At 40.9% G+C, this 243,064-nt stretch overlaps 2 protein-coding genes across 7 annotated transcripts; one reads left to right on the top strand and one right to left on the bottom strand.

Moving 5' to 3' along the window:
- Positions 1-22,792: 22,792 nt before the first annotated feature.
- On the bottom strand, positions 22,793-53,139 carry kif18a (kinesin family member 18A). Of its 3 annotated transcripts, none has more exons than XM_067400788.1 (18): positions 53,082-53,139; positions 50,964-51,336; positions 50,272-50,429; positions 48,302-48,406; positions 48,060-48,170; positions 47,323-47,520; positions 38,033-38,209; positions 37,824-37,898; positions 37,572-37,672; positions 34,871-35,033; positions 33,894-34,058; positions 30,322-30,443; positions 29,864-30,102; positions 28,582-28,641; positions 24,375-24,729; positions 24,176-24,268; positions 23,955-24,064; positions 22,793-23,258 (listed from the first exon to the last, which is right to left on the bottom strand). In XM_067400788.1, the coding sequence occupies exons 2-18, from the start codon at positions 51,280-51,282 to the stop codon at positions 23,119-23,121; spliced, it is 2,691 nt and encodes an 896-aa protein (XP_067256889.1). In that variant the 5' UTR covers positions 51,283-51,336; positions 53,082-53,139; the 3' UTR covers positions 22,793-23,118. The 3 variants fall into 3 exon arrangements, with proteins under 3 accessions (XP_067256889.1, XP_067256888.1, XP_067256890.1); XM_067400787.1 differs by lacking the exon at positions 53,082-53,139 and adding an exon at positions 51,847-51,983; XM_067400789.1 differs by lacking the exons at positions 50,272-50,429; positions 53,082-53,139 and having other exon boundaries at positions 50,964-51,111.
- mettl15 (methyltransferase 15, mitochondrial 12S rRNA N4-cytidine) lies at positions 52,927-170,739 on the top strand. Of its 4 annotated transcripts, none has more exons than XM_067400790.1 (7): positions 52,927-53,058; positions 53,569-53,833; positions 114,024-114,160; positions 140,106-140,297; positions 146,280-146,458; positions 157,232-157,411; positions 169,498-170,739. In XM_067400790.1, the coding sequence occupies exons 2-7, from the start codon at positions 53,576-53,578 to the stop codon at positions 169,953-169,955; spliced, it is 1,404 nt and encodes a 467-aa protein (XP_067256891.1). In that variant the 5' UTR covers positions 52,927-53,058; positions 53,569-53,575; the 3' UTR covers positions 169,956-170,739. The 4 variants fall into 4 exon arrangements, with proteins under 4 accessions (XP_067256891.1, XP_067256892.1, XP_067256893.1 ...); XM_067400792.1 differs by lacking the exon at positions 52,927-53,058 and adding an exon at positions 57,032-57,090 and having other exon boundaries at positions 53,696-53,833; XM_067400793.1 differs by lacking the exon at positions 52,927-53,058 and adding an exon at positions 100,764-100,864 and having other exon boundaries at positions 53,757-53,833.
- The last annotated feature ends 72,325 nt before the right edge of the window (positions 170,740-243,064 follow it).

Below are 243,064 nucleotides of genomic sequence, written 5' to 3'. Positions count from 1 at the left end.
CGAAGATGAAAAAAATAAACTGTCCATGAAGTATGACAATCACTGTTCTTCAAAGCAGTAGCAGAGAAAGTGTCTAAATGACCTCTAAGAAATGTTAAACATTCAAATGTTAAAAAAACACACCCTTGTTTTAAAGACCTTAGAAATAGTATAAAGCAAGTATATCAAAGTCACGCTCAGACACAAACAAAGTCGAGATGCCATTCTTAACCAACATGCACAGAGGCAAATTGCAAACATGTTAGAGAAGTCCTGCATATACATACCCAAGCACTGACGTTGGCGAATAGTTAGAGGATTCCTTGGCGGAGCCTTAGTTGCCAGGCACCAGCACTAATGCTGCACTGTAGTTATTCACACACAGAGAGGCAAGTGCCACTCCATTTTATTTCAGAGAGTAAAGCACACAGGTGGGGGGCGAACAACTAGCAATGCACATCATACATACCGCATCAAACAAACTTGGATGCAGATATATGCTAGAGGTCAAAAATTAAAATATTATATAGCCTATTCCATACACACACACACACACAGACACAAACAACACTGTTTGCACAAACACCAAATACAATGGGGTCACAACACCCTAAATGGCAAATTTCATTTCAAAAGTATTACAAAAAAACATACACATCTAGCGTCATTTGCCTACACCATAAGTGTAGATACCAGACGACCTCGTTCAGAAGAAGCGCTTTGCGCTAGAGCACCGCAAGTCACGCTCTTGCTTAGTATTGAGCGCGCGCACAATTCCTCAAACCTCTTGGTTTTCTTGCGCAGAAAACCTGCGATCGGATGTGCTAATTATAATGACTTTAGACTTGTCCAAATAGCCCCATAAACACAGAATAATTACACTATATCCATCGGAAGTATCATTCAAATTATTATGGCACCACGTACTAAATTAGCCTGCTTATATGTAGAAATTGTGATTCATCTTTATATGATAATGATGATTATTATTTTTATAGTTTTTACTATTGTGGTTAGCTAAATTGTGAGACTAGTGTGGTTCGCAAAAATGAATCTTTTCAGGGAGTTAATGGAAAAAAACGGACCTTTTTCTTTTTCGCAATTGTGACGAGCACACGCTTTTATTTCCCAAAGGAACTCTGCATATTCAGTAGGCCTATAATAAATTCCTCCCGCGAGTGAAGCAGGGCGCAATAAGTCGGTACATCTCTATAAAAGTTAATTAGGAAAGCCGCTCTCTGTAAACAAAACAATTTTCATATTTAGTTTATAAATATCCCCTGATCATCCGCGGCGGTCAGTCAAACGAGGACGAAATAAAACGACGATTAAACTAGAAAAATAATGGCACAAAAGCATTATGTGATGTCTGAATTGAAATCTACCAAGCTCAGATTTGTTATTGACGCCCACCCTTAACTCTGCAGCGATCAGAGAGCGGAGGGGAGGGGGGCGGAGAGGGAGATTCTCAGCTAGATAACACAACCCCATTTATGGACTGATCCGATGACGTACATTGCAGAAAGTTCTATAAAAAACCTTCCGTACATACAAAGTGTGTCGTGCCATCCCCCAGCACCCCCCACCCTCCCCGCATCCGCCTCCAGCCCCCCTCCCCCCGCATGCCCACACCCACACCACCAACCCACATCTCTATCCCTCTGTCTCATGAACTAAAATTATATATATATATATATATACATTCATGTTTATAAATAAAATAAAAGTAATTCAATAAATGAAAACACGACTCTGAGACGTTTGATGTGCAATAAATGGAAAACAATGAATAGTTTAATAGCTTAATAACATTTCACTCTAGACAAAGCTTTAAAAAAAAAATAATATATTGATGCAGAAGTATTTAGTTATTCACCACTGGATTATTTGTAGGCAAAAACAGGCGTTTCGTTGAAAAACATGAAATTATTCATGAAATATGCGCTCATAAAAACGGCGCTCGTGACCGTTTTGTTGCTTGTCAATAATGATGCTTATAAAATTTGCCCATAAATGACAATGGTATTAACAAGATTACAATGACAAAACAGTGATAATAAAATCTAGTTTGAATATCAGCTGCTATAATTTTCGGACCAGTCCAAAAAACATATGCTGCTGCTGCTTGCCCCGCTTGATTTGTCACTTTAAAGTCAAAATGTTCGATACATTGAAACAACAGAGATTTTCTCGATAACATGTTTCGTACGATTATGACAAGGAAATAAATGTTTAATAGAGAAATTACCGATTTAGCAGTGATGAAAGAAGCTATAATGCACCCGAACAAAGAGAAACAGTCATAATGATCATTTAAAAGCAGCTAAATGACACACTGAATGTCTTCCGCCTGATAGACTCTTGATTAACGCAGTGCTGAGGCGCCTGTGGGCTTTCATATCTGTCTGTTTGTCATTCAATCGCTTCACCCTTTAATCAGATTCTTGGATACAAAGAAAAAAAAAAACGACCGTAGCCAATATCCTCCGCTCATCCCTCTCAGAAACTGAGACGAATTCCTAAACTTAGTCGGCATAAAAGTCAGAAAATCATCAGCGAAAGGCTCCTTTAAAACGCTGACTGTCCTAATTTCGCCTCAGTCTTGCACAGCTTTTCTTCAGCTTTCTCCACAATACGCGTGACACCCTCTCAGCCATTTCCTTATCAGGCAATCTTATCGGTGGCTCCATCTAACCCAGTCTGAACAAAATCTGACCACGCCTATCCAAATTCTTATTCACTTTAACTGGAAATATATATATATGAACACACAAATACACACACACATACACAATGTTTTGAACAAAGGGCTATTTTTGGAGAGCCAATTCCAAATATTTTAACATGATATGTTATCTGTGGCGAAAGCTTTTAGCTCTAAGTGGTTCCCAACTGTTCGGCGTGTGCACAGACAGACCTGTGCGCTCGGGAGCGAGATGAGCAGGTGATGCTGGAGTAGAGGAGTGGAAATCTCGGGATGAATGAAACGGAGAAGCGGTCCGTAGTAAAACACTAGCAATATGTCCACGATGACGAAGCGCGGAGATGCTACAGACGCGATTACATTGATAGGGCTGGTTGCACCACTTTAAGATCGATTCAACGAATAAATTATCCCTCCATGCTAACGAAAACAACATTTGGCTGATAAGAAAGGATGATGAGAATACGGATAGATAGATAGATAGATAGATAGATAGATAGATAGATAGATAGATAGATAGATAGATAGATAGATAGATAGATAGATAGATAGATAGATCCTGATCTTTTCGTTTGCAGGAAGACAATAAGTAGATGGCAGCTCGTGCTGAGTCGTATATTTTATTAAAGACATGCCCGATTATTCAGCAAGCAAAGAAAAGCGTGTGCTAGACAATTGCGCATTTAAGACAACAAAATTCCGCAAGCATTTGATTGTGATGAGGACGGAAAGTCAGCTGTTTACGCACTTACATGCACAATTTACTTTCAACATTTGGTGTTGCGCTATAAATAGCAACTCCTATAAATTAACTGCTTATTGTGAACATCTCTATACAGGAATACAGAAATAAATACATTATTCCGTTCCTATGAATTCGTGACAGAATTGTGGTTGTTAATTGAAACAACTTTGTCACCGTTACATTTCCTGCAATATAGTGTAAAAACATACGAGTAAAGTAGAGGGAAAATGTAAAATGATAACGTAAGTTTAACATTTCCCTCATGACTCAGTGTCTCTCTCCCATCACTACCCAAAGCTGCTTCTCACAGCGTAACATTTTATCTAGCTGTAACCACTAATCAAACTTAAAATGCGTAAAGAGGTGTCATTTCCCTATGTACAAGTAAAACATCTGCCCAAGAAGGACTGCTAGTAAAGTAGAGAATAAAACAAACAGGTCTTACCTTTTTAAGAGCTGACAACCACTATCAGTGGTTAGATCTCCAAGACCAACACTTGCATTTCCCAAAGTTAACGCTGTGCACCAAGTGGAGCTTGCAAAGTACGCGTACACTACAGCAGCTCTACCATTTCAACTTTCACATGCTCTAAGTGGCGACAAAACTCCAAGCGCAAAGCAGCCCCACTATCGACTGGTTCTTTTCCTCGCGTGTTTGTTTGTTTGTTTTGCTTTTACCGGTCTCCCTCCGAAAGCGAAAAAGAAGAAGGAAAAAGTGAAACAATTCCCTAGCTTTGGCAAAAGAACTGCAAAACACAAAAGGCGATGTCCACTCACTCCGCGTTAGTCCTCAGCGTTCAACGACTCCGGTGCCTCTGTCCAAAGTGCTGAAATCATAGCACAGCTAAGGTTACTTAGAAGCAAAAATCTATACTTTCGTTAAGTGCCACTTGATATTGCTTTACTCTATTGCTTCCCCACGCCTTGTCACGTGAATATATCCTTGGCAAGCCCGTCCTGTTAATATTTGATCACATGTTGGCCGATCGTTTTCTTAACAAAAGAATCACTTATCTGAAAAGTCACTCATAACCCTCTAAAGAGGAGTCCCCCCAAAAGGCTTGAAACCCATGTCCCCGAATCACACAGTAATAGCGTCTTGGTGCTCTGCTTTTGTCCTGCAGGGCAGATGGACATGTCTACACATGTTGCTTTTTCACTGACAGAGAGCACTTGTAAAAATGATATTCAGAATAAAGGCTAAAAGCCCAACAGGCATCAAAGCGCAGATTGGCACACAGCGCAACAAAGGCAAAACCCCAGTTAGAATGTATATTCTCTACGGCTGTGTATGTGTCTGCGTTTGCTTTGCTCAGATTTGTTTGTCTACCTACGAATCCCGGAAAACAGCAGCATTGCAAAGTTTCACATTTATGTTGGCAAACCTGAACCCTCGTTTAAGTAGCCTTCAGCGTTAGGGTCCATAAGTACGAGAGCACTCGCATATGTCGTAGAGCAAAATCTGTTCTTTTGATACCAACTCTACAGTGTAAACACAAGTCATGCCTTTTGGGGTAATTATTCCTTTAAGTGTAGTATTTCCATGCTACTTACCATTTTCCCCTATGCTGTCCTGGAGATAGAAGTGTCTTAATATCCACACACTCCAACAGATGCTGGTAGGTAATGTGTCTTGTTTGAAGTCATCATATGAGAACTTCTGCCGTGCTCAGAAGATCGCCCACCACTTGGGTGACTTATGAATCTAATAACCCTTTGCAATATCCGCGTGCTTAAACTCTCTAACACCTCGGTGACTGTGCAGACAGGACAAATAGCAACCAGTCGCGATTTACACAAAACCCCTATACAGATTTACGCAGTGTCCTTTCTCAGATAAACGCCGTTAGTGCTCTTACGTGATTGAAATAAGCGAAGGCGGTCAAGTTTATGTGGGAATTAAACTGACCAGCAACTACAACCACGAGATGCTGAGTGAAAATGAATCACCATAAGAAAAGTTGCGCATCCAAGACAGCAATGTGCACTTTTTTTTCGCTTGTCTGTGCGCGTATTGCGCGTGATATGTCAACATTACGCGAAGTTCACGACATTTTCAATCTGGCTGTTTTCCCAGCTGAGAGAGAAGTCGGGTAAGATCACATTTCACAATCTTATTTTCTGCCAAGTAGGAAGTTCTCGGGAGACTTGTTGCTGCTGCTGCTGCAAAGCTGTGGTATTGAAAGCCAAACAGAGGAAAAACATGGTTTTAAGTACCATACTTACATCTGTGCAATACAGTTTTGAGCTTCGTTTTGTGTGTACTATAGGAAAAGAAAAGCTGAATCCTCGTCAGTCTTGAGACACGCTGTCAACTTAAAGAAATGACAACGTTATTTCCCCCCGTACGCCTTTATCTTGACATAAAGAATGAAAGGGAAGTCACGAAATCCAAGTACGACCGTTGTCTGTTATCAGTAAAATTCCATCAGAGCGCAAAGACTCAGACATCTAATTGTTATGCAGTGACGAGGCGCTATGCTTGTATGTGTTCTACAAATGTGCTGGAAAGTAACATGAGTAATAGGTGGTATTTACCCGCATATGAGCCAAGATTCGTTCGAGCCGGAGAGTTGTAAAAGACACGAATCGCTATTGTATTAATAACTCAGAGCAACAGTAAACAGTATGCTTAGGCAACACAGACATACACAGGAAAGGAGCTGGGAGGAAAGAAAGGGAGAAAAAAGTTCAAAAGATTCGTGGACAGACCCTTTTCCCACAGAACTTTTTAACAGAAATGGAAGTCTAAGTTGCTGCTTTGATTCAACAAGTTCATTCTTTCTTCCTTTCATTCATTCATTTACCCATTCATATATTGGGCCATTGGATTAATGCCAGTTACCATAGATATATCAAACAGAATCTCGCTAACTGACTTGTTAGTTAATTGTGGAATATTGAATATATCTGCCAATTGATCTCCTCATATCAGAAAGGAAGTGAATGCAAACAGGCAGGCTCTATGTTTCTCGTCTTGGGTTTGCTTTAGTTACAACTGCAGCTTCCATTCCTGCCTGTCTGCTTAAGATAAAATGCAATTTGCAACAGCATTTCTTCAGATCAGCTTTTTCAAGAGTTTTTAAATGCACTTTTTTATTGAATAACATATATGGATAGCTGCTGCTTTACTAAAGCAGAAACAAAACAATTTAATACAATATAATACAATACTTGTGTGATGACATTACATATATTAAGCAAAAAATAATGAGTGTTTATTTATTTATTTATTAACTTTTTTTCATTTGAACATTTGTCTGTTACTGAGCTTTCTGCCTCAAATTCATCCCTGTGTGACTCGTTTTGCTCTTGCAGGTCTTGGTGCACTGCAGACTAACACGTATATTCTCCATGATCAGATGAGGATCAACAATGCTGTCAGAACACATTAATGAGCAAGCATATTACTGAAGAAATGTTTTTGAAGAATGAATGGCTCAAGGTTGAAAACACTGTCACGGGTGAGTATAGTTTGTGGAGTATATAGATATTTCAAATGAAGACCGTCGAGACGGATGAAGGAAGGCTTTATTGCTTAGGGACATGGTCTTTGAAGTGGTTAAATCGAATAAAATGCACCCTCAACAAGGCCTCTTGTGGAGGGTTCAGGGCCAGTACTGAGGACACCACGCTTGTCTTCTAAATGTTCTAAAACAAATCCAGAACCTCCCTCATAACCCGTCATCACTTCCTCTTCTTTCTCAAAGCCGCATCACTTCATCACTCCAGTCTTCCTTTCCTCTCCTCCGTTCTTTCCACGCTCCCACAGTTTTCACAGGCTCCCTGGATGACTCACATGCGGCCCTCTGCACCACCTCTGCCCTCCCCCGTAACTCCTAAACAGAGATACCCAAGACCTCAAACTATAGGTCAGTTAGACCACCAGCACCTTCTCCTACCTAAGACTGCACCCACTCTCATCCGACGCTTTACATTTTTCAACGGTAATATATTTATGTACATTTATATTGCATATAATACGCACGCACGCACGCACGCACACACACACACACACACACACACACACACACACACACACACACACACACACACACACACACACACACACAGGTTTGTTTTGCTATCAAAGTGAGTACAGGTGTAATTGTTTTTATACTGTACAAACTGTACATTCTATCCCCCTACACTACCCCTAAACCTACCCATCACAGAAAACATTCTGAACTTTTACATTTTCAAAAAAACATCTCTTGGTATGACTTATAAGATGTTTTCCTCATGGGGACCAAAAATTGTCCCCACAAACATACTTGTCCCCATAACATGTGGTGTACTAGGACCACACACACACAATCTTAGATTCTGTTGGCAACAGTCTGAGACCAATTTATGAGCTTAGCTTTACTTCAACGTAAGAAGTGTTCTCTTCAGTTTTTTTCTTAATTTCTTTTTTATTATTATGACAGTAAAATAATTTTAGTTAGACATTTTGGGGCTCAGGTGACAAAAGCCAGAAGACAATAGTGATGGCATAGAAATAATTAGTAAATGTCACAAATAATGAAAAATGAAAAGAAATATTCCGATATATTCTGAAATATTGAAATTATCAGCGTGGCATGTGAGATCTAAAATCTGTGCTCATTTTAGGGAATCACCGGAAGTGAGAAATACTATGCATATTTGTAGAAACCACAAAACGTCCCTTATTAAAAGAAGCTTTGGGAGGAGAGGGTAGAAAAGGTCTATCCTATAACTGTGTACTGTCACATTATGTAAATTCATTTCTCTGGCTAGTTTTATTTGAACGCAATGTTGTCTTTATGCGGGTCACCTGAGCTCGCTTGTTTGTCATGCCTAATTACATTTGGGCTTCGCTCAGTCTCCAAAATCATTATGAGAACTGAAGTGTATGGCAGCCAAAAGAATTGCACTGTCAGCATTTCTGAGCCCCCTTCTTCACTCCATTTACCGACCACTATTAAGAGTGGATGGGTCCGTGGGGAATGCCGTATCATTTCTCTGTTTCAATTTGTGTTCCATAAATATCAGTAATGGGGCTTGCACGGCGCAACTTACACAGTACCTGGCAGTAAAAATAACCTTCAGCAGTGGGTGTGTGCACGTATCGGTGGAAGGATGCATCTCGTCTGTATAGGGCTGAAGGAAGATCTGTTGTTTCTTCACTTAATTTCTCTCTCATCCTCACTCTCTCACAGCTGCTTTTTGGTACCATGCTCTACTGTTCAACTCTGACACAGACAACCTTTAGAATGCATAATATTGATATTCAGTGTTCATAAATACACATTGTTTAGTTAAACAGGGGAAAATTCATCAAGATGGGTTTGTATTCTGACTAATTGGGGATATGGAATAAATGGAACAAACATCATGTGTGAGGTAACATTTTAATGCAGTGGTGCAGTAAACCTGACACCCCATTCAACTTTTTTCAAATTGTTCATACACTGTTGCTTATATCTTATATTCACTTTATGTGCAGGCCTCCAATAAATCTGCACACAACTTTTCTGAAGATTTCAGCAGAATTGGAATGCCCGTGATTCACAAAGTTCTACATATCCCAGGTGAATCTGATTGTGCTTTAAACCCATTGCTTAAAAATCTAAGCAGAAAAATGTGAAAAGAAATGCTGTTTCCCAGTGCTGAGATCTGGGATTTGATAATCACACTGGAATTCTTCAGTGGCAGATCTTACCTCAAGAATCATAATGATTTAAAATAGTAAAGCATCTAGTGGCTTGTGATCAAGAAGTGCCAGTGACTGAATCGCATGGGGAGGTGGATCTTTATATTATAATTAGTCATCAAACAGTGTTAAAACTTATGATGTCAAACTTGTGATGACTATAAGATGACTTTATAACCATAAGATGATAAAACATCCATCATATTTTACTCAGTCTACAATCTTTTTTTAGAGAACGATTTTGTCATTATGCTTCGTGAACTTTTGAGATTCACGCTTTCAGATATGGGCATATTCTATTCTATTCTATTCTATTCTATTCTATTCTATTCTATTCTATTCTATTCTATTCTATTCTATTCTATATTTTCTAAGATGAAAAAGAAGGTGACCATACTTGCTGAAAAGCAAAAACTGAAAAGCAGTCACCAATCAAATCAGCATTTTACTACTATTAATTTTCTCTACCAGGCATCAGTGTCCAGCTAGTAGCACATCAACACAATTTACATATCAACATGACATGGCTAACAGGCAGCTGTGAAGCTGCTAGGCAGTTGTAAGAAAACACACACATGCACACACGTCTGGTTCACTATCCTTGTTGGGACTCTCCATAGACGTGATGGTTTGTAGACTGTACAAACTGTATATTCTATCCCCTAACCCTATCCTGAAACCTATACAGAAAAATTTCGCAATTTTTACGTTTATTAATCCATTTCCCCCATTGAGACTGCTGGCTGGTCCCCACAATATAGGTGATATCAGGTTTTTGGTCCCCACAATGTATTATAAAATGTTTTTTATAATGTACAAACTGTATTTTCTATCACCCTACACTACCCCTACCCCTAAATCTACCCATCACAGGAAACTGCACATTTTTACTTTCTCAAAAAAACTCATTCTGTATGATGCCTTTTGAAAAATGGGGACATGGTGTAATGTCCTCATAAGTCAGCCTCTCCTTGTAATACCTATGTCATACCCATGTCATTATACAAATTTGTGTCCTGATATGTCGCAAAAACGTGCGCACACACACACAAAAGTGGTGTAAATTGAGACTACACGGCAGGGTGTAGAGTTCTTTACCTTTACAATCTGTTTCCTAAATAGATAAACTAACTCTGTGGCCATTATAATAGACTTTTAAGCTTTTGACAAGCTCTGATCTACCATTCATATGGTATCACAGATGCACACAATGATAACCTATAGCATTAATGTAAGTGCACAGCAATTTGATTAACATATGTTTAAAATGTCTAGGCGTCATCATACATGTACTCAGTGAGACATGTCTAAACGCACATGCAAATATGCACGAACACAAGTACGAACACATATTCTGTTGCATACACTGTACATAATAATAGTTAATGTAGGCTACTAGGTTATGTAAGTTGATGCCTGCATTAACATCATAATAAAGTTTACTTGCACAACATTGTTTATGCCATTATTTATTATAAAAAAGTGATTAAATGCACTGCTTAATGAGCAAGAATGCACTTACACATCACAACAAATGTTGCCTATAACTATGTAAAAACTATAATAAATAGTTTTTTTTTTTAACCATTGTTTATGTACATTTATGAATTCTGCAGACATTTTTATCCATCCATTATTTCACTCAATTTAAAGCTTTTTTTTTTTTTTTGTTTAACTATAACCTATGTTCCCTCACCCATAGGTCCTGCAGTTTATTTGACTAGTGTTATTTGCATGCTTTTCAATAGCTGAGGTTTGTAAGGGCTAACAACAGTGAGGTTTTATCTATTTGCATCTCAGAGTACATGGACATCTAATATTGATGTTCATGCAGCCATAAGCAATGCTGTTTAGTTATATTGGTAAAACCCTTTGCTAATTGGACAAAATAGGACAAACAAAAAAATAGACAATTAATCTGTTGACATCATTAGGTACCAATATATCAAAGACCATTGTTCTTTTTATAAGGTCTGAGATATGAAAGCTGCAAGTCTCAAGAGCATATGCACTTGCACTGTTTATGCTTTTATTCATCTGGTGAGTCAGTGGCCATTTTCGTTGGCCATTTTTGTCAGAATTTGGTCTCTTGTGGTACTATTGGCAGTTGTAAAAAGTTTCTTAATAGAGTTTGTTTCTCTAATTAAAATATTAGAGACACAATTGTCTGATTTTTTTAGTCAAATCTGTGCAATGAATAACTTTAGGACAAGAGCTTCCTCGTCACATTAACCACTAAACTATTGTTTTTGTTCAAGTAGAGTCACAACAACACATCAGTCTTACCATTAAGACGGGATATCTTGGTAATGGCATATTGCTTCCTTGATTAACTTTGTTATCTTAGCCTCGTCTTAAGGAACAGGTGCAAACTAACTGTTATTGGGCCTGTAATTCTGTTTTGACACTGCATGAACATGTGTGTACTTGGCATGACGCCACTTGTTTCTGTTACACTGTATAGCAATTTTCAACATGTCCGTTCCCTTTGCATTTGGCATGCATACAATCAAGCACACAGACACAAATGCTGCCCTCCCCATAACGCTATAATAATAGACAGCTCGCTTAATGGACTAAAGTAAGGCCATTAAAGTGAATAAAGGCAGGAGTTGCTGAAAGGCTGGGAATTGTTAAAGACAATACTAAAAGAGTGGGATTTCTTCCCTGTTGATCTGTTAGGGATATCCTACTCCAAATGCTTCTTTCTATACATCAAAGGGCTGCCGCAAATAAAAGCATGCTTGTCGAGGGTGAACAAACTGCCTCCTTTGTGCCGCCTCCCAGCCAAACTCAACCAACACAAAGCAGTTGGATGTAATAAACTGCAAAATGAAGCCCGGCACTATTTAGATGACATGCTCTGCTTTGGTGCTTGGCTGCGCACCTTTGTCTACCTCTAGCTCGGACCGACATATAATATTACTGCATCGAAATCCTCTTAGACTCCTGGAAACAGGGTCCGATTACAGCCAGCCCCCCTGTACCTCCCTTTGGTTCCTTTCTTCCTTTAAACTAAGCAAAGTTGATATCTGTCTGATAAGACAGAGACTGTTAACACTTTAGTTTTAAGCCTGCGGCTGTATAGTAGGGAGTGGTCAGACAGATTCAAGATGTTTTCAATACAATGAATATGATTTTATGTCCGTCATCTGAAATAGAATAAAATCATGGGCATTTAACCAAAGTATTTATAGTATGCTGCGGCACGATGAATGAAAATATAACACAAATACAGTATTTACAGTCCTCAGTCATCAGTTTGGATATAGACAAGATTTTTTCCACTTAAATCATATGGAATGTAACTGATTTTACTGTACTTCAGAAGCATTTTTAGGTCAAAACCAATCTTATTGTTGGGGTCCAATATATAATACTGAAATTAAGAATTATCACAAAACAATTTTTAAAAATTAATTTACAACGTGAACATACCATCGCACTGTCGGAGGCTTCATGTATGGCAGGTTTAATCAGCTAGAAGAGCTGCGCAAGTCTCTCATTAGCTCTTCATCTCACTCCCCATGGGTAAAATGCTGTCTTTCAATGGAAATGTTCAAAGAGAGGCTTGATTTGGAAGGGCATCGAGGGGAAGAACTGTGAGGCTTGGGGCCCTGCGGGGTAACGGAGCTCTCTGGCCGCTTATATCTTGTAAGGCAACCTGGGCGCATGCTGGATTTTGCCGTGTTTGTGTGGAGAGAATAAAACAGCCTTAAAGTGATGTTATGACTCATCCCCAGGGTCATTTGCTCTCGCTGCAAATGAGAGTGGGTGTCTCACTAACTTGCAGATATAAACTGGGTATTGTTTTCATTATTCTACAGCTATATTTGGTAAAGGAGCAGAAAGCAGCAGAGAAAGACAAAATAAAGCCTATAAGAACGTTTGCATCAAGACGCTCCCTCGCTTTCTCACACGTTCCTCCTTCCCTCCAGATAATGTTTATCGTCAAACCTTTGCAAATGTCAGCTTGTCGTGATGGGATGGACATTTGCCCTTGGATTCTGACGCCAGGAGTTACCTAATCAACACCGGTCCTTTATGACTAAGTCAACGGAAGTTCACAAAAAACAGGGCTGATACCAAGTGACCCGTATAGGTGCAAACACCACAATAAAACATCAAATCCTCAGAGAGGTTCTCCATGCTAATAATCAAATCCAGTGTCCACATTACATGCCATTTTTCATTTCACTGTCAAACTTCAGGACATTTTCACCCTCAGGATAAGACTGTAGCCATTGTTTGATGTGGAAGCCATGGCAACGCAATAGACGGCCCTTTAGTTGTTCTCACAAGAGCGAGGTCGTCAAGGACTGACTCATCAACACTAATGCCCATACAGTCACCTTATTTATTGACCCAATGAATGGTAAAGTAGCAACAACAATGTCATTTGGAAGGAAATTGAGTACATAGGAGTATAGAGGGAAGTAAAAATAGAAATAGGCATAGAATATGATACCTCATTTGTGTTTCATCACACATTTCAGTCTGTGGTTTACTGCAAATAATTCTCCGAAGCCAACCTTAGTTGCATCAACACCTTATATAACCATAACTACACACACTGCCTTTGCCCTTCCCATGATCCATACTCAAAATGCAATCACCTGCTGTCATGCGATAGGATATTGTGGTGTTCCTGTAGCTTGGTTTGAATATATTTGAATGGAAGCAGCATTGTTTTCACTCTGCGCTTGGCCTCTTGCTGCCCTCTGATGTAACGACACACATTTTGTTTGCAAGGTTTGTGCTCGTTACAGTCGAACAACACGCTGAGCACTCAAAACAAGAACATTCTCAGATTCTTCATCTGTAATTACTGCTCACCTAAATACTTCAGGTTGGACCTTCCTATCTGCACGTCTTTTTCCTGTCGGGTTGTGTTTCTGTGGGATATCTAAAGGAACTAATATTGCATCAGAATGCTGATTCCTATCAGGCTTACCTTAATGCTGTGGTGTGCTGCTAGGTAGTGTCGGACCGGTGGTCCCATTTGACTAGGTCTGATTTCGGAAAACGCGCCAGATCCGCGGATTCTCTCCCTGCTCCAGGAATTTTGATATTCGTCTGAGTGGCGGAGCTTGCAGAGAGCATTAGGGAGCGGGTCGATCTCCCACGTACCCTGCTTTACATTTCAAATCTTAGCTTATCCAAGGATTTCCATACCATCTATTTGAATATTTTCCACTCTGAAAGCTGGGAATTAGTGTGCTGAAACAGTCCTGTTTTATAATCCTTCGTATGAAAGTCACAAACTTTGTGATAATAGATGCCCCTCATCTCAGTGAGAAAGGAAAATCATACATGAGATCTTAATGTTACCATTGCTAGAGAGCAATGTGAATAAACTGAAAGTAAACAGAGACTTTTAAGTTCTCATCTTCTCAATTTTGTCTCCTTCTCACAATGTCTCCTCTGGAGCTTTCAAAGGGATTGCAACAAAGTGCTCATGTTTGTCAAGTTTTCTGCAAGATTTCAATATAAATTCAAAAAATTCTTATAGAATAAAATGTGATTAATCTTCATTAACGCTACACTCTGTTGGGATCCAGCTTCTCCAATACAGCCATAGATTGTCTTTTTTTGCACTGATTTCTTAATTACACACATAGTTTCTAAAAGATAGTGCATTATGAGAATAGTAACAGGCACACCTGCTTGTGGTTTGCATAAAAATCAATCCTTCCCTGCAGGAGCTAGACTCAGACAAAGGCCAACATTTAATTTGATGACCTTTAACCTAATGCATATTCTGTATGCTCAGTTTTGTTTTGAGGCAGAACTGACACTGTAAAATGATTAAATAATAGTAATTGAACATCTCTCTCTACAGACATTTTTTGCTCTAAAAATGTCTGTAATTAGATCAATGTACTAATTATTCTCTCTAAAAAGTATTGCATTACTTATTACTAATTACTTTCTAAATCCCATAGCAACCTTGACCAGTTGAACAATAGATAGACATGAAACTGTTTTAAATAAATGATAGAAAACTGTATAAATGATTATTGAACTGACCAAAGTATTTAAAGGCAGAAGGTTACATTAAAAACACATTATATTCTAATGTTAAATCCTCTATTGTTTTATACAGAATTGTTCTATAGTCTATACAGTATTTAATGCAATTACATCAGAAGTAACTGTAATTAAATTACCGAAAAATTAAGAGTAATCCCTTATTTTACTTTTTCAAGAGAAAAGTAATTCAATTACAGTAGTTAATTACGCATTAATGTATTACACCTAACACACACAGGTTTGTTTTGCTATCTTAGTGAGGACATTCCATAGGCATAATGATTTTTATACTGTACAAAGGATGCTTCTCAATTCGTTCCCTTTCCTTGATTCCTTTCCTCGCGTCTTAGCTCCACCCCTCCAGGATGCAAGGGAAGGATACAAGAAAAAGAAATGAGGACGGAGGAATTGAATCAAGTGAAATTATATATCCTCGCTCCCTTAGCGTCACTTCAAAGCGTCATCAGCTGCGCTTGAGGGATCTACCCACATGTTGTTAAAGTTTGGTTATTTAAAAATTTTTTAATAAATATTAATAAAGCAAGATTGAAATATATGAGATATAAAGTTTATTTAAACTGTAAAAGTAAAGCATACATTTAAATTATTGTGACAGATATGAAGGGGGAGGAGAATGTATGCTTGCGTCACGTTTCTCGACGAGAAAGACTTCCGCAAAAGATGCACCTGTGTGTCCTCGCTCATAACTCCTCGGGAAGCTTCCTCACTCCTCGTTCCTCGCCTCCTCGCGGTGCAATTAGAGAATTGAGATGTCCTTCAAGATGTCTGAGCTCGACTGGTTTCCGGGTCATAAGATGGAGGACGGAGGAGCGAGGAGGGATATTGAGAAGCACCCAAACTGTACATTCTATCCCTAGACTACCCCTACCCCTAAACCTACCCATCACAGGAAATTGTCTGCATTTTTTGAATGTCAAAAAAACACTGTTTAGTATGTTTTTTAAGCCATTTGGTTTACTAGGAGCAGAAAGCACAGAAACCATGTTTATGTTGTAATACCCATGTTATTATACACATTTGTGTCCTCATAAACCATATACACAACACACACACATAAAATAATGCTCACTGTAAATAAACATTATGTGTGTGGCATTCTCAATGCACTCTTTTAACGTATTTACGATTTCCATCATTCAGTTCTGTGGTAAACAAATATTTGCTATTTTATATCAGAAATGAATCAATATCTTTATTTTTCTCATTTCTTACCTTTTCTCTAAAGACTTGTGGCTATCAGTGGTATTTTCTGCAACTCCTGTTGAGGCCATCGAGTCAGCATCTATTTCTGGGTTAGTCTCAGGTGTTCCTGCTAATCAAATCACACTTATTCATTATCTTCATCCTTTCAGGCATTCGACTATATCATCCTGCTATTTCTTTTTTCCTCCCTGTCCCTGTTCTCACCCTCAGCTTTCAGATTCAGCCTATTTGTCTTTTTGATTCTAAAACAGTGCGTTCCTCTTGAGACAATCATTGTCCCTCCACTGCTTCACCCCAACATGCAGTGTCTTCTTCTGATATGGCCTTTTAAATGATTGCTTTTTCTGTTAAAAATGACATCAAAGAAGATTAGTAGTTGAGGATTAGTTTAAGAGATAATGTTACAATAAGAGATAAAGGAGCATAGGAAAGGATAATGGACGCAAATAAGACAAGCCATGCTAAACCATTTCACAAACTTCAATACCACTATTAATCTTGCATCAAATGTTTTTTTTTTTTTTTTTCTTCATCTGCTAGTAAGCCACACATTTAGTCAATATGATGCATTATGACACTGCACACCCACACATAAATCTGTGCAATATAACTTCAGGTCAGATGTAGTGATACGCACAACCACGGGATTGTTCTGGAAGTTATCAAGGCTGCATCAACTCTGAAGTGTTATCTGGCAAACTCCACTTTCTCTCTCACATGCTGAGAGTACAGAGGTGCTGAAGTCGGGTACAAAAGCATGGCATCTGTGATGCGAGCCGGCTGGCGGGGGTGAGAGGCTACGTTGCACCGTAGGAGGTACTGCGTGTGTTTGTTTATGCTGCGGCGGGGGCGTGTTAGCCTGTGTTACGCCACTCACCTGTCACAAAAACAGTGAGGAGCAATCTGGTTTTAAGTTCTGGAGAACGCCCACCCAAAACTCTATACTTTTTTCTCTGCTGGTTCTCCATTTTCACGTCTGTCATGCGGTCACGGCCACAACACATATCTCCTCCTTTTGTTCTTTTTAAAACTTCATACGTGGCAATGTTAAAATTGTGGCTTTTAAAAAAATAGGACCTTGAAAATGCATTAAAAGCGAATGCTGAAAAATATCGTGTGATCACACACTACTTCCCTTTTAGATACAACTTTATCAACAATCTCCATGTAAAGATTTCATCATCAACTCAACAAAAGCAAAACAATGTTTGTTTGTAATCCTATCAAAGTCAAACTTTAGGGCCTTTATGATACACTTTACTCATGCCTGTTTTTTAACCATTAAAACAATGCATGTGAGGTCTCTCGGGGCCCTCTGATAAGACGGTGACTTCAACGTGATCCCATTCTACCTGCAGTTGCTAAGCAACATCCACCTCCAACCTCTCACATAGTCTGATTGGACAATCTTGGAAACAGCTGTCAGCTCATTGGCTCAGAGGAAGTTAATAAACTTTAGCCACGGCCTTCCCCTTTTGGAAAAAAACAGGGCTCAGTGTACAATTTTTGTGAATGAGAGAGGAGGAGGAACAGAAGCAGGCTGAAATACAGAGGGAGTGTCCGTGCCCTTTTTTTTTTTTCTTGATATGTGCTTGAGCGAACTCTTAAAAAAATAAAGCAGACAATGAAAGCATGCTGCACATTGTAATTTATGAGACTATCATAAGATATCAAAGTTGAAGAAGAGATGTTTCCAGTATTTTAGCTGGACTGCGTTTCACCCAAGAGATCGGATCTAAAGAGACACTAAAAGGAGGCGGCGGGGTGTCCGATTGCATGTTTAACATCAGTCTTTTGTGATGTTTGGCTGTGGGAGTATCAAAGCAGTATTACCGAGTATCTCGTTACCGTTTAGTCTGCAATTCAAAATTCTCAACAATAGTTCCACCAGTGATCAATACTAGATGGTTAACGGTAGTGTTCACCATATCACTGGAGCGATTCTAGTGTTCACCTTCTTTTAAAGAGAAATCAAAGTAAGATTACAGAGATTTATTCATTAATTTATATTTATTCATATTTTGTGGGAATAAAAACTCTCAAAAACATGACATTTAGTTAAAGCTGTAGTCCGTAACTTTTTTGATTAAAAATGATCCAAAATCAATTTTTGAGCAAGTACATAACCAGCCAGTGTTCAAAACTATATCCTTACATTAGCCCGATTCACAACGGTAAGCTTGTAATAATGTTTTATAATAAAATTTGGTACTTCTGGGGGAAAGTCGAGCATGCAGCCATTCGTCTTTGTGTCATTACGTCACATCTGTTTACATAAAGAACGAGTCCCAGTTAGTAGGCTAAATCAAATGTGAGAATGGTGGATCATTTATAGCCTTTTCTCAAAGCTGCTGCAATAATTAAACATCATTTTGATGGTGGATTGTAATCCAGAAAGATCCAAATGGCAATCATCGGTGACAACTGGAGATTCACCCGTAGTCAAAAGCAAAAGACGTCGGACTGTGGAGCGTCTACAGAAATTGAAATCTACAGGTAACGCTAATATACACTAAATACACTTAGTCACAGTAATAATAATTTGCATGGTTTGGCATGATCCAATTTAAGCGGTCGTTAGATTTAATTACCATTGTCTGCACAATTTATTGTAGGCCTAATGCTTTTTTCCTCAGTTGGTCAGAACAAAAGTGGCAGACATGTTACTTACTTGTTCAGATATTTTCTGGTGAAAATTCTTATTTTGTTCATACTTCCAAGATGTAGAATCAGTGTTTCCGAAGTACAGTATCCACACCGATGGCGTGACTGACACCAAACATTAGATTCATCCGCATAGAGTCGAGACTCCAATATGTGACCAGTATTATGAAATGTGTGTTTTAATTAATGTTGCAGGATAAAAGGAAGTACAGCACATTTTATAAGTTTACTTCATGTAAAAATGAACTACAGGTCTATCAGATAAAATATTAAAATAATAATAATAGTTGTTGCCCATGAGGGATTTTTTTTTTTTTTTTTTTTTGGGGAGGAAGCTTTTTATTTATTCCCCCTTGTGGCCTGACTTGTGGAGGTTCAGCAGAATTGGAGGAAAGTCTCCTCAAATTTCAGGTCTGGCTTATTCTCCATCAATAAAGAGCTTAAAGTCTGCTTAAAACTACATGAAGTCACCATGAAATCAAAAATTATTTTTATTAAATTCATTTTCTTGTCATCTTTCATCAAAATAACATCCTCTCCCTCTTGCAATGACATCTCTTCTCGGATGACGTGATGGCGGGACAAACTGTCACTCATAAGAGGTCACAGTAATAGCTAACCACAACGATCCAACCACCCAATCAATTCCCAATGGACAAAATCAAGTCCCACACTACCTTTTTTCCTTTTCCGAGAAGCTGTTTCACTATACATTACTATAAGAAAAAAAAAACTAAAAACAAAAAAAAAACTATCTACTATTATAACTACTATTGTTTCATGCAGACTTTAATCTAAAAGAATTTCATACTATCGTAAATTGCGGAGAGACTGGGAGTAGGAGGAGCAGTTTGTGTGGTTTTGGCTGTGTGCTTGACATTGCTTCACAGCTGTCAGGTGGTCCATCCATTACACCACTAGACTAATTTAACAAACAATGCATTATGTGAAAAATGTGTAAATTGGATTATGTCACATCTAAAATGTATGAAAACAGTCCAGAGAACTATAAAGCCTAACTGTACTAACTTCCCAGGTGCTGAGAAGGGTGTTGCCAGGAACAGCCTTGTGAACATCAGCTTCAATTCGGATGACTTTCTCATGTCATCCGGGCTTATTTATCGCTCTGATATTCTATAGGACTATGGTTAAGTTTAATTCTCCTCTGCAGGGAAGCCAAACACACACAAAGTATGACAATTTAACCAAATACCAACATGAAATATCTTTATTCTAAATTATGCTTAAAGGGTTAGTTCACCCCAAAATAAAAACTCTTGTCATTAATAACCCTCATGTCATTCCAAACCCATAAGACTTTCATTCATCTTCGGAACACAAATGAAGACCTTTTTGATGAAATGAGCTTTCTGTCCCTCCATAGCAGTGGCGGACCTTTGTTGTAACACCTTTTTTTTTTTTAAGTGGGTGGGACAGGAATGTGTGTGATGGGGGTATTGTAATTGTATTTACAATATTACAATAATAAGTGCACAAAATGTATTGACATAGACCTCAGGTTTATTGATAGTTTCATCCTTACATCTACTACAATACAATATATTGTTAGTCTCAAGAGTATTTACATTAGTCAATAAATACATGGATCCGCATTTAACGTTAGATTATCTTGATGGACTAGTGGTAGTACTTTTGTTCAGTGTGCCAGAGGTTCTGGGTTCTAATCAACTAGACATGTTTCTTTCATATTAGATGCATCCGTGCCGCGGGATGTTTCAAAAAGTGGTGGGGACAATATCGACTATGGCAAAAAGTGGTGGGGAAACGTCCCACCCACAAATTATGCCCATGCTCCATAGACAGCTACATAACTACCACTTTGATGCGTCAACAAGTTCATAAAGAGACTGTAAAACTAATCCATATGAATAGAGTGGTTTAGTTCTAAATTTTCTGAAGAGACTTGATCGCTTTATATGATGAACATATTTAATTTAGGCTTATATTCACATACACATTCATCAAGTAAATATGTTCGTGAACCAATGAGGTTTGTTCTCGTGTTACGCAGCACGTTTGAGCTTCCAGAAGAGGTTTGTTCTTGCGCGTCAAGCCGTTTCGGTTGAGCTTCTGTCTATGTTCGATGATCAGTGTTTATATGTGAATAAAAGCCCTAATTGAATCTGTTCTTCATATACAGTGATCAAGTCTCTTCAGAAAATTTGGACAAAACCACTCAATTCATATAGATTAGATTTACATTCTGATTATGAACTTTTTAAAGCATCAAAGTGGTAGCTGTGTATGGAGGGACAGAATGCTCTCAGATTTCATCAAAAAAATAAAATAAATAAATAAAAAGTAAATAAATAAATTTGTATTCCAAAGACGAACGTAAATCCTATGGATTTGGAATGACAGGAGGGTAAATAATGACATTTTCATTTTTGTGTGAACTAACCATTTTAGGTAAAGGTCCCACATTTCTTCTTGCTGTGTCACAATGATCAGTCTTTCATAATTTAATATGCAATTAATTCTTCAATTATGCAAGCATATGTGAATATTAAAAGGTAAATATATTACTTCCTCTTCATTTAAATGGAGTCTGTACTCTGTACAGAAGGATGCAATATCTTAAGGCAGTCATCATAGTGTCATATTTTAATGTCTAATTTAGTAAAAATTTTAAAGCACATATCTGATCACATTTATTTTTCTAGCCAACTGGAAGTCCAAACAGGTGAAACTTCATGGATGTTGCTGCTCTGTATGCCTGAGCCCAGTACTTATCTTCTTGTAGGCGTATTACATAATTACATAATTATCTGTTAATAATAGCCTCATTAACAGAATTGATTACTGTTAATTCCTTAGGCATGACATTAGAACCAGGAGGACAGCTATTAACTGCACAACTGACTGTCTCTAAAACATAATAATAATAAAAAAAATAATAATACAATGTTTCTTCACTCTTAACTACAGCAAAGATGGACACAAAACCAAATATTTGGCTAAACCAAAACATTTGCACAGAATCCTGTTCTGGTTGATGAACAACAGAAGTACTTCTAAGGAACTTAACTGTACTGTCAGATATGTTAAAGAGTTTGAAAATTAAATGGGCCACACTCCTGACGGGAGGCTCAATTTTCTTTTGGTTCAGACAGATGGCATGCAGGAAATGGACCTCAAACCACCAGACTCCCTTTATGTCTAATGTGGGCTGAACCCATAAGCTCTGAACACATTATAAAGCCTACAAATCAGCAAGAAACAAGATGACTGAACTGCATTGGAAGATAGTTGGAGGTGAAGATGCATGAAAAACGTGCAGAGAATGTGGTTAATTGGACTGAACTAATAGGTTTTGCTGTCTAGATGAATTAGAAATGTTACACCGCAAAATGTCAATTATATTAATAGCTGTAAATGCCCTAGAAATATAAAATAAAGAACCAAAATGTTCTTTATTTGTGTTACAGTTCAGGTGCTTAATTGTTACTAGAGCAACAGCTACATTAACAAACCAAGTTTAAGACTATTACAAAGAAAATAGTGTAATCAGGAGGCCAAAATATTGGTTAGTTTATTGAGATTTTCCAGATATTGTGCATTACCCCTGAATTTTCTTGCTTTGTGAGTGTAAGGACAATTAATTAAAAAATAAATAATTTAAAGTTCAATAAAATATTTTTTTTTTAATAAAATACACGGTCAATATTTCTCAGTTGATTTGTTTTTAATCAATCATGAAATAGAAACACATTTGACCTGTAAGTGGCTCTCTAAAATGAATAGATTTAATTAAAACATAAAATGGGGAGAAAAGTCATTCAGGTGTCAATAATAAAACCAAGTTGCTTTACAAGACCCGGACATCAATTAATACTTTAATGTGTGCTTCATATTAGGCTGGACAAGTTTTCTACACACATACATATTTTAAAATATCAACATAAAAAAAAAAAAAAAAAAAAATCCAGTTTCCTAGAAATAATTAAGACCAAATACCTGTTCTTCCAACGTTTCCCTTTTTACATTTTATGTACATCTACTCTAATGAGAAGAAAGTCTCTAAGGCTGGTGTATGACAGAGCGGCGCCTTTAATAGCAAGTGGAAACCTCTCACATCCTCTTGGTGACTTTTTTAAAGAGTGCAGCGGGCCCCATTGAGCTCAACTTGGGCTTCCGCTGGTCAAGCTGATGGAGGTTACCCTCAGACACACTCCGTACTACTCTTCGGCTTAGCTCATTCTCCGATGATACTACATGCAGTGGAAGAGAACAAAGAGGGAATAATGATTATTATAAGAAAAAGGGCTAATTGAATATATTTCCACAATATTATGTTTTTACTGTATTTTTGATCAAGCAAATGCAGCCTTGGTGAGCATAAGTGACTTTTCAAAAAAAAAAAAAAAAAAAAAAAAAAAAAAAAAATTTACAAAATTAAATTAACAGAAAATAAATTCTCTTAATCAGCCTATGTAATTAATTTGGCTCATTTTTGATTGAAAGGGAGGCTTATTATTTTTTAACTTTGGTGCCTTATAATGCTTTGGTCATTTATTTTAATAGAAGCAGTGGTGCCTTTCACCACCCCAAAAATGTGGCAAAAATCACTGTAATGCACGGCCTCTCGTGGCTTATTAGTTTATGAAACTGGGGTAAATTCAGCCAAATCATGGCATTATATTACTAAGGAGAAATAAAGCACGAGAGCCATTGGGAGTGGGAGGAGGAGATTGTGCGCTTCTGGCTGTGCGCCTGACATTCTTTCACAGCTGTCAGCCGGCCCACCCATTACACTATTACAATACTTTACCAAACATAATGGATTATGTGAGGACTTCATAAATGAAATATAATAAGAGACGCTTATGTTCCACTTCCAAGATACAAATGGAGAGCCCATAGAGGGTACCTTTTTATATTTTCTACATTGAGAATAGCATACTAACCTCCAAAACGTCGAATTCGCTGTGGTTTAGACGGCTCACAGGGATCTCTTTTTATGCGCTTGGGTGCTGCACCTGTGGCCTGAGAACTGTCTTCTTTTCCAGTGTTGGAACTGTTACAAACAGACACAAAGTGAGATTTTGGAAAACACCAAGAGTGCAAAATGTCAATGGGGCATGATTTTAAACAGCCCCAGCGAACAGGTCCCACAATAAACACACACCAGTACAACTTGCGCTTGCCCTGAGCAGCTGAAGTCATGGCCATATAGGACGGTTTGGATCTTCGAAGGTCTAATAGCGATGGGATCTCCAACCTAGGAACCAATTGGAGAGAAACCTATTTACGGCAGCCAAAACAGAACAACCTAGTTCACTTCAACATCAGCATTATTAAACCATGCGAACGACAGTACGTGATACCTTTTAGCTGGCTCATTTCCATTGTTAGCACGTAGTGCCCGGAGTGTTGTGTGGCCAGGGGGCTCGGGTGATAAGATGACTGTGGCATTACCGCCTGACGGGTCCTCATTGTGACCAATGTCGATAGTGGAGTTTAGATCAAAGGTGTTGGAGGTGTGCGGTTGCCCTTCAGGAGTGTACTGCAGTGGGAACATGCCCTCCTGTCTTAAGACCTCCTGAAGGGCAGGAGGGTAATGAGACGGCACGGGAATAGGGCCATCCTCATCTGGGATTTCAGAAGACACAGACAGCTTCCTCCTGATTGGTTTTTTAAGAGGACATTCAGCCTCTGCCTCCTGGTGTTGAGGGCTACATCCTGAAAGAGAAAACAAAATTTACTAGCTTTATCAGAAGACTAAATGGAAAAGGTTTATCTCATGAATCTTTTAGCATTATGATAACTAATCTATGTGTTATACCGGTTCTTTCCAAGTCGAAGATGAATCGTCAACAACATTATGATCAGAAAAGTCCAAAAAAACATTTTTTCAAGGGTTAGTTCACCCAAAAATGAAATGAATACAAAACAAAAATAATGACTTTGTTCAACAATCTGAAAAGCTGTCATATGTAGTGAACATTTTTGACCGGGAACAAAAATTATCAAAAAAAAAAAAAAAGAAAGAAAAGAGAAGTAGTTGTCATGAATGTCCAATGTGATAACATTAACTAGTATTTTCGGGAAAAAGAAAATCTTCTCAGGGTCAAAATGACCCGAACACCGCATGAGGGTTAAAACAAAAAAAGTTACAGTGATTTGAGGGAATGATTGTTCTTCTCGAACTCCAACATTTGCCATTTGTAAGTCCTTAGATTTTGTTGACTATGTTTTTTTAGACTTGAAAAAGTGAAAAGCAAATTAAAGAGGGAGGGAGACAGACATGGTTGGATAGATAGCAAGATAAAGATGGATAGATGGACAGAAAGAGTTAAGAGAGATAGTAGTTAGACAGGGAAACTGAAGGATAGACAGAGAAATACAGTTGAATAATGATAAACAGATGGGTAAAGATAGCTAGGCAAACAGATACCTGTTGTCACTTCCCACAAATTAGAACAAATGCAAAATTTTAATTGACGTGCAAGTATAAAGGAGAATAAATTATAGCACTACATCTCAAAGAGTAATGAAACAAAAACACCCATTCTAAAAATCTGAGCTGTTTCCTTTGTATTATTACACCCACCACATTTTTTTTCATAAAGTGATGGGGACAAAATCGGCCAAAGTAAAAAGTGATGGGGCCAATAATGTTTGAATAAATCCTGACCAACACAAGTAACTGCGCATATTATAATATTACTCAGTTATAGTCATCAGATTTATGAGGCGCATTCCTGGACACATATAGCTCACACACGCAATAAGTACATCACCGATACAAATACACAAACATTATTTACTCATCACAACAGTGGTAATTTATGCACACTTGTCACGCGCGCGTTCGAGAACACATCAAGAGGGGCGTGTTGTTAAAGAGCAGGTTCTTTTATTCAGTCAAGACAGACAGTACGTGTATGTGTGTGCCAGTGGGTGTATGTGGGTGGGGAAGGCAAGGGAAGGCTCCAGGAAGCTGTTGGAGCGGTCTGACGTTGGATATTGAGTGGTGGAGTATGCCGGAGCACGTCGCAGTCTGGCCGCACACTGACTCACACGATGCAGAAAAGCGAGGGAGAGAAAGACACTGCGGCTGCATCTTAAGCGTTCTTGACCAATCGCGATGCTTCAGAGCTCCTGCTGGTTAAACTGTTGACACACAGCCATCTCTCCTTCTTTCTGAGTCAGTGCTGATTCTCAGAAATCTGGATTGCATGGGAGAGGACCTGACATCCTGTTAATGACTAACTATACTCACTTTTTTAGCAAAAGAAAGTTTGAGAACTTAAAAAAAAAAAGCCTCTTCTGAAACTCTCACTGAATTCACTTTGCTTTGACTGCCTCTCGAAGCTGGCAGCTGTAACGCACAAGCGTTATAACTTCATTTGAGAGGCACAGGCTGATCAGGTGACAAAGCACAGAAAAAAAAAAAAAAAAACGGAGAGGATGGGCGGCAGACAGTGATGTATGGCCCAGAGCGGAGGCAGAGGAATAGGTGCGATCAGTAATTGGTGGCAGAGTGCTCTGGGTGGCGTATTTTTGGCTGGTGGGATTAAAACATGCATGAAGTGCTATTTCTGGAGGAAGCCACTGCGGATTAGGGTCGCCTGGCTCTCGCTCTCTCATTGCTTGCTCGCTTTTTATTGCAGAATCGTCCTCGCCCAATCCAGGAGCGTTTCATACTATATGTAATGCCCCCCCCCCCCTCCCTTCTCCCTGCACTGAGCAATGATTTTATGAATGAAATTCGGAAGGGCGGAGGGTCGGCGCTACTGAAAGAGGCTAGACGTAGATGGCGAGGTGAGGAGGAGAGACAGACAATGGGGATGGAAAGATTGATTGATTAAAAAATAAAGAGCACACAGATTACAGAGAGATGAAAGAAAATAGTGAAGGAAGGAAGGAGAACAGAAAGAAACAGACTGCAGACTTCAGTCTGAGAGGCAGGAACAACAGTCTTGTGCGCGTTGACACGTGACCCCTCCTGCTTCTGTCCTCTATTCCATCACTATTTTCCACCCCTTCACGCTCTCGCTCCCTCTCTCCACCGAGCACTTGAGCACGAGTGCAGAGACGGTATCGTCATGAAGCACGTCGATGGTGGGGGTGGGGCGGAGGTTCATTCATAACCCTCTCTTTGAATCTCTCTATCTCTTTCAGCTCCTGCAGACAAGGCTCCATCTCTATTGTCTTTAAGCAGGGAACGCAAAGCAAGACAAACTTTTATTTCCTGCTGCTTGAATGCCAGAAGAACTTGTTCAACAGTGTGAACCTTGAAAATAAGAATCTCTTTTTAAAACAGCAGCAAATTTATTTTGATGCCAATCTGAAAATATTGCATCACATTCAAAAGAACAACAAAAAAAACAGGCAGAACAGCTACACAAACAGACAGAAATTAATGGAAAATCTGTTCAGGACATATAGTCTAAACTAAAATCTGTCTAAAAGAAATAAATGCTTTATTTCATGTTTAGAACAATAAAGGAATGTAGAGGTCATGAATATTGCATGTATTTGCTAAGTGCCTAAAATGAAACCTTGCAGAGCCAGTGACTAGTTTGTCCTCGGAATAGCTCAGTGGAGAAGAATGGGAACTTGTAAATGAGTTTTTCCCCCAGTGGACTGATAAAAACATGCACACCATTTTTTCGTGAAATATGCATTTACGTTTCTTTTGAGGCAGCAAACTAATCATTATTCATCATTTCCAAAAAGCTCCATTTCCTTCCACTGAAAATGCACTTTTATACTGTCCTGACCTGGTCAAATCCCATATGGTGTTTGAAATTAATCATTCAAATTTAAACAACCATTGGAGGGGGGGAAAAGTAAAAAATAAACAGCAGAAACTCCCCAATCTTCTTGTCAAAAATGAAGAATTATAGACAATTTGTTTCTAATAAATACGATGCTCGACAATGCAAAATATTCCCAATACCATCAATGCAGAAGTTTTTTCCAAACATAATTCTTAACAGTATCCGTCTGTTTTCCTCCACTTCACACTTTTTCTTTCTTGCAGGTCTCTGTATTTTCCTGAAATGTGTGCACATTTCCCACAGCGTGTCTCAATCAAATGAGGAACACCTGTTCTGCAGCAAATATCATTACTCTCCATTTACAGAGCCATAACTCACCACTCCTTCTATTTCCCAAAGCTTTCCTCTCTTCCTTTTCCCCTTTCTCCCACCCCTCAATTTCCTCCAACCAGTAAAAGCTTGTTTATGTGTTTCATTCAGTCAGTATGTATAATGTGGAGCAACTCAGTCTGTTCCTAAGCTAAAATAAAACCATTCATATAATTATCATTGTAAAACTGTTTTTATTTAAGACACTGATATGATTTGGCTATTATTAAAGCACTATTTTATTTTAATGCTTACATGGAAAAGGATTAAGGAGACTATTTTAAACAAAGCTAGTTTTCAAAACCTTAAAGACTTAAAAATGGTCGCAACAATGTCAGTATGAGCAATGTGACAGATTCTGGCAGCTGGATTGATGACTTAAGCCGAGTATGTTGAAGCAGACCATGGGGGAAAAAAAAGAGAGAGATGAGTTTACCTTTAGATGACTGTGTTGGTCTGAGACACTGTGAGGTTCGACGTGTGTGTTTTTCTGAGCCTGAGTGAAGAGAAGGCATTGTTATTCATTTGCGCTGGTCATTTCTAGGAACTAAACACGTCTTAAATCAAGACACATACATCTGTCAATGTCCATACAATGCAGATCACATTACACTGACACGGAAAACAGTAAATCACAAGGCAGACATAAAATGGGATCACTATGAGGTGGCTGTGTGACACAAATGACTTGGAAACAGGAAGTTTGCTGATATTATCTTTTGGATTATTTCCTTACATACTCGGCTGAGGACATAACCCAAAAACAGGAGATAAATAGCCTTTTAAACAAGATCTCCTTGTCGTCACACATAGGATTTAAAAAAAAAAAAGAGAGAGAAAAAAAAAAATATATATATAGAAATAAAATCAACATGTATATCACTAAAAAAAAAGGAAACAACTAAAACAAAATCTGTAGTTTGGCTTGATGTTTATAGTTCTGGTCTTTATCTGCTAAAACTGTAATGCTAATGTTCATTGTGATTATCTGCATTAACAAAATGTTATTAAAAACACACACATACATATATACACACATATACATATACACACACACACACACACACACACACACACACACACACATATACATTATATATATATATATATATGGAAAAAAATAAGAGACCACTTAAAATTGATTTCTGAACTTGGAGTGGTCTCTTAATTTTATGTATATGTATGTATAATATTATTATATTATATACACACACGCACTACCGTTCAAAAGTTTGGGGTTGCTACTTTTTTTAAATGTTTTTGAGGCTCTTATGCAAATACAGTAAAAACAAATATTGTGAAATATTACCATTTAAAATATTAGTTATTTACCATGTAATTTACGCATGTGTTGGCAAAGCTGAAATTTCAGCTGCCTCTATTCTAGTCTTCAGTGTCACATGATCCTTTAGAAACCATTCTGATATGGTGATTTGGTGCTCAAGAAACATTTCTTCTTATTATAAATGTTGAAAACAGATGTGCTGCTTAATATTTTTCTGAAATTGTTTTTTGCAGGATTCTTTGATGAATAGAAAGTTCAAAAGAAGAGCATCTTTTCAACACGTCCTTTCTGAATGAAAATATTAATTAATTACTGACCCCAAACTTTTGAACAGTAGTGTACTTTTAAGTCAGACATTGTGGGTTATATTACTCCATGTTTGGTCAAAGGCTTTATAACACCTGTTTGAACTAAGATGAGAGATTTTACTCACTGCATGGCGTGTTCTGGTGAGAAACAAGGTGCGAGAAAGACAGGATAGGCTGTAGATGAGTGCTTCCTATACCACCATCATCTCTTTCCTCTGCTTTCTCCTGGTCTGCCCAGACCACACCCCTCTCCCTATGCACCAGGCGCTCCAGCTCCTCCCATGCAGCGTCATCTGTGGCAATGCTCGCGGCCTTCAACGCCAGGTGCTGTTGACGGCAGGTGGACAGCAGGGCGTTCACCAACCTGACAGGACAGGTGGAGAGCAAGTGTGGTATAGTTGAATGATACAGATGGAGGCATTTACATTGCAAATTTCAAATTAATCTGAATAACACAAACTTATGTACAAAGAACATTCCAGAGCATATAGAAGACAGTTCCCACAAACACTCTCAGATTCAGGGTGACCAAGTTAAAAATCATGAAACCTGGTGAAAAAGCTCTATGAGTTTTGACTCATACTTGTGCGTGTGAGTGTTTTCCTGGTCTTGAACAGTGATGAGGTGGCTCATGTGCTTGATGTGTTGCTGAAGGTCAGCGATCTGCAGCTGCAGCTGATGGCACTGCAGTTCTCTTTTCAGCTCCTGTATACAGAAATACAACTTAACATAAAGATGATGCAATGTGCGATCAAGTGCGTCGAGAGCGCACATACACTGTCTGTGCATCAATATAACACACACACATTATGTTATATTATATATATATTATATATAAATATAACACACACACACACACACACACACACACACACACACACACACACACACACACACACACACACACATATTATATATATATATATACACATCTCAATATAACACACACATACATGTATAATATCCAAGCAGATTAAAAAAAACAAACAAATACTGATTAACATACACCAGTAGTACACAGCAATAAATAGCAATATTTACATTCATCTTTTTACCAAAACATTTTAATTAGGTCTGTAAAATAACATGTTAACATATGCGATTATATATCATTTTACATTGCTTCATTATTATTCATTTATTTATAGCATAAAACAGAACACAGATAGGGATGTGCAGTCTCCCATCTATTAGATGACAAATTTTAATAGAATGTCAAGCTCAGGAGTGAGACTCTCGTGGCATTCTGGGTGAAGAGAACGACAAGATTAAACCATCTCATCTATGCACTATAATGAGAAAGGCAACAAAGGCAAGACACTACAAAAATGATGAAATGGCTTAGATGTTGTTTTTAGTCTAGCTCCTTGTTTTCTTTAGCTCACAAAAAAAAAATAAAAAATACGACTTCTGAGGAGTCTTCTACCCCCTCTGACGCAAGAAAACGCAAAACAGCAGAGCACAGAACATTTGATGGGCGGGTGCGTCACTACTCTGTTCTACTTCCAGGAAAAGAAAAAAAAAAAAAAAAAAAAAAACAGGAGAGCAAAAAGAGAGTGAGAAAAGAGGTGTGGATTTAGGTAAGCAGCTGTAGGGAGTGATGAAGGAAAAGCATTGATTTTTCTTTTATTAAGACATCCTCCGGTGGGGATATGGAGAGAAGAGCTAAAAGAGGGGGTGAGAGAGACAGAGATGGTCACAGTGTCTATTCAAAGGGCCACAAATGAGGGAAAAAAACAAAGAACACACAATATTTTCTATGCCTGTCCAATAAAACCAATGTCAAATGGTGATTTTTGCCTGTTTTTTATTTTTAGTCTGTTTATGAATGTCTGCCTCCTACATGCAGACTGATTAACAGTGTGCATGGCTGCAAAATTTTTTAAATTGTTTCAGAAGAATGTCACGGTCAAACTAAAAGGTTTAGGTATATAAAAGATATAGATATGAAATTTATGCCAGCTTTAAGTGTAGTTGGCCGTCTGATGAGCTCAAAGAAGTGCATCAGAAGAGCTCCGCTATCCAGGGCCTCAGAGGAGTATGTCTGCCTCAGACATCACAACACTGCAGACTGGCACCCTAGAGCTTCACTGCTCGGGTAGAAAACATGAAAACATTCAATAATGGCATTTCGAAATGGATAACAGGCCAAGGCTGTCCACTCTGAGGCTGAAATGAGCCCTCAAAGAAATATCACAGTAAGCTGAAGGACAAAAAAACAACATATCTGTTGCAGGAGTAGGCGGTATGACAAATTCTTATATCACAATATACAATACAGCTATTCTTGCTGCAAATTCAACCCCAAGATGGTTTTTATATTACATAAATATGAAGTAACATCTATTTTTCGAGGCTAGCGATTTGATGAGATAAAAGTCCCATTTTAATTTTTATTTGATTGACTTTTTAAACTGGAGACAAACCTGAAGGTAAGAATATTCATAATAGATGAAAGACAAATCTGACCATCAATGCAAAAGCAGATTCATCTTACGAAATTGAGTTACAAAACAACCAATCTACGGTTAGGGGTTGTTCACAAAGAACACATTTTGACAATCCACTGAGCCGCTTTTCCATTTTGTTTCTATGTAAATATGGGCTAGAAGGACGTGTTTGACGGTTGTGCTTGCGTCCTTTGCAGCACCTTGTGCGCAGACCTGCCAACCTTGGGATTTTTTTTCAAGTACCAGTGTGACGGGACGGGACACTGGGGTTTTTATAATTTTTTACATTTTTGATAATACAATACACAAAGCACACACACACCCATCTTCGTTAAGCACATTTTGACTGTTAAAATTTTTTAATTTGACAATTAAAAATTTCACTACACCTGCTTTAATTCATGATTAATATTGTATTGCATAATGTGTGTGCTTATACAAACTGACAACCACAAGTGAATCGCATTCCATTATTTAATATAGACTAAAAAAAAATTGTTTGCAATTTCAAGTAGGCTATATTTACATACAACTAACCTGACAGTCGAGTCTTTTATACAGGTTTTGTAATGAAAACTAGTCTAAAATTAAGAAACCCTTAGAAAACTGAGTTTACATGTGATTCATTTAAAATACTTAATTTATTATTTCAATATCCAAATATGACACTAAATCCCAAAGAAAAAAAGGGTTTCTATTTGTAACGAGCGGTCTTCACTGAATAAAAGGTTAGCCAATACAAACATATTTATAAAAAACAGTTGACAATGAATAGAAAAGGACCAATAAGAGAAAAACGTAGAGTATTCAAGAATAGATGTTAGTCCGACATATAACAAGGGCGGGGTTGTGTTAACTAAAGTGTCTGTCATTTAACGAATCTTAAAAACATGGATGGATAATTAAAAATGTTTTCTGACAAAAAAATAACAAGCTAGAACAAATTTTAAACATAGAACGGCAATTTTCATTTTACAATGATCTTCCCTCTCTCTGTGCGTTCGTGTTTGTGTGAAAACGGTACTTTTAAATGCATAAGTAACTAATGTGCTAGTTTTTATTCAAAATAAGTAGCATAATCAGGTACTTTAGTTAGTATTAACACAATAACGCAACACATGTAGGCTATACATTTCTCAACAATGAGAATAAATCCATAAACACCCGTTTCTCCAGACTCGCTTGTCAGTTAATCACACATCACAGCATTTTCATAATCACTAAGCCATATAGAGATTTCAATTTTATTTAGATTTGTTGTTCAACATTACTTGAGCATTTTATACCCGTTTACCTTAAGGAGTTAGAAGTACCGTGACTACTGTACTGTCCTCGCTTGAGATTTCAGTCAGAGACGGTGGGAGTGGAAGGAGGGATCGATCGGGATTTCGATTTGCAATTATTGATATCGATATTGATAGGCCGTACACATTTGTCAATCATCCCCGCTTGCTATTTGGGGAAATGAACCCAGCGCTATGATTGGTTGAACTCTTCCTTTTGCTGGATTTGAGTACTACGCGCGCACAGAGGACTCACCGGGTTTTTGCGTAGCATAGAGTGACAAATAGCACCAGCGTACTTTGAGGTCAAAATGCGTACCCGCTATGCAAAATGCGTACATGTTGGCAGGTCTGTGTGCGTGACACTGCATGTATATTGCCCATGCAACCTTAATATGAAGTAAAAGTGACCCAGCCCTGACCTCTGGAGTGTGACCTTCATGTCCGAGAAGCTTCATCTCATTTTCGATGCGGTGAAGCCATCCTTCGTTGTCCTGGAAGTGCTTTTCACTCTCCAACAAGCGTTTCTGCAAGTGCTCCTGGTGAGACTTCAGGGAAGCCAGTTTACGCTCATATTTACAGGTAGCCTTAAATAAACAAACAAATGACTAAAACAGAGTTCACACACATACTGAACAAAGATTTATTTTTCAGTCATTCATGTTTACTGGATAAGGATTTATAAAAATTTTAAATAAAGCAATTTTTTGCTATTATGAGTAGAAAAAAAAAATTCCACAATAGACATTTCTGACTTAAAATTAGAAAAATTAAGAACATTTTTTGTTTTTTAATTTATTACTTTTCCAGGACTAAATGTTTTTGAAAGAGTATCACTTTAAAGTTTTCAATAACTTAAAAAAAAAAAAAAAAAAAAAAAAAAAATTAATTCAAAGAATTTGGGGGTGGTAAGATTTTTCTAATATTTTTGAAAGGAGTCTCTAAAGCCAGGGACACACTTAACAATTGTAAGGCTGATTATGAATGTAATTTGATACTTTACGACTGACCATGCCCAAACGTGCTGAGTCAGAGCCAGTTGTGTTCAGTCTGTGTTTACAGTCAGCATTTAAAATCATATAGTGTGTTCAGTTCAGTCTCAATGTTTCAGCTAGTCGTTAAGTCCCCAGCTTTATACTACCAAAAGCTGCAGTTATTTAATTAAAAATAAAATTAAACAGTAATATTGTGAAACTTTATGGCAAAGCTGAATTTTCAGCATTATTACTCCAGTCATCAGTGCCACATGATCCTTCAGAAATCATTCTAATATGCTGGGCTTAAGAAAACTTTGTTATTATTATCAATGTCTCACTGAACTTTTGAATTGTAGTGTATCTAGTCATTCTGATTCTAGAGTTTTAAACAACCGTGTATGCGTATGAATCAGTGTTGTTACCCTTTCAGCCCTGTTGTCAGGAAAGAAGATCAGGCTCTGCTGGTGCCACAACTCTCTGTGTCTCATTGTCATCCTGCTTTCATTCAGCTGCTTCTCGATGTTCAGATGCTCTTTACGGACCTGCAAGCGTGCTGAAAACACACTTCGCAGGGACTCAGACATCCTGCACAAAAACAAAAAACACACAGACATTAATTTATTGTCTCTATTCAATGGATATCACTCATTTTTCCTCTCACCTATACTGACTCTACATGTTCTGTGTATGAAAAGTTGCCTGGTGGTTAATGCATATGTTCTGACACACAAAAGAGGCATTTCACCATGATTTCCTATCCTCTTTACAGTATATGTATAAAAAATAAATTAAAAAAATTGTTGGAACTGTGGCAGAGAGTATCACACTGCTTCTGACCTATAAGAGATGACGTGCTCACAGGGCCATGAGTTTGAATGCAGCCTTTGTGAGCATAAGAGACTTCTTTAAAAAATATAAAAAAATTTTACCGCCCCCAAACTTTTTAAATGGTCTTTTTGAAATTTAAAGTAATGAAAAACATTGAAACTGAGTATCAAGGTCATTTTAAAAACATTTAGTTATCTCTCTCCCTGCACTTTACTGTCAATTTCCTCATCTGATAAACACCAATAAATAAACTCAAACAAAAAAAAGGAGCAACAACATGGCCGCAAAAAAATACAAATAAAATAAAAAATAAAAATTAGCAGGCCACAAAAAAACCAAAGATGGCACCTTTAATTATTATTCTGAGTACACAGTCATTCAAATATTTGGGGTGTAGCAAGATTATATTTTTTAAATGAATACTTTTATTCATCAAGGATGCTTTAAATTGATCAAATGTGACAGTAAAGATTGATACAAACAGAAATATATTTCAAATAAATGCTGCTCTAAGAATCAAAGAAACAATGTGAATCACAGAAATATTAAACAGCACATCCATTTTCAACATGGATAATAATAATAATAATAAAAAAAAAAAATTAAAATAATGATTGAGCACCAAATCAGCATATAACAATGATTTCTGAAGGATCATGTGACTGAAGACTGGAGTAATGCTGAAAATTCAACTTTGCCATCAGAGGAATAAATTACATTTTACAGTCATTTTAAATGGTAATAATATTTATTTTATTTTAAAAGATGATTCTATATCCCCCCCCCCCCCCCTTAACACTGAGTGATTCCTTTTTTCCTCAACTTGATCTGGTAAAATACATGTCAATAATAATAATTTAAAAAGAGGTTTTTAAGCTATGTTAAGCTATTGAACAATTTTTTTTTGTGTGTGTCATATCTGTGATTTGTATGTTTGCTGTAAAGTAAAATGGCTGGGTGAACATCCTCCAAGTGTTGTGATTCCATAACTTTTGTCAGGGGTTGTAAGAGACAAAAAAAAACAATAAAAAAATTTTACTGATCCCAAACTTTTGAGCAGTAGTGCAGGTCGCACTAAGAAAAATAGAAACACACCCCAACTGTTGGCCATAAATGCATCATCCAATAATCACGGAGAAGATATCTCACCTTACTGCATCCTTTTCTTCTAATTTAATATAGGTAAGCGCTAAAGGCCACCATGCTCTCATTCAAAACACATTCTCCACTGAGAGCCTTCAATACTCCACACAGCCTTTTGCAACAAAGCATACGGCACCTCATTGAATACTTTGAGATATCACCTGAACTGTGTGTGGGCGGTATTAGTTTTGAAAAAAAAAAAAAAAGTCCATTGAGAGAGAGTGCAGAGGCTGTATTTGGGGCCATAATGTTGGTGCAGCGCCGACACTGCCAGACTCCTGCATTATTAATGCGGGCAGGAGCACGCTGCCCCTCCCTGCCGCCAAGCACCTCTCTCTCCCTCTCCCTCACTCACTCGGCAAGTTGTGAATTCTGATGCCGGTGAATGAAACACGTAGGAGTGAGACTCATTCAGCTTTTTCCCCTCCTCCTTCCCCTCTCAATCCCTCCCACCCTCGCTATTTTCCCTCTTTCTCTCCTCCCTCTGCCTGTCCTTCATTTTCTCCCTCCCATCTATGGATGCTGCGGCGGTTTTTGCTGACGAGAACCACACATACACACACAAAAAAAAAAATCTCGAGGCTGAGGGGTGGGGCGGTGGGATCTGTCGCAAAACGGTGATACATTTCTGTCCAAAACAAACAATAAACAATTAAAAATAAACAAACGTAAAAAATTAAAGAAAGAGGAAAACACAAAGCACAAGTCTCCACTCTCCACTGGGCCTGATGAAAAATGCAGATGTAAGAAGACCTCCACCTGCGATGGTGTCTGGCTTTGTCCTGTGTACTCTTACTTATGAATAATTGAGGCATATTCAAAGTTTCAAAGGACAGCGTTAAAGAGCGGCACATCACACATGGCATAAAATAAACAACATCTAAACAAACAAAAACACAGGTCTCAAGCCACATGCTGATATAGAGTTTGCTGTGCCGCATGAGTGCACACTTATGGACTGGACGCAAACGTCCTCATACAACACACACACACACACACACACACACACACACACACACACACACACACACACACACACACACACACACACACACACACACACACACACACACACACACACACACACACACACACACACACACACACACACACACACACACACACACACACACACACACACACACTGTTTACTTCTCAAATTCTGCTCTTCTCTGGATGGGGATTGGATTAAGGGCAGGAACCTCCACCTTCCGCTCTTCGTACTCTTTGAGTTTCTGTTTCAGCATGACAATCTGCAAGCACATACACTCTCATTAGGCAAGCTAGTCTCATGTGGATTAGACCCATCTCACCTAACAGGAGAAGCAAACCAGATTTACAAAGTAAATAGTTCCACATTAAGACGTGATTAAGGATGAGATTCATCGAGTGTTATTTATTTACCTCTGCTTTCTGCTTTTCACAGATGATTGCATACTGGCCAACGTGACTGTCCAAGCTCATCACGTTACTCCTCAGCTGAAAAACAGTGAGAGAATCAGAAATACAATTTATATTATAAATCACTTTGTTGGTGTTGAACTTGTGGGTGATTTAAGGCATTTTGTTGGTTGGGGGACAGCTGAAGCAGTGCATGTATGTGTAGGACTTACAGTGGATTTGATCTCCTTGGCGCGGTTGGCATATTTGAGAGTGTTGTGTGTATCTTCATAGGAGAGCGAGGACGGGCTGACGTTCGCGATCATCACAGTTCGGCAGTTTCCACCCAGAGAGTCTTTGAGGAGCCGTGTCAGCTTGCTATCTCTGTAAGGAATGTGTGTCTTCTTACACTGAGAATAAAAAACAAACGAAAGCATAGAAAATATCAAATTCAAGAATATCACAGAAGGATGCATAAGAAACTGACTGAAAAAACAAAACAATACAGCCTTCTAAAACTAGGCTTAGATCACATGATTAGGCTTAATTTCATTTTAGGCAATTTCTGAGATGAGTTTACATTTAATTTGCAATGGATCCTTTGCTAAGTGTTGCCTTAAAAACGTTACTGACCAATCAAAGACAAGCTTTTGCTCTTGTCTTTTCTAATACAAGTCTTTGGAGAATCCTTGTGTCTGGATAGTTCTAAAAGCGTTTTAAAAATTCCAAAAATAACTAAATAGCTAAAACATTATTGCACGGTCATTTATTATAGTGAGACAAGGTACCCAGAGAGGATATAAGAGAGACAAATAAATCTTAAGACATTCACACTGTGGTTTCAAGTCAACATGAAATAAAAATTCACCATATTTTCTAAATGCATGTTATCTTATTGTGAACAATTTGTTTGTGTATGTTTTATATTTAATGCATATTTTTTGACCTGTTAATTTTTAAATCAATGTCATAACTTGATTTAAGGTGAAATTACTTCTCTCTGGTGATGTATACAAGTATTCTCTAATCATTTAGTCCACTTAAATCATGCTCTTTTCTAACACTTGACTGTAAGCTTATATTTTTAGATCTTCCTCCATCCAATCAGCAACCGATGGAAAGCAAAGTCACTGCATTTTTCTTTTCTGATAATCCGTTTCATTTTGATTTATGTCACAATACCCAGGAAAAGATTGTCATTATGGTTTCATCACAACGTTAAACAATGTGTCAACTTTCATTACCAAATTAACATTTACTACATTAGTAAGATCTATATTTGTATCTATATATAGATCTTATAATTAACATTTTATTTACATACTGAAATTATGTTTACAGGACATAGTGAATGTGCTGCAGAAATGGAAGTTCTGTTCTCTTACACTCATCACTTTACTGTATTATGCATTTTTTAAATAAAAACAGCACATAAGAGTGTTTTGCCAAATTAACTTCAGTTAATGTAAAAATATTAATTAATAAGTTAATATTAAGGTAATTTCGTTGCTTTCAACAGAGGATTAAAAAAAAGAAAAAAAAAGAAAAAAAAAAAACTCTCGGATTTCATCAAAATATCTTATTTTGTGTTCCAAAAGATGAACAAAGGGTTATAGAATGACACAAGGGAGTGTAATTAATGACAAATTCATTTTTGGGTGAACTAACCCAACATCCAACATTTAACATCAATCTGGCCTATCTGACCCAAAAGGAAAGCATTCACAAACTGATGGTCTAATTAATCTCAGAATCCATTGATTGATACACACTCCATATCCCAACATCCACAAAAAACATCAAAGCCAAGTTTCCCCTTGTGAAACATACGTGGAGAATGACATATGCACAATTTGCCAGCATAAACATAAGGGAAAAAACAGCAGTCAGGAGATGAAAATGTGGAAACATTGTATATCTGATCTCATCCAGCTGATGTATCAAACTATATCCTACATCTAGACTGTGTATGTGTTCATGTTTTCATTATAGCTTTGAATCAAGTGGTGGCCTGTTTGCAAAGGGGTTTGTGAAGTTCCAAAGGGGTGAAATAAAGACTGTGGCCACATTTCAGCCATTCCCTCCTTTTCTGGTAAGAACTGCATCAACCAAGAAGAAAAAGGGGCATTTCTAGTGATAAAACACCAGCTTATGTAATCGAAAAACATACAAGCCTCACCATCACATTAGCAAGTTTGTGAAAAATCACATTTCTGAGGGCATCATGTTCTCTCAGTGTGTGTGAGAGTGCGAGTGGCCTGTTTTGGGCCCTCCCAGGAGAACGTGGGTAAGGAGAGCCGTCTGTGTGACAGGTTAATTTATGCGGATGGCATGAAAACAATACCTATGAAGCTGCACTGCGGAGGGGCCCAGAGACAGGGACAAACCTGCTCACCTTACATACACACACACCAGCCAAAACACTCCAGTATCAAACGGCAAATACAAAAACCACAGAAAACACAACACAAACATGAAAGTACATCAACAAATCAAACAATCCCCTTGAGAATATTTGAACAGTGCCAGAACAACTATATATTTGGACATGACTGCAAATACCCAAATACAAATACAAGTCCCAAAATTGAAAACAACATGGATGCTGCTTTGACAGAAAAAAAAAAAAAAAAAAAAAAAAAAAGAAAAAACAGAGAGAGGGCCTGCACTTATCTAGCACCAAAATAACTCAAGTGAACATAAGGTTTTTGACCATTTCCATATTTATAGGTCACAGACTTGTTAGAGTCAGCTGTACTACAGGCGAAACAAAGATATACTGCATGCTGAAAAACTCCAGACAAAGAAAACAAGTACAAAACTAGAACAGCCTTAACATTCAAATAATGCCTCTCTCCATTTTGCTCTTCAGTAAAAATAAACACAAACAAAGCCAGCAATTTAGATACTTGGACATGAGCTAGAACAAGTAAACTTCTACAGTACTTCATCACTGAAAACAAACATTTGAGAAACAACACAATGCGGTTACACACGCATTAGTTGTAACAGCAGTCAAACCTTTATCCTCACACCCAGGATAAAGCCATGCAAGTATGGTCCAAAAGTTTGGAGTCATTAAGAAATGAACACTTAATCAGCAAGGACACATCAAATTGATCAAAAGGCATTTGTAAAGATACAAAATATTTTTATTTCAAATAAATGCTGTAATTTCTGTTCACCAAAGAAATTATTTTAGCAGTTCCCACCAAAAAAAAAAAGCAGCACAAGTTTTCAACATTGATAAGAAATGCTTTTTGAACACCAAATCAGCATATTAGAATGATCAGCTGTCAAAGGAATATATATTTTTTTTAAATAAAATAAAAAAAGTTATTTTAAAATACATTTAATATTTTACAATATTACCGTTTTTACTGTAATTTTAATCAAATAAATGCAGACTTTGTGAATATAAGAAAATTCTTATATAAAACACACACAACCTTTGCAGATGTTCTTGTTCTATCAATCTCAGCCAGAGACTGGAGACCTGAGTCACCAGAGTCATATTTTTAGAGCATGTTCAGTTGATGTGCTGTGCACGGACAGAAATGCAGTCGACAACTAGTTGTCTGTAACGTTGTTGACGCACATATGGAATAAGACACGCTTTGTTACATTATTGCCAGTAACTGTAAACCTCTCTCAGGTTATGAAAAATGTCACAAATTGGTGATATTGTGTGGTAGCAGGGAAAAACAAAAGTATTTTAAGTGTTTAGGAGGTGGAGAACAAGAAAAACTAATTTAACAGAACCAGAGTTTTTAGCTTAATATCTGAGAGTCTGATAACAACAGGAGAATAAAAATTAAATGTAGGATAGGCATTTTTATTTATTTTTTTATAAACACTTTATTATACTGGTTGAAACTCTTTTCACATCCTGATAACAATCAATAATAGAAGTGGTCTAAATATTTAAACATGTAAATATATCTTCAACGGAAGTCTCAGGACCAAAAAATGTTCATCCAATCATTGCATTCGGTCCTGTCAACATACGTATTTTCATAAGCACCCTGTTCGCGCAGACATCACACGTCACCAGCATGTTTCATGAGGCTATGCAGAGTTGTACGCAGACAGTCACAGAGTATTGCAAACAAACAGCAGCCACCTTTTAAAGTTCCTCCTGAACCAAAAAAATGATCTTATTCTGCGTTCACAGCATGTCATACCTGTAATTACAAGATGGCAACCGGTGACGTTCTATCTGGAGCCGTTCACATCCTTAGACTTGGATTTATGCATTTCTATGTCAAAACTATCAATGCCGAAATGAATATGCAGCAGTCAGATGGTACAAGTATGATCTCTGCAAGTTGTTTACATTCATTATTATTGTAATAATAATTTTGTAATTATGTGGTTTAAGACAAGAGGTAACACAAAGTCTGATATGTATTGCTGTTGCGTCTGTTGTGTCTTATTGAAGGATATCACAAGTTAGGAGACTGACCTCAGTTACCCGTTCACAGACAGTACTGGATCCTCTTTCTGCATTTGTATGTACACTACCATTGAATTTTGTATTTTTTTATTTTTAAAAAGATTCAAATCAATCAATCTTTATTACAGATTCAAGGTCCAAAAAGAAGAAGAAGAAGAAGAAGAAAAAAAAGAAAAAAAGAACAGGATCGCAAAATTCCAGGAATTTTCAAAGCTGGAAACTTTCTATGGGAATATAATGGGAATTAACGAGAATATATGGGAATAAACAGGGAATTTGCAAAATTGCAGGTTAGCCTATAACAGGGTACTTAAATGTAGTTAAAAAAAAAAAAAAAACATTTTACAGCATAATGTTGGTTAAAACAACCATATTTAATGCAATTTTAGTTGAATTTTTACCTTGCACATTCCTCAATCACATTCACACAGAACACTACTTATTGCAGGGCTATTGAGGCCACACCCCCTGCATGCACTGTGCACTCCCCCAGTCCATAACATGCACATTTGATCAAAAAAAAAAAAAAAAAATATTGTGAAACATAACTACAATTTAAAATAATGGTTTTCTATTTTGATATAAATGAAAATATTATTTATTTCTGTGATGCAAAGCTGAATTTTCAGCATAATTTCTCCAGTCTTTAGTGTCACATGATCCTTCAGAAATCATTCTAACATGCTAATTTGATAATCATCAATGTTGGAAACCGTTGTGCTGCTTGATATTTTTTAACTCGTGATACTTTTTTCAGGATTCTTTGATGATCAAAAATTTTAAAAAACAGCATTTATTTAAAATAGAAATATTTTGTAACAATATACACTACCGTTCAAAATTGTGGGGTCAGTCATTTTTTTTTTTGAAAGAAATTAATACTTTTATTCAGCAAGGATGTGTGAAATTGATAAAAAGTGATATTAAAGTGATATTGTTAGAAAAGATTTCTATTTTGAATAAATTGTTCTTTTTAACTTTTTATTAATCAGTGAACCCTGAAAATAGTATTACAAGTTCCAAAAAAATATTCAGCAGCACAACTGTTTCCAACAATGATAATTGAGTATGAAATCAGCATATTAGAATGATTTCTGAAGGATCATGTGACACTGAAATAACACATAAAAAATTGCTGCAATAAAAATATATTTATTTTACATACAGTATTTACTAAATTAGAATTGAATGCGAAAAATAACTTATTTCATGTTATGACCAAACAAAATGTTTATATTTGTTTTTATATGATACATTTTATATAAATATTTTAAATTTATATAAATTTCCCAAAATTTCCAATTCCCATAAATTCTCATACATTTCCATAAATTCCTGTTAAGTTTTCGAATTAGAATAATTCCAAAATTCCCTAATTCCCAAGTTTCTGGAAATTTACCGGAAACTTTCCACCCCGTTGCAACCCTAAGGACAACATATACAGCCCACAGCATCTACCACACACAAAGAGTTACAAAATACAATACCAATGTCTCCACAGCTTTGACTGATAGCGTGTACTAACCCTCATATTTGATAGACCCACAATAATCTCATTTTTAGAAGTATTTAGCCGGCAGATAGATCTATACATGAGATTTCCTAACAGTGCTTTAAAAGTAATTACTCTTGCACTCACAAACATTTCACTTGCACTATACCATCTAGGTTTCTTTAGTAAAATTCTTATTGCATCATTATAAGCTACCTGCAGCTCCTGTAAACTAGATGTTCTATAGTTGAACCACAAATGAGCAGTATAAAAGCGTTGTACAATATGCTTTAAATAGTGACACCTTCACCTCATCTGAACAGAAACTAAACTTACATTAAAGTACATTCGCCTGCATATACATCATATGGCGTTGCCTTTCAATATCCTCATCATCTGTCATGCGTTCAGTGATGAAATGTCCAAGGTATTCTTCTTTCGCACACACAGTGAGACTCTTCTTAGACAACTTAAAAGGGACTCCTTTCACATTTAATAATAATAATAATAATTAAAAAAAAAAAAAAAAAAAAAAAAAAAAAAGTAATATTGTCAAATATTATTACACAGTACAATAACTGTTGGTGGGTCTCAATCAGTTCTCTAGGTTGAGAATCGTTATTTTGTGAGCACGAATTCAGGCACTGGAAAGGACAGCAAGGACCCCGGCTCAGTACACAGGGATACTGATGGTGACATGACAGCATCCTCATAAAATGTCACTACTGGTATTTATTTAACAGCAGAACAGATATTTTTCTGACATTTATTTTTTTAAATATTATTTAAAGTACATTGTAATAAATACTTTAACAATATTTCAGTAATAAATTAATTATAAATGTTAACTAGATTATGTTCAGTACTGGTCTATTAATATATGTTTGTTTTTTTTGTTGTTTTGCAGAAATATAATTAAATACATTTTAAAACATGTATCATGTGTATTTATGTTGGCTCTTCATAACATAAGATTAAGAAAATCTGTGTCACATTTGATCAATTTAATGCCTCCTTGCTAAATACAAGTATTAATTGCTTTTTAAAAAATAAAATATCTTACTGAATGCAATGCTTTAAACTGTATTTACAGGTGTGACTCTCAAATTGACTTGTACCCTATAAGACAATTTGAGTCACACCTGTAAAAATGGCTGTCAGTCTCAAAGCTGACTGAACAACCTGATTTTTTTTTTTTCCCTGGAGAAACACTTCTTCCATTCAAATCACCTAAATGCAATAAATTTATAGAGCATTAATTTGAAGAAATCAATTTCAAAAAGCAGACATGAAAAACCAGCTTCCATCGCATTTCAAAAGCAATGCGAGTTAAAAGTTAAATAATCTGTCAGGATTTGAGACATACGCTACACACACAGTAGCAAATTCCCACCCAACACCAAATAATAATTAAAGGATGGTTTATAATAGCTTATGGAATGAAACAAACACCGCAAGGCAGATTTAACAGCCATTTTCTAAGACTACATTCTATATCCGTCACGGGCTAATGGGATTGGGTGGTAAATTACCCTCAAACCGTCTCAGAGACAGAAAAATTGGATACAATTCCACAAAGCATCTCTGGTGGAGGCCTATTGGAATCAGCGCTAGTGCATGAGCGGGACACACACACACACACACACACACACACACACACACACACACACACACACACACACACACACACACACACACACACACACACACACACACACACACACACACACACACACACACACACACACACACACACACACACACACACACACACACACACACACACACACACACACACACACACACACACAAGCCCTGAGGAAAGGGATAAGTGTACACAACAGAGTCTGGGTTGTAGGTCTCCTAACTCTGATAGCATCAGTCCCTGAACCACAGAGCCAGCGAAACCTTTGGGTTTGTCCCAAAAGCAAAGAAGAGAGGGGATGACTAATACCATCAGAGCAAATGTGCCACAGCACAGTATGACCCCAGCTGACCCAGACTGGATAAAGACCAAGAAAGGCTAAAGTGAAGATAAGTAATAGTGATACAGTAAATACATTTGTTTAAATCACAGCAAGGTGCAGGCAATTTTGTGGTAGGCCCACACAGAATTTGCGTGTCTATTGTACACATTTAAGTTTGTGTTAAATGAAGCGAAAAGTACAACATTCTTTGATAAACTCTTTCATACACGTATTGATAAAATGGTTAGTAATTGACAATGATAGTAAACAACGTATTTCGTTATCAATTAGTGTGGCAGAGAAACGTTAAGTGTGCTTGTATGACATCAAAGTGCTGCGAGAGCGATTAGAGATCAGACGGCTCTGTCTGCTTTTGAATCGCTCTCGTGGTACTTTGCTGTCATAAACCGATCAGTCTGTGCAGCGCCACTTCAAGTCAAACACACCTATTTGACAGTGACAATGTCACTTTGCCACAGTGGTACAAACCTATTACCATAAAAAAAAATAATAATAATGCAAACTGCAGAGGCTTTAGAGCGAGAGAAAAAAAGAAGAAGCATGAAACATATGGCAGCATGTTATATTAACCCTTAAATGCATGACTGTTTCGTCAATCAATACGTATTGGGGTCTTCAGTGACCTGGATCTATATCTAACACAGATGGCTCTCCAACTACCACAACAGTATAAAGCTCTCTTGATATTTTAATAATTGCAAAAGAATAAAATAAAACATATTTGTTACCTTTTGGAACTTGTAAGGGTTCAGTTTGAGCAGATGCATTTTACCATCACTGTCATACATAATATACACTGCCCAGCAAAAAGTTGCAGTTTGGATTTTAATAGGCAAATACTTAAGAGTCTATGGATGGATCATTATTACAGTGATTATTATTTTTCTAGCATGTTATGTGTTTGACAATGGTTCTTTTAACCCCAAAAGATGGAGTGTGTAGCTTTTCCTTTTTTAAACAACCATGTATTAAGATGTATCATGGCCATATTCCAGGATGACAATGTCAAGATTCACCAGGGTTAAAATGGTGAAAGAACGGTTCAGAGAGCATGAAGAATCATTTTCACACATGAATTGGCACCTCTGAGTCTAGACCTTAATTTCATTGAAAGTCTTTGGGATGTGCTAGAGAAGACTTTATAGAGTGCTCTTGCATTGTCAATACAAGATCTTCACCAAAAAAATGATGTACCATTTTTATCAAATCATACATCATTAATAGCGGTTTACTTCCAAGATTTATTATGATTGCGTTCATATCAGCAGTAAACCGAGTTCACACGAACCGTACCCCAGACCGCCCTTTTTAAGCAGACTCGGGTATGGTTCGTGGGTGCGCATCAGGGTTCAGAAGACAGCATTCACATCATCCAAATGAACCAAACTCTGATGTCAATCGATAAGGAGAAAAAAATCTAAATGTCTAAACCTTTAACTAAAAGTGTACACATGTCATCAAATTGTAGCCCATGTTTACACATCCAAATCACATAAAATATTTTAAATTTAGTCATGAAATAATTAAACTTTTTTTTTCAGCAAGATCTGGGTAATCCCTCAAGCTTAACGGGAGATGTAGACCTACTTTGGGGTTGGCAAGCGTATTGATGACGTTCCCCAGGGCGAGGAGCGAGCGGTTGATGTTTGCCCCCTCTCTGAGACGAGCCCCCTTGGCATTGGTCGCACTGGCTCTTTCTGAGCCGGCCAAGTCGATTAAGCTCATCTTGGCCACACGAACATTTGGATTGAGAGTGGCTGACTTATCCTGCTGCCTCAAGTAGATCTGAAGAAAAAAAAAAGAAAAAAGTCTGGACTGAGATCATCTTTCAGGCAGACTGAATATTTATATTTTTGCCTGACAACTTTATAAGCCAGCTGACACTAGTTTGAACTGTGCAGTTATCTTTGAAACACCAAGATCAACTGATAGATGGCTGAGATGGTCAGTTGGATTGCAGAGAAGATCAAAGCTTTATTACTTTTGAAATTACAAACTACATTTTAGAGTCTAGGAATAAAACAATCAGAGAAACAATACAGCTTAATTTGTTATTGCCTTGTCAAATTTTCCAGGAAATACACAAATAGCACACATTAGGAAAAAAATTATAATTTCAAATTGTCCAGTCAACTGGTAGCTCACACTTAATATCAAAACAAGAGGATTAATATAAAGTTGCTCAGGCCCATAGGGGTGCCTGCACACAGAATGAGACCTAACAGCATAAAAACAGTTACACCGAACCACATCCGGTTGTGTTTAATTGTTTTTATCTCTATGTTTACAGAGAAAAAGAGACAAGATAGCGAGAAGCCTTTTACCTGGAATACGGCATGTGAGCGGGAAGACGAGGCGTTCATGTCAGTGGGGTGCTGCGTCCTGTTCCTGTTGCCATAGTCAAGAGCTTCAAGGATGTGCTCTGCAGATTTGGGCTACAAAGTAAAAAAAAGTATAAAGTCACATACACCATCAGATGAAATAAACCAATGACAACATGAATCAACATGGTGACATGAATCAAGGTCACAGAAAATGCACAATGACACATGCAGCCCAACTTCACCTGGTGCAGGGTGAGTCCTTGAACCACAACTCCATTGGAGCCATCCTCTCTCACCGCTAATGGACCAGAGTTAGTTAGCAAATCCCGAATCTGTTCATTATAAACCTGTTCAGAAAAAAGGGCAGAACCTTATTGCTCAGAACCCAAAAGGACTGGCTAATTTGACCTGCCCTAGGAATAATAAACTATAACACAAATATGGCACTTTTTGTAAGGTGCACTCAGTTTTCCACTCATTAAAAAGGTACTTTAAAAAATGGCATGAACATATTTTGCTTTGTGTGATTGAGTATCAATGTTGTAAAATTTCAGTATAAGTTTAGGACTGCCACATCTTGACTAGTGCAAAAAAGAAAAGTGGGGTGTACTCCAGAAAGCAGGTTTTGTTGTAAACTCACAAGCCCGGAAAAGGGTTTTCGTTTCCAATAAAACACAAAATTAAACCTCTGGGAAAGTTACCATAGTATCAAGCAAGTGATGTTTAAATACTTCAGTCACCCTGCAAAAATGCGTTGAGTATTTTTGTCACATTCCAAGAACAAATATCTAAAAATTCTTAAATTAAGATGCAAGTTCTATAAACGAAAAAGATAAGATATTTAGTCTTGTTTTTGTTGGATGGTTTAGGCAGTAGCCCGTGAGGTGTGTAGAACTAACTTGTGACACGGTTTTTCAATAATAATGAAGAAAATGTTCTAAAAGTGGAAGTAAAATGCCTAACGAGTGTTTAATAATAATAAAAGTATTTATAATTTTAATAAATAAATAAATATATATATATATATATATTCACACTCTTAACTAAGAGTCAACCTACTCAGAGCTGATTGAACTCAATTTAGCAGTTCTGAAACTGAACTCAGAGTTCCCCATCTCAGGGTAGTCAACTTAGAGTTCAAATTTTAACTCAAATTTTAAAGTTTGTTGAACCTCCTTTCTGGAATACACCCCTGTTATTAACATTAGCTATGTTTCCATCCACAGTTGGGAATTTAACTTATGCGCAAAATTGGAAGATCGCATAAAACATTTGTGAAAAGCAGCATTTATAGCCCATGTGTGCAAGAGAACAAAATCATCACTTCCTGGGAAACTGGTGCAAAATATCTGTAATAAAAATGAAAAATAAAATCTGTAGTAATAATAAAAAAAGTTGCTGCAATCGGGGAAGCCACTATGTCTCTTTTCCCCAACATCACAAATGACTTGCATCTCAGAGCGCACAGACGAAACACAATAAATATCATATCTTGCATCCAGATGCCTGGTGTTTGGGAACGCAATCGTGCGAGATGCTTATGGGAAGGAATTAAACCAAATCAATCAGACATTAGCTCAGGCATTTCAGAATGATCAAACCAACATTTGCGATGCTGTGCAATACAATTGGTCGACTGATTAGTCCAGTTGTGCATCGAGGGATTTTTTTTTGCCTTATCAGACAAAAATTTGATCTGCCTGAATTGAGTGTACGAGTTTTAATGCACTTTTCTTTTCTTTTTTTTTTTAAATTTATGTGCATCTTTGACATCCTAAAATGCGCATAAAATATGTGGATGGAAGCATAGCTAGTGATAATAAGAATTTTTTCTTAAGCACCAAATCAGCATTACAATGATTTCTGAAGGATCATGTGACACTGAAGACTGAAGCTAAAAATTTAGCTTTCCCATCACAGGAATAAATGACATTTTTAAATATATTAAAATTGTAATATTTCACAATATTACTGTTTTTGCTGTATTTTTGATCAAATAAATGCAGCCTTGGTGAACATAAGAGACTTTAAGAAACATAAAAAAAAAAAAATCATACCCAACCCCAAATTTTTTATATATATATATATATATATATATATATATATATATATATATATATATATATATATATATATATATATATATATATATATATATATATTATATAAATAAATCTGAATTAATAAATGCACTGGAAATTTGAAATCTCACCTCAAGATAAGAAAAAGCTATGTTAAATACTTTGTCCTCCTTGATGAGGTCCATACGAGCAAACAGTTCCTTCATAGTGAGAAACATCACTCCTGGGGCATCACTAGTACCCAACATGGTGTGTGTTTTTCCTGCTCCTGTAGCTCCATAAGCAAACACTGACCAAATAAAAAGACACAAATTTAGGAATAAACTTGATCAGCTATACCACTACCATAAGCTATCTGAAAGGTCTGATTTCCTGAGAAGTATGAATTAGTGGCAAAAAATTTAATTGCATCTAAAAATTAATTTATAAATTACCAGGGGTGTGTTTCCCAAAAGTATTGTGAGACAAGATGATTGTAGGGACCATTGGTGCCAATAGTTCTATGATTTACTTAGGCTTATGATGCTTTTGAGAAATGCAGCCCAGATTATTGGAGTGACAAATCAATACACCAACCAAACTAAATCCCTCTAGCTTGGTGAAATGGGAAAACCCACAGGCCTTGCTCTTGTAGCAGTATCAAAATGTGAGAAAGGAATCAGGAACTTTTATTTAAATACTTGTATGCTGTATCAAGTTCTAACAAGACAAACACTGTCAGCCCAAAATTGCATGATAAATCCTGATTTTACTGCTTAAATCAAGTACATCATGGCACAGAAATATGCTCTCAGATTCAGTGAAAATAAATAAACTGTCTCACCAGTGCAGTTGTAGCCATTCAGGACACCATCCACTATTGCTTTAGTGGTGTTCTCAAAAACTTCCACCTGTGAAGAGTCCTCCCCAAACACACTGTCAAACACAAACTTGAGGTCCTTATTGGCTCTCTTTCGCACATCCCTGTTGCCTACCCGCTGTCCCCGGAAAAATGTCACTTCTTCTTCTTTAGGATCAAAAACAAGCATGTGGTTGTCAACAACATGGACAACCTTCTTGTAATTTCCATTCTTCTCTTTGTCATTTAAAGGACGGACACGGACCACCACTTTCACATGGCTGCACACCTCCACATCTGACATTGTCTTGTTTTACAGCTTCCCACTGAAAATCTCTGCTCCTTGATGTTTGTGTATCTGTACAATGCAAGAGAATAATTTCAAACAAACAGTAATGAAAAAAACAAACAAACAAAAAAACAAACAAAATCCTAAGACACTTATTTCACACTACTTGCTCAGTTACTTTTGAGACATGCTGGCAAAATACATTAGTTTGTTTTATTGTGATACCATGATAAATAAGCCTGAGAAGAAGAACATAAGGGGGCTTAAAATAATAAAACTAACGTTGAGCCTCATACTGTACGTAGTATGTTTTAATATAAGGCCATTGCTGAAACCAAACTAGCATACTGCAAACCTGGTGCCAATTCATTTTAATCGCACAGTAACACAAGGCCAGTTATATTCATTACACGCCTGACTATATCATCTGTCTGTAAAGTTAGGTTGATTTTTACTTTAAAACTCTTATTAGCATTAGTTACTAGCATCTGCTAGCGTTGCGCTAAAAGCTGCAGCTAACTGCTCATTCATTTATTTCAATCACAATAGAAGTTAACGCTATAAATGTGTATAACCTACCATCTGATACAATATGAATCCGCGGCGAATGATATGACTATGGTATTAAGAGAAATGTTAATTTTAAAGCCTACATTCGAGTTTATAGTAAACAAAACCAAAACCGTAAGCGCGAAGATTTCAAAAGCAAGCTGCTGTTCCGTCCCTGCATCTGATTGGATGAGCGCAGTCTTACGTCAGAGACGTATGACGCTATGACTGAATCTAGGCGAAAGAGAATTTTATTCACGATTAAATATAGCATAAAGTGTATCATTCCATTGAACAATGTGATTTCGAAATCATGTAATATATAGCAGATTTCAGTTAAGACTGACACTTTGAATGTCAGTTCGTGGAATGTAATTTATGTTCCACATAAATCCTGTGACTGAAATGAGCTTTTCAGTTTTAATGGTCTAAAAAGAGTTCGTGTTGTATTGTACACAGCGATGTCACTGATCTCTTTTGCCAAAAAGATGTTTCAAAGCTTCAGGGGCAAAAAATATTGATATACTGAATACTGTATAATACTGATACTACATAATTTTCATGATCACGATCTCTAAACAACATGACATGTGGAAAAACACATTTTTAATAATTAACTGATTGATTATAAAATTGTATTGTCATATTAAAAGAAATTAAATGTATTTCACATCTATCTATATACAATGCCTGCAAATGTATACAATTACGTTAATTTTGGCTACTGTTGTAACTTTCTATTGGTTCGAACTGATCAACGAAAAACATTTTTGACTCAGTTTGAGTCTCACAGTTCTGACCAGAAATAAAACACATACTTAAATTTCTTTAGATGCATGCATCATTGAACTATGTATGGAGTAAAATATATATGTGCTTAATTATTTGAGATATTGTGATTAAACTGATGAACATTAATTGAAGTGTCTCGTATGAATTTAATCACATTCTGCATATGTAAAACATCACTACAGAATTCTGTCAAGATTGCTAATTGATGTTTCTAAGGCGTGATTTTCACCGCTTGTATCTGATTGTAGTGTATATGCAGATATGCATGTCCTGTTACAGGAGGAACACAAAATCGTCATTTCTTGTTTCTTCCGGGAGCTGTCACAGCTGCACTGCACTCATGAACCTCCAGCACAACGCTGAATGAAGGACTAAACAACCTTGCTTATTAGTATAATAGCGATTAATCATTAATTCACAACCTGCTGTATTGTTTTATCTGTTTGCATAGTAAGTTATGTTTACGAACTGACCTTTGAATATGATATCTACTGTATGGTGTGCGGAGACTTGTCTTTAAATACATCATGTGTTGACAGACATGATAACAATACACGCACTTCCTTTAAAATCTGAATATATGATCACCAACACATCCCTGACAAACCCTTGCTCTTGCGTCCTGCTGTGTCCTTGTGTCTCCTGCGTCGTGTGTCATATTGGCGGGAGTTTCTTAACAGATGTTAAGTGATAGAGACATTTACAAATTACAAACACATGGGTATTATTAAATGTATAGGAAAGTGGTTTATCCTATTTCTTTAGCATGTTCACGCCATATCTGAGTTATATTTTGAAGTGATTGTTAGTTTACAATATCACAGTTTTTGATTAAAACTTTAATGACTTACAAATTGGGTAAAACAGATGGCATGTTTGACAGTCTCTTGGATTTTATAGCTTGTCAGTATTATTCTCATGAAATATCTCCTACCATTTTATATCCTCTATTCTGTGCAGAACCCAAATGCCCATATATCGTTTCATGGAAGCACCCTGCACATTGGGACTATGGAAAGACGTGATTCCTGACCTCAGCTCCAGAATGTTCAGACGATGTTGGAGGAAGTTGTGGCATCCAGGGAGGCCCTATACTGGCTCAGTGCCTTCAAACCCTGATTCTGAGTTCAGAAATTCAGAGATGTCAACCAAAAGTGAGAAACCCTTACACACACCAGTCATGGTGAAGGAAGTGTTGCAGTTTCTGGACATCAAACCCGGGCAGGTCAGTCAGTTCTTCATCAAAAGTCAGCATTCACTGAAATTAAGTGTTTACGTTGGCTATACATGTGTATCTAGCAGTTTGTGAGGTCACTTTTGTGTCATTTGCATCTTGGACTTATATACACAGTCTGTGATTGTAGAAACCGAGGCAATAATTAAGTCCTGTTTTTTTAATCACAGAAGTGGAGATGTACACATTGTTGATCTTTGTCACCAGTGGCTTATTGCACTTCATTTTTCATTTTGAATCTGTAATGATTCTGTGCATAAAGACTTATACTGTCAGAAAAGAAAATGTGCAAAATTGTACATTAGTGGTACAACAGGGTACCTTATCTAGCACTAAAAGATGCATATTAGAGTAGTAGTATGTACCCTTAAAGTACTACGATGAAATGAACCTTTAAGGAGTAAATAAGGTGCGTAATTGTCCCTATAAAGGCACTGCCCCAGTGACATGCTGTTGTACCCCTAAAGGTACAATATTTGTACATTTTTAGTTACTAAGTCTGATTTCATTAGATAAGATTGTAAAATGCCAAATAAATAAATGAATATTTGATCAAATACAAAATATTGACTCATTTACCCTCCACCAAATGTCTTTTCGAATAGCAGTATCATCAGAAATCATGTGATTCGTGACATGTTTACATAGAAATAATTAATGAAAAAGACCATAATGTGCATCCTTTTTAACTCCTACACAGGGCGCAACACTGAACTTTTGTGTTTGTGTATTTGTGTATGTATGTGGGAAAACCTGGAGGCGGAATGTTGACTTGTCATCGCCATGTTAACCACATGCCGTCTTGACAAGAAAAAAAAGTTGTTCGTCACCAAAACTTTTAGGACTCCCAATTTGTTAACTGTCCCCTCTTGGGAAGGGTAGGGAAGTTAGCAGTGTGCTCACAGACCTTGGCGTACTCTAACGTGCTAGCAGGCCAGATGGGCGTGAGTCAAAGGGCCTTCTGCTCTAGTGGGCAGCTTGAGATGGGCATCGCTGGGCCCTACAGCTCAAACCGTTGCTCATGCAGGTGGGGGCTCCGGGTCAGTGACTGAGTCAGTGATGGCACCACTGTTGGGTTGTTGGCAGAACGTGGGGCGCCACAGAAACACACCACTCCTGACTAAGGTTTGCACCTCTTAACTTCACTATCCGCCCATGGGCCAACTGGTGCAGAGACAGCCTGCCAAAGGCCTGCGTTTAACCAAATAATCAAAAAAAAAAAGGCCGTCTGTGCTTCAATAAGGAATGTATCTCACAGATGTGTTTGTGTATGCCATTTAGAATTGAATTGAGAATGCTTTTTCAAGTAGCAAACAGGAACTAAAATTGAAAATTCCATTTAAGGAAGTAGAACTTAAATAATTGATATAATACAAATACTCCAATAAGTGTCATTTAATAAAGTTTAAGATAAACTTTGAATGTTGGCATGACTGCCTTGTCTAAAAGTTAGAAAAGTTTACTTTACAATACAATAAAGTCAATTTGTTAACAATGAACACCTTTTTCTACATAATTTATTAGTCTAGTTTAATGCTAGTTTATAAATATTCTGTTGTTCATTGTTAATTCATGTTTGTTCATACATTAATGTTAATTTCATATGATAAAAATGTATTAATATGTGTAGAGATGGCCATTAACCTTGATTATTAAATGCTTTAAAAATATTGATCATAGCTATGCCTAATGCTTGTTAACAAATGTCAACAAATTGAACCTCATTCTAAAGTGTTTTCAAAAAATCTACATTTCTTTTAAATGTCTTTTAAACCTAATTTCCCACATTTACCTGTTGAATTTGGTAAGTTTGTCTTCCTGTCATTCCAATTCAAATTCCATTTCAACTTCAATGTGGCCAATTAACTTCAAATTAACACACATGAATTGAAAGGGAGCCAATTCTTCAACTGCCCAACCCTAGAATGCAATGGCACTTGGTTTGTTGGCAAAAGAGCTCCTTGTAAAATTGCTTCTCTCTAGGGTTGCAAAGGGGCAGAAAATTTCAGGTAAGTTTTCCATGGAAACTTAATCTCTAGAATTTTGGAATTATTCCAAGTTGGAAACTTAATAGGAATTTATGGGAATTAATTGAACATTTTGGAATTTACTGTATCATATACCAACATAAATATAAACATTTTGTTTGATCATAAGCGGACATGCATGCAAACTAATACAAATTTTAAAAATGACAATTTTGACTTAATTTGATTTAATTGTAAGTAGAACTTAAATTGATTCTTTCATTGAGCAACACAAAAGCATACATGTTGAATGTAATAAACATATTACCTATGGTTGCTGTAAAGTGAAAGCATCCCCTTCCAAAAAAAAAAAAAAAAAAAAGGAGAGAAAAAAAAATATTTTTTTTCCCTCTAAAGCTTCTTAGGTCTAAATATTGTTACAAAAGATTACTATTTTAAATAAATACGGTTCTTTTTATTCATAGGTTATAAAAAAAATATTAAGCAGCACAACTGTTTCCGGTATTGATAATAAATCAGCATATTAGAATGATTTCTGAAGGATCATGTGACACTGAAGACTGCAGTTATGGCTGATTTTATTTATTTTTTATTTTTTTTTGCATCAAAAATCATAAATTATATTTTAAAATACATTAAAATAGAAAATCATTATTTTAAATTGTAATAACATTTCACAATATTACTTTTTTTCTGTATTTTTGATAAAATAAATACAGTCTTGATGAGCGTAAGAGATTTCTTTCAAAAACATAAAAAAATAGTAATGTTTCCCAGCTTTTGATCGGTACTGTAATTCTGTATGATAACAGAAAACAGAAGGTAGAAGGAAGAGCATCACAGCCTCAGCTAGCTAACACATGATAGCTATAGCTTCATAAATTGTCAATGAAATAGTGCTAGCTTACATTTAGCATATCTGATGTACTGGCTAGCTAGCTACTGTATAACCACATTTTGGTATTTGCTAGTTAAACTTTAATACCATAGATCAAATATGTTTACCCAAGTAATATCATCAAAATGTACTTGACTGGATGTAGTCCTTGGGCTCAAATGCAGCAATTTCAGGGGGGAGTGTCTGTGGGGGGCAGGGAGGGTCATTTTTAGCTTACACACAGCATAAGGAAATTTTAAACATAAATGTATGTAATTTATGTGAATAATTGACAAGATGGACATTTTGACATTTTGTGTGCAGGATTCAAGAAATGACCTGTGCATGTTATGGATGAATGCAGTCGCCTCAATAGCCCTGCAGTGAGTAGTGTGCTGTGTGCATGTGATTGAGGAATGTTAAGGGTAGAAATTCAACTGAAGTTAAATCTGATTGTTTTAACCAAGATTTTGCTGCACAATTTTTTTTCAACTTTATTTAAAGGAACACTCCACTTTTTTTGAAACACATTTTCCAACTCCCCTAGAGTTAAACAGTTGAGTTTTACCGTTTTCGAATCCATTCAGCCGATCTCCGGGTCTAGCATAGCTTAGCATAGTTCATTGAATCTGATTAGACCATCAGCATCTCGCTCAAAAATGACCAAAGAGTTTCGATATTTTTCCTATTTAAAACTTGACTCTTCTGTAGTTACATTGTGTACTAAGACCGACGGGAAATGAAAAGTTGCGATTTTCTAGGCTGATATGGCTAGGAACTATACTCTCGGTCTAACAGTCTAATCAGATTTAATGAACTATGCTAAGCTGTGCTAAAAGTGGTACCACCAGACCCGGAGATCGGCTGAATGGATTTGAAAATGGTAAAACTCAACTGTTTAACTCTAGGGGAGTTGGAAAATGAGCCTATTTTCAAAAAAAGAGGTGTTCCTTTAAATTCTCTGTTATAGGCAAATAGGCTAACCTGCAATTCTGCAAATTCCCAGTTTATTGCCACACTGTAAAACTCAATAAGTTAAGAATACTCAAAACATTTGAGGGAACTTGTTACCTCAAAACATTTTTACACAAGAAAACTAACTTAATTTTTTAAAGTTAGTAGAACTTAAAATTTTTGTGACAAGTGGGGCGGGGCCAAGAGCCTATGTGGTGCACAGGTGTCTCTCATTAACAATCTCGTCACTGGCATCTCTTCGCTACCACAGTTCTCAGCCTCGCCCAACTGATCATAATCTTAATTGCATACAGTTAATTTACATAAACATCACATTGAGATCTTGGTTAAATGTTAGAGAGCAAATAACACATGCTATTATAACTATCAAAGAGACTGTCATTATATAACTTGCATGTATATAATCAAACAACATACAGTATATGGTCTTTAAATTTTTGCAGCCCATCCTCAACCTAACCACAGGTTCTACTCTTCACCACAATGGTAACCCTACAAAACTAACATAACAGAACCCCCTGTAAATCCCAGCATAACACAACATTAAACACTAATTTACGTCTTCCTATGTTAATCTCAAAAACACACAAAATAACACTTAATTTCAGCATTTATTTATACAGTCTGACACAAAGCATGCAGGATTAGAAATCTGCTGCAACACAACTCAATCATATTAAGTTCAGCTTACTGCAATGAAAATTTGAGTTCACGCAACTTTTTTTCTATTACGTACAATGAACTTTCATTATTATTTGAGTGAAACAAAGTCATTTCATTTAATTAATTTCACTATTCGGTTTTACAGTGCATTAAATCCCATTAATTCCCATATATTCCTGTTGATTCCCATGGAAAGTTTCCAGCTTTGAAAATTCCCATAATTTTGCAACTCTACTTCTCACAGAGAACATGGTGAAAGGATATTGACTATCAGAACAGTCTTTTAAATTAATTTATGTTTTAAATTGTAATTATGTATATATATATATATATATATATATATATAAAACAATTTCTTTTTATAAATTTGGGGTTAGACAATAAGAGTTAACTGATTTGTGGAAAAATGATGCAGATATTTAATACTGTATTTTACATACTGTGCTGATTTTAATGCTAAGTGGGACTTACAGCAGAATTTCAAGATGCGCCTTTACTGCCATGACTTTGGTCTTCTAATCAGAAGAGATCTGTTTTATCGCTTGAGGCGTTTAGTATCAAAACCATGAAAGCAAGCAGCAAATTGTTCAATGCGGAAAAAAAGAGCTGGTTCATGCTCTTCTAATAATTACCAATTTAGCCTCCTTTATTATTACAGTGACAGACAGCGTAATAACAACTCTTAGTCAAATGCTTACTGGGATTGCTCAGAGGGATCACTGTAATATTTTGATCTGCCATTGTAAAGCAATCAACCCCACTGCAGAATCTCTCTTCCAACGAGGCAGGAGTGAGTATGAATGGAGCTCTTAGGCAATCAAAGAGTAAACGCAGCAATTACACCAAAGTGGGTAAATGTAGGCTTTCAGCCGGCCGCCACCTCCCACGCAGTTATCCAGGAATGGATAGCAGCACAGGTGAAGGGCTTTCACGCGTCACCCCCTGGCACAGCAGCTGCAGAGTAGAGATTTCACTGACAATCCATCAAGATTGGTTCTGTAAGCGGGATTGCCCTTGAATGGTCCGTGACGACATATGGTCGGTGCTTTATTTTTTTGACAACATTTTGCTTGCATACATCCAGTTAAGACAACAATCAATCCCCCCCCCACACACACACACTCACTGTACATGTGATGGCATTATAAGCACAAATTCCAGAAAGAACACCTTAGCGGCTACACACTTCTTTCTTATTCTGCTTACAGGTGTCATCAACATGTGTGGTGGCCCACGCCAACTTTCCTATTGCCATGGGAACTGTTTAAACAGTTGAAGGAAGGTTACCCATATTTAGCTTACCACCTAGTCATTGTAAAACTGATTTTTGTGATTCCCAGACTTATTTTGGGGTTTTCAAACTATACAGCACAAAAGTGACCACTGACTTTTTTCTGCAGTTCTTTCCTAAGTGTTTCTATTCCCATTTATTTTCTCCATTAGGCAATTTGATTTTAAACATTAATAATAATAATAATAATAATAATAATAATAATATTAATAATAATAAAAAAAGAGTCCTTGAACCAAAACAACCAGCTCTGAGATTAATCATAAACACAAAAGTACTGTGTGCTTAATTTTTTTTATGACAAATGACATAATTAAATAAAAAGTTACAACGTAAATCTTTTCAATTGTTGGAAATCTCAGAAGCATAGACCAGGAGACTTTGGGATCTCTTGAAGCAGAAGTTACTCTTTATTGAGAAACACGCTGTGCGTCGCTGTGGTCATCCAAAATCTAACTAAACCAGTGACTTGGTAGTTCATATACATTCAAGGGGGAGGGATACATAGAGTAGAGGTGTGGACAATCTAAACAAAGGATGCAAATGCAGTACAGGAATCAGATCATTGCTTACATTTCCCAGCCATGGTCTAATCAGCATAACTGTGTCATTCAAATGCATAGGTGCTAATCCAATCAGTCTGGCAGTATCACCTATACCTTTACATTATCATAGAGACAAAAGCACTGCTGTATCTTGAGCTTGTCCTGCCAAATGGTCAGGATGTAGGATCTGCAGATTTTAAACAGATTCTTAAATTTGTAATTCCACAGTTCCCCCTTTGAGAGTTCTAATAACTCTCACATAATACAAATTTAAACCTTCTTAAATCCCTTCTATAACATATGTTTGTTAACATAAGTGCCATCTTCCAGTCATGCAACTTGTAACAGTTACAGGCACATACATCTTATTCTGTGTCGTGTCCAACATTTACATAAGTGTTGTTCTTTAACTTGAGTATACTGTTGACACATATACAACGCAGGGTGGTAACATGTTGTATTAACTACATGACACAGAAAAACCATGTAGCATAAGCGTGGAAGTCCTAAAAGTCCATGGTGCCTGAATAGCTGTGGAGTCTGTTCCCTGTAGAGTCCATTTCCATGTTTGTCCCAAGATGATTCTTTGTCGTTGTGCAACTCCGAGTTGCTCAGATGACTCCGTCATCATGAAGGTTGTTCATGGTTATCTGAGGTGATGCTTTACACCAAGTGCTGCTTATGAGACGTCATGGCATATACACATACCTGCACACAAGAAAACAAAGAAAAAGCAGACCAGCAGTATTCATGCATAGACTTTAGTACGTTACACCTCTGATGATCCTATAGTTTTTCTGTCTAACTCTGATCAACATAAACTTCTAGTGATCGTATAGTGGTTTTGTTCTTCTTTTTCTTAACCTAGTCTTAATCAATTTGACACCTATAGACCAGTAAGGTGGGGATAAACTGAGAGAGGGGGAAACCTATGAGGAAGTCTTCACCACAGGGTTTAGCCCCCGAGGCCTTATGCACTTCGGTTCTTCCCTGGGCTCCTCACTGGTCTGTGTGTCCTATTCTCTCCCTGTAGTTAGTTTCCAAATTTAAGGTGCTACATCTCCATCTTCCATTGAAACATCAGTCATAGCAGACATCATACCCCATTGAGGATGGACAAGTGAATGGAGTGTGCTGTAGCATAACATTTAAGGCTGTGAGTGTACTTAACCTGTGTCCCCAAATGGTGGAAGTGATAGTCAACTTTCTTTTGTTCAGAATGAGTCTTTAAGCTTTCTTGTAAATGACTGGGGAAATTAAGCACTCACAGCCCAAATGGTTAGCATGTCAGCAAGCTGCTGCTCCAAGAGTTTGGAGAAGAGGGGAGGGGCAGTTTCAATGTAGCAAGTAGACTGAGTAGGAGCTGAGTAAAGCTGTTAATTTCTTTTAATGTCTTTTTGTTTTTCCTACACTCTTTCATCCAATGTCCAGGTTTACCACAGTAATGACATCTGCCTTCTCTCTTAGGACATTTACGTTTCTGTCGATTCTCTGTGTTGACCTTAAAGGATGCTGCTGCAATCTTTACTCTTGTCTTGACATCTGAGTCTCTTTCCCAAATAGCTAACCTATCCAAGTTGTTTTGCAGGGTTCCATTGGACCATGTGAGGTCTAAGAAAGGCAATGCATTTCTGTATTCTGATGAAAGCCCATCAAACCACATGCGGACCAGTGGTCCATTATCCTCTAACACCTTCTCTGGAGTGTCAACTATTCCACTGTATGCTGCCGCTGACTGACAAAATCTTTCAGTGTACTCACTTACAGTTTCATCCTTCTGTACACAACTAGTGATCTTTGACCAGTCTACCTTTGGTCCAACAAGGTTCTGTAACACTCTCAGAACTCCTTCTCTCAATTCGCCTTTACTGGAATGCTGAAACTCAGAATTATTTACAGCACTTTCAAAATCATTGAATTCTGACTCTTTCAGGATTTGTGACATTAGCTGTGTGACTTCAGCTAGGGACATATCATAGAGCTTCATTTTTCTGGACAACTCTGTCCTAAACTGAGTGTGAATGGAGTGTGCTGTAGCATAACATTTAAGGCTGTGAGTGTACTTAACCTGTGTCCCCAAATGGTGGAAGTGATAGTCAACTTTCTTTTGTTCAGAATGAGTCTTTAAGCTTTCTTGTAAATGACTGGGGAAATTAAGCACTCACAGCCCAAATGGTTAGCATGTCAGCAAGCTGCTGCTCCAAGAGTTTGGAGAAGAGGGGAGGGGCAGTTTCAATGTAGCAAGTAGACTGAGTAGGAGCTGAGTAAAGCTGTTAATTTCTTTTAATGTCTTTTTGTTTTTCCTACACTCTTTCATCCAATGTCCAGGTTTACCACAGTAATGACATCTGCCTTCTCTCTTAGGACATTTACGTTTCTGTCGATTCTCTGTGTTGACCTTAAAGGATGCTGCTGCAATCTTTACTCTTGTCTTGACATCTGAGTCTCTTTCCCAAATAGCTAACCTATCCAAGTTGTTTTGCAGGGTTCCATTGGACCATGTGAGGTCTAAGAAAGGCAATGCATTTCTGTATTCTGATGAAAGCCCATCAAACCACATGCGGACCAGTGGTCCATTATCCTCTAACACCTTCTCTGGAGTGTCAACTATTCCACTGTATGCTGCCGCTGACTGACAAAATCTTTCAGTGTACTCACTTACAGTTTCATCCTTCTGTACACAACTAGTGATCTTTGACCAGTCTACCTTTGGTCCAACAAGGTTCTGTAACACTCTCAGAACTCCTTCTCTCAATTCGCCTTTACTGGAATGCTGAAACTCAGAATTATTTACAGCACTTTCAAAATCATTGAATTCTGACTCTTTCAGGATTTGTGACATTAGCTGTGTGACTTCAGCTAGGGACATATCATAGAGCTTCATTTTTCTGGACAACTCTGTCCTAAACTCAGAAAAATTTCTATGCACTGATGGCAAATTCTCAGCAATTCTTTCTATGTCTTCAGGACCTATAGAGGTACTGACTGCTTGTAACTGCAGTATGGGGGTTACAGATGGAACTGTGTCAACCCCTTTTGCCCTACTCTGAGCCTTTTGTCTCGCTCCACACACTTCAACTGCATTTATATCTTTATCCATGAATCCAGTATTGCTATTGCCCTCTAGTCTACAGAAAGACTGTAAGTCAGGATAGCTTTCATCTGACTGTCGGTCTTTTGAGTCACATTTGGTTGAGGCTTTAAGGCCCAACTTCTGAGTGAGACGAGACACTCTAGTGTGCAACTGTTTGTTCTGCTCTTCTAACTTAGCAATATGTTGGATTTGTTCTTGTGCAATGGATAGAGTAAATTCTCTGTGGCAGCAGATAATGCCCTTCATATTTTTCTTCCGAATACAAGCACCAAGTACCTTTTTGCATTCTTCAATGGACCAAACTTTTTCTGGATGAATCCCAAATTTCTTTGTCAAATCCAATCTGACTGACTCAGTCACTATTGAGTCCATGTGCTTTCCTAACAATGATCTGAACTCACTATCTGTCCATAAAGGAGTAGCTAGTCCACCTTTCTCAGTTGTTGGAATTAGTCTAGCGTTCTTTCTCAACATTTTGTAATGTCTTTCTGGTACAACAATACACTTCAACACTTCCCTGACAGAGCAGAGGTTAACCTAGTTAATACACATCGTAATGTATTCAACCTTCTCTGACGAGCAGAGTTGAAACAACTTGCTACCACACTTTAACAGTTATAACCTTCCCTGAATTAACAGAGGATGAACCTTCTTCTCTAGCAAAGTAGAGGATGGCTATTCTGTTAACACACCACCTTCCCTGATAAAACAGAGGACAACACAAATTATTAGCACATTACACTAATTCTTCCCTGCCTGAACAGAGGATACCTAATTATTAGCATGTGATGCTAAACTTCCCTGCCTAAACAGAGGATAAACTTAATCTCTAAAAGAACATTTTTAGAGGATAACTTAGTTAACCAAACCCTACAGCTGTCTGTTAACTCTTCTCTGACGGCGCAGAGGATAACAACTGGTCTTAATGGTTCTTTTGGATAGAGTATCACTCACCAACCCTTGGGTGTACAGGAAAATTCAGCCTGGATCTTCTTTCGGATCAGATCTCTGTTGTGCTTGAAGTTCCAATCTGGATTGAGGTGAGAAGCTCTATCCGGGTCACGGCACCAAAACTGTTGGAAATCTCAGAAGCATAGACCAGGAGACTTTGGGATCTCTTGAAGCAGAAGTTACTCTTTATTGAAAAACACGCTGTGCGTCGCTGTGGTCATCCAAAATCTAACTAAACCAGTGACTTGGTAGTTCATATACATTCAAGGGGGAGGGATACATAGAGTAGAGGTGTGGACAATCTAAACAAAGGATGCAAATGCAGTACAGGAATCAGATCATTGCTTACATTTCCCAGCCATGGTCTAATCAGCATAACTGTGTCATTCAAATGCATAGGTGCTAATCCAATCAGTCTGGCAGTATCACCTATACCTTTACATTATCATAGAGACAAAAGCACTGCTGTATCTTGAGCTTGTCCTGCCAAATGGTCAGGATGTAGGATCTGCAGATTTTAAACAGATTCTTAAATTTGTAATTCCACACAATGTAAGTTAAATAGCAAGTCTTTTTGTATGGAGAAAAGGTATTGTTGTCCTCTATTGAAGCGTGAAGATAGATGTCACAGTATAAATATCGAAGTGTGTAAGAGTAGGTACAATGTATATTATATAAGTGACTGGTGATTTTTCATTCTCAGTCTTTCAGTGTTTAATTAACCTGTTTTGTTTCCTATAGAAGCTTCCATTGTCAGAGAGAAAAAGAGCAAAGGGAGAGATGGAATTCTTTGTTAATTCTTTCTGTTCTCTCTCATTGTGGCCATTTTCACCTTCCACTTGCCCATAAATTACCCAAACTAGAGCAGCCTCATTACCCACCAAATTAGCCTTGAAAAAAATTACATTTGGTACACCTCGATATTCTATTCACCTTGAATTGCAGATCCACTTTGCCAGCCGAGTAACCATTTTACACTAATTATCTTAGCCATCAGGATGCAATTGTAGCATTTAACTAATTTAATAATGAACAGTGTGAATCCTACAGTTTGATTACAGGGGTGTAATGTAGAAGCCATTGGAGAATGACAATATCAGCGGAGTAGGAGATGGGGGAGTGGGAACTTCCATCTGTCTAAAGGGACTAGACATGTTTGTCCACATCAGACCTACAGCTGTGTGTAATACTGCACTGTACGTGACCTGAACAGGTAGCGATGCATGCCTTGCTCTCTTCTGTTTGGAAATTAGTAGAAAATTGGTTTAAACGTTTCGTTCAATTGGATTAGTTTTTCTGGCCGAGCGTGTGTGAATACTTTGTGTTAAATGAAAAATGAAGCGAGACTGATTTCATTTTTACTTCATTTCATTTTCTGCCTTTTCTTCTGTCACAATCTTCAAGTGCACATAGAGCTTAACTGAGTGTAACAGATTGATATGAGGAGGTTCACAGGTTCAGGGTTTTCATTCCTTGCCATTTCAGACCAATCTCAAAACCAGATGTGACCCTTTAGTAATGATTCTCTTGCTGTCTCATAGTGTTAGAGCCAATTGTAAAGGCCAAAAGGCCTGTATACATGTGTTGCCATGATTTTATCACTGGCTTTTCATTATGCTATCGTTACAGGTGTACGTTTATGTTTTGTTCTCTTGCTCCTCAATTATTTATTATGAATTTCTTTAACAGGATTTTGTCACAGCTTATCATCGGAATGACATCAAAGGCTAATAAGGATAATAGGCAGGACAGGACAGGACAGAGACATTTCATGGCAAATGGGCATTATGGGGCTATAATGTGATGCATATGATATTAGCAATGACACGATATGTCTGTACCTTACTAGTTAGTAATTTGTCATTTAATTGTGTATGATAATTAATTTTATTTATATTCATTTACATTACCTTTGCCACTGTCTAACATTTACTTAAAAATTATAAAACCACAAATTTTATAACACTGTTAAATATTTAGCAAATCTAAAAATTAACATTCTTTTTTTTATACTATTAGGGTTGTCAAAAGTACCGGTACTTCGGTACCAAGTCAGTACTGAAATATCAAAAGTACCAAGTACTTCAGTACCAAGTCGGTACTGAAATGTTACAAATGTGACGATATCAGCATTTCCCCCTAGCATTTTGAGCACTGTTGAGCTGATTCTGATGAACTTAAACAACTCTGATTGGCCACTGTGTTTACGCGCTTAAAGGATATGTCTGTGATTAGCTACAGTGATCAACGCATGGGAGCATTTGAAAGCAGAAGTGTGAGCTTTGGAGCTTTGCTTTCAAACGCTCCCGTGTGTATCTGTGTAAGAGCTTAGTGAAGAGTGTGAAAAATTTCTATTTACAACATGTTTTTGAAGCATTGATCATTGTATCCAATCACAGACATATCTGTTGAGTGTGTGAACACAATGGCCAATCAGAGGTTTTGTCAGAATCAGCTCAACAGTGCTCAAAATGCTAGGTGAAAATGCTGGTATCGTCACATTTGTAACATTTCAACTTGGTACTTTTGACAGGATTCCCTGAACACTCTGCTTATCTGCCACTGGTCAGACAAACAGACTGCCCTGCCCCTCAAATCACACCATTGGTTGAGTCAGTGTTGCTATGTCAGACCACTTAAACAAACAGAGCTATGTTGTCTCTAAAGTTGTCTCTGCACATTAAACTGACTGAGGAAGTATTTCAACTTTAAACTCCACCTCGCCCCCCTCAACCCGAGCCGAGGAACATAATGGTGTTAGAATGTCCTGAGGTGATCTTATAAACAAAAGACTCATTCTTATTGACAGTTTGCAATGTGTATTTCCCTCCAGTTTCCTTGGTGAAGGGGCATATGTTTTTGTCTATTAGATTTATACACTGCGATCTGGTGGGCCCAGTCTCAGATCTCACCAGAGGGCCTTTTTACTCGGTGACGTCCACCCACAACCTAGCCAATCTCCTGTGATAGATTCCTCTGTACCGGCTTTCCCCTGGAGCCTGCCCACAAACAATCGAAGCCAGCCGCTGCTTTATTCATGTCCTGTCTCATTTAGTGGCCCTGCTCTTAGCGCCTGGTTACACACATTTGCACGCCCACTCAGTAAAGACACACCCTGACAGGAAGTGATTTGTTTTGTTTTATTGCCCGTCAAAATCCCCAACGCCCCCCTTTCTAGTCTTTACTGTCTTGTCCCCTCCCTGTGGAGAGTGTTTGATCCAGGCAGGTGGACCAGCGGGGATGGACACAGCCAGGCATAGGGGAATCCTCTGCTCTGGCTCAGGCTCTGCCACCAGGGAGGAGGGATTGCAGCCAAGGGAGATTAATGAGCTGTCAGTCTGGAGAACGGAGAACGTTTTGGGAATTGGCTGAAGTTACCTTTCGGGCTGATCTGGGGTCAGTTGAACAGTTTGTTTTTCAGTGAATGAGAATTGGAGAGCAGCAATGGGGTAACTGTAAGAGTTGCATGAAGCATGTGATAAGTGGGCCTCTGACAAGATGCACATCAGGGCCACAACTTCTTTTCTCCTCTTTTTCTGAGTATATCACCTGATGTCATATGTGAGCATTTCTTTTGTTGACACCACCAACATGAATTTACTTTTTTTTTGGCCCATGCAACAGGTGGCATAGGCATAGATCATGAAGAAATTCAAACTCATATCTTCAGTTACTCACCCCCATGTCATTCCTCATGTGTTTAAACTGTTTTTGTTCTTACAGTGAAAGTCAGTGGAGTCCAAAACAGCATTAAACCATACTGACTTTCATTGTATGGACATCTTCTGTGTTCCACACAGGCTTGGAATGACATGGGGGTAAGTAAATGGTGACAGAATTTTCACGAATGGCTGAACTACTTTTGTGTAAAATAATAATAAATGCCATGGCCGGCCGTGAAAGACCCAATGACGACAATCAGCAATGCTGACGCTGTGGTATTTATCAACAAGCCATGACGTCAGCACATTGACAGGGCCAGTAGGACAGGCGGCAGACCTCAATAAATTTTCATGTAATGTTACACTCGCACCGGTCATGCATGGCAAATAGGTCCGTGCGCTTAGGTAAAGTGTAGACGGCATTCTCCTGGCGGACATGTTGTACTAGGGATATTTCTGGTCTGTTCTGGCAAGCCACTGTCTCCTCCCTCAGCCTGTGGCAGTATTTTTTTTCGAGGAGTGTGGCCCACTGAAAGACGAGGCTGGTGAATAATTGATCTCTGTAATTAAACACTCCGGCAAGGGATGGCAGAGCTGATTGACGGCCAGATATTAAGCCTGAGCCTCGTAAGGTTGCAAGTTTAGTCTGGGGTTATCAGTGGCCATGAGCAAAGTCTCTCTCTGTCTGTCTCTCACTCTCCCTCTCCCTGACTTCTCATTACTCTCATGAATAGACAATTGGGCCATGGTGGTGGGGGCGCGGCATGAAAGGGAGTCCGTGACATCATTAGCCAAATGTATCATGGCTGTACCAGGTGGCTAAGCTGGCACAGAGGGGACAGCCTCTTAGTGGGAGCTCAGCTGAGGCCCTCAAGCATTCTGCGTTGCCACAGAAATACACCCATTAACCAACCACCCCCCCCCCCCCTCTCTCGTGGCAATGCCACTCACTTTTTTACTTCATGTTTGGATATCTTTTACGAAATGTGTTGTTCTGATCCACTGCAGGAAACACAACCTTTACAGCAGCCCTTGAACTTGGATTTGCATGTCATTTGTTATTTTATTAATTTTTTCTTTCTTTTTTGAAAACTCTGTTCTCGCTACAGGGACACGGGGGGAAAATATTGCGGTGTATTAGTCACCATGCAGTGTGCCACTCTGCAGCTCTGTAGGTGAAACGAAACACCCACTTCTTTGATGGTAAATAACTCCAACAATGATGTGAAGGATAATTACACTAATGATGCAAGTAGCTCCTCGTGGGAGATTTAAAAAAAGCCTGGAGTTGAAGAATGGTTTCTGGAAAACCCACACCTGAACGTTCATTTTAATAACTGATATTTAAGTATGCGGTCTCCATCAAACAATAATATTGAAATGTGGGGAAAAATAAATAAAGTGAAGCCTCTCCAAGACACGGGAGTTATTACTAAGGGTTTTATTACAATATTTACATTTGCGCCTACCGGGTGAGCGTGGGCTTGCTAATCAGATGTATGCCCCATGGACAGCTGGATAGAGCGATGACTCATCACAGCAACATGGCCTTGATTGGGGTTTGCATGAAAGCTCAAAACCCGCAGACATGCTATCATTTGAATTATGATTCTTTATAATTTATTGCACCAGATTTTCATACAGAAACCTGGCCCCTGACATGTCGGGAAGTTGAGCGTCATGATCGCATTTAATGCAGGTGCACTAATAGAAGCACTGGGGTTAAGGGCATCGCTAGATATTGTCTTACAATGCAGTTATCCTTGTTCTCTGGTAAACTCCTTGACAGATGCGTTCTCGCTTGTGAAAACGAGGCTCTGAAAATTAATTCATGATTGTTATCCTCCCTCCCACAGGCTCTCGGTTTTGATGTCAAACTTTACCATAAGTGGAGATTTGGAGGTGAGGCTTCAACAACATCCGCTGCATTTTGGGATGGAAATGGAAATTTTAATATTTTATGCCCAAATTAAAGGATTAGTTAACTTTTAAATAAACTTTTGCTGATAATTTACTCACCCCCATGTCATCCAAGATGTCCATGTCTTTCTTTCTTCAGTCGAAAAGAAATTAAGGTTTTTGATGTAAACATTCTAGGATTTTTCTCCATATCATTCATTTCAATGGGCACCAAACGGTTGAAGGTCCATGGCAGCTTCAGTGCAGCTTCAAAGGGCTTTAAACGATACCAGACGATGAATAAGGGTCTTATCTAGCGAAACGATCGGTCATTTAAAAAAAAAAATGAAAAAGTTTAAGTTTTATAAGCACAAATGCTGGCTTTGCTCTTTTCTCCGATGCGCGTTCGTGACGTCACGTAATACGCAATTACGTTGAAAAGGTCACAGTTGACATAGGCGTAGCAACCAGTTTCATTCGCTAAGGATTGTGTATAGGAAATCTCTGAAAAGTCACAAATTTCTGTCCTGACAAAAATTTTCTTTTAGGCTTTCTAATATTAAAAGACCCAGGATACGCACACCTTTCAAGCGTGAGTTTAAAATATTCTAACTGACCGCCAGAGTGAGTTTTTTTTAAGGCGACCCTTAGTTTAGAACGTTTGCCCTTATTGTTTCCATGGCGACGCGTGCGTGTCAAGAGCGCTGAACGTATCCACAATAACACTGTATGAGAGATGGATCACTATTATTTTGTTTTTCCTTTTTTTATTTAAAATATTCGCAAACTTGCTTACATGTATTCAACTATATGATATTCCGATTTTCATATATGTGTGAGTTAGTGTGTTTTGTCGTTTAAAAACCTTTATAAATGATCTTTATCTTGATCTATAATGCGAGATGGGCGCTGCCATCTTAGTTTGCACTGCAGTTCACAGAGTTTCCTTATCGAGTCGGTTTCTCGACATTACGTATGGGGAAAACCCTTTTCCTCGAAATGCTGAAGCCTGATTGAATCACTCTATTGCTTTGCAATAGCCAATGGCGTCCGAGCATTTGCCTGAATGGCTGGCTCAGCCACTATATAAGCAATGTCGGGCGCCAAAATACCTCAGAATCTTTCTTCTTCACCTGGAGCCTGGTTTCGCTGTTGATCTGCGTGATTAGAGTGGACGACGCAGTTAGTGATCCCCTCTTGCGTTCCGGCGAAATATACGAATCTCTACATAAGACGGGCCCATCGACTTTCCGGATGCACACGAAGATTGTGTGCTGTGTCTGGGTCGCGCCCATGCTGAGGAGGCGTTGGAAGGATCGGATTGCCGAGCCTGTGAGGAATTGCCAATCAAGATCCTTTGTGCGAGGCTGGCCGTTGTTCGCAGCGGTGGCCTGCTGACTCCTGCATCTCCTCCGCCCGCCGCCTTCGAGCCGCGGGCCAGCAACCTGCAGGTTACTCCTTCGGGAGGCTCTACCGAGGGGCTGACGTCAGCCCAATCCCCACGTCGCTCTCAAACACCGGAGCCCCCGCTCATCTATGTTGAAGAGACCTCCCGCCCACCGCCAGAAGCGCGGGAAATGGTCTCGTTTGGCTATGAAGAGGATGACGTCATGTCTACGAATGCCTCTGACCCGGGTGCCTGGTTGGAGATCCTTTCAGAGTCTACCTGCTCCCCGACTTCTATGGACGCGGAGCTGATGAGCATCCTCACGGAGGCGGTGGGAGACTTAGAGTTGGACTGGGCAGCCCCTGAACAGCCCTCTAGACGGTGGATGGACGGGTCTTTCCTCGGCGCGAGCCGCCAATCGGACGCTCCACAGAGACCCGCCCCTTTCTTCCCTGAGCTCCACGAGGAGCTGACCCGTTCATGGCACTCCCCTTATTCAGCCCGAGCCCATGCACAAGGGACTCAGCTTCTCACAACAGTGGAGGGGGCAGAGAAAAGAGGGTACGCAGGACCGCCTCCCGTCGAGGACGCCGTCGCGGCTCATCTATGTCCATCCCGAGGCTGGAAAACCGCATCTCTGCCTTCTAAGCCATGTCGAGTCACAGCTCATATTGCCGAAAAGGCATATATCTCTGCAGGACACGCAGCATCTGCCCTCCACACGATGGTAGTCCTGCAGGTATTCCAGACACGACTGCTGAGGTCCCTGGATGAAGAGGGCCCGGACCCAGAGTCACTCCGCAAATTGCGGACAGCAGCTGATCTAGCCCTGGCTGCATCTAAAAAGGTCGCCCAGGGAATCGGCCGTAATATGGGCAGCCTTGATGTTTTGCATCGTCACTTATAGCTGACGCGGGTGCGTCACCTGTCGCCCTTTTAAGGAACAGTGTTTCCCCGGCGACTGGCGCACAGCCCTCGCCGCAGAGAGCACTATCGAGTCACCTGAGCATGTGGGCAGCACTCCCGTCGGCGTCAGATTGGGTGATAAACACTATAAAGCACGGCTATACTCTTCAGTTTGCTCGCAGACCACCTCGCTTCAGCTGCGTTATGTCGTCAGCAATGTCAGAACAGAGCGCCCCGCTGTTACGGGCAGAAATCTCCTCCCTTCTATCTAAGCAGGCAGTAGAGATAGTACCCGAGGAGCAGATGAAGTGCGGGCTATACAGCCGTTATTTCCTTGTCCCAAAAAAAGACGGGGGCATGCGTCCCATTCTAGATCTAAGACCGCTGAACAAAGCGCTCACGAAACGCGTGTTCAAGATGATTACAGTGAAGCAGATCCTCGCACACATTCAGCCCGGGGACCATTTCATAGCGGTGGATCTGAAAGATGCTTATTTCCACATCCAGGTAGCCCCTCATCACAGGCGCTTTCTGCGATTTGCATTCGAATGTGTTGCATACCAATTCAAAGAGTTGCCATTCGGGCTAGCGTTGGCTCCCCGTACGTTCACGATGTGCATGAATGCGGCGCTGACACCCCTGAGACTCGATGGAATGCGCGTGCTAAACTATCTCGACGACTGGCTGATCATCGCTCAATCGAGGAGTGTACAAACACAGGCTTCTCAGCCATCTAGAGTGTCTAGGTTTGTCTGTGAACATGCAAAAGAGCACGCTTCAGCCCTGCCAGTCAATTACTTTTCTGGGTATGGTTTTGGACTCGATGATCGCACGCTTATCAGAGCAGAGAATCCAATCCATTCACAAGACACTAGCCTCGTTTGTGCACGGCAAAGCGGTTTCTCTGAAAACGCTTCAAAGACTGCTTGGTCTAATGGCAGCTGCAGCCTCCGCCTGCCGCCTGGGCTTGCTGCATATGAGGCCGTTGCAACTCTGGTTACAGGACCGAGTCCCACCACAGGCGTGGAGAGAGGGGACGGAGTGCCTTGTTATAACGCGTTCATGTCTCGAGGCTCTGACGCCTTAGTTCGGCACAGCTATGTACGAACGGGGTACTGCGATGGGCAGGGTGGTCAGATGGATAGTCGTGACCACGGACGCGTCGCTGTCAGGCTGGGAGCCCTCTGCGACGGCAGGCCAGCGTTCGGCGTGTGGACGACAGACCAGAAGCGCTGGCATATAAATTGCTTAGAGATGGAAGCCGTTCATTTGGCGCTGCAGAATTTTCTTCCGTTTGTGAAAGACCACCATGTTCTGATACGAACGGACAACACGGCGGTGGTGGCGTACATCAATCGCCAAGGAGGAATGCGCTTGTGCGCCCTGCAGGGCTTAGCAATATGCATTTCCCCCTGTCAAAATAAGCCGCTAGTGCTGCAAAAGATCAGAGAGGAGAGTGATGCTGTGCTTCTGGTAGCGCCGAAATGGCCCAACCAGCCGTGGTTTCCGGAGTTGGTGAACCTGTCGTTGAACCCCCCGTGGCGGATTCCACTGAGGAGGGATTTATTGTCCCAGGCGAGGGGCACCATATGTCACCCCAGGCCCGAGTTATGGGATCTGCATGTGTGGCAAGTCAGTATTAGGTCTGTAACGATATGCGATATGAAACCGAAATCGCGATACGCAGGTCCACGAACCTGTATCGCGATGTGAGAAGGCAGAATCGCGACACACCCCTTCCAACTCCCAGAGTTATCCTTCCTGTCCAGATCCAATGCTACCACATTTTTAAATTACTATAAGTATTAGGGGTGTAACGATTTATCGTAGATGGTGTGTCTCAATCAGCTCTCTAGTTCAGTAAGTGTTTCGGGCACACACTGAATCTTGCAAGCAGGTTTAAACGTTTCTCATGTCAGTCTCTTGCATGGTTGCGTGAGAAAAGTCGTGGCTTTCTTTCACCGCAGTGCACAGCAACAGCTGTGCTCACAGAAAAGCAAAAGACGCTTGCGATGCTTTGCTTTAAGAAGTTCTGTGGGGCCGTTCACATATTGCGTCAAGTCAGTCATTATTTTCAAATGTAGCCGCGCGGCAGGCGCGCTCATAAGGGGATCGACGCGCATGCAATTCTCAACTTCTCAGAATGCCGCAAGCGCACCGCAGGTCGTGTGACAAGAATTAACCGATCAGCTATGGCCTTTCCGTAACAAAACATCAAAAGCTCAGCCGAACAGCTGATCATAGCTGTACATGGTGGTTTTTATATCTTATCTCCATCAGTATATCTCGTAGTAAAACTAATGCAAGGGCTAGAAATCATTTATCCTTTGCAGAAACATCCTGATCCTCTTGGAGAGCTCAGTTCATGGTTGCATAGCAACGACCGATGCCACGGGAGCGCAAGCGCTTTGGAAACGCGTTTTTAGACGCGATATGTGAACGGCCCCTATTCATAATTCTAAGTTCATGTTAAATTTAACTTTTTTTTTTCAGTGACAGACAGCCCTATTCAACTGTTAATTTGAATACAGAAGGTTTTTATTAAACCTTGAAATGTGATCTTGTATGTACAACAAGGAAAATTATTGAAATTTGTTAATGTTTTTTTAATAAATCTTGTTTGAATTTCAGTTTCATTTTGTTCAAAATATCGTGATACGTATCGTATCTTGTACTCCGTATCGAGATACGTACCGTATCGTGACCTGAGCGTATCGTTACACCCCTAGTCAGTATGGAGTGAACCAGTTATCCGTTTCACAGCGTGTATTGCACACGATACCGGAAGCTAGAGCGCCTGCAAGGCTTGAAATGGAAAGTGTTTGCGAACTGGTGCGCTAGCAGGCATGAAGACCCGATAAGCTGTGATATCCTGGCTATTTTGACCTTTCTGCAGGAACGTCTGGATGCTGGCAGCTCTCCCTCTACGCTGAAAGTTTATGTGGCCGCTATCGCTGCCTCTCATAAAATGCTGGAGGGCCGCTCAGTCGGTAAGCACCTCCTAATATCGTGTTTTCTTCGTGGGGCAGGACGGCTGAATCCTTCCCGCCCTCGCCAAATGCCAGTATGGGACTTATCGTTAGTGCTCAGAGCGCTGTCTGACCCACCGTTCAAACCAGCTGAGTCTAGCGATATAAAAGTGCTCTCACTTAAGACAGCGTTACTGCTCGTGCTACCATGTGGAAAACGGATGGGTGATTAACATGCCCTATCAGTCAATAGTGCTTGTATGCAGTTTGGCCCAAACGATTGTATGGTCAGACTCATGCCCAGACTCGGTTACACACCTAAAATGCTCTCAACCCCGTTCAGGGTCCAGGTTATAACTTTACAAGAGTTCTGCTCCCCCGAGCCAAACACCGATTCAGTGTCACAGAAGTACGCTCTGTGCCCCATGCGTGCGCTGCGTGCTTATGTAAATAGAACTTATCAGTTTCGAACTTCAGAACAGCTTTTCGTCTGTTTTGCGGGCGCTAAGAAGGGATCATTGCCTCACTGCCTCACTGGATTGTGGAAGCCGTGCATCTAGCCTATGATTCCCAGGGACTCGACTGCCCGATAGGAGTGCGTGCCCACTCCACTAGGAGTTTGGCATCCTCATGGGCCTGGGCTAAAGGTATGTCTATTCAAGACATTTGCTTCGTGGCGGGCTGGTCATCTCACAGCACTTTTGAGAAATTTTATAATTTGGATATTCCCTCGTTTGCACCACATGTCCTGTCAGTGCAGGAGAGGAAGGCTGAGCAGCCATTGGACGACTGAATCGCCTGAGGACACGCCCCAGTCTGGCTCGTGTTTCAGTCCATGGTTTCAACTAGGTCGTCTAGGCGAGACGGTACAACATCATGTTAATTCTCTTGCATGAATACAGTCATTTACTAAGTGAAACAAGCACACATACATAAGTGTCCCCATTCATCCATGCCCGCTTATTCAGGCCGGCAATGTTATCAAGCACCAACATGTTTTGCTGCCTTATTTCACCCCCTATATCACACCAGTTCAGTGCTGTTTGTGTACAGAGAGGCGCTGATGGCGCCGACACTGTGCTGGCTCACTGCCAAGGTTGCATCGGAGTGTTTCAACCAGGTCCGTTACCCGGCATAAAGGGGAGGGGTGAGCGCACTGAATTCTCTTGCTCTTGCCTCAGCACGTAGCCTTTTTACATCGGCTGTGTCACTCGGCGGGGTTTTATACGTTCCCCATACATAATGTCGAGAAACCGACTCAATAAGGGAACGTCTCTGGTTACTCAACGTAACCTTAGTTCCCTGAGAGGAGGGAACGAGACATTACGTAGATTGCCGTGTGAAAACCTCCCACAACCTCAATAGCTCTCGTTCAGTCGAAAGATTCTGAGGTATTTTTGTGCCCGACATTGCTTATATAGTGGCTGAGCCAGCCAATCAGGTGAATGCTCGGACGCCATTGGCTATTGCAAAGCAATAGAGTGATTCAATCAGGCTTCAGCATTTCGAGGAAAAAGGTTTTCCCCATACGTAATGTCTCGTTCCCTCCTCTCAGGGAACTAAGGTTACGTTGAGTAACCAGAGACGTTCTGTCAGTCTGATTTACAGCAGGTGAATACATCAGTTTCTCCTGAAATATATGCAAGTAAATGGCTGGTGAACTGGAAGAATAAGAGAGTAAACTTTATAGTTACTTAGACCCATCATATGTGTCTGATATGAATAAATGTCGGCAAATTATACTTTAATTCATTGTTTATTGATGCTTCCACTGACGTCTGACATCAGTGTGTATTTTATAAACTCCAAATGTATTGTTTAATGGTGCTTATGCGTATTTAAATGTCTGAAACCTTAAAAGAAACATTATGTGGCTGAAAACACTGCATAGCTGTGATGACGAGAGCACGCATCCGTCTCGCAGCCAGAGCGCGAAAGCATAGTTTGAATCTAGCAGTTATGTGACGTCGCTGAACATTCTAAATCCCATATGTGGAACCGTACGCCCGGGGGCACAGAAATAAACATCCCATATGTGGGAACGTACCGCTCAAAGGGTTAAACAATAAACTGACACAAAGACATTTGAATATGTGTATACGATCCTCCTTAGGCACATTTGTAATGTAAACACTGACTCGATACTTCCGCCTACGTCAACCGTGACCTTTTCAGCGTAATTGCGTATTACGTGACGTCACGAATGCGCATCGGAGAAAAGAGCAAGGCCAGCATTTGTGCTTATAAAACTTAAACTTTTTTATTTATTTTTTTAAATGACCAATCGTTTCGCTAGATAAGACCCTTATTCATCGTCTGGTATCGTCTGGTATCGTTTAAAGCCCTTTGAAGCTGCACTGAAACTGCCATTTGGACCTTCAACCGTTTGGTGCCCATTGAAATGAATGATATGGAGAAAAATCCTAGAATCAAAAACCTTAATTTCTTTTCGACTGAAGAAAGAAAGACATGGACATCTTGGATGACATAGGGGTGAGTAAATTATCAGCAAAAGTTTATTTAAAAGTGGAGTAATCCTTTAAATGCCCAAACTGACTAAAACTATACACAAAATATGATGGCAAAGCTTTCAGAGTAGGATGCTTGCAGAGCCTCTTGCTGATCCTCAGTGTTTTTTAACACCATTGATCCCACGCTGGGGAGCCAGGTGTCAATAGGCACCACGGGTTGTGTCCAGGGCCGGAAGCACAATCGCTTCACAGAAGGTCAGATGGCCTGTACTTTATTATTTTTTTTTCAGTCGTCATCTCCCTCTCTTCATTTTTAATCACTGGTAGATCTCATTCAGCAGACACTTCTTCCCCTGAAGGGAGGGGAAGCAAGGAGAAAGGGAAAAAAAACAAAAAGTTTTGTGCTTTATGAGTCAGCTTCCTGACACAGAGCCTTCCTGCCCAGCCATGGCCTAGACTAACTAATTGAAAGCTGTTTCTGATTTAATTAAAGTGCTGTCTGTGGCCTGATGCATTTGATGGATGCAGTCTGGTACTTAGTATATGTAAAGCTAAATATGTAGGTCTATGTGTTGATGTCCTTGTGAGACACAGACTCATGAGGTAGCTTGTGACTGGCTCCTGCTGATTCCTGAATGGATGGATGTAATAGCGATGAGGGCCCATTCTGGTTTTATGAGTGACAGGAATTGTAATGTATGGCGTTTCATTTTGCTGTTGTGAAGCAGGTGTGTTGGTTGGTTATGGTTGCCTATGAGATGTATATGCCTGGAGGGCAGAACGGTGAGCCAGGGCTGAAAGCAAAGCCTATTTTTTTAAACTGCCAACTAAAATGTTATGTTTTTAGAATCATTGCATGTAGATTTTTGCAATAAGAAATAGTAATATACAGTGGTGTGAATAAGTGTTTTCCCCTTCCTGATTTTTTATTTTTTTGCGCGTTTGTCACACTTTAATTTTTTCAGATCATCAAATGAATCAATATGAATCAAATATGACACAAGTTAACACAACATGAAGTTTTTAAATAAAGGTTTTTATTATGAAGGGAAAACAAAATCCAAACCCACATGGCCCCTGTTAAAAAATGCTTGCCCCCTAAACCTAATAACTGGTTGGGCCACCCTTAGCAGCAACAACTGCAATCAAGCGTTTGCGATAACTTGCAATGAGTCTGTTACAGCACTGTGGAGGAATTTTGGCCCACTCATCTTTGCAGAATTGTTGTAATTCAGCCACATTGGAGGGTTTTCGAGCATGAACCGCCTTTTTAAGGTCATGCCACAGCATCTCAATAGGACTGAGGTCAGGACTTTGACTAGGCCACTCCAAAGTCTTCATTTTGTTTTTCTTCAGCCATTCAGAGGTGGACTTGCTGGTGTGTTTTGGATCATTGTCCTGCTGCAGAACCCAAGTTCACTTCAGCTTGAGGTCACGAACAGATGGCCGGACATTGTCCTTCAGGATTTTTTGGTAGACAGCAGAATTCATGGTTCCATTTATCACAGCAAGTCTTCCAGGTCCTGAAGCAGCAAAACAGCCCCAGACCATCACACTACCACCACCATATTTTACTGCTGGTATGATGTTCTTTTTTCTGAAATGCTATGTTACTTTTACACCAGACGTAATGGGACACACACCTTCTAAAAAGTTAAACTTTTGTCTCGTCAGTCCACAGAGTATTTTCCCAAAAGTCTTGGGGATCATCAAGATGTTTTCTGGCAAAACTGAGACAAGCCTTTATGTTCTTTTTGCTCAGCAGCAGTTTTCATTTTGGAACTCTGCCATGCAGGCCTTTTTTGCCCAGTCTCTTTTTCACACAGGGCCATGTGGGTTTGGATTTTGTTTTCCCTTCATAATAAAAACCTTAATTTAAAAACTGCATGTTGTGTTTACTTGTGTTATCTTTGATTAATATTTAAATTTGTTTGATGATTTGAAACATTAAAGTGTGACAAACATGCAAAACAATAAAAACTCAGGAAGGGGGCAAACGATTTTTCACACCACTGTAGCTCCATCCTAAGTATAAGGTCTAATACTATGCCAATCTCAGCTTTGATGATCATAAGAAAGTATTTAGTTAATAAGATAGATAATTTTCCATTTAACAAAAATGCACATTTTAAAAAATTAGAGATCTATTTTATTTTTTACATTTTACATTTTACATTTACATTTACATTTTTTACATTAATTTGTTACATCATCCAGTTGAGATAATTTCTCTCACAAAATGTTGATTCATCACAAAATGGTGATTTTCTGGTTTTTCTTTTCTGGTTAGGTTTAAAATTAAAGATTTAAATTGATTTGAATTAGGGCTGGGTGGTATGATGGTATATATTGTTACCATGGTATAAATTATCTGTCGTTAGAGATTTTGCTATATTATGTATATTGCATTATGTTAATATATAGCACTATTGACACTTCAGAGTGATTAAATGAATGAATGAGAAAATAAAGAGCGGGATGTGCTTTATGTTAAAAAGAATTATAAGCACAATATATTACATGTTAAATAGACCTATTGCACCTGAAAAACTTCATATTCATATTTTTGTTATATTGTATTTGTCATTTGTTTTTAATTTGCTTCTTTTTTCTTATTTTCAATAACAGAAATGAGATAAAATAACACAAAATAACTTTATCGTGATATATATCCATATAGTGTAATAAAATTTCTTATATTGTGAAATAAGAATTTGGTCATATCGCCCACCCCTAATTTGAATGTTATTTTATTATTTATTTACTTATTTATTGTTTAATGTGTTGATGCGCGTGTTGTGTTATTTTTATTTGTCCTCGCTTGGATGTTAAAACATCCATCTTAAATATTTTTTCACACAAGCTGTTGATTTATCTCTTCTTTTAGGTATCAGATTTTTCTGTGTTTTCTTTCAAATATTCCACAAGTCAAAAGGCTCTAGCGTACAGTGAAATGTGCAAACCCTGGAAACTCTAACATACCCCTGTTGTTTGTATAGCCTCTAACTACATGTAGATACATATCTGTTACACAGTCTGACAAGCATATACACACCCAGACCAGGCATGTGTATGCATTTTTCAGTGAAAAGACTCTGGTTATGTATTTATAAATGAGGGGTGTTTGGGTTACAGCGGAGCATGGGGCTCTCATCTGCTTTGCATGAAATGGAAGCAGTCGAGAGACACCGATAGAAGCTCAAGGGTCAGGTGGGCTGTATGCATTACCCTGTGCAGTGCTGGGTTTCACCTGATGGACCTCACCTGGGGAAAAAAGACAAGAAAAAAGAAAATGACTTTGGAATGTTGATCTATAAATGCACGCAGAAGCAAACATATTGATTTCTAAAATATTTTAAATTAGGGATGCACAATATATGGGTTCCATAGCGGTTATTAGATGGTTTTGGAAATATATCAGCCAATATTGTATATTTCAACCTATTCCCATCATAACACTCATTTAAAGTTAATCTTTAAAAACATGTAATCTTTAGCAGATATCAAAATAAATATCAGTTTTTTATAATGTACATTATAATGTTGTGATGCCTACTTCACTTGTAGTATTTTACATGATTGATTAAATTTTTTTAGTGTTATTTTTTTATTTAAGCAAAATAATAACAAAGTTAAATATTTATTGGCCATAACATGACAACAATTATCTGTATTGGCCAGAATTTTAATATCGGTGCATCCCTGTTTGAAATTTTTACCTTTTATTTGTAGCAAGCATGATTTAGCTTATTTTGAATCAGTTTTGAAGCAGTTTGTCTAGTTTTATGCAGGTCACATCATCAATGTCATTGGTGCTGGTGCTACACTTGTCTGTTGTCAGGAAACACTTTGTCAGAAAAAGGAACTCCTCAGGTGGTGCTGATGATGGACTCTTAACAGCAGAGGCAGTGGAAATTTACTCTGAATTACCTGCACAGGTGGTAAGCTCAGGAGGGAGGGTTTAGAGCGGATGAAGAAGTCTCTCAGCACATCATGCTTGGGGTCCATTGGTGATATATTCCACTATGAATAATGAGTCATGTTTCAGCCATTGTAGAGAGCCCAGAAAGAAATTAGTGTAAAAGTGTTTGTAATTCATAATTTAGAATTTTTATTACTATTTTTTAATTGTTGTTTTCTGACATACCATTTGGGGGGCATACCATTGATGCATAAGTTTATACTTTTTGTTTAAAGTTTTCTTTTTTGCATTGAAATGTATAAAATATAAGAGGTTTGATTAAACAAAAAACAAAATTGGATATAATGCAGCATTTATTGTATTTTTGGCCCATGGCCTTCAATAAGGTGTGATTTTTGGCCCTTCATAGCGGTGGCCAAGAGAGCTCAACGCACTGCAAATGAAGAAAACACATGCAAATAGAAAAAAAACACCAGTAAATAAAGAAAACGTCATCATCAGTTTGACAACACATGCGCTGCAAAAGTTCACAACACATGCAAATACAGAAACGGGGGTATTCATATTCAGTGAACTGCGAACAGGTGTGCGTGCCAGAAGGGAGCGCGAGATTCAGTGAACTGCAAACTGCGATTCAGTGAATTGTGAACAGGTGCGCGTGCCAGAAGGGAGCGCAAGTGCATGGAAATATTAACATGGAGGGCCTTGCATTGCATCACCAGTGCAGACCACCATCAGAAGCTGAAAGCATGCCTGGCCTCGGCGATTTACCTGACCTTTACCTGGTGAGTGATGGTTTCAGATGGTTTTCAGTCCTCAGATCAAGCAACAGCAAAAGAAGAAGAGTTCGACCAATCATAGCGCTAGGTTCTTCCTCCAAATAGCAAGTGATCCCCAAAGATTGACAGATGCGTAAAGCCCATCATTAAAAAGAGACTGAAAATCGACACCAATAAAGATTCCCGCTCTATCCCCCTTCATAATACTTAGTAAGGAGGCCATAATAATTTTTGACTCATGGCTGAAGTTAAGTTTCTCCAGCTCTCCCCAGGTTGGCAAAAAAAGCGTCTCAAAATGCATCAGATTGATGCTTTAAAATATGGAATATTTAAATTTTTCTTCCGGGGGAGCATGTCCCCGGCCCCCCCTAGAGGGGTAAAATCTTTCTCACCTTTTTTACCCCGACTCGTTTTCATGCCTGCTTATTACAGCGCGGTTATGCGTGATGCACTATAAATTATTCGGGGCCAAATTAAAATATTAATTTAATTCTAAAAATAGCCTAATCATCATCATCATTCAGATCATCGCAGAGGGGGGCTTGAGATCGCCAGGCCTGGTATGTGCTATTTGCAGCGCGTTTCTGTATTTGCATGTGTTGTGAACTTTTTCAACACGTTTTTGTATTTGGATGTCTTGCAGCGCGTTTCTTTATTTGCTTGTGTTGTGAACATTTGCAGCGCGTTTTGGTATTTGTGAACTTTTGCAGTGTATGTGCTGTCAAACTGATGAAGATGTTTTCTTTATTTACTGGTGTTTTTTCTATTTGCTTGTGTTTTCTTCAGTTGCAACGCATTGAGCTCTCTCGGCCACCATAAAAATTTACTTAAGTTTACCTTATCTGTCTTTGCTCTGTAAATATTTTCTCCATACAGGCATTTCAAAAAGTTTTTCAATAAAGAGTCCTTGAACCAAACCAACCAGCTCTGAGATGAGTCAAAACATTAAACCTTTCATTCAAAGCCAAAAAATATTGGAAATTCTGAAAAAAGACAAAAGCACAAGAGTTTAGAGTCACAGAGCTTTCTGGTAGGTCTGACTTGAAAGATTAATATGTTATCGCTAGAAATCAATGGAAATGGGATTTTTACTTGCTTCATAGGGAAACAAGTAGGGATGAACAATGAACTGAGGCCCTGTTTACACCTGGTATTAAGATGCATTTTGGTCGATCGGATCACAAGTGGACTATGCTAAATACAGGTGTAAACAAAGTGTAAAACATTTAGAGCTTGTCCACTTACAACCACTTCCAGAGGTAGTCAAACACTTGGTCAAATGCGTTCTAACAGCTTCAGAAGATCACCTTCTCAATGCCCACTGACCTAATTTGTAAATATTATGGAAAGCGTGCTATCTGTTGCGGCTGAAGACCCGAGTTTGGTTTGAAGACGAAAAACGTACCGAGCACAATTTTCTCTCACTATTACATTCCAACATGCGCTCACAGCGTGTTAAAAATCTGTCAGAGCAGAAACGAAAGCTGATACTCTCTGTATGTTTTTCCATCGTCTGTAAATTGCGTGAACTTATTTTGTCCATTAGATCGAAAGATCTGGAAAAAAAAAAAACATACATTTACCCGCCCATAGACCCTCCCCACTAAGAAATCAGGACAGAAGTGGTTGAAAGTGGACAAAAGAGATGGATGACAATATCAGGTGTAAACAGATATGTGTCTCCCTCGTCCACTTGTGATCTGATCGACCAAAGCGCATCTTAATACCAGGTGTAAACAGGGCCTGAGAGTCACAACGCTCTGGGTGTTGGGTTGTTCCGGATTGTTCCAGCCTGATTTAACCCCATGCCTTTAACTATTTCTCTGTAAGTAGGTTGCATTTGTGCACTCTTCTTGTGCTCTTCCCCCATCCAGCGGCCTATGCTGTATAAAATCCTCTATGAACTGCTAATTCCTCTGTCTTAAAACACTGTGCCTTAGGGCTCCCTCTGTCAGAGGCCTTATCTTATCCACTGCACAATTCACAGTCTATGTCCCTCTCCACCCATCCATCCTTCCATCCCTATATCCTTCCCTTTCCTTTCATCTCTCTTCCTTTCTCTAAAACATAATCAAATGACTTGAACTCCTCATCCCATCCTTCACGTCTCTCTGTCTCTCTTTCTCTCACTCTATCATCACTCTTTTACAAGACTGTCTTCATTTAACTAGACCTCTCTTTACAGGTCCAAATAGTCACAGATCAGCGCCTCCTTTGTCCACATCTACTGGCATGAAATTCACCTTCAGGATGGATTCCATCTATCTCTCTCTCTTTTTCCTTTCCCTTCACTCTCTCTCTTACTTTTAAGAGTTACTTCCAGGCTTCCAGCCGTTTCCCCCTCCCACTGTGAGCGTTTACTCTGAATTTGGTTTCATTAGAGTTTAAATATAGCATGTATTGTTTCTGTCCTATAGCTTGCTGACAATAGTGTTATACTCCCTGCTTCATCCAAGCGAGCAGAGCTCTTTAAATACAGTCCCGGCTCTATCGAGGGCTGCTGTTGAATAGAGGGTGCTAGATCAGAAATGACCTTGTTTTTTTGTCTTGCTCTCATTTAGCCATATTAAAGGAGGCCCTCTGGTATCGGCAGATCTTTTGAATCATACCCCAGTTTTGCAGGCCTGTCTACATACAGGACAAACAATTTGCTCTGCTTGTGGGATTGTGAAATTTAATAATTTTGACTCATTTTTTTAAAATATTAAACTAATGTTAAAGACTACATGAAATGAAAATTCCCACTATTTTCTTATTGGTCTTATTGTGAATGATTCATCCATGCATTATTATTTTATTTAATTTTTAATTTATTTATTTATTTTTTAACCATGACCTTGTAATTTCATCTCGATCTTCTTTTGAAATGAAAGATTTCGGGACAAAGATTTCTCTCTCATTTCAAACTTCTCCATCCAATTTACTCCACTTAAACCCTGCACATTTCTTGCAATTGACAGAAAGCTTACATTCAGATCTGCCTCCATCCAATCAACAACTGATGAACCAATTTCTTTTTCCTTTTTTGATAATCTGTTTCACTCTAATGTATGAAAAGTATGGCCACTATTTCTGTTACATTGCAATTTTAATTGTAGCCTGTCTTTCTGCAGTGATGATAGGTAGTACAGTGCTGTTATCAAATGATAATACCATGGTTATATGTTATAAACCATGGTACTTATTGATTAGTTACAATAAATACCATGGTATTACCATGTAAATATCATGGTAAATGAATTTTAGTATCATAGTATCACCATCTGATACAATCACTGCATCATGGTACTGCAGCATTATTATTTCGTAAGTGCATCCTGTTTCTGTACCGTTATTTCAAAGAATACCATGGTACAATGTTTAGAAAACATGTTAAAACTATAGAATGTTTTGTAAGTTGCATTTCACATTCCCGCATTTCACACAAGCAGATTCCTAACAGTTGGGTCTAACTGCTAGACCGTTTTTATGGTTAAACCATTGATGCAGGAAACAGTGATCGCTCACCACAGATACTGCACCATCCTCTTTCATCTCTGATGAAAACAATGATGAATGATGTAGTTGGCCTGCCATGCTTATTAATAAGCATTTTGATGAAACCCTGGTAGTGCTTCCTAGTTCCTGCAGAGAGAGAAAGAACAGAGAGAGAGAGAAAGAAAGGAGAGAGGAGTTATAGTTTTTCAGATAGGTGTGTGAGTCATAGAGCCACACAGGCGCTGTCTCTCTCCAGCTTTCCCTCACCTTCAGTATCAAAACATCTCATTATCAGCTGTCATTCACTACTGCCAGAGTCAGAACTACACCGCTGCTGTATCCTTTCTCCAACATGTCATTATTGCCAATGCCGCACGCAGTGATACTCAATAATTTAAAACGGTCGGTGTGGGTATGTGTGTGTACAGTGTACGTCACTGAGGGCTGCACAATTGACCTGTTCTGCACATATTGTATTTGTCGTGATGCATGCTGTGTTGAACATACTGTGCAGATTGTGTCTGCTGGCTTTGTATTTATTACATTTTGTCCCCTCAGCACTCATTTTTTTCAGCCCTAGTGACTGAATAGCCAGAGAAAACATCTGAAAAACCTGAGGAAGACAGTGGCTCTAGCATTCTCCTTTCAAATAAATGCTAAGTTGTTTGAAGACTTGCTTGGATGGGAAAATATGCTAACATGCTAAATTTAACCTGAAGTAGACAGCAGCTCAAGTTCTCTCCATTCAGACAAATGCTAAGCTTCTTTGAAGTCTTGTTTTGGCTAAATTTAGCATGTTAGCATATTTTATTGTCTGAGGAAGGCATCGGCTGTAGTGTTCTCTGTGTTTTCTGAAGTTTTGTTTGGACTAAAATGCTAACATACTAAATTTCATTGCATATATTTAGAGCTGTTTAGTTGTGGCACCAAATTGTAGGCAAACCTGGAGAGCTAATTCACCTTCTGACTTCTGGAATTTCCTGCAATTTGTTATAATGGGGTTTTTCAATCTAAGAATAAAATAACATTTACATTTAGATTCACTTTGCTGTCATATAACACTCACCTATTACGTTTATTTTATTTTATTTTTTTATAGCTGTTTGTGAAAGTAAAAGGTCTGCAAAGTTTCAAAGATCAAAGTGCAGGACAAATGGAGTTTTATAAACTCTTTGAAATGAGTCATCAGTAATTCCAGTCTTACTTCCTGCTCAAACTTATGTGAGTTTGTAACAAATTTGAATAATGTCCACTTATTTCCACTTTGACCCGCTGAGGACAAGAGTTTCGTTCATGTCGAGAAGACACTGTTTTCTGGGATGCAAAAGCAGATCTCCTTTACATGTACTTCCAAAGGATGAGGACTCATTAGGACTCATAAGGTATCACTGTGTTTTTAAGTGCTGAGGAAGCTTCCGGAGCTGAAATTCCGATATGGTAATGGCTGTTTTGTTTCTGACACGCATTGTAAGCGGTAGACCAATCACAACAGACTGGACCATCTGACCAATCAGAGCAGAATAGGCTTGCAGAAAGAAGGGGTTCAGATAGACCATCAGCATAAAGGTGATGCTACAGTGTATATTATGAGAAAATTTGTGCTTTTTGATCTTGATTTAATAACACCTAAATGTCTCAAAGTGAGTATCGATTTTTCATACTCTACATTTGAATGTTGTGATGGTTAAATTCACTTTTAGCATTTAAAATGATTAATTTTAGTCATTTTAAATGTAGGAAAAATTGTATCAAAATGTAATATCTCCATTTATTAAATTATCGATTCAAATGTACAAAATTAACATTTTGGCTATGACTGTTTATAATTTATGTTGTAGAACAAAATATCCAAGTGTTTGTATGTTTACCACGGACCTCATAAATCCGACACTTCTATCATAAAAACCCATTGAAAGATCCTTGAAATTCAGAGGTTTTGGACTGTACAACCTGAACAGCTCTGTTGTTAGGGCACACATTTTTATCAAGTGCAAGAGGAGACCTGTCCATAATTGCAAAGGAACATGTTGGCTGGGAAAAATGTTACAAGGGTACATGAAGGTTAATTAATAAAGACCTGGCCACACACCCCAACAGTGACATTCTCAGAGGAGCTTTCTCTTACAGACACGAGCAAAGATTTCACTCCCTCTCTGGTGCCTAAAGAAAGCCTGTCAGCGAGGAAAGTTTTGCAGGACTTCTCAGAGTGAGGGGTGGGTGGAGACAGGAGCTGCATGTGCCATAGCTAACACCGTGACGTATGCGGGGGCGTTCATCCAGACATAAATCCCTTCCTCGGGCTATCCATCTCCTATCTTTATCCCCCTCCAACTCTTCTCCCTGCAGGATAGAGGGGGTCCTCCATCAGATCTTCCCTCCCCAACTTCTGCTTGGTCAATGGGCCCGAGCCCACAATCTGTCAACGCATGACTGACTGCAGGCCTATTAAAGTCTTTACCACCCGACAAGGCAGTTAACCAGATGCGAAAGCGTGGCAGGAATCAATAGGGCTAATTTTTCAAAAGTTATCTCTGTTATCGCCTGTCTCGCACTTTTCTCGCTCTCTCGGCATGCTGACGTGAGTGAAGGATTTTGGCCTTTTCAAGGCCTCTGTGACTCAAGATAAATCTATTATCAGTGCCATTCAGACAAGAGTACAAAAGGTAGATTTTGGAGAAGTACAAACCTTCCTACCTTAAAATTCAATGTCTCACATGTAAAGACCTTTTGCTCTAAATTGGGTTCAAAGATAAATAAACAATGATATCTGCGGCCGCTTCGTGGTTTGATTACCGAACAGAAATCCAAGAGTTGTATGTTTTCCCTCTTTCCCCCTTCTTCCGACCCAGGAGGTGCTAGAATATTCACATCCTTGTAACACAGGCAAAGCTTCTGAATAAGACATGCTGGCTAATGCTGAGGGTAATGTGTTAAACACCTCCCTGGGGGAGAGAGATGGCTTTAGTTTGTTTTCGTCTTTATCCATTTTTTATCATCACTGATGATTTGGGCTATTCAAATGGCCAACTTTTTAAATTATGGTAGGGTTTAAGCTTGGCATTAAGACTAATTCAAGGTATGAGCTAGCAGGAAAAAAAGCTGAATAATGGCCAAGTTTGTGAGAGGGTAAGGTTTAAAATAGTTTAAAATATAGGATGCAAACAGACTGTGGCGCACAAAGAGCTGTTACTGTATCACTGCAAACCTTCAATGAACACATGTCCTGTTGCCTCATAAAAAGTTCATGAGCCGGGGGGCAGAGCTGGTGGCATGGGGGCGGGGAGGCTGTCGGGCTCAGTGTGATAGGACATTGACAGTGTACTCTGGAGCAAATGAGCACACTACACAGCCATACAGTACAGAAACATCCAAACTAAAACATCCACTGACAGCAGCATACATTACCGCAGACTCATCCGGGGGTGGTCCATGGGACAGGCAACAGATCTTCGAACAACTTTTAACAGCTCGGGTTAGTTTCTGTAGCCACGGTAGCCTTAGGCTTTTCCTCTCTCATCCTTCTGCGAGGTAGATATAGTCACCTTAAACTGCCCACATGCAGTCAGTCAAGCCAACGTCAACACCAATCTCTATAGCCATCATTCAAGGTGGTGGTGAGACACTCTGCAGACATCGACCTCACCTCTGAGGCTTTACGGTGGCACGTGAATTTTGTTTTGTTTTGACTGCAAGGCCTCTGTTGTGCACTTTGCTGGATCAGTTCTTCCTTTGAGGACTTACAATAGCCAAGGAATGTTGTGTGGTTTTTATCAGTCTTTACTATTTATTCAGACTAACAATAGACAAATATGCTCGATAAATAACAGGCAGTTAAAAACAGCCTTGGCACAAAGCACTCTGTCTGTGTGAGTTCGGACTAATCCGTTACACAACATGTGGTTAAGGAGTCAGGGGCTGCATCTTTGAGCGGGATGAAAAAATGTTTTTCCACTGTTATCCCTCTCCTCCTCCTCCTATCCATTCGTAGACTCGTGGAAGCATGTCAGGTTGGTTCTTTTCAGATGCTGTACAAACAAGCGGTGTAGAGCAAGAGAACGCATGCATCTTGGCGGTCTACTTCAATGGATACAATAAACTACACAATTCCTCTTGACAGAGTAATTGCCAGAAGCTTTTCCTGTCCTTTGGCAGGCACCTCATTGGTTGCTTAGCCCCTTTCTCTTTTTCTCTTTGGCCCAGAATCCTTGTGGTATAGTATTTGGCAGGGGTCCAGTGGCCCTCTCCAGCATTAAGTGTTTCTGGGTCAGTCTTTTGTTTCTCAAGAATATGGTTGAGATTGTAAGCTTTCACCTGGTCTACGTCCATCACTCAAATTCCTTCCAGCTTGCCAAGTATGTTACTGGAAGCCATGTTGGACCATGTTTTGACATGCATTCTCGTAGTGTAGACCAACATAAATATGACAAACGTAACTGTTTACATTAAATGGATAGAAGAAAAAAAATAACTGTGATTCCAAATCATGAATGTCTGTCTTGATTGTTTTCTGTGCTCTGATGACTGTGAAAACTAGCATGTCAGTTTTGTAAATATGAGATTTGATGGTTTGAAGTTAAATTCTAGTGAAGGACAATCCACCTTATTTTTCTACGCAGAAGTTAGATTTTTCAGTAAAGGGTAAAACTATTGCACTATAGACCAGTGTGCTTATGATTACAAAAATAAATATAAAAAGTATGTTATGGAATAGATTACACCGGAAACCTTGCACATTTAAAATGAAAAGTGGCCACGTCTGCTCTTATGGTAAAAGTAAGGTGGATATATCTTTACAATAATCAGAGTGAGATTTTTTTTCTTTTTTTTTTTTTTCCAATACCATCATTTGAAGGTTGGGACAGGATGTTTTTCATAAACACTTTTTGTTATACTGGTTGAAACTCTTCACATCCTGATAGCAATCAATAATAGAAGTGGTTTAACAATATAATATATTTTGTTGACTTGTGTACTTAATTTATTCCAAATGTTTCCAATAATGTTTAAATCCAGAGATATATTATTAACCAGTGACAAGGACCGTGTCTTTGTGTCGCCTGTCAATGACGTCTTATTCGCGTTACCCATGATTTCCAGTTTTACTTCATGGAAACACCCTAACCCTAACCAAAAGTCCTTTAATATATTATGTGTTTTATTAGACAGGTGAGCAACTGTTTGGATACTTTTATCGACAGAAAACTAAGCATTGTTAAATAGCTCAACACAGTTAGTCTTATTGTTTGAATCTCTAGTTTTCATGATTTACCACGAGTACAACATTTTGACAAATTACATTTTGAGACAATGCTATTTTGTCAAGTGGCCACAATAATACAGCATTTTCTCCATCATATAATATATTTTAAAATGAATTGCATGCCATTTAGCAACAAGTCTATCCATTATTTATTAATATGATATTCTAAAATAAATCTAGCATGCTGCAGTGTGCAACAAGTGTCTCATACCAGCCACTAAATGAACACACAGAGTAATGTAAAAGGTGATCTGTGTAAGTTTTTGACTGTACTAAAGCATAAAAATACCATAATTTGTTTGCAGATATTTATTAAACATGCTCGTTTTGCTCGTCACATACTCGTTTCTCTGAAAACCATTGCTACAGCCAGTTATTTTACTTTGAAATTTGCATTACGTGTCGGAATTTCTGTTTTTGTTTCGGTCTTTGCAAGACCGCACGTTGCCAGTTTACCCAATAGTATTTCGCCACCCCGGGTTTCCAGTTGGCAGAAAACACATGCAGCGAATTGCAGCCCTGGAAGCCAACTAGGTCAGAGATCGCAGATTGTACCCAACCTAAAAAGCCTTGGCATATTAAAACGCGATATCAACTCATCATAAATCAATAAATCAACTAATTATCTTACAGTGTGTAAGTCTCCTCGCCTTCCAATTTCAATTGAGCTCATTCCTTTTGTGTGTTTTCAAACTGAGGAGGGGCGGGGCAAACATTATTTTGAATTTGGACTGCAGTACCCATTTCAACCACTAGCTGTCATTCTTACATAAAGCACCTTTAACAACTTTCAACACACTCAAATGTATTTTTAGTATGATTGTTTTGACCAAGTAAAACTGCGCTGCGTTACCCAACAATTTTAATTTGTCAGATAAAGTGACCTGTACAAGTAATAATTCAGCACTTGCAGCTGTTTCATTAGAATGAAATAAAATAATATTAATTTAAGTGATCAAACATAATAGTTACAAAGTTCAAGTTTAGGGAAGGAGGAGGACATTAAAAGTAACTTTAATCATACCTTTAATCTTAAAAAAAAACATAAACAAAGTGAAAGGAGTGGCAGCGTCCGACAGCAGCATATAAGCATAATAAAAACAGCAAGCTAAAATGTCCCGTGCTCTCGGCCCTGCCCTGCTTCATACCACAGTAACGTTTAATAAAACTTGAATACATTAGCTCATCCATGAATGCGATTTCTGTTGTGTTGAGTCACATGGGATTGCTTTACATCGGTTGTGGAGCTGAAGATGACATCTCCCATGATTCCACGACCATTTACAGCATCATCAGTCTATGTGTTTGTTTTGAAAAAGTGACCTCTTGCAGCGAAAATTATATATTGTCCCTTTAAGCTAGTTATTTAATTTTTTTGCTGTAGTGTGTCAGGATGTCCTACATGCCTGTCATCCTATGTATTTCCGTACATCCGTGCACTCTGCTCGTGCAGACATCATACATCATCAGCGCATTCCATGAGGCCATGCAGAGTTGTAGACAGACAGCCACAGATTGATGCAAACAAACAGCAACCGCCTTTTACAGTTCCTCCTGAACCAAAACAACAAGCTTATGCTGCGTTCATGCCATGTCGTGATGGAAACCCGTGACGATCTACTCAAAGTTCACGTCCTCGGACTTGGCAACACTATCAACACCAAAATGAATCTGCAGCAGTCAGGTGGTAGAAGTCAGAGCTCAAAGTTGTTTACATTCAGTACTTTTGTAATGTTATGTGCTTTGAGACATGAGAAAATTTAACACCCTCTCTCGTGGCGTTTTGCAGACTCTGCTCTGGCTGTGCGTGTTCATGTGTTTTGAAGGAGGCGTGACTTTGAAGGGAGGATGGGATCTCATGCTTTCAAAGCTAGCATGCTATTGCTAGGCTCTCCAAAGTTGCCTACCCTACCTTTTATGCTTTCTTTGAAATGAAACTTTAAAAACATGAATAATTTAATAACACTGTTAAATAGTAACAGTGATGGAGAAATGAATATAATGTTTTCATACTGTACTTTATATCAAATGATTTGAAATCTTTGATTTTCTACTTATGTTTTATTTATTTAGACAAAATAAATAAAGGGCCAGAATTGTAAAAGGTGCATCCCTGTTGAATTCCTGAACCCCCCCCCCCCAAACTATGCAAATCAAAGTAATGTAATACTATGCTATGTAAATAGAAATTCAGTGTGCATCTGTGCTTCAGACTGTTTTATTTTATTTGTAACAACCCACACTGTGCTCACAGCCACATTTACTATGCTAGACACAGCAATACAACATTGAGGTGTACAAATATAGTCATTACACTGCAGAATTTTGTCAGCGGGCGTCAATCATCTAGCTAGTTATGCAAATTAGTTACAAGGGGGGCAATTATAGAGGAAACTCCCTTTTCCCAGCAGAGTTTGACAGTCTCTCTAAGGCCTGGAAGCCTGGATGCATGTGGTTTTACTGTTTTTTTTTTTCTTTCTTTCAATCTCAAGCCTAGTCCGATCAATGAACTAATCTCTGGTTGAAGTGTGAGATTATGCTGATGAAAGTGTGCAGTGAGAATGACTTGTTACGGACAGAGAGGGCATTTGTTTGGCACCTGTAGTTTTGATACTACATTCATGTTCAGAGACGCCATAGAGCCAACATATTGCTTGAGGGTAAATAGCACAATTTTTTTGCCATCCACCTATATATTGAACCACAAGCTTGCAAGTGGGGTGCCTGACAGATACATGCACTCCATTAGCGCTCCTACAAATTACATGTAAACTGAATCTTGTGTCGAGCTTGAACACAGAATGGAAAAAAAAGTAACAAGTCACCCGTTTCCACCCCCCCCCCCCCCCTTCTCCTTTGCGCCATGGCAACCACATGATGAGGAAAAGCGATCCTGTTCTAGTTGGTCTCTCTCCTTAATGGTGCGTCTGTTGGTGTAAGGAGATATTTCCAAAACTTCCCCGGTTGACATTTTAGATCCCCTGCTGTAACTGAACTGGGCATGGGAGACACAGGTAGAATTTGTACCATCTCTCAGGTTGCTGGCCTTCTTCACTTATTGTAACAAGCAATTGAGAGACAGGTCTATTGACTCATCTCTCTGTCTCTGGTCCTGCTCCATGTTTGTCGGTACTATATGCCAAGTCGGGAAGTGGTACTCGACTGCCACTGTTTGCTAATACGTGTGGGTCATCTGTTCTGTAATGCATGTCTTGTGTTTTTCACTCAAACGGTAGTTTGGCAGGCCGTGACAGAGTGTGCTTGACTGGAAACGTCTTTGTCAGGCGGTTGTAACCCTCCTGAGTGTACTTTGAAATTCAGAGTAACTCCTTACTCTCCTGTCCCCTCTGCTGGCGAAGGCAGAAAATGCAGCTTGGAAGGCCTCGTTTTATCCCCAACCTCGTTTAGCAGACCCTTTTCTATGTCCCTGACCTGTGACATGTCACTGAAAGAGGCGATATGGATTTTTTCTCTTTGTGAAAGACCACTGAGCTCTTCTGTTGCAATCTCTCACATTGTTGCTTTACGTCTCACCTCTCTTCTCTTCCCAAAGCTGCATCGGTCCAGGAAGACCAGGGAGCCCGGCCTTCAACACCACTCTGTATGAAATATCAATGCAGATGACTCACTTCGTCTTCAGTGTCAATCACCATTGCAAATGCCAAGCCCATTATAGCCAAATCCTTCAGGGAGTTGTTACGTCCATCTCCGGCAGTGGTGAAGGCAGGTTTCTTAAAGGGGCAGTGTTCCATAAAAAAGATTGCTGTCTGACTATGCTGCAGGAGACATAAATTTTTTAGTCTTGTTTTATTTTATCCAGCTAAAAATTCTTGCTTCAATGCCATTCACCCGTTGGCCCTGCACGTAAACAAAACCTGTGACCAGGAGAAAAGAGAGCTTCAGAGAAAACTGGATAAAAAAAAAAAAAAAAGCAGAGATGCTCCGAGCCAACACCCAGTGGTTGTCCCACGGGACTGGTACGCTATTTTGGGCTTGCTCTGTGCTTTCGTCATGGTAGAGGTAGTCAGAGGTTGTCGCATTTGATACTGGGATGTTGCATCTTGCGTCACTATGGTTTAGAGGAAGAGACAACTCCTTCAAAGCCATCAAGGTTATAAAGTTTAGCTTGAGGATGTTACTGATTGATCTTTGCTTTGCTTTAGTGTGTCGTTATAGGCTTCCGAGGAGGAGAATACTTTAATGGCTTTTACGTTAAAATAAGAAACAGATCGGAAGCATGGTTTGAACCATTGTGAGAGATTAATTTTAAAATGTTATTTTTGGACACACAGAATATGTTGTGTTGTCATGTCCTTATATGAGTTGTTAATGAAATATTGTGGCAAATGTCAAAGTTAAGTTTACTCAGAGAGGGCTTCTTAACACGTGGGAAGATTCAGTGTGTGTCTTAGTGTAGTGTACTCACATGGGAGTAGGAGTACAGATGCATGGAGCACAATAAGATGCCGCCTACTCAAGCCAAGTAGCTGAGAAACCTCTCACTGATTTACAAAAATCCACAGGTGAGCTGACGAGGTGTCACTTGTGGGTAATTAACTGCGCAGTGACACCACGGAAAAAATCTTGGTGTCCCTTCGGCCTCTTTAACTGTCACGCTCCAAGCGTATAGCGAAATGTCCCATTTCACCCCATTGGCTATCCAGTGAAATCTTTAGATGTCTAATGAAGCTTGAGGAAAGGTAGACCCTCTTGAATACAAAGAAATAAGAACAATTTTAAACATATCATTTAAACCCCATTTATTTACTCTTTGGTTTGAGGTGGTAAAGACATTAGGGACAGTGGCAGCTTCACTTTTCATGGCCTATTGCTAATGTTAGTTTAAAAAATATTTGCTAATTGTAATTTTTTATGCACAGGACTGTTCAGTATGAAGAGAAGCAATAATTATTGTGGTTCAAATGTATAAACAGTCATACGTTTAACTATTCTTATTGGGTGAAGATGGGCATCCTCCATGACAGTTGTTTCTATGTTGTGTGTGTTGTCTAACAAAAAACTAGGTAACAAATATCATTTAGTTTATTTGTCAGAGAAGTGATCTTGATGCATCTATAATATTCATATTACATTTTTTAGAAGAATAGAAATTGTGTGTGTGTGTATATATATATATGTATATATATATATGTATATATGTGTATATATATGTGTGTATATATATATGTGTATATATATATATATATATATATATATATATATATATATATATATATATATCTCATAAGCACCTGTTAGTGGGTGGGATATATTATGCAGCAAGTGAACATTTTGTCCTCAAAGTGATGTGTTAGAAGCAGGAAAAATGGGCAAGCGTAAGGATTTGAGTGAGTTTGACAAGGGCCAAATTGTGATGGATAGACGACAGTATCTATCAAAAGCGGTCCAAGCAAGGAACAGAGGTGAACCGGTGACAGGGTCATGGGTGACCAAGGCTCATTGACGCATGTGGGGAGCGAAGGCTGGCCCGTGTGATCTGATCCTGCAGACGAGCTACTGTAGCTCAAATTGCTCAAGAAGTTAATGCCGATTCTGATAGAAAGGTGTCAGAGTACACAGTGCATCACAGTTTGTTGCGTATGGGGCTGCATAGCCACAAACCAGTCAGGGTGCCCATGCTGACCCCTGTACACCGTTGAGAGTACCAACAGTGGCCACGTGAGCATCAGAACTGGACCACAGAGCAATGGAAGAAGGTGGCCTGGTCTGATGAATCACTTTTTCTTTTACATCATGTGGATTGCCGGGTGTGTGCGTCGCTTACCTGGGTAACACATGGCACCAGGATGCATTATGGGAAGAAGGTAATCTGGCGGAGGCAGTGTGATGCTTTGGGCAATGTTTTGCTGGAAAACCTTGGGTCCTGACGTCTATGTGGATGATACTTTGACACGTACCAACTACCTAAGCATTTTTGTAGACCATGTACACCCTTTCATGGTAATGGTATTCCCTGGTGGCTGTGGCCTCTTTCAGCAGGATAATGTGCTCTGCCACAAAGCAAAAATGGTTCAGGAATGGTTTGAGGAACACAACAAAGAGTTTGAGATGTTGACTTGGCCTCCAAATTCCCCAGATCTCAGTCCAATCGAGCATCTGTGGGGTGTGCTGAACAAACAAGTCCGATCCATGGAGGCCCCACCTCAAAACTTACAGGACTTAAAGGATCTGCTGCTAAAATCCCACAGCACACCTTCAGGGGTCTAGTGAGGATAGCAAAATAAAGTAAACTGTGACATATTATACCCAAAAATTCTTCATACAGTTGACTACCAGTAAAATTGATAAAAATTTTGAACCAAAAATTATTCAGACACTTTGACCTGACCATGTTTTGCTTAAGTGTTATCTGACACAATTAAGATTATTTTTTTCTGACAGTTTAACTCTGAGATCTTGTCATATTTTATTACCATTTATTAAAACTATAGTTAATAAACTGTATTAATGAATGAAATGTTTAAGGTGTCTGAAATGAAATGTTCAAGGTGTCATATATATATATATATATATATATATATATATATATATATATATATATATATATATATATATATATAAAATCTCACAGAAGTGAGTACACCATTCACATTTTTGTAAATATTTTATTATATCTTTACATAAAATGACACTTTGCTACAATGTAAAGTAGTGGGAGTACAGCTTGTATAACAGTGTAAATTTGCTGTCCCCTCAAAATAACTCAACACACAGCCATTAATGTCTAAACCACTGGCCACAAAAGTGAGTACACACCTAAGTGAAAATGTCCAAATTGGGCCCAAAGTGTCAATATTTTGTGTGGCCACCATTATTATCCAGCACTGCCTTAACCCTCTTTGCCATGGACTTCACCAGAGCTTCACAGGTTGCCACTGGAGTCCTCTTCCACTCCTCCATGATGACATCATGGAGCTGGTGGATGTTAGAGACCTTGTGCTCCTCCACCTTCTGTTTGAGGATGCCCCACAGATGCTCAATAGTGTTTAGGTCTGGAGACATGCTTGGCCAGTCCATCACCTTTACCCTCATTCATGGTTCCTTCAATGAACTGTAGCTCCCCAGTGCCAGTGGGTGACACTCCCACCACCGTGCTTGACTGCAAGACACACTTGTCTTTGTACTCCTCACCTGGTTGCCGCCACACACGCTTGACACCATCTGAACCAAATAAGTTTATTTTGGTCTCATCAGACCACAGGACATGGTTCCAGTAATCTATGTCCTTAGTCTGCTTGTCTTCAGCAAACTGTTTGTGGGCTTTCTTGTGCATCATCTTTAGAAGAGGCTTCTTACTGGGACGACAGCCATGCAGACCAATTTGATGCAATGTGCGGCATATGATCTGAGCACTGACAGGCTCACCCCCCCACTCCTTCAACCTCTGCAGCAATGCTGGCAGAACTCATACGTCTATTTCCCAAACACAACCTCTGGGTATGACGCTGAGCTTCTTTGGTCAACCATGGTGAGGCCTGTTCTGAGTGGAACCTGTCCTGTTAAACCGCTGTATGGTCTTGGCCACCATGCTGCAGCTCAGTTTCAGGGTCTTGGCAATCTTCTTATAGCCTACACCATCTTTATGTAGAGCAACAAATCTTTTTTCAGATCCTCAGAGAGTTCTTTTCTATGAGGTGCCATGTTGAACTTCCAGTGACCAGTATAAGAGATTGAGAGTGATAACACTAAATTTAACACACCTGCTTCCCATTTACACCTGAGACCTTGTAACACTAATGAGTCACATGACACCGTGGAGAGAAAATGGCTAATTTGGCCCAATTTGGACATTTTCACTTAGGGGTGTACTCACTTTTGTGGCCAGTGGTTTTGTCAGGATTTAAATATATATATGTGTGTTTATTGTTTATTTACATTTATATTAGGGTTGCAGGGATTCTGGAGCCTATCCCAGCATCTCAGCCTATAGCTAGGAAAACACCCTAGATATATGGATTTAATAATAATAGAAAAACAAAATTAAATAAAAAATAAATAAATATGATCATTGAACAAATGACATTAAGTCTGTGCAGAATTCGGGTCATCATGCTCTTATCCATACAGTGAAAGTGAATGGGGACTGGTGCTGTTGAGCTGACAAAAAGCACCATAAAAGTATCATGCACTTTGTTTGAGGAACAGACCGAAAGTAATCATTTTCCACATATTGAAACTTGGTGAGTTCTATGTTCCAGGTTAAAATGTACACAAGCATTAATGACATCATTGATGTCAAACCTGGTGCAACCATCTTTATGCACCCTGTTTGAATGTTTGTGAATGAGATTTAAGAGCTACTCTTCCCTTCAATTTGAGCACTGTTTAAGGGTACAGAAGAGCAGCTGGTTCTGATGTCCCTGTGGTTCTACCCTAGAGGAAGGCACTTAACCCACAATTGTTGCACACTGTGCCCTTGTCTCATCCACTCATGACTCCAGCACTGTAGCCAAGCCAAAGAGCAAAGATGACTTAACGGCTCAATGGCTTGAAAAAACCCTACAATCTCTGAAGTGGTGTTGAGGGTCAATTCTTTAGGCCAATTTCTATTTTCTCTTTTTCCCTACACACTGTGCCTATAAGTGTTCACCCCCTATTGAACCAGAGAGGATTGATTTTGCTTTTTCCTCTCTCTTATTTCATATCAAAGTGACAACAAATTGGTCAAAATGCATACGTGTTCATCTCCTCCTTGTTACTGTTTTTTAGTTGGTTGCAATTACAGCACTGAGCCTATGTTGCACAGCTTTGCACATCTGACCACTAAAATTTGTCTCCATTCTTCTTTGCAGAATTGCTCAAGCTCAGTCAGATTTCATGAAGTCGTTTTTCAAACCTTGTCCACCAGTGAATTCACAGTTGGATTGTAGACTCTGCCTAATCTTTTAAAGCTTTGGTAGATCCTCTTCTCTCAAGTCGCAGGTGTCTTGCAGGCTCCATCATGTTTTCCTTCAAGATTTCCCTGTTTATTGCTACATTGTTTTGCCCACTTTCAGTGTTTGTTGGAGAGAAATGTTCCCAGAGTGTGAGGCTCCCACCATTATGCTTCACCATAGGGAGGGTGTGTTTCTGATGATTTTTATGCCAAACATGGAGTTTAGTCTGGTGGCAAAACCTCAATTTTGGTCTCATCAGTCTATAGAACCTTCTTCCAGCTGGCTTCAGAGTCTCCCACATGCCAGCCAAAGGCTGTTGTATGCTTTCCAATCTCAGCCATTGAAGCTTGTAAGTAGTCATTGGTCTTTTAGTGGCTTACCTTACTCCTTCAGTTTCTTTGGTCACTCAGTTTTTTTAGGACATTCTTGTAGATATACAACTGTGCTATACTTTTTCCATTTTTGATGTAACAGTACTACAAAGGATATGTAGTGACTTGGAAAACTTTTTTCTTTAAGCCCCTGCCTTGTGCTTTTCAAGTACTTTTTCACAGAGTTCTTTGGAGTGTTCTCTTTTGTTCATGATGCAAGTTCTGCTACAATACTGCTACAATACTACACCATAAGTTGGGCCTTCCAGGTAGATTTCTACTAATCAAGTGACTACACACTAGTGGGGAAATCAAGTAGCTATGAAATAAATTATTTTGCATATATACAGTATGTACATATGTGTTGTTTTAGTTTAGTTTAGTTTTTTTTTAATATATATATTATTATTTTGTTTTATTATAGGTGTATATTTTGTTTTCTTTTTATTTATTTTTTTCTCTTTTGTATTTATTTTTTTTTTTTTTTCTTGTTCTCCATGCTCTCTCCTCAGCTCATACCTCTCTATTTCCCTTTAGGCCAAGATTAAAGAGAAGACATGCTCTCCAGAAGGCATTTTTATGGATACTAGAGGGCCATTCCGTATAGTGAGAGGATAATCTTTAAGAGAATCAAAAAAGTAATGAATTACTGAAAGCATTTTTTTTTTTTTTTTTTCATTTGGAAAATGAAGAGTCATGACCAAAGATGTACGGACAAAGAGATGAATCATTACTAAAGATCAGATAATGCACTTCATTCTCATAAAAGTATCCATATATCTATTTGCACTGTATGTGTCAATGGAATTTGAAAGAGATCACATTTAATGAACAATTCTGTTTTCATTGATTGCTTTGAAATAAGAGTTTAATGTACTATTTACATGTACTGTAAGTTTAAGATCCGGCAACTTCAAATGCTGTTCAGCAACTTGGCCTACTCAGTCAAAGTGACAAGAAAAAAGTGGCAACGTAATGCTCCATAAACTATTCTATAGTAGATTGCACCTGTGCAGACTTCAGTTGGGCAAGTCATAGGAGCATCATGGTCATTCGTAAGAATCCTTCTTAATCATAAAATCACAAAAGGAACATTCTTTGCTTTAATAACTACCACTTTGATGCTTCAAAAAGTTCATAAAGAGATCGTAAAACTAATCCATATGAATTGCGTGATAGTTGCGTAGACTGTCATTGGAGGGACAGAAATCTCTCGGTTCCCTTTCGATACTCTCACTCATACCGCGTATGGGGAAAAGCTCCTTTTTCCTCCTTGCTGAAGCCTTTTTCAATAGCGCAGTGAAACTGCACATCTATTGGCTCAAAGGAATGAAACTCTTTGAACCAATGACGGCACGGCGTAGTCACGCGAGCCTAAGTTCTCTCTCCTTCAGCGACGACTACGCTTCGCTGGATTTCCTGGAACGAGCTCTCTCTCCGTCGTAGAAGAGGCTTCGCAGAGTTAACAGAGCCGCCCAGAGTGCCGCTCTCGACCGCCCGCCGCGAGCTTCCGGTTTCTCTCTCAGCGAGTCTCCTGCTGCCATCCGGCGAGCTTTAAAGCGCCTTCAAGCGGATTCTACCGCCGCTGCTAAGAGCTTCTTCCGCGGTCTATACCACTCTAAAAGAGCCCACCCAAGCGCCGTTTTAACGGCGGCGGCGTTGTTTAAAATGCTGCGCCACACTTGTGGCACCTGCAAAGCCCCTCTGCAGGATGATGACAGCCATGGTGAGTATGTCGGATGTCTGGGCAAGCCCCACGCGGAAGCTGCGCTCACCGAGACTTCATGCCCGCACTGCGAGTGCATGAATCTCGCTTCTCTCCGCGCTAGGATCGCTTTCTTAACTGAAAGCGGCTCCCCCTCCCGTGCCTTCCCGTCTTCTTCCTCCCGCGAGCCGGCTAGGAAGAGACAGCGAGGCAGAGGAGCTCAGCGCCTGGAGTTGGGGGTGCTTACGCCGGCCCAGCGCCCGCCTACCTTTCCATCTTCCGCGAGAGAGCCTTCCCCCGTCCTCTTCGCACGCCCGGAGCAGCGTCCCTCAGCGGAAGCGAGTGACCTCATCTCCTTCGGCGGCTCGGAGAATGAGCAGCTCGACGACTCCATGTCGCTCACAGCATCTGAACCGGAGGAGTGGGACAGCGAGGAGGAGCCCGCCCCCCTGCCGTCACTAGAGCCCATTGACTCCAGGCCAGGAACGGACGCCGAATTACTCCGCATCCTCTCCAAGGCCTCGACCTGGAATGGGCTGCACCTGAAGAGCCGACTCGCAGTAGGCTGGATGAGTGGTTTCTGCCGGGGCCCCACCAGACCCCTCACCAGCGATCTGCACCCTTCTTCACTAAGGTCCACGCAGAGCTGACGAAGTCATTGCGCGCTCCCTACTTCGCCCGCCTTCGCACTTCTTCACCCGCGGCTCTCACCTCGGTTGACGGCTCACATGAGAAGGGCTACGAGCAGATGCCACGTCTGGACGAGGCCGTGGCCGCTCACCTCTGCCCGCCCGTGGCCGTGGGCTGGAAAAGCAAGAGGGCCCTTCCCTCCAAGCCCTGCCGTACGACCTCCGCCATTGCCGGCCGAGCGTACTCCTCAGCAGGGCAAGCTGCATCAGCGCTACACAAGATGGCCATCCTTGAGGTCTTCCAGGCCTAACTCCTCCGTACCCTGGACAAGTCTGGAATTGATGCGCCGGCCTTCCATGACCTACGCAGCGTCACTGACCTGGCCCTGCGCACCACGAAGACCACGGCCCAGGCCATAGGGAGGTCCATGGCCAATTTGGTTGTGTTGGAGCGCCATCTTTGGCTCAACCTCACAGAGATTAAGGATGCAGACAAGATGGCCTTCCTGGATGTCCCTGTCTCACCCTCAGGTCTCTTCGAGCCAGCTGTGGAAGGGTTCACCGAGTGCTTCTCCGCGGCGCAGAAATCGTCCCAAGCAATGCGACATTTACAGCAGTGCTCCAGCTCTTCATCCGCTGCAAGTCCGTCCAAACCTGCGCCAACCCAGCTCCAGAGCAAACCTGCCCCTTCCGCATCTCAAGCAGCGCCACCTAAGGATCAGCGCCAGTGAGCCCGCCCTGCGAATCGCTCCACGCTCCCGAGACGCCAGGGTCCCCGGCCTAGGATAGTGCTGGACCCGACGCCTCCGGCGTCTTCCTGATCTACAAGGAAGAAAAAGGATGGGGTTAAGTCTCGCCACGGCCGGACCACCCCAAAAGCTCTCTCGCATGCATTCCCCGCCACCTCGCTTAGTTCCGGGTGTTGGGAATCATCGGGTCACGTGCCCTGGGCCCACGAATGTTGCGCCCACAAAAACCGCCGTTTTAATGGCGAACCCAATATTTTTAAATTCCCAAAAAGAGAGCACATTTCCTCATCCTGTAACGACGGTGCAAAGACCCCTGCACAGCGGTCTGTCACCGGACGCTATTCAGCCACTGGTCACACGGCCTGGAGGCCTGGCAAGCCATCCCAGAAGTGTCACAGTGTGTCATCTGTACCATATCCCGCGGCTACTCTCTGCAGCTCGGCCTCCTCCGAATGCGGCCTCTGCAATACTGGCTGAAACTCAGGGTTCCACTGCATGCTTGGCTGCATGGCCGCTTCTTAGTCAGGGTCAATCAGGCCTGTGTCACAACTCTGAGACCTTGGACAGACCCCAGCTGGTTCAAGCGTGGAGTTCCCCTTCAGGCGGTGTCAAGAAGGAGGGTGCTCTCGACGGACGCCTCCAACACGGGTTGGGGAGCCGTTTTCGAGGGCAGACCGGCCTCCGGCTCGTGGTCCCATGAGCAGAGCCATCTGCACATTAACTGCCTCGAGATGCTGGCAGTAGAATGCGCCCTGGCTGCGTTCCAGAGGTTCCTGAAAGGACACCACGTCTTGGTCCAATCGGACAGCATGACGGTCGTGTCGTATATAAATCACCAGGGAGGCCTGTCGTCCAGCCGCCTTTGTGCCCTGACAAAGCGCCTCCTCGAATGGGCAGCGCCCAGGCTACAGTCGCTCAGAGCGACCCACTTACTTGGAAAATCGAACTTGGAGGCAGACATGCTGTCACGGCGCAATGTCCCCTCGGACGAGTGGATGCTCCATCCCCAGATGGTTCAAAAAATATGGGAAATCTTCGGGAAGGCAGAGGTAGACCTCTTCGACTCAGAAGACACTTCTCACTGCCCAACCTTCTTTTCAAAGGAAAGGGATGCGCTGGCCCATGACTGGCCCAGGCTCCTCCTATATGCCTTTCCCCCGATCGCGATGATTCCTTGCGTCATCGAACGGATTAGGGAAGACAAACACAGAGTCCTCCTGGTGCCCCCACTCTGGAGGACCCAAATCTGGTCCTCGGAGCTGTTCAGGCTCTCCACGAGAGCCCCATGGCCAATCCCCCTGAGACGAGACCTCCTCTCTCAGGCAAAGAGGACGATCTGGCACCCCCAGCCCGAGCTATGGGCTCTGCACCTGTGGTCCCTAAATGGGAGCCGATAGATCTCTCCAGGAACATTCTGCACACCATTTCTGAAGCTAGGGCTCCGTCTATCAGGCGTCTCTATGCTCAAAAAATGGTCGGTCTTCGTTGACTGGTGCTCAACGCGCAGCGTCGACCCTGTGGAGAGTAACATATCTCAGATATTGTCTTTCCTCCAAGAACGGCTGGACAGAGGTCTCACCCCTACCACGCTCAAGGTCTACGTTGCAGCCATTGGAGCGTTTCATGCCCCTATCGCTGGCCAGACGGTGGGAAGAAACGGCCTCATTGTCCATTTCCTAAGAGGTGCTAGGTGTCTTAACCCCCCTAGACCACTTACCGTTCCCTCTTGGGACCTCTCCACTGTCCTCGCAGCCCTCAAGTGTCCGCCCTTTGAGCTGCTACGGTCAGCTGATCTCCGGCCCTTAAAGGATTACTCCACTTTTAAATAAACTTTTGCTGATAATTTACTCACCCCTATGTCATCCAAGATGTCCATGTCTTTCTATCTTCAGTCGAAAAGAAATTAAGGTTTTTGATGTAAACATTCTAGGATTTTTCTCCATATCATTCATTTCAATGGATGATCTCTGTACAGGAAACATTTCAGTCTGGTTTTAAAGCATTACATAGTACTGAATCTGCTTTGTTGAGAGTTTCAAGTGACATTTTTATGGAAACTGATTCTGGAAGACCTGTGGCTTTAGTCTTATTAGATCTTAGTTCTGCTTTTGATTTAGTGGATCACGAGATACTTCTTATGCGACTTGAGAAAGCTGTGGGCATTCGTGGCACTGTTTTACAACAATGGTTCCGCTCTTATCTCACAAATAGATGGTTCAATGTTCGCATTGGTCAGTACTCCTCCTCTGCCATACCGCTTAACTCTGGAGTTCCTCAAGGATCAATCCTTGGACCAGTTTTGTTTACTTTATATATGCTTCCACTTGCCTCTATCTTCAATAAGTATTGAGTGTCTTTTCATTTATATGATGATGACACTCAGCTCTATTTCGCATTAAAACATAATGATCGAAGCAGCCTAAAACCACTTCTGGCTTGCCTGAAGAAACTTAAGCTTTGGCTTTCCAATAATTTTTTAAACTTAAATGAAAATAAAACAGAAATAATCTTGTTCGGACCTACAGAAAACAGCGTTGTTAATGTTGATTGTGGCTCTCTCACTCCTTATGAAACCCTTTGTGCCAGGAATTTGGGTGTTCTTTTCGACCACAACCTAAAATTCGATAAACAGATTAGTGCTGTGGTAAAATCCAGTTTTTTCCATCTCCGACAGCTATCAAAAGTGAAATCATTTTTATCTAAAGGTGATTTTCAAACATTGATCCATGCTGCTGTTATATCACGTTTGGACAACTGTAATTCTCTTTATCATGGGGTCTCCCAATCATCTCTTTCTCGATTACAGTTGGTTCAAAATTCAGCAGCTAGACTTCTCACTAAGACACACAAGCATGAGTCTGTTACTCCCATCTTATCAGCCTTACACTGGCTTCCTATCAAATTTAGAGTCGATTTAAAAATCGTACTTTATGTTCATAAAGCTCTTAATAATCTTGCCCCTGAGTACTTGACCAGTTTACTTTCTCGCCACTCCCCGTCAAGAACCTTAAGATCATGTGACCAGTGCTTACTTGTTGTACCACGAACTAGACTTAAAAAACGAGGTGATCGGGCCTTTGCAGTTGTGGGACCCAAATTATGGAATAGCCTACCTTTATATATCAGGCTAGCCCCTTCTGTTGCCACATTCAAGTCATCCTTGAAAACATTTCTTTTTTCCTTAGCCTTTCCTTAGCTTTTTGTGAATATTTTGTTTATGTTATTTTTATGTTTTGTGACATGTACAGCACTTTGGTCAGCATCAGCTGATTTTAAATGTGCTTTATAAATAAAGATTGATTGATTGATTGGCAGTTCCAGTGCAGCTTCAAAGGGCTTTAAACGAAGGCGGAGGGGAAACTACGCAAAGGAGCTTTGGGGGTGGTCCGGCCGCAGCGAGACATTCCCCCGTCCTCTTCCTTCCTCTTAAATCAGGATGACTTCGGCATCACAGGGTCCAGCGCAATCTTGGGCCGGGGTCCCTGGTGTCTCGGGAGGGAGCGTCTGGCAGAGCGAGAGCGCTGGCGTTGCTCTATTGGCGGTGCTGCCTGGGAGGCAGAGGGGGCAGGCTTACTCTGCTGAGCCGGCGCAGGCCTGGGTCGGCTTGAAGCAGATGTGGAGCTGGAGCGTTTCGGCAATAAGTGTCTCATTGCCTGAGACGACTTCTGTGCTGCGGTGAATCGCTCGGTGAGACCCTCTACCGATGGCCCAAAGAGACCGGAAGGTGAGACAGGGGCGTCTAAAAATGGCTTGAAACACTTGGAAGATGGCCATAGTGTGGAGCGCCGAGGCAGCTTGGCCTGCAGATGCGTAGGCTCGCAAGGCCAGGGTGGAAGTAGTTCTGCAGGGCTTAGAAGGAAGGGCCCTCTTAGATTTCCAGCCCACAGCCGTGGGAGGACAGAAGTGAGCTGCTACTGCTTCATCCAGGGGCGCCGGGTGCTCGTAGCCCTTTTCTTCAGCGCCGTCCACAGTAGTGAGGGCTGAACGATGCGAGGTGTGCAGGCGGGCAGAGTAGGGAGCGCGCCATGACTTGGTCAGCTCCTCGTGTACCTCGGGGAAGAACGGGGCAGCACGTTGGCGAGGGGCCTGGCGTCTTCCCGGCAGGAACCACTCATCCAGGCGGCTACGTGACGGCTCTTCCGGCGGAGCCCAATCCAGGTCTTGCTCCTCCACAGCTTTTGAGAGGACGCGGAGAAGTTCGTCCATGCTCGAGGCGTGTTCAATGGGCTCCAGCGGAGGCGGGGGGGTGGGGTCGTCCGACTCGCCAGCCCAGCCTTCTGCTTCGGGAGCCGCGAGAGACATGGACTCATCTAGCGGCTCTTCGTCTGATCCACCGAATGAGACAAGGTCACTTGCGTATGCTGAGGGACGCTGCTCAGGGTGGGAGAATCTGACGGGCGACTGCTCTCTGGTGGGAGAGGGCGAAGCACGCGGGGGCTGGGCCGATGTAAGCTTGCTCGACTCCGTGCACTGGGTCGCTCTACCCCGCTGTCTCTTCCTCGCAGCGCGAGGCCAGACTCATGCACTCGCAGTGCGGGCATGAAGCGTCGGTGAGCGCGGCTTCCGCATGGGGCTTACCCAGGCATCCAACGCACTCGTCGTGTCCATCGCTGTCCTGCAGAGGGGCTCTGCAGGTATCACAGGAGTGATGCGGCATTAAAAAATGCCGGCGCCGTGAAAACGGCGATTGGGGGGCTCTTTTAGAGCGGCGAGGGCCGCGGAAGCTCTTTTAGAGCGGACAAATCTGCTTAGGAAGTGCTCTTAGAGCGGTAAGAACCGCAAGGAGAAACGCTATCTGAGGGGGCGCCGGATGGCGGCAGGAGACGGATGAGACGGCAGCCGGGACAGGAAGCAGGCGGCGGGCGTCTTGAAGCCGGCGCTCGGGGCAGTCCACAAGGGCGCCGGCGCTGTCGTAGTCCGGCGGCTCAGCTGGGTCCGCTGTGGGGCCTCTTCAACGGCGGCGAGAGCTGCTTCTTCCAGGCGGCGAGCTTCTTCGGCTTCAGCGCGGAGATCAGCGAAGAGATGTGTAGTCGTCGCTGAAGGAGAAAGGACTGAAATCCTATGGCGAAACGCCCGCTTATATAGCACTAAACCCCGCCCCTTTCTCGCCATAGGCCGCGCAGCTATGCCGGGCCGTCATTGGTTCAACAACTTCTCATGAGTGAACCAATGGCGATGCAGTTACACTGCGTTATTGAAAAAGGCTTCAGTGACGGGGAAAAAGGGAGACTTTTCCCCATATGCAGTACGAATGAAGTATCGAAAGGGAACCAGTCATCATAGATCTGATTTGACATCTGAAAATGTCAGAAGACTTTAATGCTTCTTAAAAAAGTACGAAACATGGTTGAGGACATATTATTGTTTTAGAAATTAAAATAATAATAATAATAATAATAATAATAATCTATTAGCCTAAAAAGGGGTAAAGCATGTTTTTATTTTAAAAGATCTTTATATAGTATACTTAATGGATGGCATATTTCCTTTCTATAAATCATACTTGATATTTACTGTATAATAATCTCCTAAATGCACCAAAACATCAAGTGATAAATTATAATAAAAATTGTTTATTTCATTAGTCAACTATTTTATGAATATAAAAAATTGTGAAACTTTTCTATTTTGTAGTTGAAACCAAAGTGTGTAATTTCTGTGTAACTAACGTCACTGATAAGAATTGCAAAAATGATGTTGCTACATCGGGCCGGTTTGGATTTTTTTAAACAAACAGAGCAATGGCTTATTCATATTACATATTACCTGGAACTGGAGAACATATTCAGATTTAACTTCAGATTTAAACATATAAAATCTTACTGTCATGTCTCATATTCAATATGACTAGTTTTATTGCTCTGTTTTTCCAAGATAATCACAGAAATAGGCATGATGAAGTGTTGTAATGATTATCTATTGAACTCATCAGATGCCAGATAATACTAAGCCTCTTTACTCCAACAGGAGCCCTTTCAGTAAAGGCCAACCTAACACAGGGTTTCTGTTTTGATTTTAATATATCTTTTTTTCCCTTATCTACATGTTTTCATTCTCTCTGTGCATCTACCTCTCACTGGTATTGAATGGCACACCAGGCATACTGAAGCTAGTTGTTGTGACTCATCGTGTCGTCATGTTCTCCCTCCCCTTTAGCTCTGCCTGCTTTTCAGATGGAAGAGGGAGACGCAGCTCCTCCACCATTGATGACCTCCTGTTCTGCTCATGCACACTCGCATCCCTCCACCAATGTCACTATCGATCTGCATGCTTCTATTTCTTTCTCTCCAAGCCAGTCGCCCCCAAAAGCCCCATCTCTGTACTTATGTTTCAGGGTGGATGTGGGTGATTTTAACCAAGTGGAGCTTTCTTCCTGCTTCTTTCAGTAAACCAAATGAATGAGTAGTTCTAGTACACAGATGTGAGACCTCTAAAATGTTTGTTTTTACGATTGAAATAAAATGTGGCAAGTGTACTACAATATTATGGCATGCTAGAGCCACACAGGAGCATATGTTGTTGTTTCTGTCAGTATAAGGGGGCAGTTGAATTTGAGGGCTAAAAGTGAGTCATCAGCTGAGGAATAATGATTTAGCTCTAAAACACAGGAAGAAATTGAATCAGAGAAAAACAGTGATGCCCATGTGCCTGGAAGTAATTTTTTTATATCCTAGGGCAAAGTGCCTCTCTAAACCATCAAATGCTTTGACAATATGTCTCATTCACTCTTTCAGCTATTTGTTAAAATCGTCTGTCTGCATAAAATAATCAAAACCACATTATTTAATAATGGAAAATTGGACATTGAATCAGCTCAAGTTGCTGTCATTAAACTGGATTTATTAATTACAGTTGAAACAATTTCCTCATGCAGTCCTTTCTTTAATCCAGTTTTCTTACAGTATCTAATTCTTTCCGAACCATAAGTTAATTTGTGGCTTTTCATGACAGAAGAGCAGGAAGGATGAAGATTTTTGTGGTTGCTATGGACACATAGAGCGAAAGCTTGATAGAGTATCATTATTTAAAGGCTCTGACCTCATGTTCTTGAGGGTATAGTGCACAAAAAGTATCGATCTGCAGCTATTTCATTTGTACATGGTAAAACTATAAAAAGAAAATGGAAAAAAATGATGTGGAAAAAGCAGCGGAATATAAAATAGGAACATGAACATTCAAACTTGAAGATGAAAAAGGGAGTGACTCACATACGAGCGCAGGCGCTATCACAGGCATCTCTACCATGAGGTGAACAGAAACCAAATTTATCATTCTTAGCATGAGATTAAATTGAAAATCATGCCTTGTGACATTCTGACACACGGCCCTTCCTCTTGCTCTCCCCGATGTATTTTCCCAGCTTGTTCTAATGACACGTATCCATTAGAAGCTACTAATTACTCTGTCTTTGTGGTGTGCTGCCCAGCGATGGAGTGGAACTGCTGGCCTATGGCTTCTGCCTTAGAGCATGTTGTCTGTGTCTCACCAGTTAATCAGTGTGCAGTGGAATGAAGGAAGACCCGCATATGCTGTAATACAAACGCTGCCTGTTTTTGGCAGCAATAAAGTCAATGTATTTATGTAGATGTATGTAGATTTTTGATGGAATTCACAGTTTTTTTTTTTTTTTTTTTTTCAAAGATGTTTCATATGTAGCTGTATCTGAGTTTAATTAGGAATAGGAATATTTGTACCTAAACATTTTTCAATAAAAAGAAACCAGCAATAAACAGGAGCTGTCAGTATACGACTTATATGCTATATCCCAAGTCTTCTGAAGCCATACAACAGTTTTGTGACTAGAATAGCCTGGAATTTTGTTGTTAAATAACAATCTTGCTTGCAAATCTTACTTGATAGCTCTGGTCAACATTTACTTTCATTTTGGCCACACAAGTTATGAAATACCTGAGGGTGCATACAGTAAATGATGACAGTTCTCAATACACACACACACACACACACACACACACACACACACACACACTGACACTGTATATATATATATATATATATATATATATGCAAGCAAGATTTTTATATATATACACACACATATATATATATATGTATATATATATATATATATATATATATATATATATATATATATATATATATATATATATATATATATATATATATATTTGTGTATATATGTATATACAGTGCTGCTTGAATGTTTGTGAACCCCTTGCAGAATCTGCAAAATGTTAATTTTAATTATTTAAAAATAAGAGGGATCAGACAAAATGCATGTTATTTTTTATTTAGTAATGTCCTCAATAAGATATTTTACATAAAAGATGTTTACATATAGTTCACAAGACAAAAAAATAGCTGAATTTATAAAAAATCACCCCACTCAAAAGTTTACATAGCCTTGATTCTTAATACTGTGTGTTGTTACCTGTATGATCCACGGCTGTGTTTTTGTTTTGTTTTGTGATGGTTGTTGATCTGAGCAGTTAAACCACTTTGTGTAAACCAAATTCTGTATACAAATTTCCTGTATTTTCTTGTTACATTATAATGAAGAGACTATACTGTAGACTATACTGTATATACTGTGTATATATATATATATATATATATATATATATATATATATATATATATATATATATATATATTATATATATATATATATACAGTGCTCAGCATAAATGAGTACACCACCTTTGAAAAGTAACATTTTAAACAATATCTCAATGAACACAAATACAATTTCCAAAATGTTGACAAGACTAAGTTTAATATAACATCTGTTTAACTTCTAACATGAAAGTAAGGTTAATAATATAACTTAGATTACACATTTTTCAGTTTTACTCAAATTAGGGATTGCAAAAATGAGTACACCCCACAACAGAAACTATTACATCTAGTAGTTTGTATGGCCTCCATGATTTTTAGTGACAGCACCAAGACTTCTAGGCATGGAATGAACAAGTTAGAAGGAAACACAATGCATTAAGACCCGGGCGGTGAAAACTTTTTGAATTTGATCGATAAATTTTACTTAATTTGTCTTCCGGGAAACATGTGAGTATCTTCTGTAGCTTCCGATGGGCAGTACTAAATGAAAAAAATAGATATTTAAACAAAATAAAACAAATTTGGACATCTTCATCTTGTTCAAAAGTTTTCACCCCCTGGTTCTTAATGCATCATGTTTTCTTCTGGAGCATCAGTGAATGTTTGAACCTTTTTTAATATTTATGTTTGAGTCCCTCAGTTGTCCTCAGTGTGAAAAGATGGATCGCAAACTCATACAGTCACTGCTGAAAAGGGTTCAAATATGCAAAAGATGCTGGTAAACTGAAGAATTTGCAGGACCTGAAGGATTTTTCTGAAGAATGTTGGGCAGTTTAACTCAAACAAGAGACTCATGAACAACCATCACAAAACATAAAAACAGTTGTGGATCATCCAGGTAACCACACACAGTATTTAGAATCAAAGGTATGTCAGTTTTTGAGTGGATCATTTTTATAATTTCAGCTATTTTTGACTATATGTAAACATCTCTTATGCAAAATATCTTATTCAGGACAGTACTAAGTAAAAAATAACACACATTTTGCATGATCGCTCTTATTTTGTTAAAATAATTAAAAGCAAGGTGTGTATGTGTGTATATATATATATATATATATATATATATATATATATATATATATATATATATATATATATATATATATATATATATATATATATATATATATATATATATATATATATAGTATAAGATATAAATTGTTATAATATATTAGTAATATATTTGTTATAATTTCTTCAATTTAAACCAAACTTTTATTTTAAAAGCAAAACTTTTTTATTATAAGCAAAACTTTTGTTGTGAAGACCTTTGAGTTTCTGTGTGCATTTGATATGATGATAGTTTTATCAATGCTGGTGAAGTGACTGTGCAGGTCTGGAAATTAAGTTAATGTCCTTATATAGTGAAATGGCACACGCCACAAACACCACAAGCATCTCACGTAATCGAGCATTTGAATTCCACAATTCCGTCCGCATTTTCCACATTATGGGAATCATAGGGACCATTTATTTCCGGACCCCCTGGCTGTGGGGCACGGACCCTACTTTGAGAACCCCTGCTCTTCTCAGACTAGTAACCAAAGTGAAAGAATGGTGAAAAACAAAATGGTTGAAAACAAACAAAAACCTTGAACGTTCTGACCCCAACAGATTCTTCTTCACACATGTTTCTGAGTTAAAGATGTGAATGAATCATTCTTTTTGTAAGATCAGCCATTTTAACGGCACTTTTTTTTGTGTCAGTGCTATTGAGGATGGATTCTTATTGTTTAGGGTATTATGTGTGGGTGGGTGGATGGCTCTGGGAAATGGTCCTGAGGTGTAGCTGCCACTGTGGCTCCACTGTGAAACCACTGAGATGCTTTCAACAGGAGAGATGATGACTCATGCATTGACTTTTGAGTGAGAACACAGGATAGTGTCTCTAGTGTGAGTGTGCCTGTTTGTAAGGAAGAAAAAGAGGGAGAATGCGCAAATGTGTTTCCTTTTTGAAAAGTAGCGACAAAGTTTATGGACAGCGGCCTCATACTTAGAGCAAAATCAATGTCTGGTTGAACATTAAGTAGCTTTTAACAAACTGAAAGTAGTTTTCATCATGAATAAAATACTTCACTTTTTTTTCTGGTCTGTTTTTGTATTCCAACAGGTTGTCCTGGACTTGACCTTTGGGGCTGGAGGTCACTCGAAGGCCATCCTGCAGTCGGTTCCTGGTGTAACGGTGGTGGCGGTAGATCGTGACCCCACAGCTTTCCAAATGGCTCAGCGTTTAGCTGAAGAATACCTGTGAGTTTACTCTTTAATCAAATTTGGACAAGGTGCAGGGGCTAAACTGCTAGAGGAACTTGACACGTGTCTTAATACCTCCTTGTGACCCGCTCTGTCCCTGTTGCAATCAAGTAGGTGCTGGTTCACGGGGCTCTTTGGTTTTTTGTTTGTGTGTGTGAGAGAGATCCTCCAGTGCAGATACAGAATCCCCGCTCTCACCCACGCTCAGTCGAAAGGCCCTAGCGTCTCATTTGTCAACGGGGCCTAAGGCTTCAATGACAGGGAGAGACGCTGCCTCCCACGCAGGTTCCCCTGTTTCCTGCGTGAGAGAGTGTAGGATGAGGAGAGAGAGAGGGAGAAATAGAGCTAGTGTTTAATAAAAGAGAACCAGAGGAGAAGGCATGAGGGCTTTGCGGGCGTGTGGTGTGTGTGCGTGTTCATGAGCCAGCACTGAAGAAAGCTCCAAATGAGATGTTCCTGACTCTGCAGCGTGGGTAGAGATACCTCTTTACGCGGATTCCGGGGAAACCTGTCTCAGAGGGACTGCTGCTACAGAAACCAACGTAGGAGAGAGGAATGAGAGAGGAAGAGAGAGAGAGAGAGAGAGAGAGAACCAGGACAAGCTATTCTGTCAGCAGCTATATACTCCACCAATAAGGCCTTTGACTCCCACTCATGATGAGAGGCTGGAGAAACTGAAGAAATCATGCAATTAGCCAATATTATTGGATGGCTGTGTAAGAGGAGCAGGCAGCCCACGTAATCATCTCTCTCTCTCCATCGCTCCCCCCTTCGCTCTCTCTCTATCCACTCCTCTTCTTTTCTCTCCTCTACTCTTGTCTTCTCTCCTTTCTCCTCCTCTTGTCTCCACACTTCTCACCTCTCGTCTCATTTTGTTTCTTTTCCTGTCATTTCTCATTCTCCTAATGCTCTGTTTCATCTCTCCTTTCCTCTCTTTTCATGTCATCTCCTTGCATCTCTTCTCCTCTCTCCTCTTTCTTCTTTTTTCTCTTTCCATCTCCTCACATCTCTTCTCTTCTCCTCTCCTCTTTTCTCTTCATCTCACCTCACATTGTCTCCTCTCATCTCCTCTCTTCTCCACCTTTTCTTTCATATTTTCTTCTCTCCTCTCTTGTCATCTGTTCTTTTCTCATATTCTCTTGTTTCCTCTCCATTTTTCACCTCTCCACTTTTCTTCTCACCTCTCATTATATCTCCTCTCTTCTTCTCTTGTGTTGTCGTATCTCATCTCGTCTCTTCTCCTCTTGTCTCATCTTGCCTCTTATCTTATCTTATCTTATCTTATCTTATCTTATCTTATCTTATCTTATCTTATCTTCTCCTCTCCTCTCCTCTTCTCTCCTCTCCTCTCCTCTCCTCTCCTCTCCTCTCCTCTCCTCTCCTCTCCTCTCCTCTCCTCTCCTCTCCTCTCCTCTCCTCTCCTCTCCTCTCCTCTCCTCTCCTCTCCTCTCCTCTCCTCCTTTGTAATTCAGCTGCTTACAGTCTTTCACGGCTAACAGTGGGGCTGGTATCAGATCAGACTTTGCTGTCTTTATGGTCCCCCTGAATCCTTTTCACTGCTCTCTCATTCTCGTTGAATGTTTGCTTTTCTGAGTTCTTATTAGAGGATAGAAATGGCAAGGTGTTAAGACATTGGCATCTGTTCCCTTAAACAGTCTTAATCAGACACAGAATTACAGTCATGCTCCAAGGGAACCACGTCATTGATGATTTCAATACCTTCTGTTGCCTCAGTACCTCCTTTTCACTTTAACACTTACTAAGTAAATAAATTAATAACATCAAGAAATGTTTTACTTTTGTCAGAATACAGCCTTCTGTCATCCTAGCACCATGTTCACGTGAGCGAGACATGTAACAGTGTCATGAACGTGATATGTTTGATATTTGTTTTTAAGACTTGATTAACACATTTACTGTATGATAGTCACTCTTCCTTTGGTTACTGATGGCAGAAACAGAAAGAATTTTTTTTTTTTTTTTTTACAAATGTTAACTGTCTGGCAATAATTTACAGCATGTGTTAAAGAAGCTATTTGATTTATTATGTTTGCCAAGTTTGTTAATAAAGTCTTTCTCTGGGTGACTACCCATTGAAGAAACAGTTTCCCACTTCACTACATACTAATAAAAGAGAGCATTTAATAAAAGAGATAAGATTTTTTTTTTTTCTCTTTGGAGGACACACAATCATTTTTTTATTTTTTATCTCAGATTTCTTGTTGTTAAAATGTCTCTTTCTTTGCCTCTTTCTTCTGTCTTTTGAGGTCAGAAAAGTCTGCCCAGGTTGCCTTGTTCCATTCACCAAACCACAGATCTTGTACTTGATAGGTTTTAGACCTTGACTCTTGACAAAGGCCAGGAACCCACATTGGAACTTTGTCTGTGTTTGTGTCTGTGTGACTGACTGCATTTTTTTCTGCTGTACATTTTCATCTTAGCTCCCCTGCTGAATTCAGTCGATCAACATCTTGTCTTGGACCTCAGTGACGTAGATACAGGAGTCAGGCAGCTTGGTGATGGGGAATATTTTAGGCTGATCTGTTTGGGTATGTCAGGACACAGTGGACTGTTTCTCTCTCTTCATTTACTACTATAGACTTAGCTTTAAAAATGTATTATATGCTTTAATCTCCAAAATTTGGTCTCGGCTTCTCTTTGTAGCCAAATGTGTTGTTTTTTAATGATTAGTAATCCAGTCAGAGTCTAAGTACTTCCTCACCACATATTCTGTCTCATCCACATTCTGCACATATCACTAATCTGTCAATGTCCTCTTATGCCATATGTTCAAGAAAATAAATCAATCTGAACATGACATTGTGGACTCATACATATCATAAGGTCACATGTCAGGCTTCTTTGTGCCAGTGGGAAATTGTTGCTATTTTATTATTATTTTCCCTCATCCATACAGAGGCACTGTTTAATGGACAGATTGATCTGAAAATACAGATACTTCAGATCTTGGCATTTGCTTTTGAGTATTGATCCTCATGTAACAGTATTGATATGAAGGGTTAATTTTACCAGTGATTTTTTATCGTGTATATATCTTGAAAAAATGTGTTTCTAAGAATTCTTGGATAAAAAGATGTGATAAAAGGAAATAGGACATTGTTAGGAAAAGGAAGTATTTCTCCCTTCACTTCTTTTAACATAGAATACAAAAATCATAGACAGTCAGAAAAAATCAAGGGTAAAAGTAGCAGGATTATGTGACCTTTGCTTGAAGTTTAGCTAAATAGCATTTTTGTAAAAGGTAAAAGCTCAAATAATTCAGCAATTTTGAATTACTGTTATTAAACAACAAACAAAAATGAACTGACGCTTTGCCTTTTTTTCTAAACTTTTTTAAATTTTAATTTTTTTAAATATTTTAAGTATTGCAGTTATATTACATTCAAAGAATATAACTTAAAATCAAATAATTACCTATTTTACCAACAGAAATTTGAAAAGAAAGTGATATTGCTCATCTTTACTGTTATAAAGCTCACTGGCTTTGTCATTGGTCTACGTCATACTGCGTCATGGGGAATTTCAGGCTGTTCAGCATCATTGCCCATCATTTACAGCTAGTTCTGGGATGAAATGCTAGGCAAGTGTTTATCAGTAGCCTGTGCTTAATTTTATAGTCCCTTTTATGTTGACTCTCATGTTTGCACAGAAACAGACAGTTTACCTGTCCTACTTAAATAACAGAGCCTTAAGAGTCTGAGTGTCCCTGGAACTAGTATATAATTAGATGGTTTCATCAGATCATTTTTCATTAAATAATTTTTTAGTCTGAAGTTAAAGGAACTGAGGCCACCTCTATTGTTATGAAACAGAGTGTGCCAGTTAACTTATATTTTTTGCTTTACCCTTTTAAGTTTAGATGATGTCAGTATTGTGGGTTGCTAAACTATAAATAGATCGGTTTCTTAGCAATTATGAAGCCATACTTGGAGCACGCTCACTCGCTCACACATATCTACACGCCCATGAAGCGTGTCTTTTTTTAATAATATAAGATCTTACATAAGGCATTGCTATCTCTGATGCTCTGTTTTAACCACATAAAGACGTTAATAATTTAAAATTGTTATGTAAGTGTTTTGCATATTCTCAAATCATTCTGTGGGTTGCAGAGACACAGAGAAGCTTAGGGAACCCCCACAGTGATTTAGGAGGCAAAAAGAGATGGGAGTAAGAGTGCTGAATAACAGGAAGACAAGAGAGAAAGAGAGAGGATTACTGTATGTAGGCAGGGGTAATGAATGTGCTGAACCAGCTTTAGCTCAGAGTGAGCTTTTGTAAAAATGGCAGTCATAATACTGTAATTTGATAAGTCAGTTAATGTTCATTAAATAATTACATTTATTAAATATGGCTATAAGCAGCAATCCAATTAGATTGGACAAGCGGAGAAAACATATCTTAATTTACCTGCTGTCTGTTTACCAAGTTTGCACTTTAAACATTCTAACAATGACTTTACATCTTTATGTCATCAAACTATCGTTCCCTTTATGTCGGTCACTTTCGAAGTTGTGTCGAAACACAGACACTAGGGGTCATCCTTGAGAGCCCCAGACACTTCTGACATATTGAGAAAAGGCCAGTGGCGTTGGCATGTGTAATTTACGTGCCAGGCCACGCCCCCGGACATATGGTTATACAAGGCGAGCCGGCTACACTACACACTTCAGCTATGTTCTTTGGAGCCTAAGCCAGCATCTCTTGCTACTAAGAGAAGGAATTTTCCATTCACCTTTGCAAGTAGTGCTTGCTGCTGGATCGTCAGCACAAACCAGCAGTCTTTCTCCAGCATGCACTGATAAGTGCAGTGAGAGTGGGTGCATCAGCATTATTCTGAAAGAGGCAATTTCCTTATTAAAAAGAGCAAATTCCTCTAAAAGAGCTGCACGGAGGATTGTGTCTTTTTAAAGATGCCATTCCGACCATGTCCTTCTGGATACATGCGATTTCTCTCTTCCTCGGACAGGCCTGATCGCTGTCTGCACTGTTTGGTCTGTGCCCATACTAAAACGGCATTCTTGGATGTCATGCTTTTACTGCGAGAGCATGCACATTAGGATGTTGCGGTCGTGGCTCTCATACGTCTTCAAGAGGCTGAGAGTATCCTCAGCTGACTCCTGTCCTGATTCTTCTACAATATCTTCGGGTATGAGGCCTTTGTGGTGAGCACTGAGGGCGATCTGAGGGTTACAATGAGAGCTGCCGCTTCTCATTTCTCAGCACGCTCAGTCCCCCGAGTCAAATTTCCAGATGAGTTTGACGATACGGCCCTGGGCGTGCTTGATTTCTCATTCGGGGCTCAAGAGGAACATGAAGTGTCTCTTGCAGCATTGGAGGGCAGGATTATGCCTTCTGATGCAGATGATTCGTCTGTGCTGCTGCCTTCGGATGTGACAGCGCAGTCTGCAGCTGCCGCTTAGTTGGCATCTGTGCTTTTCCGGGCAGCCATGAGCATTGGGCTTGTGTGGTCACATTGACCTGAACGCTCATGGCTGGACAATTGGTTCCTGGGTTCAGAGCGTGACATTGCGCCACACTCTGCCTCAGTGGCATTTTTCCCAAAATTGCATGAGAAGATCTCAAAGTCGTGGAAGACACCTTTCAATGCCAAATCACGCTTCGCATGCTCACCTGTCCTCACTACCCTTTATGGTGGGGTGGCGCAGGGGTAATTGGATGTTCAGCCACTGACTACGCCCTCTGGGCTATGAAGGTGAAGGTGCAGGCCCTGGGTCGGGCGATGTCCATGTTAATGGTCCAGGAGCGCCACCTTTGGCCCAACCTTGCGGAGATGCCGCATGTGGAGAAAATACTCTTTCTTGATGCCCCCTTCTCCCAAGGTGGCCTGATTGGTGACACTGTCGAGGACTTCTTGCAGCAGTTCTCTGCACTGAAGTAGTAGGCACAGTCGATTGAGCACATCTTGCCTCAGCGTGGGTCTTTTTCTAGACTGGAGAGAGCCCAAGCTCTGCTTGCTCATTGCCAAGAGTGGCCTGCAAAGGCTGCACCAGCCCTGCAACAGCCTGGACTGGCACCCAGACCCCAGAGGTCCAGTCACAAGAAGGTGGCACTGCCCGCCCTTCAACAGGACACAACGAACCCCCGCAAGGCCTCAAAGTGTTCCTGAGATGGGCGACACATAAAAGGAGAAGCTGTGGATATTGGATATAGCCTGTCACTCCGGCCAATATGAAGAAGGGGTTTTACAGCCCTTCATCGTTCCAAAGAAAGAAGGTGGGTTAAGACAAATCTTAGATCTGTGAGTTTTGAATCGTCCCTGTACAAGCTTCCATTCAAAATCCTAAAATCAGAAACACATCCTTTCATGTGTAGTGAACAGCAGATGTGATGGCACACACGGTGGAAACCACCCCTGGAATAAAAGCCAATGCAACTACACCCAATGAGACAGAGGTGTGATACCTCAACCAATTCACATCAAGTTTGAACTCTATTCAGAACACTGCCACAAGGACTTTGAGAAAGGTTTGAAAAAGAAATAAAGCATTTTCAAGGTCCTAAAGAGGTGTCCAAGTTCCACAGGATGGGAAGGTGATGTGATGGGCTGACACCTTGAATGCTACGACCCAATCGCATCACCACATCAGGAAAGGTGAGGATTAGTAATCTCCTCCCCAACGGGAAGGAATAAAATCTTTCCCAATTGAACAAACCCTTGTTCTAACGAGGGAAGAACAACAGCACGACCCAGGTGAGACTTTTCCGAGTAATCCTTTCACTGCATGGATCTTCAAGCAGCCCAAGTGCTTCTGCAGAGGACTTTGACTCCTGACCTGCATAACTCAAGTACCTCCAACCTACAGAAGATCCTACAGGCCAACCACCATCTGACCTACAGTTCTCTGGATTACACAAAGACCTCCAGCACTCAGTGCAGCTCTGCAGTTGTTGGAAAGCAATCCAGTCTTCCACTGCACACGGAAGGATACCAGTGGACAATGTTTCCCATTTCCGGACTGATCACACGACCAAGTGAAATGTAAATATAAGCTAACCAAACCTTTTTGCAAAGGCCTTGGCATTAGGTTGTTGCTAAATGAGATTGCTATTTGTGTAGAGACTGTTTATCTAGGGTCAGCGTATACAGATAGATACATTTGACACGTTATCTGTATTCATAGTAAATGCTTATTTACTATTTTTAATACCAGCATCCAGAAAGACCACAATTGATTCCCTCATAGGGCCCTATCTTGCACCCAGCGCAATTGACTTTGTACACCGACGCATGTGTCATTCCTATTTTGCACCCGCGCAAAGCGCGCTTTTCCCTCCACAGAAGCGCGTCGCTAAACAAGTGAATGAACTTGCGCTCCCTGGGCGGTTCAGCGCAAAAAAGGAGGCGTGTTCCGGCGCCAACAATCCCTGGTGCTATTTTGCTGTTCCATTAAACAATTGCGCCACTGACCAGAAAAAAACTAGTCTAAAGTCAGTGGCGCGTTGCGCGTTGTTCATTATGCTATTTTAAGGGCGCATGCTTGAACATAATGTATAGCGTGCACAACGCGCATACACTTTGCTCATGTAATCTACACAGATGCAACAGTTATTTTTGCAAATCATAAATTGTTACACTAAAAAAATATTAACACATGAGATGACGGAAATCATTGTGGTGTGCCACGAAGATGTGAAAAAACCTGTTTAACCGACGCTATTTTAGGTGGGTTTCTCCCATCCCCATACAACACAACTTCTCTGTCTTTCACTGCTCTTACAAGAACATCAGTCTCCTCGGCTGTGAACCGCTCCTGGCGTGCGCCTGGTAAATACGCCATAATAATAGCAATCCATAATGGAACTTGCGCACCTGCTTTTAAAGGGAATGTTGGATGACGCTCTGATTGGTTTATTTCACGTTACGCCCAAACCACACCTATGAATAATGAAGCTACTTCAGACCAACCCATTTTAGATTTGCACCGGGCGCAAGAGCCATTTATCCCGCCGGGAAAATAGCAACAGCGCCGAGACCCGCCCACAAAGTTACTTGCGCTTCACGCTTTGACACTTGCGTTTCAGATTGTTAAAATAGGGCCCATAGACTGCTAATTACCTATTCATTGCTTCGTCCAATCCGTTGCTCATCTACTTGGCATTCAGTTTTGTTAACATCCATTTGTTGTAGTTTGTAGTTTCTGTTTGATTATTGATTCAATTTTCTTAGTAGTTTAGTCATTTTAATAGTTTAGTCATTTTCCTTCTTAGTATTTAGTAAGTGTGATATTTTACTCTTGTATATCTTTTTGTTAATAAATTCATTTTATTGCAAACTGTGTCATTCTATTCTTGTGTTGATAATCAGAGGCTTTACAAGCTCGCCCGAATCTCACTAAATCATTTAGATTGGTCAGAAGATAAACTTCTTCCAAGTTATAAAATTCTAATTCAGTCAACAATCTTTCATGATTGTTCTCTATTGTCAAGGTGAGATTCCTGACTGGTGCCCCGAAATATTGGAAGGAATCATCTGACTCAATATTAATAAAAAATATTAATATTAATATTTAAGACCATAAATAACTACATTTGTGGTGCCCTCATGTGAGGCTAATCCAAATTCACTACACATGTTCAACACCAAGATTAGATAGACCTGAAGGACATGTACTTTCATGTCTCAATCCTTCCACGGCACAGACCGTTTCTACGGTTCGCCTTTGAAAGTCATGCATACCAGTACAAAGTCCTCCCCTTTTGGCTGTACCTGTCTACTCATGTCTTCATGAAGGTCTCAGAGGCTGCCCTTGCCCCGCTAAGGGACATGGTTATCCGCATACTCAACTACCTCGATGACTGCTGTGCGCACACAGGGACCTGTAACAAAGTAGCTGCGCTAGTGAAGTTTTTAAAATGCAAACAGCCATTCATTTTTTTGTAATCTCAGTGTTGCTCATCACAGCACCAAATACTGAATACTTAAAAAAAGACTTAAAAGGATATTTATTTTCAAACCTAAACATTTTTATATTTTAATCAGGACTACAACATGCCAAAATGATTAGAAATGTTCTGATTATTTGTTATTGTTCAGTAAAACTTTGAAAACATACAGCTTCATTAGTTAACATGTTAATTCATTATCACTAAACTGACAATAAAAATACTTATAAAGTATTAATTATTATTAATTAATGTTAATTTCTTAGTTACTGTTTAATAACATTACTAAAATCAAAATAACTTATTTAATGGACCTGAGATAAAACTAACAATGATCAGTTGTGTTTCTAAACTAACATTAACAAAAATAACACTTTCTGTAACAAATGTAGCTATTGCTCAATCTTAGTTATGCATTAAATAGAGTAAAGTGTTATCTGTCGTTCTTTATAGCCTAATTCTTTTGCATTTTAATCTGTTTGAAAATTTCAGTCAGTTGTTTTTGTTTAATTACAAAAAGAGTTCTTAAACCTGTTAAACTATGACAAAAATGGTTTTGCAACTTATTTTAATAACGTGATAATACCGTATACTGTGATAAAAGCTTCATCAATTAATCGCAACATGAAAATTTGATACCGTCACATGCCTAGTCCTCAAACACCTAGCCCAATTGGGGCTTTGTGTCAAGCAAGCTCTCCCCTGTGCAGAGCATCTCTTTTCTCTGTGTGGAGTTGACTCCACAACAGCATGTCTTTCTCAAGACCATGCACTGTTCAAAACAGCGGTTCCACTGAAGTATTTTTAGAGACTCCTGTGGCATATGGCTTCCTCCAATGCTGTCATGCTGCTGGGGTTGATGTATATGAGACTGCGTCAGCATTGGCTTCAGGCTCGAGTCCCGAGATGGTCATGACACTACGGCACACATCGCATGGCCATCACGCCAATTTGTCGCCGTCTGTTCAGCCCTTGGTCAGACCCCGCATTTCTACGGGCGGGAGTTACCCTAGAACGAGTGTCCAGGCATGTTGTTTTCACCATAGACACCTCTGAGTCCGACTGGGGCGATGTTTGCAGTGGGCATGCAGCCTTGGGGCCATGGACAGGCACTGGCAAGCCCTTGTTGGTCTGGACGGACAACACAGTGACAGTGGCATATCTAAATTGCCAGTACGGTATCCGCTCCTGTCACATGTCACAACTCACCCGCCATAATCTCCTCTGGAGTCAGCAGAGACTGAAGTCAGTGAGTGCCACTCACATTTTGGGTGTCCTCAATTGCACAGCCGATATGCTCTTGATATGGCTGATATGGAGTCGATTGGGCGAAGTACAGGTAGACCTGTTTGTTTTCCAGGAATCCTCCCACTGTCCACTGTGATATTCTCTGACTGAGGCCCCCTCAGCATGGACGCACTTGGACACAGCTGGCCCAGAGGCCTGCGCAAGTATGTGTTTCCCCCAGTGAGCCTGATTGCACAGACTCTGTGCAAAGTAAAGGGGAAGAACAAGTGCTCTTTCTCAGGGGCAGGGTGCAATCTGGCACCTGTGCCCAGAACTCTGGAACCTCCTCGTCTGTTCCCTGGATGGGATGAGGAGGAATTCAAAGGACAATCACTAGCGGATAGATAGATACCATCACTCAGGCCAGAGCCCCCTCTACCAGGCAGCTCTATGCCTTGAAGTGGCACCTTTTCACTACATGGTTTGCTTCGTGAGGTGAAGACCAACAGAGTTGTGGAATCGGGTCTGTACTGTTCATCAGCAGAGCCTAGAGAGGCACCTGTCGCCTCCATCCTTAAAGTGAATGTGACCACATCTAAATACGACAGTGGCTGGTAGGTCCTTTGGAAAGCACAACCTGATAGTTAGCACTAGCAAATGCACGGAGGCTAAACCCTCCTAGACTCTGTGGTCCTTCAGGCCCTGCAGAGAGATACGTTTGAGCCCTTGCAGTCAGTTGAGCTTAGTGCAGACTCTATGAAGACAGACCTCCTGATTGCGCTCACCTCCGTCAAGAGGGTGGGGGACCTACAAGCCTTCTCCATTAGAGAATCATGCCTGGTATTAGGGCTGGTCTACTCTCACATTGTTGTGAGACCCCGGCCTGGATATGTGCCCGAGGTTCCCACTATTCCCTTCAGGGACTAAGTGGTGAACTTGGAAGCAATCCCTCCTGATGACAGAGACCCTGCCCGCTCTGCACATATATCTGGAACACACATAGAGCTTCAGATGAGCTGAGTAGCTCTTTGTTTGCTTTGGGGGTCAACAGAAAGGGAAGGCTGTCTCTAAACTAAGAATAGCCCACTGAATTGTGGATGCCATTCTCCGGGATTATCAGGCCCAGGATGTACCGGGCCCACTGGGGGTGAGGGCTCACTCTACCAGGGGTATCGCAGCCATGTCAGCTCTAGCGAATGGTGCTTCATTAGCAGACATATATAGAGCTGGGGGCTGGGCTACACCCAACACTTTTGCGAGATTTTATAATCTACACACAGTTTTGTCTCGAGTCTTAGTTAATAACAGGTAAAGCTTGGACAAAATGGTTGGATGTAATGCTTGCATTAGTGCCTTTCCCCTCTCTGAGGTGATAACGTGTGCTTTTTTGGTCCAGTTAGAGTTTCCCTTGAATGGTGAAACATTGGCCATCCTTCTCCATCACTTAAGCAGTATTATTGCAGTAGATGAGCTCGGCGGAGGAACTCACTACCAGGCCCATTACTCGTGGTATGCCCCTTTCAGGAATCTCTAAGAAATGTTCATTTCCAGGTTATGGGAAATAACAATCTTATTGTACAGTACTACTAAGAGCCTGTAGTCAGGATCTGCATGAATAGGGACTCCAGTATATGAGCGTGAAACACAGACAACTTTACGTGTGACATGACTTTACTAACTAGACTAAACACTTAACTACTCTAACATTCACACACATACATGCATACAGTTTACCAAGGGAAAGAGAGAGCTAAAGCAGAGTACAGGAAGCAAGAAGTTATAGCATTGTTTGACATTCAGCAGATCAAAAACCTTGAGCAAACCATCAGTTTAGTTTTAGCAGGCCCTTCTTTAAAAGGGGTAAGGATACTTAACCCTCAGGGGTCTGAGGCTGAGTTGGGGCCTGGAGAAGTTTTGACATGCCCTGACATTTGTGCTTTTTTCAGTTGTTCATAAACATATTAATGACAAAGGTGTCATTACACTGTATTCAGCACAAACTAGGCTACAATAATATGTAAGGAACATGTATGTACATATTTGTATTTTTGAAGGAATAACGTTTATGCGTAGTTATTGAAAAAACAAAAAACTTAAGTCACTGAAATAAAGCCAAAAAATATATATTAAATCTGTGTTCACAAGACTTCTGGGTATTGGAGGTTGTAGACTAGAGTTTTTGCTTCAAAATTATGTAAAAATTATCATTCCTACTCCTTCATATAAAACAATAGAGAGATTTAAATTTTCTAAAACATCTTTGGTCAAGAAACACAGTATGCGTGGAGGCGTGAATAATCATGAATAATAGGTGATTCTCACCTGAGAAGACAAAAGAATCACACAAAGAGCTCCAATGAGCTGCATAAATAATGAGCTCTTTCAGTCAGGTAGGCTGTGAAAAAACCCTCTGTTGATCTTGTCTCTGTTACAGTAGACGGATAACAGACACAGGTATAACTTTTCACAGTCTTTATTCTCCCTGCTCTCTCTCCAGGAGAGCAGGGAGAATGAAACAGGTAAGATAACTTGAAGTAGAATAACTTGAACGGATGATACTTGGAATAGTTACTGTCTTTATCTTTGCAGGGAGTTGAACGCTGGGGAACTGGAGATCGCTGGAGCACTTGGAAGCAGATGGGAACACACTCACGAGGCAGACGAGGAACACAATGGGAATCGACACAATGGAGACAGGTAGGTATTCGAAGAGGAGTCCTTGAGGTAAGCATAAACTTGTAAGGGTATGCAAACGAGACCGGACGTGGAGTGCTGTGAGTGTGAGTGTTTTGTAGTGCTGCTGATGAGGGGAGTGATGAGGTGCAGGTGGCGGTGATCAGTATTCAGGAGATGGTGCGCGCTGTGTTTGGTTGACGTTGGAACCTGACGTGTCTGTGACAGTACCCCCCCCTCCACGGCCCGCTCCAGAGGGCCGAGAACCCCGACGCCGTGGTGGTCGTCCTCTTCCCCGCGGTGCCGGTTTCTCAGGGTGACTGTCATGGAAGGTTTGGAGTAAACTGGGGTCTAAGATGTCATCCCTTGGGACCCAGGAGCGTTCTTCGGGACCATATCCTTCCCAATCCACCAGGTATTCAAGCTGACCACCACGACGCCGGGAGTTCAAGATCTCTCGCACCTCGTACGCAGTTCCGTCCTCCATGATGAGTGGAAGGGGGGGTTCGGTGGGAGCCACGTCAGGTCCTGTGGGAAGAACAGAGGGATGGTGAGCTTTGAGGAGTGACACATGGAAAGTTGGATGTATACGGTACCGTTGTGGAAGACGGAGTTGATAGGTGACCGGGTTGACCTGCTTGACGATGGGGAATGGGCCAATGAACCTGGGACTCAGCTTTCTGCAGGGCAGACGCAGTCTGATGTCACGGGTGGATAGCCAGACCCTCTGACCAGGCTGGAATACTGGGGTGTTAGAGCGTCGGAGGTCGGCTACCATTCTGCGTCTGCGCAGGGCTCGTTGCAACTGGTGGTGTGCTGAGTCCCAGACCCTCTCGCTCTCTCGGAACCAGTAATCCACTGCAGGAACGTTGGAGGGTTCCCCATCCCAGGGGAACAGTGGGGCTTGGTAACCGAGTACGCATTGAAACGTTGTAAGCCCAGTAGTTGACTGTCGGAGAGAGTTTTGAGCGTACTCTGCCCAACCCAGGAACTAGTTCCAAGAGTCCTGGTGGTCTTGACAGAAGGTACGGAGGAAGCGGCCAATCTCCTGAACCTTCCTTTCCGTCTGCCCGTTCGACTGGGGATGATATCCAGATGTGAGGCTGACGGCCACACCTAGGAGTGAGTAGAAGGACTTCCATACACGGGATATGAATTGAGGCCCACGGTCGGAGACGATATCTTCTGGAATTCCGAAGTATCTGAAGACTTGGTTGAAGAGTATTTCGGCGGTCTCCATTGCAGTAGGTAATCCAGGAAGTGGAATCAAACGACATGACTTTGAGAACCGGTCCACAACAACTAGGATGGTGGTGTATCCGTCTGAGACAGGGAGATCAGATATGAAGTCCACTCCTAGGTGTGACCAGGGGCGATCTGGAATGGGCAGTGGAAGGAGTTTCCCAGCTGGCAGATGATGAGGAGACTTGGAGATGGCACACTCCCTACAGCCCTGCACGTACCTTCTGACATCGGCTGCCATCCCTGGCCACCAGAAGCGTTCTTTCAGCAACGAGAGGGTCTCATTGGCCCCTGGGTGACCAGTGCCAAGTGACGTGTGGGCTGAGTGAATGGTGGGAGTGCGTCGTGTCCGTGGAAGATAGAGCAAGCCTGGTGGACAGCCTGGCGGAGGGTTAGTGGAGGCATTGGAGGAGGGAATGGTCTCTTCTGACCATGTTATGGGACTCACGATGAGGGAGCTAGGAATAATGGGTTCTGGTTCCTCAGTTCTTTCTTCAGGGGCATGCAGACGGGAGAGAGCATCCGCTTTCACATTTTTCGTACCAGGACGGAAGGAGATGGTGTAGTTAAAGCGGGAGAAAAACATGGCCCAGCGAGCTTGTCTAGGGCGAGGCGCATGGATGGAGTCTACTTGGGGTCCCCTGCTGCTGCGATAATACCGCTCCCACTCCGGTGGTAGATGCGTCCACTTCAACAATGAATTGCTTCTCTGGATCAGGGTGTACAAGTAAGGGAGCGGTGGTAAAGGCTTCTTTGAGCTGGTTGAACGCGTTGGTGGCTGCCGGGGTCCAGGACAGAGACTTGGGCTGGTTGCTGAGTAAGCTGGTGAGTGGATGGGCGATAGAGCTGTAACCTTTGATGAATCTTCTGTAGAAATTTGAGAAACCGAGGAATCGCTGGAGTTCTTTAATGGTGGTGGGTTCTGGCCAGTTGATAATGGATTCCACCTTCCTCTCATCCATCCGGATGCCACTGTGGCCGATGTTATATCCCAGGAATGAGACGGAGGGTTGATGGAATGTGCATTTCTCAGCCTTGAGGAACAGATGGTATTGGCGAAGGCGGGTGAGGACCTCCGCAACGTGTTGGCGATGTTCGGCCTGGCTCCGGGAGTAGATGAGAATGTCGTCTATGTAGACCAGGACAAACCGATGGAGAAACTCCCGGGGCACCTCATGAATGAAGTCCTGGAATACGGAGGGGGCGTTGACTAGTCCATACGGCATGACCAAGTACTCGTATTGGCCAGTAGGGGTGATGAAGGCGGTCTTCCACTCGTCCCCCTCACGTATCCGGATGAGGTTATACGCGCTGCGGAGGTCCAGCTTCGTGAACACAGTGGCACCACGGAGATGTTCTAGGGCAGCTGGGACGAGAGGAAGGGGATAACGGAACTTTACTGTTATCTTGTTGAGTGCACGGTAGTCAATACAGGGCCGCAAGCCTCCGTCCTTTTTAGCCACAAAGAAGCCTAACCTTCGGCGAGGGCTTCCTTGATGTAATCCTCCATGGCCTTCTCCTCTGGGATGGAAAGCGGGTAGATTTTTCCTTTGGGCACTGGTTCACCCGGAAGCAGGTCAATGGCACAGTCCCATGGCCGGTGTGGAGGCAGCTTGGAAGCCCGCTGAGGGCAGAATACGTTGCTGAAGGGGGCGTAACACTCGGGGATTTCCACAGAACGCTGTTCAACAGGACTTTCGATGGACGTAGCGCAGAGAGAGAGATCAGGTGAGGAGTTAGTTGGAACTGGCAGATCCGTCAAACAGTGCTTGAAGCAAGTGTCGCCCCACTTCAGGACTTCGCCCGTTTTCCAAGAGATGGTCGGATTGTGCTGCTCCAACCAGGGGCGCCCCAGAACCACGTCAGCGGTTGAGTCCTCCAGAACCAGCAGATGCGCCTCTTCTTGATGTAGAATATGAACGGGTCCTGCCATGGAGCGGACGTACTTACGGCTCAGGGGTCGGCCGGTTATGGAGCGGATCTTGTAGATAGTCCTAGTCGGGGAGGTCTTGATGCGGAGTTGATGACAGAGGGCACCAGAGATGAAGTTGCCGGCGGATCCCGAGTCGATGAGCACGACCACTGTAAGTGAAACATTGGCGGCAGTAAGATTGACAGCAGTAGTGAGTTGTTTCATCTTATGAGTAGCAGGAATAATGGCACTCACCAGGGGTCGCGGCGGTCGTGTGGGGCATGCAGCAATCACATGCCCCGGTTCACCACAGTAGAGGCAGAGATGAAGGGTGAGGCGGTGGCAGCGTTCTTCATAGGATAGACGAGAGTTTTCAACCTCCATGGATTCGTGAGCTGGTTCTGGAGTGCTGACGGGTTCGGATCGGCAGAGCGGCACGGTGGAGAAGAACTGGTCCTGGTGCCCTTGGAGGCACGCCTGCATGCGAGTGGCGCAGCGGATGGAGAGCTGGATGAACTTTTCTAGGCCGATGTTGTCCTCGCATGCAGTGAGTTGCAGCTGTACCCGAGGTTCCAATCCTTGCCGGTAGTTCGTTATCAGGGCTTGTTCGTTCCATCCGCTGAGGGCTGCAAGCGTTCTGAACTGCAAAGCATACTCATAAACTGACATGGAGCCTTGTCTCAAATTATAGAGTTTCTCACCAGCTGAAGAGTCTGTGATGGGTTTCCTGAACACCTCCCGGAAGTGGGAAACAAACGACGAGTAGGATTGGGTTACAGCACCCTGCTGGGACCAGATGGAATCGGCCCATTTTAATGCTTTGCCGCTGAGCTGAGAGATAATGAACGCTATTTTGGCAGTGTCACTCGGGTACAGGTGCGGCTGCATCTCCAGGACCAGTGTGCATTGCAGCAGGAATCCGCTGCAATCCTCTGCCGATCCTGAGTAGGGCGCCGGCTTGGCCATGGGACTGGCGTACGGCGGCAGTGAGTTGACGTGCTCAGTGGGGCTAGCTGGTGCTGGTGCAGGTGAAGATGGAGGAACTGGAGATGGTGGCGATGGATGAATGGTTAGTGTGCGCCGAAGCGCGTCCACCAAATCCTGAAAGGGGTCGGGTTGGCTCATCCTGGGTCAGCGGTGTTGGTCCGGTCTTCTGTTACAGTAGATGGATAACAGACACAGGTATAACTTTTCACAGTCTTTATTTTGACCACAGGAGAGCAGGGAGAATGAAACAGGTAAGATAACTTGAAGTAGAATAACTTGAACGGATGATACTTGGAATAGTTACTGTCCTTATCTTTGCAGGGAGTTGAACGCTGGGGAACTGGAGATCGCTGAAGCACTTGGAAGCAGATGGGAACACACTCACGAGGCAGACGAGGAACACAATAGGAATCAACACAATGGAGACAGGTAGGTATTCGAAGAGGAGTCCTTGAGGTAAGCATAAACTTGTAAGGGTATTCAAACGAGACCGGATGTGGAGTGCGGTGAGTGTGAGTGTTTTGTAGTGCTGCTGATGAGGGGAGTGATGAGGTGCAGGTGGCGGTGATCAGTATTCAGGAGATGGTGCGCGCTGTGATTGGGTGACGTTGGAACCTGACGTGTCTGTGACAGTCTCAAGCTCATCATAATGTAAATCAAACATACAGAAAAAACAGCAATACTGTGAAATATTATTGCAATTTAAAATAATGATATTCTATTATTAAAATATAATGCATTTCTGTGATACAAAGTGTCTGAACAGTTATGTTACCTCTATGGCATTTCATATAGGCTTTTATCTTAAAAGCATGCACATTTGGAGAAATATTGATGGATTCTCATGTTTATGTCAATTTTCTATACAGAGGAGTATTTATTCATTATTTATTGTCATCATTGTGAGCGCTGGATACTGTTTTCAATTCATACTTGCAGCCGGATGGCGCTTTGTGCACTTTTAGTCCACAAATGCCAATGCTAAAGAAGAATAGGGAATCTAGGAAATAACTGAACTAACAGAGGCCAGAGATCGCTAACTATGGCTATTCAAAACACTTTTCAAGACAATAAATACACGATTGAGGCGATGAATGCATGTATGGACTGAATTTACGTCTGAATAGCGCTGGCTCCGTGGGCGTGGCCGCATTAGCGGATAATTAGCTGAATCAAGGACTTCTGACATGGCTCTCTTTTCATACAGATTACATAAACACAGAATATTTGTTTTCGATTTGACTTACACGATTTAAAACCTGACATTTCAACGTTTCTTTAGACACAAGTCTAATTTTTTTGTGATTAGTATTCACTAAGTTACAGTTCATTTTCTGAGAACTATCAGATTGGACTTCGTTCAGAGGGAGACGAGAGAACACGCATCATGTTAGGTTTCTTTATTTTACAAAAAGCACAACATTTTGTTTTTACTCAGTGTACACAAATAAAAGAAGATATTCCACAGATTAAAATGGTGTATAGCTCTTAATTGTATGTGCAACATTGACGGAGTATTTTGAGTCTCTTTCCCACTGGTTAGAAAAAAAAACACGGTGATCACGCCGGCGTGACCGCCAACCCGAGGGAGTTAATGTATCAGGTAATGAGACTAAGTTTGATACATGCATGTCTCTCCAAGTTGAATTAAAACTGTCCTGATGCAATTTGCGGAGGCTCCCATTGAATCTTTGCTGATATTGTCTTGTTGAAAGAGAACCAGTTGGATTCAGAGGATCTTTGGTGAATGGAAGGTCTAGGCCGAAGCCTGGCACAAGCTTGGGGTTCCTTAGAAGCTTCTAGCTTCTTACAGCATTATCGTAAAATCAGCATTTGTCAGTAAAAGGAAAATTTGATCTTGTGATCAGTGAATATAAGGGGTGAAGATATCACACCCTCTTAAGGTGTCTGAGCCAATAAGGAGTTTCCCTTTCAGAGGGAAGTTTTACGAGGCTTTGTTCTGTAGTTAGATATTAGCATAAGACACTGGATTGGATGAATGAGAAAAGAACCTTCTAGATTCTTATAATACTAACGTGTCACAGAGTTAGTAACATCTGACATAAATGACCAAATAGGAAATGAAAGTTGGAGTCCGTAGATACCAAACATGCTACCAATGTGATTTCAGTTAACTATAAATTTGTAACTATGGAACATTAATACCAAAATAGTTAAAAAGAGAAAATTAATACATAGAATAAAGCCTATAAAAGGAAAGACATGAGATGGGAAACTTGGATACGTTTATACTTGGGAAAGTGGTTATATAGAGAATACATAGGATTAAGAGAGTTTATTTGTCCTTCTCAGAAAGAATGAATCAGACTGTGTGTTAGCTACATTTGGGATGCTGTTTGCAGTTTTAGGGAGATGGGTTCACAGAACTTTGATAGAGTGAGTTATGGGTTATTCATTAAATATAATGATTAATTTTGTGCCTGATTTGTCCAGATGCTACAATGGTTTGCTTCACTTATTAATAATCAATTAAACAATCAATAAACAGTGATTCCAACAAGTAATGTAGTTCATTAGCTTTAATGGTTTGTAACAACTTCCCACAATCAACTTGACTGATGTGTGCATATTGGTCATATTACCATAGCTTCAAACATGGTTCATCCAATCAGATTTTAGAGCTAGAACGGAATTCTGCATTATAATGACTTTACTTCAGTGATTGAGTTCGCAATACAGTAGTTGCACAAGGCTTTAACTCTGCCAAAATTTTATAACTATATCCTGAAAATTATTCTTTTGAACCTAGTAGGGTGGGTTTTCCCCATCTTCAGCACCTGTGGTTTGTCACTCATTAGGTTTGAACCTTATTCTCATGCAGTACTTGACAAATCAGCCCCCAAGAAGCGGCTGGCTTTTCCACACCTAATGACACTCTGAGATAGCACCTCCCACTCAGGCTAGGTTGCTAGGCATTATTGTCAAATTGTCATGCACAGAGATATATCTCCTTCAGTTCGGCAAAGTTTCTCTCAGTTGCACCATCAGCTTTTTATATGGAGGCAAGGCCCAAGTATGAAACTTTACTTACCTGTTGTTGTTACTTAGGAAACTTTCCTAATGCACTATATTTGATGAATAATTGAAAAGGATTTGTAATAATTTGTGGTCTAACATTACATTTTCAAACTGACCTGTCTTTTTATTTCTTATGTTTGCTTCATAAAAAGTAGAAAAACTCTAAAACTAAAAGTCACTTTTGAGTCTTTAGTAGAGACTTTTGGTCTTTGGTGAAACTGGTTATACTATCAAGCATCAGGTTGTCATGGTGACTGGAACGCTGGTGATCTGGGAGATGGTTGACAGGTGATTGTTCACACGTGCCATTGACATGTGGATATAAGTGTGTGTGTGTTAGAGAGAGAGGGAGAGAGAGAACGGGCTCTCCAGTTGTCAACACATCCGATCATTTATCTGTCATTTCCTACAATAACATTTGACATAATGCCTGCTGATGTGTCATTAACAACACCAGCCAATGCAGTCTGTGTCACAACAATCTGTCCTCAGTTAGAATTTCATTGTCTATTGTGAATATTTAACAAATCAATACATTCAATTAGAGAAACATGTTTAAACACTTTTAAGATAATAAAAAATAATGCTGCCTAGTTTTATAGTTTTATCTGATATATTAGGATTAGGTTCTGTGTCATGTTGTTATGTGGCATCATTATTTTGCTTATTTTATTGCACTTTGAATTATGTTTTTTTGTGTGTGTGATTTAAGTTTGAGTAATTTTTGTTAGATCTTTTGTTTTGCACCATTTTCTTGAGATGTAACTTTTTTTGCTGTTGCATTTAGTTGTTTAGCTTAGGGAAAATGTTGGCATTTGAAGACAGCGGGGATAGAGAATAGGCTGAGGGATTTTAATCAGTGTTTTTGCTCAGTTATCGATCAGGCAGTGTCAAGCCATGTTGTTGCATTTTCACTCTGCATGTGAAATGAACAATAAAAATAAAACATTGTTTATTGACTCTGCCTTCTCCATCTTATCCCTGGATTAAGTTACATTTGTTTGTTTGTTTTTTTCGCTTTTGAAAAATAGATCTTGTATAGAGTAAATATAAAGCATCTAATAAATTACAGTGTACATGCCAGCAGCAAATGAAGTAATAATAGTACACAAAATATTGTGATCTTTCATAAGAAATAAGAATCTTTCATCGAATCCAAACTGAACATGCATAAGCCCTCTCAAGAAAGATACAGCAATGGAAATCTAGAGTATATTGTGAAAATTCAGTAATAAATATCTTGCTTGCAGAGGCACCGTTACTGGTCTGTGTATTCAGAGAATAAATTTTGTTGTTCAAAATGAGTATCTGAGAAGCATTTTGTATATGTCACAATCTTGCTGTACCGATGCCTAATTAGTTTGAGTGGTCACTCAGAATGGTTGTACTTTATGCTCAGGATCATATTGCCTGTGGTTTCAGGCTATGTTGTTTGATGTGGCATATCTATTTTGGTATCAATATAGACACCTGAACTTCATACATATTAGGAAAACCACTTATCAATGAAAATAAACTACTGCAGTGAAGTCTGTCTCCTTTGAGGCCCTAAATTGACTGCGTATTGACACGGGAAGCAACAGCAGAGGCAGCGTTCTGTCTGTCACAGCCTCTCTCTTTCTCCCTCCGAACTCACCGATCCATGGCCCGGGAGGGAGGACGGGGTCTTACTGCACTTGCAGAGTCTATGTGTTTGTGTGGGCGGGCAAGAGAATGCCTCACTATAGATTTTTCAGCAAATTAATGAAGGTACTGAGCGAACGAGGGGGAGGGAATGAGCGAGAGAGAGAGAGATAGATAGATAGAAAGCCCCTTCCAAAGCACAGAGAACTGAGGGAAGCCCTTGCAGCGGGGGCGAGAGCCAAGCAGCTCCCTCACCCTTGATCTTTCAGCTGGTTGTGGGTGTGTGGACATAGGCACCCCAGAGTCCTACGGGTAAAGCCCTCGGCTGGCTGCTTGAGTGGGTGAAGAAGACCTTTGATGACCTCTGAGGTGGAGGAGGTGATTTTTCTCCCCCATCTTCTGCACTTTTTTTTGTTAATATGTAAAGAGTTTAGCACGAGTCAGAGAGGGGAATCCGTGTATTTAGCATGACTGCAAAGCCAACACGACCAAATTAACCACCTCTGCCTCTTCATGGGACCCCTAGTGTTCTCCGGCTCATTTGCTTCTCTGCTGTCTGATTTATAGTTGCCTACCTGGGCTGTTCTCTGCACACAGGCTGTCTAAAGGTCACATGAAAAATGAATGGCTCTTCAGTGCTAGGGAAGGAACTCAGGAGAAGATGCAGGGAGAGATAGAGTCAGGAGGGACTTAGATGATGCCTGAATGCTTATGTCTTATGTTTCAGCTTCATCGTGATCATTGTAAACTGTATTTATGTATTTGTTGCTATAATGTGTGTGTGTGTGTGTGTGTGTGTGTGTGTGTGTGTGTGTGGTCTGAGACGACACTGTGCCTGTGTTACTCATAACTGTGAAGTCCTTTCAGATAAAGCAAAGAAAGTAAATTAAAGCAATAGTGAAAAAGAAAAAGACACCCACGATTCTATCTGAATGACTGAGGATTAAAGAGGCATCGTCAATATTCACGTCAAACCAACACCTCCTCTTCAAGTCAAATGAAACGTCACACACACATACTCTAACATTCATACTCCCCTACAAATGTGTGCGTCCGTGATCACAGAATAATCATGTAGCCTTCGCCCGCTTGCGTTTTTGTACATTCCTGTGTATTCACTGGTTTGTGTGTTTGTGTGTGTGTGTGTGTGTCTGTTTTTCAATTAAGTTTAAGCTGCGACAGTGCTTTCTCACAACTCTCATCTTCTGGTCTCCAAGGTGATAAATAAATGATATTTTGTTACCTTCCCTGTGGGACACATATTATTTGGTCTATCTCTCTTTCCCTCCCTGTACAGCTTATGAGCTGCAGTAGTCTTTGGACACCCACTAAGAACTTAGTGCCTAGGTAACCAGCCTTACAGAGGCAGAACACCTGCCACAGTTTGTTCAGCTCAGTTTTTTTGCTGCAGATTTGCAGCATATATATATATATATATATATATATATATATATATATATATATATATATATATATATATATATATATATATATATATATATATTGATATTGATATATATATTGAGGTCCAATTATAATTTTACTCAAGGTTTCCTACCCAAGAACAGCAATAATTTAGTTTTCCATGATCATTTTTCACTCTCTCTCTGTGCTAAACATTCTGATTTCTGCTTTAGTACCTTCAAGACTAACAGGCGAAATTTATGTCAGATCTAACAGAAATTGTGGTGCTGCATCTTTCCATAACACTGTTCGCAAAGCCTGCATTCATTGTGACACTGAAATGTGCCTCACAAACTGTTAAGGTCAGACTAACATGGGGCCTGATCAGAGACATTGTTAAAAATAAACATCAGCCACTCATTTCTAATGCTGGAAGCCAGAAACAACAAAACCTTTGGTGAACTTTCTCCATATCTGACTCTTATCATTAGTTACAAAATAGAAAAACAGCTTCTGAATAACAGTTTAGAATAACAATATCTGTTTTGCTTCCTATTTATTACTTCACATTCGGCCAGGCTGTTGAATACCAACTCAGTGGCATACCGCAAATGCTTCAGTGATTGTATTGGGAATGAATCAGTCTTACACCTTGTCTACACCAGATGCGACAGTTTTCACATCGTGTCACGCTGACACAGGATGGGACAAAGTGACTATTGCAAATCCATTTGTTCTTTGTGTCAGAAGTAGTGCAAGTGCTTGAAATACGTCAGAAATAGAATGGGGCATCAGTTTGCTGTTGGGGATTTGTCGTGGCACGAATTCACTGTAGACAGCATCACTGATTATAATAGGTTCTATTTGCTTTTGTTGTGTCTGGTGTAGGCATAGTGTTACTGATTAACTGAAACTAAAACTAATAAAATATTTTTTAATAACAGATAGAATAAAAGATTCGAATATTAGATTTTTTTAAATATTACAAAACAACAATTAAAAAAAAAAGCTGAATATTTAAAAATGCTGTAATAAATAATACTAAATGCTAAGATAATATGCAGTGATATTTTATATTTGATAACTTTATCCGTTTTCTGTACCTGAAAACTACTGTTAGATACCTGAAAAACCTGAAAAGCATTGTTTATTTTATTTGAATATTTGCTTTATTGTACTTATTTGTGATGTTGCTTGTAGTTTGATTGTTTGTTCTTATTTTCTTTATTTTTATTTGACAGTAGTCCTATTTTCCCTAAACATAGCACACACCGAACCGTACCGAAACCGTGACCCTAAAACCGTGATACGAACCGAACCGTGAGCGATTTGCACCGTTGCATCCCTAATATATACACTACTGTTCAAAAGTTTGGGGTCAGTAAGATTTTTTTAATGTTTTAAAAGAAGTATCTTCTGCTCACCAAGCCTGAATTTATTTGATTAAAAATACAAACAAAAACAGTAATATTGTGAAATATTATTCCAATTTAAAACAGCTGTTTTCTATGTCAATATACAGTAAAGTGTAATTTATTCCTGTGATCAAAGCTAAATTTTCAGCATCATTACTCCAGTCTTCAGTGTCACATGATCCTTCAGAAATCAATCTAATATGATGATTTGATGCTCAAGAAACATTCATTATTATTATGAATGTTGAAAACAGTTGTGTAAATTTTTTTTTTCAAAATTCTTCGATGAATAGAAAGTTCAAAAGAATAACATTTATTTAAAATAGAATATTTTCTAACATTATAATTGTCTTTACTGTAACTTTTGATCAGTTTAACTCATCCTTGATGAATAAAAGTATTGATTAATTTTATTTCTATCCCCCCATAAAATTAAAATTCTTACTGACCCCAAACTTTTGAACGGTAGTGTATGTGTAACAGTATAGGCTATGTACTGGATTGTGCATGTCTTATAAGGGGAAAAAAAACTATTCCTGCTGCCTGTTTTTAATGTTAAATCAAGCAACAAATAACAAAGAAATCACTCACTGCTCTTGACTGAATAGTTTTTGCAACTTCAATAATGATTAATATTTATTTATTTTACTAATAACAAATACTAAACACTAATAACTCTGATATGATGTATGTTACACTCTTGCAATTATATACACTACCGTTCAAAAGTTTGGGGTCAGTAAGATTTTTTAATGTTTTCTATATATATATATATATATATATATATATATATATCTTTCTATATAAAGCAGCACAACTGTTTTTAAAATGTATAGTAATAAGAAATGTTTTTTAAAGGTGCTCTAAGTGATGTCACGTGTTTTTAGGCCAAAACATTTTTTGTCACATACAGCAAACGTCTCCTCACTATCCGCTAGCCGCCTGTCCTCTGAACACACTGTAAAAAAACGCTGTCTCTGTAGTCGCCACAAGCTCCAAAAACGGCAATAAAAACAAACTGGTGCAGCCTGAACCACAAAACATAACAAACATGCTCCAGCCAATAACCGACAAGAATGATTTTAAATGCGCGTTCATGACTGTTTCAGGAAGCACGGAGGGGACGGGGAGGAGGAGGAGGAGGAAGGGTCTAGCTAGCCTCTGTTTTGTTTGACAACACTTCGAACGTCAACAGGAAGTTACTCCACCCAGGATCCCTTAGAGCACTTTTAAGCACCAAAAACAGCATATAGACTAGCATTAGATTAGCATATTATTATCAGCATATTATTTCTGAAGGATCATGTGACACTGGAGACTGGAGTAAAATATATTAAAATAAAGTTATTTTACTTTTTTCCACAATATTTCTTTTATTGTATTTTTGATCAAATAAATGCAGCCTTGTGAGCACAATAGCATATGAAAGGAGCAATTGTGACTCATTGTCTTATTTTCTTATATCTTATTTTCTATTCTCTCTTTTGTTAAGGGGCCAGGTGAAGCCAGTACTAGGGAGGTTCAGTGAGCTGAATAACCTGCTCCCAGTGTTGGGTTTGGGTCCAGGAAGTGTGGATGCTGCTCTTCTGGATGCTGGTTGCTCCTCCATGCAGATGGATTCAGCAGAAAGGGGCTTCTCCCTCAGCAAGGATGGACCGCTAGACATGAGGATGGACGGAGACAGGTTCGACTACTGCCTTGGCTCAATTCTTTTCAGTAGACAGACTCATTGTCACTGTTGTTCCAAGAGTCATTTATGCTATTAGTAATGCCTGATTTGCTCTCGATATACACTGATGGCCACAGTTATTATTCTTGGCTCACACGGTTATTGATTACATTTACAGTGTCTCCATGCTTCTCTATTATAGCTATTCAAGTCTAATTCTGAACAGGTGTAAGGCATAACCTAATTACAGCTTAATATAATAAAAAGATGACTAAGCACTGCAGAGCCTGGTGATTCACAGACAGAGCTTTGTGGGACACAAGGAATGTTAGCATTAAGATTGTGGGTGAATGATGAGAACTAATTTAGGTAGCGAGAAGGACCCCCAAAGATCAGGTATTTCTTAGGACAGTGGTTTTCAATCACGGGGCCTATTCCATGAAGCCAATTTAGATTGCTAGACAGGTATATTTTAGTTCAGTTTGATGAAAATGGCTTCATGAAAGTGGCTCCTCTTTTAGCATTGTTCATCACCATAGTAACTCAATGGCTAACCTGCTCCGACCGGGACAGGTTATGTTCCAGGTAAAAGATCTCAAACCAAAATTAGACCAATCAGCTGTGAGCAAAGTGACACGTCTCTGATGCAATAAAGTTAATTCCCTAGTTTCTCTTGCTTAAAAATAAAGATCACTACTAAGTAAAAAAAATTAAATACAAAATCCTCTGGCACTTAGCACTGATTATAATTGTTTTATGATTTATATACTATTTATATATACTTATTATACTCTTAATTAAATACACGAGCAATTTTAGTTTAACAATTACTAAGTATTTAGTTTAAATGAATATACATATACTATACAGGTAGTATGAGTAAGCTTTAGAACCTATAGAAAAGGCTAAATGTGAGTCTCTGTATACCTATATAAATGATCAACTATATAAACTAACTTCACAACTTTCACTTGCACTTATATAGCAAAATGTTTTCTTTTTGTTGACCTCTCTCATGGACAGCTCTTTTCTTCTTGCTGTGTAAATGCATTTAATTTTCTTCATATTTTTGATCTCTTAATCTTCATCAGAAGAGAGAATTGCGCTGACTCTCTCACAAAAAGGGAATCGCAGTTTCTCTGTGATTCAAGGCATGCGATTGGCTGTTCACTACTAATGTCACACTTGTAACAATGGGGTTGTAGGCAGGCAGACAAAGATGATAACGAGTAATGTTCCAATACAGGGTTTAATAACAGAGTCCAGACAGGCAGGGATACACACACATCTAACTGAAATGAGACCGGACAACTGAGAACTAAAACATAGTGACATAAATACAGATGGTGATGGGTAGAAAACAGCTGAAATGAATTAACTAATAATCACGGTAACCAAGGAGACAAAACGAGTGGTGGGATGTAGAACAAATACACGTGACAAATGAAAACAAATTGAAAGTTCATGAAAACTAAAAAAAAAATTGAACTGAACGTGACATAACACTCCTCCCGGCAAGATGCATCCTCACGCCGTAGAAGAGTGATGACATCATGGATAGATGGCGGAGATTTAGGAGGAGGACGGGGATGTGGCGAAGGGATGGTAGAAGCAGGCAGATGGGACTGTAGAGGCACAGATGGACATCGCAAGATGTTGCCGACCCAGAGCATGACCAGGATGATAGCCCATGACGGAGTGGATTGAGGAAGGAGCCATGATGGTGATTTGAAGGGCATCATCCTGGTGATGATCAACGGACAAGCTGTCAGCGGCTGAAGAATAGCCCCTCGCGCAGACGTAGAGCCGAGGAAGCGACGAAACGCCAATGACCTAGGCAACCGTGACACAGCCACAGCGACAACCCTCCAAGAAGGAAACGGGATCCTTAGGGCTGAGGACGAGCTGGTGTGACTGAGGGCGGAGGTGACGACTGAGGGAAGGTTGAGCTAGCCGGAGCCGATCGGGTGGAGGGCCGGAGGGCAGTGAATGGCCTTCAAGTCCACAGCAGAGGTGTGGCGAGGTCTGACCCAGGTGGAGCTGATGGTCCCAGGGAGCCAAGCTAGGTCAAACGGCTGAAAGTCAGGAGCTAGGGCGACAGGTTGAGGAGGGTCTGAGCACTCCGAGGTTGGAGGTGGAGCCACAGGCTCATACCGCACAGGAGGGATTGGCTCCTCACAGGTCCAAGGTCGAACCACGCCACTGAGAGGAGGTGACACTGAGGGATCAATGGGAGATGATGACGACTGGGTGGTAACAGTGGCTGAGGATGGGCATAGATAGATCAACAGAAGCCAATAAAAAAACAAAGTACTACCAACATCAATAGCACTATGTGTCACCATATTTTACTTCATAACTTGTTAAATATGGATATATTTTTTTAAACAAATGCATCGCTTTGCTTCAGAAGGCCTTTATTAACCCCCCCGGAATATGTTTATGATGGATGGATGTGAATGGAGACGCTTTCTTAAGCTCATACTTGTTTGGTAACGCTTACTGCCATTATAAAGCTTGGATGCGTCAGGATATTTATTAATATTTCCCAGAGTGTCTTCATCAGAAAGAAGAAAGTCATATACACCTAGGATGGCTTGAGGGTGAGTAAAGCTTGGGGCAATTTTCATTTGAAAGTGAACTAATTTTTTAAATCAGGAAGACATACAAGAATGTGCAGTGCTGTGATTCCCCCAAAAAGGTTTTCTTAGGTTAAAAAGTTCACATCTGGACATCAGACATTGTCAGGGTGTCACATAGCCTGTTTATATCTGGTCACTTCATACGTTTTTACTGATCGGATAGCTATTTGATTTGTTCAAACAATCCCATTTACACTTTGTCGCATAAATGTGTCTCCCCAAAACAAATATATATCCAGTCTTCAATTCCCGCGCTATATGCAAATTTTAATGGATTTCACGTCAATGAAAGAAACAGATATGAGCTGCATTTTATTTATCGTCAGCTAATTTCAAGATCAAAGACCGCAAAGGGAGAGTGGCATCAGCACTGCTAAGATCACTTAGTCTCACCACTTTTAATGAAGATGATTGTGTTTTTAGTGTCTGCAACATTCAGTTTCATTTATGGCAGTTTGCGCATTGGCTTGTTGAAGAGATACTCCACTCATCTGCAGCGATAGTTATGCAGTAGTGCTGTCATATCACATGCTCTCACACATTTATTTTTTTACCATTTTGGGAGGTGTAAAATTTACATATGTGGTTACATACAACCATATGCATTTACAGTTTTGTTTGGAATGAGTTCCCGACCACCTTCTAAAGTGGTTTGTGTTATCGGATTTAAATCCGTCTCGAAAGGGAATTTACACCTGGTCTTTTCACGAACGGATAGCTATCCATTCAGAGAAAATGCATGTAGTGGCCAGGTGTAAAAAGGCCCATGATTTTCATAAAAAATATTATTTTCAACTCTCATTCTGACCCTCTGTTAGAAATGATCCATTTTTAAGGGGAGGCTCCTTTAAGGCGTGTAAGTAAATGGCCACTGTTATGACTGGCTAATTGCATAATGACCCCTTGCAATTGGACATTAGTACATGTTTTCAAAACAGTTTCCATATAAAACCATAATTTACAGATGAAGCAGATTTACAGATCTGAGAAAAAAAAATGTGTCTGATGTGGGTCTTGCTGAAGTCTGTTGAAACAGGAACTAAAAATATGAACAGTCACATTTAACTCAAAGTATACCCATATGAAAAATATAACATAATATAATATAATAAAATAGTAAAGATGGATATTAGCTCTAAGAATTATAATGTGTGCTGCATAAAGATAAAAATTGTCATTTTGTATTTCACAGAATAAAATTTACAGTATAAGGGTTTGAAATGACGTGTGAGTAAATAATCACATAATTTTAGTGTGAAATATCAATTTACATATAGATAAAGCATCATTGGAATAGACTTGGCAATTATTTTTAAACAAATATTACACTTCTATTATTATCTGTGTTACGGTACTTAGATGTGCACTATTTAGGCTGGGGAACCACATGTCAACAGTTTGATCTGATTGCTATCTTTAATAAAACCTTCCCACCCTTTCACCTATAAATAAACCAATCTCCTAGAGTAGTGTTTCCTAGCCTTGTGTCTGGAGTACTGCCAACAGCATACACATTTTTGGATGTCTTCCTTATCTGACACACGCATTTCAGGTCAAGGAGTCTCTGCTAATGAGCAGAGCAGTTGAATCAGGTGTGTTTGATTAGGGAGACCCACAGACTGTCGCGGGCACTCCAGGACCAGGGTTGGGAAACACTGACCTAGGCTGTGTCCGAAATTCATTTGGCGCTCGACTCTCACAGTGCATTATGGGTATTCTCTTGCAGCTGAGCGTACATCGGTTGTATACTTGTTATTGCGGTGCATTGTGGGATTGAATGAGTGCACTCCATAAAGTCCACTATGGTTTCAGACACCGCTACAAATGGATGTCCCCTCAAATACTGCCCTATTTAAGGGTATGGGGGTGATTTGGGACACAGCCCTGTTTTATCATCACCATCATCTCTCAATTTCTTACATGCAAACCACTGTTTCCCTTTGATTTGAAGAAGAGCGAGAGACCTTCCTCTCTTATTAGGAAGTTTTGTCAAAGTTCTGACTGTGGTAATGAGGTGGAAATCCCACTCACCGTAACTGACTCTGAACTTTTTTCTGGGGGCGAGATGAAATCGTTGAAAAAAGAGATGGAGGGAGAGAGACACCCAAAGGAAAAAGAGAAAGGGCAAGATATCGTGTATGTCGATCCAGGTCCTGCCCACAGTATCTGAATACGCTTTATCCTCATTCCATCACAAAAACCAATGCAAGAATTAAACTTTACGACAGCATGATGCTGTCAGCCAACTCTAGCTGGCCTTCAAGAAGAACAGAGCATACTTTGCATTAATCAGCATGTCTCTCAGATTGAGTTACTCATTCTGTGCTCTTAGTTGTGCCCACATGAATGACAAACTAAATAGGAGAGAAAACATTTGAGGATAAGGTGAGATCCAGAAATATGTTGATTCCAAAAGAAAGGTTATGATAAAAGGTTCATCATATGTCTCTTTGTGTTGCATGCCTTTCATGGATTAAGTTGACTCCAAATGACGAATGACTGAAACTGCATTTGCGCATGCTCACTTTCCAGTGTCAGTGAGAGTACACTGTAAAAAATGATTTTTTAAAGTTGTAAATAAAACAAAGATTTGAGATTGGAGTATGTTTTACAAGAAAATACTATTTCAGTCTTTCTACTTCAAAATTTCACATTTAATTCATTGTGTTAATTGTCTGATTATTTGTGAAATTTACCAACAATTTCTGAGTGAAAATTGATTCAAAGTAAATTCTACAATAATTTAAGTCCTCAGTTTTTCTTTGTTTCCCTCATAATCAGTACAGAGACAAAGAGATGTGCCATTCATAATCCAAGGTACTGTATCAAACCTAAACCTCAGGAAATAATTACATAAATACAAATAAGACTTGAACATCTGAGTCAAGATGTTTAGGGAATATATGAATTACTGGGTGTATATGAATCACAGGATGTATGTACAAGTGTGCCAAACAGCAGCCGACTGAAACTGACTAGAGGAAATATTAAGTTTTATTCGTAGTAGTAAGCTAATATATTTCCCCTTTATGTAGGTGAAACTTTGTCTCATTTACCCTGGTTTCTTTGTTCTTCCCAGAGTGTGCGTACATATTTTCCTAAAGAAAGCAAAAATAAATGTATAATTCAGTTCATGATTTGATATTTTTATATTTGTCACTAACCGCTTCTTCCTCCTGTTCTCTCTCATGTACACACACACTCTCTCTCTTTTTATAGATATCAAGCCCACATCTCTCAGAGTGGGAAGAGTGGGAGGGGTTTTCACTGGTGTCTTAGAGCTGTCAGACTTGGCTTCTGTCAGCCAGGAACTTGTGACGTCAAGCTGCTTAATTGGGCTCCTCTTTGTGCGTAGGTACCCCAACATGCCCTGCGCGGCTGACGTGGTCAACGCCTTAGATCAACAGGCGCTTGCGTCCGTGCTGGCCGTGTACGGGGAGGAGCGGCACACCAGGAAAATTGCGGCGGCCATCGCACAGGCACGCAGCGTCTACCCCATCGGCCGGACTCTGCAACTGGCCAGCATCGTAGCAGGTACCCCCCCTCATTAATTCCCTACACTAGAGGGAGGCGAGGAGAGAGAGCGATATTAATGCAAACACTCCCTATGGGACCTATTTGTCCTGGAAAAGGAGAAGGGGAGAAAAGATAGCATTTTCTAATCCGAAATCTCTGTCGTTCTCCTTCCCCACACTCAGCTTCCCAATTCTCACTGTCTGAGTATCCATCAGCAACACATCCCTTGCGATTGACAAGGCTCTTATTAATAAAAACCGAAGCGATTGAGGGAGCAGTAGCCAAAACCTGCAGGTGGGGTTCAATGCGTTTTTTTAGCCCCTTTCCTTAATTCGTATTTTGACTCGCACTCCCATCCTCTCCTCCCCCAGACTCCCCCCTCCTTGTGTCCTTTGATTTGTTTCTCACACTCTCTCCCTCCCTTTTCGTGCCCTTCACTGCACCCCCACCAACACACTTCTCCAAATGCACGCGTCATACGCACCACATTGCGGCAGCTCAATGCTTTTTGATATTATATTTATCGGCTGCTTTATTTTTGCCGGCGCTGTTTCCATAGCCATAGATGCTAGCGACGAGATAGATAGTCGCTTCAGAAGATGACGGTAGCACGAGGCAAGCACGTGCGTCACGCCGGGAGAACAGGTGTGACTAAGAGCAGTTGTTTGATCTTCTTTGAAGAGTAGAGCGAGTCAACAACAATGTTTATTCCAATCAATCTGGAAGCTTCTGACTCCTGAGGGTCCCTGGGGGTCAGCAGTGGGCTGCCGGCATTACCGTTGCCAAGGGAAGCGATTGATGGAGCAGGAGGAGGGATGATATGTGTGCATTTGTATACGTGTGTATTTATCAGTGCTGTTAATGGGGGAATGGGAGGGGTTTTGACACCATAACAATGGGCATCATGGGAGTTCTCCCTCTTATGAGCTCTTTGTTTCCTTACGTGAGCAACAAAAGCACCACAATGCCTCTCTGCCCTTGCTTTTGGAGGCGAGTTCCTGAACCTGTCTCCACCTTGGATGCGGTGTATCGTAATAGTCACCAGTCACAGTCCTTTTGATAAACACTTTTCCTTTGTTTAGCATCATTTATTTCTTTGCTTTTTACACTGTAAAATGATAACAAAAGAAACAAATTGTAACAAAGATTGTTTTTACAAGAAAATACCATTTTAGCCTTTCTACCTTCCCGTTTCTTTGTAATTATTTGTGTATAAGTGAAAATTGTTTCAACGTAAATCCTAGACATTTTTTTTTTCTTCAGTGTATAGTAGTTAGTGTTTGGAAGGGTTTATTCCATGTTAAAATGGGGAATCCGCTCTATTTAGTGAAACACATTAGAGAAGAGACGAGGTCACGGTGGTCTAATATTCTCATCAGTATGAACCCAGCTGCCGTGACAGAAGATTATACAGATTCCCTAAGGAAAGTGTCCCTCAATCCCAATGCACAGATCAGCTTTCTACATATCAGACCACTTTGAATCATAATGAGCATCAGCACAAAACTGGCTTAGAGCCAGTAACGCACACCCTCACTGACCCCAGGCAGGCTCACTGTCCCCTCTCATACACCTTGAAACCATCAATCCAGCTTTACCATAAAATGTTCAGATTCATTTGGAGCAGCTTGCAGATTTTGACAGCATGTTTAAACTGTTGTCTAAGCTGCTGGTCATGCTTTAATATCACTCTAAGATACACTAATCAGCCTACTATTGATCAATGGTTGAGGAGCAGACTTGTTGGAGCGCTGATGAAAATTGATCTTTTGCTTTCTCCTGAATTTCCTGAGGTCCACTTCACAGTTTTGGAATTAAGGCAGTCCTTAATGTCTATACTCATGTTAGCTGGAGTTCACTCTCTATGATGCTACTCTAAAGGCTGATTTATACTTCTCCATCGAGTGTATGCCGTAGCTACGGTGTAGACTGTTTGTACCACGCGTAGCCTACGACGTAGCCTGACGTGCACCTCTTCAAAAATGTAACAACCCGTCAATTCTACGCGGACCGCAAGAGCTGTGATTGGTCTGCTAGAACCCTTCCCACGGATCAAAAAACGGGCACGGAGCAATAGGAGAAGAGCAAGCGTTTTCAACTTCCATAGGAATGAAAAGCGCTCTTTCAGGGGATACAAAAGTCGTTACCTATTTGCAAGCTTCTCTGACAACGTACATGACAAGCTGCTTCTTCTTTGGATTTTGCCTTGATACTCCACTTTACCGTGGACACTGCCTACTAGTGGTCTGCATGCACATTGATGCGGACAACGACGCAGAAGTATAGATGAAAACAGACGCATAGTCTATGGCGCAGAGGCTCCGGCGTAGGTCCGATGCAGAAGTATAAATAAGCCTTAACTTTTTGGAAGTTACTTCTGTAAAAAAAAAATTAGTTCACCCAAAATTTTTTATTCTGTCATGAATTATTAACCCTCATATCGTTCCAAACCCGTAAGACCTTCATTCATCTTTGGAACACAAATTAAGATATTTTTGATGAAGTCCAAGAGGTTTCTGACCTTCGATGGACTGTAACGTTATTACCGCTTTCAAAGCCCAGAAAGGTAGTAAAGACATCATTAAAATAGTCCATGTGACTACAGTGGTTCAACCTTGATGTTATGAAATGCTGAGAATACTTTTTGTGCACAAAAAACAAAAACAAACGGCTCATTATTGGCTGACACTGTTCACAAGAGCATCACAATGTATGCGTGTGATGCTGACACAGGAGCTGGTCAACACTGAGCTGGTGTTCTGATGTAGAACCCGGAAGTGCTGCACTGTGTTTACTATGTGAACAGCATAGGAGAATGACAGGGAAGAGAAGAAATTCTTGAATAAAGTCGTTATTTTTGTTTTGTTTTTGCGCAGAAAATGTATTCTTGTTGCTTTATAACATTAAGGTTGAACCACTGTAGTCACATGGACTATTTTAAGGATGTCTTTACTACTCTTCTGGACCTCAAAAGGTACAATGATGTTGCTGCCTATGTGTTGTTCAAATACCCTTGGATTTCATCAAAAATATCTTAATTTGTGTTCCGAAGATAAACAAAGGTCTTACGCGTTTGGGACAACATGAGGGTGAGTAATTAATGACAGAAATTGCATTTTTGGGGTGAACTAACCCTTACTTTACAGAAAATCTATTTTTATTTCAACCTAAAGGAATAGTTCACCCTAAAATGAATTTTCTGTCATCATTTACTCTCATGTCATTTCAAACCTGTAGGACTTTCTATTTTCTGTGGAACACACACAAAAAAACATTTGTATGGACAGTCAACAAAATCAAACCATTGTCTCTAGAGAGTTCTCTAGCAGCCAATAGCATTGCTGCCCTTTCAGCCTCAAATATCATTCATGAGATTCTGTGTCCCTATGCAGCCTGTTGCCTATATAGAGGGGGATTTACTAGGTAATAATGAAGCATTACTCTTTGAAAGTCTTGTGCATAACAGCTACTTTCAGCCTCACCAGGAACAAGGCACTTGTAATGGCCCTTCCTGAGCTTTCAAAAAAGCAGCGTAAATTGGCACTACAGAATAATATAGGACCCTTCATCTCCGTTCTTACTGGAAACATGATGTGATCAGCATAGATTGGGAAATGTTGTGCAAATTTTAGTTAACTCTTCAGGGTAAACAAGAAGATGGAAGGCTTTAATTTCAGTTCTGTCTCTCTCTTTCACTTATTGCTATTTTCTTTCCCAGAGGTGAACAAGGAGAAATATGTAAGTGTCCGTGAGACACATTTACTGGAAATGAGTCATCCGTGTGTTGTCATAGCATATGCAGGATTGAGTCTTTTCAACGAACATATTCACCCTTTAGCCATATCTGTGTGCCATGATAAATGAGGAATAAATGAGAAATAAACCATTTACTGAGTTACAACTCTGTCTCACGCCATTTTCAAACATGGCTTATAGAGAATCAATCAAGTGCTTGGGTGTAGAACCTAACATTTAAATGCTAAGTGTCTCTTGGCCCGATTTTTGTGTATACCTGACCTGTGTTATTTCTCTGTTCCTTTCTCAAACAAGTGGTGGATGAGTCAACCTTAAGGCACGTTTTAATCAATTCTTCTTTAGTAGTTTGATGACATATGGACATATGCATTTTAACAGGATCAGGCCTACACAGCATGGCAGTTCACTTCCTCTGAATTTCTCTTGTACTGATTTAAATTATATATTTGTTTAAAAGGTTAATATGTAATAGATTTTTAATTAAAATTATATATGTATGTGTATATATATATATATATATATATATATATATATATATATATATATATATATATATATATATATATATATATATAGTGTATGTGAATATGTGCAGTAGACACAAGTTATATTCAAATGTTTGTACAGTATAACTGGAAAATTCCAGTTACTCTCATTTAATCAGAACAATGCTCTAAATACCGTCTTTTAAGAATTGTCCTTTGTTTTTATTCTTTGATCAATCAGTCAAATGATGTCTGGAATAACACAGCCTTGAATTTCAGAATGATAGTTCTGCCCCTTGTTCATTCCTTAAAGCAATGCGAGCTTGTGATTAATAGAGAGTAATTACAAAAGGAAATCTGTAATTCAATTCACGGGCAGGCAAAGAATGAGCCCTCTATTCAAGCTAAAATGTGCTTGTGTAGAGCCTCATTCAAGAGAGATATTTCCCTTCCTTCATTACAGAAGGATGTCATGCTGTAATCAGTTTGACCCAAATAAAGACACACTGCCAATTATCAGAACCATGAGCAGCTGGGTGTTACCCTCTAATCCCCGCACTCTCATAAAAGATTGGCAACCAATTACATTACCATTTAACAAAGTGTCATTTTCACTACATTTGACTTGACTTTCTAATAGCCAGGGTTCTATAATATATAATTAAATACAATATAAATATGACCTATTAAGGGAATTATTAAAATGTTTCCATGGTTAAAATTTGTTTAAATGATTTAATGTTTTAATGTTATCTTGCAATGAAGGTTTGTAGTAGAGGGGAAAAAACTTGCGGCAGAAACTTTATACAAATCTTTGCCTGTTCACAATGTACAGCCCATTAGGCTTCTGTGTAAACATTGTTTTGAATAAAGTGAGTTCATTTTAAATGTAGAGGTAATTAGGCAGAGGCTGTTTTCATTGTCACACCCATCAGGATTCATGGCCAATTATGGAGAATCAATAGCGATTTCTGCTAAGAATGTGAGGAGAGCACCCATTGAGGTAAAAGGAACAGACTGATTGGTGTATTTATTCACTTTGCATCTGTTCGAGATTTGAGATTTGATTATTTGATGCTTTCATTCCAAAATGATTTTTGTTTGTTTTGTTGCTGCAATGCACATTGTATTTTTTGATTAATTTTTACTGCCTGCTAAACCTGGGGCGTGTTCTTTGTACCTGGATTACTCCATTATATGCATTTTACTGTTGACAATTTGACATGATCCAGGATTGTAGTTTCTTTGAAGCTCATCCCGGAGTTGCTGTCATAGCAACAGGTCCGTAAGCTCAAACCTGCTAGGGAGCAGGCTTATTTCATGTAAACAGGATTAGATTGCATCTTTTTAAGTGGAGGTGATACTTAAAGTATGTCCCAGCCACTGCTACTTTCTTACAAGAGTACCCTATTGAAGCAGGGACAATAATAATGTAAAAAAAATAATAATTTAAAAATTAATTTGAAAATAATATTATAATGTTGTGTAGTCTATCATAATATAGACACAGCCAGTTTTACTGATTAACAGATTTATTTGTGAGGAAGAATTTCCTAATAATTTTATTGGAGTCTTACACACATAATGTACTGTTAGGCCCTGTCCCAAATGGCACCTTTAACACTCTCGGTCTTCCTACGAGTCCGCACTTTTGTGACGTAATGCCGCTTTGACTGTTAGGAAGATATCTGCCGGGGAGCTCGCAAAAGTGCGCATCGAAGGTCCATATCGACCGCAAAGAGGGTGCTCACGAGCACCCTTCTGAAACCTAAAATTGACAAAACGGGACACCCTACGGTCTCGTGGACTTAACGGACACCCACACATGGCACCCAATGTAAGTCCACAAGACTGAAAGTGCTATGAAGTGTGCCATTTGGGACAGGGCCTTAGTCTAAGACATGCATGAATTTGAAATAAAATTTCTTCCACAACAGTGACAGCTGTTATAGGAGTCGCTTTATGCTGTGCAGGTGATGCAGATAATTCAGTAAAAAATACTGTCCGCTGTGCCATTAGTAAAATATTCTTGACCCTTAAAGGTGATAGAGAGGATTTTTTCGTCGACTGAGAATCCAAAGACTGTTACGGAGTTTTTTAAATGAGTGCATGCGTAAGAACAACCCCCCTCCTTCACAGCTCATTTCAAAGGAACGCCTCCTAAAACTCGTGCAGGAGTATTGGAACACATTGCATGCGGCGCCTGTGGAGTGTGGAAAGTTACTGGAGCGCGCAGCCGCACTCGTCTCTCACAAGGAACCTCACGGCAGTGATTGACAAGCCAGAGAGCCAATCGTTTATGCCTCTTGGCTGATGTTTTTAAGGCCCTACCTCGTGCACAGATGACGTATATTAATATTATTACTTTCGGTGCACCTAATAAATAGTCTTTTATCAGTTAGTAAAGACAGTTTCAAGTAATATTGCAAAAATGTATAAAACAAAACATCCTCTTTAGCACCTTTAAGAAATTTTAAATAGTAATATCACGTGTCTGCTTCACATGTAAAATAAATGAATTGCTAATTACAACATTTAAATAAAAATGTTAAGCCTGTACAAATACTTGAAATCGTGAAATAATGGAAATAATTTAGAATCGTGTAACAAATGATACACATTTCATTTATCAGTTATAACTTTTATGTTGTTTGGCTGTTTCCATATAAAGGTTATATTTTATATTTTATATATTTTTTATCAGGTGTGTGATGTTCTTTTTCAATATGATGTTTTTACATTGCTTTCTTGCTGCCAGTCAATCGCTGCATTGCTGATCGTAGTTTCAAGTATTGATATATTTGCCCCTTCCAAATGAACGTAAGAATGCACAGTAATCTCAGACAACTTAATCTACATATTTTAATCAAATCCACAAATTCGTTTGAAAAACCAAATTATACAGAGATCAGTTATCATGATTAGAAGATCTGGTACCTGTCAAATCCTCTCAGATGTATTAAGCGAGGTACGAAAAATGGACTCCTGAACTTGATTTTATTTGTTTGTGAATTATTCTTTTTCCAAACAATCCAAATCACAAACTAGCCTTCTTTTAAACTGTTTTTAACTGCCTGTTTTCAGGCATGTCTGTCTATGTACACATCTATTTATTCTCTGCTCATTTTTATTCCTTTTATTTTTTTTTTCTGTTTCATATTTTGAAACTGAGGCTGAGCAGAGGCATGTGGTCTTATTGATTGGCCAGTGTCTCGCTCCTCCAAGCCTAGAAGCGCAAGACTTGAGAGATGCAACACCTCTCTTTTTCTTTAGTTGTGTATCTCTCCATCATCTCCACTCATTCATCAGCGTGAAGCTATATGGCACTAACATTAATGAGTACATTTTTCTTTAAATAATTATATAAATCGTAAACCTTTTTTTAAACTACATGAAACATATTCATATGTTCATATTGTATCCATGATGGGACAAGGTGAAAAAACTGCTGTGTGTAACAATCTTTTTCTTCTGTATAATTTCAGATTTTTCTGTGTATTTCTCATATATACCTTTTTTCTTTTCTTTTTTTTGCATTACAGTAGTTAAGACAGTAGTTAATACAATAGTTACAGTTCAAGTTCACCCCAAAATGAAAAATCTGTCAACATTTACTTTGTTATAAACCTGCATAACTGTTTTCTTCAAAAGTCTCATGAAAGTCAGTCTATTAATTCTGTGGGCAAAATATCTTGTTCTACTGAAAAAAAAAAGCCAGTCTTTGTTTTGAGGTGACATAAATGTGAGTAAATGATGACAAAAATGTAATTTTTTTGGTTAACTATTAAAAAATGTTTAGGAAAATTAGTACAGATGCTGTGATGTATCGGCCAATAATCGGCAACGGGGGCGAAAAAAAAAATGTGTTCAGGCACAAACCCATTAAATTGTTAACAAAATCTCTCTTGTAAATTTAGAGAAGTTTCTGCAACAATAATGCATTAACAGTTAAAAAAGTAGCGACATTAATGCAGGCTCTATTTGACCCTATGACTCACCCATAGTTCAAGCCAGGGTTGCCAGTTCCACAGTTTTTCCCTACACCAAACATTATTTGTAGCATGCCTCCTGTCAAATAATTGAAAAAAAAAGCTTTGTTACTTAACGTTGTATTTAGCTCAGAAAAGTTATCCAATGTTCACTGTCCATTAGTTGGCTGTAAAAAAAAACACAATAGAGAAAAGCTTATTTACTGTTAATTATACATGTGTGCTTGAATAAATCAGTATCAGCAGAGACATTTTGTGTTTGTGCATCTCTAGATAAATAATAACACCAAGGGCCCTATCATACACCCTTCGCAATGTGATGCCAACTGTGACGCAAGTGTTTTTTGCTAGTTTCAGCCTGACACAGTTATCATTTTCAACCCTTTTGGACTGTGCACTTTTTTTTCTGTCATTAAACTAGCAAAAGTGGATTCGGACACGCCCTAAGTGCACCTTCGCCATGCACTTCAGACCATGTGCTTAGATCATTAAAATAGGTCCCCAAGTCTCAACTGTGCAGGGATTATAAACAAATTATTTAATTTATTTTTAGTTTTGAGCAAAAACATCCTTGTTAGAAATAAGTCATTATTAAAGTTATTTTTATAGTGAGAGTATATTGAAAGCTTTGAAACTAACAATAAAAAACAAAAAAATATATCACACATTAACGTATAAATTTAATTTTCAAGTGTCATGTTTGTGATATGTATTCATCATGTAAGCTATAGCTTCTGACCTTTAAATAAAATCAGATTTCTGATTTTTATGACATCAAATGTCTGCTTTATTTATTCAGAAACAGAAGTATCCTAATGCTATTTGTGTATTTTACTTTTCATTTTATTAGTCTAACTAATAGGCCTACAGTGCCCCCTAAATAAATAAAACTCCTTACCGGGCAGACATTAGGACCCAGGGGAGGTTGTTGTTGCTGCTGCTGCACGTGCTAGTGACTGTATTGCACACCGGACGCGTCATTCTGCACTCGCATTTTCAAATTCAGCGAGGCGATCCAAAACAGTGAATCTAATCACCATTCAGGCAGAAGTTTGCTTCAAGAATGACCACACTGCAGAACTGGTCATATCAATAGCAAGGCATATTGGCATAATTATCATATCGGGCCGATGCTTACATTTTAAGCCTATATCGGGCCAATTCCAATGACGTACCAATAATATTGTGTATCCCCAATAATAATAATAATAATAATAACACGTTTTATTTATATAGGCCGTAGCATACATGCAATAAGAAAAGATAACACCAAGATAACAGGATAACACAAGACAATAATGACAAACAATAGAAAAGTGGAAAAGTAGAATAATACAAAATAGTCGGTTAGAGTAAAGAGAATACAGAACAGTAAAAGAGCATTACAGGAACAGGCCAGCATAAAGCAGCATAGAATCAAGCACAATGAAATACAGAACAAAACTTAAGACTGATAACATATATATAAATAAAACTTATTAAAACAAGCGAGTTTTGAGCAGTGATATGAATTCAGAGATATTATTAACACAGCAGAGAGATTGGGGAGAGAATTCCAGTTTGGGTGCAACAACGCTAAATGATCTACCACCTATGGAAGAGAGGCGATACTGAGAGACTGAGAGAAGGCCAGAGTCAGATGATCGTAGTGAGTAAGTCAGAGGAGCAGATTATAGAGATAGGGAGGAACCAAGCTGTGCAAAGTTTTAAAAGTGAGCAGGAGAATTTTGTAATTAAAGGGTTAGTTCACCCAAAAATGAAAATTCTGTAATTATTTACTCACCCTCATGTCTTTCCAAATGTAGCAAATTAACTCAAAGGGGGAATATTAATAATTATCCATAACTCATTATGATTATTAATTATGGTCAATTATGAATATTTGAATCAGTTAATCAGATTAGCTTGATGTAGCTACATTAAAATTACAATCAGTAAATCAGTTCATCCTGTGAACACTCAGTATTGATTATTAATTAACTCTAAGAGAATGGTATTTTTCATGGCCACAGAAGAAAAATTATTTCTTAGCATTTTCAGTGCTTGGTAATAAGCATTTACAGAGCAGGTAATAAGATCTGATCATTTAAGAGGCAATCTATTGCAGACAGAGAGTCAGAACCAAATATGTATTATGCACAAGTTTTATTAACTAAATCACAAACACATAACTAAACTAACAAACACATAACATACACGCAAATCACACACATACATAGGTAAAAATGAGAAATGATAGAGTTGAACCGGAAGTGGTAAAGGAAATGGAGCTATAGGAAAAAGTCAAAAAAAGTCAAAAAAAAAAAAAAAAACTGGAAAAGACCATCAGTTTTCTCAGTAATAAAGCACCTTTGCTAACAAAGTTGGTTCTCAAATCAGTACTAAATCGCTGTTTACTTTACTTTTTTGCAAGTGACTTTATGCCTTTACTCTGTTGAGGAGCATCGGGTCTGCAGGCTGAGGAGAAATCCTTGATGGTTTGGTCTGAAGTTGCAATCAATATCTTCTGCGTTGGATGAAGAAATATTAAATAACTTAAGCTGTTTACTTGACTCTTGTAGTATCAAAGTTGAGCACATGGCTGGGGTGCAGGTTAAGGACTACAGGTTTGCAGGCCTACAGGCCTTGGCCTGAAGAGGCCTGCAGCAAAGGGAGTCTCTTCAGTCCGTCTAAAGAAGCAAGAGAGAGAGGCGGAGTTGTGCGTCTCCTCTTAAGGTCTGGGAGGAGCCACACCTCTTCAGGTGAGCAAAGTGAACCAATGAGCAAAGTGGAATGTCTGTAGCGGGAACTTCCTTTGTGGGGGAGTTTATGGCTCTTGCCTTTGAGCGTGATTAAACTGGCTGAGTTGTTTAGAAGAAACTATTAAAGATTCTTGTAAAACTGATATGTTGCACAGGTATCAATATATCATATACCCAATCATTTAAATCTTCAAAATACAAACTCGTAGACATTAAACTTGGTATATGTTGGTTTATGTTAACGATTAGTTCTTATAGTGCCTTGCAAAAGTATTCATATCCATTGAACTTTTCCACATTTTGACATGTTACAACCACAAACTACAATTTATTTTATTGGGATTTTATGTGATAGACCAACACAAAGTGGCACATAGTTATGATGTGGAAGGAAAATGATAAATGGTGTCCAGAATTTTTTTACAAATAAATATCTGAAAAGTGTGGTGTGCATTTGTATTCAGCCCCCTTTACTCTGATACCCCTAAATAAAATCCAGTGGAACCAATTGCCTTCAAAAGTCACCTAATTAGTAAATAGATTCCACCTGTGTGTAATTTTATCTCAGTATAAATGCAGATGTTCTGTGAAGCCCTCAGAAGTTTGTTAGAGAACATTAGTGAACAAACAGCATCATGAAGACCAAAGAACACACCAGACAGGTCAGGGATAAATTTGTGGAGAAGTTTAAAAAAGGATTAGGTTATAAATCAATATCCCAAGCCTTGAACATCTCACGGAGCACTGTACAATCCATCGTCTGAAAATGGAAAGAGTATGGAATAACTGTAAACCTACCAAGACATATACAGGGCAATCTTAGATGAAAACCTGCTAGAGTCTGCAAAAGACTTGAGACTGGGGCAGAGGTTCACCTTCCAGCAAGACAGCGACTCTAAACATACAGCCAGAGCTACAATGGAATAGTTTAGATCAAAGCATATTCATGTGTTAGAATGACCCAGTCAAAGTCCAGACCTAAATCCAATTGAGTATCTGTAGCGAGACTTGAAAATCGCTGTTCACAGACGCTCTCCATCCAATCTGACTGAGCTTGAGCTATTTTGCAAAGAAGAATGGGCAAAAATTTCACTCTCTAGATTTGCAAATCTGGTAGAGACATACCCCAAAAGACTTGCAGCTGTAATTGCAGTGAAAGGTGGTTCTACAAAGTATTGACTCAGGGCGGCTGAATACAAATGTATGCCACACTTTTCAGATATTTATTTGTAAAAACATTTGGACACCATTTATCATTTTCCTTCCATTTCACAATTATGTGTCACTTTGTGTTGGTCTATCACATAAAATCCCAATAAAATATATTTTTGTTTGTGGTTGTAATGTGTCAAAATCTGGAAAAGTTCAGTAGGTATGAATACTTTTGCAAGGCACTGTATCATAAAATATGCATAAAACAGATATCATACACAACAGTTTGCAAGACAGTTATAATATTGTCATGGGATGCATGTTCATTTATAGATCGGTTCATTTGTGTGCATTTTCTATGGGCCTGACTCAAAATTACTTTTGGATGCAGAGTTCTGCATAGCTGCATAGTTTCAGATCATAAAAGTCTTATCTGATCGTGTCCAAGAGGCCCTTGCCCAGACTTGTCTTTTCGGGGGATGGGGAAAGAGTGTGTTTAAAGATTATTTGTTCAGTATGACTAATAATTGTGTATGATTTGTCTCAGTTGTTACACAAACCTGTAAGACCTTCGGAACACAAATTAAGATATTTTTGATGAAATTCAACTCCTCCATAGACAGCAATTTAATTACCACTGTCAAGGCCCAGAAAAAAAGTACTAAAGACATTGTTAATACTTTTTGTGCGCAAAAACAAAACAAAAATTAAAGCTGCAAGCAGCGATGAAAGGCCCCTCGCACCTGTGCCACCGCCACACGGTGGCTTTAGGAAAACAGATCACAGTGGGCAATATGCATTTAAGGATATAAATATAAGAGGACAACGTCAGTCATTCGTATTTGCCACACTTCCTGCTACCAGCTGGTGGCGCTATGACTATAACAAAATTTTGGCATGTAGATGTCTTCAGGCCAGGGCACTTATCAATCATGTGAATTTTGAGGCAGATTGGACATTGTATGCTTGAGTTATAACAACTTCCTGTTTCATGATGATAATAGCATGCTTTAGCACTCAGCTAAGTGTTGCTAGCTTGTTTTAGAATGTTTGTAACATGTTTAATACTTAATTGCATATTTTAGCATATTGCTAGTAGTGCATCACAGTGTTAAACATTTCATTTCCTGTTGCCAATGAGTGGTGCTATACTATAACTGAATATTGCCATGTAGATGTGTTCAGGGCAGTACTCTTCTCAAACATGTGAAGTTTGGAGCAGATGGGACATTGTATGCCTGAGTTACAACAACTTACTATTTTTTTGCATACAATAAGCACCTAGCCAAGTGTTTCAGGATTTAACATGTTTCTAGCATGTTTGGTACTTCATGGCATATTGAAATGTGTTTCATGGAGTGAATTACAGAGCACAGCATGCCATTTCCTGTTGCCAGCAGGTGGCACTATGACTAACTGAATATTGGCATCTAGATGTCTTCAGGCCAGGACTCTTATCACACGTGAAGTTTGAGGCAGGTCGGACATTGAATGTGACTTAAAACAGCTTCCTGTTTCATGGTGAAACATCAGAATTTGTCAGTCCGCCACGGATACGGCCTTCAACGAAAACTCAAGATCTTTGCAATTTAACGTCACAAAGGCCTTGTGACGTTAAATAACAGTCCACATCAAACAGAAAGCCAGAGGTAACAAATAATAATAAACCACAAACAAAGGCAGAAACCACTGAGACTAAATAGACAGAACTAATGAGCAAACACAAAACAGCTGGGTGCAATGAAACGAGGATAATGAGTCCAGGAGTGGGAAATGCAGTTCAGACAGGTGACAAAAGTCCATGTTGGAGTGCCCTCTGGTGGCTAAACAGGGCACTCCAAATCATGATCATGACAGTACCCCCTCCTTATGGAGCGGCTACCAGGCGTCAGGACAGACGGCGGCAGCGGCAGGGCTGGCCAAGGGTGCTCTGTGTCCGTATCAGTGAGAGCGGGCAGCTCGGTGACGGCCTCCGTGGCCGTATCAGGGAGAGCGGGCAGCTCGGTGACGGCCTCCGTGGCCGTATCAGGGAGAGGGGGCAGCTCGGTGACTGCCTCCGTGGCCGTATCAGGGAGAGCGGGCAGCTCGGTGACGACAGCAGGCTGCTCGGGCTGCTCTGGGACGACAGCAGGCTGCTCGGGCTACTCTGGGGCGACAGCAGGCTCCTCGGGCTGCTCTGGGGCGACAGCAGGCTGCTCGGGTTGCTCTGGGATGACAGCGGCCTGCTCCAAAGTCCAAAGAGCTTAAGTTCATCCTCCACGCACGCAGGACAGCCAAAACATAAAAAGTGAGCACAGCCCTCTGGGCCAAGACAGGACTGACCAGGAGAGCAGGCTGCTCTGGAGCAGACTCACTGGCTGGAGCGGACTCACTGGCTGGAGCGGGCTCTGGGAAGGCCTCCAGGCCTAGAGGGATGACTGAAGCCTTCCTCCTCCTCTTCCTCCTCTTACGTAAGTGAGGCGGTGACTCCGTGCCCAACTCCTCTGTGGATTCGGGAGCGGATTCATGGGCTGGAGCGGACTCATGGGCTGGAGCGCATTCTGGCTGAGCAGGTGTTGCCCAATGGACTCTATGGGAGAGATAATTGACAAAACCCCAAAAGTCAAAAACCCGCAGCCCCTCCATCTCCCATTGAGGCAGAGGATCATCGAGACCTTTATTAAAAATCTCTTTAAGCGCATCATCATTATATTTCAGCCCCACCGCCACCGTCCAAAACCTCAGGGAGAAGCACCAAACCTCCTCTCCCTCCTGGCATAGAGCCATCACTGCCCCAAGCAAAGCCACACGTTCCCTGCCCGTGGCAGGGAACGTGTGAACCTTCATGCTGCTGGATCCTTGTAAATGGTGGTTTGTTCTGTCACGGGTGCACACAGAAACAAGATGTTAGGATCCAAGTGCAGTGTATTTTATTAAAGGGTAATCCAAAGTCGAAATCCAGAGAACAGGCAAGGGTCAAAATCCATATAACAGTCCACATCAAACAGAAAGCCAGAGGTTACAAAAGTGCACATAACAATAATAACAAACCACAAACAAAGGCAGAAAACACTGAGACTAAATAGACAGAACTAATGAGCAAACACTGGGTGCAGCTGGGTGCAATGAATCAAGGATAATGAGTACAGGAGTGAATTATGGGAAATGCAGTTCAGACAGGTGACAAAAGTCCATGTTGGAGTGCCCTCTGGTGGCTAAACAGGGCATTCCAACTCATGATCATGACAGGCCTTTAGATTAGACTGACCAAATATGATGTTGATCTGATTAAAGCTCTTAGAGGAGTTTGTTAAAGTACAATGTCTGGAAATGGCAAAAACTGCAAAAAATTTGCAGAGAAAATTCTAAATATCTTACTTGCTGTTGGGTTTCCAGATTTTGCTCCCAGCGACTTTTTTGTAGGTATTGGGCTATTACATGCATGTACCGAATTTCATACTTGTACGTGAAACATAGTGCAAGGGTAATTAATTGAAATTTTGTAGGTGTTACTATCAAGCCATTTTGCCACACCGAATTCTGAAACCCATATCAGACAAACATTTTCACCCATTCTGACACGTGTGCAAAATGAGTTGTTGAGCATGTTTAGGCCCTCAAAAATGCAATTGATTTCAGAGAAGAATAATAATAGACCAAGCAATTACAATAGGGTCCTCACACCATTGGTGCTCGGACTCTAATAACGACTTTATTCAACAAATCTCTTCTCTTCCATGTCAGTTGCCTACGCAGTTGACATGGTGAATGCAGTGCAGAGCTTAGTATTCTAGCCACTTCATAAAATTAAGGTTGAACCACTGCAGTCACATGGACTACTTTAACAATGTCTTTAGTACTTTTCAGGGCCTTGAAAGTGGTAGTTAACTTGCTGTCTAAGGAGGAGTTTCATCTCTCAGATTTCATCAAAAATGTCTTAATTTGTGTTTCGAGGATGAACGAAGGTCTTACGGGTTTGGAACGACATGAGGGTGAGTAATTAATGACAGAAATTTCATTTTTTTGGGTGAACTAACCCTTTAATACTTAATACCACTGGATCATACAAAATTGGGGTGATGTAGGCAGAACATTTGGTGTGGGTAAGTATTCTAGCAGCAGAATTTTGAATATATTGTAATCTGGCAATGGAGCTGGCAGGTAAACCAATGAAACGGGCATTACAGTAAACGAGACAGAATGAGACAAATGCATGGATGACAGTTTTGGCATCTTTGTCACTGATGAAGGGACAGAGCTGGGCAATGCGACGTAATTGAAAGAATGCTGATTTGGTGATAGAGTTGATATGAGCCTGAATGGAGACAGAGGAGACAGTACTTGATGGTTTGATGAGAGTACCAGCAATCTCACAGGGAAAAAAAAAGGTAGGAATATTGCTAATGAGTAATGTTCCAATACTAATGATCTCAGTTTTGTCCATGTTTAGTTTCAGAAAATTAGAAGTGAGTCATTCTTTTATTTCATGCACACAAGCAGATATTTTATCATAAAAGGTTTATCAGAAGCCATGAAGGATGAAAAAAACATTATTAATCACCGACATGCTAACTTTTAGCATAAACTGTGAATCACAGTAAGTGCTGTAGATGTGACTGCTATTTTTAGTTACCTATTGTTATTTTTATGCATGTTAGGTAATAGCTCAGAACGTATCAGTCATATCTAATAATACACTTGTCTAACTTAGGTGTACTGTATTGTTGCAATGTACAGCATAACCAGTATTTAATTTGTCTACAATGTTCCCAGTGCTTGAAAAAATAGTTTTGACCACTTTTTAGCTCAAATAATTTAAAACAAATTCCATATAATTATCTCGATGTTGCTGCCATTCAGAAATCAGAAATAACCATTAAAGCATTATCATAAACATACTTTATGATTGATTGTCATGGCTGTATTTACAGTGGATATATACTTTATAGTGTATGCTCATATTTTTACGTTCTGTACCCTCTAATAAGACAACTTGTGTATAGCATGAACAGAATCTCTGTGTTCTTTCTATCTGAAACTTTAAGCTCTGCATGTTGTCAGTTCAGGGAACAACGTCACCTCCCCTTGCTCATACTGAGCCAATTCATCTCAGCACAATATACAACATGGACCTATCTCTCCATGAGCTTTGGGTGCTTTGTAGAACAGCCTGTTTATTTTCAAAACCACTGTGTCATCACACATACTGATCCGGAATAAGCCCCTGTGTGTCCCCAGCTGTGTGTTTGTCTCTTTGTTCATATGATTTTAAAGTGTACAGCACCTTTTTCTTCTTGATGAGGAATTTACTTCTTGATTGTTTTTGCAAAAAGCACCCCTTGCACTTCCATCCCTCAAACTGAATAATGTACTATACTTCATAAAGAAACTTGAAATTTATTACCATGGAAAGTGTTAACATAGAATAATGCAACAGACTGCAATTTAGTGAACTACAATTTATTTACTCCAAAAACAGTTTGAAGTATTTTGACGTTTAACTTAATTATGAGCACATATTCACTATTAAAGGATTAGTTCACTTTTAAATAAACTTTTGCTGATAATTTACTCACCCCCATGTCATTCAAGATGCCCATGTCCTTCTTTCTTCAGTCGAAAAGAAATTAAGGTTTTTGATGAAAACATTCCAGGATTTTTCTCCTTATAATGGGCTTCAATGGGCACCAGACGGTTCAAGGTCCAAATGACAGTTTCAATGCAGCTTCAAAGGGCTTTAAACGATACCAGACGATGAATAAGGGTCTTATCTAGCGAAACGATCGGTCATTTTAAAAAAAATAAAAAAAGTTTATGTTTTATAAGCACAAATGCTCGCCTTGCTCTGTTCTGGGATGCGCGTTCGTGACGTCACGTAATACGCAATTACGTTAAAAAGGTCACGCTTGACATAGGCAGAAGTACAGAGTCGGTGTTTACAACTTGAACGTGCAAATACTAACCCTGCATCTCAATCAGCTCCCTAGTTCCCTAGGTCATGAATCAGTATATCATGAAAGTGAATGTGGCTGATTCCCTGATCAGTGCCGTGTCTACTGAACTAGGGAGCTGATTGAGACACACGGTAAGTCAAACGCCGTTTACAAAAAAAGGTAAAACAACTAATGGTTCTTCCATCCTGTGTTGTCAGTGCCATCAGACTGTCATACCCTTCTCCATCAGAACAAAAACACCTCTAAAGGGGGTCGCACACCGGACGCGCACATTATATACGTGCAAGCTTAATTTTGACTCGACTCTTGATAGAAGAGCTGCACAATGGGAGTTTTTTTCATATCGACAGGGAAACGTTACATATGCTTGAATATTTCGCACTGAGGTTAGTGTACATGGAAAATGGCACAACAGAGCAAAATGAAAGAAAAGGCTACGTTTATTATACATTTTTAGACTTTTTTCAAGCTGTTAAAGTGTAAAACTAATGTATCTTGCAGCACAGGGTGAAGTCAGTATGTAAATTAATGACAATTTGAGAGAAATATAATATACATTTAATGTAAAACAATGTACATGGCGCTCTGTGGCGCGGCAGGATTTTGAGTCGTAGCTGGGCACCGCGGACAGGCGCCGAATGTCGCCGCCGGTGTGCACATTCATAGAAAACAATGTGTTCGAATTTTAAAGACGTGGCACGGTGCTGAGCTTCGCGTCCGGTGTGCGACGCTGTTGCTTAGTAACGGTGGAAATCCATTTTGTCCGGTAATGCAGCGAGATGGAAACAGGGACTCACCGACTGATTCTAATGGCCGGATTGAAATGGTCCAGTCATGGAAGCATTGAGATTCTTCCTCTGTTGACAATGGTTGGCATTTGCCACATGTGCACCACCACGTCTGCCCGATGCTGGAGAGGTGTGTGTCGCCGCAGCAGTCTCTTCCATCTGCCTAATTTCTTCCTCTGTGTATTCCGGTTCAAAAAGGTAGGGCAGGGTGAAAAACTCATCTTCTCCTCGTCCGACATTGTTGTTTTGCCTTTTTTTGTAAACGGCATTTGACTTAGTATTTGCACGTTCAAGTTGTAAACACTGACTTGGTACTTCCGCCTATGTCAAGCGTGACCTTTTCAATGTAATTGCGTATTACGTGACATCACGAATGCGCATCCGAGAACAGAGCAAGGCGAGCATTTGTGCTTATAAAAGTTAATTTTTTTTTTTCTTTTTTAAATGACCTATCGTTTCGCTAGATAAGACCCTTATTCATCATCTGGTATCGTTTAAAGCCCTTTGAAGCTGCATTGAAACTGTCAATTGGATCTTGAACCGTCTGGTGCCCATTGAAGCCCATTATAAGGAGAAAAATCCTGGAATGTTTTCGTCAAAAACCTTAATTTCTTTTCGACTGAAGAAAGGACATGGACATCTTGGATGACATGGGGGTGAGTAAATTATCAGCAAAAATTTATTTAAAAGTGAACTAATCCTTTAACTACTAATCCTACTAACTAACGTTTGCCTCAATAAACATTTAATTTACTGCTTATTAATAGTTAGTAAGGTAGTTGTTGTAGTGTTTAAGTTTAGGCATGGGGTAGGATTTAGGGATGTAGAATATGGTCATGGAGAATAAGGCATTAATATGTGCTTTATAAGTACTGAAAAACAGCCAATACACAAGCTAATTAGCAACTGGTTAAAAGTGAGTGAAATTAAACATTTAAAGTGACTTAAATGATATTTAATGGTACATCATCTAAATCCGGGGTTCTAAATTCTGGCCCTCAAGGTCCACTTTCCTGCAGAGTTTACCTCCAACCCAAATCAAACACGCCTGCTAATCAAAGATGCTTTTCACAGACTGTGATGACGTGTTTCCACAGTTATCAACATTGCAAATCCAGTAATATATATATATATTTTTTTTAATTAATACACCTTTATAACACTGTTATATTACCTTGGCAGTAAATGTAAAAAAAAATGTGAAATGGGTTCATTACTAGTTACTGGCATTTGAGTTTGATAAAGATTGGAGCTAAACTCTACAGGAAAGTGGATCTTGAGGGCCAAAGTGAAGAACCTCTGATCTAACTGATAATTAATAAAATGAGTTTGGTGTCAATTGGTCTGTTACGGTATGCTGGTAGAGAGATGAGGCAGATGCGGATTTCCACAATCATAAACACTCTTTAATAAACAACGGCTGGGAGACACCAAACATACGCATTAACACAACAGAGAACGGACAAGGAGTGCAGGGAGTGAGTGCCATATAAAGGGAGAGATGATAATAGAGTCCAGGTGCAGGTGATGAGTGATGAAGAGGAGCTGACGAGGGAAGTGAGTGCAGGTGACGAAACAGGAGGATCATGGGAAATGGAGTCCAGGGGGACAAGGGATATGTAACAGTACCTCCCCCTCCCGGTAGGCGCGTCCTCGCGCCGTAGATGTAACAACCGGGGGGTGGGCGCCCTGGAGACCTCAAGCCGGAGCAGGGGGAGGAGTAGACTGGAGTGGAGGTCTCCAGGGCAGGGCCGAAGGCAGCCATGGTTGGTCCGGGGCCGAAGGCAGCCATGGAGGGTCAGGGGCCGAAGCCTTCGAGCCGTTGAGCCCAGGCGGCGCTGAAGGACCAGCGGGAGATGGTGGAACCAGCGGCTCCACCGACCGAAGCGCAGCCGGGGCTCCAGAAGGCCGCAGTTGAACACAGATGACATACAACAAAGTGAACACCAGGGGGAGTGAGGAAGTCAACTGGAACGGAGGGACGGAGCGGAGACGGAGGAGTGCAGTCCAGAAGTGAGGGCAGGCTGACGAGTGACCAAGGTGTGAACGGGGGCAGGATGGAGACTTGTGAGACTTGTGGACTGATGGACCATGGTGGAGACGAGGGAGGTTGGTGCCAGGGTGTAGGTAATCGCCCAGAGGTCCGAGGTGGAGATCTGGGCGAGGGGGCTTGAGGTGGAGGTTCAGTGAAGACCCAAATGGATGGAGGTGGGAGAGGGAGGTAGGGAGGGTAAACAGTCTTAGGGCTGGAGACTTTTCTAACAAAGTTCATCATAGGAGCGGCTGGCTCGGCGGCGGCGGCTGGAGCTGAGGGCTCGGCGGCTGAGACTGGAGAAGATGGCTCGGCGGCTGAGACTGGAGAAGAGGGTTCGGCGGCTGAGATTGGAGAAACTGGCTTGGTGAAAAAGTCAATAAGCCAGGCCGCATCATCTGTCGGCTCGCCCAGGAATGGAGCGGCAGGCTCGGAGAGGGCTGGAGCGGGCTCTGGAGAGACTGGAGCGGGCTCTGGAGAGACTGGAGTGTGCTCTGGTGAGACTGGAGCGGCTTGCTTCCTCCTCCTCCGCTTTCTGGACCCAGTAGAGCAGTGTGGGTCCAGCATGGGGCAGGCAGGGAGTTCGCTGGTGGGGTATGCGGAGGAAGACTGTGGCTGACTGACTGGCCCAGCCAACCGTGTTTCTGGATGGACCAGAGATAAACACCTATCCTGAACCCAATCAACATAGAATTTGGAGTCATTTAACCATAAAATGGAGTTGATAGTTTCGCTTAAGGAGAAACGATAATCGGGTTCATCAAAACGGATGGTGTCATCATCTAGTCCATCCAGAAACAAGGAAATCAAACATGCTTCAGGCCAGTCAGACAAAAAAGCGAGCTCAACGAACTCCTCCACATACCTCTCCAGCGAACGACCCACCTGTAGGAGCACGATGAGCCAATCGCCAGCTGACAGAGTTGTGGGAGGCATTGAAGGAGTAGGAGCCAGGGAGCTGGGGAAAGTCTCCATGTTGTTTTGTGGAAAATCCGGTCGGTTTAAAGGTCCGTTCTTCTGTTACGGTATGCTGGTAGAGAGATGAGGCAGATGCGGATTTCCACAATTATAAACACTCTTTAATAAACAACGGCAGGGAGACACCAAACATACGCATTAACACAACAGAGAACGGACAAGGAGTGCAGGGAATGAGTGCCATATAAAGGGAGTGATGATAATAGAGTCCAGGTGCAGGTGATGAGTGATGAAGAGGAGCTGATGAGGGAAGTGAGTGCAGGTGACATAACAGGAGGATCATGGGAAATGTAGTCCAGGGGGACAAGGGATCTGTAACATGGTCAACTGCTTACACACAAAATCCTTACTTGTCACACAGTTTCTGAAACCTGACACTCAAACGCCAGAGCCACACACCAAATCTGCAAAACCATACACTAATTCTCAGCCTTCGACTTTGAGTTTTCAATTTCATAAAACACTTTTTGCAAGACACAGCACACAATTCTCTATATAACACAAAAATCTAATCTAATCTTTTCAAAAACAACCATTGTTTCTGTCCAACTACACGTTTGATGTATTTCTTTTTGATGTATTTCTCTACTGTGTAATACTGTATTCACAACCACAAATGCTTACAATAAAAAAATAAATACTTTGGTTCTAGTCTTGCTTTTGTGTTTATCGTGAATGTTTCAACATCTCTCTGCCAATTACTTTCAGTCTTGTACAGAAATGTACATAGGAGCTCATGAAAGAAGGGCTTTAGGTTTTTAATAACTGATATCATATATCCAAAAATAGAATATTATGGCAAAGGTGTTTGCAACGCAAGACAAATGTTTGCTTTTGAGATGTGTTTGTGATATTTTGAATGCAGTGCTTCATTTCGCAAGAGATGTGACGCATTTTGCATTTTGTTTGTAAAGTTTTGAAAAAAAAAAAAGAGGCAAAGTTTTGAAAATGTGTGTAAGCAGTTAAAAAAAAATGTTTTTTTAAACTGCTAAAAGGTGAAGAAACACTGCTCTGACAGATATTTGAACTAAATAGGCACCAATTTGGAAAATATATGTGAATCAATTCATATATTTTTGTTGAAGTAATAACAAAACTAAAACATAAGACTAGTATAAGTACACAGTTCTAAATATGGATTTTTAAATGAACCTTCCAACACTCTGTTAACTTAATAACTAACTTCTGCCTCTCTTATTTTAGGAGCATTTCCTGCTAGTGCGCTGTACGCCCGGCGTGACCGCCTGCAGCGGCCTTCACACGTTGCCACCAAAACCTTCCAGGCCTTACGGATATTTGTAAATGATGAGCTCAACGAGTTACACGCTGGCCTGAATGTGGCACAAACTCTGCTCCGTCCCAAGGGGCGACTCTGTGTTCTCACCTTCCATTCCTTGGAGGACCGGCTGACCAAGCGTTTCCTGCGTGGAGAGGACCTGGCTGCCCCACCACGCCGCAGCATTCGCCAGCGAGCCAAAGCTCAGCATGGATTAGAAAAAGAGGAGCACGAGGAGGAGGAGGAAGAAAACGAAGAAGGGGAGAGGGGGCGAGAGAGCGCACATTGGGTCAGTCTGAAGAAAGTGATAAAGCCAACTGAGGAGGAGGTGCAGGAGAACCCAAGAGCTCGATCAGCTAAACTCAGAACGGCAGTAAGACGATAGACGATGGTGAAAATTCAACCACAGTAACTGAAACTGATGCTTTTTACTAGATTGCTAATTTAACTTTTCATATGTAGTTTCAGAACAAAATAAACAATAGCACTCCAGAATTTGTTTTTATAATTTGTTGTTGAAAATGTTGGTGGCGTGGGCATAAATTCTGGATGGATTTAACATGGAGATGTTCAGTTTATGAACACTTTGCATATCTGGCTGAGGGTAGGTATGTTAGATATTTTTTTTTTTTTTTTTTTTTTTTTTTCCATGTTTTGTTCCTTTTTTTTCAGTTTAGTTTTTATTTCTAAATTATTTTCAGTTTTTACTTTGTCATTGTTAGTTTTTGTTCAGATTTAATTATTTAGGTTACTGGTTTAGGGCTGCCAAAGTTAATTTGCCAACTGGTATTATTTTAAATGATTTAACGGCATAAAATTTCCCAGCACAGTGTAGTGTTATTGCTATCTAATGACATTTTAATGGATAATACAGATGGGTTGTAAAGGTTTCAAGTTTTAGAATATAAACACTAAAACCAAAATGAAAGTCAGCACTAAATGAAAATTCACATCTCTTCTAAATGCATGTTGTTCATCTTATTGTGAACATGCACATTTCATTTATTAACTTTTCGGTAACACTTTACAATAAATGTCATTAGTTAAACATCAGTTAATGTATTCACTAACATTTACTAACCATGTACAATACATTTGTTTCTGTATTTACTAATCTTTGTTAACGTTAGTTAATGAAAATACAGTTGTTCATTGTTTGTTCATGTTAGTTCACAGTGCATTAACTAATGATAACAAGATTTTAATAATGTATAAGTAAACGTTGAAATTAACATTAACAAAGATTAATAAATGCTGTATAAGTGCAGTTCATTATTAGTTCATGTTAACTAATGTAGTTAACTAATGAACCTTATTGTAAAGTGTTACCAACTTTTCTTTTAAATTCTTAATCAAACTGTTGTAACTCAAACTACCAGTGAAATGTGAAATATGCTGGATTTCTCCAATCAATTAGTCTGCTTAAATCAAACCCCTTTCTTACCATCAAAAGCTTTCAGAGCTCTGTCTCTGTCCAGTCAACAACTGATTAACTAAACCAAGTCCAATAATTAGTCTTACTTGTACCTGTATGTGTATCACAAATGGAAGAAAATAGCTGTCGCTACTTACTTTTCATCACAACTTGAGGCCATTTTTATTTTATTATAGTTATCATTAAAAAGCTAACTGTATGGAGGCACTCAAAGTTGTATCCATCTCATATCTGCTGAGCCACCACTTCCCATTGAACCAATAAATAATAGACCTTACAACATTACTGGCTCTGTTACTTCAGCTCATAGCCAAAATCAGGATCACTTCACACATGGATTCAACCCAACTCTCACTTTTTCCTGACTCATTTCTGCTGCATTCATGACTATAGTTCTGAAGTCCAGCTGCCTCCTGTGTAGTTTCTATTAACAGCTAGAATAAGAGAATCATAAGCCATTACATACTCTTCCTCCAGAACAATCTCCACCATGAAAAGAGAATTTTTATGTGCGAAACAGAGAGACATTTAATATCGAATGTAATGTATGTAAAAGGTTTGCCACAGTCGATGTATTTGCATGATTACGGTATGTAAAAGTGTTGGGTTACAATCATTGGCATGCATAGAGCCCACATGTAAGTTGGCAATGCAGCATGTGACATAGCGAGAGAGAGAGAGATACACGGAGAGATTGCGTCTCTATGCGGCGGCCTCTCTCCCTTTGTTGAGCTAGTGGGGGTGAGTCACACACCTGCAGGACTCGGGTGGGATTCAGCTGCCATGGTAATACTCAGCGCCTTGTGTACTGTACTCCAGCCGCTGAGACGCTTCACATCTGATTCACATGCACATACCCCCAACACCTCACCAGCAGTGTGATACAGGATCAAAATATTTTTTTAACACCTCATTATATCCTTTCACTCTGAATGAGAATGTATGCAGCTCTTCAGTCCTAAATAAGAATGAATTGTAAAAAAAAAAAAAAAAAAAAAAATATATATATATATATATATATATATATATATATATATATATATATATATATTCATTTAGAAAATCATTATACAGATTATATAATTACTATAAATAATAAAAGTATTGATATTGTTTTATTTGTTATAATAAGATAATTAATGCCTTTTTTATATACAGATTTGGAAATATGGTAACACTTTACAATAAGATTCCATTTGTTAACATTGATAAATACATTAGTAAAATTATTTGTAAAGCATTTATTAATCTAACTTCAACATTTGCTAATACATTATTAAAATCCATAGTATCTGTTAATATTATTTAATGGCCTGAGCTAAAATGAACATGTGAACAGTTTTTTTTTTTTTTTTTTTTTTTCAAGGTGTTAACTAATGTTGACAATAATTAATAAGACAAATGAATAGCTAATTGTTCGTTAAAATGCATTAACTATTATTAACTACTGGGGCCTTATTGTAAAGTTACCAGAAATCCTAGAGAAATGCAATCAATAGAAATGAGCTTTTATATACATTAGTCTGTTTCTTTGCCAAATATGTTACAGGTACCAATTAATATCCTTTAAACCTATTCTGATTCATTGATGTATAGAAAATGATGCTAAATATTGCCAGGAACAGTGACCTTACAGTAAAGTAACATGGGTTCAGGGTTTATGCATGGATTGAAGACGGTGCTGCCTCCAGCTGGTCAAGATTTATAGACCCAAAACAAATTCTCAAAACAAGAAGCTGGTCTCCTGTTGTCTAGTGAGTTTCTTCTAATCTCTTACCGAAAGGACTGTTTGAAAGAAAAAGAGAAGATGAAAAGATTTCTTTTTAATTAGTTTGGATTGGCCAGCCCGGCATGAATCAGCACAGAGGCTTTAAATACTTTGTGACTCAGTCATGTCAAAGATTTTTTATTTTTTGATAAATTTCATTATCAAAAATGCTTCTTACCCCCCACCCCCCCAAACTCTACCTCTCCTTCACGATCTTATTCCATCAGCTCTAAATATACACCTCCCTGTCGTTACCGTGGAAACTAAACGGCACATGTTTACAACGACGACATAGAACTTAATGGTGTTTAAGTGTGTTTGCTGTTCTAATAATGGTGTGATCAGCCAGAGCCTCTGCTCTCCCTCGGACACCTTTTCCACCCTCTCTACTCCTGCTGACGTCACAGCCACTCTCACAAGCTGCCTGCATACTAATATGTGTCAACTGTGAAGCTTTGATCCTGCTGTGAAATGACAGTTGGAAAGATGTTATGTGATGATCGAGAGAGTGAGATTTAAGATAGCGGCACAATAATTCTAATTACTCGTATCTTATTTTTTTTTTTTTTTTATCTACATTGCATTGACAAATTCTTAGATATGACATTGCATTTGTGAAAACGCAATAAATGTACTTTCAGTCTCTAGTAAAATGGAATAACCATAGGTGTAAATTTGTAAAAATGGTGCTTGAAAGTAAGTGAACTAAGTTAATATCGACAGCTATGCTTGTATCACACTGCGGTCACATGCATTAGCATTTTTTCACCCATAGAGTTTTGCAAAAACAAAAGCAAGCAGTTTGTGAACTGTGATGGAGCTCTTGCTGAGAGAGAGAGCGAGAGCTAAAGAAGATTTCTTGGCTCTGGTGTAAGTTTATTTCAGGCTGACCCTTCTTGCTGTGGTGTGCGTTGGCAGCACTGATACAGTCACATGAACATGTAGCATCATTCACTTCACAAAACTTTTCTTTCAGATCTCAGAACCATCAGTGACTTCACTTTTTGTCTTTAAGAGGGGGAACTCTATGGATATTCAGGGAACACACAAGTAGATGTTGAATTCTGCCACTCAAGCAGTATAGCATCACCACAACATTACTTTCGGAAGTGTGTACTGCAAGAAAAGGACTTCAAAAATACTGTACATGATGAGAATAAAGACTTTTTAATTCAGGAATACCTCACGCAGCCACATTTTGGCTTCTTCGTGTACTTTATTTAAAGAAATTCTACCAAAGTCAACAGAATTATGGCATGGCACTCCTGGTTATTAACTTATTAGAAGCCTTTTTTGTCCATTATCTGAAAGCTACCTAACAAATTTGGAAAAATGTTGGCAAAGGTTGTATTAAACATATATATATATAAGTTTAAATGACATTTATTTTACTATATATTTTACTCTAATAATCTTAGTTTTTATAGATTAATTATAACATTTTAAAGCACAGATAGATAGATAGATAGATAGATAGATAGATAGATAGATAGATAGATAGATAGATAGATAGATAGATAGATAGATAGATAGATAGATACAAAATTATCTAAAAATTTAATTATGAATAATATTTTCTATACACACACACACATATATATATATATATATATATATATATATATATATATATATATATATATATATATATATATATATATATAATTGCATTCTAATCTTTTAGCATATAAAATTATATTCATAATTCAAATAAAAAATCTATATACACAGACACATACATACATTCAAAATAAAAATTATTCAGACATTTTTTATATTTTTGATATATTTTTACTAGTGGGTGCATGACACTATAGTTCATTTATGTAAGTGAGGATAGCAAAATAAAAATTGATACAAATTTGTAACCAAAAATTATTCAGACATTTCATGCTGACCATGTTTTGCTTAAGTGTTATCTGACATAATTAAGATAAATTTTTCTGACACAGTTTAACTCTGAGATCTTTTTATATTTTATTACTTTTTTTTAACTATAGTGAATAAACTGTATTAATGAATGACATGTTCAAGGTGTCAATAGATTTTGGTTTGAATGTACATATAATAATTTTTTATTATTATTATTAATATGCTTATGTTTTTATAAAAGCATTACAATTTCTTTGTACAAGAACAGGAAAATCTTTCTAAGTATATTAAATACTATTATCAGCTTGTTTATCAAGGGTATTACACACACTGCCATCTCTCCTTTTTTTTCTCCCCATCACTCACTTGCCCAGCTGCTTTTGACTACAAACAGCTTCTATTCACAGATCCCCCTCCCACCCCAAACCAATTTGACTGTGTGCAGTCACGGCTGGATGGGCCGCACGCTGAAGAGGATGTGAAGGATCGGGAGGCGTGTGTGTGCGTGCATACAGATACACCCTCTGTGCAGAGAACCAGCCTGCTGTATGAACCTGTCAAAATAAGTGAGCGTGGCCATGTTAGAGGCAACTAATGGCTTTTAATGCACTCCAGTTGCCCCCCAGCCCCCAATAAACACACGGGGGCTGATTAGTGCCACCTCACTAATTTCCCAGCAGTCTCCTCTGTGGGAACATGTCAGGAATATGTTCATATCCTCATCCTAGTGCTTGTTCCCATCCACTCAGATCTGTACACTAATGGGTAACAATTGATTTCAATGCTTATCAACTAGTATGTACTGGGATGGGAAGGTTTTATGGATGGAGAGTAGTATGGATGGTAGTCTGAGTGCCTCATGGGGTGTTCTGTCCTAAAAAAAAGCAAAACACAGTAACTATAGCAACACTGAAATTGAGTAAAATGGCTTCAAAGTTCTTTGATTGGATTTTGATAGATCTGAATCTGAGCAATGGTTAGCCAAACTTGTCTGTCACAAGACAGATCATAGTCTAAGAGACCTGATTCATTCAGTTTTGAAAATACTTGCCTTTGTTTCTTATTTCTGCAGACGTCTTCAGACCAAACAGAGCAGGGAATTGTAGGAGACACCCTAATAATGTGTATTCTCATGTGACTTTCTTTCTCCTGTGGAACACAAAATAAGATATTTTGAAGAAGAAAACAACATCAGACCCCACTGACTTTCATTGTATGGATAAAGACATTGAGAGATTTCTCAAAAAGAAGAAAGTCATACAGGCTTGGAACAACATGAGGGTGAGTAAATGATGACAGAATTTTCATTTTGGGGTGAACTAACCCTTTAAAATATGTTCTACTGAGCTATTAAAATATATAGGAATATAGTCATAACTACATTTTATATTAGGCTACATTTGGATATTTGGTTACAGCCTTGAATATAAAGCCTATATTTACTGCTTGCATGTAGCCTTTTTTAGCATAGTTTCAGGATTTGATCTTTTCGATCAGTTCATAATGTTTTTTTGCAGCTTTTTCCATGCATAATTTGAAGTTATTTACAGCTCGAGCTGTTGGTGGGTGTGTCATAGCTGTGAATAAGGTTTCTCTCAGTGACGAGTTCTGTTTCCTCAGCAATGCTGCTCTGTTTGCAGCATCTCACTAACAAGGTGCTGTGACGTCTTTACCCTCAGCCAATGAACCTTCATGCTGCTGGATCACACATTCACAGCAGTCCGTCACAGCGCCGGCTCCCACGTCCTCCAATCACGCACGTGTCGGAGAGGAGACAGACAGGTGAGGCAGCGAAGAGGGGCTGGCGTCAGGTGCTATGTAAGCAGCCTCCGCCCAAAACAGCCCAGCGCACACACACACACACAGTCTCATACCCACCTCTCTTCCCCCTCCGGCCAACTGTTCTCATCATCCACCGCTTCTCCAGCACAGCCTGTGCTATAAAAAGATTTCTGAATGAAGACGAAGCTTTGAGGTCAAAGCTATTTGAATGATTTTTGTGAATGACGCAGGGGCTCGTAGCCTCATGGGAGGAAGATCTAACCCAGAGGAGAAGACAGCTATGTTGAGAGCTCAGCTGGGTGCTCTGCCACCTTTCACTGACTTTCAATTAAAACTTTGATAACAAAGAGAGGAAATATATGAAGAGGGTAAAATCAAGCTAAATAAATCTCAAAACACAGGCTTTAAAAGACTTGGCACATATCCGACTCACTCTGTATGTTCCTGATATTTTAAAGGGCACCTATTATTCTCCTTTTTACAAGATGTAATATTGGTCTTGGGTGTCCCCAGAATGTATTTGTGAAGTTTCAGCACAAAATACCCCACAGTTAATTTATTATAACCATTTGAAAATGTCATTTTTGGGGCCTGTTTTAAAAAGAGCTGTTTTGGTGTGTACCACCTTAAATATAAATGAGCTGCATATCCCCGCCCTGCCTTTGGATGAGGGCGTAACTTGCATACCTATGGCAATAAACAGTCGGTAGAAGCAGAATGTCTGAGAATGAGAGACCCGCTGTTTTGTATGGCATTCAGCTGTACATGTTTGAACCGGAATCAGACCCAGATGATGAAGAGACACCGGCAGAAGAAACACAATTGAGAATGGAGCAGGACGTCTCTGAATGGTTGTTTGAAACATTTATGTACTTATAGAGTTTTAATCGCGTCCCCTTTGCAATTATGGATGTGCAACACACACACACACACACACACACACACACACTGTGATAACGTTTGCGCGATTTTTTGAAACTACAAACACAAATACTGTGATAATGTTTGCTAAGTACGTTAGATACACACTATACAAACAAGGTTTAAATTATATACACAGACATTCTACAACGACGACAACAACTTTAGACGCATTTGTTATTGAATTGGCTGAAATCGACTGAAATGACCATTTGCTCAAAAAACATTAAATACACTTACTTCTTCTGGAGGTGACGTTGGATCGCGAACAGTAGGCAATGATCCACACTTGAGGATTAACTTTGAAGCAAGACCTGCTTTGAATTGACCCTCGTTCTCAAAACAGTCAGTCAAAAAATGATTTGCGCAAACATAAACATATTTTGGAATTTTGAGTGGCGCCTTTCCTTCGTAAATAAAATCCATCCACTGCGTTTTCAGTGGCTCTGATGTCGGAAGTAAGTGAAAACTACTATGTTCATTATTACATCCCACAACAGAACACTTATGTTTCTTAGGAGACATTACCGGCTGTCGTTGAAACAATGGAGGATGATTGACAGATCACCGACGGCGGGGTCTATGCCAAAACCAGATTGTCAATCAAACCACGTGGGTGGGGCTTACTGCAATTCTACATCACAGTGAGAGCAATCTTAGAACAGGGCGTTCTGAGACAGTGCTTATGAATTATTGAGATTGTAAAAAAACCACTGGGTGGATTTTTCTCATTCTAGGGTGGTTTTGCTCACACACTGCCAACACACATTTATGGTCAAACACCATGTAAAAGTGAATTTTGCATAATAGGTGCCCTTTAAAGAACAAACTGACTGTGTGGATTGAGGGGATAACCTCCTCTCAGACTCATTCATAGAACAGAACAGAATGTCCTGAGCTCTTTATAAATATTAATATGCACATACATCCTGTTCTAATGCCCATTTTTCTCTAGTAGGTAATGAGCATTAGAACTAGCTCATCCTGAAGCCACTGCTGCACTGAGAACTAAATGGGAATTATTCTGCATCGTAGCACATCACAATCTATGAATTTTAAGTAGGGATGCAGAATAAATCAGAACTATATTGGTTATGAGCTGATACCGTTTTTCCTTATCGATCAATATTGGATATTTATATTTAATTTTGGATGCTCATTTCCTCTATTTTTACTTAGTCACATCTTTAAAAACAAATAATTTGACAATAATTTGTAAAATGTAAATGCAATCTTTAACAAATTTAAGTATTAATGTTTCATATACTGTACAAAATTTGTTGAAATGCCTAAGTTCACTTAGCATTTAAAGAAATGTTAGTGTTTTTTTATTTCTAATGTATTTAGAAAAAATATATATATATATATTTTTATCAACCATTTATTGGTTATCGACCATAACATATCGGCCATATCGGCCAACATGTAAATGGTATATTAAATACAAACTATATGGATGCATTGTTTTAGCTAATATACATCTACAAATAACAGAAATTAACTCAGGTCTGAGATTTATCCTTTTTGGAAATTAATTTGCTGATGCATAAATGACTGACACTTCTATAGTTGCAGTGGATAGTCAATAAACATCAATATCTCCTTTGTAAATGTGTTAAGTAATTATAGATTATTGAAATGTTGTCATAGATTATCATAAATTAATAAAATAATAAGATGAAGTCAACCAACTGATGTTGTTTTTCATTACCTAAACCAAATTATTCAGCAAGATCATTATCACTCTTGTTATAGAGTGGATAAAATAGTTGTTTTCAGGTTTTCTCAAACCTGACAAGCCTCACGTTGACATCAGCACGTAGCAATGTCTCTGCTAGATGTCTGATTTCAAACCTCAGGGAGGCAGGGCTATCTGATAACAAAGAAATACATATGTTTATGTATATGTAGATAGATAGATGGCTAATGATAGTATAAGCTTTGTGTGTGTGTTTTGATGGCTGCTGCAACTCCTTTGCAGAGCAGCCAGCGAGAGAAACACACATACCCTCAGACATTTGTGTAGGGACACGCATACAGCCTGGACCCACCTCTGGAGGACGGGACCTCAGGGAGTCCCAGAGCAACGTCAGAGAAAGACCTGTGTTGAGCTTTCTCTGTGTGTGCTGCTTTTGTCTCAGGATCTATAGAGCACAGCGCACAGCAATTTTCACAACCATCTGCAATTTCCAGGTGGAGTGTAATGCAGGAAAAGAAAGTGTGTTTATCTCATGTTTATCTCTCCATAAAATGGTAAATATAACGAGCAGCCACATCACCTCAGATACTGACTGCACAATTTTGGATCTTGCACTTTTAGAGACACTTCTGTATAAACTGCTGTGCAAAAACATGAATAAAGTGGATTACTCGTGATAAAATAATACAAAGTGTCCTGTTGAGAGCTTGTGTGCTGTGTGTTAGTAGGGGAAGCACACTTGAAAAGCAGTTGTTAAGACTTTAAACAACACCAGCCACCAATCACTGGAGTTTCTGGCGGACTGTGGCGCACTACTGTTAGACAATCAGAATTGTTTTGCTTACGGCGGCAGTCCTGCCTCTTGCCACTCCACTCCCATTATCCCCTCCAAGGAAAATTGCCCGCTGTCCACATGAGCCTGGAATATTCCCAGTGCCGCTCCCCTGCCTCTCTCTCCACCCCCCGACTACATCCACTCAGGAGATTGACAGTCACAGGGGTTGGAGGTGAATTGGAAAAACATTGGGTGCAGCCATAACAAGTGCCCTCGGGTAATGACAGGTTTGGCTGGGGTGTAAATTACCCCTCCTATTGCTGTGCTCACTCAACCGAGGATGAGAACAGGCCGCCAGAATGAAGCTGTTTCGTCGCTCGCTGTATTTCACATCACCAGAGCGGGGGGGATGGCAGCCGTGTCTGTTTTATCAGGCAGCTTGTGTGGCAGAGCTGAGGCAGGGGCCTGTCGACTGTCTGTAATGGTTATCGCTGCTGCCTCTCAGGGTTTGCCTGGTTAAGCACTAATGCAATTTGGGAGAAGGAGGGGGTAGTAACAGCTCTATTTGAAACGCAGCCAGGGCAGCGGCAGATGAACCTCACCATTAGATGAGATGACTGCAGATGAGACTATAGAGGCTATGGACAAAATTAGAACTGTTTGGGTTAAGTATTGTTTCAACACTTTAGAACTCAGATTTGGAGATACATCACCGAGCTGCCAATTTATTAATTTGTGCAGACCTCATTTTACTATATTTCAACAGTTTGCAGATCAGTGTAGCCAGGGACCCCCAGTAGAAACTTTATAATAACTATTAAGAACATTTACAAGTGGTTAAATCAATAGTTAAGAAGTGAAACATTAATTGCAAATGTCATTACTCCCCCTCGTCCTGGTTTTGCTCAGCAGTGATGGGATTTCATTTGATGAACTCAATTCTAAAGTTCAATAAATTGGTTCAGTGATTCATTTAAGTCAGGATGCAATAAAGGTTCCTAACATCCCAGTGTACATGCTCTTAAACAACAAAATAAAGGAATATGTTTTATTGTGTGTATTATTTTGCTTATTGCAAGTTATATTTGCAAAAGTGCTTATTGTAATTTAATGTGTCCCATGTGTCCAATTAAATGCAAATCTGTACTTTTTGTTGATAAAACTTTCATAAAATCAATTGCTCTGTCCACTTCATGTAAACTAGTTCAGCCAATTCATTGAAAAGATCCAACTCAAATCACCTGTTCATTCACAAATTGGACGTCATCCATCCTATGTCCTTGGTTCTCCCTCTTATGCTTTCAAAGCTAAGACTTCCTTTTCAGTAAAGATGATTATGCTATACTTATGGTAAAGTTGTCAAGCTTACCTTTCTGGGTATTGACTATGGCTCTCTTTTCCACTAATCTGGATCCCATACTTTCCCAGTCTGGTCTGTTGTGGTATTCCAGTACACATCCACCCACCTCCTAGATCCGGTAAACCGCTCTGTGCCACCCTGAGGCCCATTTGTGCGTTTGTGCATTAGCACATTAAAGCTTTGCAGACAGGGACAGAACTGGAGGGCAATAGCGGAAACAGGCAGATTCCTCCTGGCTGACGGCCAGAGGGGTTTTTAATGGCTGACCTGGCTCCCATTATCGGCTGTTAAACCCCTGACCCCCCTCTCTATACCCACCCTGCGTTGTTCAAAGAAGTATGGTGCTCTTGGCAGCTGTGCAAGTACATCCAATCAATTGCTCTTAATAGGTGTACAATTGTCTGCTTCCCTCTGTATATTAAGCTGGGTAATGACAGCGACCAATCAACTGGCCTGGTCTGTATTGGAAACTTAGTGCCTTGAATGGATGGGCAGCAAAATGAATGGTTATATACAGACAAAATAAAGAATAACTAAGTAAAGATCCTTTAAAGTCCCCCTGTAGTCAATGATGTTATCCCTTAAAACTCATCTTTGATCACCAAAATGACATATTTAAAAAAAAATTCAAGTGAAAAAAATGTATTCATGCCTTAAAATTGCTTGAATGTAACTCTACAATCTTGCCTCATTTAATATACACGGATCAATAAATATGCAAATTAGCCAAGCCTCCGCTCGCTTTCTCAGTAAAACAGACAGTATCGAGAGAACAAGCAACCGTTTTCCTCTGTGAACATGCGCTAAATGGATGTTCGACAATTTTGTTGCTTTTTGGAGTTCAGATTTTAAAAAAATCATTCAGATGAAATCCTGCAGGCGCCAGTGCCTTCTCCATACATTAAATAAATGCACAACCTTGAATGAGCGTGGATTTCCAGCATATTTACTTGAACTTATCAGGTAGGCTAATATCTGTGGTTTGATCCATTCCATTCCAAAATCAGAATTTATAACCGACTGAATAGCTCTCTCAGAACTTGACATGTGATTCCACAGTGACTGACATATGCACATGAATCACGGACATGCTTTACTTTATTGGCTTTACTTCAAGTCGACCGTCACTTTACTTTGGCGCAAGCTCCATATGCGCTCGCACACTTGACACAGCCGTTGAGACGGTTCTGTCATTAGTTAATATGAATTAATATAGATAGCCTTTTGCTTGACTATGTTATAAAACAGCTAATAATGTGTTGCTAATGTTTACACACACCGTTCCTGTTCTTCATCTGAGAGTCAGACAGCTGCCTTCTAACAATCAGTATCCTTATGCTTTGAACAACTCAGAACATCAGTGGAGAAAGGCTTATAGTTCATCATAACATCGTAATAGACTCGTTATATTGATAAATCTACACAATTTTTCATATCAACAGAAAATTTACCAGGATATCCTGGCTTCTCTTGAGACTTTCCTGGTTCAGGGCAGTCATAGTTAATGATATGCTAAAGCCTGCCGGCACATTGTTGTGATTGGTTACAAGGTAGTCTGTGACGTCACAAATACCACCGATTTCAAACCGCGGGTTTTAGACTTTAGTCTTTGGTTTACTGCAGTTTCAAACATTAAATACTCAGCAGTGGTGCTGACATGAATTTGCACATGGTTTGTCTTGAAGCATATATTTAAAACACTACATAGCATATAAACAACATTAAAAACTTGATTTTTACCACAGGGGGTCTTTAACTACTAAAAGAAAAGACTAACTGCTACAAAGAAGGTTTGACAGATAGTGTGGACAGTCAGGTTGAGAAATGACATAAACAGTGGCCAACATTTCCCTGTTGTTTACCATGTTTGCTTGGACAGATGGCCAACCGACCTCAGATCATCAGAGGTTTGAGTCATTTCACAATTAAACAGCTGCCAAACCGGAAGTCACACACTCACCTAGAGGGACCCAGAGGAATTTTTGTCACTTGGTTATTCCCAGCCCTGTTTCTCTTGCTTTCTCTCTTGCTCTCTATCTCTCCTATCCCCTCTTCATTCTTTATGCATACTTCTTTACTGTGGTATTTAAGCCCTTTGGATGTTGTGTTGCTTGTCATCCCTATAGTTAGTCAGCTACCGGGGCTCTGGCCAGTCATGTGCTCGATATAAATTCATGGGTCAATTCTCATTCAAATATAATGCTGTAAATGAATAATTCATTTAATGGGAAACTCATTTAAATTTCTAGTCTCTCTTTGTGAGTTTCAGAGGGACTGTCATCAGGAGAAGTCCTTGAATTTAGATGCAGAGAGCTTCTTAGAGTAAATGATGGATCTGTTCCTATAAATACTTTTTGTGGATAGTTTCTACATCAGTCTATAAGAGTTACATTTCTAGCATTGAATAATTTTTTTTTTTTTTTAAATTTTGTAATTTTTTTTTTTTTTTTTTGATTAAGCAGACATAATTAAAATGTTTTAATTATGCAGCATTTTTCAGTGTGTAATTTAATAGACTAATTGTGCGCTCAAGAATGATCAATTCTGCGGAGCACCATGCAGTTCCACTGGTCCATTTCTTGAAACATAAAGCATTGTGACAAATGTGTCATGTGGGTTTCCATTTGGTCTAACATGTCCAGTGTGTTCCATTGCAGTTTCCAGCAGTTAAGATTACATAAATGCAAGCCTTCCAACAAGCTCCTCAAATAAAGCCTAAAGCCTTCGGTTGTTTTTATGAAAAGAGAAGTAAAGACATTTAACTCACGTTTAATAATGCCTCAAGCCATTTTTAATTATATCAACATCAGTATCATCAGGGATAGTGTAGTGAAATGGAGGTCATAGTAGTGTGGTATAGAAATTTGACTGTGAACAGTGAAAGGCCAGCAAGGTGCTCTTTCTCTCCTTCCGCCAGCCCAGCAGCAGCATCAACACTCAGCCTATCAATTATTAAGCAATACAATTACCATCCAGTCAGCCAGTCAGTTATTTTACCTCATGGTTGACATTTCGAAACAGGGAGAGTGCCAAAGACGGGGCAGTGAGGGATGGGGGATGGGAATTGTAGGTATGCGAGGGGAAATTGCATGGGGTGAGTCAGAGTGTAGGAGCGCCATTAGGCCTCATTCACCTCCAGTGAATGGGGTGTACCTGACTACCCCCCCAAACATCCCCACTGTTTGGTTTCACTGCAATGCATCAGAAAACAAGTCAGCCTGCTTGACAAAATGTAGCTCAGGTCAACACTGAAATCTTATAGGATTTACTATCATTTTTTTTCATAGCATATTTAAATTTAAGACTGGCCATTCTGAAAGAAAGTCAATTACTCGTCATCGGCTTATTGATTTTCAGCAAACTGAAATACTGCCTTTTATTTATTTATTTATTTATTTTTTAGAATTAGTTAATATTGAATCAGTTAGTCTTACTTACTTGGGACTTTATGTTATTTGAAACCTTTAGCAGCCAGCTAAACCTTAGGCATATTTGTTTTGTAATAAGCCTTCTAACATGTAATTAGCTAACTGAGTGAAACCACGTCTTTCATCTCATGTTTTCAGGCTTGTTGCTTGAAATACATTCATATTAACAACTGCAACTATTTATTTTTACAAGCTACTGTCATATCAAAGCATTTCCTTGTGCATCTAGCATGCTAAAGACAAGTGCCATTCCAATTATATCCAATGGGTAATTGCATAGGCAAGATAATTATATACAATTTTCATGTCTGAAGGGGATCACTTATTGAATTTGATAATAATACTGCCACTGAAAAGGCACCCTCTACCCTCCCTCCATAGTGCAGTGTTAATGGAACATGTTTATAAATGCTTTTAGTAAGATTTCCCTTGCACAAATATACTCGTCCACTCCATACATTAGGAACAAAGCATACCATATCAACATGTTTTATTCTGAAGTGCATTAGATCTTTGTGCACTTGATTAAGCATATGAGATTCTGACAATGATATGAGTACCATTTGAGAATAACTGTTGAAGAATGTTAAAAATGTTAATGTTTTGTTTTAAAAATACAACACAAATTTATAAATGTATGGTTTATCCCAGGGACATCATTTCAATATGGGTAAAACAGCCCAGACAATAAACAATAATGATAAATGATAAATTGATTTTATAGTTTGTTTTTTAAACATTATAATATCACAATGTACAGTATATATATATATATATATATATATATATATATATATATATATATATATATATATATATATATATATATATATATATATATGAATTGATATTAATTGGAATGCACAACCAAAAAACAAGATTTGGGTGCTTATGACACATTGGGTACATTGGGACACTTATGACTCTATTTCCGTCAAGATGATAATGTCCTCATTGTACAACATCACAACTTGATTTTATGAACAGCAGAACTGATATCTTTCTGACATTAATAATGTTATTTAAAGTACATTATGATAAATAGTTTCACTCTTTGTTATATTGCAACCATTTGCTAAAATCATTTAAGTTCATTTTTTTTTCCTCATTAATGTACACACAGCACCCCATATTGACAGAAAAACACAGAATTGTCGACATTTTTGCAAATTTATTAAAAAAGAAAAACTGAAATATCACATGGTCCTAAGTATTCAGACCCTTTGCTCAGTATTTAGTAGAAGCACCCTGTTGTGAATGGAGACTCAGGCAGGGGATCCAAGTGCAGCGTTTTATTAATAACGAGTGGTCGTACAGGCAGGGTCCAAACAGGAACAAACAGGAACAGTAAGGAACAGGCAGAATCGTAGTCAGGGTACAGGCAGTAGATCGAGGCAGGCGGATATCATCCACAGAACGCTATACCAGGCAAGGGTCAGGACAGGCAGCAACGGGTCAAGAAACAGGAACAGGCAGCAACGGTAACAGACAGGCAGACAGGAATATAAACGCTCGGAGATGATACACTGGGTATCACCTGCTTCCCCGGTGAGGTGGTGTGTGTGTGAGTCTTTTATAGTCCTGGCAATGAGTATCAGCTGGGTGTGGTGATCAGTGTGGAGTGTGCATGGCTGTATGTGGCAACAGGTGATTGGTGGAGTGAGTGCATGTGATAGGCAGAGAGGATTATGGGTAATGTAGTCCGGGATGTGACAGGAACAGACTGTAATCATGACATAATGCCCCCCTCCCGGAAGGCGCGTCCTCGCGACGTAAACGGAACAGCTGGGGGGGGTGCATTGGGGACTGGTATGCAGATATGAACAGGGTCCCCAATGCAGGTTCCAGGAACTCGGCCACCATGGAGGGTCAGGTGCCACGGGCAGCCATGGTGGGTCAGGTGCCACGGAGAGCCACGGCAAGTCAGGTGGCTTGGGCAGCCACGGCAGGTCAGGTGGTTCGGGCAGCCATGGCAGGTCAGGTGGTTCGGGCAGCCACGGCAGGTCAGGTGGTTAAGGCAACCACGGCAGGTCAGGTGGCTTGGGCAGCCACGGCAGGTCAGAGTTCATTAACGGCCAAAATAGTTCAAAGGCCGATGACAGCAGTGGCCGAGCAGCCACACCCACAAGCTTCCCACCCCTAGGTATACTGCCCCCCCCCCAAAAAGTTCTTGGGGAAATCCACAGAGGCCCTGGCAGGTTCATGGGCAAGGAGCTTGGGTGGCGCTGGCAGGGTAAGGAGCTCGGGTGGTGCTGGCAGAGCAAGGAGTTCGGGTGGCGCCGGCAGAGCAAGGCGTTTGGGCGGCGCCGGCAAGGCAAGAAGCACAGGTGGCGCCGGCAGGGCAAGGAGCACAGGTGGCGCCGGCAGGGCAAGGAGTTCGGGTGGCGCCGGCAGGGCAAGATGCTTGAGTGGCGCTGGCAGGGCAAGGAGCACGGGTGGCGCCGTCAGGGCAAGGAGCTCAGGTGGCGCTGGCAGGGCAGGGAGCACAGGTGGCGCCGGCAGGGCAAGGAGCTCAGGTGGCGCCGGTGGGGCGAGGAGCTCAGGTGGCGCCGGCGGGGCGAGGAGCACAGGTGGCGCCGGCAAGACGAGACGCTTAGGCGGTGCTGGTAGAGCATGACGCTTAGGCGGGGCAGGAGAGATCTCTGGAGTGGTCTCCAGGCCCACAGCGGCCTCTTGAACGGCATCTGTGTCTTGAGGAGAGAAGGACGCCTTCTTCCTCCTCCTCCTCCTCCTCCGAGAGTGCGGCGATGGTTCACCGACTGGAGCGGGTTCTGAAGCAAACTCACTAGCTCAAGCGGGTTCTGGAGCGGACTCAATGGCTGGAACGCCCCCTACCTCCGTGAGCACCGAAGGGGCGGCCATCTTGCCCGTGGGCACTGGCAAAGCAGCCATCTTGTCCATCGCATCCAGGGCGCTTGAGTCCATGGCAACCGGTGAGCTTGAGAGCGTTGCAACCGGCGAACTTGAGAGCGTTGCAACCGGCGAACTTGAGCGCGTTGCAACCGGCGAACTTGAGAGTGTTGCAGCTGGCGAACTTGAGAGCGATGCAGCCGGCGAACTTGAGAGCGTTGCAGCCGGCGGACGTGTGTGCAAAGCGCCCGACGAACTTGAGTACGAAGCGGCCACCGGGCTTGAGAGCGAAGCGGCCGGCAGACTTGAGAGCGAAGCGGCCGGCAGACTTGAGAGCGAAGCAGCCACCGGGTTTGAGTGCGAAGCGACGGCCGGGCTCGAGAGCGAAGCGACCGCGGGGCTTGAGTGCGAAGCGACCGCCGGGCTTGAGAGCGAAACGGCCGGCTGACTTGAGTGCGAAGCGGCCGGCTGACTTGAGATCGAAGCGGCCTGCGGAGGCTTAGGAATGCCAGCCGCTCGTGCTGAAATCAGAGGTGGATCAGACACACTGGAACATAGTCCTCTGCACCCTTGGACAGATCCAGAGACATGACGTGGCTCTGGGCGATCGGTGGAGACGTGACGTGACTCTGGGCGATCAGCGGAGACGTGACGTGACTCTGGGCGATCAGCGGAGACGTGACGTGACTCTGGGCGATCAGCGGAGACGTGACGTGACTCTGGGCGATCAGCGAAGACATGATGGGGCGTTGCCGCATCCGCCATTTTATGTGCGCAGTCTGTAGCGGCCGCCATTATGTGATTCAGCGTGGTGTCGCGTTCCTCCGCGACCCCCACAGTAAAAGTTGAACCAACTGTGAGAAGGGCAAAGTCCAAGAACTCCACGAACGACCCTCGTGGACCATTGGTAAGTACATAGTCCTTAAGTGGTTCGTTTAATCCATAGATAAAAAAGTCAATGAGGGCATAGTCTGGCAGATCAGACAGGTGAGCGATCTCCAGGAACCTTTGAATATGAGCCTCGAGGGTACCGCTACCTTGATGTAGGTTGATGAGGCACCATGCTGGGTCCATGCTGAGACTGGAAACGCTCGTAGAAGCTGCTGGATCGTAGTAGGCGAAGTCTGTTGTAAATGGAGACTCAGGCAGGGGATCCAAGTGCAGCGTTTTATTAATAACAAGAGTGGTCGTACAGGCAGGGTCCAAACAGGAACAAACAGGAACAGTAAGGAACAGGCAGAATCATAGTCAGGGTACAGGCAGTAGATCGAGGCAGGCGGATATCATACACAGAACGCTATACCAGGCAAGGGTCAGGACAGGCAGCAACGGGTCAAGAAACAGGAACAGGCAGCAACGGTAACAGACAGGCAGACAGGAATATAAACGCTCGGAGATGATACACTGGGTAATCAAGACTTCCCCGGTGAGGTGGTGTGTGTGTGAGTCTTTTATAGTCCTGGTAATGAGTATCAGCTGGGTGTGGTGATCAGTGTGGAGTGTGCATGGCTGTATGTGGCAACAGGTGATTGGTGGAGTGAGTGCATGTAAAAGGCAGAGAGGATTATGGGTAATGTAGTCCGGGATGTGACATGAACAGACTGTAATCATGACACACCCTTTTGATCTAATACAGCCATGAATCTTTTTGGGAAAGATGCAACAAGTTTTTCACACCTTGATTTGGGGATCCTCTGCCATTCCTCCTTGCAGATCCTCTCCAGTTCTGTCAGGTTGGATGGTAAACGTTGGTGGACAGCCATTTTTAGGTCTCTCCAGAGATGCTCAATTGGGTTTAAGTCAGGGCTCTGGCTGGGCCATTCAAGAACAGTCACGGAGTTGTTGTGAAGCCACTTCTTCGTTATTTTAGCTGTGTGCTTAGGGTCATTGTCTTGTTGGAAGGTTAACCTTCGGCCCAATCTGAGGTCCTGAGCACTCTGGAGAAGGTTTTCATCCAGGATATCCCTGTACTTGGCCGGATTCATCTTTCCCTCGATTGCAACCAGTCGTCCTGTCCCTGCAGCTTAAAAACACTCCCACAGCATGATGCTGCCACCACCATGCTTCACTGTTGGGACTGTATTGGACAGGTGATGAGCAGTGCCTGGTTTTCTCCACACATACTGTTTAGAACCAGACCAGAGAATCTTATTTCTCACCATCTTGGAGTCCTTTAGGTGTTTTTTAGAAAACTCCATGTGGGCTTTCATGTGTCTTGCACTGAGGAGAGGCTTCCGTCAGGCCACTCTGCCATAAAGCCCCGACTGGTGGAGGGGTGCAGTGATGGTTGACTTTCTACAGCTTTCTCCCATCTCCTGACTGTATCTCTGGAGCTCAGCCACAGTGTTCTTTGGGTTCTTCTTTACCTCTCTCACCAAGGCTCTTCTCCCCTGATAGCTCAGTTTGGCCAGACGGACAGCTCTAGGAAGGGTTCTGGTCATCCCAAAACGTCTTCCATTAAAGGATTATGGAGGCCACTGTGCTCTTAGGAACCTTAAGTGCAGCAGAAATGTTTTTGTAACCTTGGCCAGATCTGTGCTTTGCCACAATTCTCTTTCTGAGCTCTTCAGGCAGTTCCTTTGACCTCATGATTCTCATTTGCTCTGACATGCACTGTGAGCTGTAAGGTCTTATATAAGTGTAACAAAATTCGTAAGAAAGGAGGGAAGAGGACAGGGTCGGCAGGTGACTACTGACTGTTTATTAGCACCAAAAATAATAATGTCACAAAACAGTGTGCAAACAGGCACAAAACAATCAACGTAACGTCAGACTTCACTCCGGCAGTAGACAGACATCCAGGAGTGGGGAAACAGCCAGTAGTCCTTCTCTCTCTCGCAGGCTCCTGTTTCTCCTGGCGTTAAATACTCTCTCCACGCCAATTACTGAAACAAGAGACAGGTGTTTAATATTTGCGTCTAATCCACTCAGACACCGCGCGTCTCCTCCCTCTCTCTCCCGCTGCAGACTCTGCTGAACCACGCCCCCCCTGCCACAATAAGGTCTTTCCTAATTAAGTCCAATCAGTATAATCAAACACAGCTGGACTCAAATGAAGGTGTAGAACCATCTCAAGGATGATCAGAAGAAATGGACAGCACCTGAGTTAAATATATGAGTGTCACAGCAAAAGGTCTGACACTTAGGACCATGTGATATTTCAGTTTTTCTTTTTTAATAAATCTGCAAAAATGTAAAAAATTCTGTGTTTTTTCTGTCAATATGGGGTGCTGTGTGTACATTAATGAGGAAAAACAATTAACTTAAATGATTTTAAGAAATGGCTGCAATATAACAAAGAGTGAATAATTTAAGGGGGTCTGAATACTTTCCGTACCCACTGTATATATATATACAGTGGGTATATATATATATATATATATATATATATATATATATATATATATATATATATATATATATATATATATATATATATATATATGCAACATTTCAGCTGTAAATAAATTATAAACGTTAGCTGGATTATGTTCATTACCTGCCCAGCGATATATGTTTATGCTGAAATATAATTAAATAATGGTTTGTTCTTTAAAAAACATCTACCGCGTGTCATCATGTGCAGTGAGTTGGCTCATGTGATTTAAGTTTGCGCTTCAGAACTTCCGTTAAAGGAGCATAGACTGCATCCTAAAACTATAAAGCAATGACTGCAGGTAGAATTTGCGGTACCTTACGAGACATCTGGACAGACATCTGAGGCAGCGTAACAGTTTAATGATCTGTGGCAAAACAGAGAGAGCTTCTGTGAAAACTAAGCGAATATTCAATTACTACAATATAGTAATTTCATGTTATAAATGACATCAAAAGTGATAAACGTTGGTCAAAAACACACATTTACACACAAACTGTCCACCAACCGCAACTTTCAAACACCATTAGCTTAACTTTCACAGAATGGACAGCACAGGATTGTGGGATACATTGCCTTCAAAATATCAATCAGATGAAGTTATCTCAGGAGACAGGAAGTGCAGTTTACAATAGATTTGGATGTGCCTTGATGCCTTCCTACCTTAGTCAGCATTTTTAAGATTTTGGACACAGCCATAGTGAGCAATGATGCTCCGTGGTTTTCACGGTGGCTAAAAATGGCTCCCTCAAGAGTCAGTCCCTCAAAGATCAGTGCTCTGATTAGTGAACTAGGGAGCTGATTGAGACATACCCTATGTTAAATATTTGCAGTGGCGGCGCTAGGGCGCTAGGGCTTGCACTATGGCTTGCTGGGGCTAAAGGCCTTTATGACACTTCAGAGTTCGAAAAGTGGAAGCTTCAAATAATAAAACTTTCACTACAGCCTGTATCATTGGCTGTGTTCATAGCACAATATAGATTTATTTAAAATTTAGCACAGATGCTTCTTCTAAAGACACCAACCTCAGTTTACAATCATTAATTGAGTATTATGAAACAAAGAAAAATGGTGTCATATGATATTCCAACATATTTTGTGATTTAAAGTATGTTTTGGGGGATTGAATTAAAGGTTTAATGTTTGTTTGTTTGTCTGTTTTTTATGCACTTATGTTATGATGCAATCATCAATAATTAGATTGAACAAATTGAAGTCATTTAAATAAAGTAATATTTCATGCCCATAGACGATTATTCAAAAATAACTGGTTTGAGTAAACAAGTCATATTCTCCGTGTTTGGATAGCATTATGTCTGATGAGTTGAATCGGGTGTATTTGATTAGGGAGACATCTAAAATAAAACTTGCTTGTTTATGTAGCTGTATAATAAGCAAGATAATGCCAAGTATCCGGTCATTATTGCAAAATAAAGCCTTTCAGGGTTTATTTTTCAGTGATGACTGTTGATTGTGCTATATTCATTTATCAACATCTACCTGTATTCTGCATGGTTATGATGACTGAAGCTAAGTGATTGTAATTATAATGTTATTAAATCAGCTTATTTCACCAAAAACCCCACTTTGAAAGAGAAAGTGTTACGTGCTGGTGTGGTAGAGATGAGTCGGTAACGGATATCCACAAAGAAGAGCGTTTATTCACAATAGTAGCGAGGATACACACATCAACACATGAAACTAACATTCAGGACAGACAAGGAGTGCAGGGAGTGAGTGCATTATAAAGGGTGTGCTAATGATAGAGTCCAGGTGCAGGTGATCCGTGATGATAGGGAGATGACGAGGGAAGTGAGTGCAGGTGTGGAGAACAGGAGGATCTTGGGAAATGGAGTCCAGGGGAACAAGGGATCCGTAACAGTACCTCCCCCTCCCGGTAGGCGCGTCCTCGCGCCGTAGATGTAACAACCGGGAGGGTCGGGGCAGGGTCGGGCGCCCTGGAGACCTCAAACCGGAGCAGGGGGAGGAGTAGACTGGAGTGGAGTCCTCCAGGGTAGGCTCAAACACCATGGCGGGTCAGGAGCCGTGGGCAGCCATGGCGGGTCAGGGGCCGTGGGCAGCCATGGTGGGTCAGGGGCCGAAGGCGGCCATGGCGGGTCAGGAACCGAAACCTTCCAGCCGTTGAGCCCAGGCGGCGCTGAAGGACCGGCTGGAGCTGAGGGCCAGTTCATCCCCTCAAATACAATTAAGATCCCCACAGGCACTGGAGCTGGCTCTGTGGGGACTGGAGCGGGCTCTGGAGAGACTGGAGCGGGCTCTGGAGAGAACGGAGCGGGCTCTGGAGAGACTGGCTCGCAGGAGACTGGAGAGCGCTCGCCCTTCTTCCTCTTCCTCCTCTTAGGTTTATCAGACCCAGAGGAGATTTGTGGGCCCGGCAGGACACAGGGGGAACATTCACTGGAGGGGCATGAGGAGGAGGATGGAGCTCGGCAGACTGGCCAGGCTGCCCGTGTTCTTGGAAGGACTGGACGAGAGGAACACTTAACATCCTGAACTTCTTGGATAAAGAATTGGGAGCAATTTAAATACAAAACTAAATTTATAGCATCAGCTAAGGAGACACAATCGTCAGGTTCGGAGAAGCGGATGGTGTCCTCGTCCAGTCCATCCAAAAACAGGGCGATCAAATGAGCATCTGACCAATCTGTCAAATAAGCCAACTCAACAAACTCCTCCACATACCTCTCCAGCGAACGTCCCACCTGGAAGATGCTGATGAGCTGGTCAGCCGCTGATGTTGGCGTGAGAGGCTGTGGGGGAACTGGAGCCACCGGAATCAGAAATAACCCCATCTGTTGGCTTGTGGATATCCAGCGGTTTGGGTCTGTCCTTCTGTTACGTGCTGGTGTGGTAGAGATGAGTCGGTAACGGATATCCACAAAGAAGAGCGTTTATTCACAATAGTAGCGAGGATACACACATCAACACATGAAACTAACATTCAGGACAGACAAGGAGTGCAGGGAGTGAGTGCATTATAAAGTGTATGCTAATGATAGAGTCCAGGTGCAGGTGATCCGTGATGATAGGGAGATGACGAGGGAAGTGAGTGCAGGTGTGGAGAACAGGAGGATCTTGGGAAATGGAGTCCAGGGGAACAAGGGATCCGTAACAGAAAGAGTTACTTAGATTATTAAATGCAAATGCCATAATGATTCTGTCCATCTGTCTATGTCTACTTGGCTCAAGTGGCTACTAATGGTCTCTGACCATTCCTCTGTCATATTGAATGGGTTTGTCCAGTTAACAAATGTTGAATGGGTCCACACTGTTGGATAGTCTACATAATCTGTGAACAGTGCTGACCCCCCCTTAATGCAAACAGCAATAGATTAAGAATTCACTTACTACACTTGATGAGAAATATATTTGGAGAGAACAATCTATTAGTGTTCACATTTATCTCAATGGAAGTTGCTTGACTGGCACCTGACCCCTCAAAAGTACACTATTTGAAATTTGCTATGTTTACTCATGGGCACTCAGTTCTGGGCATGGATGCTTTTTGAACCTACCAACTGAGATGTAAATGCCACGTGAGTCACTTCAGAACCGCAGGGGAAAAAAATCACGTCATTAATGCTGATTGGCTGATGGCATCAGAAAAATATCAATCCCTTCACTAGTGGCTATCATGACAGTAGACAGGGTAAAATATCCTTTTCAGAGATTCAGACTTTTAACACCCTTACAACGACAAACTGATATAGTGTTTAATAAGATACTATGAAACATTTACGATTTATGTTGTATGACTCTGAAAACACTTTTCAATAGTTGTCAATGGATAAAATGCTGTAATACGCTAAATGATTTCATCAATTTAAAGGGGACCTATTGTGCAAAATTCACATTTAGATGGTGTTTAAACATAAATGTGTGTGTCGGCAGTGTGTGTACACACTAAACACAGTAATAATCCATCCACTCATTTTTTTTCAATCCTCATAAATCATAAGCAGTGTCTCAGAACAACCCGTTTGCAGATTGTAGCTTTTGTGACATTACAAATGCTTAGGACCCACCCACAGCTGATGTATTAGCATAGACCCCGCCCTCAGTGAGCTGTACACAGTCCACCATGTTTATCTCCTCACCAAGGCATTTAACAGCAGCATTCAAGTAAGAAATGTATTCTTATTAAAGTTACTAAGTTATTCAATCAAGAACAGTGAGTGATTTTCTGTTTTTCTTTTGTTATTTGATTCATATTAAAGGTGCCCTAGAACTGAAAATTGAATTTACCTCAGCATAGTTAAATAATTAGAGTTCTGTACATGGAAATTACATACAGTGAGTCTCAAACACCATTGTTTTCTCATTTTTATGAAAATTTTATTTTTGCAAAAGACCTCTGAAGAACAGGCAAATCTCAACATAACACCGTCTGTGACCCCCAATATTTGCATATGCCTGCCCATGTTCAAGGCATTAGACAAGCCAGTAATATCGTCTGGAGCTGTGCACAGCCGAATCAACAGACTTGATTATCAACAGACTTGCAGGTAAGCAAGCAAGGACAATAGCGAAAAATGGCAGATGGAGTAATAATAACTGACATGATCCATGATATCATGATATTTTTAGTGATATTTGTAAATTGTCTTTCTAAATGTTTCATTAGCATGTTGCTAATGTACTGTTAAATGTGGTTACCATTGCTTCTTGCTGTATTCACAGAGACCAAAGCCATGTCGTTATTTTCATTATCAAACACTTGCAGTCTGTATAATTGTTATGACACAGAGGGGTCGGACACAGATGTACAAACGGTAAGTAGTCTTTATTGATAAACCAGGGAGCAGATATGGTAAGCAGAGTAGAGCAGATGAACAATGGTAAAGCCTGGTGATATTTACGGTCCTTTTGTGATTGCAGATGGTGGAGACTTGGAACTGGATGGAGCAGGAGAACGTAGTAGACGTGGGAGCACTCACACACAGACGAGGAACACACTGGGAGATCAGGTAGCACAGGAGACAGGTAAGTAGCAAGCGAGGGAGTCTTTGAGGTAAACATACGGGTAAGTGTAGCTCAACGAGACCGGACAGTGAGTGCAGGGTGTGTAGTTGGTGAACGAGGTACTCTAGTTGACCACCACGGCGTCGGGAGTCCAAGATCTCGTGTACCTCGTATGCTGTGCCGGAAGGGGGGGTTCGGCGGCTGCCACGTCAGGCCCTGTGGAAGAGGAGACAGAAGGGTGGTGAGGTTTGAGTAAAGAGACGTGGAAAGTGGGGTGAATGCGGTAACCTGGTGGGAGTTGGAGCTGATAGGTGACTGGGTTGATCTGCTTGATGATCTTGAAGGGGCCAATGAACCTGGGACTCAGCTTCTTGCAGGGCAGACGCAGCCTGATGTCCCGAGTTGACAGCCAGACCTTCTGTCTGGGCTGGTAGACTGGGGTGTCGGAACGGCGAAGGTCGGCTGTCAGTCTGTGTCTGCGCAGGGCTCGTTGCAGCTGGTGGTGTGCTGAGTCCCAGACCCTCTCGCTCTCTCGGAACCAGTAATCCACAGCTTGTACGTTGGAGGGTTCCCCATCCCAGGGGAACAGTGGGGGTTGGTATCCGAGAACACACTGGAATGGTGTGAGTCCTGTAGTTGGTTGATGTAGGGAGTTCTGTGTGTACTCGGTCCAACCCAAGTACTGGTTCCAAGAGTTCTGGTGGTCATGACAGAAGGTACGGAGGAAGCGGACAATCTCCTGGATTTTCCTTTCCGTCTGCCCGTTCGACTGTGGGTGGTATCCAGATGTTAAGCTGACGGCCACACCTAGGAGTGAGTGGAAGGCTTTCCAGACATGGGAAATAAACTGTGGTCCTCTATCGGAAACAATGTCTTCTGGAATTCCGAAGTACCAGAACACATGGTTGAATAACAGTTCAGCCGTTTCCATAGCAGTGGTTAGCCCTTTCAGAGGGATAAGACGACATGACTTGGAGAAACAGTCGATGATAAGCAGAATGCAGGTGAATCCATCGGAGGCTGGAAGGACGGTGATGAAATCCACTCCTAGGTGTGACCAGGGTCAGGTTGGAATGGGCAGAGGAAGGAGCTTGCCGGCTGGTAGGTGACGTGAACTTTTGGAGGTGGCGCACTCCCTATAGCCCAGCACGTACCTTCTGACGTCTGCCACCATGTTGGGCCACCAGAAGCGTTGTTTGAGCAACGAGAGGGTTCCATTGACCCCCGGGTGACCAGTGCCAAGTGACGTGTGGGCTGAGTGGATGATTTGAGTGCGTCGTGACCGGGTGATGAAGAGCAAGCCTGGTGGGCAACCCGGCGGAGGATTCGTGGAGGCATTGGAGGAGGGTATGGTCTCTTCCGACCACGTGATGTGACTTACGATGAGGGGACTTGGAATGATCGGTTCAGGTTCTTCAGATCTTTCTTCAGGAGCATGGAGACAGGAGAGGGCGTTAGCTTTCACATTTTTAGATCCAGGGCGGTAGGAGATTGTGAAGTGGAAGCGAGAGAAAAACATGGCCCAGCGGGCTTGTCTAGGGGTAAGTCTCTTGGCAGCACGGAGATATTCGAGGTTCTTATGGTCAGTTAGTACCAGGAAAGGGTGGTTTGCTCCCTCCAACTAATGCCTCCACTCTTCCAGGGCTAGCTTCACAGCGAGAAGTTCTCTGTCACCGATGTTGTAGTTGACTTCCACCGGGTTGAGCTTGCGGGAGAAGAAGGCACATGGATGGAGTTTGCTTGGGGTCCCCTGCTGCTGGGACAGCACCATTCCCACTCCGGTGGTGGAGGCATCCACCTCCACGATGAAGGGCAGTTCTGGATCGGGGTGGACGAGGAGGGGAGCGGTGGTGAAGGCTTCCTTTAAGAGGTTGAAGGCGTTGGTGGCAGCTGGTGACCAGGACAGAGACTTGGGCTGATGGCGTAGAAGATTGGTGAGAGAATGAGTGATGGAGCTGTAATTCTTGATGAATTGGCGATAAAAGTTGGGCAAATCTCAGGAATCTTTGAAGTTCTTTAACCCTCTGGAGTCTGAGGCTGATTTGGGGCCTGGAGAAGTTTTGACATCCTCTGACATTTGTGCTTTTTTCAGTTCTTCATAAACATATTAATGGAAAAAGTGTCATTACACTGTATTCAGCACAAACTAGGCTACAATAATATGTGAGGAACATGTATGTACATGTTTGTGTTTTTGAAGGAATAACATTTATGCGTGGTTATTGAAAAAACAAAAAACTTAAGTCACTGAAATAAGGCCAAAAAAAGTATAGTAAATCTGTGTTCACAAGACTTTTGGGTATTGGAGGTTGTAGACTAGAATTTTTGCTTCAGACTTATGTAAAAATTATGCTGCCTACTCCTTCATATAAAACAATATATTCATTTAGTTTTTGTAAGACACTTTTTGCCAAGAAACACAGTATGCGAGGAGGCGTGAATCACCACTGAAAATGGGCCATTCTCACCTGAGAAGACAAAAGAATTGGATAGTAATGAGCTGAAATGACTTGCATATTAATGAGGCATTTCAGTCAGGTAGGCTGTGAAAAAAAACCTTATGTGATGTCTCAAGCTCATTATGATATATGAAACATACAGAAAAATATTATTACAATATAAAGTAATTAAGTTAGATGGTGGAGACTTGGAACTGGATGGAGCTGGAGAACGTAGTAGACGTAGGAGCACTCACACACAGACAAGGAACACACTGGGAGATCAGGTAGCACAGGAGACAGGTAAGTAGCGAGCGAGGGAGTCCTTGAGGTAAGCATACGGGTAAGTGTAGCTCAATGAGACTGGACAGTGAGTGCAGGGTGTGAGTGCTCTATATACTGGTGGTGATGAAGGGGATAATGATGTGCAGGTGATGGTGATTAGTTTTCCGGTGATTGGGAGCGTTGTGATTGGTGAATGGTGGAGCCTGACGTGTCTGTGACAATAATTCATAAACACTTCATTCTTTATAAATCTCTCCAACAGTGTGTAATGTTAGCTTTAGCACCGTTAACCACGGAGCACTATCAAACTCATTCAGAATCAAATTTAAACATCCAAATAAATACTATACTTACATGATCTGATATGCTGCATGACGAACAGTTTGTAAAGATCCATTTTGAGGGTTTTATTAGCTGTGTGAACTTTGTTTATGCAATGTACTACAGATTTGCGAGCTTGGGGGCAGGGAGCGCGAACATTTAAAGGGGACACGCACAGAATCGGCTCATTTCTAATTATGCCCCAAAATAGGGAGTTAAAAAATTGAATAAAATAAAATCTATGGGGTATTTTGATATTTTGAGCTGAAACTTCACAGACACATTCAGGGGACACCTTAGACTTATATTACATCTTGTGAAAAATGGTTTGTGACGAGCAGGGCGGGCGAGAGCCGTGAGGGAACGGCGCGAGGCCGGTGACGCGAGTGATAATGAGCGTCACCTGCGAGGCTTGCCGGCCTCGAGTCTCTCACGGAGGAGCTCCGGAGGCATAAAAGGAGGAGCGACTACAATGAAGGACGAGAGAGGACCAGGCCTGGACTTTATGTTATGTTTGGGTGGCCGGCAGACGTCCGCGAGGGTCTGCCGGCATTATTTTCGTTTTGTTTGTTTATTTTGAGATTAAACTTTTGTTGAATGTTCGCCGGTTCCCGCCTCCTTCTTCCCATATTTACGAACTGTGTTACATGGTTCTATGGCACCTTTAACAGCATATATAGCAGTAGGTACTGTATATTATGCTGCTTTTATTTTAATACACAGATCTAATATACACATGAGTTTTCTTCACTTGCTGTTTACGTTAATAGACATAACTGACTGTGTTTATGTGAACTTTGTGTGTTTGTGACATAATCTTGTGTGTATTTGTTTAAGCACAATAACATGTGAAAGAGAACTTAGTTTAATACTGTGGCAGGGAGGGCGTGGTTCAGTGAAGTCTGCAGCAGGAGAGAGAGTCGGGAGATGCTTGGTAAGTGAGTGGGTTAATTGTAAATCACGAACACCTGTTTCTAATTCCAGTAATTGGCACGGAGACAGGATAAAACACCAGGAGAAGCAGGAGTGTGTGTGAGAGAGAGGGACTGCTGACTGAGAAACACTGGGACTGAGCTGGAGAGCACTACTGGAGTGAAGCCCGTCTGTGGATGTGGATTGTTTATTGTGCGTTGCACAGACTTTTGTTTGGACACCTTGTTATTGAAATAAAAACTCAGTCAGCAGTCAAAGTCGACCCTGTCCTCTTCCTTCCCTACGAACTTGAACTTGTTACAAATACTTACAGGACGCATGTCTGACATCCAGCTTTCTGTGTGCATGCTTTGGATGTGTGCACTCAGAAAACATATATCAGAAGTTTAGACTGATATAGCTTTAAACCGCATGCAGATAATAAACTTTGATGATGATGAATAACTACAATGTCATGTGAGCATGACCACGATAAATATCAAAACCAAACAGATGTTTTGTTAGATGTTTTGTGTAGGCTCCACCCTCTTCTGGAAAGCATAAAAAAATTAGTTTTTCCTTCTAATCAAAAATGGGCATTTACAACATGGTATAATATATTATCTGTGGGGTATTTTGAGCTGAAACTTTACAGACACATTCTGGGGACACCTGAGACTTACATATGTGACCAGTCACGGAAAGTAGGGACACAAGTCGGTTCTGGGGCATTTTGAGTTATTCACAGATTCTGAAAGTGTAGTCTCAAAGCTTTCCAACGATGACACATGGAAATCTGATAATATTTGGAGAAGTTGTGGCCATTTGAAGGTAGTCACTCAAGACAGCTCTATAGGGAGAAAAACGCCTCTAAAGTTGCAGTTCTCGCCTGTTCTCACCTGCTGGGAGTGACAATAGGGCTCATTTACATCTCATTTAGATAAGCCATACCCCCTGTAAAGCTGCATGGACCACATACTATTAATAATAAAGGTTCATGTGCATTGTCAATGTCAGTAATTTATCTTTTTTGACTTTTATAAAAATGATTTAGAGGCTGAAATATGTGACTTTTTTGTCAAAACTTTATTTGAACTTGTGCATTGTAGATAACATGTTGCAAGACACTCCTTTAAAATCTGCCCATCATTTTTAATGTTATTATTTTAATGTTTATGTAAAGAAAAAGTACATATTGATTCTAATTTTATTTTTTATTTGCTGGTTTTCTACATAAAACTTGGTGAATTTACTTTTTGAACAGGATTCTGTGATAACCGTGATCATTTTGGTCACTATAATCATGAAATGAAATGTTCTCACCTGAGAAGCCTGTTAAAGAAGAATAGGCAATCCAGGAAATAACTGGACTAACAGAGGCCAGAGATCTAACTATGGCTATTCAAAACACTTTTCAAGACAATAAATACACGATTGAGAAGATGAATGCATGTATTGACTGAATTTGCATCTGAATAGCGCTGGCTCCGTGGGCGTGGCCGCATTAGCGGATAATGAGCTGAATCACAGACTTCTGACATGGCTCTCTTTTCATACAGATTACATAAACACAGAAGGTTTGTTTTGATTTGACATTTCAATGTTTTTTCAGACATAAGTATAATTTTTTTTATGATTAGTATTCACTAAGTTACAGTTCATTTTCTGAGAACTATCAGATTGGACTTCGTTCAGAGGGAGAGGAGAGATCACGCATCATGTTAGTTTTCTTTATTTTTCAAAAAGCACAACATTTTGTTTTTACTCTGAGTGTACACAAATAAAAGAAGACATTCTATAGTTTCAATTGATATATTATTTATGTCTCTATGACAAAAAATGACGGAGTATTTTAAGTCTGTTTTGCTGCAATGTGAAAAAAATCCTGCAAAATGCGGCGGCGCGTTACCCGACTCCAGAGAGGTAATGTTTTATTATGCCGCTTTCATCGTCGCTCAGATCGTCTTCAGAATCAGTGAGCGCTTGTTCATAAGCATCCGGCTTGTCGAAGAAGTACTTCAAAACATTGTAATGGCCACGGTTCTTCATTGAATTTTGATATCAGCTAGAGCCGGCCAGAGCGCTGCATAGTAAGTAGCCACGCTTCCCAGTATGGAAATACACACAGACATGACACGCCCCTACTGCGTGCTAGAATCTCCGAAAAACAAGCCGATTTCAACCTCAAAATGTATGCTTTTAAATATACCAATACTGCTATCTCAAACATGGAAAGGCTTCTTCATGATCCCAACTAACAGATTCTGCAAAAAAACGAAAATCACCAATTTTGAAAAAAAAAATGCTTCTTTCTCATTTTGCTCAAGAGTTGTGCTGCCGACTTGTGTCCCTGGTTTCCGTGACGGGTCACATATACAGATATTATTGTAAAAAGGGGCATAATAGGTCCCCTTTGAGTTTTTGGATGTCTGATGTCTGGTTGATGAACATTCTAAGGTATGCAGATATTTTCAGGGGCTGTTTTCGAAATTGACCCCATACCACTATTCTCTATATTACTTGACTAATATAGTTCACTTGAAAGAGTGAATGAAAACGAATGAGTGAATTCAGACACTGAGTGTGACGGAAGGGCTACCACTTTTTGATAGTTTGTGCTTGCAGATTTAACCTTTTAATAATATAATACCAGCTGACAGGTTTTGCCTTTATGTTTTTTATCTGTTATTCTGTTCAGTTCATTGTTATCTCCTAATTATTTAGTTTAGTTCTCTTTCATTCTCTCCCTGTTTGTATCCATGGTTACTGATTTGATTAGAGTCCCCGTTTCAGGTGTGTCTTGTTAATTAGTCCTCTGTTTGCCATATATTTTAGCCCTCTGTTTCTGTCTGGTCTTTGCCTAGTATTTTTTTTTTACGTCAATTTGATTGAGGTTGTATTTTCCTTGCTATTCTCCTGTGTATTGTTATTATTAATAGATTAAAAGACTTTCCATGTTGTCACAGACATGCCAGGCTCCACAGTCACCCAATCACAGCGCACTCCCTCACCAGAGTACTAATCACCCACACCTGTCACGCATCAGCAACATCATCACAGGCACTACAAAAGACACTAGGCGTTTCTCAATGTCAAGGAAGGATCCTCGGAAGCCAGAATTTCGAGGATGCTACGTCATCGACATCCATCAAAGGACTGTTCCAAAGTCGAGGATCCTCGGAATTTCAAACAAGGACTGAGTCCTTCGTTCGAAAAATATCCCATACACGGGAAAGGATGCATATGTGTATCCTTCGCGCTCTTAAATCACCCACAATCCTATGCGTGCAGCTTTGCAATCTTGTTCAAAAATGTTTAAAAAAAATGTTGGACGTTAACGGACAATATGCTTTCAAATGTAAGTATATTTACCAAACATTTGTTATAACAGTAGTAAATATGTCAGATAAATAAAGTTTAACGTTTAAATGCCAGTACAAATTACTACCGTATTGATATTATAAATTATACAAATACAAATTAGCCTACGTTATTGATGGCTAACTGAACCGGACCGTTGTTAGTTTGCCATCACCGGCATCCTTTATAAATAACTAGTTAAGTTGTCTAAAGTAATTTAACGTTAATATTATACCATTATACCATTCACAGCATTATTCATAGCTTTTTCGTATTTTTTAACAGAGACCAAGGAACAAACGGAGGCGTTCATACGTCTCCGTGTAGAAAACAAGCAGCTGTTTACCAGGGGGTAATGACGCAATGACGTGCACTTGCTAGTCTGTTCCATTTACGTGTTCTCTGAATGCTAAAGAGGAGCCTCTCCTAGACTCTGAAGGAAGTGACTTGGAAGGATCAGTCCTGCCAAGGAAGTATCCTTGACATTGAGAAATGCCTACTGTCCAGTCTCGTTAACGCATTAACTACCTGCTATGCTTACCTCAAGGACTCCTCCAATGACTACTTACCTGTCTCCAGCGTTCTCCACATCTCCTAGTGTTCTCCTTGTCTCTTTTGAGTGTCTCTGTGTCTGGTTTGCTCCTCGTCTGCCTGCCATCCATGATCCCTGGGAAAACAAGACAAGTATCAGTTCCACGATCACCATCTGCCACGAATTATACCTGCCTTCACTTACCTGCACTCTGCTTGCCATCTCTGTTTGTTCAATAAACACTACTTGTATTATACCTGTGTCTCCATCCCCTTCTGTACGTAACACATGTATACTAGACCTTTACATAAGGTTGGATCTCTTAGCACTGCCAATGAAAGTGGTCACAGTGTCTCCAGATCCAACAACAGCAGCAGTAAAGATGGACTCTGCGGGTGAGATCTTGTGCTCCATTTTTCAAGAGGCCGTGATATAGAGTTATATGCAGAAGAATTCATATAACACTGTCATCTGACTGCATGGAATGATCACCAGCTAATGGATTTATTTTGGAGTGGTTTAGACCCACACTTCACCCTGTGGATACCACCTGGAAATTCCAATATGACTCTTGAGTGGTATCTGGACTCTGTTCTGAGATGGTGTGACTCACCATACACGGTCGGTGAGGTAAATTTCGCCAGTGCCAACACCACTCAGCCGCCCCAGCTCACTCCAACTCTTTTGGTACCTACTATATTCATCTTCAAAAATGTTTGAATCCGCTCCAGTGAGAGACATTCCAGAGTCTTGTCCCATCATGGCTGCCCTTCCAGAGTCTCATCCTGTCATGGCCGCCCTTCCAGAGTCTCGTTCCATCATGGCCTCCATCCCGGAGTCGCTTCCCATCATGGCCACCATGCCTGAGCCCTCAGCAAAGTTGGCGGCCACGCCTGAGCCCTCAGCTAAGTTGGCCATCACGCTTGAGCCCTCAGAGATTGCAGCGCTGGCCATTATGGCCACAGCCATTTGGTGTGTGTGGGCTGCGCACACATCGGCTCCAGTCACTGAGTCTGCTCCAGCCCACGAATCCGCTCTGGCCCCCTGAACTGTCGGCTCCGCCCTGGTCACCCAAACTGCCGGCTCTGCCCTGGTCCCCTGCACATTCGACAACACTCTGGAGGCTTCCTAGAACGGTAGCCTACGAGTAACAAGTTTTTTTTCATTTGGAGAACTCTCCTCATGTGTTTGCAACATGTGGTTGTACCAAACGTATCATTGTAAAAGTTCACAATGCTGTTGCTGATGAAATATAACTAAGATAACATGATTAAATCTTTTTGTCAGGTTAGATACTGATAATTAATCCCTTAATCCCCTTTATCTAAACCTCTCTGACCGTCTAATGCCAAGTTTACACTACGGGACTTTAAATGTCGGCAGATTGCTGTGCTGTTCAGACTAAGTAACTTGCTGTGGAGTCTTTAAGTCGTTGTGGTGTTTACACTACGTGACACTACGTAAATGATCCGCAACAAAGAGGTTACACACTACACGAGCTGACGACAACTCTGTCACCCAACAACTTTATTTGAAAATGGACAGTGAGAAGAAATTAGAATAAATTTTGAATTAAATTTAATTAAAATTAAAATAACCCTTTCACACATAAGTTTAAAACATTCTGGCTGACCTCCCAGAGTTAAAGCGACCATTATTTTAGAACGTTTCCCTTTATTGTTTCCATGACGATGCGTTATGCTTGTCAAGTGACACACCGCGGCCAGTCGGCCACACTGTATGACAGATGTATCGCTTTTCTCACATCATGTCATCAACTATCTGATATTGCAATTCTCAAATATGTGCAAGTGAGTGTTTTGTCATTTAAAAACCTACATCATGACCTTGATCTTAATATATATAATGTGAATTCATCCATTTGTCCTGAAATACATGTGACTGGTGAACTGGGAGAACAATAGAGTGAGTGAGCTTTATAGTTTCTTACACAATATGTATCTGATATGAATAAACATCGGCAAATTATATTTGAATGGATTGTTATTGCAGCTTCCATAGACATCAGTGTGTATTTCATTGGCTGTTGCATCGCGACACGTGACACCACGGGATTTCGAGTTGGCCAACAGCTCCAGATATTTAGCATGCTAGATATTTGTCTAACGTCAGTGAGGTGTCAGCGACATGTCAGCGAGCCTCTCTGATGCGTCGTTCAGTAGTTCACACATAAAGATAGACGAGTGCCGATCACTCGCTGATTTTTTCCCCGATCACAGCCCGACCTGACGGCGATCTTTTTAACTGGCAAATTGGGCTTAAAACGGGATTAAAAATCTGTAGTATAAACTTTGCATAACTCGCACATCCACCGTGTTTGTAGTTCCCTTTTGAAAGGTAACTTGCACTGCGTCTCCCAGGGGTCGCTGTGGAAAATGCCTCCAGGATATCCGGTGTCTGAAGCATGAGTCTAAACAGGACAATGAACTTGACATTGGCAGACGGCAGCCTGTGACATCACTACTGGTGCGACTGTGAGTATAAAAGGTGACCTGTGAAGCGTTGTTAGGCCTCTTCTCGTTATAGAGAGTCATTCTTCTCAGGCCTCTGCTCCCTAGAGCTTGCCCTGAATAGCAGGTCTGAGTTGTTTGGCTTTGCAAAGCCTCCTTGATAATCTGCTCTGAGCGTGAGACACTGATAGAAGTCTCCTCTCGCTTTAGAGCAACCGCAACCTCCATTATGGTGAGGCGGGATTGAGCGCGGGGGTTGTAGGCAGAGCATGGGTGAGTTAAACAGGAAGTTTTCCTTTTTTGGCTCCTCTTGTTGAATCAAATAATACTATTGTTCTTTGTTATTTATCTAATTCTGAGGAATTACAGACAGAAAGGTGCTGTAGTTGTTATTATAACAATTAGGAGTTGTGGGAAGTTATAGCCTGTGCCAATGACAGATTAGGTCTGTTTTGGCTGCATGAGACAGATTTGGTGGAGAACAATTTGTCTGTACATAACTTTCCTGCTCCTGTGAGCCTTCTGTTTTTCTTTTGATCTCCATGCTGTGGCAGAGAGATCATTAGGGATTCCATATTTGGCCTGCATTTATCCTTTATTACAGAAATGTGTAAGGATTGTGTGAGTATGGGAATGAGTCAGTGCCTCCCTACCATTTCTTAGTAGCTGAGGCATCCTCATTATAGGCTCCGACCCAGCCACTTGGATTTTTATGTTCTACTGAATGACAGAGCAGAAGGTGTGGTTGCTGAGCCCTGCTTAGTTAGCAGTGTCAAGTCATTAGGCTTTTTGTAAACCTCCTTGATAAGCTCTCTTGAGTGTAGGATGTTGTTAGGCCTCCTCTTGCTTTAGAGAGTCAGAGCTCAGCTTGGCATATTTGCTAGGTTGCTAGGCTCTCTGTAAACCTTCTTGGCTACTGCCTTTACAGTGAAGCGTTGTTAGGCCTCTTCTCGTTATAGAGAATCATTCTTCTCAGGCCTCCACTCCCTAGAGCTCTGCCTGAACAGTAGGTCTGGTTGTTTGTCTTTGCAAAGCCACCTTGGTAAGCTGTTCTGAGCATGGGACACTGATAGAAACCTCCTCTTGCTTTAGAGAGTTGTCATACTCGGGCTCTGTCACCAGAGCTCGGCAGACAGTAATGCTGAGTTGTTGGGCTCTTTGCGAGCCTTCTTGGCCACTGCTTTCAGAAGGAAGCGTCGGTAGGCCTCCTCTCATTATAGAGTTGTTTTAGCCTCCACTCCCTTGAGCTTCACCTGCATAACAGTTTGAGTTGTTAGGCTCCATCGAGCCTCCTTGGGAAGCTGTTTTGGACAACAGGACTTAGTGATGCACCTCTCGATAATTGTTGCATGGAGGGGTTTTTCATCCTATTTGGACCAGGTAGTGTTGCCAGGTTGTTAGGCTCTCTCTGTTGCTTTAGGACTGGAGTGTTGTTAGGTTTCTTCTCATTATGAGAATCTTCCTGTCAGGCCCCTGCTTTATAGATCAGCAGGCAGTATTGTCAAGTTGTTAGGCTCCCTTTGAGCCTCCTTGGCTACTGCTTCTCTAAAGAGTACCGTTAGTCCCTCTTTTTTAGAGTCTTTTTTGCTTGATGGCTGCTTCTTAGTGCTCCACCTGGGATAGCAGTATCATATTGTTAGGCGTGCTGTGTGCCTTCTTGATGGGAGCTTGATAGGGTAACAATGCTGAGTCGTTAGGCTCTCTTAAGCCTCCTCGGTTGCTCCTTTGATAGAGTGATGTTGAGCTCAACCTTTTTATGCAATTCTGTGTTGTAGGCTCTCTTGAGCCTCTTTGGGAGCTGCCCTGAGTATAGAACATAGTGAGGCATCCTCTCATCTTAGAGAGTCAACATATTGTGGTTTCCATTCTTGGAGCCAGAATTGAGTAGTAGCACTGAGTTGTAGGCTCTTTTGCTGTTCCAGGGGGTAAAATCAGCTTTTGGGTGGGGTTCCCCTGATAGAATTAGCATTCCAGGGGCTGAATATCATGTTATTTGGGGTCGCTTCAACCTGTGGACATGAAAAACAACCTGCAGCAACAGTGTTGAAGTAGCCCAACTTGGCAACCCCCCCCCCCCACACACACACACACACAAAAAGAAACAAACAACAACTATAACAAAATACTCAACACCGCCAACCTAAAACTTCTTGCCGTTTGCACCCCTTTGAGAGATGCACACACTCTCTCTCTCTCTCTCTCTCTCTCTAATAACTGCATTAGCCTGCTATCACTGGCTGCAACGGCTGCAATATGTACTTATGCACTATGTACTCATCCATGTAGTGTGTGAATTTTATAAGGTTATTTTGTCATTTAGCATCATAGTCTGATAGCCCCTCCCCCTCCACTATGTAATAAAAGCTGCGGCAGTTGAGTACATGAAGTGTCCAACATTCCACACTTCGCTTTTTTCCTGTTAATTTAGTACATTATCCGGGTATTTAAAGTGCACTTTTTTTGTGGATTTTTCAGTGTGAACACACTACTCACACTATTTATACTTAAAAATGTCATAGAATACTGCACAAGTACGCAAAATGTTATCAAAGTCTTTGTTACTAGCCCTAAAATGACATTTTAGAATTAGCAAAGGAGGCGTGGGATGAGATGCATAAGAAATTAGCCCTACACACAAGGACAAAAAAAACAATTGATGACAGGGGAACTGATGAATTCTTAGAAAATAATGAACACACAAGCATTATTTTCTAATAATTCAATGGTCCCTCATCAATTATTTTGTGAATACATGATCATGCTATAATAATTCAAGACTATGCTAAGTTTGGCATATTATTTCAGATTGGTAAAAATAGTGCCATTCTGAAGTGTAAATAGAAGTGATATGCTATTTGTACTAAGGGTAAATTGTCTGAGCTGTGGTGGGCGTAGTTAGCTTTTGCTAATAATGATGACCACTGTTATTGCACTGTTGTTATTGCACAGTATAAACACTGCCTTTAAGTTTCTTCTGTTTTATCCTCTTGCTAGCATAAGGATGGATGACAGGGGATGGCCACCCCTGGGTGGATGGAGACAAGCTATTTCGTTCTGTGATATCACGTCAGTGCATCAGCTTCATTATCACTCAGGCCAGATATTGAGACATAACATGAGTCAGTAGCACCAGGTCTGGCTGTATATCTGTTTAAAGAGCACAGAAGTGTTTTTGCATGGATTCCATCTCATTTAAACATAGGCTTGTCATGATATGTCAGGCTGAGTCTTGTGAGCAAGGCCCTCAGTCTGTTATGAAAAGTAAATTAATAAATAAATGCTTGTTATGAAAGCTTCTGTTGGTGTCATAAACCTGCAGTCTATGTTGTGTTGGTGAGTTGTTTGTTTTAACCACGGCACGGAACATACACTGCAAACATATATGCTGTATTATCTGGGGTGTGGATGTGATCTGCTCAGATCCTGAGATAAATCTTCCACTAGTCTACCTGTTTTTCTCTGGGTGGCAAGAGCTTTGCCTGGCCTGGCGCTGAGCTGAAGTGACGTCAGTACAGGGGTCTCTAGGGAGGAGGCTGAGTCAGAGACAGGGCTGCGGCCGCAATGCTTTGCCAGTGTCGCGCACAGACACACACACATCCGCATTCACATTCCTCCATACAGCCCAGCCCATCTGCCTGTTTGTGTGTCTTTCTATGCTACATTAGTGCTTAAATCAGCAGGCTCAATCCTCTGCTTGGTTTTTGGAGAATATGAGTGAATTATATCAATGATATAAGCCTTGTCTACACATATTTGCACCTTGTTATTCTCTAAGGCCAGTATTTTTATCTGCTCAGTTCAATTTTCCTATTTTATTAATAATGAAATGAGTAATGTTGAATATAATATTTTTCTCTATAAATGTGTTATGAGTTTGTTTGCTCACAAAGGACTCCACGGAGAGGCCACAAAAGCAAGCAGTGGAAATTTGTGATTCACGTCACCGTCATTAGACACGTTTGTGTAAGCTGTACCTGAGGCTGTGTCAAAGTACACGTCTGATTTAAGCAGTTGAGTTGTTGTTTCGAGAGGTGCCGACTCATAGGGAAAGAAGAAGTGAGGAAGCAAGGCAGAGGCAGGCACTTGCCAAGTGGCCATTAGAGCTGCCATCTGGCCGAGCTCTGCTAGATTTTGTTCTCTCTTTCATTGCCCATTCTCATGGGAAATCTGTATTCAGTTCCCAACACAGGGACAGAAATAGAGACAGAGTGAGGTGTGGAATTCTACAAATTAGAAGGTATAACTGCTGGAATTACCTCTGAGAACTGTGTTGGCTGCTGATGACATATGTGTTCTGAATCTGATAGCATGTATTTTTGTGCCTCGGTAATATAATGTAATTTGTGCAAATTATGAAATATAATTATTTCCATTGTTTCATTCATGAATATGGATGCACAATTTGGTAAAGTAAATTGAATAATTATTCTGCTTCTCTTTGTCTGAAGTGTAAATGTGGTAAGTAATAATGAACAAAATTAGGGATGCACTGATATTAAAATTCGGGCTCATACCAACAAGCCAATAATTGTATTCATGCTATGGCCGACACCAAGGGATGTGAATAATCCCTGTGAAGTTAGGGTAAAGGGTACCCCATTAAACAAAATAATCCCCAAAACAACCCTCTTTTGGTCTAAATCATTATCAGTGCTTTTCGTTTGTGCTCGATTTGTGCCATTAAAAGAAACAATGTAAGTGATGACCTCTTCTTTATTATAACAAAAAAATTAGGGGTGGAGAGTTACATCACAGCTCCAAAATTATATTTGTTATTTCTAAGGAGAGGAAATAGATACAGTGTTCATTTTAAAGCTGCCACACTCCCTAAGACTGACTGGAGCTGACGGAGTGAATTCCCAGTGTTTATGTTGCCGATTGTTTTGTGCCTGTTTGCACACCTTTTTGTTGATTTTCTAAATAAAGCAGCCAGTAGTCACAGCCGACCCTTGTCGTCTTCCTTCCTAACATCTACGAACTTTGTTACACTGGTGCCGAAACCCGGAAAGGAAGACGGAAGCCGCTGCCATGCAGACGCCCTCTGCTGCTGCACCATTTGCGGAGCTAATTACATCTCTCGCGGTCATGCGGCAAGAACAACACCAGGCCCTGCTGGACTTGCGTCAGGATCAAGAGAGGCGGTTCCAGGCCGTCCTCCGAGTCCAGCAGGATGACTGCGAGATGTTCCGGAGCTGGATTGACCGGGAGGTTCGGCCGGAAGCCCCGGTCCAACAAGCTGCGCCCGCCCACCTCCCTCTCAACAAAATGGGGCCTGAGGACGACCCAGAGGCGTTTCTGGATCTATTCGAGAAGACGGCTGAGATATGTGGATGGCCGCGGGACCAGTGGCCGATGCGCCTGGTCCCACTGCTCTCCGGGGAGTCCCAGGTAGCGGTGCAGCAGCTTCCGGTGCAGAACCTCCTGGATTTCGATGACCTCAAGAGGGCCATCATCCAGCGGGACCCTACGTGATGGCCCAGGGGAGGCGGGACTACCACCGGCCGGGTTGGACCCCGCTCCTGTTTCTCCGCTCTCTCCACGTCAGCCGGTTAACCCTCTCTCCGCCACTGGAGCGGCGGGGAGGTCTGGGCCGGCCTGCTGGCGTTGCGGGGACCCGGAGCATTTTGTGGACAGGTGCCCTGTGATGGAGGTGGGGACGTTGGTCCGGGTCCCGGACGTCCCGCAGGCTGCCCCCGGTCAGGCTGGGTGGTACCAAATACCTGTGAGTATTAAGGGGGGTACCTATCAGGCATTGGTGGATTCAGGATGTAACCAAACCTCGATCCATCAAACCACTGGGTACTGTCTCAGGGGAAAAGAGCGAAATCGAGAGACTGATTTTCTCGGAGCGCAATGATTTTCCTCTGGAGCAGTCTCAGGATGAGATGCTGAAACGGGCGTTTGACCAGGTCAGTACCATCAACGGCCAGCCTCTCCATCCTGGACAACCGCTTACCTATCCATATTTTGCAATTATTAAAAATAGGTTGTATCGAGTGACACAAGACGCTCAGACAAAAGAACATACAACCCAGTTATTAGTTCCCAGAAGCCGCCGGGAAATGCTTTTTCAGGCGGCTCATTCTAATCCAATGGCTGGTCATTTAGGACAGGGGACAACACTAAATCGCCTCATGACCCGATTTTTTTGGCCGGGCATTCACGAGAATGTGCGCAGGTGGTGCGCGGCTTGTCGTGAATGTCAGTTGGTAAACCCACCGGCCACCCCAAAAGCGCCTTTGCGCCCCCTTCCATTAATGCAGGTCCCCTTCGAAAGAATTGGCATGGACCTCATCGGGCCATTAGAGCGATCAGCACGAGGACATCATTTTGCATTGGTCATTGTGGATTATGCAACACGATATCCAGAAGCAGTGGCTCTCCGCAACATTTACTTTACGAATTATTGGGCATTAAATTGATTCGGACCAGCGTCTTTCATCCACAAACGGACGGGCTGGTCAAACGTTTTAATCGCACGCTTAAGACAATGATTCTTAAATTCGTTCAAGAAGACGCCAAAAATTGGGATAGATGGTTGGAACCCCTGTTGTTCGCTGTGCGAGAGGTCCCGCAAGCCTCCACGGGGTTTTCCCCCTTCGAGCTTCTCTATGGTCGTCAACCCAGAGGGGTGTTAGACGTCATAAGGGAGGCTTGGGAGGACGGACCTTCTCAATCTAAAAACGAAATTCTGTTGTGCTGGACCTGAGAACAAAACTCCAGATGTTGGGGTGGCTATCTATGGAGAATTTGTTGCAGGCCCAGGACAAACAGAGCCGGCTGTATAACAGGGGGACCAATCTGCGTAAATTTGCACCGGGAGATAAAGTGCTTGTATTACTCCCAACGTCAAGTTCAAAATTACTTGCAAAGTGGCAAGGACCGTTTGAGGTCACACGGCAAGTTGGAGAGCTCGATTATGAGGTAATACGCTCAGATAGGAGAGGAGCACATCAAATTTATCACCTCAATCTCCTGAAAAAATGGAATGAGGGGGAATCAGTGATGCTGGCGATGGTGATTAGCGGGGAGGATGATCTCGGGCCAGAGGCGAATATAAAAAAACAATCTCTCGCACTGGCCCCAGGGGGAGATCACCTCTCGCCCTCCCAGCTCATTGATCTAACCAAATTACAGGCAGAGTTTGCTGACGTGTTTTCTCCCCTACCTGGCAGTACAAACCTCATTCAGCACCATATCGAGACAGAGCTGGGCGTGGTGGTTCGCAGCCGGCCGTATCGCTTGCCTGAACACAAGAAAAAAGTAGTTCAGGAAGAATTAGGTGCGATGCTTGAGATGGGAGTAATAGAAGAATCCAAGAGTAACTGGGCGAGCCTTTTTGTTGATTTTCTAAATAAAGCAGCCGGTAGTCACAGCCGACCCTTGTCGTCTTCCTTCCTAACATCTACAAACTTTGTTACAGTATATTTGTGACCATTTGGTTTCTCTCTGGCCCAGTTTGCCCCACCCTTCAATAGCACAGACACTCAGAATGTGTATGATCTTAATATTTATTTTCTGCACAGAGCAGTGGAAAAGAGAGAGAGAGTAGTGAGTGATGTAGATACAGCTCCATCCACAGCAGTTCTCTCTAGCTCTGCTGCAGATCATTCAAACTCAGTTGGCTATAGCGCCACCAGCACAGCCAATAGGAAGCGTGAACACATTACAGCAGGATTTATTTAAAGAACCCTGGAACAATAATATTTATCCCATTACATACACCCCCTTTAAATCCTGCTTATTGTGGACATACCATAATAAGAAAAACCAACAGTGAAGAAAGATAAAGAAAAAAACATTATATGGAACTTAAACTTCATGTTTCCAATTAATAAAGAAGAGAAGAAAAACTTGATGTATGATTATCTGTCAATCAAAAGATTCTTCCATAAGAAGTTCCTACAGACAAGGGAGGCATCTAACCCCAGTCTGAAAGTAGACTAAAGAGATGCCTGTTATACCTCAAAATTGCATTATGTAATAACTAATTTGATTTCTAATCTCTGTATCAATCTGCTTCTTTGCAACTTTGCATGAAATCAAATGTAACATTTTACATGAAAATGCTTTTAACTAAATAAATGAAACAACTCACAGTAGAGTCTGAATTGTCTATGTGTTGTTTATTCATTTCATAAATCAGTCTTTTAGTAGGCTTAATGGCTCAAAATCTAGTTTTAGTTACAGCAGCCTCAACATGTCTTGGCTGTGTGCACACCACAGGTTCCTTTATGACATCATTTGTGAACTGCTCTCTTTGAGTCAAGTCAGAATCTTGACCTTCCACTTCAAGTAAATCAGCATCACTTGTTACATATTGATCACTTCTTTCAACATCAATTTTCACTCTGACATCACTTCAGTCATTCAGATTCCCAGCATCAGCGCTTGCAGAGTCCAGCATCTCTGACACACAATCTGACGCATCAAGTAAGTCTATATGGATTGTATGAACATCCTCTTCAACAAAATCATTAGGATTACTTACTATCCAGTTTGCAGTTCTGTCATCATGGTCTCCTTGAACTTCAATTTCATCATTCACATCATTGTCCTTATGATCTGATTCCCGAGGTTCATCAGCTGGTAGGAAGTTCACAGGTAACAAAAGATTTTTATGGACCACCCTCACTTTGTCTGAGTTGATTTCTCGAATCCTGTAAACATTGATATCAGGACACACAGCAATGACTTCAAACGGAGACGAATCCCAATTGTCAGAAACTTTTCTTCTACCTTTTTCACCTCTGTTTGCAACCAACACTCTATCTCCAACAGCCAGAGGACAGCCTTTCACCTTTCTGTTGTAAAGTCTGCCATGTCATTCCTGTTCTTTCAGAGTGTACATCCTTGCTATGTGTGCTGCTTCACGCAAGTCTTTCTTCAGCTTGGACACAAAATCTTTGTAATTCTCCACATCCTCATTTAAAAGCACATTTTGAAACAGGATGTCAGTTGGAAGATGAGGAACTCTGCCAAACATAAGAAAAAATGGTGCAAAACCCGTTGTCTCATGTTCTGTGCAGTTGTAACAGAAGGTAAGTTGCTGTAACATCTGTGGCCATTTTGATTTTGCTTTAGGGGGCAATGTCCTGATCATGCTTCCAAGAGTCCTATTGAACCTTTCAACAATGCCGTTGCCCATGGGGTTGTATGTTCTTCCATACACTAGAAAGAAGTAATTCCAAAGTTTTTTAGCAACTTGCTTGGCCGACTGATTCTGGCATGGAAACAAGTGGGCCATTTTTGTAAAATGATCTGTCACAATCAGCACATCTACAAACTTTCCTTCTTTGACCTCTGCTGACCAAAAGTCGATGCAGACCAGCTCAAGTGGTTCTGATGTTGGAATACTTTCTAACGGGGTACAAGCATTGGGTTCTGAAGTTTTACCAACCACACATCGATGACAATAATAATCATCATCAATCATTGATGTCTTTTTTCATTCCAATCCAGAAGAATCGTTGTCTTGCTAGTGACACTGTTCTGCTACGCCCTTGATGTCCTGCCACATCATGGAGACCATGGAGAACTTGTGCTTTCATTGAAGCAGGTACAACAAACAGGTAAAGTTTCTTGTTTAGCTTTGGATCTCTTTTCACCTTATACAGCACACCGTCACAGACAACAAGTTTATCATGATGTTTCAACAGTTTCCACACACTTGTGGATTCCTTTGTTTGTTCTCTCTTAGATGGATTTTGACGTCTTTCAATATAGTACAGAATCCAACACAAGGTGCTGTCATTCTCCTGCTCATTCACGATGCTGCTGTTTTGCAAAGGAGGATAAACTGTTGTTGTGAAATGGCTGGGACTATCCCCAATACTTCACTCAAACCTACAGTAATGTGTGCTGCTAACACTGCACAAACGTCCTGGCTCCCAGAAGAACCAGAAGGCAATAGTGCATCACTGGTTGGGTCACATGAACCTTTGCCATCCTTCTGTACCACCCGATGATTACTTGTGCACTTGAAAGCATCTTGGACAGTGTCGTCAACTACACCGCTGACATCCTTCAAGAGAGAGAAGTACGGTTCAGTGATAAGGCGATGTCCTATGCAAGACTGGACAAATGGCTCACGGCTCAAAGCATCTGCGACAACATTTTTTGTTCCTGGGACATACTTCAGATCAAAACTGTAGGCAGCAAGTTTTGCCACCCATCGCTGCTCACATGCATCAAGTCTGGGTTTATTCAGAATATATGTAAGAGGATTATTGTTGGTCCATGCCGTAAAGTGCTGTCCTCTCAGCCAATGGCTAAACTTTTCACAAATAGTCCACTTTAAGGCAAATAACTCTAATCTGTGAGCTGGATAGTTCATTTGTGAGCGAAAGAGAATTCTACTTGCAAAGGCTATGGGTCTGGCAATTTCTTCACCTGGCAGAACCTGCGACAATACAGCTCCTACTCCATTGAAAGATGCATCGACAGCCAAAATGAAAGGTCAGTCAAAGTTTGGGTAAGCCAGTGTTACATTTTTTGTTAGTTCTAGTTTTAGGTTGTTCAAAGCTTCTTCACAATGAGCTGTCCAGTCAGCTGGGGAAAGTTCGAAGTAATTAATTTTCTTTCTTGGACTGAAGAAAGACCCTGAGGAAGCCTATTATACTCATGGAGTCCAAATGGGGAAGAGAATGCAGTGTACTTTTTGTGTTCTTCTTCTAGGGGGGCATTATAATACTGACTCGTACACAATAATGTGCAACAACTTGTCTTTCCAGTAGGCTGACAATTCACACAACTCCAAATCAAGTTCGCCAAGGTTCAGATCACTCAAGACAAGCTTCATCTCTTCACTGGATCTGGGTGGTAAGGGTTCCTCAGTACACTGCAGATTAGACTGAATTTGTTTTGACAGCAGCAAATCTTGCACAGCAATACAAGGTGACACGTCAGCTAGTTTTGCATTTCTCTTCAACACAATTCAGTGATTAGTGGGGTTGATGACCTTAAGGGGATAGAACCATCTCCCCATAGTGGTGTTATGACCCTCCCGACCAATATTTGCCTTGGTCTTGATCTGGACTCGGACGGTTACACAATAACAGTGCTGCCTACTGACAAGACAGAAGACTGAGGTAGCTTACCCCAAACCAGATGTTTTGTTTGCGGCTCTAATGTCACACTCCTTTGTAACTTTATGGTACAGACTTTCTCAGGTATGGATTCGCCTCTCCATCTTTCTGCATTTGACAAAAGAGATAAAAACATACAACACTCATCACTCTCATTGTTACTTGACTTAGGCATGAGCCTCCAGTAACCGTCAGTTTCTCTCAGTTGCATTAGAAGTCTCTTTATGACATTTGTGCCCAAAATCATCTCTTCGGTCTGCCCAGGCACAACTAAAAAGAAGGAATTATCATGGACAGCTGTACACTGTAGCTTTAAGATCATAGACTGCAGTAGGATCAACATGATGGCCACCACAAATAACAATGACAATATCTGTGCAGACTGGCTTGTCATATCTGGAATACTTTTCAGGCACATTTCTTCAGCGGACTCGCTAATTGAACATGCCATTGATCCACTATCAATTAAAGCTTTAAGAAGGAGATCCTTCTCAACTGAGACAGATGTGTAAAACAAGCTATTAGCTTTTGGGACTCTCCAAACACCTTGAAAGATGACTGTTTTGTCTGAAGTTACGTCACTGAACATTTGGCATAAGCACTCATAATCCATTTCATTTTCAAAACTGGATATGGGATCTATGTGATCCTCACATGTAGATCACTTAGTTTGACTGCTGGTTGACTGAGGAAGCATTCTTCCTTTCTTTTGGATACCAAAATATGGGATGGTCAGGTGAAAAACACTGGAAACAGAGCCTTTTGTCTTTACAGTGAGTAAAAGCAGAATGTGAGGTGTCCTTGCACACTAAGCATGGCGTATCATTCAAGCCTGGAATTCTAGACATGGTGCTTCTCTTTCTGTACTCCTTGCTCACCTGTGCATTACCACTATTATTCATCAGAACTCTCTCCAGCATATCGATCATTTTTTCCAGAGCCATGTTTTCTGACTGTTTTAACTGAAGTGAATCCTGTCCAGCTTTCACTGGGTATGGGCTTGCGCTTACACGCATCTCATTCATAGCGATTTTCTTTTCACATTCAATCTGTCTATTTTCTTGTTCAGCAGCTCTGAGACATTTCTTTGAATGATACTCATTTAGGATCTCTTGTACTTCATGAGCCGTCCATTTGTCAATGGTTTTTGAATGAAATGGCAGCGCTAGATCTGAGTTTGGACAATTCCTAATGAACATGCGTGTGACTTCGGTCAACTGATTGTCTAGAACCTTTCCCTGTTGTTTTAGACATAACAAGTAATCAAAGGGATCCTCCTGCAGTTCTGGAAGAGTGGTGTAGAAATCTTGCAAAGGGACCAGAGAATACTGTTGGCAACTGAAATGCTTCCGTAATAGGGTGTAGATTGCATCAGGATTGGTTCTGATATCTAATCCGCTAGACAGCATTGACTTTGCCTCTCAAGTGGATTAAAATCTTCATTAGACAGGAACCCCTTTCTTATGAAGTTTTTCAAAAGCTCCACCCACTCATCTAGTGTAACAGTGTCTGATACGTCGCCTCTGAAAATCGGAGGATCTTTAACTTCCCTCTGACACACTACTTGAATCTGCGATGCACTTGACATGGAGCTCTGGTCAGGAGTGTATCTACTATTGTGATTTTTTTGAGTATGCTTAGATGCAACTTCTGTTTGACTGTGCAAATTAAAATGTGCAAGGATACTGTTCGCCAGTTGCAGGCCTACTTGCTGCACTATGTTACCCATCTGACTCATCATGTCACTGGTAAGGACTGGCGTTGATGTACTAATGGGCTGTGTAGTTTCAAAACTGCTACAATTGCAAATGAGTTGTGTTCTCATTGACATTTGGGGCGGGAAATACATTTGCTTCTAACCCTGTGCCATTGTTGGCACCACACATAGTAGAGCTAGAGCTAATGTCTGGAAAGGGAATTGGTGTTGCTAACAGACCTCTCCCTCGACCAACACTAACTGGAGTGTCTAGATACTGAGATCCAGTCAACCTTGTGTTTTCCATAATCAAGTAAAAAGAGTGTACAAATAAAAAAAGAGAAAAAAAATGGTGTACACTATATTCTACTGTGTTACCTGGAGTCAATAAAAATATTAAACCACTTCAGAGTGTCCATTCAAAAGTCTCTTCCCAGGTATTTGTTTAAAGCCCAGGGATAACTAATAAAATCTTAGCTGAAGGTCCATGTCACAGTCACATGGACTTTTAGTTTGTTTGTTTGTATTGTCACATGTTCTTTTGTTCTGTTTCCCGCCACATTCCGTCACCATGGACACTCATTGGACCACGCCCACTTGTTAACCTGTCTAGCTTGTTTGTGTCAGTGTATTTAAGTTCCTGTCTGTGTTCAGTTGTTTGTCGGGTCTCGTTTGTGTTTGGTGTATGCTTTACTCTGGATTCTGTGTTTCTCCCTGTGGATTATCTAGTAAAGACTTATTATACGTTACTCTTCCTCGTCGTGTGTTTGATATACCAGCATCCGTAACAGAAGACCCGACCCAATACAGTTGCGGCGTTATTTTGTCGTCAGTGTTTTGTTTTTTTTCCGTGTCAGTGTTTTTTCGTGTTTCACTTTTTTTTGTATTCCCGTCACTATGTACTCACCTGCATTTCTGTTGCTCTGCCTTGAGCAGAAGGACCGCTCCCTCGAGGCACATTTGAAGGATTTTTTGCTCCTAGCACCATCTACATATTACCCGGACAGCAGCCTTTGCAACTTCTTGTATGCCGGCCTCAACACCCCCACCAAAGCGCTGCTGTCCAGGGAGGGGCCTCGAGGGAGCTTCATGGAATACGTTGAGTGGGTGCTGGTGTCCTGTGATTCGCCGCTCACAGTTAACATCATCGACGACAACACCAGCCCCACCAGCTACCCAGTGCCCAGCCAACAACATCCCGACTGCGAGGATCGACAGCCCGAGCCCACTGCAGGCAACGAGAGCCACTCCACTGCGACGTACACGCCAGCGCACACAAGAGCAACCGAGCTGAACATCGCCATGGAGCCTGAGCAACGCGTGCCTGACCAGGTGTGTGAGTCGGCTGCCTCAACCATCGCTGAGGGAGTCTTAGTGGAGTTCGACTGGATGGAAGCGAGCCCCTCCCAACCCCCCACCACTGACAGTGAGTGTTCGGCCACCGCACTGGAGAGAATTTTTTTTGATGTTGAAGAGGTTGTCTTGTTTTCCCCTCTATCTCCTGAGTCTGTCTATGTTCCTGTCTCCCCGCTGGTTCCGTCCAGCCCTGAACTGTCTGTCTCCCCGCTGGTCCCGTCCAGCCCTGAACTGTCCCGTCTACCTGCTGGTCCCTTCCAGCCCTGTATTCCCTCCCAACCTCCCTCATCCACTACCTCTCCAGCACACCTTGGACTCTGTTTTTTGTTTTGGACCTTCCTCTGCTCCACAGTTTTTGTCCCAGTCCCCAGCTATTCCTGTCATCCCTTCATTGATGCCTCCCATCAGTCCCTCTGCGGCTCCTCTCAGTGGTGAGGCTACAACTTGGGCCCTCTGGGAGTCATCTCAACATGGCTGTGAGAAGCCCTTGGCGCCGCCCTCTGCCTCTGCACGCTCCAGTCCTCCTCGATCCGGCGTCCCAACTCCTGCGCCTACGTTCCTTCCTCCCTCGATGCCGGCAGAGATCGTCGGACTTTCAGCCTCGCAGGACTCCCTCAGTACGTCGGCTCCACCTGGGTCGGGCATCGCTACACCTACGCCACGGACTTACGGGCCGGTCGTTACAGCTCATCCCTCCCTCAGGCTCCACCTCCGCCCTCGGTCGCTCCTGCTCGCCTTCAGCCCTCCGGATCTCTACCATCATCTCGGGGGATCGTCACTACGGCTACGTCGCGGCCGCCTAGATCTTCGGGGTCCCTCCACTACATCGGCTCTCTGGCTTTGCGGTGGGCTTCATCATCAGTGTCGCCGTCACCTCCGGTCGTCCCCATGGCGGCTTCAATGATCTTCGCTCCATGGATCCTCCCTCCTGCGCCGCCGCCATGGGATGCAGTCTTAGCTGTGGCCTGGGTCAGCTCACAACATCTGCCTCTGCTCAAGGCTCCACCCTGGATCACTCCACCACCATCTCCACCATGGACTTTTGCTTCTCACCTCCTCCCGGTCGGCCATCCACCTCCAGAACCCCCTCCAGCCCTCCCCTTTGTTACTTTACGGCGCGAGGACGCGCCTTTCCGGGAGGGGGCGTAATGTCACAGTCACATGGACTTTTAGTTTGTTTGTTTGTATTGTCACATGTTCCTTTGTTCTGTTTCCCGCCACATTCCGTCACCATGGACACTCATTGGACCACGCCCACTTGTTAACCTGTCTAGTTTGTTTGTGTTAGTGTATTTAAGTTCCTGTCTGTGTTCAGTTGTTTGTCGGGTCTCGTTTGTGTTTGGATATGTTTGGTGTATGCTCTACTCTGGATTCTGTGTTTCTCCCTGTGGATTATCTAGTAAAGACTTGTTATACGTTACTCTTCCTCGTCATGTGTTTGATATACCAGCATCCTTAACAGTCCCGTGCAGTGAAGAATGATGACAGGCTCGCCGGTCCGATGTTGTCACAGCACCAATGTGACCTTTTGGTTTCTTTCTGGTTTCTCACATGTGTATCCTCGCTTATATCTCCTCTGAAAGCCTCCTCATTTTGAGTATTGAGAAGCACCCCAAGAGTACCCTTCACATCTTCCAGTCACCCATAATCATTTGCACACATTCCATTTTACAAAAAGGAATTAGCAGAAAATGAATTGGCACTGAGCATGTCCAATTTCTCTATGTAATGCAAGACAAATGATTTTGGAGATTTTTTTTTTTTTTTTTTTAATTGATCTCATAATGCTAAACTGTGCGTAATGTAAATCACTGGGCGACTACAGATGGCTGTCATTACTTTTACTGCATCAACAGAAAGGCAGTTAACTTAAAGGCTATTATCGAATTTTTGGTACTCCCCGATAATGATACCTGTATTTTCATTGCATTTGTAATTTATAATTTATGTTTTATTAAAGGTCCTCTAAGCGATTTCACGTGTTTTTAGGCCAAAACATTTTTTTTGTCACATACAGCAAACATCTCCCCACTATCCACTAGCTGCCTGTCCCCTGAACACACTGTAAAAAGAACGCGGTCTCTGTAGTCGCCACAAGCTCCAAAAATGGCAACAAAAACAAACTGGTTATACAGTTAAAGTTAAATTGACAATTCTTATTTTTTTTATGGGATATTTTAGTTATTTATTATAAAGAATTTATCCATGCACGTCATTATTTTATTTATTTTTTTAATTCATGTGCCCTCATAATTTTTAATCAAAAACATTAACCTCCCCTCCCCCTCAAAATGACTCATTGTCTCTTCCTGTCACATGCTATGACTCAAGGGTGGAGCTATCGGGAACTGCCAGCAGATCCAGTGACATAAGGGGTAAATGCTGCCTCTGGGAAATGCTGATGCTTCACTTTATAGAGATCAATGTATTAACCACAGGTAATGCCATTCATTGTGGTGTACAGTACCCTTAAACATTGAAAGGATATTACGAAAACATTACTCTTTGGACATGGCAAATAAATCAACTTACGCACAAGCGTGAGGCTCAACTTCCATAGAAATGAACCGGAAATGCTTGCTCTTCTCCATTTGCTCCATGCCAGTGGATACACACCGTCAGCCAGTCAGTATCTCTCTCGTGCATGCTCTCTCGCTGTTTAGTACCGTTGACCATCTTTGTCGTCGTCATCCTCAATAAATAAAGTTATTACAGTAATGTGAGGGTGCTACCAGTGAGTCTAGTGGAGAGAACACAACTGACTGCAAACGGGCATTCAGATCTGCCTCCATTTTTTTGGCAACGCCCAACTTCCAGCGATTAAATTAATTCCCGAAGGACAAAATCAAGTCCCGCCCTCTTATTTTAGATGGTGTTTCACTCGGATAGACGTCACAGTAGACAATCGCAACTTCCTTTTCAATCCTCTGGCCTAAGGAATGATAGCCTAACACTGCCACCAATCCCCTGGCGTTATCTCACGGGTGCCAGCCCAAACAAATGGGTTCCCGCATACCACCGTGGACGAAACATCCGCAATCTCCTTCTGTGTCTTTCTCTAATCCTCCCCATATTATCATTCCTGCCATACAGAAATTGACAATAAGGTCTGTCGAGCACTAAGCTTGTGTCTCGGGCAATGCCACCCTCTTCCCATGAAGGAACAGGCCTTCCTAGAGTATCAGGCTGGTGCAGCAGGCCTTCAGTAAGCCAGGGCCGCACTGCAGATTCAGTCCCGGCCAGCTCCCATTCTCCAGCCCCATCGGCTCAACCTCGTAGGAGCACAGGTCAAATCCTTCTCGTTTTCTGTCCCTAGTTGACTTTTTTCACAGTTTATGCCATCGGGATCAGTATTGATCTGGGGAATACATGTTTCTGTACAAGTGATTTGCCGTTCTAAACAAACGCGCTGCTTCTTTGTAGCTTAAACAAGCTTATTTGTAGCTTAAACAAACACAGTCGCACACAGAATCATTAAGGAATGCAGAACTTACTGTCATCGCTGTCCTGCAATTTATCAACAAAATCACTTAGAAACTGAAAGTGGTAGCATATATGCATTTCTGTTTTGAAGTAACTTAAACCAAAGACTATAGAATAACACAAGACTTGTCACTTGTATTGTTTTGAATGGGAGAAAGTGTAACGCGCAATATGGTGGAATAAATCCCACCTTCTAAATAAGAGCCAATCGCCGACTGATAAAGTCATCGCGTCACTTCAGCGGCCGTTAGAATCACCGGTTTCTATAGAAACAGTCAGACGCGCGCCTCCGAAGAGACGCGCATTTAGGTCTGCGCATGCACATTAGCTTGATCCAGCCTGAATAATACAGATTTTTTGTCATGATTCAAGCGTTTAGAAGCTAAATTTAGGTTGTTGTTAGATTTCATTGGTGATTTAAAATATGAAATTTAATCGTAAGGTTGGCGAACAGTTTTGGAGAATTTGATGTTTCCCCATTCAAAGAGATGAGATGCCCAGGATGCCCAGGATGCCCCGAGAGGCGTTTCAAAGATGGCCGCCGAGTGAAATGACTTGTCTTAAAGGGACTTTGCTTAAACCCACAGCTTCAAGAATGGTAAAGCGATACCACACAGACTGGTTGGACAAATTCACAATTCTCAATTCGTTCTTTCACTAAAACATTCAAATAAATCAAATGTAATCATACAGTTCCACTTCATCTGTATCTCATAAAATGAATAGAAATCGAGAAAAAGAACTACAAAAAACCTATTAATAATAATAACAATAATACATTTATCATACTAGCAGAGTTTTCATGGCAAAGTTTAGTGATCCTTTAGAGAATGTCGAACACAATTGAATAAATTCAAGGCACATATTTTTATTTTGCAAAGCTCTTTTACTTTTACCATAAGCGAGTCTCTTTCGAACTTCACTAAATGAATGCGCATGTGCCACCCAAACCAGCATCTTATAAAGGAACAAACAATTATCTAAATCAGACAGTACTTTGCTGTTTGATGATCATTCAACATCCAACAACGATTACAGTATCAATCCACAGTAAGGGGTGATTATATGCAGGTTATAAAGCGTTTTACAATACATTTAATTATGACTCAGCCCTGCACTGTTTCCTTGAGCTCTGGATTCCAATCGGCCAGGATAAAACCATGGGTCCAGCACATCCATTGAATTTCTGGGCATCAACTCAGATACAGATAATTTCCTGGCCTCACTGCACAAGGAAAAATCGATAGGATATCCTAGACAGTCCAAACTGTTCTAAATGTGAACTGTTATCTTTGCCTGGCCACTTAAGCTTCACAATGCGTATAATCCCGGAAGGCCGGCCTCTCTATCTCACATCTCCTCTCCCTCGTGTCTTTGATTCACGCACTAGAAGACAAGCATCCGGCCGTGGCAGCAGGCCTTCAGCAAGGCTGGGCAGTGCCAAAGATTCCACCACTGCCAGGCCCCACTCTCCTCCTCCTTCTGCTCAGCCACACACCACAGCTTTCCCCGGCACCACACCCCGTTCAGTATGTCTGCCCTTCTCGACAAACGCATTCCCCCTAGTGTTAGGTTGCCTCTGCAAGCGAAGCAAGCTCAGCCATCTCAGCCATCTCAGCCATTTCATCCCACCGTCTCTCACCCTCCCCATCATCCATGGCCTGCAGCTCCTAGTGCGAGGCTCCCTCCGCTAGAGATGTAGGCCCAGAAAACACTTCCTCCTGCCTCTAACCTTTTCCCCTACTAGTGGCCTACTAGCCTGAGGATGCCTCTGCTAGCGGCCAAGGCCCAGTCATCAGTCCCAAACTTTCTTTTTGTCCCTGGCCTACAACTCCAAATGTGGACCCTAGCATGAGGCTGCCTCCGTTAGCAGCGCAGGCCCAGACTGCCTATTTTCCACCCTAGCTCGGCATCCCACCAGGTCACTTTTCCAGTCTTTTGTTTCGCATAGGTGCAGCAACCACAGCTGCTCAAAAAAGAGCACTCCCAGCATCAGATTCAAATTCTCGTTGGCTGGTCGCCAGAGGCTTTTAAGAGCTATATTCGATTCTGTCACTTCCACACCAAAGAAGCTCAACAAACCCTTATCAGTTAAATTCTTTAGCTCCAGCTCGTTCTTAGACACGCAAGCATACAGGCTCATCATATCCCCCACAATTAACACCATCAATCCACTCAAATAGTGAAAAGACTTCACTGCCGCAGCATTGTCTTCCCACCCGCTTTCGTAGGAGCCCACTTCATTCTTTCACTGCCACAGCAGTGATGTCCTCTCTGCTCCTGCAGGAGCTCAGTTCTTTGTCTAACCTTGCCTTCACTGTGACAGCAGTATTATTTCCTTTGCTCCTGCAGGAGCTCCATTTTTCCATCCAACTTGCTTCCACTGCCTCAGCATTGTCATCTCCTCTGCTCCCACAGGAGCTCCGTCCAGTTGGCTTTGACAGCCGCAGCAGTGTTATCTCCTCAGCTCCTGTAGGATCTCCATTTCTCTGTGTAACCTCGCTTTCACTGCCACAGAAGTGCTATCTTCTCCGCTCATTGTGCCCATGTGCAACAGTCAACTACTGGTGAGGCTTACCCATTTGGTGCTGAGTATTTAATTCCCATCGGATGCTGTGAGAGCTCTCCTGGTCGAGCAACTATGTCTTTCTCCATCCAGCGAGGATTAGCCATCTGATGCAGTGAATACTGAACTCCCATTGAACACTGCGAGAGCTCTCCCGCCCGGGTGCTTCAAATTTTGTTCACCCCACCGTCGGCCAGTAGGGCCCACTTGCCCGACGGCATGAGCTGAGGCTACGTGGACTTGTTGGTCATTTCAAATCACGCTGTACCCTGTCCATCGGCCGGTAGGGCTCACCCATCAGACACCATGAACTGCTCCTGGCATTGGCTCTTCCAATCATACCAATCCATTTTTGCTTGTCTCCAATTTAGAAGCTCTCAGGCTAAATCCACTTTTGGACCTCTATTCATAGATGACTCCAACAAACCTGTTACATGGTTTTGGTTCCAAAAACACCTGAAATCCATTCTCCAACAAGCAGACATCCCAGCAAAACATTTCACCAGTCACTCTTTTCGCATCGGAGCAGCAACCTCAGCAGCCCAAAAAGGCCTCTCCCAGAAGCAGATCCAAACTCTCTGAAGATGGTCACTTTCCAAAGCTACATCAGGACCAAACGGTTCCAAAACCCTCATCTGCTCAAAAAAAGGAAAAAGTTTTCTCTTTCTCCACCCGGCGAGGCTTAGCCGTCCAGTGCCATGAGTATTGAACTCCCGTCAGATGCTGCGAGAGCCCTCCTGTTGAGCTCCCATGTTTTCCCTTTCTCGATCCGGCAAGGTTTACCCATCCGATCCTGTGAGTATTGATCTCCTGTCAGTTGCTGCAAGAGCCCTCCAGGTCGAGCATCCTTGTTTTTGTCTTTCTCCGTCCTGCGAGGCTTACCCGCTCAATGCCATGAGTATTGATCTCCCTTCAGATGCTGCAAGAGCCCTCCTGGTCAAGAGTCCATGTTTTCTCTTTCTCTGTGCGGTGCGGTTTACCCATCCGATGCTGTGAGTATTGAACTCCTCGTGGATGCTGCGAAAGCTCTCCCAACCGGGCGTTTCAAATTTCTTTCTATGATGATTTCATTTTTTAGCAAATATTTATTTCCTTCAGTTATTTTCATGCTTAATTATGCCTGTTAAAATTTATTGTACAAGCTTCTGTTACTTTCACTGCTCATTTTATTGCTTTATCATAGGAACTGAGGGATTTACTTGCGAGAACAAGCTGTGGTGGAATGGGTGACCGATCTACCTACTGCACATGAAATGTTGTGACAACCTAGGAAGATTCTATTGTGGAGGTCTGTGTCTAGTTTGCCCCAATAGGGGCATTGGTTTTGTTATGCAACTTGCATGGCACATTTTGCTGAAAACTGCTTGTGCTAAACTGAAAACCATCAAACTTCAAGTTTTTAAAACTTTTAAAAACTTTTTGGTCAGGCTTTCTCAAGCCAACTTAAAGTTTATCTTGAAAAACTTTTTTTATCTAGTTAGAAAATTAATTTTCTACTCCATTTCATTTTTGAAAATATAATCATTTACAGTTACTGTCAACTTGTTTTCATGACAAATTTATTTAAACATACATTAAATAATCAAAACATTACTAACAAGTTACGTAAATGCATATATGAAACGCTCCTCTCTAGAGGTAATTTCTCTAGTGAACTAACATGCTGTCGACACTAAATGCCTGAGGTATATGTAATGCCAGGTGAGATATTATTCTCATACTTTTTTATTGATGTCTTTCCGCAGTTGAAACACTGGTTGAAAGATAACATGTAAACATACAGATTGATTGTCTCTTCTTCTTCTGCACTTTTTACTGGTAGCAAAAAGCATTGCATTACTGGATTGGAGTGTAGATCTCAAGTGACTGACTGTATTTGTCATATTTAAATTTATTCATTTGGCAGACACTTTACAACTTACAAGTGAGGAATACAACAAGCGAGTTGTATGACTTCATGCACAATACATGTACTGTTACTATATATATATATATATATATATATCTCAACCTAAAAGTGTTAATGCACGTGATTAATTAAAAAAATATTAATCAAATATTAATCTGGAGCCCTGCCTTTAAATCTTTGCCCTAATATATCACTATTCCTTTTAGTACCAGATGATGAATCTTAAAATAGGCAGAAACAATGAAATCATTGGTTGTGCATCCCTAACCAAAATGGTGACTATATGTGAAAATAAACAAACATGTGAATGGTGCTCCCACACCAACATTAAAAAAATCAAACCGAATGCATTGTGTTCGTGGCAACCTTGAGCCACCTGCGCACTTCTATTGATCTTGCTTTACCAGCAGGATCTGTCCTATATAAAGCAGTTCTGCCCTCACATTTTTTACTAATTTTCAGTCTAGCGGCCCCCATCAGCTCCTCTTCTGGGCAGTGCATTAAGACTTAGAATTCTAAAGAGCACCATCATATCCATCACAATTCCTTAATATAGGCCACAGAAATGAGTCTGTCCTCTGCAGCACTCCACAAAGTCTATGGTGGCAGGAAAGCACTTATAGAAATGCACTGAGTGATGTACAAATGAGCTCTTATGAGAATATTTTACGACATCTCTCAGCTTGGGACACCACCACTTTTAGAGAGCAGTGATGATCCATGAACAAACTTGACATTCCAGTGTGTGATATATGGCAATGGAAATGTACAGAACCAGCAGATGGTTGTTGTCCCTCATTATGCTTCTGTATTTATACATATATGATTGTTACATGTGATGATTCATCAGGCATCCAGTCATAGTTTCAAAATAGTAAGTTAAACGTCCTTTTATACCTCCTGTACTTTGCAGGGCCTTATCCAGAAAGTGTTCTTTTCTGCTACAGTACATCTCTCTTTCTCTTGCTTTCCCCCTCATTTTTCTCTCCCCACCACGGCCAAAGAGCTCCAGATAAAAGCGCAGCATCGTGGGACAAATTGCCCCAACAGCTCAATGATTCTGTCAGTGCAGTGTGCCGGCTCTCACCCCTGTGACAGAGGCTATTACTCACAAATAGGTGTCTCAATAAAGCCGGCCAGGCCCATGAATGGCTCATTCAACCTTTTCTGCTAAACGGGAGGAGATGAAAGGGGGGGGGGGGGGGGAATCACACAAACAATAAAAAAATATAAATAATAAGGTTGATGATAGGCACTCAAAACATCTCTTTACTGTGGAAATTGAATACTGTGAATGAGATGTTTACATCCCTTGCAATAAGCTACAGGAAAGACCACAAACACACAATGTCAGCGGCATCCAATTTCATGCTTTGAAAATTGGACCCCTGTGATTCCTCTCTGTGTAGTTCATTATGTGAGACTTTTGGGGAGAGAACATTTGAGGAAACAGTTTAAATTCATGTGGGAGATGGTTTAAAAGTTACTTTGTGAGCAGCTTTGGAGGAATGAGTCACATTTCATTAGTAATCACATATTAATTCTTGACTGACCACCTGTTGTTTCACAGCTGGGGGTGTCGACTATGAATGGCAAATGAAACATTCAACCTGCTCTTATGGTGTTGTGTTCACACAGCTTGTTTTTCAGCTGTGAGCATCAAGCTGTTTACAAAGAATCCCTTAAAACCCAGTTCCTTAGGAAAGAATCACTACCCTTTACATTTTGCTAAGTCTGAAACTCAATGCCCACTTTCTTGTAGCAACAAATGTATAATTCGTGTTTGCGCATAAAATAATGCATCATTTGTCATTAACTAATGTGGTTTATATTGAGGCCTGAGCAGCTTATAAATTCTGTCATATATGACGTTGACTATTTCTATCAAGTGCTGCTCATGAGTCCACAGCTGCCTTACCTGCTTACTCCTGTACCATATTCCTTTTGTCAAAGTCCTTTTTTCCTTAATTTTGCGTTTAATGTCATGAGGCCCATTTTTTGTTTTATCTGTTAATTTATTTAAAGATACATAAAAATGCAATTGATGGATACGGCGACTTGAATGTATGAATATCCTCTATAATGTGCATATTTTTAATTGTAATACTCTTTTATTTCTTAACATTTTAACACGGCTGCTTTACTGCTTATTATTTGAAAATCTTTTGCCAAATCAAAGTCAATGAATTTTACCTTCTTCACAACAAGGCAAGGTTACTTCAAGTTGTAAAATGTCATGAGGTGCCGAAACACTTATTGATATTTATGAATCAATTCATGACATTTTTAAAATATCAGTCTTTTTATCTTAAAAAAAATAAAATAAATAAAAATGATATGGAAATAATTTTTTTTGGAAATAAATTAAGATGTCAAATGTATTTAATTTTTATTTACTTTTCCTGTTTTTTTTTTTTTTTTAAATATTTCATTGTATCTGAACTGGAATACATAGAAAACATTACTAAAAATTTGGTACGCGTGTTTTAAACTAGATATTTTCGAAGATTTTTCCTTTCCTTTTCACTCATGTCTTAAATGTCATTGACCCTTATATTTATAATAATGTTTAAACAGCTGAAATGAAGGCACCTATAAAGTGTTTGTACCTTTGTATGAAAGAAAATGACATCCTTGGATAAGTAGCCATGTTGGCCGATTTGCCCTAAAACTACACTTGAACTTTGTGAAGGTTATATTAATCCTGTCTGATTGACCAAGGCAAGAGCCATTAGAGTGCCCTCAGGCCTGTGATCTAATGTAAAAACTGCGTCAGCAATGGCTTGTGAGCCACTGATTTTCTCATGTGGGGTGTCTGAATTAACTTGATCTCTCTCCTCCATCTCTGCCAAATATAATGTGGATAAAGCTGTTTAGGTAACAATTAAGCCATGGTTTAACCAGAGAGCTGCTTGGCACAGACACTCTGCTCATTAAGACTTGCTTTTGATTAAGGGATGGATTGGGGAGTATGGGGGTAATCATGACTCACCCATCATTAACATTAACATTTTAAACTTGTTTCAAAGAGAAGACACATAAACCTCAACTCATCGCCCCTCCATTTTCTGATGCGTTTGCTCACATTCAGACTCGGTTCCCTACACACACAGCCCCCAGACAATGACCTCCCAGCTAGCCATTGATTATCAATAATGAATGTGAAATGGGGGAGAGGAGTGAGAAGGCCTAAAGCAGGATTAGACACAGTTTTGCTTCCGATGCTCCTTGCTGATTTGTCCTTCAAGGCGGCTTTGTGAATGGATTGCTTTCATGAACGGCCCTCTCCTTCTGTTCTCTCATTCCCACGTTCAGCTACTCATCTGTCTCCATCTTTTGATTGAGATGTCGTGTCCTCTGTCAGGGTGAGAGAATAGAGAGGAGGGATATTAGCATCTTCGTTAACCTTATCCTTTGCTAAACAGAGTGATCGTTAGCTTTACAGTGATAACTTTTGAAACTTGCACTCATTTCTTGTGAGCATGTGGTCGGTTGACCCTTATCACACATTAAGCCAATTTCGTTTTAGTAGCATGTTTTAATGGTCAATAAAGGAATAGTTCACCCCAAAATGAGAATTCTGTCATCATTTACGCACCCTCGTGTTGTTCCAAACCAGTATGACTTTCTCTCTTTTAGTAAGCAAAGTCTAGTGTCACTGCAGCTTTATAATTATGTTCAAGGTACAGATTTTATCAGCACTATGTTCTACCTGTTGAGCTATAGGAATACGTCATTGTAGTTATCACATCTCATTTGTGCCTGTACATGTACAGTATTTGACATGTTGCATCCAGTTAGAAGATATGAGAACTAATACAATTAAACTGTTTTTGACATGAAACTACCGTTTGTGCAATTCATCTAGATGCACAAAGAATGACATGAGGGTTAGTAAAGGATGACAGAATTTTTCTTTTATGGTTGAACAACTTTTAAAGATTTGTAATCCCTTTAGAATTATTCTTAATTAATATGGACAGTAACTTTGTTTTTACTCTTTCCGTTTAGGTTTTCAGTTTAGATTTATATACTAATGCACGTGTTTAATGAGAAGTCTAGTTGCTGTGACTTTTTCACTATTTTAATCACCTGTTAGCTTTTTTTTATTATTATTTTTTTTTATTAAATAGTTATGCTTTTGTGGTTTAACAGATACTTTTTGTACAAAGACTTTATATAGTATTTCAGTTAATATCCATTTGGTTTTAATATTAATTTCTGAAAGCTTTCCAGTGTTTATGAAACACTTCAATAACAACTGGATTATGAAAATCTTGGAAGTATTTTGACTCTTCTCACAATATTGTATTGATATTTTTGGGCTGTGTCACAATAAATGTGTGATTAAGTGTGTGCCAGAACAATATTGACAAGAATTTGACTGACTTTCTAACTGAATGTAGATAAAAAAAATAATTAAGTGACAACCAGATTTGTATTTTATTTTATTTTATTTTATTTATTTATTTTATTTTTTTGAAAGGGCATTTTTTAGTTTTATAATTAAAGTTAGAAATGTCCTCTGTAATTTCACACATCTGCGGCACATTCTTCCAATAGCTGTTGGAAGCATCTGTGTGGCTTTTGGCCAACAAGACAACTGGCAATGCTCACGGTGATGATTTCTCACTGTGAAAGATGATTCCCTCTATGGCACCATCCTATTCACATCACTCTTGTTCAGTGTTGTTCTTAAAGTTAAACTCATGAATACCTCACATTTGAAGTGTTATATGCTTTGCTCTTGGAGTGATTGACAAAAATTCTTGATTAGAGAAAGGACATTGTTAAACATCTGCTTAACTGTAAATTCATTGAGCCTAAAGTCATGAACATCAAACACTCTGAGGTCCACAGAAATCTCTTGTGATGTGAAAAGCTTAATCCACTAAGAAAACATCTAAAGTTTGTGTTTGTTTTTAAAGGAACGACACACCTGCCAACTCATTGAATTGAACACCTTGACTCAAAATAGAGCTGATTACCTTGTTCAAAAACTTTTTCAACAAAGGAAGTGAAGAATGGATCCATGTGGCCTTTTAAGAGTATTTTTCTCTGCCTTATATATTTATTCTCTTCAGATATCAGATCAGAGTTTTAAGTAAAATTAGAAAAGGACTTCAGATGGGGTGGCAAATATTCTCTCATTTTGTGGGCTGCTCTCACTAATCTAATATTGTTGTAAAAGCATGTATGACTGTGAAAATGGTCTTTATTTCTGTTCCATCTATTTGAGGATATTTTAAACGTGGCTGATGGACTGTGTCTAAGATGTCTCCATCTCCTTGTTTTCTCAGAACCATTGGTACAAATTAGACTGTTTATGAGAGCTATTCCCAGGCCCAGCAGACAAATTTGCTTCACTAAATCGGTAACCCTACGGGGTATTTCCTGTGTAGTCTGTGTTAAATTGCATATTGTTAGCAGGGAGATCCTCCACCACTATTAATGTCAGATGGTTAGTCCATAGCTGGAAGGAGAGTGCAATGTAGTAATGTATACATGATCACATCTAAATAATGTAGCTTTATACTGTAATAGCCATTGAAAATTATGAATTTAATTTATTAAAATTAATAAATTAATAAATTGAGGTGATAAAAAAACGTAGGCCTACTGCTACTCTGATACAAAGTTGATAGTAAAATATGTAAAAATACCAGCCTTTTGACAATGCTGGTATCACAAATATGCATTGTTTTCAACCACATAATGTTTATTTTAGGTTTCAGACCTTTAAATACACATAAGAACTAACAAAACGATACATTTAGAGTTTGCAAAATATACAGTGAGTGATGTCTATAGAAGCAGCAATAACAATCCTTTTCATAATAATGTTTTATTCACATCAGATGCACATTGTGTAACTTTAAAGTTTATTCTTCTCCCAGTTCACCGGCTCACTTACTTCCATGTATTCCGGGAAAAGTGGATGAATTCACGTGTTGTAAATCCAACAGATCCGATTCTCTGTGCACGGCACAATCTAACATGGCGGTGCCCATCGCGCGTATTGTTCAACTAACGCGATCGTTATAAAGGTGTTTAAACAGCAAAACACATCCACTTGCACATATTTAACAATCGGACTAATATTTCATGCTAGGCTATAGTAGGGTGACCACTCGTCCCGCTTTGCGTTGTACCGCACAGCATTTTGACTCCTTGTCCCGCACGTCGCATATTGAGAAAATGTCCCGCATCTTCATCAGTTTGTTGGTTTTTAATTATAATATTTAGAAAACGCGTGCTTGCATTATTTTGACTTTTTAAGAAATCATTAAATTTATTATTTTTGCTGCATAGTTTTTAGTTTTTTACCTGCGCTTCGACAGAAGTAACATCCTCTTATGTAGTGGATAGTGTTGTCACGATACCAAAATTGACTTCGATACGATACCCAACTTCAGTATCACGATACCGATACTTAAACGATACTATGGCAAAAACCTAAAACAGTAGGAAAAGTAAATAAATAACATATGACAGAACTGTGGCTAGTGGTTTTCCAAAGTAACTAGTCACTCAGCATTTTTATTGGCCACAATTTTGATGTTGGTAAATTACATTTTATATGATTAAAGTTGACTTTCTTATGCTTAAATTACTTTGAGTCATTTTACTTGATTTAGAAGATTTAAAACACTTTCAAACTTTTAAATGCAGATTGACCACCCAAATCAAGATTACATTGTATATCAGCTGGTATGTACAGGTGGGCAAGAGGTGGACAATATGAGCATGAGCAAGTATGAGAACAAGTTATTTGTGTTAGGCTATATAAAAGAACAAAGAAGCAAATTTCAAAAACAATAGTAAATTAAAAAAAAATTTCAGATACACTAGGCTTATTTAACATATTTAACAGCTTTTGTTGTTTGATTAACATTAATGATGGACAGGCCTATTTAACTGGGCTGCTGAATGCATGGACGTAACTGACGCATATCCAGTTATTACCCACCTGTTTACGTCCACTTAAGCCATAACCCACTGTATTCACGCGAGATACTCCACACGATGGACATTTAGACATCTGTGTGCACGTGTATTTGACTATTCAGGCGCGAGGAGAACTGAGAGAGCGTGCACGCGAGAGAACGCTTCTGTTGTGTCATTCGGCGTAATTCCGCCTATCCTTCCTTCGCTAACTGCACGTAAATAACGAATTGTGTGATTGGATTGTAATTTTGTGCTATGACGATCTTCGACGACCATTTGGCTGTAAACTTATATTCAACCCGCTAAAGTGGCTAGTGGGAGTTGCTGTCGTCAATCCCTGCATGTAAGTGTTTTGACAGTGAGAATATTGATTACTGTAAATAATTAGAGCAATGTTATTAAAGCATAAATTGGTTTAATATAACTGTATATTCCCTTCACATATTTGTTTTTTTTTTTTTTATTAATTTTATTCTAGGAACCAGATATCACTTATTAGACTCAATAATACACCTCTTTGCAGATGTCTGCTTGCATGAGTAATATAAATAACACTCATTTAAGTTTTGAGAGCATAAACATAAAGCTGGCATCACATTCACTAACCTGTCGCTCTTCATATTCTCTGTACAAATCGGGATGTTTGTCGGCAAGATGCTTTGCCAAGTTGGATGCTCCCTTCGCTTGCGTTATTTTGTAACATATTTTGCAGAGGGGCTTTGTGGTGTCCGTGGGCTTGCCCTGACTGTCGGCAATGTAAGCAAAATAATGCCATATTTTGCTTTGTGCATCTGCCGTTGCGCAGTTGACAGGAATAAACACGCACTCAATGTGCCTCAGAAGCAGCGCGTTGCACACACACTGCTCCCTGCTGTCGCACATTAGGAAATACAGCTGGCACTCAAAGTACCGGTACTAATAAAATGAAGAACCATACCGTTTTTAAAAGCAGGGCATCGCGATACCTTTCTAGTACCGGTATATCGTGCAACACTATTAGTGGAGCATCAGAACGTTATTAACAAAATTTGTGATAAATGCTTACAAATGATAGTCTTCTGGTATATTATGTTAGTTTGATTAAATGTAGTTTTTAAAATAAAATAAAAAACAACATTGAATTATAATCGCCAGCGGCAGGTCCCTGGCTGCTCTAGATGCCGATGCCGCGGCCGCTGGAGATGCCGCTCTAGCGACAGCTGCCGAAGAAGTCACTGGCCGCTGGAGATGCCGCCGGAAGTGCCGCTACGAGATGCCGATGCCACGGCTGCTGGAGATGCCGCTGTAGGGAGGGCTACCGAATAAGTCCCTGGCCGCTGGAGATGCCGCCGGAAGTGCCGCTGCGAGATGCCGATGCCGCATTTTGCGCCAGCCCCTGCTGGGATCAAGGAGGTATGAAGAATAGAGAGAGAGAATGTGAAGCTTCCGTCACAAGTTAGTCTGGTTTGACTGCAGCCCGCAGCGCTGTCCTCGAGCCGCCGCCTCCCGCTTCCCGCTCCCGGCAGCTTACTAGCGTGTCTCCTGCCGCCATCCGGCGCGCCTTCCTGAGGGCTTCTCCGCGGCTTATTGCCGCTCTAAAAGAGAGTAAACAGCGGTTTTCACCACTCCATTGAGCTTCCGCGGACCTCGCTGCTCTGACAGAGCCCCCCAATCGCCGTTATTACGGCGGCGGCATTGATCCAAATGCCGCGCCACTCATGTGGCACGTGCAGAGCCCCTCTGTACGACGACTACGGTAACAGCAAGTGCATCGCTTGCCTGGGCAAGTCCCACGCTGACGGCGCGCTCGCTGGAGCATCATGCCCACACTGCGAGAGCATGAGTCTCGGTTCCCTGTGCTCGCGGGTCGCCTTCTTCACTGAAGGCGATCTCGCCGCTCGCGCCCTCCCGTCTTCTTCCTCCCGTGAGCCGGCAAGGAAGAGACAGCGGGGTAGAGCGACCCAGCGCCTGGAGTTTGGCAAGCTCACGCCGGCCCAGCCCCCGTGTGCCTCGCATTCTCCTCCAAGGGAACATTCTCCTGTCTTGTTCTCCTGACCCGAGCAGCGTCCCTCTGCCGATGCAAGCGACCTCGTCTTGTTTGGAGGATCGGACGACGAGCAGGATAACTCCATGTCCCTCGCTGCCTCCGAAACAGAAGGTTGGGCTGGTGAGCCGGAAGATCCCGCTCCCCCACCTCCTTTGGAGCCCATTGAGTATGGCCAAGGCATAGATGCCGAATTATTCCGTATCCTGTCCAGAGCCGTGGAAGAGCTGGACCTCGAGTGGGCCCCTCCAGAAGAGCCTTCTCGCAGCCGCCTGGACGAATGGTTCCTCCCAGGCCGCCGCCAAGCGCCTCGCCAGCGCTCAGCTCCCTTCTTCTCCGAGGTCCACGAGGAGCTCACTAAATCGTGGCGCGCTCCGTACTCCGCCCGCCTCCACACGATGCATTGCTCTGCCCTCACCGCCGTCAACGGCGCCGAGGAGAAGGGATACGAGCATCTGCCACCCCTAGATGAAGCGGTGGCTGCTCACCTCTGCCCTCCCGCGGCTGTGGGATGGAAGACTAAGAGGGCCCTTCCTTCCAAGCCCTGCCAGACCACATCCACTCTGGCTGGACGGGCCTACACCTCGGCGGGCCAGGCTGCCTCTGCGCTCCATACTATGGCCATATTCCAGGTCTTCCAGGCCAAACTCCTCCGCTCGCTGGATGAGTCTGGAATAGATGCACTGGCCTTCAATGACCTCCGCAGCGCCACCGATCTAGCCCTGCGAGCCACGAAGGCTACGGCCCAGGCCATTGGCCGCTCAATGGCCAGCCTGGTAGTGTTGGAGCACCACCTGTGGCTCAACTTGATGGAGATCAAGGACCTGGACAAGACGGCCTTCCTGGACGCTCCGGTATCACCCACCGGTCTCTTTGGGCCAGCAGTGGATGGCTTTACTGAGCGCTTCACCACGGCGCAGAAGTCGTCTCAGGCTATGAGACACTTTCTGCCCCAGGACTGCGCCGGCTCAGCAGAACAAGCCAACACCACCCGCAGTACAGGCAGCACCACCTAAGGAGCACCGCCAGCGCTCGCACCCTGCAAAGCGCCCTCCCTTCCCGAGACGCCAGGGACCACGGCCTAAGATTGTGCTGGACCCGGTGACTCCGAAGACGTCCTGATCTCTCAAAAAGGAAGAGGATGGGGGATTGTCTCGTTGCGACCGGACCACCCCAAAAGCTCCTGCGTGCAGTTTCCCCTCCGCCTCATTTAATTCCGGGCGTGGGAAACATGCTTCATGCTGTAGCTGGGACCACACCTGTTGCGCCCACTCAAAACGCCGTTTTCAAAGCGAAAACTATTTTACTTCATCAAAAAGAGAGTAAATTTCCTCTTCCTCCTCTCTCGGTGTGCGGCCCCCTCTCCGGCGGCCTGCCATCTGATGTCATTCAACCCCTTGTCACTCGGGCCGGGGCTTGGCAAGCCATCCCCGATGTGTCAGAATGGATCCTGGGGATCGTAACTCAGGGCTACTCGCTCCAATTTGCACGACGGCCCCCTCGCTTCGGCGTGGTGCTTCAAACCTTGGTGAACCCGGACGACGCTCATGTCCTCCGTGACGAGGTTATGACAATGCTAAGAAAAGGAGCTGTGGAAATAGTTCCCCCTGCGGAGCGCGAGTCGGGCTTTTACAGCCGCTACTTCCTGGTCCCCAAGAAGGATGGTGGTCTCAGACCCATCCTAGATCTCAGACTTTTGAATCGCTCCCTCATGAGATGGAAGTTCAAAATGCTGACGCTGAAGCAGATCCTCGCGCACATTTGCCCTGAGGACTGGTTCTGTTCACTGGACCTGAAGGATGTGTATTTTCACATCCAGATAGCCCCCCTTCACAGGCGATTCTTGAGATTCGCATTCGAGGGGGTGGCATCAGTCCGTATGACGGCGGTAGTCTCATCAGAGCGCGCTCTGGCGATTCAGCAGCTCACGGCCTCGGTCAAGAACAAAGCCTATCTCCCTCTGAAGCTTTTCCAGAGGTTGCTAGGGTTGATGGCTTCCGCCTCCCCAGTGCTACAGCTCGGCCTTCTTCGGATGCGGCCTCTGCAGTACTGGTTGAAGTTCCGGGTTCCTCCAAACGCCTGGCGACATGGCTGCCTATGTCTCAAGGTCAATCGGGCCTGTCTTCTAGCCCTGAAACCTTGGTTGAACCCTGCCTGGTTCTTGGAGTACCCCTGCAGGCGATCTCACGAAGGACGGTGCTCTCAACGGACGCCTCCAACTCGGGTTGGGGCGCTGTATGCGAGGGCAGACCGGCCTTCGGCTCGTGGAGTTAGAGATGCTAGCAGTGATGAAAGCCCTTCAATCTTTTCAGGCTCACTTGACAGGACGCCATGTCTTAGTCCAATCAGACAGCATGACAGTGGTGTCGTACATAAACCATCAGGGAGGTCTCTCGTCCAGCCGCTTGTGCGCTCTGGCGAAACGTCTTTTGATATGGGCTCTGCCAAGACTTCAGTCACTCAGAGCGACTCATATTCCTGGCAAGACCAATCTGGGCGCGGACATGTTGTCACGGAGCAACATCCCCTCAGACGAGTGGATGCTCCACCCCCAGACGGTTCTCACGATTTGGGAGTTCTTCGGGAAAGCGGACATAGATCTCTTCGCCTCAGAAGACAACTCTCACTGCCCAACATTTTTCTCGAAGAAGGTCGATGCTCTGGCCCACGCATGGCCCAGCATGCTCCTTTGTGCTTTTCCTCCGATCGCACTGATCCCTCAGGTCACCAGGTGCATCAGAGAAGACCAACACAGAATCCTTCTGGTGGCCCCGCTCTGGAGGAGCCAAGTCTGGTCCTCGGAGCTGTTCAAGCTCTCCACGAGAGCCCCCTGGCCGATTCCCCTGAGACGGGATCTCCTCTCTCAGGCAAACAGAACGATCTGGCACCCACAGCCAGAGCTCTGGGCTCTACACCTCTGGTCCCTCGATTGGAGCCAACTAACCTCCCCGGGGACGTTCTAAATACCATTTCTCAGGCGAGAGCCCCATCCACGAGACGCCTCTACGCTCAAAAATAGTCGGTCTTTGTTGAATGGTGTTCCTCACGCAACATAGACCCTGTGGAGAGGGACGTATCCTTCCTACTGTCTTTCCTCCAATAGCGTTTGGATTTGGGGCGCGCCCCTTCAACGCTTAAAGTTTACGTGGCAGCCATCGCAGCGTTATATGCTCCTATTGCCGGCCAATCAGTGGGGCGAAACGGCCTTGTAATCCGTTTCTTAAGGGGTTCTAGGCGATTAAATCCACCTCGTCCCCTTACTGTGCCCACTTGGGACCTTTCTCTGGTCCTCAGGGCCCTAAAGGGCAAACCCTTTGAGCCGCTGCATTCAGCTGACCTCAGGTCCCTGACGCTAAAAAACGCTCTGCTACTTGCGCTAGCATCGGTCAAGCGTGTTGGCGTTTTGCAGGCCCTCTCGGTGAGCCCTGCATGCCTCGAATTCAGACCTAATGATTCTAAGGTCATTCTGAAACCCAGGCATGGCTACGTTCCCAAAGTGCTCTCAACTCCGTTTAGAGCTCAGGTCCTCTCTTTCCACTCTTCCTTCCTCGACGGATGAACGAGAGCTGGAATTACTCTGCCCTGTCAGGACATTGAGGACCTATGTGGAGCGATCTCAGCCTTTCAGGCAGTCGGATCAGCTCCTTTTTTGTTTTGGTGACCGCACCAAGGGGTCTCCGGTCTCAAAACAACGTCTCTCACATTGGATAGTCGACGCCATTATTCTGTGTTAATCCTCCTTGGGTGCTGAATGCCCCATAGGAGTCAGAGCTCATTCCACTAGAGGAATGGCTTCATCATGGGCTTGGTCCAACGGAGTTTCCATAAAAGACATCTGTGAGGCGGCCAGCTGGTCTTCGCCGTCCACTTTTGTCAGGTTCTACCATCTTGATGTCCCGACCTTACCAGATCGGGTTCTTTCAGTGTGATTGGCGGCCCTTTATGAGTTCCGCCTCACGCCGTTACAGGATTAATTTCCTTGTAGTGTAACAAGGGATACGGTGGCTTTGCCTTTTTGCTTGTTTCCCTGGTCCGCTCCCTGCGTCCGAAACAAGTTTTGTCGCTCCCTGCCGTGGCACGGCGCGGTTGAATTCGTTCCCCATACGCAGTACGAGTGAAGTATCGAAAGAGAACGTACTCGGTTACTAACGTAACCTCGGTTCCCTGAGATACGGAACGAGTACAGCGTTACTTGCCGTGCCACGAAGCTGCGGCTCAGAGTCGTCGCTTCAGTCGATTGGCACTGAAATCCTATGGCGAAATGCCTGCTTATATAGCACTTAACCCCGCCCATTTCGGCGGGAAAGTTTGCGCGCTTTCTCGCCATAGGTCGCGCAGCTATTGGTTCAACAACTTGTCTATGAGTGAACCAATGACGGTGCAGTTACACTGCGTTATTGAAAAAGGCTTCAGTGACGGGGAAAAAGGGAGACTTTTCCCCATACGCAGTACTCGTTCCGTATCTCAGGGAACCGAGGTTACATTAACCGAGTATGTTTTCGCCTTTTCTACGTGTAAAAACCATAGTTAAAAACACTAAGGGAAGCAGGTTGAGGAGGTGATGTAGGTGATGCCGTAGCAAATCTGATAGAGTACCTCAGGGATGATGTTTTTTTGTAGGCCAACCCAAGGAAGTTGGCGGCGCACGGATTCCCTCAATCAAAAGCCTATGCATTTTTATGCAAGTTGACACAACATTTATACATTTTGAAGCCTAAATAAAGTCGTCAGATATAAAAAGCTAACAGTAGGCTATAAACGGACTACAGCACACCATGGTCGTATGGGATTAATATCCTGCCATGATTCAAGTTCTGAAAGGTTGAAATTAAGTGTTCGAAAACTCAAAATCTTACAAAAAAAAGTTTTGCAAGATCGAAAAATAAGATTTGCAAGCTTGCAAAATGTAAAAAAATAAAAATATCTCTGCAAACATTATGTTGAATTTTTCAGAGTTTCAAATTTGTCAGTGTTCTCCCACTGTATTATGGGATTAATATCCTGCCATGATTCAAAACTGAAAATAAAGTTCTGAAAGGTTGAAACTATGGCTGCGTCCGAAACCGCCTACTCAATGAGTAGGTACTTAATTTCAATAAGTACTTACTTAACGAGCGCTAAAAGAGTAGGTACTTAACAGCCAAATCTCGTTGAGTATGAATGAGATCCGAGAATAATCCGCCATGTTGACGTTATCATGTGACCTACGACGTTATCGCAAGCGCAACAACTTAAAAGATGAGTGACAGGTTTAATTCATCTATCTGTAAATATCTTGATATTGATCAAATTGCTTATTCTGTGGTCTTGTTGAAGACACAGCTGCCAGTAATTTTGTAATTGTAGTAGGCTACAATTAATATATATTTGGGTTAATTTAAAGTTCTTATATTTTTAACTAGTGATGTGAGTTTATTTTTTGTTACAAAAACCCAAATTCGCGTGAATATATTGTTAATTTCTTTATTTTATATGCAAAAATGTCAATCCACAAGCAAAAGTGGCATAAATCTCATTTGTTTTCCTCTTTTTCTTGTTGAATTAGCTTTAGTTTCATCCCTCATGCTTATAAATTATAAACAAATAAATAACTTTTATGCATTATGATGTATTCAAAATATTTAATCTTGTCATGTTTTATGTCTGTGTATATAATCTCAAACTATCATGTATACAAACCCATATTTTTTTGTTTTTTGTCATTATTATTGTTCATTGTTTAAGATACAACCATGGTATTTTCCCTGATCTTGTAATTATAGATCCTGCAATAAAAATAAAGATATGAGTGACAGGTGCACTAACACCGCACAGCACCAGTAACTCAACCCTACCTAGAGCAGTTTTCCTCAGTGTTA

The sequence above is a fragment of the Chanodichthys erythropterus genome, chromosome 11, assembly GCF_024489055.1.
Source record: "Chanodichthys erythropterus isolate Z2021 chromosome 11, ASM2448905v1, whole genome shotgun sequence".
NCBI lineage: Eukaryota > Metazoa > Chordata > Actinopteri > Cypriniformes > Xenocyprididae > Chanodichthys > Chanodichthys erythropterus.
Note: the sequence above shows the minus strand (reverse complement) of the source record. Positions and strands in the feature narration are given on the sequence as shown.

Coding starts and splice junctions, on each gene's coding strand:
- mettl15 (XM_067400790.1), top strand. CDS start 53,576: ATGCCCATATATCGTTTCATGGAAGCACCCTGCACATTGGGACTATGG. Junction 114,161..140,105: donor CGTTTAGCTGAAGAATACCT/GTGAGTTTACTC, acceptor TCTTTTGTTAAG/GGGCCAGGTGAAGCCAGTAC. Junction 157,412..169,497: donor GAGGAGCCACACCTCTTCAG/GTGAGCAAAGTG, acceptor CTCTTATTTTAG/GAGCATTTCCTGCTAGTGCG.
- kif18a (XM_067400788.1), bottom strand. CDS start 51,282: ATGTCAGATGTGGAGGTGTGCAGCCATGTGAAAGTGGTGGTCCGTGTC. Junction 50,430..50,963: donor GAATGGCTACAACTGCACTG/GTGAGACAGTTT, acceptor TTATTTGGTCAG/TGTTTGCTTATGGAGCTACA. Junction 30,444..33,893: donor ATGAAGGTCACACTCCAGAG/GTCAGGGCTGGG, acceptor TTCTGTATACAG/GAGCTGAAAAGAGAACTGCA.